The 288,358-nt window shown below is 39.6% G+C and overlaps 7 protein-coding genes and 1 long non-coding RNA gene across 19 annotated transcripts; 3 read left to right on the top strand and 5 right to left on the bottom strand.

Annotated features, from left to right (window-relative positions):
• The first annotated feature begins 67,875 nt into the window (after positions 1–67,875).
• EPS8L3 (EPS8 signaling adaptor L3) lies at positions 67,876–98,640 on the top strand. Its single transcript, XM_087959994.1, is given in 20 exon segments — positions 67,876–68,003; positions 68,904–68,986; positions 70,212–70,276; positions 76,661–76,725; positions 78,357–78,515; positions 78,814–78,963; positions 79,984–80,060; positions 80,185–80,306; positions 81,133–81,221; positions 81,938–82,058; positions 83,475–83,539; positions 85,521–85,595; positions 87,474–87,619; positions 87,972–88,074; positions 88,770–88,801; positions 89,692–89,785; positions 92,201–92,323; positions 93,797–93,882; positions 94,911–95,043; positions 97,489–98,640. Coding segments are annotated over 18 exon segments (1,746 nt in total). The 5' UTR covers positions 67,876–68,003; positions 68,904–68,945; the 3' UTR covers positions 97,489–98,640.
• Positions 98,641–98,828: 188 nt separating this feature from the next.
• LOC113418818 (glutathione S-transferase Mu 1-like) lies at positions 98,829–108,570 on the bottom strand. The gene is made up of 8 exons (XM_087959996.1): positions 108,467–108,570; positions 104,942–105,017; positions 102,335–102,399; positions 102,085–102,166; positions 101,436–101,536; positions 100,384–100,479; positions 100,193–100,303; positions 98,829–99,078 (listed from the first exon to the last, which is right to left on the bottom strand). The coding sequence occupies exons 1-8, from the start codon at positions 108,500–108,502 to the stop codon at positions 98,983–98,985; spliced, it is 663 nt and encodes a 220-aa protein (XP_087816122.1). The 5' UTR covers positions 108,503–108,570; the 3' UTR covers positions 98,829–98,982.
• Positions 108,571–114,235: 5,665 nt separating this feature from the next.
• Positions 114,236–122,884, bottom strand: LOC113418947 (glutathione S-transferase 2-like). 3 transcript variants are annotated; one of them, XM_026678094.2, is made up of 9 exons: positions 122,202–122,884; positions 121,207–121,285; positions 119,279–119,338; positions 118,148–118,212; positions 117,450–117,531; positions 117,245–117,345; positions 116,895–116,990; positions 116,690–116,800; positions 114,236–114,458 (listed from the first exon to the last, which is right to left on the bottom strand). In XM_026678094.2, exons 2-9 carry the CDS (start codon positions 121,265–121,267, stop codon positions 114,363–114,365), a joined length of 672 nt encoding a protein of 223 aa, XP_026533879.1. In that variant the 5' UTR covers positions 121,268–121,285; positions 122,202–122,884; the 3' UTR covers positions 114,236–114,362. The 3 variants fall into 3 exon arrangements, with proteins under 3 accessions (XP_026533879.1, XP_026533878.1, XP_087816096.1); XM_026678093.2 differs by having other exon boundaries at positions 122,616–122,870; XM_087959970.1 differs by having other exon boundaries at positions 122,276–122,410.
• Positions 122,885–122,893: 9 nt separating this feature from the next.
• Positions 122,894–124,250, top strand: LOC148131193 (uncharacterized). Its single transcript, XR_015748552.1, has 2 exons — positions 122,894–122,990; positions 124,085–124,250. It is a non-coding gene; the product is annotated as an uncharacterized LOC148131193 (long non-coding RNA).
• Positions 124,251–132,222: 7,972 nt separating this feature from the next.
• On the bottom strand, positions 132,223–193,488 carry AMPD2 (adenosine monophosphate deaminase 2). 7 transcript variants are annotated; one of them, XM_087959988.1, is made up of 18 exons: positions 193,056–193,488; positions 165,415–165,545; positions 162,599–162,729; positions 160,424–160,492; positions 158,798–158,909; positions 150,681–150,867; positions 148,274–148,415; positions 146,201–146,290; positions 145,277–145,406; positions 144,638–144,832; positions 144,047–144,178; positions 142,950–143,113; positions 140,711–140,837; positions 140,250–140,413; positions 139,506–139,626; positions 138,643–138,816; positions 137,035–137,145; positions 132,223–135,196 (listed from the first exon to the last, which is right to left on the bottom strand). In XM_087959988.1, exons 1-18 carry the CDS (start codon positions 193,063–193,065, stop codon positions 134,981–134,983), a joined length of 2,406 nt encoding a protein of 801 aa, XP_087816114.1. In that variant the 5' UTR covers positions 193,066–193,488; the 3' UTR covers positions 132,223–134,980. The 7 variants fall into 7 exon arrangements, with proteins under 7 accessions (XP_087816114.1, XP_087816117.1, XP_087816113.1 ...); XM_087959991.1 differs by having other exon boundaries at positions 193,024–193,320; XM_087959987.1 differs by lacking the exon at positions 193,056–193,488 and adding an exon at positions 190,564–190,752.
• Positions 193,489–208,141: 14,653 nt separating this feature from the next.
• Positions 208,142–229,832, top strand: GNAT2 (G protein subunit alpha transducin 2). 2 transcript variants are annotated; one of them, XM_026678098.2, is made up of 8 exons: positions 208,142–208,388; positions 218,065–218,107; positions 219,426–219,567; positions 221,842–221,999; positions 224,323–224,451; positions 225,088–225,217; positions 228,451–228,604; positions 229,631–229,832. In XM_026678098.2, exons 1-8 carry the CDS (start codon positions 208,271–208,273, stop codon positions 229,819–229,821), a joined length of 1,065 nt encoding a protein of 354 aa, XP_026533883.1. In that variant the 5' UTR covers positions 208,142–208,270; the 3' UTR covers positions 229,822–229,832. The 2 variants fall into 2 exon arrangements, with proteins under 2 accessions (XP_026533883.1, XP_087816121.1); XM_087959995.1 differs by lacking the exon at positions 208,142–208,388 and adding an exon at positions 215,665–215,686.
• Positions 229,833–233,036: 3,204 nt separating this feature from the next.
• Positions 233,037–263,176, bottom strand: GNAI3 (G protein subunit alpha i3). Its single transcript, XM_026678099.2, has 9 exons — positions 262,898–263,176; positions 246,530–246,572; positions 244,139–244,280; positions 243,106–243,263; positions 238,187–238,315; positions 235,579–235,708; positions 234,947–235,100; positions 234,283–234,493; positions 233,037–234,187 (listed from the first exon to the last, which is right to left on the bottom strand). Exons 1-8 carry the CDS (start codon positions 263,013–263,015, stop codon positions 234,303–234,305), a joined length of 1,065 nt encoding a protein of 354 aa, XP_026533884.1. The 5' UTR covers positions 263,016–263,176; the 3' UTR covers positions 233,037–234,187; positions 234,283–234,302.
• An 8,336-nt stretch (positions 263,177–271,512) lies between these two features.
• Positions 271,513–283,700, bottom strand: GPR61 (G protein-coupled receptor 61). 3 transcript variants are annotated; one of them, XM_087959964.1, is made up of 5 exons: positions 283,102–283,700; positions 282,706–282,797; positions 281,413–281,536; positions 280,766–280,889; positions 271,513–273,336 (listed from the first exon to the last, which is right to left on the bottom strand). In XM_087959964.1, exon 5 carries the CDS (start codon positions 272,963–272,965, stop codon positions 271,601–271,603), a length of 1,365 nt encoding a protein of 454 aa, XP_087816090.1. In that variant the 5' UTR covers positions 272,966–273,336; positions 280,766–280,889; positions 281,413–281,536; positions 282,706–282,797; positions 283,102–283,700; the 3' UTR covers positions 271,513–271,600. The 3 variants fall into 3 exon arrangements, with proteins under 3 accessions (XP_087816090.1, XP_087816091.1, XP_026533677.1); XM_087959965.1 differs by lacking the exon at positions 280,766–280,889; XM_026677892.2 differs by lacking the exons at positions 280,766–280,889; positions 281,413–281,536; positions 282,706–282,797; positions 283,102–283,700 and adding an exon at positions 273,439–275,917.
• Between the last annotated feature and the right edge of the window lie 4,658 nt (positions 283,701–288,358).

Genomic DNA, 288,358 nt, shown 5'->3' with positions numbered 1-288,358 from the left:
TCAGTGAAGCCCAGCAGACTGTACAACCAGCCAGGGGATACTCACCACCCGACGGAAGCCCGAGCCGGGCGATGGCCTCGCTACATAGCAGCCCAGTCAGGGAAGCAAGCCCAGAGAACCCAGAAAACAACCAAGGAAACAGCCTTGATTCACCCAGCGAGACAGTGGAACCGTCGTCACCACCCGGTTCTACAAACGATCCACCGGAACCTGAACAGAAACCGGTAGAACAGCGGAAATCAAACAGGCAGGTGAAACGGCCTGCCTATTTGCGAGAATACGTCACCCCACCCCTCAGACGGAACCTAGCGGGGAGGGGTGTTACGAACTAACTAAATAAACTCATTATTAAAAACTCTTTGAGCTTCGCTCCAACTGCAGGCTCGTAACCCTGCAGTTCTGATTGGTCCGCAAGTAAGCGATCAGGATTGGCTGCCTTCGGCTAACCTGATTGGCTGACGGCGGCCATCCCTGATTGAAAGACTAAGTGCGGTTAAACTCGTTCCCATTGGTTATTGCGGCAGCAGCCAGCTCTATAAAAGAGCTGCTGCTGCCCAAGTGTTTTGCTCTGTTCTGAAGTCACTATTAAAGAGTTGAGTCACTACCCGATGCCTTGTCTCCGTTATTGCGCCCACTCCTCCAGATCTAACACTTCCCTCCATGTAGACTTAGACCCATTAAGGACTACTCATTGAGTACAATTTGTCAGCCAGTTGCTAATCCATCTGGTGGTAGTGTTATCTATCCTGCTTTTTTCTAGCTTACCAAAAAGTAGGTTGTGGTCTACTTTTTTACAGTAAGTAAAGGGTGCTTTTATACTCCTCTCAAACTTTTCCCCATAATTCCCAATTCCCACAATATTTATTTTCCACTCTGCAGTTCAGTGTTCTTACCACTCTTTCCACCTTTTCCACTTTCTTGCAATGTTTCTTATAATGTGCTATCAAACCTTGGAACAATACTTGATGTAATCCAAGGGTCATTATGAGTTGAGTAACTTTATAAATATATAAAAACAAACAAACTGCAGAGCATGATAAAGGAAAATAGATTTACACTGGATTTTTCTCAAACTAGTTTTAAGTGCCCCGAATTAGAGGTTGGAATCAGGATATTGAGAACTGAGATGAGAATCCTCTAAGCCTCTTTTATTAATGTGTTTATTAATCCAAGCTCTCTTTGTAGCTTTTTCCACTATGATGTTTGCAAGAAGGATGAAGCTAATTATTCAATAAACTTGTAATGGGATCTCCTATTAGCTGATTGTTCTTTCTTTCTCATGAAACCTGACCAATGGAAAATTAAATGAAAATATTACTTCCTGTGATTGAGAAACTTTACTCCTGTTGTTGCAACTGAAAATGGCACTTGAAAGACGTGTTCACTGAAGAAGAATCAATGAAGGATTCTTCTGAGATAAAATAGGTAGAAATAAATCAATGCACAGGTAGTCCTTGACTTAAAACAGTTCGTTCAGTGACCATTCGAAGTTACAATTAAAAAGGGACTTATGACCATTTTTCATTCTTACAACCATTGCAGTATCTTCATGGTCACATGATCAAAATTCAGATGCTTGGCCATTGGTTCATATTTATGACGGTTGCAATGTCCAGAGGTCATGTGATCACCTTCTGACAAGTGAAGGCAATAGGGAAGAAACCAGATTCATTTCACAATGAATTCATTTCACAATGAACACAGGGTGTTCCTAATTTAACAACTACAATGATTCCCTTAACAACTGTGGCAAGAAAGGTCGTAAACTGGGGCAAAATTCACTTAACAACTGTCTCACTTATCAACAGAATTTTTGGGCTCAATTGTGGTCATAAGTCAAGGCCTACTTCTACTTCTGTTCTAGCATATTTTTCTGAATTTGATTGCAGTATCTGGTGTACCACTGTATTACTAACTACTGAATACATATCTGACAAGGTTTTTTTAAAAATGGAGAATACCTTTTTGTTATTTCATTGCAGACAAATCAGTCTTATTTTGCCTCATAATGCAAAATGCTCTCTCACCCAGCCTCATCTCGATGTTTCACTGTTTGTGCCTTGCTGAGCTTATTGCTTCTTATATAAATACGGCAGAAATGGGTATGTTGCAATTGGGATCCTGAAATCCTTGACACTGATTAGTTTCATATAGATCAGGGCTGTCGAACTCAATTTCATTGAGGGCTGCATCAGGGTTGTGTTTGACCATTTGCTGGCAGGGAGCTCCAGGAGGCTGTCATGGCCACAGCCTCCCCAAGCTCCATTTTCAGTGCAGAGGGTTGCAGGAGGCCATTGCAGCCAAAAATGGAGCTCGGGAGGGCTGTGCGCGGCCCTCCCGAGCCTCGTTTTACCTGGCAGAGGCACCACGGGCCAATCCTTCACTGTTTCCAGGACTGGCCTGTGGGCCAGATCTAAGCAACCCATGGTCCGGGTTCAGCCCCCAGGCCTTGAGTTTGACACCCCTGATATAGATAGTGTTTGACTTTGCGACTGGAATTTCTGTTGCAAATTATTGCAGTTGTAAGTGTTCTGTATTAGCATACTCCAAACCCTGAATCCTGATTGGTCCACACGGACCGCAACCTGATTGGACAACTCAACGGCTGTGATTGGCGCGCTAAGAATCAACCGCGATTGGCCAAGCCGATCGCGGGAGATTCAAAGCCCTGTCATTGGCCGCCAAGCCGCGAGCAGTTCCTATATGAAGGGCTGCCGCAGATCGCAGGTCTTGTACAGAACTGTATACTGAATAAAGAGCTGAATGTTCACTTTTGGTCTCGCGTCTCTATGGGGACCGATCTACCCGATCTAACAGTAAGTCAAGTTGAAACTGATTTTAAAACAATTTTACAGTCGTTGTTAAGCAAATCACACAGACATTAAGCAAATCCAGCTTCCCAATGGGCCTTTTTTTTTGCCAGAAATTAGCAAAAAAAAAAAAAAAAAAGGTGCAAATCGGGATTATATTACTTCAGGATGCTGTAAGCTGTCATAAATGCGAATCAGATACCATCCACTCCAATTGCAATCATGTGACTGTAGGGTTGGTACAACAGTCACAAGTACGAATACAGGTCATAAATCATTTTTTCCCGAGTCCATTGTCACTTTGAACCATTGTTAAATGGATGGTTGTTAAGTCGAGGACTATCTGTACATGGTGCAAATGAGCATGGAATTAAAGTAAACTCTAGTCTGTGGAACTTCATTCAGTGGACTTCAGGTGGAATGGACAAAGTCTAAATTCATACATCTTATCTGCATTGCATGAACTGACATCGTCAACCTTCAGCCACTCTATGGATCAGCCCTCTCCATGCCCTTCGGTCTCACATCTCCTCTTTCAGATCCACTGTGGTCAGCTCCATGTCATTCTTTACAGTGTTCAGCCAATGGATTTTCTGCTTTACCAGATGCCCATTCCTGCAATGGATCATAAAACTGAGATTTTTCTATAGCTTGAAAGATACTCTCAGCATGGGAAGAACATGTTTTCGTCCTCACATAGAGAAGTCTGAAAACCGAGAAAATGTCCTGGCAAAGGTGGCAACTTAAAGGACAGAAAACCAAAGATTAGGACAACGAGACAAGCTTGATCCTACAGAATGTTTAGGCAAAGCAAAATAATAACATCAGGCAATCAACCTCAGCACTGTGGTGTAGGTCTTGTGGCTTTGCTATAAAGTGAAAAAGAAGAAGAACTGAGTCCATTTCCACCCCGCTGAGGGCTCAGCTGTTCTTAAGACCAAAAAGCAATAGAAATGGATTCTTCTCCTCAAAAGAATCTGAAGGGAACATGCTTGTCAAAGGTTTTTGATGGTTTCTAGCTTTCTAAGAAATGCTATTAATCAGAGTTCTGGCTTCCTGGGTGGGGAACTTACATGATAGGGAAAACATGAAATGGATAAAAAGACAATCCCAAGAGATGCCTTAGAACCGGTCATGTGGACAAGAGAGACATGAGCAAGAAAAGAGAATGTGGAGAGCTGTGAGGAGTGGCGATAGTGTAGGATGATCTATCTGAAGTTGCGACATAGGAATTTTGCTCGTTGTGGTTTTCCTTTCCTTAGCAGCATAGTGTCCTAGGAAAATCCCCCAAGGACAATGTCAACTTTACTCTAGGGGCTCAGGGATGATTTTTATAGGAAAGACTCGTTTGCATTTGCACTGAAAATTCTTTTCTTTAAACATGTGACTTGATATTCCCCAATACAGTTTTTGCTCATTAAAGGGATGACCTGTCTCCTCATTCTAAAATAAAATGAAAAGGTTCTTATGAAGTATGATTCTCTTATAGTAGAAGAAATTCCTTAAAATATTGCCCATCCAAACAATTACTGTGGCTGCTCGTGGGAACTAAGTTGGCCTGTCCAGAGCTGGAAAGTTGGGTTTTGTTTTGTTTTTTTGTTCTAATTTCCAGTACTTGCTGTACTCCTGTTGTGCAGATTTCCTATTTTTCCCTGATTGATTCACACAGAATATTAGACAAAAAGTATACATGTTCACAGATTTTCCATGACTTAAATATCCCTACTAAATTCAAATTGACTGGGTGTATCAAACATTCCTATCATCCCAAGGATATTGTGAAAATATATAGTTCTACGATAGTTAATTACTGCAAATCATAGGCATTTTGCATAGTTTTCATCTCAAAGATCAAGTGTGGCATACACTTGACAGCCTGGCATAAACAATTATTGCCAGATTCTCCCTGATTACCTTGAATCTGTTAGTTCTTTCACATTAAAAAATGCTCTCATAAGACACAGGGTATATGGTAAGTATTATATGAATAATATTTATGCTGGTATAGAAAGTTAGCACCCACCCCTCTCCTAGAAGAATGAAATATTCTAGGAAATATTAAAAAGGCAGAATATTATATTTCCCTGGATAAGAAAAGGAGAAACATGTTTTTAAAGATAAAATAGCTCCCTGCTCCCCCACCCAAGCTCCAGAGTGATGGGATTAAGACATGGCCCTCAGGACATGATACGATTAGCCCTCTACCCATCTCACCACACCTGGCAAGATTACATCACCTAGCAAGATTCAACCAAGCCAGGAACTCAAGAAGGCAACCTACAAAGTTACCCCTGCATGGTCCCATGGGAGTCTGACAACCAATCAGGATATATTTCTTGCCATAGAACAGGAAGCAAGTTCAAAGCCCAACAGAGGTTATAAATCTCGCTCCCTCTCTCATCCATGTGCTCTTTTTGCCTAGGACCTCAAAACCATGTGGTCCTGTCCTCCATCAAACCATCTTTCCAAATAGCCTCCATGTTTCCAGAGTCTTTCTCCCCACTTGGAACTGAACCCAGATGGACATTTCTTCCAATATTGGAGTTTAGTATAGCTCAAAAAATAAAAAAATAAAAAGCCTACAGGAAATATAAAATCATTATGTTCACTATGTTTTATTCATTGGGATTTGTGTTTTATTCATCTTTAGAATGCAAGGCAGATTATGGCAATGTCTTTTTAAAGTCAGCCTTCTCTTTAAATGTGCTCTCGAAGCCTATTGCCACCTGCTTCCTTGTTGCATTAATTACTTTTGAATACTGTTTAGACAGTGTTTATATTTGTGATTCTGTTTATATTTTCTTGTCTTGTTTCTAAATAGTTTTCATTCTACCATTTTGTGTAATGTAATTTGTGTCTGAGGAAACCTAATTAGAACAGATCTTTATTTTTCTTTGCTTAGGAGCTAAGGTGATTCAAATCAGTATTTCTAACAGTTGATACTACAACCCCCAGAGTTCCTAGCTATCAGGGCAATGGAATTTCGGCAGTGCTATCATAAGTCAACCTGGTAGGGAAGTTTGGCTTACGTGCACACATTTTTCAAACAAATGGGAGGTTTGTTTCATTTTTTTTCTTTTTAAAATATTGATTTTTTATTAATTACATTTCTTAGTACTTAATAAACATTGTGTTGTCTGGGTATTTAATTTGCATAACAATACTGATTATATTCTTAATCTCCACCACTTTTTTCCAACCATTGATAAAATAGATTCTCGCGTTTGATAGTATTCTGTGTCTTCTTTCTGTTTAATTTTCAATGTCAACATTTTTTTTTCATGCGAACTCTACATATTTGGATTTAAAAAAGATCTCCTCCCCCTTTTTCCTACTGTGTTTTCTTCTTTAAATCTTTTCTCTCCTCATCCCTATTTAGCTCACCTTTTAGAACTTCTCTACCCATTGCAGAATACCTTATGCCACCAGACTTGAAATTCTAGACTTAGAGAACCTAGAACGCCGCCGCCTTCGGTCCTATCTAAGTATCGTATATAAAATCATACATTGCAATGTCCTACCTGTCAATGAATTCTTCAGCTTCAACCATAACAATACAAGAGCATGCAATAGATACAAACTCAAGGTTAATTGCACCAAACTTGATTGCAGGAAATACGACTTCAGTAACAGAGTGGTCAATGTCTGGAATACTCTACCTGACTCTGTGGTTTCTTCCCCAAACCCCAAAATCTTTAACCTTAGACTTTCTACTATTGACCTCACCCCTTTCCTAAGAGGTCTGTAGGGGGCGTGCATAAGTACACCAACGTGTCTACTATCCCTGTCCTATTGTTTCTTTTATTTTTTTTATATGTATCCATGTATTCATAACTATGTTTTTACTTATACCTATTATCTTGTAAGCAAATTGACAAACCAAATAAAATAAATCAATAAATTTGGGAGAGAGAAGGGAGTTCAGTTGCTCTCACCCCTGTGACCTTTTTTTTTTTTTTTTAAAGACAGCTCGGACCCCTTCCATCTGTCTTGATTTAGTTTGTAGAAGCTATCTCTCTGTGCTTTACCAGCGTCTTGTCTGTGTTTTACCAGTGTCTGATTGTCATTCAGAAACCAAGCTGGAGGCCTCCGTTCCAGGGATATTTTCCTGGTGAGTCAGGTTCTGATACTGGATGATCAGCCTGTTGGGAAGTGGAGGAGGAAGAGGCCACTGAGACTGTTTGTGACAGAGCGTCTTTATAGCCACATTAAAAACCTGGTCAGAACAAGGGAATGCACTGGCCCATCAGGACTAATCAGACTGGAAACATTGCCAATTTCATTTTCAGATGAAACAAACCATTCCTGGATTTGTTATGATGAGCGGCAAGACTGGAAATCATGGGAAACCTTCCCAAATGTTCCTGTGATTATTATACTTAATCCACAAGATTAAGTATCCACAAGGTTAAGTTCTGTTTCTACCAACATTTTAGCAAAGAAAATCATTCACTCTTCTGAACCTATAGCCTGTAGCCTTGGACCCTGCTTAAGATTGGTACTTCACACTAGTATTACTTGTTGCTGAAATCTTTTCTCTGCCTGCTGTCCATTTCCTACTTTTCCTCTGCTTCTGTGAGGTGTTTTTTTTTTTTTTTTAATAAATCAACTGTAGCTGACACTGCTAAGCCTGGGGCAGTTTTCTTTTATTGGAAGGAAACATCTGCTTCTGGCACTGTTCATTGTTTCAAGAATGGGAAAGTATGTAATTATGGTAACTAGTTTATGCTTTGTACAAAGTCATAATATAGTTTGTTTCATTTTGGCTTATTGTGTACTGTGAAGCCAGCCAACACAGTTTCTAAACCATGTTTTAGGGCTTACCATTGGTTACCAGCCAACTGCAGTTTATTCAATCAATGACAATCCAATGAAACAGGATTGTGGGATGTGTACACCTAGCCACTGAGTATTGGTCCAAATGTTACATATCTTACACTTTTAGGAGTAATTTAAAATGGAGTTCCTACCTCTTCTCCTTTGCATTCTCTTAAAGATGCTAAAATAAATCTGGATTCAATATGCATATCACAACTCAAAATATTTTCACAATATCCAAATTTTTAAAAAAGAAGGGGGATTTGCATGGCCATAGAAAGCAGGTGTTTACAGGTAGTCCTCAACTGACATCAATTAATTTAGTGACTATTTGAAGTTACAAAGGCATGGGGAAAAAAGTGGTTTATGACGTATGATGTATGGTTTTCATACTTATGGCTGTTACAGCATTCTCACAGTCACAGGATCTATATGTGGGCGTTTGGTGACTGATTCATACTTAAGACGGTTGGAGGTCCTGAGGTTCTGTGATCTCTTTTTGCAATCTTCTGACAATAGCCATAGCACTTATATACTGCTTCACAGTGCTTTACAGTCCTCTCTAAGCGAATTACAGTTTCAGCATATTGGCCCCAACAATTTGGGTCCTCATTTTACCCACCTCAGAAGGAAGGAAGGCTGAGTCAACCTTGAGCTGCTGAGAATTGAACTGCCAAACTGCTGGCAGCCGGCAGTCAGCAGAAATAGCCTGCAGTACTACCTTCTAACCATTGCGCCACCGCGGCTCAAGCAAAGTCAATGAGGAAGCCAGATTCACTTAAGAACTGTGTGCCTAACTTAGCAACTGCAGTGATTCACTTAACAACTGTGGTAAGAAAGGTCGTAAAATGAGGCAAAACTCACTTAACAATGTCTCACTTAGCAACAGAAATTTTGGGCTCAGTTGTGTTCGTAAGTTGAGGACTGCCTATATTATAAATCTGGTTCTATAGCATTTTCTTTTGAATATCTGTTTTATGCAATGGAGTTAACAATAACATAAGGAGAGTCATTGCAACAACTATTCTTTTACTACTGTGGCCGGGAAGTGTCTATGAGAAGCCTATGAGAAGGATTAAATCAGGGGTGGGATTCAACCGGTGTTACTACCGGTTCGGTGATTATGTTTTGCGCGCTGTGCGCGCGTGTATAAAAACCCTTAAGCTGTGCCACCTGGGCAGCTGAAAAGTGCTGCGCGCAGATGCACAGTGTTTGAAAAGCCACTTTTCCCCTGCTTTTTCAACTTCAGCTGTGCTGCACAAAGCAGCTGAGGTGGAAAAAGCAGGAAATAAAGGACAGGTAAGAGCCCAGACAGGTGGGTGGGCCAAACAGCAGCAAATACAGAACCAGTTCAGAGCTATCGGTTCTATAGACCCGGGCAGAACCAGTAGCATCCTATCCCTGGATTAAATCATAATAGCCACCTTTTTCATTTCATGTTCCTCAGTAGCCAGTATACTGCCACTGCTGAAATTGCTATTGAACCAACCACTTTTGCTTTCCTCTATAAAACTGCCCAAGTTGCTGCTATTCAACCAACCACTTGAGGCTTCATAGTGGGTATGGACAGACTGCACACTTATGGACTCTGAGTATAATCTCACTTATGAACTCTGAGTATAATCTCGTGCAGATAATTGCATGCTTTCTCAGTTCCTCTCTGCCCTTTATAGAGTGTTCCAATTACAAAAGCTACTGCTATAATCTGAGGTTGGCAGCCTATTGAGAGTTGGAACAACCCCATAGGGATTCAAGGATTCAATGAAAGATGAGCTGAGATTAACTCCAGAAGTTAATCAGTTAGACTTTAAATCCAGAATAGACATTGGATTGTCTCATTTAGGAGTCATTCCTCATCAACTGCAACACAGAGCAGTGTCTCCATTGAGAGAAACTCCCCCCCTTTTTCTCCTTCTGCCTTTAGGATTCCCGCTTTTTCTTAAAAAGCTGGCAGCAAGGCAGTGGTGCGATTCACATTTTTTTTACTACCAGTATTGTGGGCGTGGCTTGGTGGGCGTGGCAGGGGAAGGATACTGTAAAGTCTTCAGTCAGAGGTGGTATTTGCCGGTTCTTCAAACTACTCAAAATTTCTGCTACTGGTTCTCCAGAACTGGTCAAAACCTGCTGAATACCACCTTTGCAGCAAGGGCTTCATACCTCATATTGACTTCTTTCTTTGGTTTTGCAATACTGAATGGAAGAATACTCCACTTTTCTTTCTCTTGCTGCAAACTAGATGCCTGGTGCTCTCCTGTGGCTTGATTGTAGGCAGTTCAAGCAGACATTATCTGTCGGACATGCTGGTACAAAATAGTGCTCTGGGTAAAGTTGGTGACACAGAACGTAACTATGGAAGTACTCTGACTCACATTCAAATCTCAGTTCTGAGAAGAAATAGGTTTTGCAGATAAATAATAAATTATGGTTAATAGAGGACAGTAAACTCCACCTTCTGAAGAAAAAATCTTTCTTAAACTGACACTTTCTTAAAATTTTCTACTAACATATGTCCTTGGCCCTTGGCTAGGCTGGCTAAGGATTATGGAAGGTTAGAGTTCAATGCGCCTGGAAAAAACCAGACTGAGCAAGGTGTTACAGGCTGTGTTTGTACAGTATCAAACCAAAGGAGGACAGCTTTTATTACTACTATTATTATTATTATCTCCTGGCAAGAGCTGCACTTAATTACTTTGAATAAAAAAAATTAGGCCTCTGAGGATGCTTTGGGATATGTTATCAGCCAAAGAAGCAAAAATGTTACACGCTGCCCAAACTGGTAGTTTTCCTATTAAATTTGGTGAGGAAATTGTAAGAATACTTTGGTGACTGCAAATATGAACAGGGATCACATGAAGTCTACAGTGATTGATCAGGTAGCAAATTTTTGAAGAAAGTGCTCATATTCAGGGAGGAGGAAATTAAAGACTGACTATTAATCAATCAGCATTCTCAAAATATTTTCCTCATTAGTAATAAGGGACAAAAATTCACAAGCTGTAGAGCTACCATAATTGGGCTGTACAATTCTGAACAATCTCTAGATGGCAGCAAAACATTAGGAATACTGTGTCTCTTTGCTGCCATCTAGTGTTTCCATCCATTTTTGCAGCCAGCTATGTTCACGAGACTCAGGAAGCAATCCCACTGCAGCAGCAACACCTCATGTTACCACAGTAAGGACCATCATATATCAAAGATCCTAGGTAAGGAAAGGCTCGGACATTTTTATTTTTTCAGCTAATTTTTTTCTCTTCATTAAAATATAAAATAAACCTTTCCATATACTGTATACTTCTTGCAATCCAACCTTTCCCTTCAAATTGTTGTAATTTAATAAAGTTTATTGCTATCTTCTTCTTGTAAAACAATCTATTTTATGCTTTGCAGGAATAGACTACAGGTAGTTCTCAACTCACATTCATTCATTTAGCAACTGCTAACAATTATGACCAGACCTTGCAGTTACCACCATCTCAGCTTCCCCAAGCCATGATCAAAATTCAGAGGGTTGGCAACCAGCATCAGAGGTGGTATTCAGCAGGTTCTGACCAGTTCTGGAGAACCAGTAACAGAAATTTTGAGTAGTTTGGAGAACTGACAAATACCACCTATGACTGGAGATTTTACAGTATCCTTCCCCTGCCACGCCCACCAAGCCATGCCCACAGAACCTGTAGTAAAAAAAATTGAATCCCACCACTGACCAGCATGTATTTACAACAGTTGCAGTGTCCTGGGGTCATGTGAATGCTATTTGTGATCTTCCCACCTGCTTCTGATAAGAAAAGTCAATGGGGGAGTGGGGGGAGCTGGATTTGTTTACTGATTGTGTGGTTCATTTAAGAGCCAGAATAATTTGCTTAACCACAGCAAAAAGCACAAGTGGTCATAAAACAACTGTCAAGGCTCTGACTAACGAACCCAAGCAAATCAGAACCCTGAGACTGAGCTTTTCAAAGATCTTATTTATTGAGTGCATCATATTGGCATAGCTTCAAAGGAAAACCAATTCTAAATCTTTCCTGTGGTTTCAGTATAATTAAACTAGGAAATAACCCCATCCCAAGTGTCACAGGTCACATTGGCTAATTGGGTAAATTGGCAAGCTCTCCAGGCACTCCTTTCCCAACCTTATCCATTGCCAGTAGAGATGACCTTGGTTCTCACAAGAAAACTCCCTGCTGAGTCTAGCGAGGTCTTCAAACCTCCTTCCCCCTTTTTTGTGTGGCAACTGAGGAACAGAAAGATGGCTGCTGCCAGGTTCGGTTTCAAGTTAACAACAATCTTTCACAATCGCTTCGCTTAGCAATGGAAATTCCGGTCCTGTTAGTCGAGGACATCAAATGACATGACAGAAAACTGGAAGTAGTCACAAGTGAAGTTGCATGCATCATGATGCCGTCAGGTAAATGGCACAAATGGCATGATTTGCTTGATTTCTACAATTATACCATTCACTCTATTTTCACCTGCAGGTGTCTATGGTGATACAAGCAAGCACCTCTGAAAGTGATTCGATACCCATGCTTGATTATTGCTGGGATGCCATAGGCAGACTAAATTCTAGGTATCCCTAACAGAAATAAAGCTGCCTCTTTCTTTGAAAGGTGCATCCGCCTTTATAGGCCTGACTGCTTGTTTCATGTTCATTTAATATTTTTAAGGAAGGAAATATAGGAACAGCTAGTAATTTAAATGTGCAATTAATACACAGTTCATAATATAAAGATATTATTTGAGACATTTGTCCATCATTGCTACAACCTGCCAATTTGTAACTATACTCAAAGAACAAGAACACCTGTGAGGCTGCAGGAGAGATGTTGGACTCATTGTTTGGCTAGGCTGAGCAATCCTCTGATGCAGGAGGTGGGCAGAAACATCAAGCAGGAAAGATATTGTTTCACAAAGTTGAAGAAAACGCAGGAGACAAGGCCATTGCTGCAGCAATGAGGCACCTCTTGAGATACATTTTCCCCCATCTTTCCTTCCTCTCCAATCACAGCATGCTTTCATTCCTTGATCATCACAATCAAGTGGCAGTCAGAATGAGAATAGACCTGGAAGGGACCTTTGAGGTCTTCTAGTCCAGCCCCTTTCTCAAGCAGGAGATCCTATACCATGTCAGACAAGTGGCTGTCCAGTCTCTTCTTAAAAACCTCCAGTGATGAAGCAGCCACAACTTCTGAAGGAAAGCTCTTCCACTGGGTTAATTGTTCTCGCTGTTAGGAAGTTTCTCCTTAATTTCAGGTTTCTTCTCAACTTGATTAGTTTCCATCCATTGTTTCTTGCCCCTGCCCTCTGGTGCTTTGGAAAATTGATCCCCTCTTCTTTATGGCAGCCTTGCAAATACTGGAATACCGCTATCATGACTTGGGGGGACATCTATCAATCACCCTCTCTAAGGATGGTTTTACATAGCATTCTAATCTGCTTGCCTGCTGTGATGCTGTCTGTTGTCCCTGAAATTATGTTTGAACATTCCAGTCCAAATCTCAGTTGGATTGACTTGATGCTGAGTCTCAACTATGGGCACCATGGGGCTTGATTGGTCATTTCTCTATCTGTTGCCCTTTGCATCCATGTTGGGAAGTTCAAGCTTTGCTGACTAATTCTTCTGTGACCTCCCAGTGTCTGCCTTTTCCTTTTAGGGATTATTTCATTCCCACCGATCTCAGCTTCTTCCCTTTGCTTTCCAGGTGTCTGTACTTTTGTTTGCCTTCATATTTCATACATATGTAGAGCCAGTTTGGTGTAGTGGTTAAATGAGCAGGCTAGAAAATGGAAATCCATGAGTTTTAGTTCTGTTAAAGCCATGACAGCCACCTGGGTGACTTTGGGCCAGTCACTTCCTCTCAGCCCAATCCACCTCACACGGTTCTTGTTGTCTGGAAAATAGGAGGGAGTTGTGTTACATAAATGTGCCTTGAGTTATTTGCAAAAATAATAAAGGTGGAATGCAAATAACTAAAATAAATCTTTTATTAACTTTTATTGCACCCTTGTTGCTTTGCCATTATAAAGATTAAAGCAAAGGGAACAGGTTGTTTCTTTGTTCCTAGATTTCAGTATAGATCCATGGAAACTTTGGTGTGAGTAAGAACTGATGATTAAACTTCAAGCTAGTATCCACTGCAACTTGGTAATGTCATATTAGCATGCCTATATTACCATTTAAAGATATAAGGATATGGTTTAAAAAGGAAGCTTTGCAGTTGTGTGGGTAGCTGAAAACATGGGAATTTTAGCAGCTGTACATAGGGCACTGACCAGGCCCTGGAGGACATAAATAGCCAACTGGAACTGGAGCTGCCAGGAGATTGGAAAATAGCATGACAGATTGTTCACCAGGAAGGGCTTAAGATGACTTAGGAGGGGCGGCAGCAGAGCCACAAAATGCAGGAAGAGGTGCATTTGCAATGGCTAGGAATGGATAGAAGAAGACGGAGTGGACTATTGATAGGAGATGATGGACTATTCTGACACTCAAGAAGAGTATCTTTACAATTTATATTGTTTTATTTGTTTCCTAGCATGATTTGATTGATTATTAGTAACCTATGACTATCACTAAGTGTTGTATCTTATGATTCTTGATGAATGTATTTTTTTTCCTTTATGTACACGGAGAGCATATGCACCAAAGACAAATTCCTTGTGTGTCCAATCACACTTGGCCAATAAAGAATTCTATTCTATTCTATTCTATTCTATTCTATTCTATTCTATTCTATTCTATTCTATTCTATTCTATTCTATTCTATTCTATTCTATTCTATTCTATTCTGAGAAGGATCCATACAGATTGTAAGCAAGCAGAAAATATAGACTACCCTATGGCTATACCTGCAGGCAGAATGTCATTTGAATTCATCCCCATTTCTCATTGCATCTTTGTGAATGATGTTTTTATACATATATTCATAAATTATATTTTTCTGTTTGTGCATTGCCTGAAATCTATTCACCAGCAAGGAAGTGTGAAAGCTCCTAACACTGAAATTATTCTTGCGATTTATTTAATTGATTAGCTATTATGATTGAAATAGGAAGTTTGGGCCATCTGATAATTCCAAATATACCCCAATAATTTTTGGTCGGGTACATTCATACATGGGATCCAGAAGGGAAGGGATATTTAAAAAAAAAGATTGCATATATGTTCTGTGTTATATTTTAGTTGCAGAAAAAGGGAGTAAAAAAAAATGAGAATCAGTTTTTGTGGTTATTTGTTCTTGATGCAATGCCCTTATTTTCAAATATATTAGTTATGTACTTTACTGAAATATGAACCACAGGAAAGTAAATGGGCCTATAGAATTTGGCATCCTAAAAAGCTGGTTTTGCCTACAGGAATCCTTCTGGGAAACATCCCCGATCAGCTCAACTCTTTTTCCTTTCTCTGGAAGATTTAAACATGCACAAACTGTTCCTTCCAGCCCTAACCCTAGTGAATAGGTGTGGCAATCGCCTCTAATAGACTACTTCTTCAAAACCATGAATGAGGTCAGAATCCTATTATCCACCATGCTGTGCCAGGCAAACACAAAAAAGGGATTGTTTAAAAAAATATTTTTTTTTTACCTAGAATCACTTCATACATAGCCTTGGACAGGTTTATTCATTAATCTTCCATCATGCCAAAATTATTTGGCAAATCTTCCCACAGTTGTTTCCCATGGGTGTGGCACATTGTAAAGGAAACAGGAGAAAGGGATCAAGGACAGTTGATTTTCTTTCTTGTAAACAAGCAAGCAAGCAAAATGCAGTATATAACAGTAATCAGGCTGGTTGTTCTTGAGTGATAGAATATAACGATCAGACTAATCTTTAAAAAGCAGAAGCCCTTTGGGTGCATTTCCATCACCTCTAGTCAACATTGCCCATGCTGGTTGAGGAATATTAAAACTGTAATCCATGGTCCAATGCGTGCTAGACTAAGAAAATCTGTGCATCCTGGCTGTGCATGTCCAAGTATGGCCACACATTAGTCCCTAAAAGAGTGGTAGTAAATAATATTGCACTGGAAAAGATGATGCATTGTCCCTCCACCATGATCCAATTCAGCTGATATTATATAGGATAGCAGACCTGGTGGCGCAGTGGTTAGAATGAAGTATTGCAGGCTAACTCTGCCCAGTCTGGAGTTTGACCCTGACCGAGATCAATAAAATTAGATACCAGATTATTTCAGGCAATGTGCTGACATTGTAAACCATCCAGAGAGTGCTGTAAAGCAGGGGTACCCCATCCCCCCACCCCTGGGCTGCAGCCTGTACAGAACCGGGCTGCACAAGCAGTGGGTGAGTGCATGAGCATGAGCAATTCCACTTACACAAGTGGCGGGCAAAGCCGAAGCTCCATTTGTGCAAGCAGCATGCATGCGCACCTGCTGCTTGCACAATTGGACTGCATACATGTGCGTGTGATCAGCCGCTGTTCACACAGAACCCCCCCTCCACCCCCAACCATCGGTGCTGCCAGTCAGTAGAGCTGGAAAGATTGGGGACTGCTGCTGTAAAGCCCTAGGAGCAGTATATAAGTCTAAGTGCTATTGCTATATTGTAGTAGGACATATCCGAGTTAAGTATAAATATTATCTGTTTGGAAATTCTTACCAGGTTCCATCTTCATTATGCTCAAGTGCCCAGGAAAAGAAACATGGGTCCAACCTGGAAAAGGAGTTAAAAAGGCTGCCATTGTTTGCTGAAAGAGCCAAGGATTTTCCCCTAGAAAGGTAAATGAAATACCCTTCACTGTGGAGCACTATTTCAGGGTACAGATTTATTTGGTGCAGAACTCAGACAGGTATCTTGTTTATTAGCAGTTCCCTATTGGTGCATATGACTCCTTTCTTCCTGCCATCTCCCTAACTGGCCAATAGGACAGGTTTTATCCAATCTAATGCTCTTTTGGTATATTACATAAAATCTTATTTATGCACAGTAATCAGCAGTGTCAGTAGAAATTATAATCCAAAAGTTGGATGGTGCTATGTTGCATACTTCTTTATATAGACAAATTCTACTCTTAACGGAAGAGCACTTTATATTTATTCCATATTACTCTGTGTGAGTGAGAGTGTATGCATATCTACATGTTCTGTCTCGCCATTCCTCTTTCCCAAAATATGAAAGAGTACAAACTCACACCAACACAGTCAGGCAAGCTGGCTCTGAGTTCACAGAGTTAATTCTTTGGAACTGATAATATTCTTGGCATTCCCACATGTTCTGCCTGCCAAGTCCGAACTGATAAAGTTTTACTCACAGAAAATCACAAGGCAGTCCACAAAAATAGTCATTCACGAAGAAAATCTGAAGTAAGGTTAAACTTTGTCCTGTACAAAGTTTCAGGAGAAAACACACCCACTTTTATCCCCTGTGGGGTGTGGCTCAATAACTCAGCTCACTCTCTGACCCTCCCATGCCTCCTACGTTGCTGCTCACGTTTCTCCCTACGACGCTGCTTAGGATCGAGCCAACACTCTTCCTCTTTACTCCCTGTCAGGGGCTGCTCCGATATGCCTTCCTCCTGATTAATCTCAGGCTGTTCCTCTCGGTTGTCTGATGGAACCTGAGGCATTACCAGGGAGGAAGGTCCTGGGGAGGAAGGCATTGCCAGAGAGGAAGGTCCTGGGGAGGAAGGCATTCCCAGTTCCTCCTCATCATCTTCCAGGTCTTCTTCCTTTGACAGCATAGGCTTGGGAATCGGGGCCACAATATCTACATATATTGTATATACCAATTTCTTCTATTCAAATGACTTAAAAATGTTTTTAAAAGAGCATGGTTTGTCTTCAATATGAGTTTCACACAGTAACTTTCGTTTGCAGCTATTTTTAAAAAGAGAGAAAACAAAAGCACCATCCTCTTTAAATTTAGAAAATAAATTGGGGTATTTATTCTGAAGAACATGAGAAAGCAAACTAAGGGAAGTCTTAGTCCCAAGTTTGTGGTTTAACAGCGAAATGAATTGTCTGCGGGAGTCCTAGAATTGCTTTAGCTGAAGATGCTAATAAGAGGTTGTGTAAGCATTAGTTCCAGATGTTTTAGTTTAAAAGAATGCTTGCCACACTGGGAAAGGACTGGAGTGCATTACCTTTGATAAAAGCAGGGCTTTGGGACATTCTGATACTCTCTCTTAGACCCTCAGCTGTAACCTCATTCCCCTTGGGTCTTCAAGCTGTCCTGTGCTTCCATTATTTTAGATGATTACAAGAAATTGCTGCAGTTGTTAGACAAACACTGAAAAAAGAGAGGCCAAATTAACTTTCTGACCAAAGTTACAAAACAGCTGAGGAGATTCCACAGGAAACTATATACTTGAGTTTAAAAAAAGACTTTTGACAATGTCCTTAACCAAAACCTCCTGGGCAGGGGTGGGATTCAAATTTCTTAACAACCAGTTCTGTGGGTGTGGCCTAATTTGTGGGTGTGGTTTGGTGGTCATGTGACTGGGTGGGCATGGCTTGCTGACCGGATATGGCTTGGTGGTCATGTGACTGGGTGGGCATGGCTTGTATGTAAATATTATAAATATTTATGTAAATATTGAATTTTTTATAAAAAAGAGCAACTTTTACCCAAAATCACACAAAGCAGGTAGGCAGATTGAGTTGCTCACAGAATCACAGATTCCCTCAGAGATCTACCTTTCTGCAATCTGCTACCTGAGTCTGCACTGAAAAATAGAAGCTTCTGTCCTAAGGAAGGTTCAGCTCTGCTTTTAGATTAGGTAGCAAGCAAGAAATCCAACGATTTCCTGCTTTGTAGCTAATCTAAATCTCCCAGCACAGCAAAACAGCTGATAGTCGGAGTGGAGGGAAGGAAAAATAGCAACTTTTCAAACTCAGGCAAGTTTGATGGCGTATGTGCCAGGTAAGGAGTGAGTGGGTGGGGAGGGGAGGGGAGGGGCCAGCCAGTGATGTGATTTGCCAGTTCTCCGAACTGCGTAGAATCGTAACAACTGGTTCTATAGAACTGGTCTGAACAGGTAGAATACCACCCCTGCTCCTGGGCCACAATAATAGAAATAGGACAAGAAGACAGATCCTCTAATAGGTCAATAACAGGTTAAGAGACAAGAAATAAACTGTAGCAATGAATTATCAATGACCACATCAGAAGGAAGTAAGAATTAGGGTTTGTCTAAGATTTGCAGTGATGGCTGATTATTAACAGTTCATCAATCTCAAGTTAGAAGAGAATGCTGAATTGTATTGGCGAAAAGAATAATGTAAAAGGATTGAAAGAGATGTTTCCAAAGTAGAGCAGTGAGAATGAAAAAGACACTATTTGTAAGGAGATGCACTCTGAAGCGTTGTTTTTTTTTAATCCTAATTTTACCTATAAGCCAATTTTGACCATGAGTAACCAAGAAACCAATCTTGGAATTGTGGCAGATGGTGCAATGAAAGTATCAATCCGGTGTAAGGCAATTGTTATAAAGTCAAAGTCTCTTTCAGGGGTATTTTTTAGAAAAGGAATCAATAATAAAATATATATTCATATGAATACAGCCACCCTTAATATGCAATGTATAATGCTGGATTCTATACTTCAAAAGGGATATCAACCAGGAAGAGTATAGAAAAGGACATTAAAATGACTGGAGAGGGTGCTGAACAAGTCCCAATAGGAATAAAGCTACAACTTTATAATGTAAATAAAAGATGAAAAAGAAGTGATATGCTAGAGGTGTATAAAATTAGCCTGGAGTAGAGAACAAGATACGGTACAAGAAAAGGTGGTTCAGGACAAACCAAGGAATTACATATTTCACTGAGCCTTATTATTCTAAAGGATTTGTTGTCATTAAATATAGTGATTCCTAGTTATCCAGCAATAAAGTGGAATTTAAAGCAAAGCAGGTCAGTTTATGGGAAACTTGGTGTAATATAAAGTGTTGTTTCTCATGTCTTGTCCCTCACATCAAGTCTGAAATGGTAAAGAATCAACAAAATGAAAACTTGTTGCACATGCCAGGAGAAACGCTAGGCCGTGAAATCCACCAAAAATAAATGAGATTCCCATAGCGAACATTCAAGGGTTACATCAAGAGTATATAACTAGCAGCCTTGTGCATTTAGCCAGATTTGCCTGCAAAAAATCTACACAATTTCCTTTCTCCTTTCCCTACCTGTGACAATGTAATGATTCCATAAATGCCAAAGGATCTCATATTGTCAAGAGTATTTTTTTACAAATGAGTTAATACATGTCAGGCTTAGTTCATGTTAGTAGATACAGGGGTGATTATGGTGAACTACGTAAATAGAAAATAGGCTCATTTACTATTACAAGGCCATTGCAATTAATATTTACAGGGTTTTCTTGGGATTTTAAAACCTCCAAATTTCAAGGCCACTACTGATTTGAAGAAAAAAGCCAATATCACTATCATGCCACAGTGGACATCTACTATATTAATCAATTTAATTTCATTTCATGGTCTCAACTTTGCTGAGTTGTCAGTCCACCTGTTGTTAAGTGATGGTGTATGACCCATAACTATAAGTCAGCATCTCAAACCCACATTTCTTATTCTTGCTAACCACAGGAAGTACCTTGTTCAAATTTTTTCCCCATGAATCAATAATGTGTTTTCCTGCAATGAGCAATTATACATGTGGGTAAGTGAAGTTTGTAAAAGGGATTATGATGACTTTGGACAGCACACTACTAGGAAAGGAGCTGTGTTGGAAGTACTCATTAGAAACCCAAAATGGAGAAATTGCCTATTGTTTATAAACAAATATGTTCCACTTGTTGCACAATGGGGAAAGAATGAAGACAGAGAGGTGGGGGGAGAAAGAATGAACAAACCAATTCTGGGTAAAGACTGAAAACTGTTTTAGAAGTGTATGTCTAATTAGGTACTTAAAGGATATCTAGCTAAAATAGTTAACCTTGCACTTTCTTTCAGAGGAAAATGATTATATTTGTCAGTTACAGCATTATTGTTGTCCATATCTGCACACAAGTTTGTACTGAAGAAATATAGCTCAGCAATCATATGCTCATGGATAAAAATTAGCAAGAAATTATTGTGAGCGAGATAAGTGAGAAATGTGACCTAGGTGGGCCATTGTAAAATATATATATAAAATGAATTTTAGTGTCATAATGTCACTGGATATTTCTGCAGTAAGTTGCTCTCATTTTAGACTTGGTTCTAAGTTATACTCACATCATGCTATACTTATACTTAAAGAACATCCATGAGGGAACAGGCAAGAGGACAAATTATGCAAATTAGAGGACAGATTAAACAAATGATGTGACTTATTCAGGGGTGGGATTCATCCGGTGTTACTACCAGTTCGGTACTTATGTTTTGTTGCGTGCGCATGTAACACAACAAAAGCTGTGCCTCCCAGACAACTGATAAGCACTGCGTGTGGGTGAGCAGCACTTGAAAAACACCTTTTTTACTGCTTTTTCAACCTCAGCTGTGCCGCGCAAAGCAGCTGAGGTTGAAAAAGCAGGAAATAAAGGTAAGAGCCTGGGCAGGTGGGTGGGCCAAATAGCAGCAGACACTGAACCGGTTCTCTGTCTGCTGCTCTTCAGAGTTACCGGTTCTACAGAGCCAGGCAGAACCGGTAACATCCCACCCCTGGACTTATGTCTTTGCATCAGGCATTGCTATATTATTACATTATTATATGATTACATCACAATGTCCACATTATCATTTCAGTGTTGTCATGGTTTGTTACAGACTGCTCTTACGTGCACTCACTAATTTCCTTTTTCCTGCTAGTGAGGAAAGAAAGATTGTTCATCTTCACCACCACTTTCTCCTTGGGCTATTTTATTATTCTAATTTCTTTTGAAGTCCAAGAACAGAGAAAAGATTTTGTGACTTGAGCCATAGAACAAGACCAGGGGTGGCATGCAAATATTTTTACTACCAGTTCTGTGGGTGTGGCTAAGTGAGTGTGGCTAGGTGGGCATGGCCATGTGACTGGGTGGGCATGTCTTCTTCTTCTTCTTCTTCTTCTTCTTCTTCTTCTTCTTCTTCTTCTTCTTCTTCTTCTTCTTCTTCTTCTTCTTCTTCTTCTTCTTCTTCTTCTTCTTCTTCTTCTTCTTCTTCTTCTTCTTCTTCTTCTTCTTCTTCTTCTTCTTCTTCTCCCTCCCCTGTGCTCCTTTTTTTTGCCTCCTGGGCCTCAGGGAAGCTCCTGGGAGGCCATTTTTGCTCCCAGGAGGCTTCCCTGAGGGCCAGGAGGCCAAAAATGGAGCACGGGGGGGGGGGCACACAGCACCCCCATGCACTCCGTTTTTTTTTCCTCCTAGGCCTCAGGGAAGCCTCCTGGGCGAAACAGTAAGACAGGGCACAGCTGATGTCAGAACAGCTGATTGTCAGGAGGAAAAGAAAAATAATAGCTGTTTTTTTTACTACCAGTTCACTTGAATTGGGCCAAACCAGTAGAATATCACCAGTGAAGAAGATGCTAGCTCCCTGCTATCACCTCCACTCCAAATTCTATATCCAAAGGTTTGTTATGACTGAATATATCAGTCTTGAATGCATTGGAAAGCAGTCCAGTCCTCAGAGAGCTCTTGGCCCTAATAAGCATATCACTTGAATAATTGCTTCAGTCTACAGCTGTTGAAACAGAGGAATGGATCCTTTGTCAAATTTTAAGAGGTGTCAACACTGGACAATCAGATAATAAACCTTATATTCTGATCATTTCATTAACAATGCTGTGAAAATTAGAGGAGTAAACGAGAGAGTGAAAAATCCTTGAATTCTTCGTAATGTCTGTCCTCACTTTCTACACAGTAGAGTTCATGGATTGTAACGTTCTTTGTGGTTGTAATGTAATTATTCCATTAAAGAAAATCCACGTACTGTTCTTTTAGTAGAGGAAAGCAATATTTTTACTCCAAAAGAAAACAATTATATCTGGGGATGTATAACTATCCAATTTGGAATTTGCTTACTCATTCCTTTACTATAAGCGGGGACAGGAGCCTGCCTTGTTTTGTTCTTTTTTTCTTTTCTTATGATTCTCTATAGAACATAATTCATATCGATTATGGTTTTTTAAAAAATATTATAAATTTTCATTTATTATACATCACGTTTCCATTTACATAGTTTTGTACACCTTGATTGTAACCATTTTTCTCATAATTATACAATGTAATTTCTTTTGAATATAAATATTATTTTACATCATATTTATAACTCTTATTCTCATAGTTATACCATATAGTCTTCACCTCTAGTCACTCTATAGACTATAATCTGTAGTCAAGTACAATCCATTAGTAATATTACTTATAGCATATATACATATATGTGTATATGTATGTATGTATGTATTTACTTCTAGTTTGTTAAACTTTTTTCATTATAGAGTTACTAATCTCTGCATCTATTTTCTAACCATTTGTACAGTAGATCCCATAATAAATAATACTCTGTTTCCACTTTATCCTTAATTTCCATCATTAACCTGTCCATTATGGCACATTCTAATGTTTTTTAAAATACCTTTTCATCTGTAGGTATACTTTTGTTTTTCCAGTTTTGTGCACATGTGATTCTAGCTACTGTTATTATATGCAGAATATCAGCAGATAGCCAGAATCTGCAAAGATGAAGTCAGGATAGCAAAGGCTCAGAACGAACAAAGACTTGCAACAAAAGTCAAAGATAATAAAAAAGTTTCTTCCAACATATAAATAACAAGAAAAAAATCAAGGAAAAGGTCCACCAAAGAGAGAAGATGGCAAGGAAGTAACAGGCAACAGAGAGAAAGCAGAACTGCTTAACTCATTCTTTGCATCCATCTTCACGCAAAAAGAAACTATAGCTCAACCCACCAAAAACATAATTTATGTTTTAACCTGGAAATAAAAGAGAAACTTTCTGTCAGTGAGAAAAATCAACCAATTGAACAGCTTGCCCTGGAAGTTGCAGAGAGCGCCATCACTTGAGACTTTCAAGAAGAGATTGGACTGCCATTTGTCAGAAATGGTGAAGGGTCTCCCCTTGGGCAGGGGGCTTGGACTAGATGACCTACAAGGTCTCTTCCAACTCTGATTATCTGTTATCTGTTAAGTAACATTAAATATGTAATTATTTTATTGTATTTCCCGGTAGTATACGGTTTCTAGACAGCATATTCTGTTGACATCATTAATTTATAATTTCTTTCCCCCAGTTTTTGCCAATTGTCATATTGATTAGTAGTTAGTAAAGGTGGAAAGTTTAACACCACTTGATCTCGGAACAGTATAAACCAAAAGAGCAGGCTTAAGGGTCTAAGTACATAAAGCTAAGTGGGATGAATGTACTCTGTCAGAGATTTTCATGTAGCAGGCAGTTTGTCAGAGTCATTAAATAGACCCTTACACTGGCAAGCATCCCCCATGTTGGGATGATTGGACACTGAATTTAAGCAAGAGATTAAAAGGAACTGAGTGGTTCACTGAATGGAACTCAATTAGCTTGCTGACCACTTGATTTTTAAAAAAAAAATCTTCAGTATTGTTGTATTAATGGTTGCTGCTGTTGCAACCAGCTAAATATGAGCCAAAAGTGTGCAGCAGCAGCCAAAAAATCCAATGCAATCCTAAATTGCATTAACAGTGGGATACAATCAAGATCAAGTGAGGTACTAATACCACTCTATAAAGCCTTAGTAAAACCACACCTAGAGTACTGCATCCAGTTTTGGTCACCACGCTACAAAAAAGATGTGGAGACTCTAGAAAAAGTGCAGAGAGAAGCAACCAGGATGATTAGGGGACTGGAAACTAAGACATATGAAGAACGGTTACAGGAACTGGGCATGGCTAGTCTAGTGAAGAGAAGGACCAGGGGAGACATGATAGCAGTATTTCAATATTTGAGGGGCTACCACAGAGAGGAGGGGGTCAAGCCATTTTCCAAGGCACCTGAAGTCCAGACAAGGAATAATGGATAGCCTCAGTCCCAACACGTTTAGGTGGGTCCCTGTTAGACTTTCCTTTTGTCTCAAAACAGAAAGGGGGCAGGTGGGAATTTCTAAAGGGGGCAGGTAGGAATTTCCACTATTCTTCCACTTCCTAATCTAGAAAAATTTGCATACCCGGGCAAATAAATCTTATTCTTGTGGATCTGGAGTCTGGACAATCTCTAGCAGGCATTTGGGGGTTTCCCAGTGAACTTGCAGGCAGTTTAGCACTTAAAGGTGACATGAGAACTTGATGTCATTGTTCCTAAGCAGCTTTCCTGTTGACAAGCCTTTGACAGTTCTTTGGTTACTGGTAACCTCTGAGAAAGCAAAGAAGCAAAGTGATAAATACAGTGTTGGAAGCTCAGGTTTGAGCACCCTCCATAGCAATTTGGGAAGCAACATATATTTAGTTCTCCTCCTAATTGCTTTGACAAACTATGGTCATGCTACTTGTAGATTTCCCCGTAGATCTGCCTGCTGTGAGCATTTCACACAGCATTTTGCAGATAAAACCAGCCAGATTTGCATAAGTTTCAACTCTTCATGGTCAGAGTTCATTGGGGTGACTGGAGCAAGGTCTTAGCCTTGTAATCTGGGTCCAGTCCTGGCCTATGAACTCAGTTGAATTGGATACGGTGTTCACTTTCTTGTTCCTGGCCACTTGTCCCTGGCACTTGATCCTTGGCTCCTGGCTTCTGAGGTTAGAGGAGTGATGACAGATTGCCTCCAACAGGTGGTCAGTGACTGCTTATGGGAAGAAGTGTTGCCAGCGCATTTAAAAGAAGCAGTAGTAGCCTTAGAGGCTCTCCCTAAAACATCCACATTTGATAGTTATTGCTCTGCATTTAACCTTGCTTTTTTGAGGAAGATTGTTGGGACCATGGAGAATACACAGCTTCAAGACATACCAGAGGAAATAGATGAACTGAAACTTTTTTTATTTAGCATTCAGACACTAGGCATGAGACTGAGATGCCAATTTTTTTCTGATTGATCATTTTTATTGTGACTTTTGTTGTAACTGCATCCCCTCTTGCAATTCTGGGTGACTGAGCAGCTTTTGATACCTTGGATCATGGAATGCTTCTTGATCAAACTCAGTAGCTAAATGATTGGGGGAAACTGTTTTGCAATGCTTTCACTCCTTTTCAATGACTGGTTCCACTCAGTAATAATAGAGGAGAAAAGATCAGTCAGGTGGCCCTTGGAGTAACTGCTGGAATCCTGACACCTTTCTTTATGGAGTGCCACAAAGCTTGGGTCTCTTTCCCCGACTTTTTAATGTTTATACAGTACAAGAAGCTACTGAAAGAGGTCATCTGACAGTTCAGGATTTGGTATGAACAGTATGTTGATGATTGTCAACTGTACATCACTACAATGAGTCCTGGATAATGTCATTATGTTCTTCACCCAAAATCTGGCAGGCCTGGGTGGTGAGGAAATAGGATGAAAGTGAACTCTAACTTAGCTGTCTGTCTATCATGGGTTGCTGATGTCTACATATGTATCTTGATAGATGGCACTGCCCATAAAGAAGCAATTTTATGTCTTGAGTGTCCACCTGGAATCATGGATGGAGAATAGGAATCTGTGCCAGGAATATTCTTCTCCAACTTCCACATGCAATCTTCCTGAATGGAAGAATTTCTCAGCAGTGACACTGGTATAGATAGCTGCAATGTACTCCTTTTTTAAAACTACCAAGAAGCTTCAAATAGTCCAGAATTCAGCCTCCGATTTATTGGTGGAGATATGCTGACATGCACACATGACCTGAACATTCCAGGCTCTGCATTGGCTGTGTATTAGTGCCTTGGTGTAAGTCAAAATGTTGGTTTTGATCTTTCAAACCCTATTTAGCTTCACTGTATCAGTAAAGCTGATGCTGGAGAATCTAATCCATAGAAATGTATGCCATTTCCCAACTTGACTCTCTTCACCAGTGCTGGATTACAACCCATATATATGTGAATTATATGAACCTATAATCTATACAGCCTATATAGTATAATCTTTGTTGGCTGGGGCATATGAAGATACAGTTTTTCATTCCTACAGATCCTTCACTTGATGAAGATGGACTTACTTCATAATGCATTTGTTAATTTTTAAGACGCAATGAAACCCCTATCTTTATCATCATGCTTGTGTTTCCCTCATGTGTCTTTATTATTTCCAATCAGAAATGATAACATAGGCAGCAGCTTGGGAAGAACTATACTGAAGGTCATACACGCCTACTGTCATTTTCTACTCCTCTTTGTGGTTTTTGTACCTATTATGAGGCCATTTCAACTTCAGCATGGTCGCTACCCTCTTTCTTGCACTATTGTGATGAGAAAAACTGTGGGCTGTTTTTGATCTTTCCAGGAAAATCCCCTACCTTACCTATTGCCAGAAGAATAGGCATAAATGCTGCAAGTCATAAAGGAGTTGGGTTAGGTAGTTCACTGGGGCTGTGCCTTCAGTGCTGTTCTCCTTACTGTCTGCTGTTTGGAAAAGCCACAGTAAGTCCTGCCCAGAGGAGCACTGGGCAGGTGTCAGCAAGGGGCAAGGTCTATCAAGGGAAATGGCTCCATCTACTGTGCCTAATTTGTACTGAATACCACACTCAGGAGAATTTCACTTACATTTTCTTCCTCTTTGAAAGAAATTTAGGAAGCAAATTCCTTGTTACCAAACTGAAGGAGAACTCATGGGAAACAACGCAACTCATTTTCCTGCACTGCATTAGCTGAAATAGCCCAATGAAGAAAGTTATATTTCCATCATTCACAGAGTTGTAGAAGACCTAAAGACTTGCTAGAAAAGGCATTTTGCCAAATTTACTCTACTTGCTAGACATTTTTCAACATCTTTTTTTTTATTTGAGCATAATAAAAGAATCTATAAAGTCAGCATAATTCAGCTCACCTATAGCTCATATAAATAATTCCTCCACACATAGGCTGCCATTCTTTACATCTGTACTTGAGAAAGTAGTATTCCCAGCTTTTTTTTTAAGCAATGACTTTTGTGTAAGAACTGTGCCTTTTCCTCAATAGCAAAGCTGCCTTTACTGATGGCCTGTCAAAGGGACAAACGCTGCTTTTAAGGACACCAAATTGGTGGCACTAATAGCAAGAGACCAGCTTTGCTAATGCACAGTTTCTTGCAGAACTTTCTGATAATCACACTGTTACTGGTTTCAGTGGAATTCTGAGTAGAGATATCATTTGATATATAGCTGTTCAGGTGAAATATTTTCTAAACATTCTATTCATGTTTCCCTTAAATCATAAAATCTATAATCCTGAAAACCACATCTAGGGTTCTTCCTAACAATACATTTGTCTGGGGGATAAAAACTCAAACCCTGGAAGCTGCTTTAACCCCACTGAGTGATACCCTCCATTGTTATCTATTCCCATGGCAAACGTTTCATTTTTATGGTTTTTTAAAAATGAAATGCTACATTAATGAATGTGCTTCTGGTGCAATCTCAAAAGGACTGTTTTCTTCTGCTGGTCTAAATCAGTCATGTGAAACAGGGTGGTGACTGCATTGCATTTAGGACAAAAGCTTGAGTTTAAGAGACCTTTAGAAAGTGGGTCTTGATGGCTCAGTGGTTGAAGACGTTGAGCAGAGCTGACCGCCTGACTTTGAGACCCGAGCGCCATGGGATGGGATCAACTCCCTTGCTTACCCCAGCCTCTGGGCACTTATATCTCGGAGGACCTCCCATGGACTATGAATGCTAACATGGTTGTGAAGAAGGCACAGAAGAGGTTGTACTTCCTGAAAACGCTCAGGAAGATAAATCTATCTGAGCATCTACTTCTGTCCTACTACTGCAGCACCATTAAGAGTGTCCTGACATAATGCATTCTTGCATGGTATGGGAGCAGTTCTGTAGCAGCCAAATAATCTCTACAGAGAATCATTCAAAACTGCCCAGAATATCATTGGACTCCAGCTACCAGCCCTGGATGACATCTTTGCATCTTGCTGTTTGAGGAGGTTGCACAACATTCTCAGAGACTCTTCCCATCCTGCTTACAATCTTTGTGAACTGTTGCCTTCTGGCAGAAGATACAGAACAATTAAAACTCGGACCACATGTTTTCTGAACAGTTTATCCCAGAGCTATAATTGCACTTAACAATGAACTTAAGGTCCACCATCAGTGAGCTATTGCACAGCATTACTTAGTCTGTTGTGTGGATGCTTATGTGTGTTTTAGGGGGCGGGGAATTTTGGTAGGTGGGGGATGTTTGTCATGTGTGTGTGCATGTTGGGTCTGGTTTCTGGGTGTTACGTGAATTTCATTGTATGTATACTGTGTATATCCATACAATGACAATAAAGAATTCAAATAGCTTCTGCCCACCTAGAGTTTGAAAGCATGCAAATGTGAAAAAGAGTTTCAAGGAAGTAGGTTGAGGGGGGAATAAAATGGAAAGAATAGCGGCAAATAAGAAATGTACTGTTTATGAACAGATTGGAAATATACATCAGAGGGAGGGAATGAAGGTCAATATATCTGTTTCATCTTCATTTCCATAGAAATGAACTTAAAAAGAACTAGAAACCAATTAAAATTAGAAAATAGAATAGAAATGCTAAAAAGTGTCACAGTGATTAGAATGCAGTACTGCAGGCTACTTCTGCTGACTGCCAGCTGCCAGAAGTTTGGCAGTTCGAATCTCACCAGTTCAAGGTTGACTCAGCCTTCCATCCTTCTGAGGTGGGTAAAATGAGGACCAAGTTGTTGAGGGCAATATACTGACTCTGTAAATCACTTAGAGAGCCCTGCAAAGCACTGTGAAGCAGTATATAAGTGCAATTGCTATTGCTATTTTGGGTGGCCTGGGGGTGGGGCTGTTCTCTATCCACTGTCTACCCAACATAGCAGACCCCTGTCAGGCTCTTCTTGAAGGCCAGGAATGTAGGAGCAGATCTCAGCACCAACAGATCTCACTTCCAGAGGGCAGGGGCCACAGCAGAAAAGGCTGTTTTCCTGGTGTCTGCCAACCAAAATTCTTTGGCCAAGAGGATCCAAAGTGGGCCCTTTTCACTGGAATAAGTGGGGTGAGCTAGTCCCATCAGGTTGGGATGGTTCTGCAGATACTCTGGATCCATGCCACCAAAGGCTTTAAAGGTGATGACCAAAATATGGTACTTTACGGCATGCATGTAGAAAACAAAACAAAACCGGACTTCCGGTTTGTCGGCTTCGCGAGCGGCAGGGATTTGCGAAGCTGCGCGATCCCTGCCGCTCGCGAAGCCGTTTTTGGGGCTCCGACCCAGCCGGGTACGGAGCTAGGCTGCCCTGCAGGGGCAGCTGAAGGTAGGGGGGATCCGGAGAAGGGTTTGGGGGTGCTGCAGACCCCCTCCCTGGCCGGCAGAACTCCCTTTTCCCAGGACGGTGCAGCGGCGGTCTGTAATGGCCGCCACAAAGAAGCTGGCAGCCGGGTAAGAATGCGCAGGAGGAAGTGGAGAAAGTGATTGAGAGGAGAAAGTTTTTCTTGGCTCCTAGGACTCTAAGACATATTTAATAAAATTCCTGAAAAGTATGACTTTCTGAATAATACCTGCCAGAAGAGGAAAAAAGCGGCTGTTTGAAGGTGCTGAAAGGATAGCTTTCCCTCTTTTCCTACGGAATAAATAACTGGATATTAAGAAACCTATTTCTTTTAGGTGAAAATTGGTTTTAAGCGATGAGTGGGAAGAGAGAGGATTAAAAAGAAAACATTTGTATGCTAAGACTTTGTTGGAGCAGATGCCTTAAGGATTTGAAGACTAGAATATATTGCAATAAGATTTTAAACAGATTTGGACTTTCTTTCTCTTGGATTGATATTACCCCAGAAGGAGAAAGTGAGAACTCTGCCTTGGTTTGGACTGACTGATAACTTTGGGACTGTTTTATTTTTTTTATTTTCTTTTGAATATTCTGGTTGTTGTAAGAAGAAAGAAGGGGAAAAGAAAAGAAAAGATTTATAATGGCTCTTTCTGTTGAGGAACTAAGAAAAGAATATGAACAAGCAAAAAAAATGGTAAAGATGGTGTGGAAGAAGCTTTCCTTTTCTTAGAAATGGCGCTTATTAATTATCAACAAACATTACAACAGATGAAGACAGCAGAGGAACAAGAAAGAAAGAAAGGAGCCATTTTTAATGAATCTCAGAACTTGATCCAGAAAGAAGGAAGAGAGAAAGAAAAGAAAAGAAGAGAAAAGAAAAGAAGAAAATTAAAGGACTTAAGGACTTAAGATCTAAAAAAACATTTAAGAAAGGGAAAAATAAGGTGCAAAACCAATATGATGATAGTAAACAAAAGGGAAAAGGAATACGACAGAGAAGGGAAGCTGGCAAGGCAGAGGCTAGAAGAAGGGGGGTAGAAAGGTTTGTTGGGAGAAGAAAGAAAGGGAAAAGGTGGAGAAAAGCTACAATGTTTTGAAATTAAATGAAAAAAAGAAATTTTTTTTGGATAATGGATAAAGTATAATTTTTTAAAAAAAAAAAGATTTTGCAAGGTACATAAGATGAGATGGTAGTATTGTAATGATTTAAGAGTTGATAAGAGATTAAAATGTTAAAATGTTTAAAAATGATTGGCTTTAAAACCTAATAATAGGGGAGGTTTAGAATATTGTTTTAATTAAAGAGTTTAATAAGACTATGGTATTGATGTTATTATAAAATTTTTATTATAGTATGTTTTTTTAATATTTGGATTTATTGTCTAATTATGTACTTAATTATGTTGGATGTATTAGTTAGATAGAATGTACCAAGCAAAATCGGATTGGGTATTAGATATTATTTTAAAGATTAATTTGATTAACTTAGGGGGGAGATAGAAAGGCATCATACTCTGATTAATGATTTCAGGAGAAACTTATTTTCTTTTTTTTTTATAAGGAATGAGACAAAGGGATGATAAAAAATGGACAAAAGATATAAATATAATGATTCAAATTAAGATGATTAATTAAGATAGAAGTAAGAAGTGTGAAATATGTGGGGAAGTTAATATAGAAGGCCTAGAATGGTAAATAAAATAAGTAATGATATGTAAGATGAGCATGAATATAATTGAAGTCCATGAAGAGAGAGACACCTGGGTCCAAGTTACTTTCCAAAAAGATTTTTTTTTTATGTTTTGTGTGTTGTGTGTATATGTCTTTTTGGGGGGAGAATTAGTTAAAAATTGTAGAAATATAGATTGAGAATAATGGTAACTAAGTCAGAAAGAAACAGATGAAATAATAACAATGATATTGAATAAGAGTAAAGAGAAGTAAAGAGAAATTGAATAAGAGGTTTTGGTATGTTGTATGGAAATGGTTTAAAACAGAATTATAATTTATCTGACTTGTTAAATTGACAATGAAAAAAGGTTTAAACATGTAATGAATAATGACAATTTGTGTGTTTTAAAAATTAATAAAACTTGTTTTAAAAAAAAAAAAAAGAAAACAAAACAAAACCAAGCCTTTCAATTTTCAGAATGAGAGCTTCAAAATAATAAGGTAAGCAAGTATTTTAACTTTCCCAAGTTCTTCATAGCACTTCTTCTTTCAACTCCCAAATAAATACTTTAAAATGCCAAGAAAGCACTGTAACATTTCATTTTAAGGACATCAGCATAAAAATAGAGCAACTGCACTCTAAGCTCCTAAACAGTTATCAGTTTAGGGAAGAAACTCTGAATCAGAAACAGAGCAAGTTAATGGCCGGCATCCTAAACAAATGTCTAGCCAAAATCATTCAAATTCTCTCTAAATTCAAGATTTGTTCCAGGACTGAGCAGAGACCAATTAAAGATATAGGACAAATTCTTTGGCATCTACCTAAAACTGAAAGTAAATCTTTTTCTGGGCGCTCTTCTCTATCCACAGTGCAGAGTTGCCATGTCACCAGAAGTGGTAGGCAACTATTTCTAGAGGAGAGACAGACCTTGTCCCTTTCTATTAACCACTCCCATGCTGTCAAAGCAACTCCAGGGCATGTTTTTCTGCTCTACTTCCAAAATATACTTTTCGATGTGCAAGCTTCATAATAAAGAATTATGTATAATGTGAAGGTTCATGAATATCAACGAAACCCAGTTCACACCGTAGTAGTTTACCCATATGTCATCCCAAATTGCCCACAGCAACACTGGTTACACTGAAAGTCACACTTACTGAACCATAATCAGGGTTCAGAGTGATATTTACTGGGCCATGAATTGAAATATTTTACCTACTCTTACATTTACCAGTATTTTTCTTGACTGTTGTTGCCCATGCCGTTATTATTTTTGTTTTCCATCTTCATTCACAGTATCCTAAAGATAGAAATCCTATGTTAAGAATAAAAATAGGGTAAAACTCAGACTTTGTTGTTTGACATTTGTTAATATAGGCAGTGTCTTGCTACTGCAAATTTTGGTAACTTAGCTGAACATAGATTCTGCAAAAAGAAAAGTTTGGCAGTAATACAAAAATCCAAAAATCCTCCAGTAATTTTTTCCATCTGACAATTCCTATGATAATATGTTTATAAAATATTTCCAAATTACATGAAAACATGAGACAAAAATAAAGTTCCTTAGAATTATTATGTTGGGAATGACCTGAAATGTCATTTACTCCAACTTTCTGCTCCGAGCAAGATTTTCTAAATCATTTCAGACAGAAGGGCATCCAGCTTCTGTCTGAAGAGAACATATTACTTTATAAATCTGCCTGTTCCACTGATCGTTATCTCTTATTGTCAGGAGATTCCTCTTAATATCTAACCTGAATCTACTTCTGTGTAGTATCGACTCAATGCTGGTCTTGTCCTCCAGAGTGAAGAGAGTAGGTTTACCATCTTCTCTATATAGCACCTCTCTCCCCCCTCAGTCTTCTCTTCTATAGGCTAAACATACCCAATTATTTAGTTATTCTTACCATGCTTGGTTTCAAATTATCTTGCTCATCTTGGCTATCTCTTGTCAGGCCCCAAGAATAAATAAATATACATGGAGTTACCTTACAGTAGCTTTCTTTATTATTCTTCATTTATAGACAGAATCTTGCTAGACTAGAGTACCTGTCTGCATAACAATAGATACTGTATACTCTGTAACCTGCTAGGGAGGCACTGTCTTGACCCTCTTCCTGAGAACCAAACCTTTCACCCTTTACTGCCATTTGTCCTCTGGAAAGTAGCTGCACTCCCTGGGACTCCAGACTACATTCCACCACAGACCTCCTCTGAATTTGTTTCAGTTTGTTGATAATCGTCCAAACTGCTGGAGCAGCTGGTGGACAATTTCATTTTTATCTCCCATCTCCCAATCCTATCCCTTTTCCAGAACTACGGTAACAACTAGGCACACATGGCAAAAGGCAATCCCAGCTGCCTGCAGACCAATAGACATCCTTCAAAGTGTTTTTGCTTGGATGCATTAGCAGCTGCAGGGCTTAGGCCAATGACATACCGTATATACTCGAGTATAAGTCGACCCGAATATAAGCCAAGGCACCTAATTTTACCACAAAAAACTGGGAAAACTTATTGACTCGAGTATAAGCCGAGGGTGGGAAATGCAGCAGCTACTGGTAAATTTCAAAAATAAAAATAATTAATTTGGGAAACGATCTCACTATCATGAAAGGTTTAATTGATTCACTAACCCAAAAGAAGAAGACGATGATGACAGTGGGAGGCAGGAGTCACTCTCTCCCTTGCAAGAAAAAAGCAAGAGCCGTTCTTATGATCTCTCTCTCTCTCTCCCCGGAATAGTCAAGCCCTTTCCAGCAGGCGCGATCCGCCGCCGCCCCTTTGCACCTTGCAAATGCAAAACCCCCGGGATTTTGCATTTGCAAGGTGCAAAGGGCGGCGGCGGATTGCGCGTGCTGGAAAGGGCTTGACTATTCCGGAGAGAGAGAGATCATAAGTGAATCAATTAATTTGGAAAACGATCTCACTATGAAAGTCAGTGTTCTCTGCCAGTGGGGCGTTTGGAAGAAAACGCCCGCGGCATATCCACGCGCGTGTAAGGGGAATCAGAAATCCCGCGTTAAGCCACAAAGTCCCCCAATCGCACAGCCCAGAATCGCCCTCCCCTCAGGGGGCAGCAACGACGCCCGGCGTTTCCCGAGAAGCTCCACCGTGCAATGAAAGTGCCCTGGCTCTAGGCTCGCGGGCTCAGAAAACAACGCGAGCCGAGGTGGCTTCGGCTCCGCTTGGTTTTTCCTCAGCCCCAGCTGCTTTCAGTCTGCTCGGGAGGAGGAGGAGGTGATGGTGGTGGTGGCGGCTCGCGTTGTTTTCTGAGCTCTAGGCTCTAGGCTCGCAGGCTCATAAAACAACGCGAGCCGAGGTGCCTCGGCTCCGCTTGGCTTTGTTTCCTCAGCCCCAGCTGCTTTCAGTCCACTCGGGAGAAGGAGGAGGAGAAGGAGGTGGTGGCGGCGGCGGCTCGCATTGTTTTCTGAGCCTGCGAGCCTAGAGCTCAGAAAACAATGCGAGCCACCACCACACCACCACCTCCTCCTCCTCCCGAGTGGACTGAAAGCAGCTGGGGCTGAGGAAACGAAGCCAAGCGGAGCTGAAGCCACCTCGGCTCGCATTGTTTTCTGAGCCCGCGAGCCTAGAGCCAGGGCGCTTTCATTGCACGGCGGAGCTTCTTGTCTCGGGAAACACCGGGCGTCGTTGCTGCCCCCTGAGGGGAGGGCGAATCTGGGCTGTGCGATTGGGGGACTTCGTGGCTTTGGGTGGGAGCGAGGACGGATGGAGTCCGCAAAGTGGGGCTTGCCTGCCCTTGCTGGCTGCCTCTGCTTCCTTAGGGGCGGGGAAGGGGGCTCATCTGGACCAAGGGTGAGTCTCCCCCTCAGTTTCCCCAGAAGGATCTTCCGTTGCTTTTGCCTTCTCCCTACGTCTTCCCTCTGTTAAAATCCCCACACACACACACACACTTATTTTCGGGAGGATAGATTTCGTGTCTGAGCATTCTCACATGATGGTGGGTCTTTCCCCCCCCTAAAAACAGTTAAAAAAAGAAAAAACAATATATCCTCATGCAAGAACTTTTCTGCTTCCGATTACCCCCATGCTTAAAAGTTGCAAAGGAAACACGGAAGCAGGGAAGCGGCTGCCCAGCTCCAGAGCTCCACACCATTTTTTTTCAGAGGGGAATCTGACTCGAGTATAAGCCGAGGGGGTTTTTTTCAGCACAAAAAATGGGCTGAAAAACTTGGCTTATACTCGAGTATATATGGTATGTATTCCTTGGCATGACTATGTTTCCATTGCCTGGATCTTTCACTGCCACATTTCCATCTTTCTGCAGAACCTTGGTCTACATTTTAGAATATGAAACTATTGTACAGTAATCTGTTTGGTGAGTTATCTCTTGCTCAACTGGTTGGCACATCTTTCATCTTGGACCATTTTTACTGTGGTTAGTATATATTTCCTATGGGATCAATTCTTGTTTTTCATTTATTTCAATCCTGTAAATTGAAATTTGGAAATATCAGTCTTATCTGAAAAGGTTGGATGGAAATGATTTTCTGCCAACTATGGAGATTTTTATATACAGTACTGTACAGTAAACAAGTTAGTGAAACTACAGATACCAGAATTAGTCTGCAATTATCTGAATAAGCACTAGGTGATAGCAATGAGAGAAAATAATTATTTTTTGCCATCTAGTGGTCAGGAATATTTTTGTGTCCTAGCCTGATAGCACTAGACTAGTGAAAGCCCATTGGCAAATAGCTTTAGCTTCAGACAATTTTTTTCCCTTGAGCTATTAACTTTAATTCCTAAATTGTAAGTAGAAATTCAATAGGTTTAGCACATTAGTGATGCAAACTTATTCCTTTCATGAAACTGGTGTATGCTCTCTGCAGTTTTTCCTTCATATATTAACTATTTGGGACTGACAAGATCATATAGTGTTTTTTCACTTAGATTGTTTCAGCAGTTGACAATTTCTGCCTGGGCTTGGAAGCTAAGCATGGTCACATTTGAATGGAGGGGCACCAGGGAATTCCAGGGCCATAGATTAGATTGGAAAGTTTTTTTAAAAAAAGAATAAAATGATGCCAAATCATTTTCCATACCAGTACCATCAGGAACCAAGTTCAACTTGAAGGCGATGTTACTTTCTAGCTAGAAGTATTTATGTTCTAGTGTGTTTTTAAGGGTAGACATAATGATTGTGGAACAATCTTTGGAACAAATAAGGAGGCTGTTTAAATTTAAAGCTGTTTTCTTAACACTCTAGGTCCCTTCAAACCCTTACAAGGGATAAATATGACCTTACAAGCAAGCCAAGCATAACTCTTTTCTGCCTTAAATGCTGGGAGTCTCGTTCACTTTATTGGCCCTGTGTCAATCAAGATGTGTCATCATGACCTGAAGCCATTCAGAATAAGAACAGGGGATGTCTGTGGGGTGACCATACTGTTCCAACTTCTGCTGTGATAAGATTGACTAAAACCACTCAGTTTTTATAGACACAGGACAAAAATAATGTGGCAACAACCAAAGAGAAGAGAAAACAGTACTAAAATTTAATCAACTCCCTTTTTCATCATGGTCTCATAATATATACATGCTTTTTTGTCCTTGATAAAATGGGAACATCCAGATGCCTCACTGCACTGCTCTAAGGTAGCTGTACGTCTCTTTGTTCAATTTATTTAACCTCATGCCATCATTTGTGTTGTCTATTTTATTCATCACTTGTTTTTCTGATTGAGTTGTAGAATATTGTCTCTCAATATGAGCAACTTTAAGGTGTGTGGGTTTCAACTCCCAGAATTCCCCAGCCAGCATGCTTCTGGGAGTTGAAGCCCACACATTTTAAAGTTGGTTAGATTGAGAAACACTGCTGTAGAGCATTCAGAATTCCCCAAAAGGGGATATTTTAATTCACAACCTGAAATGCCAGTGATCTTGTGTGCAGGGCATTTTCCCACACTTCATGTTAGTTGCCCTAGCAGAATTTTATGCCAACAGGCTATTAAAAAGGCAATGAAGTAACAATAGTGTTGACACTGCATCTTCTCTAACCCTAACCCAATTATCTACCCACCCAAAATGGAATAAAGAAATGGATGGAATATCAGGACACCGACAGTGTTGTATATAGACATTTGCATACTCGTAATACCACGTTCCGATTGGACAATCACTACCGCCTAGCGATGGGTGGTTAACAACGGATTATGATTGGCCGCCTAAACGGCGGGAGGTTTAAAATGATGCCATTGGTTGCGAGCCGCGAGCAGCCGCTATAAAAGAGGCTGCCGCAGCTCGAGTTTAGTTGAAGTTACTGACAGTTAAATAAAGAGCTGAACTCAACTCCGGTCTCGAGTCTACTTTGTTCTGGCGATAGAACAGACAGAGTGCTATTCTTTGTGCAATTAAAAGGAAGATTTGTATCATGTTCTATATGCATGTTGAGAGTGGTAATTATGAAAATAATTAGCCTCCAAGCTACTTTTGAAAAATTGGGGAGCAGAAACAGTGGCAGAGTCAGGTGTCCTAAATGTACTCCTATTAAATCTTCACTATAATCACCTTTCTTCTGTCATAATTGCATATGGAATCATTCCCTGCTGCTATGCATTCTTAAGTACACTCTGAAAGTATGAATCTGGTATTCCCTTGTGATTTGTCTGTAAGGAGTTGCCCTAGATAGTTACAGATGATAATGATGTGCATCTTGGAACTTTTAATTTGGCATAATTATGTATCATTTGATACTGTGTAAAAAACAACAACAACACTTTCCTAAAATGAGAAAAATCAGACACAGGGCCCCAATCTGGAATATGCTACTAATAAAGAGTGGGAGTAGCACAAGGTAATTTCCGGTTGCAAATTTGCTACATGCCCACAAGTATAAAATGGAACCATTTACCATAAGTAATAGCAAAAGATGGGATGGGGGAAAGGAAAATAGAAAACGTAAGATACAAAAATAATAGAACAGCTTCCTGCAAGTCTTCATCTGAGGAATACAAATTGTTTCAGCTACAGCTATTTTGTATTGCTCTATTCCTCTACTATTCTTACACCAGGTTGTTGCAAAGTCTAATAAAGGAATTAATTCTCCTTCAATTAGCCCCAGATTCACCGACCTCTATTTCTATATAAAGCTGGTAATGTTGTACAAAGTAGAACAGTTGAGGGGGAAAAAGTGGTCTCCTTACTTGTTCTGTTCAGAAGATATATTCCATCATTTCTAGTGAGCATTTGTGATAGCAGAATTTATAATGGCCTCTCTGGAAGAAGTCTTTATCTGAGATGAATTATCAAATCTGATAACAGCAGGACGTGCCCCTGAAGCCTTGGTAGAGTCATGCTTGCATACAGTCCTGACTCTCAAGGCCTGACTGTAGCAGAGAGGGTGTCCAGGGCAGGGAGATAAAGTAATACCAGATTGCTCTGAGAAATACCTTGGAAATAGTGGCCTCTTGGGGAATAAAGGTCAACTCTGGCCCACCACAAAGCTACACTATGTGGATTTTGGCTATGGAGGAACTTGGTGGGAAATGCTGACAGTGACAGAATGGGAAACAGGAAGCTGTCAAGGTTAGTGGTGGGAAATACACTGGCTTAACTGCTGCCATACCACAAATAACAAACCACCCAGTTCGTGTCCTTGGTTCCCATAGTTTAGCTGCAATGCATTCCTGTGCAAAATTACACGGATCAGAAAGCACTGATGGAAGTGAAGTAATAACCCTATCTTCACTTGCCTGAAAGAAAATGCTCACCTATCAGAGAAGATTGGAGCAAGCCTATAGGTTTTCTTTGATCTCATTTTCTGCCTTGATTAACGGTCATTCTAGCTGGATATTACTGAGTTGAAGTTCAACAAAAATGAAGGTTAGCAGATTTGCTGGGCTTCGTCCTGCCTTCCTCTCAGATGAAGATTTTCATTACTCCTTTTAAAAATGTACAAATGGCCTTCTGTTTTTTTGTTTTTTGTTTACTGTATGAAAAGAATGGAGAACATCTAGCTGTGTAGGGCTAAACATCCAACCCATAAGACTGAAATAACCCTCTCCAAGAGTAGCAGGAGAACAATTTTTTTTTAAAAAAATATTCCTACTCAAATAACTGCAACAGGTTCAACTTCACTCATTTCCTGTTTCAATTCTTCATCAAGTAATAGTGGTGATGAGCAAAACAGTCCCACATTTTCAATTTTACAAGTTATATCAAGTTTGGTTTGGTTGTCTTTTTAATATTTGGAAATACGTTTTCACTACTTTTTAACTTTGCTCCAAAGGGTCTTTGCTCCAGACGAATGCATTTTTGCTTGTAATCTTGCCTACTTGTTACACTTCCTTCTATTTTGATGAATTTTGTACAGGCAGCTATACTCTGCAAAATTGCAATGCAAAATTCAAAGAATATTTGTTCGGTTCTAATGATAGCAAGCTTTGGATTCTGATGTATTGGTTCAAAAGTGCAAATTGAAGCAAGTTCAAACTTAGACGTAAACTAAATAAAGTTTTCATCCCTGCCTAATAGTATAACTCAAGAAGGAACTACTCAAAAGGGGTTACTAACCTAGTGATGGGGCTAGATCCAGTAGTTTGAATTTCTGCCCTTTTCCTAATAACACTACAGTTTTGTAAGGGTGGACCTGTGAAAGGAATCCCCTCCCAAAGCCAGATTCTTCTCCCAGTATTTGCTTTAGGACTCCAGTATGTATTCCTTTTGTCCTAGAATTAATCTATATTAACTGTCAAGCCTGGTCCTTTTGTCAAATAGTGGCCTTTTGGCTAAGATCAAGTATGAAACTTATAAGAAAGTACCATGAAAATATTATCTGGAAGGTACTGGCAGCAGTTACACCAAGGCACCACGTAAGGCTGGCTGGGTTGTTTGCCCAGAAGAGAGTTTGACCAACTACTGACCCTCTGAACTCAGACAGTATGGCCAAAAATATTCAATTGCATACTATCAGTAGAAGAGAACATTTGTGGCTCAGGGTTGAATGTGGAGTCCCTGGTGCTGTCTGACCTTGGTTGTTGGGCTTGCAGAGTTTCGTTTTCTAACTAGATAACATAATCAGATGCTAGTGTATGTGCAGTTTGCCCCCAGCTTTTATGCATTTGCCCTATCAGAGTTGTAGTTTTCACCTTGGTGATTCCTTGATTAGAGTTTTGTTCTCTCTTTCATCAATGTCTGGTGTTGATCAGTGGTGGGATTCAGCCAGTTCGCACCACTTCGGGAGAACGGTTGTTAACATTTTGAGCAGTTTGGCAAACAGGTTGTTGGAAGAAATCATTAGGGCAGAGAACCAGTTGTTAAATTATTTGAATCCCACCACTGGTGTTAATCCAGGGAAAACAATTCAAGATTAAGAGGAGGTATTTGCTTGCTGCATTACACAGAAACGGAATGAAATGGAACAGATTACAGAGGTGGCATTCAGCAGGTTCTGACCAGTTCTGGAGAACCGATAGCGGAAATTTTGAGAACCGGCAAATACCACCTCTGACTAGCCCCGCCCCCATCTATTCTCTGCCTTCCGAGTCCCAGCTGATTGGCTGGGTCTTCTTTTGTTGCCCTGCACAGGAGAACGGAGCTGGAAAGCAGGTTAGTAGGGTGGGGAGGGAATGGAGATTTTACAGTATCCTTCCCCTGCCACACCCACCAAGCCACACCCACCAAGCCACGCCCACAGAACCAGTAGTAAAAAATTTGAATCCCACCACTGAATGGATAGTAAAGGAATATGGCAGGGAGGAACACTGAGGAGGAATTCTCCAAATCCAAGTCAGTTCAGCTATCAACTGCAAATCTTTCTTTTTGTGTTCACACATTCTGTTGCACTGTAAAGCAGTAGAAAGTCTCATTTTGGCCCCGTTACACGTAGCCTTCGAGTTACGACCACAACTGTGCCTAAAATTTAGCTTGCTAGGTGAAACATTTGTTAAGTGAGTTTTGCCCCCCATTTTATGACCTTTCTTGCCAACGTTGTTAAGTGTATCACTGCAGCTGTTAAGTTAATAACACGGTCGTTAAGCGAATCTGGCTTCCCCATTGACTTTGCATGTCAGAAGGTCGCACAAGCTGATCACATGACTCTAGGACGTGGCAACCATCATAAATAGGAACCAGTTGCCAAGCATCTGAATTTTGATCCTGTCACCATGAAGATGCTGCAATAGTCATAAATGCGGGAAACGGTTATCACTCCCCTTTTTTTTAGCACCATGATAACTTTGAATGGTCATTAAATGAACTGTTGTAAGTCGAGGACTACCTGTATGTTAACACATCTATATGGTTAGATTCAGCATGTTATAAGAATTTGGGATATCATGGGAATCCAGAAAACCATCTGATAGTAAGTGTATATACTATGTATACAAATAGTATTTCATTTATTTTGAGGATTTCTAAGAACTGGAAAGAGACCCTGCAACAGAGATGATAATTACACTCAATAGTGTTTTTATATCTGTGTTACAAATGTAAAGTTAAAATAACTGAGGAAACAAAAGAGTGCCATTTTTGTCCCCCACTCCCCTCAAGAATAGCGAAAATCTTAATTCAGAATTATTCAGGCACTTTCGTCCCTTAATTCCCAAATTTAAAAAAAATAAAAATTAAACTGGTGGCTGCTGTTGACAGAAAAAGAACTCACCCATTTCCTGGAAACTCAAAAAGTTCTGCTAAACTCTCTGAATCTGCAGATCTGGGACAATGGAACGAACTGAATAGAATAAAAATGGGGTGTTTTGCTTTCACTTTTGCAACTATTATTTAGCCCTTTCTAACAGAATGGCAGCAGCTCTGTTTATGCCCTCCAAATGTTCCAGAGGCCAATTGTATGCGACTGCAGAAAAGCTCTTCTGACTGCATTTTCCCAGCCCACATTTTGGCTTGGATGGACAAAGAGAGTGGAACTCTGTGTGTGTGTGTGTGTGTGTGTGTGTGTGTGTGTGTGTGTTCTGATGACTGATACTTGGATTCTTCATGGTTGGTTAAAACTGTACAGAAACCTTGTTTGATAAAAATGATAGACTGTGTCTGATAGGCCCTCAAAAACCACTAGTCCAAAACAGATGGCTTGGAATCGTTTGCATGATAAGTGACTTGATAAGGTGTACTTTTCCATGGCAATCAAAGAAACAACCCACATTAGCTCAGTGGAACTATATCCTGAACTGGGAATTTCCAGCCAAACAAAGTTATTAGAAACAGATGTGTGTGTGCCAAGATGCAGATGGGATCTTGTAAAAGAGTCCTATTGAAATGTTGTTTTCTCCCATAAAGAAATCACCTTGTATCTGCCTACACCATCTCCCTGGATGACTTGGAAGGTTTTATCATGACTTCTTGGATTATAATGATAATTAAATGCCTTAAGCCCAAGGGTCACTTTCTTCATGACTCAGTTAAAACGCTCTCCCTCTATCTAAGCCATCAGAAAAATAAACTGGCATCGATTTTGCTTTTCCCAGCCAGTCCAGATTGCTTCTCTTCTAACTTGCAGCCGGAAGATGGAATCCCAAACAGTTAGACTGTTTAAAAAACATGAGAAAGATCGTTCCAAACAGTTGGCAGGTATTGAGATGGAGTTGTGCCATTGAGTAGCCGAGAAAGTTCAGCTTCATGGTGCAGCTCATGTCTCCTTCCATTACTGGCCAGCTGTTGTTTGGATGATTCTACTCTCCAAGCTGATCTGGGATATAGAAGGAAAGATCAATTTGAAAAGTAAGCAGGAGGGTTCCAGAGGATAACTATACCCCAGAGGGGTGGGGGCATGGCTACACTAGCAATAACATTAGCACCTAGACATATATATTGCTTCATAGTGCTAGTTTACAGCACTCTCTAAGCAGTTTGGAGAGTCAGCACAGTGCCCCCAACAATCTGGGTCCTCTTTTTACCAACCCTGAAAGGATGGAAAGTTGAGTCAACCTTGAGCCATTGAGAATCAAACTCCTGGCAATCAGCAGAATTGGTCTGCAATGCTGTATTCTAACCGCTGTGCCATTACTAGCCTAAGGTGGCCAAAAGTTGCTGGAAAATGTCATGTCCTAAGAGTCACTTGACCATGTCAATGGTCAGTAAAGTGCATCAAATTGTACCTACAGTAAAATTAGAGTGGCTCTGCTTGAGGTGGAAATGCTACTTAAACAGTTGAACAGTTAAGGATAACTTCAGGTAAGGGGAGAAGAGAGAAAGGGCGACTGAAATTGTTAGGGATAGAAATAATTTTCTAAAAATTAATTATTGCAAAAACAAAGTTTTTTTTTTTAAAAAAATACTAGAATGTTCCATATGATTTTGAATAGTGCTTTCTAGATGCAGAGGATTTGAATATTTAGAAAGGCTTTTATTCAAAACAGACACATTATGAACATGGTAGTTAATCAAGGACTGGAGCAGGGGTCTCCAACCCCAAACTGTGGCTCACTACTGGGCCTTGGCCCTTTCAGAACCGGGCCACAGACGTGGGTGGTAAGCACATATATGTGTGCAGCTCCACTTACGTGAGCAGTGGGCACGCTTTTGTGCGAGTGGCCAGGCATGGGTGCCCGCTCGCCGTGTGTGAAAATACAGCTGTGAATGCATGCTCAGCTGCCACTCATGCATTCCCTCTTCCTTCTGCCCCCCACCAGTCCACAAAGCCAGAAAGATTGGGGATAGCTGGATTGGAGAACAACCACGGTTGGAAGACATACTACTAGTAAGCAATGGATACCAATGGCCTGCAACAAGAAGCAATGCAGACCACTAGAAACTAACATGGCTTCTTCTAGATTCAGCTACAACTCTGTTCACTTCAGTGATGAAAACCTGACAGTAAGCAAAAACTCTGAATGCAGACACTGGTCTTTTAGAGTTTGGACGTTTGGCTTTGTCTAGTTTCCATTAGCAAGAAAAAAGAATGGTAGCAGAAACAACGGTGAAGACTCTAACTGGACTTGTATATTGTTCAGATAGAGAGCAACACTGGCTAATGATTTTACCATCCTGTTAATAGTAGAATAGAAGGAAGGAATTTGGAAGAAGTATCATCGCCAAGGTCACAATTATTTGCATTCAGCATCCTCAAGCAACCTGCCCTGCTATGCTTCCTTTGTGACCTTTCTGAGGTCAAGGATTCTCACTCTCAGAATAAAACTGACCTTGGAGGAAGCAAAGATTTCCTCCTCTGATGTCAGCAGTCCTTTGTCCAGCTGCAAATGGACAAAGAGAAATATCTTATGCCACTTGAGTGTCATGTAAGTTCCTGACTTAGCTTTTTAGTGTAGTAGCAGCAACCACATCCTTGTTCAGTTGAGCTTGAAATTTTTGGATTTTTTTTTTTCAAAGTTTGGCAATCATCCATTTCAGATAAATACGAGGGGAAATATGTTTCTGCTACAATTAGGTGCAAGTGGGGTAAAAGGTTTGTCTGTTTCTCTCTCGTGCAGAACTTAGTAGGTTAAATACATCTTTCTAAGAATGAGAAAAGTAAACAAATGTTCCACCCCAAAAAAATTAAAGCTCCATTTTCAAGAAATAGCCTGACAAAAAGCCTTTCCCTCTTTTTCTAGACTTTGGTTCTCTGCCAGTAAGGAAGTTTACACAAGGAATAAAGAATGAGTAAAAAACAAAGCAAAACTTGAACAACCAGTTTATGAGATGAATAGGGTGGAGAATGGTGCCATTCATCACAAACTGGTTGACAAAGGTGCTTGTTTAGAGCATGTAATTCTTTTTTATGAAGGAGAGAAGGCATTATTTAGAAGAAATACAACTTTCCTACCTCATCTAAAAAAATGGTGTGCTTTGACTGCTTTCAAAGTGTGGTCTTTGCCAAGTTACAACAGAAGTCCTACCTTGCTCACTTCTAGCAGTATTGGAGCAGCAACTATGTACAGTATTTATTTTGGAGCCCTGCACTCATACTTGGAGGCACATTCGTTCTGTTACTCAAGCTAACCGTTTCTGGTTGCATAACAGTGAGGTTGTTCTCCTTACGTCTCCATGACATCTCATTCTCAGGGAGGCTGCTGGGGCAATTTATACTGATTAAAATTTAGATTAATAAATGTTCAAAAGAAACAAACGAGCAGAGCACTAGTTCCAAAGCTTTGTAAAGATGATTTGCAGAACCCCATACAAGAATTTATTGTAGCTTAGGTTCAAGGGAGACTAGGGTGTAGTGTGGTCTTCTGAATTCCAATTCTAATAACCTTAACGGTCAAGCCCTGCACAAGTTCCCCATCCATTTTCACTGCAATCTTGACTATCCTTAAAATTAGGTCCGTCTGTCCCCAAGGACACAAAGGTAATTAGATTCCTTCATTATGCTCCTCATTTTATATTCCGCCCTTTTAATCTATATTCTGTTTTTATTTATTTTCCTGCCTTGTTCATAATATTTGCCTGGATGTGTTTTCAGGGAGGAGCAAAAAAAGCCCCAAAATGAGGCTGTAATCAGGTCACTGAAGGGCTCCCCTCTGCCTTGTATGTAACCAGCATTTTGACTTTTTGACACTCCATCTACCTCACGTGTCCCTTTTAACGGTATTGAAGCTACAGAATAGAACAAATAAATGTGAACCAGTTTGCAATATTATGCAAGTTCTTATGTTACAAATGCTGAGCTATATCGAGGGAGAAAGTGACTCAAGGGTGACCTTGTTTGTAAATGAAATGTTTACTGAGGCTGAAGACCTAATCAGAACAGAGCCTCTCTGTGATGATCACCTTTTATGAGAGACCAGGAAAAAAAGGGGGGGAATGCCAATCACTTTATCATTAGTGCTGCTGAAGTTCCGTCTCTTGTTGCAGCTGCATAAAATTGCTGGTAACATTCTGTCTTTTACTCTGACTCCCTAATTAGCATTTGCTGAAGGAAAGAGAATTAGTGATTTAGAGCAGGGTGTCCAACCTTGGCAACTTTAAGACTTGTGGACTTCAACTCCCAGAGTTCCTCAGCCAGCAAAGCTGGCTGAGGAACTCTGGGAGTTGAAGTCCACAAGTCTTAAAGTTGCCAAGGTTGGACACCCCTGATATAGAGCTTATAAGGGAAGAAAAACAGCATTTGGATTTTATCCAAAGTAAATAAAATAAAAATAAAAACCAGACCTAATTTCATGCATTTTGAAAGCAAGAGAAAGCCTTGGTGCTTGTAAGTAGGTTTCCTCCTCGCGTGATATTTAAAACAAATGATCCAAGAAGGGTTCTACAATGGTCACTTTTGTAATGACTGTTTCAAAACACAACGCAACATAGCAAACACCAGTGAATCTCTTGGGCACTTCATTGAATACTTGAAAGCAGGAAATGTGGCGCTGCTCAGAGTAAGAGATCCCAGAACAGAAGCAGGGATTGAAGAAATGTACTGGGGGAGCTCTGGAGGAGCAAAGAGCATGAAAGGGAGGTCAAGATATGACTCATAGGTTAAGGGTAACAATCAAATGCCTCATCAAGACAAAAAACTCTTTAGTTCCCAATCTGGGCTCTCTTCCCCCACCCTCCACCCCAGAAAAAGGAGAGGGGCTGCCTTTTCAGAGAATCAACATTGTTAATCACTCTTAGTAATCAACCCAAAAATGAAACATTTATTGATACGAGCTGCATTTTTTATTGCTATACTCAACTCTGAATGAAGAATCTAAATACTATTATGCTTATTAACATTGCTATTTGAATCCATAATTAAGATTGATAATATGTCTTTTATCAAATATACTATGGCTTAAATTAGTTAAAGCATGGGTTCTCCCTTGGTATGGATCCAATACACATGCCATTGTAGCTAAGCACAAAGGTCAAACCTTAGTGACAGACTCTTATTATACAAGGGTGTTCAAGAGCTACCAGACAGAGATCTTAAAGGATGGGAGAGGAAGAGGAAGACCAAGAAAGTAGACATGCAGGATCTGATCTGAGTCGGTCACCGGAACCAAAGGTTTGTTCTTCTGAGCTTTTGGGCTTATGCTGGAGCTCATCATCAGAATATGACACATTCTGGAGAGAGAGAGAGAGAAGTTCCTTGATGATAAGCTCCAGCACTTGAACAAGTTTGAAAGAATAAATCTTTATTCTCAGATTGGATCCTGCAACGTTCTCCTGGGACAAGTATATTTACCATCATTCACAAAAGTAGACCTGAATCATTAAATCTTGAAATTTGAGTAGGAGAAAAATAGAAATGTCTCCCTCCCCACAATCTACTGCATCCTTTTTCTTGGTTTTGTTTCTTTATGTAAACAGTAACCGTAGGCTTGAATTTCACAGGAGAGGGCTGCAAAGAGGTATCTGGTTTATAAAAAATATGCCCTTCCCTCCATTCCTGATTGTGAAACAGTGAATTGTCAGAAATGAGCCGTCTCGCAGTCCTTAGGAGTCACTGTTTTCAGTGGAGGTTTCCAGACCTTAGCAATTAGACTGCAGGTTTGGGTAACCACAGCCTCACACTTTGCCTCATTGACGTGAGGACGGATATTGACTTTGCTGACAGAGAGTCTGCGGGACGGTATGGGACATGCCAGTGGTTAAGCTTAACTGGATGTGGCCCAGCTACTTCCTTAATGCAAAGGTCTGGGATGTGGTGACTCCATCTGTTTCTGATCAAATGTCACCTCTTCAGCATTGCCTGGGGTCCTCAGGTGGAGAAACCCTTGTGAAGTGGTATCTAGAACCAGTTTTTAACAAGCATAGCGACACAGGGAAGGCTACTGGTCATTTTTGAAGCTATTCTGGATGCTGCAAATGAGATGAATTTGAACAAAAGAGCCTCAATGCCTGCGGTTAAGAGTCAACAATGGCAGTATGTATGACTAGAGATGAGATTTTACAATACACACGTGTGTGTGTGTTGTAATTTACAGAGACAGACAGTGAGAGTGTCCTTTACATCGAAAACAAACCTGTCTATAGCTTGCTGTTAAAAAAGCTTTCCCACCTGATCCAGATAATGCTGAAAAGGTGATATGTATTTTTGTTTTATTTCCCCCCCACCTTTATTATTGTTGATAACTCAAGGCAGCAGACATACCTAATACGCTTTCCTTCTCATATTTTCCCAGCAACAACAACCCCGTGAGGTAGCTTGGGCTGAGAACGACAACTCCCCCCCACCAGTCACCCTTCTGGCTTTCATCAAAAACCTGAGAAACTTCCCAGATAAAAGAGAGATCCTGTAGTGCAGGAGTCCCCAACCTTGGGAACTTTAAGACTTGTGGACTTCAACTCCCAGAATTGTGGACTTGTGGACTTCTGGAAATGGAAATCCACAAGTCTTAAAGTTGCCAAGGTAGGAGACCCCTGCTGTAGTGGGTCTGAAAAAATGTATCAGTTTCTCCAAGTTCCTAAATATTTCTGCAGAAACTGTCGTTTCCCAAGGAGAAGGCAATGGATAGAACAAGAGACAAAACCTTGTACTAATATTCAAAAATCATATTCTTAAATATATGCAAAACTAGACTGACAACAATGCATTTTAAAAAAAGAATACTGCAGCAATTCTGTAACTGGAATAATTTGTCTTAAAAAATGGGGAAAAAAAGGATTTGTGTTATGCATTGTATACAGTTGTCAACTGAAGTTCTCATTCTGGTCTTCTGTTGAAATGGGAAAATACTCTCTCCTGATTGGTTGGTCAGTTTCCTATAAGAGGAGCTGTGTCAGCCAGGGAGTCCTGTGGCCTTACAGGCAGTTTGGAATAAAGAGCTGTTAAAAATCACTATGGCCTCATCTCCATTCTTCGCCCAGAACTTAACAATTTGAAAACTGAGGTGGTAGCCAAACTGACCTTCAAATCTTCTTTCTCAATGGCACTGTTGGGAAAAGTATGCTGTACAGCAAGTCTGAGTCATAAGATGGAATGCATAAGATGGAAGATAAGTGCAGGTTCAAACATATTCAGGAGCTACACTTTGATCTGACAGCCAATAGATTATTTTAGATTTGTTTTTCAATCTCTCCCACATCTATAATATAAGTAAATGTTTTTAACAGAGGGTAAACTACAGAAGAAAACCATGTTTAAATTGCATCTATGTTCCAATCGCTGCCAATTCATAATGTGAGCTAATGCAAACAAAGCAAAGGGAAGAAAAACAAACAAACAAACACCCACAAATTAATATAATCCTCATGAGGATTTTGATTTTTGAATTTGTCAGATTCCTTATTTATGGTCAAGGACATGCTCAAACATCGATTCTCTTTCTTATAAATTGCTACCAAGAATGTGAAAAGGAGTTTGGAAGCTTTTGTTAGAAAAAAAAAGAGTACATTTTCTCCCTCCTGAAACATTCTCGCCTTCAAAAATTACAAGTATTGATGCTGCACTAATGTTCCATTTCCATTTGAACTGCATGGACTCAAGCGTTTGTGTTTCAATGCATTGACACCTTTGACACAAAAGTGGGCAGTCAGAGGGAACCTAAGGTTGGCCTTGTCAATTTTGAGCTTATGGAAACCCAGGGGCCATTGAACTAGTGAGATGGTTCCACTATTTTTAAATACCTTTGTCTGTTTTTCTTTGTTTTAATTTGGTTTTTGTATTTCTTAATGTATTTATTAACTATTCTAAGCTCTGTTGTACATTGCCCAGAGTCGCTTGTGTGTGTGATGAAGGGGAGGCTATATAAATTGGTTTAATGAATAAATAAGTAAACTGGCAACCAAACTATTGTTCCACTCATACCAGAGTATTCAGCAGGTTCTGACCAGTTCTGGAGAACCAGTAGTGGAAATTTTGAGTAGTTCAGAGAACCAGCAAATACCACCTCTGACTGGAGATTTTACAATATCCTTCCCCTGCCATGCCAATTAAGCCACGCCCACAGAACTGATAGTAAAAAAAATTGAATCCCACCACCTTACACTTCAGTGTAGATAATGCAAATCCGGTAAGACTTGTAATAATCCAGTTTTCTTTTACTGTGTCTCCAGTGCCCAGCAAAACTTGGCGAGTATCTGTGTGGTTTGTAGAACTCAAGTATACATAAAAGATTTCACTGCGATGGAATGGAAAAACCATCTTGGTTGCATGTCAGTGGGGACCACTTCAGAGACATTTGATTGCTGTATTACTTACCTTATGTGGTCAAATCTTGACAACAATTTTTCTATAAGAGATTTATTGATTTGAAGATGGAGTGGGAATGCATTATCCATTAAATAGGGAGCTGTGCTAAAGCTGTTATGTGTGCATGCACAATACTGTAGACATCTTATTGAACTGGCATTTGCTGTGTCTGTCTTTGTTTTATTGTTCTCAGCTAACAGTGATTTATGACTTTGATTAATTGCCTTGAATTATGAAAATTAATTGGAAGGGTAGAATATGAATCTCATCAGAAATATTCATCTGTCTTTCTGTCTGTCTGTTTGTCTATCTTTCCATCAGAAATATTTCCATGGGCCTAAGCAATAATTTTCCTATTTTTTTGGAAACTGGACAACATCCACTATAAATTAGGTTATGATCCTAATCATAAATTCATAAATTCTAGTTTATGATGTGTACATTTGTATACTATTGGGAATATAAAGCCAATTACTGATTCATTCAGAGTTCTTTTCCTGATACATCACCCAACTGTTAATTATTGGCAAGTGTGTGTGTGTATATGTGTGTGTGTGTGTTTTGATCATGTGTTTTGGCTATTAGTTCATGGACTTGAATGGCAAAAGAGTTTTTTTTAATTTGTCTCTGGAACTGACGAACATACAAACTGATAGAAGTATAATATGACTCATTAAGAGAAAAACAACTGCATTTGAGAAATAAAAAATGTAAAAAAAAAGAGAGAGAAAGAAAGACAACTGCATTCTGTACCAGTTGAAGTTTCCAGATGGTCTTCATGAGCAAGTCCATGTAGAATGAATTATAGTACTCCAGTTGAGGGCTGAAAAGAGCATGGTGACTATATGTCTATAGAAATGACAAAGATGTTCTTAGTTATGGTTTCCATAACCTCTTTCAACAAGAGCCATGAGCCCAATAAATGCCTTTCAGAGAAAGTGCAACCCCATCCAGAATCAAACTAAGTTTTATCCTGATATCACTCGGGTTATGAATTCTCAGCCATTCTGTCTTGCTGAGGTTGAACCTGAGCCTGTTTCTCCCTATCCAATCCCTCATAGTGTCCAAAGAACAGATTAGGAATTACTCAACTGCATCTACCCTCTACTTCAGTATGGAGATACATAGTTGGATATCATCTACATATTGATGATACTTTCAAGTAGCTGTGAGGAACAGGATTGGGCACCCCAAATGGAATACCTGGTGGTCTGACCTCTTATTCCACACAATCATTATCTGGAATCACCTGCTCAGGAAAGAGTGGAACCATTCAACATGGTGTCCTTTACCCCCATCATTCACAAATGACCCTGAAGAAGTGTGAGTGATGGCATTATCCCTGAAAATGTAATAGGACAAGAATAGTTGTCTTCCTCTCATCCACAACTCACCACATCTATCAATGCTGTTTCTCTCACACATTTTAAAAAGAAACAATATTATTGTTAGCTCTAATGGTGGTGGTGGTGGGTATAGAATAAAGGTATGGAATAAAGGAAATAAATGTACAATCCGGATTAAATGGCTTCAGTAAGGACCACCTACGATTCTATCATAGTCTCAAATGATTGGATCGCTGACTATCTTTTAAAGGGGTTAGAGAAAACTTGTAATTCTGTTACAACAGCCTGGGATTCATTAAGAAAAGCCAAAACTTCAAATAGGATGAGTGTCTAGAAATTAAAGTAGTGTAAATACTCAGGGTTAGCATGATCTACATTGTATGTGTCCTCACAATGAGTCATTAGAGAGCATCTCAGGCAGGCAGGGTTTCTAATTGCAGCATACCAAAGAGTCCTACAATGATAATTGTTCATATTTACTAAACAAATATATGACTTGTGGACAGACAGGCAAAGGGCCAAAGCCTAGAATTTGGAGCAATGATGTGACTCACGTAAACTGTGACTCACATAAATTGACTATGAGCAACTGCTCAAAATTCGCTACCTCTCTTTTCTGGTATAAGGGGGTTAAGATTACTGAAACCATGATTTTTCTAGGAAAAAAAAATTAAAGTAGATTGTAGAACTGATGATCAAGCACTGAGTGGGCTACATCTTAACATTGATGTCGTGTATAAGTGTTTTATGTGTATAAAACATCTCTCACAATTGAAATACCAAGCTGCTCATGTAGCAAGACTTTACATTAATTTTGGAAACAATATATGTACCATGATTTAAGTGCATGAAGATCTCCTCATCTGTTTTGAAAATCTCCATCTCCAGTTCCTGATAATTTAGTGCATGAGAAAGATTCTCTGTGTTGTTTGAAGGTGGTGGCTTCGTTTTTTAAATCTCGATATTCTCTTAGAATAATAGAATAATACTAACATTGAAATATAATTTTGAATCTAAGCCTTTCTTAAAACCTATCCTGATTATCCTGGTATTTTTGTTTATTTTGGCTTTTAAAAGTCCTTATTGCAGCTATAAGTAATAGCCATCTGCCTAGGGATAAAATGAGTAGGACCTCATTTTTTTCTAAGTTAGTTGAGGTGACTTGAAAAGGATAGGATGAATAGCCTGTCTGTTATCAATATAGCATCTGTATAGATAGTAATCATACTACTAAAAGCTAAACCAGAAAGTCTGACTCATATCAATAACTACTTATTCTCAGACCTTGATTGCAATCTCATAAGATCTTGATTACAAGAAATCTCCAGTTTCTTTTCCCAAACTGCAAGCACTTCTCTCTTAATTTTTTGTTTATTTCTCTTCATCCTCTAGCAAGAATGGGGTTTCCATTCCATGAATGCTCAGTGATATTGGTCTCTAGTAAAATATGCTCCCTCTCTGCTTGCCTGATTTGATTGCAGTTTTGGGACCAGCAATCTCCATATGTCTAAAAGTCAACAGATGAGGAAATCTGGTCTCAGATGCAAGTGACCAGATGCACACGTGTAAAGTTCAAGGCTAATTCCCCATTTGATCCCACCTCCCTGTCTGGCTGGATCTTTCTCAAAACCTGAGTTAAGATATCAAAGTGAAATTTCACTCTTTTATCAGCATATGTTTTAATGTCCACAGGATGAGCAAGCCATTTCTTTGACCCAATATTCTACTCTAGAATGGACTACTGCATACACCTTTTTGTGTTGACCATAGCGTTTCCCCCATAGGCTTACCAGATCATGCAGGAAATATGCATTTTGGCACTACTGCCCCACTCCTAGAAAAATATAATGATAGAACCTTCATGTAATGACCAAAAGCACACACACACATTTTTTTTAAAGTTGGCTGGGTGATACACCTTGCTCCTGTTGATCTCAGGAACACCAAAAACCAGTGGGGAGTACCATGAGCAAAATGAAAAAGCTGTTACTCAGCCATCACTCTGGAGCTTTTCTCAAAAATTGTAGCCAGAGTAGTAGGTTGCACTATAGCCTCTCTTGACACATAAAAAAAAAAAAGAATATATGTTGAAAATCAAGCTGGGAGGCTTTTATGAGGATTGTAAACTAACCAGTAGTACTAAAAGTAGATTAATAGATAAATTTGTTTGTCAATTCCATGAGAAAGCCTCAAAGATATCAGCTGCTAAATGGATCACAATAGCACTTAAACTTGTATACCGCTTTATAGTGCTTTACAGCCCTCTCTAAGCAGTTTTACAGAATCAGCATATTGCCCCTAACAATTTGGGTCTTCATTTTACCCACCTCAGAAGGATGGAAGGCTGAATCAACCTTGAGCCTGGTGGGATTTGAATTGCCAAATTACAGGCAGTCAGCAGATAGTGGCCTGCAGTATAGCACTCTAACCACGGCGCCACCGAGGGGCAGATGGGATTGACATCAGATTGGCACAAATGCCATGTATGCCCTAAAATGCCTAAAAGCTCATATATGTTTAATATTTTTATAACCCCCATGAAGCCTCAGCCACATTTTTACATAGTAACCACTCTGAACACTCAACCCATAGATTCATAGCATTAGAAGGAATCCAGTTAATCACATAACCCAGCCTAGTGATTTCTGGTAAAACTTTATGTGTACTAGGCACCATGCCTGTTGCAATACTCAGCTTACTGAAAACTTTCTCAAAAGGATATTTCACAACTTTTCAGTGTGCCATGGGGTGCAACTGGTAAACCGAAGTCAACACTGATACTGAATTTTATAGATTTTACAGTTTGAAGTAATATTGCAGGATACTGTTTCTCCATACTTCATACCTTTCTTGTTTTATACTTTAGTGACAACCTTATAATCTTCTTGCCATTTCCTGCTGGGTCAAGGCAAGACATTTCCCAAACCCATAACCCACTGTGGTTGTGATTCTTGGCAGCTAACCTGGGCCCAGTCAGCACTCAAAGAGCAAGGTAATCAAATCCAGATGGGGTAGAAGTGTTGATGTCCTCCACCTCCACCTTTGCCTAACAGATATCTAGTCAGGCTTTAGTATGACAATCATCCATGTCCCAATTTTGTGACCGACATAATCAGAAAAGTCATTTTTGAGGCAATGCAATCATTCCACTAGTATGGCAGATCTTTCATTGGGTTCACTTACCATAGTAAGCTATGTTTTGTTTAATTATGGTTTATGTTTTACATACCACAATGGCTGCATTTACACAAATTGGAACCAAACTATACCTAAGTCAATAGTACAAATTTAGTCTTGATCTCAAAAAGGGGAAAGCTGATAATATGATTTAAAAATAATAAAATTGGATTAAGTATTTAACATAGATCAGAAGTATAATTCAGAGCCAAATTAGGAATATACTATTACTTAATAATGGAACAGAACTGACCCACAAGAGAAGGTTAAGTTCAGAAAAGATATAAAATCCTCCCCTCCCCTCAGGTTAGGAAAACTCAGGAATTATTCCTGGTAAATAGCTTGCTAGCTAACCATACAACATGTTTCTAATCAGAAACAGAAATTGCCAGAAATTTATTTGCCATACTATTTACTATAGTAAATAGTACAAAATTTAGGAGAGGAGAAAGGGAAAGAGAGAATGTAACTGTTATTTACACCAAGAGACAAACAATGGATTTATCTTTTGCTTCCTTCCTCCAAAGTGATTAGGGTAGAAAAGGCTGAAGGGCTTTTTGTAGGGGGAGTGTGAGCAAGGGAAAATAAAGTGATGGGGGAGGGGGGATAGGAGATGTTGTAGTATCAGGTCAGTATTGCATTGTGACAATAATCTGATGAACATTTCTTCTGTGAATTTTTTTTAATTCTTTCTATTTAGGGAAGTAAAATCAGCAGCTGGATGCTGCTATGCAGTGAGAGTATGGGCTTGTTAGGTACCCATTCGTTAGCCTTTGACTGGTTCCTCACAGTATCCCAACTATCAGTCAAGTTAAGGTAAAAGATTACATACTCTTTGTTTCTGCAGTTGTAAAATCACAATCATCCCAAACAATGTATATTTATGGAGGAGACAGATAGATGATTATGGCAAAGTAATTTTATGAATGAAAAGTAAACATTAAATTTAAAAACTGTGCCTGAGGGCCAAATTAAATGTCTTTTGTGGAATTCATGATAAGAATAAATGATTTTTTTTTGGTAGAGTCAAACACAATAATGCCGGAGAAGGGATGGGTTAGTTGGAAGTGCCAGAAAAATCTTCCCTTCTCCTCTTTCTCTAATTAAATGTGTCTCTTTGCAAGTTGGCGCTAAGCATTGAGAGAATGGGGGTATATAGAGGAACCTATTTGAGACTTGGCCTATTTCCAAATGTATTATTTCCAAATCAAATTGACTCAGAGCACAAATGACCAAATATGCAGCTTATCCATGCTTTCATATGCTGCCTTATGTACTGTTTGTTGATTATTTGTCTAGTTATTATTTTTATTGTATTATTGTAACTAATTAATAGAAGTGCAGTACATATAACAGGATTCACAAAATACTGATTTTTAATCTCGTTTTAAATGTGTATTCCAACCGACACAGAATTGATGCAAGCCAGTTTCATAGGGCTGGCATTCCTTTAAGCTGCTTGCCAGTTAAAGGTCTAAATAAAGAGCTGAAAACCCCTCTGTTTTGTTCCTTCAGTCTTCTTCTGGTTTTAACCTGGTGTGTAAATTAGTTAGAAATAAAGGGTGCTTTTAAAACATCTCTTTTCTGATTTTCATCTCTCTTGTTCTGCTGTGGTCACAGCAATGGCTCAATCATCTTTTGGGGTTGTAAACATTGTAGGAAGAAAATGTCTGTGTTAACATTTGGAGCCAAAAATCTGGAGTCTGATAGCATCTTTTCAGACTAACAAGTTTTATTAAGAGCTATAAACTTTTGTGAGATACAGCTCACTTCATCAGCGATAATGGACTGCCTTTAATAGAATGAGTTCACAAAAGCTTATGCCTTTGAATAAAACTTGTTAATCTGAAAATATGCTATCAGACTTCTGATTATTGTTTAGTTGTGTTTAACATGGCTCCTGCTGGATGGATTTTCCTCTCCAGCACAAATTTTAATATAGTTGTTTTTTTTTTTTTTTTTAAATAGCTTTAACTTTTTTTTTCCTGTCACTTGGGCAAGAAAGAGAAAAAAGGCAAAATTCTGGCCAACTTCAAATGTTAAAAAAAAAAAAAACAAATACAGCCCCACCAGTTTATTCTTCCATTAATGAACTTATTTTAAAAAAAAAAAAGTTCAGATTTTCACTGTACTCAACAAGTTGAGAAGCAATAAGGAAAGTAAATATAAACACCAGTGGCCGAAGGCAGAAAGAAATAATCATATAAGGAAATGAAGAACAAAAATTGAGCAGAGAAACTATTTTATTATCTCGTTTTGGCCAAGGTAAACTTGTAATAACAGCAGCAGAGTATGGGAAATGGAGATCAGAGATTTCTGGCCAGAGGGGAATACCCAGTGCACAGCACCCAGCTGGAATGGAGATGTTTGCCTACCAAGAAATGAAGTGCAGCAAATGAACAAGACAGCCTCTGCCTTGAGGCAGCACAAATCAGAAAACAACACTTTTGATGTGTAGCAGGAACGGGAGAGTGGAGGAGACCTTCCCAGTGAAATGGTAATTAGATGATGACACGGTGCCTTCTATCTTCAAGAAAGAGTTAATGGTCCCTATGGTGCTGGAGCAACTTGATTTTGCAGCTTAGTTTTTTTTTGTTAAGCTGAGTAGAGGATTCTGAGAGCGAAATGGAACAACTTTTGTGGCCAATTCACTGTGGAATAATTCAATAATTCAATTTAATTATTTAAAATATTTTAAAAATTATTTTTATTTTTGTCATTCACATTTCATTAAGTCCCTCCTTTGGCATCCTTTCTTTAATGATTCTATTCCACCATTTCTTCAATATTAGTGTAACTCTTGTCCTGCGGTGAATTGTCCCGTGGCAACTTGGCCATGATGAGCTGTCCCACAGCGAGTTGGTGGTGTCAACTTGGCTGTGAGGAGAGAAGTCCATAGTGTGATAACCCCATGACATATGATGCTTGAATCCAGAAGAACATTGTTTAAATCTGGCTTAAGTGGGACTGACCATCTCATTTTAGTATCAGGAGTTAGGTATGGCCATCATTCATTGACTCCAAGGAGATATTATTAAAGCATCATGTCATTGCTATTTTGTTCCCATCATTTTGAAGTAGAAGGATTCCCCCACTGTATTTCGGCACTGATTGTATGCCATCAAGTGATTTTTGACCACATGCCTAGATTTTATCCATGATGATCTATCTCTATTTCAGCATAAAAGAGCTCAAAGAACTATTTCAGAAGAATACAGCTTCTAATGGTTTTGGAAAAGCTTTATTTTGCATCACTGGTATACAATATTTGATCTAATCTTATGAAGGGCAAATGTTGAGGTAATTCCCCATTAGGAGAATGAGCGCATACAGGGAGACGTATAGAGAGTAGTGTTGGAATGATACACACACAGCACACAGATACACTGTACAGTAAATGTAGGTTTTTACTTCCAGAAAGGTTTAAACAAAGTCCAAAATAAGCAATCCAAAAGTCATTCACAGGTAAAATCAGTCAGTTTTCATCCAGGGATAATCCAAATATCAAATTCCAGTGTCAAAAACAGTTCAGTATCAGACTTACATTAAATCCAGTAATATAAGTCAAGTAGAAGAAATGGAGCAACGGCAATACTTTCCAACAGAAGGAAACAGAGATAGAGTCACACTCTCTTCTGAGATTAAGACTAAAACAATCCAGGTTTCTGGCTCCATTTTATGGCTGTTTGAAAAACTACACCCAACTACAGTTTTGCATTTTCTTAAAGATATAGTACTAAAATGTTTATCCTGGCTTATATATTTCTAACCCAAATAGCTGTTAGGTGACTTATATTTCTAACAGCAAAGCAAATAGCTTTAACCTTCCCTGAAAAATATTTCCGCCTTCCTTTTAGCCTAGATTTACCAGTTATCCCAGCCTTGCCTAGAAGAGATCAGCAAAAGTACACAGCTAAAGAGGAAGCCCAGGATATTTTTGGCATCTAAATAAATGCCTAAATGTTATATACTTAGACAGGTCCATCAGATTGGCTCCTTCAAGGCAGCCTTGACATTTGACAAAATCTGGAAGTCCTTTCTGAAAAGGAAGGGAAGCCTTAAGAGCAGCAGATCCTTCTCCTTACTCTGATGGAGCCATGGAAGGCAGTGCCTATGTCTAGTCAGGAAACATGGGAAATAATTTGTATAGTGTTCATCAAGAAAAATAGGGAAAGAGGGAAAGGAAAAAAACATAAGAAGAAATAGACAAGAGACCCAATTGCGTTGTATGAGATCAGAAGAGTTACTTCCACTCATCTATTCCATTACAATTTTTAAGATGTTGATTGGAAGTACCAGAATGAGACTTTTAGGAAAGTTGAGCATTTTAGATTTGTTCCTTTCTCTTTGAATCATCAAAGTCTTTTTTTACTCCCACATATAGTGCTACTTTATAGCTAAAGAGAGTTTTGGTAGCTGGTAACTTAATTTTGTCTACTGCTTCTGGTAACTTAATTTGGCTATTGCTAGATATAGTCCACTCCATTTAGTAGCCTTAAAAGCTTGGCTAAAGAAGACACAATTCAAACAATCGGAGATTTAATTAATGGATTTGGGGGGTGGGGGTTGTGCATATATTTACATAAATAGAAGTATGGGGAGGAGAGCAATCTGGTTTTAATCCATTGTGTCCCACTAATATAACCAGAGATTTGGTACAGAAAATACATTTGGTATTTTCTTTTAAAAAAAAGTACATTAATAAAAGCATTTTTCTCGTGCAACTAGCAAGTGCAAGATCTTCAATCTGAAACAGGACTACAATTAAGAGGTGATGGTTAAGTCCTCCTTACCACAATCCCCTATTCCTCAAATTTCGACTCACACTAAGTGGTGTTCATCAGTTTTTTTCACAGTTGGGTTAATGTTTTCAGCCAGGCCATTCTGTTGCTGGCATTAAAGCAGCTACAAGGGTGGGGAGATGGAACACAGAGGGGGAATCCAATCTGAAAGTGTTGGATAATAACGCATCAAGAAGATTACTTCTATCATGTCATGACTGGAGATATCTGGTTTTCATCCCAGGATATATGTTAATTATTGCAACTGATCAGTGCCCAACTGTTTAACAACACTGCTTTGCAGATGGTCACTTAATTACCACTTTCTGAAGCTACCATATCTAAACATTGCCAGGTGGAAGCAAAAAAAATTCAGAAATCTATAACCCTTTGGTGCCATCTAGTAGCCATTTTCATTTTTTGCTTTCAATGTACATTAGTCTTACCACTGTCTATACGTTCCACATTTCATTCTGAAGATGGTTATATTCCCTACCTCCATCATGCTTTGTACAACTGCAACTTAGAGAAAGTAGCAGCCTTGGAAAGGGGAAATCTAAAAGCTAACTATGCAAAATATCATTAATAGCAAAACAATAAGCATATTTAAAAAGAAAACACAATATCAGAGCAATCTGACACAGTAACTTAGAGATCGTTACAATCAAGGGATTTGTAGGTGACATTAAAAAAAGTCTTTTGAATTCAAGATTAAAGCCCAGATCCTTTTTAATGTGTGATCCTATGGTTGTGGCTACTATTTTAAATTGTTTTTACTCCTCTGCAGACCTCCCAGTATTATGAATAAAGATGCCCCTGGTTTATGAGTTTACAAGATGACTTTGGACAAGCTTCTCTCATCCCCACTCCTGTTTCTGCAACATGGAAAGTGTGCTGTTGCTGTTGCTATGTTTATTGTTGTTAAAATATTGCAATTTCCCAGTATCCTTTCATCTAGAAGAGGGCTCTCAAACTTGCGGCCTGTGGGATATGTCGTGCACTGGCCACGCTCAATCTCAGTTTAGCAAAGGGGATGAAAGTCCTGATACATCATGTGACGCCATCGTGACGATGCAAGTTTGACACCCCTGATCTAGTAAAATGAAGAATGTGCTGCCCTGGATACTTGGAAATGAGGCACACAATGTCAGTTAACAGCATACTGATAGCAGCATTAATGCAATATGTTTCATTTCTATGCATTTTTCTAGTAATCTGTCAAAGAATTTGCCCACTTTGTTGTTTTTGAATACCAAATTTCATGGAGTAATTTCATGCCTTCCTTTACCAGTGAAGCATCTCTTCCAATCAGAAAGCATCACTAAACACACACAAAGGCTTTCCCACAATACTGTCAAACTATTTACTAAGACCATATTGCTATTATTCTTCTCATCCTTCCTATTACCTATTTCCTTTTCTACTTATGACTGTTGTTTGTATCTTTATGATTTATATTGTTTATTAGTTCCTAATATGATTTATGTTGATTGCTTATTAGTAGCCTATGACTATCACTAATTGTTGTATCTTATGGTTCATGATGAATGCGTTTACGATGACTAAGACCATAATTTATCATATCTTTTATATGCACTGAGAGCTTATGCACCGAAGACAAATTCCTTGTGTGTCCAATCACACTTGGCCAATAAAGAATTCTGTTCTATTATTTCTGTTTCTAATCTATGTGAGGTATAGCAGCTGTTCCTGGACTCCAAGGAAGGAGATCCTAGCAAGTGGAATTTGTTAGTAATTCATTTGAGGGCAAATTGGCAAATAGTGCCCCCTGCTGTCTGTCTGTAGAAGTGACTGGCTTTCCTGCTTCTCCTTTTGTGTAGAGACTTCGTTTGACTTCGTTTTGATCTTAAATCTCAGCTTCCATTCATCATGGAAGCTATTAAACTAACATTCGGTGGGTTTAGACATTGTGCTAAGAAAGGCATAAGGTACCTTGGTTGGGAGTTGGCATGTTACCAAATAAATCCTGATCCAGTGTGATATGTGGATTCTATGGTTGCTGGTTTAATATTTAAAAAGTCATTTCTGATCCCTTTTGAAAAATCCCTCTGCAAAGTATAGTGCTTTGCAAACATCTGTTTACATGGAGCTGCATTATTGACCAACTCCAACCCTGACAAAATAAACTGTGCAGGGATTAAGATGTCAGACTTTCTAAGTCCTAAATACTGTATAGTAGAACAAGGAGTAAATAGTGTTTGTAGGCCGGGTCTGAATCAAGGAAATCATTAAATTGCATTATTAAATAAATGTCCAGAATAAACTAGAATCCAACAACAAAATCCTATGTGTCTCTTACCCTAAGGGGATGTTGTTATCAATAACTTTGAGTACTTTTTAAGTAAAAAATAGAATAAATAAAATCTGTTGTAGAACAGCAAGGATAGTGTTTCAGGGTCACTGCATTATACATGTTCACTACATCATATCTGTAAACTTTTTATATTGTAAATAGCCTATATCAGTGATGGCTAACCTATGACACGCGTGTCACTCGTGACACGCTGAGGCACTTTGACTGACACGCCTGTTGGTGTGGGGAAAACCTGCACATTTAGAGGCTGCCTGTGCTCTGCTCCAATCCCTGCTCCCTGCTTGTTGCGTGGAGGCGTGGTGTCACCGCTGCCACAAGATCTTTGCAGCAGAGAACCAGTTTTAACCGCCATAAACTGAGGTTTGTCAGTTTCATTACCTCAGGAACGCTACAGGAGGAAAGGAGATCCATGAGGTTCACAGCCATGTAAGGTGGCCTTCCGATCCCCACATCCTGCCCCTGCAGCCCTGAGACCAGGGAGACGAGTTTCACAGCCCTGTGTGATCACCCCAGCCCAGTCCATCATAAACCAAATTATTGATATTTCTTGAAGTGACACACAACCCGAGGAAGGCTACACTTTTTCCCGATTTTCGACACACCAAGCTGAAAAGATTAGCCATCACTGGCCTATATGGAGCCAATGCCATAAGCTAGGTTTTCACATCTCTGGCATACAGAGTTACATGAAAAGATTATATTCAAAGTTCAAGATTAAGTCAAATATGCCTCATTAAATACATATATAAATAATCACTTGCTCTCGATGTTGCTGGGATCTGCTTCTGTAAGGAATGTATCTCTCAGCAGTCAATGGAGTCTGTGACAAAAGCTGTGATAATGTCAAAACAATGGCATGTGTTTCATGTCTACATCATGCAAAGGATGCATCTTGACCTCTAAGTATGCCAGTCAAGTATAGATTTGTCCTGTAATGTCATATTGTATTTGCATGAAATCATTATTTGCCCCCTCGTATAGCTGCCTGGCTCACCAGTCCTGTATGTGGGATTTAAATGTTAATTGGTGACTTTCCTGCACAGCTAATCTGATGACAATTTCTTGTGATTGGTGAACATGGCAACATACTTGGCAAAGCATAATGGGATTACATGGTTTGTGGCTGAGGATACTGTGTGATATTTTTTAACTTCTACAGACTGGCTGGAGTCAGGCAACTTCCAAATTGGATAAAATGTAAATAGCAAGATGAGCAGAAAAATATATATAAACAAATAAATAAATACAGCTAAATATACTGCATAGCTCTTGTTTCTTGTGCGCTCTGCTTCATTACTAGGAAATTCAGAGTATTCTGGAAGGAAAATAGCGTAAAATGGATTAAAGTTGCATGCAGTTCACCCCTGAATAATCAAGGGACTAAAATGCACTGATTTTAATCATATTGGCTTCCTGTAAAAAAAAATCTATTCAGTATTTCCATGATCCCCCTTTAAGATGTTCATTAATTCTATGCTTTGTAAAAAAAATACCAAACATTCTTCCTACCATAATAAAGCATCTTGAAATGTGTCAATTAAAAAGAAATATTGTAACCTGAACCAAATAACAAAACCTTTGTTAATCTCTAAAGCATCAAGAGGAAAGATTTTTTTCAGGGCAATACATTATATAACCTTTGAAATGAAAGATGATAAGAGGACCTATGACAAATCTTTAGCGTAAATGAGAATTAGCAGGATTCTGCACACTAACCAACCTTAGCATAGGGCAATTGTAACTCAAGCGTTATAAAGGAAAGGATGTAATAAAGCTGGATTTGGGGGGAAAACTATGAATGTATTTAATTTATACTCTATCCTTCCTCCAGAAAGGTGACTACTCAGAAGAAAAATGAAGCCCCTACCTATCCAAGCTTATAATTGAATTAAACATAGGTCCATTGAGTCATGCAGAAAATTAGCTCCAAAGACTGAAATGGGTATTGAATAATAGTCTTTATTGATGCTTTTGGGTGGGGACAAAACCTAAACCTGTTACATATCCAAATGTTGCAAAACAAATGCAATAATTATTATTATTTTAAAGAATCAGTGTTTATGATGTTCTGTGTCTTGATTAAAGCATCCAGGGGGATTGTAGGAATGAGTATCCAAAGTTTCTGTGCAGGCATATTTCTCTTCCTAGAGGGCACCATGGCAACACTATACTCTCACCCACAAAAAAAGGTTGTACCGCCAAACAAGGAGTAATGATAACAAGCTATTATTATTTTCAGTGAAGATGAACTGTTTCGGCTGATTTCCAACTTTTCCTTTTTCAGGGAAGCTTGCTGAGAAGGTAGTTGGAGTGCCATTACAGGCAACCCTGTTGGAAATCGATGGTGTGACTTTTTAAAGTCAGGATTCAGCCTGGATGTGGTACCAAACCAACATTGATCATTCTTGTTGGTAATATTTGGAAGGCAGCAGGAAATACGACTTCAGCAATAGAGTGGTCAATGTCTGGAATACTCTACCCGACTCTGTAGTTTCTTCCCCAAACCCCAAAAACTTTAACCTTAGACTGTCTACTATTGACCTCACCCCTTTCCTAAGAGGTCTGTAGGGGGCGTGCATAAGCGCACCAACGTGCCTACCGTCCCTGTCCTATTGTTTCTCTTATTCTTCTTTTATTTTTCTTATATGTACCCATTTCATGTATTCACAACTATGTATACACTTATACTTATTATCTTGTAAACAATTGGCAAATCAAATAAATAAATAAATAAATAAATAAGTGGGATAGAATGAGTGTAGCTATTCTGGTTCCATTGGACCTGGGAGTGGCCTTCAATATCAATGACCATGGTATTTTCCTGGGCTGATAAAGAGTTATAGGATTAGGAGGCACTGTTCTGCAGTGGTTCCCCTTTAGGTGGCCTGTTCCAGTTGTTATTGGTGGATGAGGAGAAATCAAGATTTGGCCACCAAAAGACTTAATCTTCTCTCTCTTATTGTTTAATTGCTCCATGAAGCAGCGAGGTTTTTTTTATCAGCACAAAAAGTTAATATGCAGATATCTCCACTCTACTCAGACAAGAAATGAAGTGGAGATCATGACACAGTTTTTGGAGGCTGTGAGGATCAGAAGGGGGAAAACAGCTATAGATTGAATCCTACACAGAGAACATGTATTTGGATTGTGTGGCAATTGAGACCAAGATATACCATATTTGGCTCTAAATGGAATATCTCTTTTCCAGACAAAACTGGACTGCAATTTGCTGGTCTCACTGTTCATGGAGAATCTGGTGATGAAGGCTTTTGCACAACTACTTGTGCACAAGCTATTGCTTTTCCTGGACCGGGAAACTTTGCTTACAATCATTAATGCCCTTGTCAACCTCTACCCATCCATAAAATCTGAGGGAGGTTGCAGACTTCAACTCCCAGAATTTTCCAACCAGCATAGCTTAGAGGTTTTAGTAAAGAAATAGTAAATAGTAAAGAAGGGGGTTTTGTTTTGTTTTGTTTTAACTTCAGGAGTTGCTGGGCAATTTTATTTTATTTTTTACATTCTCATATTGGTCAGCAGGAGGAAGCACTGACTGCCTCATTGTATTCCCTTCTTGTTCTCAGCTGTTCTGAAATCAGGAAGAGTGAAAGTAGTAAATTTCAAAATGTGTAGCTGGGATTGAGAAATGAAAACAGATACTGTGTGAACGCGTTCTACAGGTAGTCCTCAATTTACGACCACAATTGAGCCCAACATTTCTGTTGTTAAGTGAGACATTTATTAAGTGAAATTTGCCCCATTTTACAACCTTTCTTGCCACAGTTACTAAATGATAATGATCATAATTGATAAGTTAGTAACCCGGTTGTTAAGTGAATCTTCTCCATTGATTTTAATTGTCAAAAGGTTGCAAAGGGGGATTATATGACCTTGGAACACAGCATTAGTCATAAGTATGAACCAATTGCCCAAGCATCTGAATTTTGATCATGGGCGTGCCTCAAAGGTTGAAACTGTGAAGAATGGCCATAAGTCTCTTTTTTCAGTGCTGTTGTAATTTTGAACAGACACTAAACGAACTGTTGTAAGTCAAAGTCTACCTGTATTTGTTGATAGCTAAGAGCTACCAAGACTTAATTCTCATGGTTGAGTCTAAGGGCCTCCCAGTCTTTCATCCCGCAATCAATTCTATCAGCATAATATTTGCTGAATTCTTGGTGCTCCTTATCCTGCCAGAAACTTGATGCCAGCAAATGGTGCCATCCTTATTTACTGTGTACAGGATACAATTAAGAATGAGGATAGGTGGATATTCCCAGACTTGTTTCTCTCTCTTCTCCTCCCACCATGTATCCTCATAGGAAAACCTCCAGCTGGGGCCAGGAGAAGAGGTGGGGGCACCGGCAGGTTTAGGCATCTGTCAAAAGGTTGTTGTTGTTCGTTTTGGTTTTGCACAAGTGTCACACATGTCTGCATTTAAAGACAAAACACTTCCACAAAACCAGAGCAAATTTTAACAGTTGGTTAAATCCATCCATCTAGCCATTTATTAAATCAGCCACTGCTCTCAGCAGCTAATTGTCAGATTCTTGTTAGAAACAGGCTAAGCTGTGCTTCGTAGGTGCTCAAGGAAGAGCTGAGTTGCACCTTCTTTACATTGACAATGTACTCATAAGAAGTAGCTAGAGGACAAGCCATATGGTGCTTTATAACTTAGGCTAATAGTTTGAGCAGAACAGCAATCAATAAAGGATCTGAAAGACAGATGCAATATGCTCACAATGATTTATGGTTGTTAGCCAATGAGCCATTGCAGGTGTAATGGTTAGCCATAAATCAGGGGGCTCCCACATCAGTCCAAGGATCAGATCAAAGGAGCTCAGGGAGAAATTCAATTGAACGGCATCTTAACCCTATAACCCAACTTAACATGAGGGCTCAAACCCCACTGCCTCAAAGGGAAATGCCCATTGTAGCAAAATTGTTTTATTGCACAAAAAGGGGGAGGGGAATTCAACATTATGCACAATGGAGGAATGGTTGGCGAAAAGGATGGAACTTGCTGAAACGGATAAATTGACCTCTTTGATCAGAGACAAAACAATATTATGTTTATTGCTCATGGGAAACCCCTTATAGACTTTTTGCATGAAAAATATGAATTTATGGTTTATGGTTTTGGAGATTAAAAAGGATGGATTATAGAAAGAAAAGAGCATGTGGTAATCGTAGAGTAAAAGGGAAATTTATAATTATACTTTTTATAACTGCTGTAAAGAAGATAGGAAGCTATTTCTTTGAATTATTTTCCTTTTCTATTTTTCTTCTACTTTCCCCTGCTTTGTACTTTTAGTGCTTTCTTTGACTCCCTTCCCCCCCACACACACACACTTTTTCTTACTTTATGTCAGTTTGTATAAAATTTTACCTTCTTCTTTAAGCTGGGCCACTCTCTAGTAGCTGTGGTAGGGTCAGCACACAAGGAGGTGGATGATTTATCTGTGTAGAGAAGAGACCAAAGGGCAGGGTGTGACTCCTGCGTCATGCATCATTGAAACTTTAATGCCTATGTTTTGCCCTCTCGCTCTCTGAATACTTCCCTTTATTCTGTGTATTAATGCTCCTTTGAACAGAGGGGCAAAGTCTGACCCTGAAACCATGTTCCAGGCACAGGCGCAAGCCTTTCTGTGGCTGCTTTCCTGATTCTGTGTGCTTCGCAGAGGGAAATCCTGTGTTTGTTCTATCAAACCAGCTGTTACCACAACAATTCAGAAGGTAAGCTGCTTTATTAAATCCTTCTCCACTTCCCTTTAGTTGATGGCCTAATGGCACAGATTTCTCAAGTTCACTTGTTCATACGTAGAACCAAACCCAGCCTCAAAGCCTCAATAACCTTTAATGGATCTTGGCTAATCTTAGTTAAGCCAGGTTGCCTAGATTAGTAGTTGGAAAGGAGACTACCTAGGAATTCCAGATTAGGAAATTTAAAAGAAAGTCAATGGGTCAACTGGAGGGTATATTTTTCTTACAGTAATGTTATTCTTTACAATAATTTAAGAAGGGTGAAAAGCCTCAGAAAGGAAAGACAAAATAACATGGGTGGTTATGGAAAGAGACACACCAGTGCTAGAAAGAACAAGGAAGAAGACTTTAAAGTTATTGCATATAAAACAAATTCCTTGGTGGGTTGTTTTTTTTCTTTTTTCTTTTGTCATATTAAAGGAAATGACTATCTTGTGATTTTTAATTTTTTTAATTTAACCTTAAACTATCCACTATTGGCCCCATTCCTAAGAGGTCTGTAAGGGGCATGCATAAGTGCACCATCGTGCCTACCATCCCTGTCCTATTATCCCCATTTATTTGTACCTATTTCCTGTATTCTAACTCATGTTTATATTTATACCTATTATCTTGTAAGCGATTGACAAATCAAATCAAATAAATCAAATAAAAATAAATAATTTGGTAGGAATAGCAGGTTTTGCCTACAGGAAGCCCTGGAATCAGCCTCTGGCATCTCCAGTTAAAATCCAGGCTGTATGCCCGAAAGTTTGGCAACATGACATCATGGGACCTGCTACCAGTCAGATTAATGATCACAATAGCAGAAACGTTTTCTAAAATGCAGGTCTTGAATATTTATTAATCCAATTTATATGGCTATCCATCTAGGAACTCTGGCTGGTGAACAAGACTGTATAATCAGAATTCAGAATGGAAGATCACTTCAGGTATAGGAATGGTGCCTATTGCGAGTAAGTCTATATTTTTAAATCTTTTTAATAGTTTTTTATTAGTTTATAATTAGCATACAAAGAAAATACAAAAGTAAATAGTTGGGGAAAGAGGGAAGGGAAAAGGGAAAGGAAAAGTGAGAGAAAGAAAAGGGGGAAAAGAAAAAAAAAAAGACATGGACTTCCCTTTGGTGCAGTAGAATAGAGCATTAACATCAAACCGCAACTTTTTACTTTTACATAATTGTATGAACTAGCCATTTCTATAACAACAAATCTATCTAATCGGTAAAAAATCCAAAATCAACGTTTCATTTTTTTCTACCTCAAGCACAAAGTCAAGAAGCTGTTTCTAAATAGAAATAAAAGTATTTGTACATTTTGCCTTGATCAAAATAGTCAATTTAGCCATCTCTGCTAACTCCCATCAGTTTCTGCAGCCATTCATCCATTGTGAGGTTCGAGGTGACCTTCCATTTCTGTGCATAAAGTACCGTAGTCTTGTTTCCGTCAACATCAAAGTTCCAAATTTTCCCCCCAGGTCTTTTTCCGTTAAACCCAAAAGAAAAGTCTCTGGTTTTCTCTTTATATTCACTTTAAAAATTTTCTGTATTAAAATTTGAATCCTGATCCATATTTCTTTGTTTTATCACACGTCCACCCAGTGGTGGGATTCAAATTTTTTTACTACTGGTTCTGTGGCCGTGGCTTGGTGGGCGTGGCAGGGGAAGAATACTGTAAAATCTCCAGTCAGAGGTGGTATTTGCTGGTTCTCCGAACTACTCAAAATTTCCGCTACCGGTTCTCCAGAACTGATCAGAACCTGCTGAATACCACCATAAATGATGAAATGTCCCTTCTTTTCCATTCATTTGAAATGCCTGTATACGTTCTTGACAACTGATCTGGAGTTAAATACCAGAAATATATCATCTTACATAAATTTTCTTTTTTAGTTATAGTTTAATGTAAATTTTAAACCTTTATTCCTATATATTTCAATCTTATTGAGAATTTGCCACAAAAAACTAGTCTGTAGTATAGACACAGATTCTAGAAAGACTTTGTCAAAAGTCTTTATCAAAAAGATTTGGATTTATTTTTATTACAGACATTTTAAAATGAGATTTAGCTCACACTGCATCTCAAAGAGCAGATCATTTCATTTTGTCTAGAATCACGAATTAAGTGAATAGCAAACCTTTTAAAAATTAAATTCATGTGCCTTGGTTTTTTTTCTTCACAGTGACACTGGAACTGATTTCAGCAGAGCCAACAGCATGTCCAGGCCAAGTGGCAAAGCCATTTACCGTAAGGCTAGCCTGCTCTCCTCTTTCCAGATCATTCAAATGGAATTATATCCTAGGGCCTAAAATAACTTTTTTTTTAATCAGAGGAGCAAAAATGCAGTTGTACATTGTCTATTTTCTTATGTAGCAGTATAATTCTTTTATGTCAAAAAATAGCCTTGAGGGAACCAGATGATGAAGATGATTATGATGATGATGATGATGATGACTATCACACTGTCAACCAGATGTTTAGACTGGAACTAATATTTTTATCCCCCTATCAAGTCCTTCCCTAGGACCTGGGATAGGCAGATATTGTTTGATGTATTAAAGGTATTGTCACAGGATGTAAGCTGTTCCAAGGAAAGTTGCCTTTTGCAATTGACTAAGGATGATTTGTCAATGCTGATAGTTTTCATGTCTTGCCCCAGATATTTTTGGAATAGCACTGAGGCTTCTATTGCTATCTTTGCTTTCTTTTGCCTCTGTTGTTCCACTTCTATTTGCAGATCTTTGTATGTCGTGATTTTTTCCAGTTCTTTCGCTTCTCTTCTGCTGTCTCCAGGTACTGCAATATCCACTATCCAGATTATTTTTTAATGAACAATTGTTAGGTTTGGTGTTATATGGCAGGTACTTGTCTGCTTGAATTCTAAAATCCCAGAACATGTGTTCATCTTAACAGATAACAGATAATCAGAGTTGGAAGGGACCTTGTAGGTCATCTAGTCCAACCCCCCGCCCAAGCAGGAGACCCTACACCATTTCTGACAAATGGCAGTCCAATCTCTTCTTAAAAGTCTCAAGTGATGGTGCTCCCACAACTTCCGAGGGCAAGCTGTTCCATTGGTTGATTGTTCTCACTGTCAGAAAGATTCTCCTTATTTCCAGGTTAAACCTCTCCTTGTTCAGTTTCCATCCATTATTCCTTGTCTGGCCTTCAGGTGCTTTAGAAAATAGCTTGACCCCCTTCCTCTGTGTGGCAGCCCCTCAAATATTGGAAGACTGCTATCATGTCTCCCCTGGTCCTTCTCTTTACTAGACTAGCCAAGCCCAGTTCCTGCAACCGTTTGTTGTATGTTTTAGCCTCCAGTCCCTTAATCATCCTGGTTGCTCTTCTCTGTACTTTTTCTAGAGTCTCAACATCTTTTTTATAAAGTGGTGAACAAAACTGGATGCAGTACTCTAGCTGTGGTCTTACTAAGGCTTTATAGATTGGTATTAGTACTTGATCTTTTTTTTTTTTGAAAATTTTATTTGGGTTTTCACAAAAACAAAATACAAATAAAACATCTTTTTTTGAAAATAGCATGGTCCCAGGTTATCACTTCTTCATACAGACACAAACTCAATTTCATGCTCATTTTTATGTTCTATTCCATATCTTATTACTACATAGTTTTCCCCCTCTTTTAATTTTCTCAACTTTATTTTAATTATCTCATCTCAGTTCAAATCATTATATTTATACTTTTGTCTGTCCTGTTGCAATTTCATATTATCTTTTCTCATTAAACAAATTTTTCCCTGTAGTTACTAATTGGAGTATGACACCTTTATATCTTTTAATTTTATCCATTCAAACTCTTATTTAAGCTTCAATGTATACCTTTAAGATTATAGCATTCAATACAATACATAACTTCCAATCGAATTCTGCTTGGTACAGTCTTAAAATACACACTATATTCTTAAAAAGAAAAGATTATATATATATATATATATATGTAAATAAATCACACATTCCATTCCAATTCAATTCTATCATTAATATTCATTAAAATCTTAACATCTTTAACATTTCTTTTCAATTAAATATCATACTTCCTTGGGAACACTTATAAACTTTCCATAATTAATTCTTTTTTTCCCCATATTTCTCACTTATATTTTTATAAATCATTAATAATAATTAAAATGTTCCCATCCTTTTCTAATTTAATTATCTCATTCACTTTAATTCATTTATTTATTAACAAACATTCCACTATGTTACAGTGAATATTTTATCCATCATTTTAGTCATATTTTCTAAAATTATTTCTATTTGTAATATAACAATGCTATCTTATGTACCTTTGCAGAATCCCTTTTACAATTAAATTTTCACCCATTATCTCTAAACAGGCTTATGGTTTCAATCCTTATATCTTTTCCCTGTTTCTCTATATCTTGTTTCTGTCTTTTACAACTTCTTTTCCTTACCTTCTTCCCCCTCTTCTTCTCCCTCCCCTTTTTACCCCCTCGTCTCTCTACTTCTAATTCTCTGATCTGTAATCCAGTCTTCTGTTGCTTTCTAATATTATACTTATCTTTCAAACTCTTCTTCTTTTTGGTTGTTTTTTCTAGTCTTAAACCTTTCACTCTCTTTCCCCCCTTTCCTTTTTTCCCCCCACTTAAAATTACTTGATCATTAAAGATGGCTTCTTCTTTGTCCCAGCGTTCTTGTTCTGCAAGCGTTTCTTGTTGTTTCTCGTAGTTCCAGATCTCAATTTCTAAGAATTGAAATACGAAACCAAAAGAACCTCTCCCTTCTTGTGCATCTTCTTTCCATTTTTTAAGTTCCATTTTCAGTTCTTCTAAGAGTGATGCCATTTTAAACACTTTTAAACAACCACCTGATTAATTTTAGTCATTTAGATGCAAAAACCGAAAATCACCAAGTGATTAAATAATCCAAGGCTGTTTCTTCTTGCTTCTTTTTTCCACTTTCTCTTCCTGGGGTTCTATTATTTTGTTGCCAAGTTTCAGTTAGGATGTATCTTTGGGGATTCTTGTTAAAGTTTCACTGTAAGTTCCTTTTAGTTACAGTTCCATTCCTTAGTTCCAGGCAGTCTCCTACATTTTTCCAGATCCTACCATTTTATTCTTTTTTTTCTCCTTTCCTGCTTTTAAAAACTTTTAAATATCCAGAAATCTTTATTATCCCTTTGACTTTTATTTTCAGCTTAAATGCCTATTAATGTCAAAGTGGATTTTTTTTCCAATTTCTTGCTTAAGTCTCTTAGCTGTCAGTATATGAAAGGGAAGAAAAAAAACACCTCATCCTTTCCCTTTTTTCTCTCCTTCGCTACTTCAAAATCTTCTTTGGGAACAATGGTATTTAGTTTAAATTCCAGGGTACCTTACGTTATTGCTTTTTCAGTTTAACCTGGTCGACCAAAATTTTCTCTTCTTATCTTCCTCCTGCACATTTTTTTCCGGTTCAGTTCTTCTTTGAGGTGGCCATTTCTGACCACTGCTGCAACTGCCTTCGGGAAAGGGAGTAATGGCCAGCTAGGGAGGAGAGATGCGGCTCTCCTCGACCCTGCTGGCAGTCTCCCCACTCTTCACCACCTCTACGGGGTGGCTTAGCCCCGAAACCAGCCAGCTCGGGGCGCCCCGGTGGCGAGCACAGATCAAAACCGCACACAATCACAGATTTCGGTCTGTCGCTGAAGAGACTCAAACCGGAAGCCTCAATACTTCCCTTGATCTTGATTGTATCCCTCTGTTAATACAACTTAGGATTGCATTAGCTTTTTTGGCTGCTGCTGCACACTGCTGGCTCATATTTAGCTGGTTCTAAGACTCCAAGATCCCTCTCACAGTTACTGCTATTGAGCCTGGTTTCACCCAGTCTATATGTGTACTTTTGGTTTTTCTTACCTAAGTGTAGGACTTTACTTTTCTCTACATTGAATTTCATTTTGTTAGATACGTCCCAATGTCCATCTGGATCTTGAGCCTATCTTCTTGGGTGTTAGCTATTCCTGCCAGCTTAGTATCATCTGCAAATTTGGTAAGTTCCCCTTCTATTCCCTCATCTAAGTCGTTAATGAAGATATTGAAGAGTACTGGGCCTAAGACGGAACCTTGTGGCACCCCATTGCTTACTTCCCTCCATGTAGCCTTAGACCCATTAAGGACTACTCATTGACTATGGTTTGCCAGCCAGTTGCGAGTCCATCTAGTAGTGGTGCTATCTATTCCACTTTTTTCTAGCTTACTAAGTAGTAGGTTGTGGTCTACTTTGTCGAATGCCTTGCTGAAATCTAAATATAATATGTCCACAGTATTTTACTAGTCTACTAATTTAGTCACTTTGTTGAAAAATGAAATAAGATTGGTTTGGCATGATCTGTTCTTAACAAACCTGTGCTGACTGCTGTTGGCAGATCTATTTTTTTTATTATCTTTTCCAGTATCTTCCCGGGTATTGATGTTAGACTGATTGGTCTATACTCTATAGTTTCCTGGGTGTGTTTTTTTCCCTTTTTTGAAGATGGGAACCACATCAGCTCTTTTCTAGTCCCTCTGGTAGTCTTTATACTACTTTATCTTTTTTATGGTCCCACCAGTTCTTTCTTGCTGGCAAATGGTATTTCTTCAAGATATTCCAATGCATCATTGTTGTTACTTGGTTGTGCCATTGTTTGTAGTCAGTCTGTGTGATCTCCTTGCAGCAACTAACCAGGTGGCCCACTATTTCTTTAGCTTCTTTGCAGAAGCAGTATTTGCTGTCTGTTGCTGTCTTCACAATTTTGCCTATGTTCTTCAGGCTTGGTCTTTGTAGCCAGAATTAGACCCTCTTTCTCTTTCTTCAACTTTCCTGCTCTTAGCCATTGTCAGGTCTTGTTATCTGCTTTGTCTGCTATTTTTAATAATACTTTGCCTTGCTGTGCCTCTTTTCTATTCTTTATTTGGTCTTTCTTGTAGACCAGTTTTATCTGTCCAGTACACAGCAAGCCTTCATTATATGCTAGCTTCAGTGCATCATCTTCACTGTCCATCAGATATTCCTCCAATGCTCTTTTTTATTTCTTCAACCCTCTGATACCATCTGGAACCACGTGGTAAATAAAATCTGTCAGTGTGGCTTCATGGATAAAGGGCATGATTCATTGTCGTTATTTTTCTGGCATGGCTATCTCAGACTTTTAGTTCAGTCTAGTCTACATTCCAGCTGTGTATCTAATGACTTGCCCAGATGTTGTTGTTGTAGTTGTTGTTGTTATTATTGATATGTTGCCCAATCTGACCCTGGATGGCTTATACAATAGTTGAAAACATTTAAAAATAAGGAAATTACAAAAATAACACAACACAAAAAGGAAGAAATGTGGCAGAGAAAGCAAACCCAAATAGGGACACAGAAATGGAAGTAAAGGGATGCCGATCCTCACCTAAGGTCTGGGGAAACACCAGTATTGGGAGTGGGTGGCAGGGTTGGGATACGAAAGGGTTAACTACCGGTTTGGGATTTACGAGCTTCCCTGCTCGCTGCAAGCCACGCACCTGTAAATCGTCATCAGCATGCTGCGTGCAGAGAAGCAGCCTTTGAAACAGCTCTTTTCCTGCTTTTTTTAACTGCAGCTGTGCCTCATTCGGCAGCTGAAGTTGAAAATCAGGAAATAAAGAACAGGTAAGAGCCCGGGCGGGCGGGTGGGCAAAAACATCAGCAGACATAGAACCGGTTCTATGTCTGCTGCTTTTCAGAGCTACCGGTTCTACAGAGGTGGACAGAACCGGTAGAAACCCACCCCTGGTGGGTGGGAACCTTTGAATCTCTCAGGTGAGCCTCTTTCCACAGAGCAGGTGTTGCAGCAAACAAGCTGTGCTTCTGGGTTGCCAATAGATGGCATTGTTTAATCAAAGGTACCCAAAGCATGCCAACATGGTCAAATCAGAGCAGCCAGGATAATAATATGGCAGACAGGTGATCCCTCAAGTAACCGGGCCCTGTGCCATGTACTTTCTCACTCTGCATTGGAGAGAGGAATATCAGCCGACTCTTAGGCATAAACTAGTTTGGAGAAGTGGAGGCCTCCCCTCCTTCTGTTATCTTCTCTGATGTAAAAAGAAACAACCCCCTCCCCTTATTAATGCCCTCTAATTGGCAGATAAAACAGTCCCGGACAAGCCAACACAGGAGAGCCAACTCCTGCCTTCCCCTGTCCTCCAGGGCATAAATTTTCTCTCAGGTTTTTGGTTACTCATAGTGTGGTACCAGCGGTGGGATTCGAATTTTTTTTACTACCGTTCTGTGGGTGTATCTTGGTGGGAATGGCATGGCTTGGTGGGCATGGTTTGGTGTGCATGGCAGGGGAAGGATACTGTAAAATCCCCATTCCCTCCCCACCCCACTAACCTGCTTTCCAGCTCCATTCTCCTGTGCAGGACAACAAAAGAAGACCCAGCCAATCAGCTGGGACTCAGGAGGTAGAGAATAGATGGGGGGGCGGAGCCAGTCAGAGGTGGTATTTGCCGGTTCTCTGAACTACTTAAAATTTCTGCTACCGGTTCTCCAGAATTGGTCAGAACCTGCTGAATACCATCTCTGTGTGGTATCCACTCCAAACTGCGATCTGATTGTCATACGGATGAATTGGAGTTGAATTCTGCCTTTTCCCCTCCCTCACAGGTCAGAGAAAAGAGTACAGTAGTGCTATAATGAAGGCTGATCATGACTTCCGGCATCGGGTGGAGGTAGGAAAAACCTTTGGACGTCCAGGAAGGTCCCTGGCATTCTGCTTAGTTGCAGAAGATGAGTGCGTTTTACGTAAGCCTCATCCATTGCTCAGTGAAAGAAGTTTGGGTCCATTTGTGCTGATCTTCTTAAAGAGGAGATTACCTGGTCATTGCTTCAAAATGCTCTGATTCTGGACTTCCTGCGTTGCATGTAGAGTTAAATATGATGCTTGACAAGATTTTGTCTTATTCCATAACCCTGTGGTTTCCATGCAGCCTGACTTTTTCTTTACCAGTTCTCTGGTCTTAACCTCTTAAAGGCATTCAAATGATTTTATAGAATGGGGAAGAACAGAATCTCAGCCTTAAATAACATCCTTAACTTTTGCATTTTTAATTTACCATTCATTCATAAATTAGTAAGTTTACAATCTTCATTATACAGGTAGTCTTCAACTTGCAATCACAATTGAGACAGAAACTTCTGTTGCTAAATGAGGCAGTCGTTAAATGACTTGGGCCCTATTTTATGACCTTTTAGGCCACAGTCATTAAGCAAATCAAAATGGTTGTTAAGTAAATCATGTGGTTGTAAAATGAATCCATTGTTCCCCATTGACTTTGCCTGTTGGAAGTCCGCTGGGAATGTTGTGAATGGTGATCATGTGATCCCAGGACACTGCAACTTTTGTAAATACATGGTGATCACCAAGCAGCCAAATTTTGATCATGTGACTGCAGGGACGCTGCGATGATCATAATTGTGAAAACTGACTCTAAGTCACTTTCTTGAGTCCTATCGTAACTTCAGTTACCAAACAAATAGTTGGAAGTAGAGGACAACCTGTATACTCAAAGGTTGCCTTCATATCACCAGATGAATGAAAATAAATTAGGGCAAAACTATTATTGTCTGTATTCATACAGCATGCTTAATTTGATGGCTGAACTCTATTTTCTTTGAATAATGTACTGAATCCCAAACTAACCAAACATCCTTGGTTTTCACACCATGCTATTCAATCCTAAACCCACCCCTATCTGTGCTTCATGTGGGATGAATGCAGCTACATGTAATTAGCCTGGCTAAGCATGTTGCATACGTACAGTCACAGGTGAGAACTCACTTCTGGTACACATTTGTCTGAATATCTACAAAAGATCATTGGGGCCTATTCTTCTGACAGAAAGACATTCTGAATTTCAGCATTAGAAGCCTCTATCTTTTGGGTGATTAATATTTAACTGAATTTTAATCAGATAAACTTAGAAGTGTTTTCCTGTAGATGGAATATTAATTTCCCTATCTTTAATGTTTAATCTTTTTTCATTCTTTCTTACTGTAATATAACAACTCTAAATTACTTACAAATATTAAACAGTTATGTAATCAATGATTGTCTACATAGTTAAATGAGTTATACTTTTCCTCTGTTGAACAAAATTCCCACCATAAATTAATCATTTGAAAAATGTTGCTGTTTATTATACTGAAGCAATTAAAGTTAATAGCATATGCTCTATATGCAGTGCAGTTGGCCCTTCCCTACAGTACTTCCTAGTGCCTCTTATACACTGATCCTTTCACAACAGTTACCTGTAGATTCAGATTATGCATTAAAGAACCAAAGTCCATATTTGATTCACAGCACCTTTTGACTTGTACTATTGATGGCAAAGAAATCAACAATGTAGAGAATTGTATTGAACGACTCAAAATGATGGATGCCCAAAGCCAAGTGTGGGGCCAAGACATGCTTTTGCAGATCAAGGAGAACAAATTGTTGCTGACGGACATAGAGGCTGAGGTAAACAGAGCTTCTATATATTTTATTTCACACCCAATTTGCATTGCAATATTTTCTTACAAGCTGGGATGGGTACCTGGGACATCTGAGACTAAATATCTGAACAGTAGCCATGATATTTCTATTAAATAAGACTTTTAAAATTCCAAGGAATGGCAAAGAACTACTGTATACTCATGTTCCGCATGAATTGTTGGCATAGAAAGTTGTGTCCTTTTCTTTGGACCTGGAAGGCGGCAAAATGGTCTTTTCTGCTACATCCTGCATGTTTGGTTTTTGTTTTGTTTTTTGCCTACAGGAAGAGCTGGATTGCTATCCCTTGGAAGATATCCAGGATTGGGTCTCCATCCTTAACCGTTGTATTTACAACTCCATCTTGGCCATTTCTGTGAAAGATCTGAACCAGCAGAAAATTAGTATCTTGCTCTTTCAATGCGAGCAGATTGGGGTAACTACAGCATGTCTTTAATTTGGAGGGGTCAGATTTGAAGGTGACCTAGAGACAAACTGCAGGTTCCTCTAAAATCCATAGCCACATGTAATATATCTGAAATTGACACCTTTGTTTAAAATATAGCAGTCCTAGCAAATCTTATTTGGATCTATGGCAATAGGAGAGTTAGGAAATTTTTGCCCTCTGACAGCAAGACACTGATAGTTAGATTTTAATAAACATGTGGGGAACCTTCCATAGTCCAAATCCTATGGCATTCTCTCTTCCTACTGTTTAATATAAGGTAAATAGTAAAAAGAAATTAGTTCCTTATTATCTTATAGGAGTGGGAAATAATTTGCTCAGGTGTGAGTCCTACATCCCACATAATTATCAAAAGGTTAGCCAAAGGAAACGCTCTGTAGTACTTCTATTGTCATAGGATAGTACAAAATAAGAGAATAATAGAGTTGGATGAAACCTTGGAGATCTTCAAGTCCAACCCTCTGCTCATTTCTGTAAAAGAAATAGTGGAGGAAAACATTCACACACATGGTTGTCCAATCTCTACTTAAAAACTTCCAGTTGTGAATCTTCCACAACTTCTGAAGGCAAGTGGTTCCACTGGTTAATTGTTCTGTCAGGAAGCATATCCTTAGTTCTAGGTTGCTCTTCTCCTTGATTAGCTTCCATCTATTTCTTCTTTCAGGCACTTTGAAGAATAGCTTGATAGCTTGACTCCCTCTTCTTTGTGGCAACCCCTTAGTTACTGTAGCACTGCTATCATGTCTCCCATAATCCTTTCTTTCATTAAACTAGACATACCCAATTCTAGCAACCTTTCTTTATATGTTTTAGCCTCCAGTCCCCTAACCATCTTTGTTGCTCTTATCTGTACATTTTCTAGAGTCTCAGCATCTTTTTTAGAATCATAGTGGCGCAGAACAATTTGTATCAGACAATAACAGTAGTCATTCCAGTTTAAAGTAGGTCTAAACCCAGAGAGAGCTGAAAACTGCTTCTTCTTTCTTTTAGGCTGACTTGTTGAAAACCAAAATACAGAAAGCTATTGAGGAATGGAGAACTGAACGTCAGACTCATGATATACTCAGGTAACAGAAAAGTTGGACATCTGCAATATTAACTTTTGATTGCAGATGCTTTATTGCTTACCTCAAGACATCATGATGATGATGATGATGATGATGATGATGTAGGTTTATTATTATAATTTAGAGTGAATTTGGAGAACATGTTGAATCAGCAAAACAGAGCATCTTACATTGGCAACAGCAAACAAATTCCTCATGATTCTCCTTGGGATAGGGAGTCACGTTACATGGAACTCAATGGTAAGTGTATAATTCCTTTCTGCTGGAAGGTTGCCTATTAATGGAAAACATGCATGCTAAATAAAGTAAAAGGATGGAAGGAGGTGTGTATTGTCATAATATACAGCACATGGAAATATGACCAAAGGAGAGAATTAGATTATTTACATGGAATAGATGTAAAATAGGCTTGAATTATTCTTGGACTGTTTCCAATTTTGGATGCTCTGAATGGCAAATACAGTAGAATTGTAGTCTACTGCTTCAAGTTTAGGAACTCCTGCTGGACAATAGGCCATTTGCTTGTAATTTTCCTCAATATTCTATCTTATCTCCCACTGCTTTTCAATATATGCATGGAATTATTGGGATAAATGTTCCGGAAAGATCAGATTTAGTGTCACCAGTAAATTGATAGCTTTCAGTAATGTGTTTCCTTTAAAAAAATAAATCAGGGAAGCAGTGCAAATCCATTGTCAGTGATAGGTAAGATAAGGACAATCAGATTCGAGCTTAATGCAGAAATAGATGCTTCTATTCAGTCAAAAAGCAAGTCCGAGAATGGAAATTTAGATAGAAAAATTTTCAAGAGTGAAATCTGGATATGTTTCTAGATCGAGCCTAGGATCTAAAAGCCGAGATATCGTAGGAATTGATTTTCACAGCTTCTATTATAAGACATCCAGGGTTAAGTGATATCCATTCATTATGTGATAACAGCTATGTCTTTTACCCCTTAGTATCTTTTTTAGAAGCAACTGGGGTACACATATTTGGGGCAAGGAACTGAAATGGAAAATCAGCTGGGGCATTATTGACACATTGTAGACACATTGATTATTGAACATTGTAGAACAGCAATTTGACCGGCAGCGGAAGTATGAAACACATGAAGAAGATCCTAAACTCTCCTCGAAGTCACAGGATAAATATATGGAAATTGTAAGTACTCCGTCATTTCTTGGATACCACCTATCTGCTGGCCCCACACTACACCCTCTCCTGTCTCTAGAGGGTAGGAACTGAAGAGCAGGACATTGTTATCTAAACAGGTAGGGCAAGAAAACTGCATAGTTTGGAAAGTGCATAAGAGAAGATATTTCCCAATTTATTTGGGATTAGAAATCCCCAACTCCTTAGGTTAACCATATTGCCTGGAGAGTATATGAATTTTAGTTCGACCCCAATTAGAAATCTCCCATTTGAGTACAGGAACTATTGTTGTTGGTTCAAAGTCTGTATTTAAATGTTTTGATGAACAGAGATTCTAATCATGAAGCACAACTTCTAAGATAGTGTGACAAGAGATTCTAGAAATTGTCTAGAAAGATAGTAAAGAACTATAGTAGAGGAAGATGTTTAGTTAGAAGCCAGGATTACAAGCCAGAATAAGAGGTACCTTGATCTGGAAATCAATAACATTTAAATGAGAGAAGATGTCTCTATATAGCTAATTAATTTCACTTCTTGATTAGGTTCCCCCCCCCCCCACAATATCTAGACAAGGGACCAAGTAAAGTAAATTAAGCCATCATCAAATTGAAAGCATGACCTAAATGCTAAATCTCTGAATGGCAGGAAAAATGTATACTGTTAGTGGTTTTCCCCCAAAAGCTGTCAATAATACAGTATTTGATTTGGATTCTTGTTGCGAGCAGGAGATCCTGAACCATGTTCTGGATGATATAGAATCATTTGCAAGAAAAGTACAAAAGAACGGCACCCTGAGCGACAAGAAAAAGAAAAAGAAAAAAGGAAAGGAAAGTGATAAAAATCAAGGTAACACCACCAAAGCAGCAGCAAGTAGGCAATTGTAAATTTCTAAATTTCCATGGCCTTATGGAAAATAGAGGTGGCGGGGGACACATAAATTGATTCTAATCCAAACTTTATTTGACTCAAGTCTTTGAACTGAAGCTTTGAGCAGCTTTAAGAAACAGTCTCTTTTCAGAGTATTCTGAACAAGACAGAAATGACACAAAGGAACAAACAAGCAATATGAGGCATGCTAAAAACTCTTTACTCTGAAGTCCCCAATGGGCATTGGACATTTGAATCGGATATGCATTTAGTCAGGAACAATTCTACTGCTAATCATTTTACTGAATTACCTAACTCCTAGGACATTACAATCCTAGAAATTCAGTTTCTTCCTTAATCATAGATTTTGCCTCATCCATCCATTCATCCATCCATCCATCCATCCATTCATTTACTCATGGCTTGATTTTCTATCACAATCTCAGACTCTTTGCCTGGTAAATCCTAGTCATCTCACATTAGAGAAGGTTTAATTTAAGAGCCAACATAGATGTGTGTTTGCCTACAGTGAAATTCATGTCCTCTATTATCACCAGTTCTCTCTATTTTTGATATATCCTTCTGGAGCTATATACAGCCTGTTTGGTTTTTCAGTTTCTTGAATATTATTGTATAATCTGTGATCACTTTTCTGTTTGTATCCCATCATCACTGAAGATTTCCTAGTTCACTTATAAGACATTGGCATTCCACTGACTGTTCACCCACCCTCTATTATGGAGACACATTTTAATAATAAGTTCTATTTTTGTTAGATCATCAATTTCACATTTAAATAGACTGTGTTCTAGATCCATACAATTTATTATATGATTTTATTGAAAATGTTAAACAAGTACATTGGAATTTTATAATTATATCCTATCTAATTTCCAAAACCATAAACATAAGTTCATTTTTCATCAAAAGGTCCACAAAGAATATCCAGATTATAACATACTGCCTAGCTCTATACAATTTAAATCCTATGACTTTGTTTCTCTCAATGCTGGAATGGCATATCTCAGGTTTTCATATGGTTTTCTTGAGTATGAAAAGTGTGCTTTATATATTTCATTGATCTCATCCCTGGCAAATCTTCAAATTTAGACTGTCTTTTAACTAAGCAAGAAAGTTGGAATTAAATCAGTTTAGTTAACATTATGTTCTGATTATTTTGATGTAACTGGATGCAAATGTGTTTGTTCCCCCCATCCCACCCACCCTGTGTGTGTGTGTGTGTGTGTGTGTGTGTGTGTGTGTGAAACATTCAGGTCTGATAGTGTGCAACCACTATCAGACCTGAATCTCCTGCTCGTGCAGATACCTGTCTATAACCTTATTTTCTTTTTATCTTCTGGATTAGTTTTCTAATGTTTCTCTCTGGTTCAGCAGCATCGCCCTCAGAATCTGAGTTTAGAGACTGCTTCCAGAAGGTCAAGTACAGTTTCAATTTGCTGGTAGGTTTTGCAACTTGTTTGACCTTGGCAGAGATTTCTCTATTGCCAATACAGTTGGGTACATTTCTTATGAAAAGCACTCTTTGTGAATTCCGCAACGCAAAATATCTAGGGCAGCAGCACAAAGAACTCCATTCTGTTTAGTTGTAGCTGTTTATTGCCACTGTGGAATTAATTTAGGAGTCTTGTAACCAATTGAAAAATTGTGGTTAATCAGATAAGAAATTAGGAAACTAGAGGATTGTAAATGTACCTATACGTTCAGCAAATGTAATTGTATGGAGTATCTAACTGTACTGTATATGCTTGTTGGTATTTAATCCAGCTTTTCAGATGAGAATGGTTTCCCAAAGAAAGTCTCAATTAAATCGCAATTACAATTCTATGCACATTTATGCTTTCAAGCATGATGCACAAATGATACACATCTGACTTTATCTTTGCTGGCTGAGGAACTCTGGGAGTTGAAGCCCACAAGTCTTAAAGTTGCCAAGGTCCAGACTGTAATTTGGACAGATCCTTTTCCCATCTCCCAACGTGAATCACTAGAATTATTCCCCAGTGAAAACAACTGGAACAATCTGGACTGGGATCATTTGGGGGCAGAGTAAAGGCTCCTAAACATTATTTTCAACCTTTCCTATGATCCATAAACAGATCGATCCCCCTGTCTCTTATCTACTGTAAAAGCCACTCATTAAATTACTTTTCTGATGATATTTTTTACCTTCTTTAGTTTGATCTTAAGACCCTAAATGTGATCAGATCTTTATCTCCTGCCATTTTCTCCTATTTCTTTATTTCATAACTACCACAGTTGTGTTTTTCCACAAGGCTGGGGCATCAATATTCTTTCCTGTTTTGTTTGTTCACATCTGAATTATCCCATTCTACCTGTTTCTTTTTTTCCTCATAGGCAACTAAAATGGCTGGATGTAAAAATCTGATCCCAAGAAACGAACAGAAGGGAGAGGGCTAACATTCCCTCTTTTTTTGTTCATCTGTACAGTATTATGTTTCTACTACTTAAAAAAATGGAAGGAGAAAAATTACTGATAATAATATCATGGCTAGAGCTGTGTCATAAACTAGACTAACCTGAGATTATTTTAATTTGTTGTCCAAATCTAGCTGGAACGCTTTATTAACGGTTCAGTATGTTGGGCAAGAATTAAAATTAATTTGATAGCCATTGTGCAGTGTAATTATGGGTCAGTAATATGTTGTGCAACACAATCTTTGTGTTAACTGAGCTTCCTGAACAGTAAAGAAAGGGGAGTGGTGAAAAAAGGGCTGAAGAATAGAGAACGAGATGAGCAACACTTGAAACAGCATTTTCTTCTAGTGGATGGGAAGTTCATTTTTCTTTGCTGATGGCCTTGCTAGAAAGAGAGGAAAGAAACAGTCCCCAGTGGCTCTTGGTTCCCTGGACCAACATCTGGTATTGCTTCCCAACTAATAATTGAAATTGTGTTATTGATGATGGGGAAAGGAGACCAAGTTCTCAGTAGTTACTCACTAGCTGGAGTTGCAATTTATATTACCCGTTTTGTTTTGTTTTTTGCTTACTGATGGTTTGTTAAATGTGATTTGTAATTTACACAAGTATGCAACAAACCCTGATGTATAACATATGTTCATACTGCTTGTTAAACCACAGTTTTCAACCAAGGACCGTGTGATTTCCCCTGGGCACCCTAGGATATTTTAAGGCGGCCACGGATGAAAAACGTGTAATGGGGTGGCACAGTATGGGCTGGTGGGACCATTGTAGGTTCCTTGCCCAGATTCTAATGAAACCAAGCACAGCTTCCTTCTCCATACTTGCACCCTCCTAATGGTTCCCAGAATTGCTAATCTTGAAGCACAAAAATAACTCTATAACCTGATGTGGTCTAGTTAATGGTTTACTTCCCTCCTTCTTCAATCTGTGAATTTGTTTTTCTAAATTGTAGAAATAATAATTATTATTTTTTTCCAGGGGAACCTTGATCAAACCATACAACAGCCAAGTGCTCCTGAATTGACGAAACTCATCTTCTCCACTCTAAGAACTGTGAGTATAGCAGTCAGGCGAGAAATTCCAGAGGTTTCTGGTGACTGTCTTTTTTTTTTTTTAAAAAGATTCATTTGTAAATAGAGTGCATTTTCGTTATACAGTTTTTACTGAAAGTTTTGACATCATTAAAAGATAAACAAGAAAAATATATAAAAGGAAAGTGGAAAAAAAAGAAAAGAAAATGCTAGAAACAGTACAGATAAAGAAAAGAGAGAGGAAGGAAAATTTAAGAAGCAGCTTCCAATTTCCTTTGCAGCAATTAAAAACCATTTTTACCACTTCTCCCCCTTTTGCATAATATAGTTTCCTTCTTCCCATATTCAGCTTTTTAGTCAAGAGATCCAGAGATCAAAAGTTCATTTTTGTCCATTGTCAGCAAAAAGTCCATAAAAAGTTTTCAATCTTTTGTAAGCATATAGCATTGGGCTGCAGTTACCACGAGAGAGAGGTTTTTTTTTTCCTAATTCAATTAGGTATCCCAGAATTCTGATAGGTGTTTTCCATGCTCTACCAATCACATTTTCTAATATTCAGGTTCAAAGTGCAAGTGTCCTGCATGTTTTCCAGCATTGTTTATACCTCATTTTCTACAGATGACAAACAGGAAGCAGCTGTTACCGAAGGCCAGAGGAGTAGATATTTCTTGACACATTAGAAATCTCTCAAGCAGGGGTGTCAAACTCGATTTCATTGAGGGCCACGTCAGGGTTGTGTTTGCCCTCGGGGGTGTGTCCAGGCTGGATGTGGCCAGGGTGGGCGTGGCCAGGGTGGGCGTGGCCAGCTGGACATCACACATGTTGGGGTGCCTGTGCTGACCTGGGCAGGGCCGGGGCAGTGATGGGATTCAAAAAAAATTACTACCAGTTCTGTGGGCGTGACTTGGGCGTGGTGTGGCTGGGTGGGCGTGGCAAGGGAAGGATACTGTAAAAATCCCCATTCCCCCCCCACTAACCTGCTTTCCAGCTCCGTTCTCCTGTGCAGGGCAACAAAAGAAGACCCAGCCAATCAGCTGGGACTCAGGAGGCAGAGAATAGATTGGGGCAGGGCCAGTAAGAAGTGGTATTTGCTGGTTCTCCAAACTACTCAAAATTTCCACTACCGGTTCTCCAGAACTGGTCAGAACCTGCTGAATACCACCTCTGGGCTGAGGGGGGGATCCATTGTCTCCAGCGGAGAAAGGTGAGACCAGGGAGAGGGCCAAACGCTTGTTGTCCAGAGGGCCAAACCCTTGTCGTCCCTCTCAGGCCATGAGGAGGACCCCCAGATGGTGGCGCAGGTTGTCCAGAGCCCTAGGCAGCAAAGGGCAAGTGTCCAGCCTGGCCTTTGAGCTCCCAGGGCAGCAGGACCCCACAGCCCAGCTGGCAGAGGCACTGCAGGACAGTCCTTCACTGTATCCAGGGCAGCCCTGTGGGCCGGATCTAAGCACCCAGTGGGCTGGATCTGGCCCACAGGCCTTGAGTTTGACACCCTTGCTCTAACTGCAAAAAAAAGACACAAGTGGAAATCACTTTTATCACATCTATGTAGATGATTCCAGGGAGGGTCTGGATTAGGCAATTACTCTGCCTCGTACATGGAATACAAGAAATAATCCAGATAACTTCATGCACCATTTCTAACCATATTGCATTTCTTACTCTTTTATCTTTTTCTTTCCTAAACACAATTCCAATATACAGGAAAAAAGACATAGCTATACTGTGCCTTCTGAATGTTAAGCAATAAGAAGTTTAACTCTATTTGGAAGCATTCAATGGGCCATAAGAAAGTGCAACAATAAACCTGTGACTTCCACTTGCAAGCCCTTCTGTTCCTCGAAGGCTTGATTAACAGTGAGGTTGTATTCCTTGAATAACATGTATTCTCGCTCCTCAGATTTTAACCTATCCCATGATGAATCTGGCCTCTACAGTAGCCTTACCCTTGCTGACACCTGCAGCTATTAATTTGCTCATGCGCTCCTTGAATTCTGATGAGCAGATTATTTGGAAGAAGTTGGGAAGTGCTTGGAATCAAACCAGGTAAGAGTTGTCAAGCTTTGTGCAATAGGTTGGGTTCTATAATGTGATAAGAAACTAGGTCAAATGAGAATACCAGCCATTGCACGACTTACTATATCCAGAGCATCATACAAAGCCACTGCCAAAGGTAGCAACATGGACTTTGGGTCAAATCTAGCAGGATTGTTCTTCATTGAAATTATCCCTGTTAATCCATGGTAAGCCTGCATTTTGTTCACTGTATAATTTTCAATAACCCTGTCGTTCAAATGGATTTGTAACACAAATTCTGAAGGAAACACCTTGAAAATCTGTCTCTATTGTAGATTGATCTACATTTTTATTACTCAATAAGTTGTCTTCTTACTCACAGGGAAGAATTTCCAAATGGACAATCCTTCCCTCCCTATATACCCGTATTTTCAGATGGATGGATACCTCCCAGATTTACTTGGAGATCCAGCGATATGGCTCAGGTGAGTCACTCCTGAATGGCAGCCAACCACAGGTAGTGCAGAAGTAATAGAGAGCCACATTATGGGGAGCAGGTGCCTGGCCATGAGTTTCTAAAGTAAATGCAGAATCTTGCCTGCTCTATACAAGGTCAGCACAGAGGCATCACAAATAGCCGATTTTTTTTTTTTACAGTTTCATATATTGTTCAAGGGCAATGTTAATTCTCATGGCAATACTCATGTAGCAAATGATCATTATATTTCTGCCCATCTTTACAGTTCAGATGTCCTGTACTTGGTGCCTACAGTTAAGGAGAACTGCAACGCCCAGTATCTTGGGATGGATGCTCATGGATGCAGTACAAGTATTGCTGTGTAGGCGTTATAGGAGCTGAACTCCAACCTATTTGGAGAGAACCAGGTTGCCATAATTTGCAAATCAGTAGGTCAATTAGCAATTGCAAAGAAAAAGCTTACTATACCATCAAAATGCAAAGTCTGCTATCACATACAAATGCGTTACTAACAATGCAATTATCCAGCAGATAAAATTGTATTGCTACTACCAATAAAGTGGATTCCTATGTAGTTCAAATATGTAAGCAAATATCACTATTGTCATTGCTTACGTTTGAAGCCATTCATTTATTAAAACATTGTTTAATGTGTACTTATCATTAATTTCACTTAAAGTAAGCTGTATTATTTTCTTTTAGGCACATGGAACCAAGAATAATTCCTCAGATGGGTATGTTCTCTTACCAGACTTTTTAGTGGATATATAGGAAATATCCCTGGGGAATGAAACTTACGTATATGACCATATAGACATTATTTTGACTAATAGAAAATGGCAGATAGAATTTCCATGCATCAAATTCACTCTAGAAATTGCATTCCATGCAGACCTACTCAAGTTACACTGGCAGAAATACAATGAGGAATTAGAGAGTAGCTAACATTCTGACAAAAGTATTATGGACAAAGCTTTCATAGGAGGAGGGGGAGGAGTTGATTGTGAGACCAATAACAATAAATTAAATATATATATGTTACTCAACTCCCAGCAATTCTGGGTGGTTTACAGTTGTTTAAAATATTTAAGAACAAAAAGTCAATGCAAAAATACCACAATACAAAAATACCATACAAGATACAATACTTTTAAATTTTATTGAAATTATGTTTTTCTTTAGCATACTTATCAGTATGCTCATCTTTAAGGTGCCATGTTGTGGCTTTTGCTGCAACAAATTAACATGATTACTTCTCTGAAATTGGCATAAAAGAACTAAAGGAAGAACTAAAGGAAGAAACGGGAGCTTAAGTATCAGAGCCCTGCTGCTAGAGTTGCTTTAGTGCAAAAGAGCTCCATAATATTCTCAGCTGCCAGGTGTGCTACCTTAGGGAAGTGGGAGTCACGTTACTCAAATCCTGTAAAGGGGCCCACTCCAGCTGAGGTGTTTGGCCCACATTTGCAGAATCTAGTAGACATTCCATCACAAGAGATGTGGCCATGTAGAGACAAGGAGACAAACTCTTTTCAAGAGAATCTTTTACATCAACAAGGAAGAAGGAAGAGCAGGCTGCTCTTCTCCCAGACTTTTGTTCACAAGAGCAGATTTATTTCCTTTTCAGGACTTCCAATCCTCCCCAACTCATGCAAGCCATAAGTGATTTCCATGCACGGAATTCCCAAGAGCTCACTGTAAGAAAAGGAGACCTGTTAGAGGTAAGACTGAAAATCTAGTAGGTAAGCAAGCATGGTGCTCTTCACCAACAAAGCTGCTGTATGGCATCAAAAGCTATCTTGCTTTTTTACATAAACACCATCAAAGCAATTAAAGTCCAATCAAGACTAGGAAAGAGAGCAAATTACACCAAAGTATTTTGTTCTAAGCAGTATAAAAGACTAAAAAGAAAAAGAAAAGGAGAAGGTAGTTCTAATAATAATTCTTAATAGAAAACAGTCCATCTAGCTAGTTCACATCATTAAATAAAAGCAGAACTGAAGACTGGAATAGCCATCTTAGTCTAGAAGTCATCAATGCTGCAAATGATTATCATTGGCTCTTGAGCCAGAAGAACCTGAAAGAAACAGTGTGTAGATTTTAAAATCTGTAACTTTAAGTTATGTGGACTTCTGTAGACCTTAGCATGCCTTTTACCCAAACTCCAAACTTTTCTTCATAACCTTTTTCCAACAGTTTCCCTATAACAACATTTTCTTAACATTTATTGCCATGCATCATGAAACTTGACAGTCACACTAGTCTTTCTGAACTTGTACTAATGGCACAGGAATCATCTTTATTTATGTATTTTTTTAGAAAACATACCCGGCCACCCATCTAGGCAGCCCATGGCAACAACAGTACAATAACAACATGTAATTAAAAAAAAAAATCCAAAACAAGAAATGGTGCCTGGCATTCTTAAACAACACTCCCCAACAACAATAATAACAATACTGGGGTCATTTTTTCTACATTCTACAAGGCTAGACCTTGAACACTTTTCTTTTTAATAAGATTCAGTATTGAGTTCCTTAGACTATCCAGAGTTATCTCATATATTCTTCATCAATGATATATTGATGAAGAACAGACAGTATGTTATGTATTCTTTTATGTTATATCTCATATCTTGTTCACCAATTCCTCATATCTTCTTCATCAATGATTTAGATGAGGGATAGATGGGGAATAATCAAGTTTGCAGAAGATACCAAGCTGGCAGGAATAGCCAACACTTCAGGAGATAAGCTTAAGATATAAAAGGATCTTGACAGACTTGAACATTGGGCCCTAGCTAACAAAATTTATTTATTTATTTATTTGATTTATTTATTTGATTTGCCAATTGTTTACAAGATAATAAGTATAAATGTATACATAGTTGTGAATACATGAAATGGGTACATATAAGAAAAATAAAAGAATAAGAGAAACAATAGGACAGGGACGGTAGGCACGTTGGTGCGCTTATGCACGCCCCCTACATGAAATTCAGTGGTGAAAAAGTAAGGTTCTGCATTTAGCCAAGAAAAACCAAATGCATAGGTATAGTATAGGTAGATCAATAGTACTAATTGTGAGAGAGATCTTGGAGTCCTAGTGGACAATTATTTAAATAGGAGCCAGCAGTGTGCTGCAGCTGCCCCAAAAGCCAGCACAGTACTAGGCTGCATCAGAGGGATAGAATCAAGATTACATGACATATCAATACTACTCTATAATGCCTTGGTAAAAGCACACTTGGTATACTGGATCCAGTTTTGGTTGCCACGATATAAAAAAGAGACTCTACAAAGAGAATGGAGAAGAACAATAAAGATGATTAAGGGACTGGAGGCTAAAACATACAGCAATACCAACAGCATTTAGACTTATATAGTGGTGGGATTCAAAAAAACTTAACAACTGGTTCTCTGCCCTAATGACTTTTTTCAACAACCAGTTCACCAAACTGCTCAGAAAGTTAATAACCAGTTCTCCCGAAGTGGTGCGAACTGGCTGAATTCCGCCACTTGACTTATATACCGCTTCACAGTACTTTACAGCCCTCTCTAAGCAGTTTATAGAATCAGCATATTGCCTCCAACAATCTGGGTTCTCATTTTACTGACCTCGGAAGGATGGAAGGCTGAGTCAACCTTGAGCTGGTGAGAATTCAATTGCCAAACTGCCGGCAGTCAGCAGAAGTAATCTGCAGTACTGCATTCTAACCACTGCGCCATCACAGCTCTTGAATATAAAGAACGGTTGCTGGAATTGGGTATGTTTAGTTTAATGAAAAGAAGGACTAGAGGTGACATGATAGCAGTGTTCCAATATCTTAAGGGGTTGCCACAAAGAAGAGGGAATCAAGCTATTCTCCAAAGCACCTGAAGGGCAGGACAAGAAGTAATGGGTGGAAACTAATCAAGGAGAGAAGCAATTTAGAATTAAGGAGAAATTTCCTGACAGAACAATTAATCAGTGCACCAACTTGCCTCCAGAAGTTGTGGGAAGTTTTTAAGAAGAGTTTGGGCAACCATTTGTCTCAAATGCTATAGGATATCCTGCCTGAACAGGGGTTTGGACTAAACCTCCAAGATCCCTTCCAATTCTGTTATTCTGTTAAATTGAACTCTTCTATTTTTTAGATTTTGGATCAAAGAAAAAGATGGTGGCTTGCCAGAAATGCCATGGGGGAGAAAGGCTATATTCCTAATAATATTCTGGAATCTAAGAATCAGTCAGCATCTAAAGAGCACAATCCAGAGCAAGTGGGTACAATTTTCTGTTGCGTCATGTGGCATTGCAGGGACAGATTATTTCACATAATCACTTCTCCCCTTCTGTATAAAATTGAAGCAGCTTCTATTGGCAATGTGATACAAAATCAGAAAAAAGTTTGTGTTCTCTGGGAAAGTGGGCATCTCTGCATACTTCATTGGAACCAGCTGTTTTCTTCAGACAAAATTGCTCTCATTTATATCTCATTGGAAGCCCACATACTGAATTCTTCTTAATATCCAGCTTATGAATAATCCTGAATTCTGATTGTGTCATAAAGATAGCTGCAAATTCATGGAGGAGGAATAGCAAGAAGTCTCATCCCAACTGTTTAGGTTTTTTGGAAGCATCACAGAATTAAAACTGAGAAAAATAAATTGATAATTTAGTGAAAGCAGACATACTCAATCTGCTGTACTGATGTGAAAACATGGAATTGACTTATGCTAAATATAGACAGCACATTTGAAGCATCTAGCAGCAGCACTTAGGTATTTGAGATTACTGTAAATTTGTATGTGTTATATTTTCACATACACCACCCACTGAGAACAAGAACTGGAACTAACAGGGAGGACAATTAACCAGTGGAACAGCTTGCCATCAGAAGTTGTAGGTGCTTCATCACTGGAGGTTTTTAAGGGACTGGACAGTCACTTGTCTGAAAAGGTATAGGGCAGGGGTGGGATTCAAATTTTTTAACAACCAGTTCTGTGGGCGTGGCTTAGTTGGTGGTTGTGACTTGGTGGTCATGTGACTGGGTGGACGTGGCTTGGTCATCATGTTACTGGCTGGGCGTGGCCAACTCAACATCACTCACATCGAGGCACGCATCTCCTCGCCTGGCCTCTCATGACTGTGGGGATGCTGCAACAGTCGTAAGTGTGAAAAATGGTCATAAGTCACTTTTTTCAGTGCCATTGTAACCTTGAATGGTCACTCCACACAAGCAAAGTACCAGCAAAGGAGGGGAAAAAAACTCCAGAGATGTTCCTGAGACAGGAAGTCTAGTCCTGCCAAGACTGTAATAAGGGTTAACGGAGAGGCAGTTTCTGTAAGCAACACCAGAATGTTTCCTTCCTGCCTTCCTTACAGGATTAGGCCAGTAATTTCTTCTAACAACCGGTTCTCTGAACTGCTTAGAATGTTAACAACCGGTTCTAGCGAATAGGTGCAAACCTGTAGAATCCCACCCCTGGTATAAGGTTTCCTGCTTGAGAAGAGGGCTGGACTAGACCTCCAAGGTCTCTTCTAGCTCTGTTCTAATTGACTGATAGAAGGAAAATTTCAGATCCTCAAATTTGCAGCCATTTATTAGAAAATAAGATTGAGATCCAGCCCAGTTGTTGAGACTTATTTACTGTAATTACACTTATTTCTAAATAGGTAGGCCTTTAGAAGTTTGAGCAATTGATATCCTTTTTTCCTCTGAATCATCTTGTTCCTGTTGTCTCTGTATATAGGTTTCAACACATTTCACTGATATCCAGCCAAGTTCCTCACCAGCAGAAGTCACAGTTTGGCTCAGGACAAAAGGTTTTTCCAAGATGTAGGTGTCATTTTAATAACTAGTCTAAGAAATCTGATTCTGGTCATGACTGATTTGGTTGTTCTAATACTTTATATCCGTGGGATGAAGAGTTTTTTTTTTTAATTTGGTTTGTCAATTGCTTACGAGATAATAGGTATAAGTAAAAACATAGTTATTAATACATGGATACACATAAGAAAAATAAAAGAATAGGAAAGGGATGCTTATGCACGCTCCCTACAGACCTCTTAGGAAAGGGGTGAGGTCAATAGTAGACAGTCTAAGGTTAAAGTTTTTGGGGTTTGGGGAAGAAACCACAGAGTCAGGTAGAGTATTCCAGACATTGACCACTCTGTTGCTGAAGTCGTATTTCCTGCAATCAAGTTTGGTGAGATTAACCTTGATTTTGTATCTATTGTTTGCTCTTGTATTGTTATGGTTGAAGCTGAAGTATTCGTTGACAGTTAGGATATTGCAATGTATGATTTTATATACTATACTTAGATCAGACCCAAGGCATTAAGAGTTGTGTAGAGTAGTAAACTCCTTCTTCACTTTCAACTGTTTAGTCCTCTGACACTTAACTTTCCTGCAGATGTACTGCAGCTACTAATCCCAGAAATCATACTATCACTATGACCAAAGATGTCCAGTTGGAGATATAATTCTAGGTGCTGATAGATTACAGAAACTGTAGGTGTAAATTTGCTTTTAAGCAAAAATAGAGGAAGGTGAATATGATAATGGTAACTTATACAGGAAAGACCAGATTCCACATTTACAGTCAAGCACAAAAAGCTCACCGATCAAGTGTCAGAACTAGAAAGGGCCATGTTCCAGTTCTCAGTCATGCGGCCATTTTCAACTCTAACTACACAGAATGGTTGAGAAACCCAGATTGTTTATTTTCAACAATAAAAAGGATGCACTGTAGCATGGCCCAATAAATAAAACATATAGAATCAGGTCCAACCCTGCTTTCTTCTTCAGAAGTCCTCAAGAGTGGCTGATTTGACTACATATGTGCCTTTTGGTTATTTCAACAGCACAGTTAAATCCCTTGGCATCTTAAATGGTAGACAGCTACTGTCGATGAGCCAAGAAGAACTGAAAATGGTCTGCCCGGAAGAGGGAAGAAAAGTATTTTCAATGCTTGCAGGAGTTAAATCTCCACTGTAGGTAAGACAATGTCTAAATCTTGATCATCAATTCAATCTCAGCATACCTGCTGGAAAAATACAGTATGCTACCATATTGTCAATGACGCTTTGTAGTGGAATTCAGTCTCCCTCTTTTTTAAAATGACACCACTGAATGAAGGAACAACTAAAACTGTTCTGACCAAGGCTTCCCGAGAACATAATTAAGCACATGCTTATTTAAAACAACTCTTGTTTTATTTCAACGCTGGGAATTATGTTCATTCCTAGCCAGTAATGAGTCCCAAACAGTCCCTTCGAGATAAGCACCCACCTTTCTTTCCTTTGAATTGCTGCCAACAGCTAGAGTGCCAAATGAATTATAAAAAACCAACTAAAGTACGAAGTCCACACAGAGCTTCAAGAATGAATCTGAACCAAACAAACAACTTTGCTTCCTGCAAAGGTTTCATCATATTTGCCTGTCCTTTATACCTTATGGGAGGGGCAATCACCTCCCAGCCTTACTCCCGAGTTGCCCCTTTTGTTTCAGCTGCTCTCGACTTCTAGCAGCTCTGCGCAGACGCGCACTGGGAACAGGCTCCCCTGGTTCCTCTGCCTTGCTGCTGCCAGGCTCTGGAGGCTCCGGAGTCAGCACATTAGTCCCAGATGGTCCTGGCCCCATCTCTGCATTGGACGCAGGACCCTCGTCCAAGTCCTCTCCAGATTCCCGGACTGGTCCCTGTTCTTCCCCACTGTCCGATTCTGCTGCCGTCTGCACAGGCTGCCGGTGAACCACAACAAAAACATTCATTGTCAGGACTGTTTTGGATTTTTATCTGATCAATACCTTAGACAGGAGATGTCCATTCAAAAAGGAATTGGCCTCTGAAGCCCACCAGCGATTTGGCAGATGAGACCTTCTGCCAATGGAATGGACTCTTTTTGGGAGCATTGTGATGGTGGTGGTGGGAATTAAAAGAAAGATGTGCCTTAACAATAAGCACATGGTCCTCATTTCCCCCACAGAACAGCAGGATGTATATATTTGTTTGTTTGTTTATTATTCATTTATTCATTCAATTTATGAGGGGACCTTGGTGCTCTCTGAGCTTGGTTGTCTTCTTGCAGATGTTCCTTTAGCCAACTAGCTACCTAGTTTGGATAATGAAAAGAGAGCACATGCTCCCTCATTTCAACCCTGAGCTACAAATATTCATTTATCAGTATTCAGTTTATGTACCCACACGTCTGTCATCATAAGTCATTCTAGATAGCTAGGAGCAGTTCAAAAACGTAACAAAAATTAAGTACTTTACCAGCACCTATGATGAAAACTAAACAAGCAGCAATTAAAATAACCACATCAAGGACATTCAAAAGCCTGTGCTCGGGAATGCACAGGGCTTGCAAATGGCCAGCTGGGAATGGTCCTGCAGAAAGTTGGGTATTTTGTTTTTGTTTTTGCTTAACACATCCGAAACAGGGTAAAGTACTTTGATTTAACCATCCAAAGATGGTTGGTTTGGCATCATTCTATACACATGTAGGTTACTGCTTATTCCTTGTTTTTTTATATATTTAGCTAAGAAAGATATGATAAATTAGCACATAATTTTACTTCATCTATAAGGAAATCTGGCTGCGTAATTTAAAAGAACAAGGCTCAGTTGTTATAAATGCACCCCTACAGGCAAATCATGAGATAGTCACACCAAATGGGGATCATTTTTGCCATTCATTTCCCCGGCATCTTACTCTTAATATCACAAACTCATGAGATAGTGTTGTGAAAGAAAATTGTACAATAAGCACAAGGGATCAAAGAGTAATATTCTGCCCGCAATGTTTTATAAGACCGTTAAAGAGAAGTGAGGCAGCTTGAATCCAACCTTAGATATTTTCTAATCAGGGGTGCTATTGTACTTTCTGTCAAGGATACTTCTATCTAAATAATTGTAGTACAAAAATGTGCTCTAAAATCTTAACATTTCTTCAAAGATAACACTTTCATTGTTCTGATGAAGAAGCATATATAGTATTCTTCCAGATCAACTATTTATCTTGGGGGGAAAAGTGATACAATATATATTTTTGGAAAACTGAAAAGTTATTTCATGTGCAAAGCAGCAAAACACTAACCAACCATTGGTAGATTTGTAGATTTAGGGTGCTCACTTCTGTTTGAAATTTACTAAATGGCCTTATTTAGTCTCTATTATTAAGCACACCCACTACAATATTGCTATGAGGATAAAAGTGTATTTACTTCCATACAGTACATAATCCTGAGCTCTTCAAGAATATGACTTAAGCCAGAGTTCCCCACAGGTTGGGGAATTGCAGAATAGTGAATTCTGAATTCACATAATACCAAGGTGAAATTAATCATACCCCATTGTAATTTTCCATGAGGTTGGTGTAATTTTTTTTTAATGGCTAGTTTTTCTAAGTTAGGGTTTGACCTCTGTGCTTCTCTTCACAGTAATGGTCCTCAGCGTTAGCGTTTGCAGATCTCCCAAACTATTTCATCATTTATTTTGAAGAGATCATCACTGCATCAATGGCACAACTCACTGAAAATGTTATTAGCTGCATGGTAATCTTCAGTCCACTAATTTTCCAGTTAGTTTGTAATTGCTGTGTTTAAGAATAGTCTTCAAGAGGGCTTTAAGATGCTTCTGTAAATGCTGTAGCAAGTAACATGCTTACCATTTTTGAATGATCTCAGGAACATCTGTAAAGGGCTGTTATTACAGTGGTGACATGCTCTTCTATTATTGGACTATGGCTTTCAGGATAGGGATAATAGCACTAGCACTTAGACTTATATGCCACTTCACAGTGCTTTGCAGCCCTCTCTAAGCAGTTTAGTCAGTTTATTGCCACCAACAATCTGGGTCCTCATTTTACCAACCTCGGAAGGATGGAAGGCTGAGTCAACCTTGAGCCTGGTGAGAATCGAACTGCCAAACAACAGGCAGCAGCCGGCAGCAGAAGTAGCTCATAGTACTGCATTCTAACCACTGCACCACCACGGCTCCTCTTAAGAGTATTCACCTACTTTCCAACTTTCATCATTAGATGCAAACATAGTTTAGGACAAGAAAAAATTGCTTGGAATTATAAGAGTCAGGTTGTTCATTCCTTCTGGTGCTCTTTCACACTTCTGCATTATAAATGAAGAAAATTATGTATTTACTGGTTGAAATATACCATTTTATGAGTATATTATGAATATGAGTATATTGAGTTTTTCTTTAATTTCTCCATTTGTCAATTTAGAAATATTTTCACTGATTTATGCTAGAACATGGTAGAGAAGTTGGACAGAAAAATGAAGTGATTGTTTAAAAAATAATCAATCAACTTCCCTTCTATGAAAGTAACTGTTTAATTCCAAATTGTGCATGTTTATTCATGTGATATTAATCCCAGGATTTGACAGCTTGTAAATTTTGGATTTGCAAAAAATATTGGACAATTGACTCATGATTCAGTGTTCAGGAACGTACTTTAAATAAATCAGAATTCAGTTTTCTAATGCTGCTAATGTTAATCTAACTTATTTTGTTTAATTGAGCTTATTTAAATATTTCTCATATACAATGGAAAATAAAATTAGAAGCCTTTTATATTTCTTCTGTGCTGTTCTCATTTTAGCCAAAGGCCAACAGCCAATCAGCTTTGAGCAGACATGAAAGCAGTTCTTCATAAAGGCACCTTCATGTGAATTACATTAAAACACAGAGATAAAGCAGGAGGTGTGAGAGACTAGAAGTCAAAAGTATGTGATAGTGTACCAAACATGACAACATTACCAAGTAATTCCAAGATACTTTATTGAGCACTACTGCATTGCAAATACCTAAACATTTGCATCACAATTCTACAGAAAGATCTTTTTTTTTCTTATCAAGAAAAAGAATGGAGAAAAAGGGGGAAGTATCTCATCCAGCAACAAAGATGTTTTTTTACTTTATATTTTCTTGTTACCCCATTTGGCCATCTTATTGTTAACTGGAGTTTTCATAAAGCGGCTGGAACTCATGTAAGCAGCAATTTTCTCCAGGGCCTGAGGATGCAGACGAAATAAATATTTAGATCGAGAGAAACTGTTAAATAGACCAAAAGCTCAAGGAGTCATAGTCCTACCAACCACCCAATAAACCCACCATCCAGGCAACCACTCTCATTTCTTCTACACTAAAAATACATTTTAGTTCAGGGGTCTCCAACCTTGACAACTTTTAAGCCTGGCGGACTTCAACTCCCAGAATTCCCCAGCCAGCTTTGTTGGCTGGGGAATTCTGGGAGTTGAAGTCCGCCAGGCTTAAAGTTGCCAAGGTTGGAGACCCGTTTTAGATGAAACCACATTAATGGAGTACCCTCCACATGCCTTTTCCCTTCAACCTCCGCTGCCATGCCTGGTTGGGAAAGATGATGGGGGTGAAGTCCAAAAATATCTGAAACTATCAGTTAGGGTAGGAGTCCCCAATCCCCGGGGCCACAGAAGTGGCCGGCAAGCACGAATTCATCCTCACTTGTGTGAGTAGAGGGGGAACATGTTGCGCATGCACTCCAAACAGAGCTGCATGCATCCCCTCCCCACACTCCCTCCCGCAAAGCTAGAAACTCTGAATTAGGGAATGGTTGCTAGATTTAGTGCCAGTTATATTTTGCTTTCCACCTAGAATTGGAGGGGAAACCTTTGTTTCATTTTGTATAGTTACTCATTATTTTAAATCCAAAGTCTTGGGGGGCTTAGGGAGAGCTAAAAAAGAATTACATTTACACAGGTGGCCAGTAGATTTCCCACCTGCACCTTCTGAAATCATTCCATTATGGTACTCTGTTTTACTTATCACACATGTATACCAATTATGAGTTTTGCCACTTGGTGGTAGACTTTAAAATCCTTGCACCATTTAGCAACCAGTACATCATAGGAAAATGTACATTAAATAAAAGTATGGAAAGGAATCTACCACCAAGTCTTCAGGTGCTTATTTCGTATACTAAAGGGACAGGAGCCCATACCATCAGGATGGTATTTTTCACATACTTCTGCCCATGCCAATTTGGGCATCCAATCTAGCCAAAAGATTAATCTGTCAGTTCTTGCCAAAACCCACAAAACTAAGTCACAAGATCCACAAGCCAGCAAATTTCACAGAGCCAAAGCTAACCTCAAAACGGGTCAGAAAATCTTGAAGTTTCTTGAATTGATCAAGGCACTTGGGTTCAAGCATGCGGTTTTGATCAAGTACATCATACATGAGAAAGTCCACAAATGTGATCTGGGGGGGAAATAATCAATAGTGAGTTACCAAAAAGATCAGACCTGCCCAGAGATACCCAGGTATGGCTATGCACATACCTTATCCCCAGCAAACCACTTTCTATCCCCCAAAAACTGGGAGAAGAGTTTCAGTTTCCCTGGTAACTGTTCCAAATATCCAGGCTTGAGTTTCTCCTGCAAAACAAGCAAGCAGAAAAAACTGAATTGAAACTGTTGCTTGTTTCTACTCAACAGTTATGGAATTTGACGTGCTCCATCCAAGAACCCTCAGAGGAAGCTCCTTACATTCTGATGGCATTACAGCATATTTGACAGTATCTTTGGATCACATAAAATATATTCCTTCCAGTCCAACCACTTCAGCAATATGTGCAATGTGAGCAGGAAGGATTAAAATAAATTGTTGCAAACATAATTCAACAATTATACTGAAAAGTGAAGGAAAACTATTTTGCATTTTAACCTCCAGAGAGCTAGTTGACATGTTTATTATTTGGAGCATTATGCAAACACACAACACAATTCCCCTATGCAGATATTCACATATTGATTTCAAATATCAGCAGATATCTAAGTTTAACATGGAAGTGTGTGCAAAGATCAATATCATGAACTGGAAGGTTTACCGTATTTGCCGGCGTATAAGACGACTTTTTTGCCCTAAAAAACATGCCTCCAACTGGGGGGGTCAAGGGAGAAGGGAAAGCAATGGTGGAAGGTCTCCTGATATGAAGTTCCCCACCAACGCAGGCAGCACCATATCTGGGCATGTATTTTGAGTGGAAATGTTGGGGGGTCGTCTTATACGCCCAGTCGTCTTATACGCCGGCAAATACGGTATATTTGTAGGTTTCACATGTAGACCTTTCCAAATTCTTTAATGCCTGAATGCAGACAATAGCCCTTAAAAAAAAAAAACCCTCTCCATCTTGATTCCCACAAAATGGACACAGATATTGACATATGGTATCACTTTTATACACTTGCCACAAGATACTTTCAGAGACACACCCGGTAATTATGCTTTCTATATTATAATTGGATCCGGTATTTAATTTGTACAGCATTACATGGCATCAGTTCTCTATTCCCATTTACGAGAAAATGGAAATGAAGGTGACTCAACTTACAAAGTCAGGATTGTAGGAAATCATCCCCAAGGCCATACGGAAATCCATCACCTGATTCTCCAGCATGTCCACTCTGATAAGTTCTTCCTCAGTTTCACCACCTGCAGATAGTATAGGCAGGGGTGTCAAAGTCAAGGCCCTGGGGCCCGAATCCGGCCCGTGGGGTGCTTAGATCGGGGCTGTCCTGGAAATAGTAAAGGACCAGCCCATGGTGCCTCTGCCAACGAAAATGGAGCTTGGGAAGGCTACGCATGGCCCTCCCAAGCTGTTTTCTCTTGACAGAGGTTTGCAGGAGGCCATCCCAGCTGAAAACGATGCTGGTGAGGGCCGTGTGTGCCCCCTCCCCCCAAGCCCCATTTTTGCTGGCAGATGTTTGCAGGAGGCCATTGCAGCCGAAAACAGAGTTTGGGAGCCAGTTTTCACTGACAGAGTGCTTGGGCCACCATAGGCACCTCCAACACAAGTGATGTCGTGCTGGCCACGCCCCCCAGCCACATACACACACACACCCAGGTCAGATACAACTCTGATGCAGCCCTCCATGAAATCGAGTTTGACACCCCTGGAATAGAGAGATGAGAAATGCTGGGCAGCAGAAACAGGTCTTAATCAGCCAGTTCAGCTTCCAAGAGAGCTCAGGTATACGTACACAGATGGTGCTTGCGTGCGATGTACCTGAGAATAGCATTACTCTGTGTCAATTTGGTCTTGCCATCAATTAAGTATGGAAGCTGGAAAATAAACAGAATGAACTACTTAAGAACAAACCTTTGCAATATTAGGCTTTCACATGATTGATCCCCATCAGCTATCCTCTTTATTCAAGTCCTCATATATGAATACCATAGAAAACAGCAGATTAAGATATTCTTCCAACTATTGTAAATATAGTTACTTACATTAGGGAAGTCCAGCCCCAATTTTTCTTTTTCACTGATCCATTTACTTTTATCATAATCAGGAGCTGGTAAGAAATGGGAGGTAGAAAGTTCAGACAACCAGAAATTTCAAATCAGATGCAAACAGTTTACCTTTCACTAGAAAAAGCAATCAATTTTAGAAAATGCAAAAACTGCATGCTTTTCCTGACCCAGTTATAGCAAGTACTATACCACTTGCTGACAAGTTTAGGCAAACTTTTTGAATCCCCACTCCTCCATTACCTCAGCCATTCAATGATTGGTTGCATGATAAGCACAGCTTGGTTACTAATTAATCCAATTTTCGGAATATGTCCATTGCACTGAACCATAAGGTAATTAAATGGACTAGGTTTATATAACACATCAAATCACAAAACAAAAATTAACAGAGGGAAGCAATCCAAGCTTAGCATGCTATTAACAGACATTAAGTCTTCAGCTGGCCCAGTTAAATATATTGTGAGACTTCTGTGGGTCATCTTAATTCTCGGTTTCATACCAAGAATATTCCCCAGAACATCATGTAACATTCTACAAGTTGTTTCAAGGAAACAATTTGGCAAGATCAAGCCACATGAAGAAATCATTCTGCCCAGCTGCACAAATGGAAAACCCCATAAATATTTGGCACAATAAATAATTAGTTGTCTTATTTCTCAGATTTAGATGTCCTATTTGAAAAAGAGAATTTGGTGCTGATGTAATACAGGGTGGCTACCAATAGGAACAGCCTGTTCAGAATTGCTGCTGTGATCCTATGATTCCCATCGACCGCCGCTTCTCCCTATAAACATCCCAGGCTTCCCTATTGACTTGTGGGAAGATGTCAGAGAACAGTGTAAACAAGGATCACATGACCACAACAGCAGCACAATGGTATCAAATGGCAAGAACTTTCCAAAATTTTATTCCCACAGGAATAATGGGTCCCAGCATCTGTAAGTTAGCTCGTTTGAGGTACCTTGATTGAAAAGGTTTTGCCCTATGGTACACCATTTCGGCCAGTTAAAAGTTGCAGACATGAAAGTTTTAGTAGTGTACAGATGGGATATACATGTGTATATGCTACCATGTTTCCCTGAAAATAAGCCCTAGCATGATTTATCAGGATGCTCGTAATGTAAGCCCTACCCCCAAAATAAACCCCAGTTAAGATTGTCAGCCAGATGGCCGCATTTAGTACCATGTTTCCCTGAAAATAAGACCTAACCAGAATATAAGCCCCAATGCATCTTTTGGAGCAAAAATTAATTGGTCTTATTTTGGGGGAAACACAGGTAATATGTAATTCAATGCAAATGTTAGCTAAATGATGACCAACCATGACCACTGCCTAAGAAATCATCTGGGGAGCCAATCAAAAGCTAATTCTAGACATACATTTCATTAGATGGAGATCCAGAAGCTATAATCCAATACTGCAATGAGGGACCGAAGTTGGAGAACACCAAAGCTACAAAGTAACTCCAAGTGCCAATCCTTTGTATTGTTTTCCTATACATTAAAAACTAACCTTTCTCGGATGTGTAAGCCCAACATCATATATAAAAGGTGGAAGGGAGGAAGCACCTCAAGCTATCGCAGAATATCCTATAACACCAAAATCTCTCCCACATCTTTTAATACCTATCATACTAAGGTTGACCTGAAAGTAACTTGCAAGTAAAACAAAGAAATCTTCCAGAGCAGGGCATGGGCATAAGTGCAAAAGAGCATGGTTAGAGAGAGAAGGAATGGGAAACAGGTAAGGCCCTTGAGTGGGTTGGTATCCAAGTAGAGAGAGAGAGAGAGAGAGAGACCAAGAATAAGCAGAGATAAATGGAGATATTCTCCTGGATTAGAAGCCTGCAATTGTAACAATAAAGATTATGCAACATCCTTGACTTGCAACTTTCATTAGAAGATCACTATTATACTCAATAGGACTCACCTAAAGCCAACTCAAGAGCATGACATGTGCACAATGCTGAACAAAATTATTATTTCTGCATGCTCCCCCAGTTATACAATTTTTGGCAGCAAATAGCTAAAGGGATAGGTATATTAGAATCATTTACAGATAAGGCACCCAAACATTATTATGAGCCAGAGGTCTCCCTAATGAGATGACAATCTGGATGAACCCAGTTCTAACAGCAACATATTCCAAAAGAAGCTGCCTGAGATGATGAACAGATATAAGGAGACTGTTGTGATATAAAGGAAAATTTTCTTAAGTTAATGGCTTTGGAAAGAGGCCCATAACATTGCACTAGAGGTATTATCTGGAAAAGTTCCAATACAACAGTTGTATAACAGCCCAGCCTTCAATGAACAGCTCCATCTAATTATTGTGCGTACCACCCTATCTTAGGTAACTTAAGGAATGTTGAAATAATTTACTCCGCTTTTCTTCTACTCTAACCTTTTATATATTTGTGTTGAACAAGAATAAGTTTCTCACATTCTTGGGAATACTCAGAAGCTAGAAATGAATGCAATTTCTTTTGAATGAAGAGCTGAGCTAATATTTACATTCAATAAGTTATATTCACAGAAGGAAACAGGATGGAGTACAAATGAAATTCAGCAAGGCACACAAACCTTCTCCACAGCTGTAGAACTTATCTTCATAAGATGTTCCCGTGTATTCAAGTAGCAATCGAATGCTATGGGCAAGCTGTACAGAAAACAAGCAAACCAGCTCTCAGATGGGTGGGGTAAAATTAACATTCTCAAGTATTCTCTTTACAAGATGTAAAGAGATGAGAGCCCGTTGAGGTAAACAGGGCCAAAAAATTGACAGTCGAGATTTCAGGAATGCTCTTTATTCTTACTGGGTAGAATAACAGGCACTTTGAAAGCCTCCTATCAAGATTTTCTCACTAATCCATCTCGTACCAAGCAAATCAAGGCAGGGTTATTTCAAGTTTCTTCTCAACTTTTCTTCCTTCTTAGGACTGAACTCTTCCCACAATGATTTGCACATTCCTTCCTCTTTGCCAAGACCAGTTTTCACACTTGTTAACTAGCCAAACATCCCCTTGGGCCTAGAGGAAGAAGCAGTTCAAAACTATGAAGGCGTACTTACGTTTGATAAAGCAAAAACATATATTCAGTGTTCCAACCAGGTGCTTGTCGTGGGTTCTTTTTAAACTGTACCAATTAGACCAGTGATGATGAACCTTTTTGTTGTGGTGTGCTGAAAGTGTGTGCACGCCGGCACCCACAATGCAATGCGCCACCCTCTCGTGCATGCACATGCAACCCACTGCCCCACCCTCTTACCTGCACTGTGCATGCGTGCGCCTCCTAGCTGATTTTTGGTCAGTTTGAGGCTGTTTTCGCCCTCCCGGAGGCTCGAGGGAAGCCTCTGCAGCCTTGGGAGGCTGAAAATGGGCCCGTTTCGGCACTTCCGGTATTTCCAGAAGGCCCATTTTTTTGGCCTCCCGAGGCTGCAGAGGCTTCCCTCAAGCCTCTGGGAGGGCGAAAACGGCCTCAAACGGACTGAAAATCAGCTGGCAGGCGCGCACATGTGCACTGCAGATAAGTTTGGCTGGGGCTCACGTGCTCGCACAAATGGCTCTGCATGCCACCTGTGGCATGCGTGCCATAGGTTCGCCATCACAGAATTAGACTGATCCAGACATAAGACACAACACCACTGACCCTGGGCAGATGATTTCTTTGTACCTTTCCAGAAGGGTTGGAGAGATGTTTTATTTTTTTTAAATGTACATATTGAGGGGATAAAAGCACCAACGGCCTCGCCCTGTCCTTTGTCTCTCTTTTTTTTCTTTACCCATTTCGATCCAACTGTACATTTCTTATTTCTGTAAACAATGGCAAACAAAAAAAAAAAAAAAAAAAAAGCGATTTATACCATTGCTATAATTACTATATGATTACTATTCCATATACTATAATTTATATAATGCTATTCAATATATTTTATACTATTACCATTCAATTAGAATGACCGATTGCTCTATTATTATCTATATACTATGCTCTATATTATTACTATCATACATCTTTTTTATGCTTATGTTAGAACAATTAATCAGTGGAACAACATGCCCCCAGAAGTTGTGAATGCTCCAACACTGGAAATTTCGTTTCTATATTGTGCTGTCCAGACAGTATATAGGTAATGGGAATTGAGTTAGTTAAGTTAGAATTGGGAGCTGTCCCCTTAAGGGAATGCCTCATGGTAAATGTAGTTAATGCATCCTGGGAAATGTAGTTCATGTCATGTGGTCACATCTGTAATCCTGATTGGTCATTGAACTGACCCTTGGTTGGGTTGGGGGAGGTTCCTTCACTCTTGCCTGGACCCCAGAAGTGTGCTGGTACTTTCATCCCATAACAAAGGAGCAAGGGGTACCCTTACTCCTTTGTTATGGGATGAAAGATCTCTATTCTTTTACACTATGAAGTCAGCTATGCAAAAAATTGGACATTAGATGGATCTCGACATAACTGTGAGTTATATTTGAGGATGCCTGGTGAACCAATAAAGAAACTTTGTATGGAAGCCATTGTAGAGTTGTCTGTCTGTCTTTATATTACATATATACTTCTTTTCCTCTCTTTTGGCCCATCCACTCCTTCTAAAGGAAAAAATGCCTTTTGTTGTCCATTATATACTCCATTTGCTGCCAGTGGAAGAGCTCCAAAACACGCCTCCTCCATTCTCCTCCCACACCCATGATAAGGTTACACAGCTTTATTGGCAACTCCCGCCAAGTACACTCTGGGGAAAAGGTTCAAATGGAAGGGAAAGAAGGCAGCACCAGTTCCTGAAATTTGCTAAGCAGCCTGCTCCTCCACATTGATCTTCAGTTAAGATTACATTAAAACAATTCCTGTTCTCTGTAGCCAGCGTAGCCACGCAGAATGACAGAAACTGTAGTCCAACTTATTTGGACGACTTCCATTTAGGCTGGATAATATTAGAGCCACCTGAGCAGGAAACTCTGCTACTGAAATCCTGTTAATGGTTATTTGAGCTCCTTCAATATTTTCCAATGCTTCCAACAAAACTTATTTTTCTTTATCAATATAATTATAGGGGGAACCAAGGGGAGCAATGGTTCAGACAGATGGTTTATATTTTCTCCAACCACATCAGTAAAAACAAGTGAAATTTCTGTTCCACGCACAGTTTAAACACATAGTAGTCCCCATTTATACAATTCCACTGTATTCACACATAGCCAGGGCAGGCAAATCCTTGGGACCAGGAGTCACGCTAAATGTCCTCCTTGGGTGGCGGATTTTCTGTTGTGAATAAATAACAAAGAAAAGGATTTCCTACTGACTTTAAGGTGTGATCTTTGGAAGGCAAGAGGTAATTTAGAGTCTGGAAGTTTGAGTGTTTATTCAAATTTCTTGAACTTCCCTTCCCACCCTTTATCTACGGGGCAGGAAAAAGAAGAGATAGATAGATATTCCTCCAGGAATGATCACCTGATTTCATTGTGAAGACCCAAGTAGCAGGAGAAATGTAAAAAGCCATCTTGAAAACGTTAAATGTGCTTTAACCGTGAACATTATCCTACCCCTCCCTCCTTCCCCTCTGCACCGCAATTCCGGCAACGTTTATTTAGACCCAAACTGCCAATTTTACTCAACACGTCGGGCACACCGCTCTCTTCTCCCGAGACAAAGGAAGTGGGGCGCGGGAAGAACAAAACCAGTTTCTGTCGGGCAGCGAGCGAGCTCGGTCTGCAGGCGCAGGAGACTCAATTAGGCCTCTTCCCCCTCCCCACAGAAACAAATGCCCGCGTGAAAGAAAAACCCAGCTGGTCTTGCAAGCAGCCAGGCTGGCAATGGCCTCGCCGGAAACTGGAGGAAGGCCAGAAGCCCGACGGGATCTGCCACCTCTCCTTCCGTTCGCCAGCAGGCAAAGAAAGGCCTTACTGGGGCGCGCGGGGGAAGCCGGGGGGGGATCTCCCCGTCTTTTCAAACGGAGCGTCTTGCAGGAGAGGCGGCCAGTTTCTTGCACGCCTCGGCTCCAACCTGGAACCCCCGTCGGTGGGAGCAGCGAGAGAAGAGAGCAGCAGGTCTTTGCCCGGCAAGCGGGGAAAGCAAAGCCAACGCCGTTTTCTTGCCCGAGCAACTCACCCCTCTAATGTCCCAGTAGCCCAGAATCATCGGCATGGCGCGCTCTTGCAGCTCTTCGGCTCTGTAGCTAACACCGCGGACCGTGGGCTGTGCAGGCTAAAGAGGTAGGCTCCGTCTGAGAGAGGCTTAATAAACTGCTAACGCGCCGCCTCGGTTGCCAAAAGAGGCAGCGGCGGTGGAGGTGGAGGTTCGCCAAAGTGGGTGGGATGGGCCGGCAGCAGGGTGGGCCCATAAGGTGCTTATGGGGTGGGCCCATAAGCAGAAGCGTCCATTGCGCGACTAGCAAGTGGTCTTTCGGGCGCCGCCGGCCCCTTCGAAAGAGCGACTTTTTGCTGAGTTTGGGTTTTGAGTTTGGATGGATTTTGAACGGCTCTTCTGAAATTTGCCCTCTTTTAAGTCCACTTAGATCCGGCCTCGGTAGTGGGCTAGTAGTACTTTGCAGGTCTGGTTGCACTGTGGAGATGAATGAGAAAGAGCTCTAACGGCTTCTAACATTCCCGAAACTGTTAACGCTTGCTTAACGCGAGGTCCAAAGTGCGTGGATCGAGAAGAACTTTGAGCGTATGTGTATGTGAATGAATTCAGTACGAAATCCAGAGCAAGCAATTGGTGCTTAGCAGCAAACTTTACCGAGTCAAAGGTGAGACCGGAATCCGCAGAAGTGGCCGTCCAATCTTCTTTTTCCCTTGGTTTATGTCATTTTTAACCGTGATTTCTGGCTGCAAATAGCAAAGGGTGGAAGCAGAAAAGCCTGCTCCGAAGACTGACTGAATCACTGGTTTGGAAATTTGTCTGCGAACTGTGGTCACAAAAACCAAGATGGTGACCACGATGGTGTGAACTTATACAAAGGAGAATATCTGTAGCTCAGGATTGACATGAGGGGTGCTCTCTCAGCTTGCTTGTTTTCTTGCGGGCGTTTCATTAACCACACTAGGTAACATCATTACTAGTACTAACACTGATGATGTTATTAGTTTGGGTAATAAAATGTCTGTAAGAAAACAAGCAAGCTCAGAAACCACCAAGGACCCCTAGCAGTGTGGTCTAAATGCCACCCATGTTTATGTATATTTGGAGGTGTGGTGATCTAGTGGTGAAGAGGCTCACTTCCCACTTGGGAGTTCAATCCTAGGTAACAACAGATGCTTCTCTACTTGGGTGCTAAGAAAAAACTACCTGCTGTGAAGGCCACATAGGATCAGGAAGGGCATCCAGACAGTAAATGCTCACCTCCGTCCAGTCGCCCTGACTCTACCCCAAATTTAATAGACTAAAGAGTTATAAAAAGGGAATATATATATTTAATGCACATTAAAAAAAGAAGCAGAACTTAAGTTGCACCATTGCAGCCATTATCTTTTGCATAGCCTGCAGACATGCACTAACCAGGCTTGACTGTTTAGCATTTTCTAAATCAGAGTTGCTAGGTGTTGTCATTTAATGTGACACTTTAAATAAAGGATATTTTCAAAATTGTTTTTATGGTATCTCATTTTCTCCACATCCGCACGATTCTACTTGAATAACAACAGCTGAAATGGAATCATCGATCCTTTGTTCTATCTTTTCATTTTTAATCCAAATGTCTATACAGTAGAAGTCTGGACTGCACACTTCTAAGACTTCACACGATCTAGATTCTATCCCTCTGTTAATGCAGCCTAGTGTGCTGGTGTTTTTGACAGCTACACACACTGCTGACTCATATTTGAACATCCTCTAGGACTCCCAAGATTCCTCTCGCAGTTACTACTGTTAGAATAGAATAGAATAGAATAGAATAGAATAGAATAGAATAGAATACTTTATTGGCCAAGTGTGATTGGACACACAAGGAATTTGTCTTGGTGCAAGGTACATTCATTAAGAATCAAGAATCATAATGTACAATACTTAATGATAGTCATAGGGTACAATCAACAATCAAATCATACTTGGAAACAGTCAAGTGGGAGGGGATGGGTGATAAGGAGTGGTGAGAAGATTAACAGTAATAGTAGTGTACACTTTGTAAATAGTTGAACAGTGTTGAGGGAATTATTTGCTTAGCAGAGTGATGGCTTTCAGGAAAAAACTGTTCTTGTGTCTAGTTGTTCTGATGTGCAGTGCTCTATAGTTTCATTTTGAGGGAAGGAGTTGAAACAGTTTATGTCCGGGATGTGAGGGGTCTGTAAATATTTTCACAGCCCTCTTTTTGACTCATGCAGTATACAGGTCCTCAATTGAAGGCAGGTTGGTAGTAATTGTTTAGGCAGACCTAAACAGTCCTAAATTAGGCAGTCCTAATTATCCTCTGAAGTCTGTGTCGTTCCTGTTGGGTTACAGAACCAAATCAGACAGTTATAGAAGTGCAGATGATAGACTCAATAATTCCTCTGTAGAACTGTATCAGCAGCTCCTTGGGCAGTTTGAACTTTCTGAGTTGGCGCAGAAAGAACATTCTTTGTTGTGCTTTTTTGATGTTAGGTGTCCATTTTAGGTCATGTGATATAGTAGAACCTAGAAATTTGAAGGTCTCTACTGTTGATACTGTGTTGTCTAGTATTGTAAGAGGTGGTAGTATGGGAGGGTTTCTTCTAAAGTCTACCACCATTTCTACGGTTTTGAGTCTGTTCAGTTCCAGATTGTTCCACAAGGCAAGTTGTATAACCTCCTGTCTGTATGCAGATTCACCGTTGTCTCGAATGAGACCAATCACTGTTGTGTCATCAGCAAACTTCAGTATTTTAACAGATGGATCGTTTGAGATGCAGTCATTGGTATATAGGGAGAAGTGGAGAAAGCACACAGCCTTGGGGGGAGGGCTGTGCTGATTGTACAGGTATCGGATCTGATTCTGCCTAACATCACCTGCTGCTTCCTGTCTTTTAGGAAGCTAATGATCCACTTACAAGTGTGTTCTGGTACCGCTAGTTGGTTTAATTTACTTAGAAGAGTGTCTGGAATGATGGTATTGAATGCTGAACTGAAGTCTATAAAGAGGTACCACATTCTATACCCGTGCATTTGGTTTTTCTTGCCTAAACGTAGAATCTTAACTTTTCTCACCACTGAAGTTCATTTCCTTAGATAGTGTTCAAGTCTGTCAAGATCCTTCTGCATCTTGAGCCTGTCTTCTGGAGTGTTGGCTATTCCTACCAGCTTGGTGTCATCTGCAAGTTTGATGAGCACCAAATCTCTCCTCTCCTCTAAATTGTTTATGAAGCTATTGAAAGAGTACTGGGCTAAGACAGAGAGTTTTTTGAACTGGTGCGGTTTTTAGTTCTTCTGTATCAACCTTCCCCTGTTCACTGGCACAGTCTGCCAGCAGTGTTGGTGAACAGTATAAAGTGCTGTTCAGCACTTTATACAACGTTTCACATGATTACAGTGAGGTTCATTATTTCACCATGTTTTGGCACAGAGCCAAAGATATGACATGGACTAAAGAGAACAAGCAAAAGGCAAACAACAAAAGGCAAGGCAAGGAAAGTGTGAGGGAAAGAGAGAGAGAGAGGGAGGGAGGAAGGAAGGAAGGAAGGAAGGAAGGAAGGAAGAAGGAAGGAAGAAAAGGAAAGAAAGAAAAATGATTTTTACTGTATATGTTACAAATTCATTATGGAAAAATTCAATTAGAATTGAATCTTCAATTAGAAGAAATAATTGTTTGGGGTTGGGAGGAGGGGAAGATACTTTCTACTGTATTAAATCTTAAAGGGCTGGTAAACTCTATAAGTCATATTCAACTATGCATCTAATTTACCATGGTAGATATGTCCCAGCATCAGAAGTAGATGCTGTGTCCCAAACAGCTTTATGACATGCACTCCCTCAAAAGTGTGTGTGTGTGTGTGTGTGTGTGTGTGCACATTTATGGTCTTTGGGAGAGATTTCAGATTTCTCAATCCCTGTGAAAAAATTGTATATTACCTCCTCAGTTTTCCCATTATAGAATCCAAGGCCTGTCTACCCACTGCTGTCATGAAATTAGCCATCCTATTGTGAACCTCAGTTTTCCAGGGTTGCAGGCTGTTCTGGATCAGAAGAGATGGAGGGTGTGAGTGGGCCAACAGGTGAGCTTTCTCCCCTGGCTCTGCTGCCATCACTTTCTTGTAGTTCATCAGCCAACAAGGTAAAACATCCCCTCCTCCCACTAGAGAACTACAGCAGGAATGGGAAGTGTCTGGTTACAGATCTTTCCTTGACCCATCTAGACTGGTTGGTTTGCCTCTTCTTCCCCACCCACTTGGGCACCTCCAGCTTAAAATAATGAGAGATAAAAGAAGCAAGGTGTGCTGGAGCGGACCTGATTCCTTGCCTTCAAAAGGCCAGCAGACTTCGTAATCACTGCATGCAACATCATTGGCTCAGCCCTGAGGAACCCTCGGGGCGCATGCCAAACTGGGCTAAGTTCAGGGTGAATATGCACGTCATCACAGCTGCTATTTGCTCAGCTCTGCCTCAGGCTAGGCAGTCTTCAGCAGGGGAAGCTCCCATTAGCGCCACCTGCTGTAGCTGCCCACATTCAGAGGCCTTGGCCCACCTGCGCTAAAGGCGTTCCAGGGCCAATGGCTTCTTCCGTTGCTGCAGGAGAACCTGATAACGCCCAACTTTGAAGCTCTTTGGATAGCAGAGAAGAGGGCTGGCAAATGCCATCAAGAGGCAGCGGAGCCCCCCTCTTCCCTGTTCTTCTGAAGTTTCAACCGGTCTAGCAAACCCAGTTCTTTTCTTCTCTCTCAGAAGAACAAAGGCAGGGTCAGATGCTTTGCCCGTTCTCTTGTCTGAGAGGCCTAGGGTTTTGTTTTTGTTTTTGCTTTCCTTTCTGCACAGAAAGAAGCCTTTTTCCTTTGTTGCAAGAACTAGGGCAGCTGGCGGGGTGGGTTGGGATGAGGAGTGAAGCTTACTCCTTTTCTCAGTGGTTCTGAGTTAATAAGTGAAGACAGATGGCTTTTATTAAACGGTAGAGGCTGGGAAATCAAAACTAGTAGTATGAAAGATTAATCTAGAGAAAAGAAGAACTATTTATTTATTTATTTATTTATTTATTTGATTTGCCAATTGTTTACAAGATAATAAGTATAAGTGTATACATAGTTGTGAATACATGAAATGGGTACATATAAGAAAAATAAAAGAATAAGAGAAACAATAGGACAGGGACGGTAGGCACGTTGGTGCGCTTTATGCACGCCCCTACAGACCTCTTAGGAAAGGGGTGAGGTCAATAGTAGACAGTCTAAGGTTAAAGTTTTTGGGGACTTCATAGCAGTATTCCAGTATTTGAGAGGCTGCCACAAAGAGGAGAGGGTCAATTTATTTTCCAAAGCACCAGAGGCCAGGACAAGAAACCATGGATGGAAACTAATCAAGGAAGAGAAGCAACCTGGAAATAAGATGATACTTCCTAGCAGCGAGAACTGCATGCCTTCAGAAGTTGTGAGTGCTCCAACACTGGAGGTTTTTAAGACTGGGCAGTCACTTGTCTGACATGGAATAGGGTCTCCTACTTGACCCGGGGGCTGGACTGGATGACCTCCAAGGTTCCTTTCAACTCTATTCTGATTGAAAATGCTCCCCGTGAACTTAATCTACCTTTTCCCTATTGAAGGAAGCAGAGTCTCAAGAAAAAGACATGGAGTAACATACTATGTTACCTAAGCACCATTTAGGCATTTTTCTATTCATGTTATAAAAAGTAACTTCCTTTGCTGCAACATTGGAGCCCAGATTTAAAGTGGAGCCCAGATTTAAAGACCAAGGAGGGATTAAGAAATAGACTTTTTTAAAAAATATTCTTTATTAGGTGAACAGATGCCTTAGAGTCATCATCAAGTTTGAAATATGGAGAACTCATGAAGGTCCCTCATTCATACGGCAATTCCAGTTGTTATCCTCCTGAAACTTGTGGTCTCTTCTAGATTTTTTTGTTGCCCCACGTGGCACAACTCCAAAAGATGGGACTTCTGATGCAGCGACTTGATTTCAGGTAGGGAGCAATCATCTCCAAGGCCTACCAAGAAAGCCAAAAGAAGGATATTCGTCATTGCCTTGTCTTGTCATTACACAGTACAATAGCCTAAGCCAGAAGAAAACCACAAATATCTGTTTAGTGTTTGAAAAGTTATATTGCTCTTGCTTTCCGTTGGCCATGTGTTTGCAATATGGGAAATATAACTTTGGAACACACAAAGTTGATCAGGTCCTTTGCCACTATTTCATCTATTATGGTAGGTTGTCTCCAATCTTAGCAACTTTTGTGACTTGTGGACTTCAACTCCCAGAATTCCTCAGCCAGCCATGGTTGGGGACCTCCTGCATTATGGTATGTCAAATCTTTTTGAGAAGTGAAACATCTTCAAGGAAAAACTAGAAAGTCCCATTGCCTCTTGAAAAAGCACTTTTGGGACAACCTCTAAAAGTAAAAGTTGAATCAAGTTTGACTGTCACACAATCACGCCCTTTTCTTAGCAACAGCAAAAAAAAATGTTTTTCAATGCCTTCTTTGGAGTGTTTTCACTTCCCTGTTTAACCTACAGCCTTGAGATTCCATGAAGCTGGCTGGAGATCCCCCACCCAGAGTCCTACTTCAGCTTAGCTCCTGAGTCCAGGTGAGAGTGACCAGATGCCGTTACCTGCTGAGACCTTAAGAACCTCACTGAAGTTATGAACTCCTGTGAAGATCTTGGAAACTATTGGTTCTGTTACTGATTCTGCAGGAGCTGACCCTTTGCAGAAGAAATTAAAAGCTGGCAAAGTTTTCAATCCTTGTTAATGTAACTTACAAAAATGTCATCAGAACCGAACCAAAATGAAGCAGAAAAACAAGAGTTCTATTTACATGCACCTTTCAGTATAAAGAGAGGAAGCGTTCAGCACATTTATTCATTTGCCTCACACCTTCTGAATATTTTGCTAAATAATGAAATAGAAACGCCTTCCAATATTCTTGCCCCAGTTCTCCAACGCATTGTTGGAGAAGATGTTGAGACTCTAGAAAGAGTGCAGAGAAGGGCAACAAAGACGATTAGGGGATTGGAGGCTAAAACATATGAAGAACGGTTGCAGGAATTAGGAATGTCTAGTTTAATGAAAAGAAGGAGTAGGGGGTGACATGATAGCAGTCTTCCAATATCTCATAGGTTGGCACGAAGAAGCGGGGGGTCAACCTAATCTCCAAACCACTTGAAAGCAGGACAAGAAGCAATAGATGGAAACTAATCAAGGAGAGAACCAACCTAGAACCAAGGCAAATTTCCTGACAGGTAGAACAATTAATCAGTGGCATAACTTGCCTTCAGAAGTTATGAATGTTCCAACACTGGAAGTTTTTAAGAAGAGATTGGACCAGAGGTGGTATTCAGCAGGTTCTGACCAGTTCTGGAGAACCGGCAGCGGAAATTCTGAGTAGTTCGGAGAACCGGCAAATCCCACCTCTGACTGGAGATTTTACAGTATCCTTCCCCTGCCACGCCCACCAAGCCACGCCCACAGAACCGGTAGTAAAAAAATTTGAATCCCACCACTGGATTGGACAATCATTTGTTTGAAATGGCACGTGCACCGATGCGCACTGCATGCGTGTGTAAAAAAACACCTTCATGCTGTGCCGCCCGGACAGCTGAAAAGCGCTGCGCGCAGGTGCGCAGCGTTTGAAAAGCCTCTTTTTTCCTGCTTTTTCAACCTCAGCTGTGCCGCACAAAGCAGCTGAGGTTGAAAAAGCAGGAAATAAAGGACAGGTAAGAGCCCAGGCAGGCGGGTGGGCCAAACAGCGGCAAACACAAAACTGGTTGGGTGTCTGCTGCTCTTCGGAGCTACTGGTTCTTTAGAACTGGCCAGAACCGGTACCATCCCACCCCTGATTAAAAGACTTCTGTTATTCTCTATTATTCTATTAAGTAGCAATCTTTGAAACAACTTTGTATAGGATAAATTATCTACCAAGGATTTTTAAGCTGATGTTGTACGTCACATTTCCATAATGTCAGAAAGCAGATACTGAGTATGGGAATTAGAGAGCTGGAAGGTTGCTCCATTTTTCTGTAGATCCCAATAAATATTCCCAGTTTCTCCTGTTAAAGTGCTGCATGGTGACTTTGCTGCAAGGATCCTGATTTACGTGCCATTTGGAGCACTATTAGATTCACACCTTGGCTTTATTGGGATGAAAATCATATTCATTTTACTACTGCAAACTTTAGTAATTATTGTAGAGATTCGTGTATAAGGCAGAATGCATTTCACCTCAAAGCGATGTAGGAACTCCTTCAGATTTGGGAACTGATCCAAGCACTTTGGTTCCAGCATTTGATGTGTATCTAACGCATCATAAACAATGAAATCTATGTAGGTGAGCTAGAAAAATTAACAACAGGAAAATATTTTTAAATGGAAAAATACGATGTGCCAAATAGCATGGTTCAATGTAAATAACCTAGAGCATACATACCTTTCTTCCTACAAACCACTGCCTGTCCCCCAGGAATTGAGAAAACAGCTTGAGTTTCCCAGGTAGTAATTCCAAATAGTCAGGCTTTAGTTTTTCCTGCAAAAAGAGATGATTATGTACAGGCTGGCTTCTAGCCAAATCGTTGTGAAACTCTAAATTTAGCAACTTCCCTTTTTTCTTAATTTCCCTCAGCTCAATAACTAATGCAGAACTTTTCTCTCTCCTTCCTACCCAGGAATAGAGGATCGAATTAGTCTATCCACTCACGCCAAAACAAGCCCAAATTGATCTTCAGATAATTGTTACAATCTGTTACTATTTTGAAGGAAGACAGAAAGCACAACACTCACGAAATCTGGACTGTAACACAATTTTGCAAAGCCCAAACGGAAATCCATGAGGTGGTTCTCAAGCATGTCTATCTTGATTGTTTCTTCTTCAGTCTCACCACCTGTGGCGACACAATGTCCTACAAAAGTAAGAATCTGCTTCTGGGCAATTATTGGAAGGAAATCATTTTTAAAGCCACACCGAAGGGGAGTTTGAACCACTTACACATGTTGTGCTTGCGGGCAATGTATCGCAGGATGGCATTGCTTTGGGAAATCTTTCTGTCGCCATCAATAAGATAGGGGAGCTAAGAAGAAAGGAGGAGGAGAGTAAAGAAGCCAAAATATTATGAATTATTACACTGTCCAAACATGCATTCTTAAATTCTAGGAATGAACCAAGAGGAGGATTTTCTGAGAGCGGCTTGGATTCCTGTTTTTATGACCAAACATTGCTTAGGGTATGACACTTTTGCACAGAGTTGTCAGTGGCCAGAATAGTAACGTTTGAGTTCTGCAGAGAATAAACTGAAATATCCAATTATTTCTCCCATTCTTATTCATTCTGTTTCCCTGAGACAACGCCTCCATTCTTTTTGCATATAGCATTCTCATTTTTCCCCCAGTCCTTTCAATAAAAGAATGTGAGTAAAACTTAAACTTCCAGCTATTTCTATGGTATTTTTCTTTGAAGAGTTTGATTTGTTTTCTTGTCCCACTATCCCTATGCAATTATATAGACTGTGGTTGCAATCAAGCAAACTTCAGTCAAGACATTTTGTCTGCCATGACTGCCTCTAAAACATCTCAGGACTCTTTCCTCATTGCTTTCACCTAGGTTAACAAGAATGGTAGCAACTTGATCCACCATCCTCCCTCAACCCACAGGAATGTACCACTATCTATTCCACAACTGCTACATACATTTGGGAAGTCCAAGCCCAGCTTCTCCTTCACACTTGTCCAGTCAGTCATATCCATATTAGGAACTGTAAGCAGACACATGTATCATTAATGCAAGTCCATTTAAACAGATTGGGCAAAATGGAGATGTTTGTGGTTGCAACAACAGCAAAGATACAACACGTGGTTTTGACATCCCTACAGCAAAATGCAATTATGGCAGATCCCATCAAAGGTCATTCTCATTTAAGGTCGATTTGTCAAGTCCTGATTCCACTGTTACATCTCTCATATTGCTCTGTCTCCTCTCCAGAAAAGCCATTCTGTGAGAAAAAGGCCAAAAATCAATTGTTCATCGTTTGGGGGCATGCAGCACAGACCTTTCCATTCCAGCACATTGAATTCCTGGACATCCCAGTAGCTTTGGAACTGCAGAGAGGGCCTGTCCAGAGTGCAGTTGGTCTTTCCATTCCATGCTGGGGATGGAATGCTTCCCATCTCTATTGAATCGGAGCTTAAGGCTGAAGCTGGCTAGTCTGAAATAGTATTCCGAGCCTTGCCTTGAACACAGTATTGCTCCCTTGCTGACAAACTTGAAGTCCTACTTTTACAACGGATGAGGCTTAGGTCCCATCCACCCCTACTAATTAAAGCTGGATGAAGCATAGCTCTATTGCCTGGCAGACAAATTCAGCTATTAGGATCTTTCCAATATGGAAATATGATGATTGACCCATTGCCTTTACATCTGGCATACACTGCAGTTTATACATGATTCCCTGTTTTATTTGATAGCAGTGTTCCAATATTTAAGGGGTTGCCACAAAAAAGAGGGAGTTAATATATTCTCCAAAGCAGCTGAAGGCAGGACAAGAAGCAATGGATGGAAACTAATCAAGGAAAGAAGCAACCTAGAACTAAGGAGATATTTCCTGACAGAACAATTTATCAGTGGAGCAAGTTGCCTCCAGAAGTTGTGAATACTCCCAACACTGAAGGTTTTTAAGAAGAGATTGGATAACTATTTGTCTGAAATGGTACAGAAAAGCCTGAACCTTTGTTGGACTAGAAGACTATCAAAGTCCTTTCCAACTTTATTATTCTGTATTCTATAGTTAGAAAAAAACATTTTTGTTCCCATCCTATACGTACCAATGCCAAGCATTCCAACTTGTTTTGAAGTATTTTCTGATTCCAGTTCATTGTCTTGCACTAGGGTGAGATGCATTATGTTTATATTTAAATAACAGTCATCGGTATTTAGATATGTAATTAAGATACAATTGCATACTTATCAATATATATGTATTTATATATGCTATTTCGCAGAGATTGAATAGACAGCTTAAAGGATATAAAATGTCCAGGCTCTAAATGTACTTTTTGCATGCCTCTAAATACTATTTCACCCATTGTTTGTCCAGGACACAAATCTTTTCTAAAAAATAAAACAACTCCCTCTCACAACTACTCCAACAATGGTCATTATTATTTATACATTTTCCCAGGAAGATGTCTTTACAAATAATACCTAACCAAGTGATTATGATATCCCAAGTTGTCAACTTTGCTTGGAACTAAAAACCTAATAGGATTCATTTCACCTTCTTAGGCCAACTTGATGGGTGAGGGCAAGAAAAGTGATCCATCATGAATGGTGAGTTTATCGGTGAACCTACTTCATCCACTGGCAGAGAAAATAAATGCCTGCAAAATTTCTACTGCCCCATTGACAATCCTGGCTGTGTGTCTAGAATATCTCTTCCAAAGTATGTCTAATTATTACCCTGATCAGTGAGTGTACAAGACATTACAAAAAGCTTTTTCTCTGGCTTTGCTGCCATCTCCTTTCAATATGTCACCGATTAGCAGAAGATAGATACCAATCAGGTCATGAGCCAGAATGATTTGGGTCAGCCTTTGGACTCAAGCTTCACTAAACTGGTTTTCTACAGTCTGCAACTCCCAAGTAAGAAATACAGTAAGAACTGTATATAGAAAACCAGCAGCCACACATAAGAAGAAAACTGAACCTGTTGTTATGCTATAACTATCTATTTTCTGTCCAGTAGAAATGAAACTCTGACTTGATCCTGGACAATCAACTTTCTCATTTGGAGTCAGGTGGAACACGATTGAAACTGGCAAATACAGGGAAACCGGCAAATAAGCACAAAGTTTCCTTATATTCTTTCCTAAGTGTCATGGAGACTGGTGTATTGTAGTGTCCCTCACCTTCTTGAAAACTTGAAGACCTGAGAAGTTGCGGCAGGGAAAAGGGGGCAATGACAAAAATGCAGGTTACAAGTCAGCATACTTGCACCAGGTGGTGGGATGTCAATACTAAGGCCAGCAATTGTGATGATGGCACAATCATCATTTTGAGTATAATGTAGATTACTGTACAAGCTGCCTCTTGGAGAAAAATTGGTATAGGAATTGGTGAAAAGAACTCAGGAAACAAATGTTAATGGGGAAAGGGCAAAGGCAGGACAGAAATGCTGGGTGGCAGGCTAGATGGGGATCAGAAGAGTGAGTAAGCTCTCCTTGAACCCCCAAACACATCTCCATTCACACATGCAGATAATCCTGATTTAGCAACTGTTCACAGTTATAACAGTGATGAAAACTTAACTTTGCAATCAGTCCTTGCATTTACAACCTTCACAGGTCTTTAAAGCAAAGGAAAACTGAAATAAGATCATAAGAACAATCAAACAGATTAACAGACAATTAAGAGAATAATTGCTCTTATTTTTTGTATCTAAATCAGCAGTGGAAAAAAGGACCCTTGTAAATCTTTGGCAAGTTTACTTGTGTTAGGGATACCAACTAGCTTTTGTTTCTTCCAGCAATTCTAATACTTAACAAGTGTATTTCTTTGGGTGTTTGCTGAATCAGTTAAAATCTGCTAAGTTAAAATCTGCTAAGTTCAGACATATCCAATATTTGCTCAACATTTCTAAGCCTGGAAAGAGCCAACATGCCAGTTCAGAAAATACTCTTGTAAGCCCAGCATCCTTCCCCCAGAAAGTTGGACAAGCCTTCTTGAAATTCAAGACCTCTGTTTAGTTCCTTACCTTTTCCACCGAGAACATAGTATTTATCTTTATAGGGGGTCTTTGTATACTCTAAGAGCATTCTAATGGTGTGAGCCAACTGTGGGAAAAGAATATCATGGTAAGACAATCCATAGGTACTCATAATTGCCCCTAAGATAGCCTTATAAAAAATTGAAATAGTTTGATTAGTTTCCAGTATCAAGTGAGAAGGAGCATGTGTTACTTTGCTACTGTGCTGCCGGTAGGTTTCCAACAGACACCTAAATTGCAGGATCCAATCTGGGTCGGTCAATGGGACCAGCAGTTTTGTCTTCCTAGCTTTCAGACTCATGCTGGAGCCGATCTACCACGAGTCCAAAAGCTCGGAAGGCAAAACCTCTGGTCCTGGTGACCGACCCAGATTGGATCCTGCAACATTATCCTGGGACATGTACCTTCACCTTCATTCATGAGACACCTAAATTGACAGCTATGAGCAGGAGAGACAGGTAGGTTGGTTTGGGAGCTGATGGCAGGAGCCTTTAATCGCAGCAATTTGCTCTGGTTTAGCTAAGCCAAATGATTGCCCAAGGCAGGTTTCCCGATATTCCTCCTGCCCTCATATTTGCAGTTGCCACTGGTTGCTACCCTCATGAGATTTGGGTTTTATGTGAACTCCTGGTGACTGCCTGGGTTAATCTTGGCAGTTCTCTTGGCAAGATTTCAGAAGTGGTTTCTCATTGCTTGCTTCCTAGGACTGAAAAGAAGTGGCTGGCCCAAAGTCACCCAGTTGACCGAACTCTCTGTCTCCTAATTTCTAGCTCGATCCCTTAAACACTACAGGTAGTCCTCGACTTATGACCACAACTGAGCCCAAAATTTCCATTGCTAAGCAAGACAGTTGTGAAATGAACTTTGCCCCATTTTACGAGGCTGCAACCATCCTAAGTGTGAAAAAGGATCATAAGTCACTCCCCCAGTGCCCTTGTAACTTTGAAGGGTCACTAAACAAATGGCACTAAGTTGAGAACTACCTGTACACCACAACGGTCCCCAGTCCTTCTACCACCGGTTGTTGAATTAACCCGAAGCGGCGGGTGTCCTTCACCGCAGGACACCCGCCGCCGCCGGAACTCTCTCAGCTTTGCTTTTCAGGCACGGCCGAAACCGTCCAGAAAACGCTTCTTCTGCCCGCGCGGCTTCGCCCACCCGCCTGCAGCCTCTCGGCCTCCGTCGGTGGACCCGAAGGCGGACAGCGCCGAGTCCAGGGCAAGGCACCGAGACCGGAAGGCTTTTCAAAGGTCTCCTCCAGGTCCGGTCCTGCTGGCCACCCCGCCTCCCTCGGGGGGTTCCCCAAATTTTTCTGGCTGGAGAATTCTGGGAGTTGAAGTCCGCCAGCCTTAAAGTTGCCAAGTTTGGAGGCCTCTTGCTCCCCACGGATTATTTACCCCTCGGATATCCCAGTAGCCCAGCGTGACTTCCATCTTCTTCGCCGGCGCTGTCAGACGTGGTCGCTGCTGTCTCGCGTGGTAAGCAGAAACCCCGCTCCCTTTCCGCAGATCCCGAGAGCTGCTTTTATACTTAAGGGGAAGAATGTCCCAATGAGGAAGGATGCGACGAGTCCCTGCCCCGAGGTGCCGACAATCAGGTCGCGGGTTGCCTGTTCCGCCCCTTACTCGCCGAACCCGATGTCTCTTCCGCACCGCCGACCGGCTTCAAACAAGTCCGTCTCTTCAGCCGGACGACGCAGTTCGTTTGAGCCAAAGGAGATTCCGCCCCCCTCGCTCCAGATTTAAGAGACGGGTCGCCTTCATGCCTTAACGGTTCGTTTCCGAAATGTTTAGCTTTGGATTTATCCTGAATAATCGATTATTCCTATAAAAAAATAACTTGAGCTGTAAACGAAAAAAATAGAATAGAATAGAATAGAATAGTAGAGTAGAATAGAATAGAGTAGAGTAATCGAGTAGAGTAGAAAGAAGAGTGTAAACGAATAAATAGAATAGAATAGAATAGAATAGAATAGAATAGAATAGAATAGAATAGAATAGAATTTATCCTGAATAATCGATTATTCCTATAAAAAAATAACTTGAGCTGTAAACTAAAGAAAAAGAATAGAATAGAATAGAATAGAATAGAATAGAATAGAATTCTTTATTGGCCAAGTGTGGTTGGACACACAAGGAATTTGTCTTTGTGCAAATGCGCTCAGTGTACATAAAAGAAAACGTACATTCGTCTAGAGTCGAGAATCATAAGGTACAGACGGGAGTGCAGGAGAGGTGGGGGAGAAAAGCTTGTGTGAATCTCCTGCTTGGGAGGGTGGACTAGATGACCTACAAGGCCCCTTCCAACCCTGATTATCTGTATCTGTATCTGAATACAGTCCCTGGTTTTTTTTAATCATCCCCCATCGCCACTACAAGAGAGTATTGGTGATTTGGTCTGCACAAGGCAAACACTTGAAGCATGGTAAAACAATGTGCTTGATCATTATCAGCTGAAATTGTTACCATTTTTTTTAAGGTATTATGAGCTACCCAGAGTGGTGGGTGAGATGGTCAATCACATGGATCGAAATAATATTATTAAAATGGTCCATGCCTTTGTGACCTATCTTCTGAACATTTCTCTTTGATGGAGGGAGGGCTGGAAGAGATCTGGGTAAGGATTAGACCATTCACAATGCAGGGTCATAAATTAGTTAAGAATGCAAGTAGCGGCATTTTTTCCCCCAAGAAGGGATATGTGAAATATCCCAAAAGACTACAGGAGAGGCACTACAATGTTAAAAGTTGTTGAATGTAACTTCCAGTTGGATCCAGTATTGAACTCTTTCAGCCTACATTCTGTTCTGAATCCTGGTTAAAAAAATGTTTCCAAGATTCATCTGGGCTGTTTGGTCTATATTCAGATGTTTTTCCAACATCTGGGTCATATAAACTTGGAGTCTACTTGGACATCAGGCATTGGGGGGGGGGGGAGGTGATCAACTGATGAGCTGCTCTAGATTAGCAGAAAGAACGGTCACCTGTTTGCTGGTCAGAGACAGAAGACATCTACATCCTCTTCTTTCAGGTCCTGAACACACATCCTTCTCTCTTTCTTTCATCTTCACAAAAATGCTAGCTTTTCCTGACTTTTCTGGGCTTGAAAGGTTGATTGTACTAATTATGTCTTGGGACTCCTTTACTTTATTCATGCTAATATGTTGCAATAAAGAATCCCAAGAGATGGGATTTATGAAACTTCCAATCTGATATTCCAGGTCTACATGGAGGGAAGCATACATTGGGGTACACATCGAGGTGACTGGCTCAAAGTCACCCAGCTGGCTTTCACATCTAAGGAGAGACTAGAAATCGTGGCCTCCCACTTTCTACCCTAACCCTAACCACTGCATGCAACTGGCTTAGAACAAAAGGTTCTAAGATGCCTGATCTCCTCTGTTCTTTTTGGTTGCCCCACTTGGCCCTTTCCAAGAAGATAACCGTCTTTATGAAATAATCTGAAATTATGCAGGCAAATATCCTCTCTAAGGCCTCTCCAGAGAAAGCCAAGGGAAGGCTTTGTTATTAACTAGCAATACCATTAACACACTGTAAGAATCTGAACTAGAGTCTTGCGGGAAAGAAGGAAATGTTTTGTTAAGAGTTATTCTGAAAAGAGTAGAGTTTGGAGTCAAAACCAACCTTAAATATGGTCCAATTTCCCTGAAATTTATTAAAATTGGAATTAATATAACTCTCTAATCATGTCTTGAATTACTTTTCACTGATTTCTTTCATATAGATATGATAGGCATATGGTTGTTAAATGGTTGTTAAATGTAACTTCCAGTTGGATCCAGACAGTGTGTGTGTATTTTGATGATTTTAAAAACTCTTTTTTACTAGAGGTGATCCAAGAAATCTTATGCAATGAATTAAATAAGCAAAATTAATAATGGAAAAATATTTAAATGGAACTGTAAAATGTGTCAGATGTCATGGATTCTGTCATGGTCACACATATCTGTTCTCCAAAAATTGAGAATATAACTTGAACTTCCTGGCATTAAATCCAAATATTCAGGTTTCTTTCCTGTTTAAAAAAAATGAAATTTACATACTGACTGGTTTCCAGAAAGTTGTTATGAAATCTTAACCTTCCCATTTCTAGGCCTCTTTTGTTTTCCTTCCTGCTCTCTTTCCTCTGCTTAATAACCTGAGACAACTATGACCTGGATGACAGATAACTTTTCTTTCACCTTCCTACCCCAGAAATAGAGGGTTGATTAATTATGCAATTTGCCCACTCACCCCAAAACTACCACAAACCAATCTTCAGATCATCTGTTACAGTCTGATACCATTTTGATAGGGAGGGAAGGGAGACAGAAAATATAACCCCAAATTTGGACTGTGGCACAATTTTGCAAGGCTATTTGGAAATCTGTGAACTGATTCTCCATCATGACTACCCTGGCCATTTTGTTATCTGTGGCAAAACAATATTCTGCAAAAATTAGTATCCGCTTCTGGGCAATCATTCAAAGGAAATCGTTTTCATCTTAAGGCAACACTGAACTCAAAAATATTCACACATTCTGTCTGTCCAAGCCCACCTTTTCTTTTCACACTAGCCCACTGATTTGTATCAAAATTAGGAACTGTAAGCAGAGATATGAATGGTTAATGCAAATGCACCTGAGCAAGTTAGGCAAGATGGACATGTGATTGCAAGAACAGCAAAAATAGATTTGATTCAGCAAAATGCAATTACAAAGATCATTCTTATTTAAAGTTGACCTGTCAAGACCTGATTGTACTGCTACCTCCCTTTCACTCTTCTGCCTTCTCCTCACTAAAGCCATTGTCTGAGAAAATCCCAAAAACCTTTTTTTAAATCTTATTTGGGCATGCAGCTCTGAGATTTTGTCAGTTTTCAAGGTAGACAGTCTAGGAAGTCAATGCTCTTTACCATAGGTCAGAACTACTTTGATTGCAATGTTATAGTAGCAGAATCTCGCAAATCTGAATATGCTTCTCCCTCCCTCCTGAATTAGAGAGGGGCTTGTCTGAGATGTGTTTATTCACACTACATGCTTGGCCTGGAATTGAGCCCCTTTTATCGGACCATTGCCTTGGTAGCTGCTCTTCTTCCTGTCCCTCTATTACTTTCCTGTCCCATAGTGAACTCCTGGACTCCATAGCAACTTTGGAAGTGCAGGGAAGTGCATGAATATTGTCCTGTTGGAGTTGGTTTTCCATGCTGAGTTCAAGATTTCCACTGAGGCTGAAAGTGGCTGCTCTCGAATACTATTCCTAGCTTGCCTTGAATGCATTACTGCTCACCTAGCTTCACTGATGACAAACTGGCTAAAGCACCAGTTTCACAGATGAAGATGCTTATTCTATCCCACTGTGCTGCCCTGCTCACATATACTCCCACGGACCACGCTTGGGTTCAGCCTGTCGCTTGTCTGATCAACCTGGCTGTGGCTGTTCATCCAGCCCCACACCCGCTGAACCCCAATCTGAGACCTCATGCAGCTCTGCGGTCCCTTCTCCTGACTCCTCCTCTTCCGAATTTGCATCTGGAAAGAAATCCGGAGGCAGGTTAGTAATAACAATAGAACTTAGACTTATATATAGCTTTACAGAGCTTTACAGCCCTCTCTAAGTAGTTTTACAGTGTCAGCATATTGCCCCTAACAATCTGGGTCCTCATTTTACCCACCTCAGAAGGATAGAAGGCTGAGTCAACCTTGAGTCTGGTGGGATTAGAAGAGCCAAATTGCAGGCAGCTGGTAGTCAGCAGAAATGGCCTGCAGTACAGCACTCTAACCACTATGCTACTGAGGCTCTCTAGATCAGTGGCCCCCAACCTTTTTTGAACCAGGGACCGGTTTCACAATTATTTATTCTTCCACGGACCGGTACCTGAGTAACGCGAGACTCCACCGCCATCGGGACGGCTCTTCGTTCGAAGCCGCCCCCCCTTCAACAAAACTAAGGCGCGAGCACCCAAACGCTGCTTTCCAACTGAAAACCCAGAAGCACTTTCCAACCGAAAACCCGGAAGCAACCGAAAACCCGGAAGCGCCGTCGAAACAAGATGGCGGCGCACAAGCTTTGCGGACCGGTAAAAAATGATCCACGGACCGCTACCGATCCGGAGACCGGTGGTTGATTCCTATTGATTAGCACTGGCTAAAGCAGAACTTTAGTAAATTTTGTAGTTTCATGCAGACCAATTCAACAGTTAAGAACTTTCTAATATGGAAGTATAATGAACAACTTACAGTATTGCCATTACACCTGACACATTTTGCAATACTTTTACTCACCAAAGTCAAGTTAGATATGTTATCTAAACTTGTTTCCCTCTTCCCTATTACAGGGAGAGGCAGAATAGTTTTTAAATTCTCATAATTGGCACCTATCTGCTCTACATATATGCCGGGATAAGCAACTTTGTGCATACATAAGCCTCTTTGTGTTTGTGTGCATCTTTAGCAAGTCTCTTGATACTAATACTGTTTAGATTATCTGTTCAGAACAAATGCCTTTTCTAAAGGAAAGTAAAAAAAGAATAGTAGTAATTGTTACAAATGTGTTTTCATGACAAAATCTTTTAAAATTAATACAAAAGTAAGCCATTATCAATCTATCCCGAGTCTGTATTCTTAGTGGAAAGCAAAAACATCTAATTGCATCAGTCCAGAATTTTCAAGGTCCATTTTCTTTGCAAAAATATCAAGTAACCAAAATGACACACACACACACCAGTGATCCTTCAATGCTTTCCCTTGAAAAGAAAACCAGATCCAGTGGATATATCAGTAAATTTGTTTCTCTCTTTAACGATTGAAACTTAAACCATAACAGTATAAATTTTATATCTGAGTAAAGCGTTCTTGAAGATTTTGCTTCCTTTGCTTCAGGTTCACGTATAAAATGAGCCTAAAGATTAGTCCAAAATGAATTTAACTGAATCATTCTTGGTCAAAAGGTATCACATGATTTAGTCACTGATTTATAGTATCCTACAAACTTCCATCTTATCTCCTATGCTGTTTAAGATCATCATGAACCCTCTGGGGAAGGTAAATAGTCATCTACAACTTTGGAGTTCAATGCCACTGAAATGTTGGAGATACCCAGTTATATATCACCTTGACCCAGTAAATTTTGGCAGCAATTATCCATATTTTACTTCCATTCTGTCTCGCGTACTGTAGCAGCCAATAGAGCAAATCTTGTCATTTCCATCATCTTTATCTTTGATCTGGATCCTGTTTGGTTGCGGTTCAATTTCCCAAAGGTCCACATATACCGTAAATAGAAATAGCTGGCAATGGGCTGTACAGTGAATTTAAATCAGCAATAGCTTACTGCATGAAAAAAAGGCTCGTAAAATTCAGCAGGACATAGCCGAATCCTCTGTGTAGCTTAGAGAGATCCTCAGATTATTCTCTCAAGGCTTTGAGTGTTCATTAGAAGTTGGGTCAGTTTGCACAGTCACACATGTGCTTGCTTGCTGTCTATCATATTGTACCAGTGGTGGGATTCATGTTTTTTTTTTTTTACTACCGATTATGTGGGAGTGGCTTGGTGGGCATGGCAGGGGAAGGATACTGTAAAATCTCCAGTCAGAGGTGGTATTTGCCAGTTCTCTGAACTACTCAAAATTTCTGCTACCGGTTCTCCATAACTGGTCAGAACTTGCTGAATACCACCTCTGGTCTGGACACAACCACTGTGATTTATAGAACTGTTTATGGCCAACCGTGTTTTGAAAATTCAGCAAACTGTGATTTATTTTATTTACACTAAAAAACAAACTATAGTAAAGAAATCTTATGACAATATATGAATTAGGTAATATTGGGATAATTTATTGGGTGATCCCAATCCCTGAAGTTTATAAACATGGTTTGTGACTGATTCCGATAGTATTTAACAAATCATACTTTAGTGCAATGTACAATCAAAATCCTTGTGGCTTCAAGATGTGGGTGCTGTACTCCTCACATACTCCAAAGTATGGCGCAATCCTATTTATTTGTCATCCTGAATCCTTTCAACTTCTGCATTACTAATAATGTTCTAGTTCCGGTTTGGGATGTTTTTGTTTGTTTGTTATTGACAGGTTATACATTATACATTTTTCAGGTAAAGAAATTGGACTGGACTGTGGTGAAAGAAATGGCCTGATTTTGCTTGACTTGCTCTGGAGCACTTTCCATTTAATCCGGATATTTGCTGAATTTCTTTGAATTAACCAATTGGATCCATGACACAATTCTTTACTAGATAGTTTTTAGTGAGATATCTGAGTCACCATCTCTTAACTTACTTCTAGCATCTTTACAAGATGTCAATGCTCACGTAGAAGGGGAAAAGAAATGAATAAGGGAGACCATGGAAGCTCCTTAAAAATTAAAAGGCAGCATCCTTTGGAGAGGGGAAGGTTATTACATGTCTGTGCACAGAAATAAACACTGTTTACATAACATTCTTGAGTAATAAATTACCCAATCTCATTTACATGTTAATTTAGCAAATTGTGCGAATCCATTCCAAGTGGTTATTTTATTCTTCTGGTTATGTTGTGCAAAGCTACAATACAACATTGAGTTAAATGACATTTCTTTAAACTATGTGTTGTGCCAGCCTTAGTGTCTCACCTAAAAATCTTCTAAGTTTACATTATCAGTGAGCAAAACTGTTTTTGAAAAACTGCTTTTAAAAATGCATCTATTTTCATTCAAGCAACTGTTTCCTGAAAATTTCTATTTTTACCAGCATTTCTGGTACATGTTGAAAATCATTGAAAATGTTACATGTTTTCTCATTAGAATCAGACTGGGAGGAGAATCATGATTTTATGTTTCTAATTTCTTATAGGTCAAATTCTATACCTGTGAATAGGTCATGAAGTTTTAGATTTAATTTTCATATTTCATTTTGTTTCAAAACTCAACTGCAAACCATACGTGCTCTATTCCAAATTGTAATATTTTATTTCATCACCTCTGTAACTCCATCTTCTGGTCATTACTGGTACAGTATTTTGCCTCCCCCCCCAAAAAAAAACTTTGTGTCTCCCATTTACTATTTATGAATTTTTTTTTAATTTGTGAAACATTTCTCTATTTGTAGACTGTATTGCCTTTATAGATGGAGTATTAAGAATAAGCCCTAAGCAACTTGCATGAATCTGCAATATCACAATTGATTTGACTCCAAGGTCATGTTTGCAAAATAATATAATATAGTAACTGCTTCACAGATTCTTGATATAATCACATAGCAAATGAAGAAAGTTGCATTAGTATAAGGTTGAGTTTATCATAATAATTTCAAGACAGTGGCTTACTTGCCCAATAAAGTACATGGAAATCTGCCTATTAGTAGCAGAGCTCAGTCTTTGTGTGAATGCAGTCTTTAATTCGTATTCTGAGATATTCAAAGTCAGGTAGTTCATAATCAGGAATCCTAGAGAGGCACTGCCAATTATCTATGGAGATTCTCAGTCATCTAGGTCATGGTTGCCCAAAGGTGCTTTTTCAAGAGGCAAGTTATGTTTGCCTCTTGGTGTTTCGCTTCTTATCCAAGAAGCTTCTTTGGCTCTAAAGAAGCTTCCTGGATAAGAAGTGAAATGTCTTCAAAGAAAAACCAGAATTTCCCAGTTGCCTCTTGAAAAAGCACCTTTGAGACACTCCCAATTATATTAGACCAGTGTTTCTCAAACTTGGTCCCTTGAAGATGGGTGGATTTAACTCCCAGAATTTCCCCGATAGCAAAGCTGCCTGAGGAGTTGTAGGAGTTGAAGTTCACCCATCCTTCAAGGGGACAAGATTGAAAAACACTGCATTACACAATACTGGTCTAAACCAGTAGACATGAAGTCTGACCAATGATTGGACAACCACTATTATCTTGCAACTTACATCTATTTGAAAGAGGGATTCAGACCTGCCCTAGTATTCCCTTGTCTCCAGTGGTGGGATTCAAAAAAAATTCTGTGGGCGTGGCTTGGTGGGCATGGCTTGGTAGGCGTGGCAGGGGAAGGATACTGTAAAATCCCCATTCCCTCCCCACTACTGGGAGAAGGTTACTGCAAAATCCCATTCCCTCCCAACCCCATTAACCTCCTTTCCAGTGCAGGGCAACCAGAGGAGACCCAGCCAATCAGCTGGGACTTGGGAGGCAGAGAATAGATGGTGGTGGTGCCAGTCGGAGGTGGTATTTGCCAGTTCTCTGAACTACTCAAAATTTCTACCGGTTCTCCAGAACTGGCCAGAACCTGCTGAATATCACCTCTACTTATCCCCATTAGCAATAGTACCTACAGTGGTGTGTAACAAGTTTGTTTTTTTCAGCTGCCTGGAAGCCTCTGCTCATATGTTATTCAATTTCTTTTCAACTTTGAAATTTTCTTGGAAATTATTAAATTCATGTTCCTTTTTCTTATCTGGTTAAAAACTCTTGGTATGAATGATCTCTGGAGGAAGGGTTCATTGCAAGGAAGCTAATGGATATCTACACATTAGTTAACTTCTCTTTGAAGTTTAACAGCACCTTTTAATAGGGCCTGGAACAAGTTGAGCACCGATAAGATAGAAATCCAGGCTTTTGTTTTTATTACCAAGTTTGTTTTCTTATGTAAGCATATTATTTCCTGTATCTATGAAGCACTAGCACCTTTTTTGTGTAGGTATTCATTAGAGCCATTCAGAGCAACACATATGCAGACCTTCACATGGATTAAGGAAAACAGCGTATCTCTTTGCCCCGTGTGGAAACACTCCAGAAGTATTAGAAGGGAAGTACTTCTTTATGTTAACCATCCTCTCCAAGAAAACACAGACAAGTGTGGGAGGAACTATTAAACTGAAGCTTATTAACAAAAAAAAAAAGTAATGTTGGCCTCTAGAGGTAACTGCTTCCTAGAGGCTGAACATTGCTTCTTTAAAATCCTTGGAGAAAAATGATTTTATTATCTGCCTGGAAGCCAAACCAGGAGGGGAAAATGGTTTCAATCAGAAGGACAAAGACTCAGTTTACTTAAATAATCTTTAATGGAGGATCATGCTTTTATTTCCAGAAGATTTCTAACAGCACAGACAAGCATAGAGTTTCATCAAAATAGCCAAGTGAGAGGATACATGTGATTGCTAAAGGAATACCAGTTTCAATTCTGACACCAAAGCAAAAACAAACATGATGTACCAATAGGCAGATTAATGGCAAGGAGAAAGGAAGAAAATGAGAGATGAAGTTCAACTGATTATACATTTCTTCCTGGAACCATGTGTTGGACCAAACAAATTAACAAGGCTGAACATGCTGGCTGAAACAAATGAAACAAGACAGCTCTGTTGCAAAACAGCTTGGGAGACAGCAATTGGGGAGGAGAGGTGTGTGTGGAGGGAAGGGAAGGAAATTACCGAATTACTTTGCTGTGCCATTGAAGGTGAAACGCCAACTAGATAGGCTTTAAAGAATGGCTCCTTTTTCTTGGATGTGTGACCCTCCAAATAATGACACAAACTATAACAAAATGCTTCTTCCCCAAATAACATTAAAAAAGCAACCTATTTAGTCTTGGTGCACTTTGTGAATATCTTTAAGCAGGCAATTGTTATGACCTTCCGATTTTGGCCATAGCCAACTAGAACAGTTTTTACTTCTAACTGTGCTGGAGCACAACTTCATGCAGCCACCCTGGTTGAGGATTATGGGAGCTTTAGTCCAACGTATTTGGAGAACGGCAAATTGAGGTAGCCAAGTTTAGAAGGAGGGCATCAGAAGCGTCCAGTTCACTCTAGAAGCATTCCTTGCTAGTTTAACAAATGTATTTCCCTTTGTATTGGATCTGCTTGCCATCACACATTATTGGCAGCAACTGGGAGCAAGAACTAGGGAACTGACTGCCTTTTTTTATTAGACATAACACTGAACCTGAAGAGAGTGAGCACAGTCTGAAGTTGTTTTCCTACTTCAGGAGAGGCCCCACAAGAGATTTCCCAATTATGACTGATGACACAACAACCATTAATAAGATGACAATAGCCTACTAGTATTAAAAGTAGCACATGAGAGTCAAAAGCTGTCAGAAAGGGGGGGGGGGAGAGAGGGAGGAAGAGAGAGAGGGGGGGGGTCAAGTATAACAAGCAGTTTGAATCTGCTGCATTCTAACCAGTCCAAAAAAATTTCCATCTCCCAGGAGCTCCTGAATCAGACATGGCTGCCAGACATCTCCCAACATGAGGGACCCTCCCCAGAAAAACTCTAAATTTTAAAACAGCTGAAGGAAGCAGCAGCCCAAAAACGGGGCAACACTGCCAGAGTGTATAACCTCTTGTCCCATGGATAATGATTCTGCTCTAACATCCCCCTCCTCCTGTAACTGCACCATTAAGTCTGTAGGGAACAAAATGCTATCATTCCTGAGCTAGTAGCAACTTTGGGAAAGTAGATTAGACCCAATAAATGGCTTAATGCAACTCCACGTATCTTCCTACACCAATTGCGGATGAGTGTCACTGATCCAATCAAGCCTTAGAAATCACTTAAAAATTTGTTTTAAAAAACAACTGATCTCAGATGTCCTTCATCATCTCCATTTTGAACCTGATATATAATTAATAACAATCATAATTTCTCCTAAACTCCTTCAATGCCAGGCAGGTATCTGGGCTCCAAGGCTTTCTTCCAGGAGCTACTTTTACTTTTTCAGTGCCAGAATCATCTTCAATCTCCTTGCTACATTGATAACTGCATCAAACTTCTTTTATAATACTTGATTTGTAGAGGGAGACCAAGAGTTTCACAAAAGTTACAGAACAAATTAAAAACCCCAGTATTTGGCATGCTAACAACAATACCTCTATTATGTCAAGTCCACTTTGTCCCTGACAGTGCACAGTCACAAGCATGGAGGGAATCATAGGTTAGTGCTTTCCCTGAGCAAAAAAAAAAAAAGATTATTGGGTTTTGAAAGGAAACGACAGGAAAAAAAAATCTGTCCCTTGCCCCACTTCACATACTAGAGTATTTCTCAATCCTGACAACATTAAGCTGTCTAAATGTCACGACTTTCGAAGTGGTCATGCTGATGGGGAATTCTGGGAGTTAAAATCCAGACATCTTAAAAGTTTGCCAAAGTTGAAAAACACCATACTAGAGCTTAACACTGAAAAATGGAGGCTCTTGCCTAGTGGGACTGACAACAGCATTCTGCCCTGATGGCTAAAGGCAGGGCTGATTCCAGCCTCTCAAGAGACGCTTGACCAGCCAATGGGAACCCCCTGAAACAAAAGCGAGGTAGCTCAAGGCACCCCCAGAAGACTTTGGCCCTGGCAGATGTTGCCCAGGATATATGTAGACATGCTGGTGTTTCTTTTTGCCACTGGACAAATGTATTCCCGGGTCAGCACTTCCAGAATTTATTCTGCACTGAACTGGCATTTATGTTCCTTTTCTACCTCTCTGGCCTTGACTCACAAACGATCTGACCAGCCTTTCCATTCCCACTCCAGATGCTTTCCTTGGTTCCCGGGCCTGAACCCTGGAGACGCTTCTAAGTATTCATCTTCCAGGAGGCTCCAGCCAATTACCAGATGGCAAAGAAATCGTGGAAACGTTTCCACGAGATACCGAAGGAAACACACACACACACACACACACCAGGAAAGTAGAAAAGTCTGTGGGATGAGGGAGGTGGATGGTCAGGCTCTTTTTGCGCTCACATAACAGGCCCAGCAGGTCAAGCCAGCGTGGGACTGAAAGGGAGACCGATTGTGAACAAGTCTCTTTCAGCAAGTATCCCGGATGGAGCTCATAGTCAGGACATCTTCTTCCTGGATGGTCTCCAGCATCTCTGTCTGCACAGCCTGGGTGATGAGAGTCAGCTCCTGGGAAAGCGTCTCATAGCGATAGGCTACCCGGATATCTGGCACATTGGTACGACGGATGTCATTGCCTTCGGGCCCCTCCTTCATGTAGTTGGGTCCAAGCCAGTAGCTCTTCACCTGAGGAACAAAGGGCAGAAATCAATCCAGGGTTAAGCCAAACGTTCTCCACCTGGACATTCAAAGACAAAAGCATTTATGATGGATACAGTATACTTCATAGTCACTCTGGGAGTGAAATGGGCAGTCTCTAGATTTAATACATAAACGAACAAATCCTTTTAAAAACAAGAGCTAGCACCAACTATTACCTCCCTCTTCCTCTTTCTCACATGCAAACTAATACATTCACTCGTGGGTCTTAAATTCTCACTTTTATGTTCACTTTAGTGCTTCTCTGGACTATTGCCCTGCAAAGAATTGCATAAATGGCTCAGTGGCATTCTCCACCCCAGGAAAGGCTGAGCAGAGAACAAAATACCTGAGTAGAGGCACAATGGTACTACAATTGCAAAGATAAAAGTCTTGGGACCGGCATTTCTGCTTTTTGCTCATTTGGAGTGGTTAAAACTATCAGAGAAAAGGCCTTAAATATCCATCTTAGTCTTACTGCTGCACATTAATGTGCTATGTTTCACTGGGATTTTGATCAAGAGTTGAATGCATCCTGGAATTTTACAAGATGTATCAAGGTGTAGTAGGTTTATCATGCCCTATTAATATAACTAATTCCCTGGCATCCACACACAAAAAGCAGGCTGCCCTAAGCTTAGAACAAATCAATGACTTGGGGATGTATTGTTTATGTATTGTGTATACATGTATTGTGTACCTCTTTGGGTGGGTGGGGGGAACCCTACAGAAAAATTAAAATCAGTTTAATAAGGATTGAGCATAATAACTGAGAACATAATGGCAGATATTATGTACATGGTAGAACAGAAGGCCAAAGCAAAAAGGGCATGGCAGATACTGGCATTCTGAACTACCCCATTGCACTCTTTAAGACAAATTATTTTTGAACTTCATAATCAGGTGGGTGGCTACCTCACTGGTGAAAGGATCACATCTGCAGAGGTTTTTATATACCACCTCCCCAACATAAAATGGATTCATTTCCAGCCTAATTTCCCACAGCTGCCATGACCCTTTCAGGACAAAGGCTGCTCTTTTGCTGCAGGTGGAGTCAAGGGAAGGGAGGTGTTGGATATGCTTTCCTCAACATTAGCCCTCAGCCATCTTATTCCCTTGAGTATAGACTTGGTTGAAGAGGAGGCTGCATGTAGGTGTTAAGTCTTCTTCACCAAACAGGCTGGTTGTTGTGATTCACCGGCAGCAGGTAAGGATGGCTGAGGTCTCAGAGAGCAAGGACTCAGATGAGGGGCCTGTGTGTGATGCAGGGATGGGGCCAGGACTATCAGACAGTGGGAGGCTGCCTTTGGAGCTTGTGGAGTCTGGCAACAGTGATGCAGAGGACCCCGAGGAGCCTGTGCCAGTGCGTGTGCAGCAGCATGGGTGACTCAGGAGTAAGGCTGCAAGGTGATAGCCCCTCCCTTAAGGGATAAAAGCCAGCCCTCGGAGGTGGGATTCTTTGCAGGAAGCAAAGAAGTTCTTGCACTTCAAGTTATCGTGGAAGTTCGGTCTATCCTGGTTTATTTTTGGATATTTCCTGGCAATTTAACTTGTGTTCTTGGAAGCCTTGCACAACCTTGACAGGGCTTGCTCTTATCTGGGACAATTAGTTTTAAAAGCGTTTTACTGTGAATGAACGGAATTCACAGAGATGCATTAAAAAGATTTTGCTTTTATCTCTGTTTTGCGTTTGTTTGATTTGAACGAGGCTTGGGTCAGAACACTGGTTCAGATGAATAAGTCTCTGTAAATCCTTGAACTTCAGAGCATTATTTTGGGAGGCCATAGCCTGAAGCCAATCCCTTTCAGAGAAGATTCTACATTACCTTGTGGGAGAAGCCACTCATGAGCACACTGTTCCGTGCAAGTTCACACATATCGCAGGAACTGAGCTTCCAAACCTGTGTGGCAATGCTGTACTCTTCCATCAAGGGTTCCTGGAAGGGATATTGTCAGTCAGACCCAGATACGTGCAAACAGGACATTAGCAAGCAGCAAAATATGCTACAGGACTGGCTTCAGTGATGTTAGTACCTATCAAATTATTTATGCACAATGCAGACTGTATGGAGTAGGCAGCAACTAAGAAGTCCAAAGCTATAAGTTAGATAGGAAAGTGGAGAATTGTCACAGAAGAAAGCAGCCACTTCCACATCAGGACAAAAATCCAACATTAGTAAGGCATTTAGCAAGTTTACTTTTAATAAAAACTGAGCAGAAAGCATTTCCATTATTTTATCTCCGATAGATAAAGTGGAGAACAGTGTGTGCCTGGGATAAGTAAATGATATATAGGTAGCCCTTGTTGTTAAGTGAGACATTTGTTAACTGAGCTTGCCCCATTTTATGACCTTTCTTGCCACCGTTATTAAGTGAATCACTGCAGTTGATAAGTTGGTAACCCTGTTGCTAAGTGAACCTGTCTTCCCCATTGACTTTGCTTGTCAGAAGGCTGCAAAAGGGGATCAGATGACCTTGGGGCACAGCTACAGCCATAAGTATGAACCAATTGCCAAGCATCTGAATTTTGACCACATGATCATAGAGCTGATACAAAGGTCATGTAAGAGTGAAAATGGTCACAGATCACTTTTTCAGTGCTGTTGTAACTTTGAACTGTCACAAAATAAACTGTTGTAAGTCCAGGACTACTTGTAAACAGCTAAAGCAACATCTTATTCTTCTAAAATGAGATGGTGGTGTGTCTGTCCCAAGCTGCCACAAGTGTTTCTACAGGCTAAACTTAAGACAGCACATTGCTCTTTTTACTTTGGTTCTTGTGGCCAAACTTTGAGCCACTGGGTGGAGACATTTCAATTACACTGGACAACAAAGATTTTGCTTCCTAACACTTTTGGTGTGTCTCATAGATGTTTGGCAGCTAATCACAAGAATAACCTCTAATTTAACCTATCATGTATTGTTTTATTGAAATCTATTTTTACACAATGGCAATATACACCGTTTTGATTTATATTGACTGTTTCCTAGTATGATTTGATTACTTATTGTACCCTATGACTATTATTAAGTGTTGTACCTGATGATTCTTGACTCTTGACGAATGTATCTTTTCTTTTATGTACACTGAGTGCATTTGCACCAAGACAAATTCCTTGTGTGTCCTATCACACTTGGCCAGTAAAGAATTCTATTGTATTCTATTCTATTCAGTACCTGGCTTTGATGCACACATGAAATAAACATACAAGAAAACATGGAACTGTTGTTGAAGCATATACAGTACACAAAGCACAACAGGAACCTCTGCAGCTTGGAATGAAGCATTATGCAATGAACACATGATACAGGCAGAGGAATAATTTATACAGCCCTGTTTTATTTCCACACTATATCAGCTAAAAAGAAGAGTATATTTCCTCCTTTGTGCCATCTTTCATTCCTTTGGGTCATACCTGCTACACAACACTCACCTTAGTGAAATGGAACTGCAGGGGATCGTCTGTGGACAGGGAGACCACGAGGCCCCGAGACAGGTACTCAGGTAGCGGATTTCGATGGTAGCTTAAGAACAGGCTGTTATTGCTAAGTGGAGACATAGCAATGCCCACCTGAGCCAGGTAGTAGAGATACTGCAGCACTGGTGCCTAGAAAAAAACCTCAATGTTAAGGCATGGGGTATCTCAAGCAAACACTGAGCCCTGCCTAATGCTTATTTCTGCATAAACATATACGGGTTCCCCCTTCCTTCAATCTACTTGGAAGTGTCATGAATAGAAACTCTCAAAAGACTGCAATAAAAGGCCCAATATATTATTGGGCCAGCATGCAGGCCTAATAGTGATCTATTCACATTTTCTTTTTAGGAGCATGGTGGCTCACGTAGTTAGGTTGACACTGGGCTGACAAGCAGCAAGCCCACGTTTGAAACCCGAATGCTGCTGTGAGACAGGATGACTTCCCGTCACTTGCTCCAGCTCCTGCTGACTTAGCATTTTGAAAGCATGCATTCACAAGTAGATAGACACTTTGGTGAGCACATTAACCAGGACATGAAAAGAGCCCCCAACTGGGCATCCCCCGGAGAATGGTGATGTCACTGGCCAACCCAGAAGCCCCTTGGTGCTTCTGACACGAGTGTGATGTGATTTTCTTTTTGCCTTCTGCCTAGGTCCCCACTGCGTGTATACCACAACAGTAGCTTTTATCACAACAACCAAAGGTATGTGGTGGTTTAAGCAGCAGCGTTGGCGTCTAAGCAACGTCTCTGCTTCATTAGATATACAAGTATGTCCATGTGTTTAGATATGGTATCAACTCATTTGCGTTCCCTCACCTTGCGGAGAAGGAGGCCGTGAGATATGTTCTCTGACAGCATGAAACCCGACACAAGATGGTGGATGGGTCCTGCCTCCCCACAGTGGGGTCGCACCACGAAGGTGTGGAAGCCCCGCTTCCTAAAAAAAGGAAAGCAAACGAATGGCGTTTTGGAAAAGGAGACGTCAAAATGCTGTTACGATGGAAAGAGGAACAGAAATTGCACCCAGCATACAGCACCAAAGCACCAAAGCCATGAAGCTGAAACACAGACCACAAGATCTGACCCTAATTCTGTATATTACTATTATTACCAGAAAGGTGAGAAAAGGGTATTCAAGGTCTTAAAAACCATTCTGGAGCAGACTCAAAAGGTGGGTGAGGAGCAGTGGTGCTATTCTACCGGTTCGGCACCGTTCTAGCGTACCGGTAGTGCCGAAGATCAGCTTGAGACTGAACCGGTTCTCTGTTGACAAGCTGCTGTTAGGCCCACTCGGGCCCACCTGCCTGGGCTCCCATACTGACCTTTATTCCCTGCTTTTGAAGCGCAGCTTCTTTGCATGGCACAGCAGATTGCTGCGCGGCAGCTGCTGAAGCTACAGGGATTGCAGGCGGTGAGTAGGAAAGCCTCTGCATGTGCGCAAAGTGCGTGTTTGGCGGGCGTGTGCAAAGCGCACCCACCAAGTCATGCCCACCGAAATGGTGGCAAACCTCTTTGAAACCCACCACTGGTGAGGGGGGAGATAAGAAGCAGACCACCTACCTACGCAGATGATTCAACACCACCATATTAGCATATGTGTAATAAAGGTAATATGAATATGGCGGGTTATCCTCTTCCATCCAATTGCCAGGTAAGGGGCTTTCCAAGTTGAAGTTATGGTGTTCTGGCTTGGACTCATCATCTACGCTATCAAAACCATCCACCTGCCCGTTCAGAGCCCAGAGAAGGAAAGAAAGGGAAACGACTTTGAAGCCTCTTGCATCTTCTTTCATGTTATGCAAATCAGCCAGAAGCCATGACAATTATTTTAGACTGATATATATATCAATTATTTAAGACTGATATATATACCAACCATTCTGCTATATGCCACCTAAGTGGTCTTCAAGAATCACATATATAACATTTGTCCTTCACTGTCCCAAATGCACATATACTATTAGCCATCCCTTTAACAAGTATTAGAAATTAGGGCTGCTTTTTCCAATATCCTTACTTACGTGCTCCAAGAAGAGATGCAATTCTGGGTGGCTAGCAGGATTGATGGTAGCTTCAAAGAGAGGTAAGAAAATGTTCTCCAACATCTCCTGAAAGTTAGCCAACTGTTTCTTTGTTTTGTATACGTCACTGTTAAAAAGTCAAGAAACAAAAAGTGATAGTGCTCCATCCCACATGAATCTCTTCATTCCTGACACTTGACAACAGTGTTCCTCAGACCTTGTTCTGAGCTGACCGAGGATTGTAATTAGCAGTCGTGTAGTGTCACACTGCACATACCCAGATCCTTGGAAGAAGAGGGGAATGGGTAGCATATTTCCAAGAAGACTAAACTAGTTCATTTTTTCCCCTTCTGTTGTCAATGTATTAGGTCAGTGATCCCCAACCTTTTTTACGCCGCGGCCTGGTATCCCCAACCTTTTTTATGCCGGCATTAGCATGGCTGCGCCGCCATCTTTTTGATGAAAAAGTGCTTCCGGTGAGCTTTCTACCGGAAAAGCTCACCGGAAGCACTTTTCATCAAAAGATGGCGGCGCCACAAGCCAGCGACCCGGTAGGACTTGTTCCACGGACCGGTACCGATCCGCGGACCGGTGGTTGGGGACCCCTGTATTAGGTGATACCCAATTCCCTGTTCTCTGGATAGAAAAATCTCAAGCTGCCCAATGTCACCTTGTAGGGGAGATTGGGCAGCATAAAAATTTAATTAATAAATATTTTTTATAAATAAATAAATAAATATGTTGCCCAGTCAAATGAATTTTACTCTGAAAACTACAAACACTTCTTCCCACATCTCTGCCTTCCCTGGCATTAAAAGTTACAAAAGAAATGACGAACAAATACCTAAGTGTGCCTTGATTGCACTTAGAATCAGCTGCTTTGTGGCAAGGCTTGCATAGCTTCTGGTAATGAGAGAGTCAGATCACTTAAGTCAGGGGTGTCCAACCTTGGCAACTTTAAGACTTGTGGACTTCAACTCCCAGAATTCCTCAGGCTGGCTGAGTTGGGGTAAGTCCACAAGTCTTAAAGTTGCCAAGGTTGGACACCCTGACTTAAGTAATTCAACTGCTTCAGCAATCCAATTCCCAACAGTCTTCACTGCAGATGTCACACAGCAGAGACGGTTGGGGGGAAATAACCATCTTATACCGAAAGGTGTTTTTTTTCTCCCAAAGGTATGCAAAGGTTTTGCTTCTCATCCAAAAAGCTTCTTCAGTCCTGAAGTGAAGAAGCTTCTTGGATGAGAAGCAATATGTTTTCAAAGAAAAGAAAAAAAATCCAGAAAGCCTAATTGCCTCTTGGGGGAAAAAGCACCTTTGGGACAACCATGAACTGGATGATTGAGAAATTCCATAGATAACTAACTATCTTACACAGGGATTTAAAAAGAGAGGATGTGTTTTGGGGAAAACATGCAAGTTTTTATGACCACTTATCAAATATTTTCAAAGTAGCTTTAGTCCTGGTGCTTCTGTTGAGATCGTGGGGAACAGATTTGCAACTGGCTCTTCCGCCATCCTCCCCTGATGTCGCCACCGGAGGGGTGTGTTTTTTCTGAATGGCAGACATAAATCTGTTGCAACCCTTTCCGGTTTAGATGTTTCATTACTTAACTAGATACTGTAGCATCATCAGTGCAAGTCTTACCACTTTAGCTCATAAGCTGACATTGTACTACGCTGAGCAGCTACGTCCAAAGGGTGGTTTCCCACTAACTGGGATTACAACTGCTGTGGAATTCAAAAGTAAGATCCAAGAGCCCTCTATATTTCTTATCAAGATAGCTGCTCTCCCTGACCATCAAAAAATACAGTGGAAAGCTACTTGTAGCATAAAGAGCCCTCTCTAAAGCAGAATTTTTTCCCCCAAGGATGCCCAGATATATACGGCACAGCGATTTCACTGATCCTAAACATGAATGCTCTGAAATTGGTTCCAGGATTGCAACCTGTAAGGTTTAACCTTATTCAAACCTATTCAAACAGCATGGTTTTCAATAAGTCTTCTTTAAAAAAAAAAAAAAAAAAGACAGTGGAAGGGCAACATTTATCTTTTTTAGTGTGTAATCTTGGTACCAGAATTATATTTTAAAAAATCAAGTTCCTGTATTCACTTTTTACTAGACCGAAGCAGCTGTTGAGTATTAATAATACAGCAGTTAATGTATGCAAAGCCCTTTGTGATTCTGCGAGTCTCTGCATGCTTTTGGAACTGCAAAACCAAGAGAGAGACACTCACAACAGCCGAGGCACCTGCACCAGCCAGCGAACGTTGTTGGAATGCACTCGGTGGGTAACAGCCCACTTGGCTAACTTATCCCACTCATCCCGCGCTCGGCCGTAGATAGACAGTCGCAGTTCTGCATTCTGATATTTGCTCTCTTCTAGGTCAAACATTACTTCCTACCAGGAGACAATCAGCTTGTTAGTACTTTAAGAATAGGAACTCTTTCTTAAAAAAACACACACACATGTTCTTATATCCTGAGAGGTCTGGGTGATTAAGACAGGGATCTCCCTTCATTTTCTTCCCAAACAACAATCCTATGAGCCAGGTTGCGTGACAAAGAGATCGGCTGAAATTCATTCAACGAATGATGTAGTTAAACAGAGAAACTGACCGCAGATTGCCTGATCCGCTTTTGTTATTTTAATCATAAGGTTTCTTAGGTTTATAAAACACACTAGGCTTCAGGCATAATGCCAAGCCCAATATTAACTCATAGAGTAGGCTAGGCATACCTTAGTTTCCAACCACAATGACTGGGTAAGTATTGTGGCATGGCATGGTGTGACACAAGTATGTTGGCCTCAATTTCTGATAGAGGGACAAATGTATAAACATTTAAGAGTGGGCCTTGTAATGTTCAGAAGTGAGTTATGGCCATTACTTGCAGTAATCAAGAAATAACCTTTACACACCCACCATCCCTTTCTGCTCACCCCATGTGGATTTATTACTTATTACTTCTCCAAAACCAACCTGCTTGATTCCCCCAAGTTTCAAAGCTCCAAAAGATAGCTAAGTCTGCATAACTTGTTCAGCCACCCTGGCTTTAAGAAAGGCAGCTGCCAACTTGCAAGGTAGTCCAGATGTGAAGCACAACCAGATAATCCTACTTTATTATAAGGTTACATTGACGGAGTCTTGCAAGTCTGAAAATCCATTTTCCTCCCACTGCCTTTGCAGCCTAAGAAACTAGGGAGGGTCCCCTCTGAAGCATCTGCCATGCCCACATCCCTTCTGCAGGTTGTCTTCTGTCCAACTCTTCCCCTGGCTGTGGCAATTCCCTGTCTCTCAAGGACATTCCCACATACCATTACAACAGCCCTCACCTTGATGATATGAGCGAAGTATTTTCCAGAGACTTCGTTGTCTGTTTTAATGAAAATCTCCCGCAGAACAGACTCTCCTATGGGGTTGTATTTGGCATTGAACTTGTCAAATCGATGAAAGGTGTTACGATCCTATTAACAGAGAGGATGCCAAGATGATAAGCCAGAATGCAACCGCACTGCCTTCTCCCCCTGCTTAGCATTACCGATAAAGATATATTTCTTTAATCAAAACTCCCTCCATCATCCCCCTTTGATTGGAGAGCAGTGCCTCCCAAGATGAGAAGCCGTTATGTATTTCTTTAATGAGTACCTTCTTCTCTTTGGGGTAAATACTACCAAATTACTATTGGAGTTAATTGAGATCAGGTTTTCCATTGCTTATCATTGAGGCAACTTTAGAGCTGTGTTCCAATAGACCTGAAAAAGTCAGGAACTACCGCTCTGCATGTGAGACCGTTCTACTGGAAAGAATAAGAAGGTTTTGCCCAGCCTAGCGTCCAAAGTTACGATCGCTATTTAATCCAGTAGGAAAATCAGTTTCCAATTCTCTTTATAAGCCACCCTCTTTGATGAATGCATCTGACATACCGCATGGACATCGAGGGTGTCCACACTCAGATCGTATGCTGTGAGATTCATGGTCTCAAAGACCTCTTTAAGGGTTTGCTCCTTGCCCTTTTCCACATGAACGATTTCCTCCAGGTGTTTCTTCATAGCCCGTTTGATGAAGCGTAGCAGATGCTTCTGATTCATGCAGGACGAGGCATGGATGTGTGTGTCCACCTGATCAAAGGATTAGTCAGTAAGTATACAAGCTAGGAAGATGCAAGCTCAAATGTTATCTTAAGACATCAGTTCATTAGCTGACTTCAAGAAAAACTGCTACTCTCAGGCTCAACTCTATTTTTCAGTCTGTAATGGCTTTCTTCCAAGATTGTTATATGTATCGACATAATTATCTTGATTTTGCTTTTTAAAAAAGACAATCTCTATACATCAATCCAAAATGAGCCTAGGGGTACAAAACTCAGCATTTCTGTTGAAAGTATTCTGCTACCAATTTAAAAGCAGTAGGATCTGCTCGTGTTCTCTTATCAGTACAAAGAGGTAAAGGGCTGTACTGGTGAAGCTTTCTACAATCACTATTGAATTGTCTCGGTTCAACAATCTGTGGCACTGACATAGTCTGTAGCCCTAAGTACCAGCACATATTTTCAAATTATATACCTTCCGAATATTGTAGAAGTCACGATGTGGCACCTTTTTCTGAGCTGCCAGCTCTTTCATCTCATTGAGGAGGACATGCATCTGGAACTTTGAACTTAAGTACTGAAGTCTTCTATAGCAAAAGGACTTTCTGTCCAAAGGTGAAAAGAAAACAATTTAAGGTTTGCACACTCTGATTAGAACATTTTCCATTTGAGATATAATTTCGTTATTATCCCAGAAGCTGTCTCCATACAATAAATTGATAAAGGAACAGTTTGCCTTTCCAGAAAGTTTTACATGGGTAGGGAAGCTAGGTCCTTCTTTCCAGAAATAGAATATGGGAATTTCTAAAGATCCCATACAATCAAGGCTATGCCAGGTCAGCCTAATGGTGAGTCTACTGTAGCTGCAGTAGCTATTTTAAGTAGCTACTGTCTACCTGTGTCTATGGAGATTTGCAGTCATCCAAGCCATGGTTATCCCCAAAGTGCTTTTTCAAGAGGCAGAGCTGAAGAAGCTTCTTGGGTGAGAATTGAAATGTCTTTGAAGAAAAAAAACAGAAAGTGCAGTTGTCTGTTGACAAAACACCTTTGGGACTACTGTCTACGTACAAAAATGCTAAGAAATTGAAAAGCAAAGTATCTGTTTTTGGCTCCTGGTATTTTAAGTTGTTTTGAAACATTCTCTGGAGGACACTTGTTTATTTTTTTAAAAGTCTAATAAAAATTTCTTTCAACCTGAAGAATACACTTTGATTATTCCAAAAAATAGTCATATGAACTATAAAAAGATATAAATGCGTCTCCCATATAATCTTACGATGACAAGGTGTTTCATAGAGTCTAGGATCATAATGTATGTAAGCCACACTTGTAGAATAGAATGGCTATTTGCAAAGGAGTTTGACACATGCATGAAAGATGAAAAAGACAGAAAACTTACATGGGGCCATTGATGATCAGAGCCATCAGAACATTCATGTCAGCCACAAACTCCTGCAGGTCAGGATAAGGCAAGTCCAGCTCAGTGGTCCTTTTCAAAATGCAATAGAGAACAGACCCCAAAGATATGAGGTAAGTTGCATCATGAAAAGAAAGCAAGGAAAAAACAACAACCAGCAGCAGCAGCTACGCTACCTGCGTGTACATAGGGGATAGCTTTTTGAGTAACCTAATAACTATAAACCTGTCAAACCAAGAACAGCCTCATTAATAATCCAGAAAAAAAAAAACCTATATTATTGCCACTGGTACTTTGAAAAATTATAAAAAAATATTTTACCAGAAAAAAAATAGAGAAACAAGATGTTCTGAATGATTTGTCAGCCTTGAAGTAGATTAAATCGTTGTTTTAAATTTAAATTGGCAAAATCCTGGGTTTTACATTTGCTCTGGGATTAGAACAACAACCGATTTTCTATATTAGGCAGAGAGGAAATGAGCAATGCAAAATATATGTAACTGATGGTTTAGAGCAGCGGTCCCCAACTTTTCCAGCTTTGTAGACCAGTGGCAGTGGTGGTGGGGAAGAACAGATAATCACAAGTCATGCAAGTGGTGCACGAACAGCAGGGTCACACACTGGTGCACATAACTGCACTTGGAGCTGTGTACGTGAATGCCTGCCGCTAGCCCAGCCCTATTGTGAACGAGGCTGCAGCCAGGTACTAGGCTGCGACCCAGGGTTTCGAGGCCCCCTGGAACAGTGTCCTCAATATCTTCCTGACATCGGCCTCAAAGTTTCTTTTATATTAGATCAAGGAATTGCAGTAGGACTGGGGCCCAATGTCTAGATCTATATCGGTTCGAACTGCTGAGCAGCAGTATCTTGCTTTTCCTTCCTTGCTGTTTCATTCTCAGTCCATAAGTGTATTTTGGTAGCTGCAATTGATACAAAAACTAGTATTTAGTCTGGACCAGTGTTTCACAACTTTGACAGGTTTAAAAAGTGTGGATTTCAACAATGCTCACTGGGGAATTCCACACGTATCTGAAGCTGCTAGCCTGGGCTGCAGTAGCCTGCTTTAGAGTCGGTGTGGATTCAAGCCTTCGGTGATGCTGAAGTCCGAGTTCCCTAGTTAGCACAAGCTGCAGATATGTTACGTTTCTCTGTGTTTTACCTGTCTTGGCTAGTAACTGGTTTCAGAGAACTGTGAAGGCCTAAATAGCCAGACTCCTGCGTAGCTGAAGGTGTTTCCCATTTTCAGTTCCTGCGTTTTCCGCCTAGGCTGATGGGAACTGAAGAGAAACACTGTTTGGTAATCATAGCAAACTTGTGAAAGTTTGCTAGCAGTCTTTTCAATTGCACCATTGTGTTCCTTCCATCACTTGCAATGTACTTTTAAAAGGCTTTCCGTTTAACATGACTTTCCCAGGATGTCATAAAGCTGTTATTTACTATGTTACTAAAGGGTGAGGGTTTACATATTTTTTTAAAAAACAACCTTCTTATAGCACTTTGCTTTGAATGTGAAAATAAAAATGAAAGTACAGTGCATCTTTTTTCATTTATTTGCTTTAAATTATTCTGTTCTATTACTTTTTAGTGTAAGTAATGAGCTTTCCTAACTGAAATTTGTCTCTCAGTATGGCTGATTGATAACCACAGTCCCTCACTATTTAATAAATATTACTTTCCTGAGGGCAGACGGATAGAGAAAAAACTGTGTGCTTTCTTGTTATTGTGGCAATACTAATCACTGTATGCACATAAATAATGATTGGCAAAAAAAGTAGCATATTATTTTGTGTATACCAAAAAATGTTGTTCAGGAATGAATCTTCCTAAAATAAATTCTGTTTGGGATAATTATAGATCAATTTTTACTTTCAAATCTGTTTCCTTTGCAGTTTGTTAAGTCAGAAGCATTCATGATTTCTAGCAGCAGAGAAAAATTAGAGCATCAGAAATCTTGCTCAGCTAGACATGAATCATAGATAACATCGCTGCCCCAGATGTTATTTCTCTATTTTCTCAATAGCCAGGTTATTCTCATGCCTTCAGCCACCTACTTACTTGTCAGTGATGTCCTGCTTGGTGTACACATGGACTACTCCATTGACCATCCTGAGGCCAAAGCCAAGATCTCCAGGCATTGATTGAGGATCACATTTCTCATAAGGATGCTGGTGTGCAAACGGAGGGTGCACTGGAGCATCTGTAACAGAGGAAAATGCTTACGAGAACAGCAGTCGCAAAAACAGTTAGACTTATATACTGCTTTACAGTGCTTTACAACCCTCTCTAACCATTTTACAGAGTCAGCCAACTGCCCCCAGCAATCTGGGACCTCCTTTTACCAATCTCGGAAGGACAAAAAGCTGAATCAACCTTAAGCTGGTGAGAATCGAACTGCCAAACTACGGTCGAAGTAGCCTGCAGTACTGCATTCTAACCACTGCACCACCACAGCTCTTAGCTACCCATCTGTAGAATGATGTTGGCTGTTGTAGTTAAGAGTTTAATGGAATGCTAAAAGAGAAATCAAATGCTAATTTACCTCTGGCCCACACCATAATTCCCCCGCTGCAATTTTAGGGATTGTTGTGTTCCCATTCTCTTTCTCCAAGAGTGCATGGGCACAAACTAAGCAAATCAGTTATGCGGAGGCTGAACAGGTATAGCTAGTCCCATGGTGGCAATTAGGATTGGGCTTGCTAATGAAGTGGTTACAAAGTGTGACTGCATCACTTAGGGATAATAATCCCTGCCATCCCGGCCATTGTTGTTAATCAAATCCCATGGCTGTTAAGCAAGGCAACTTCCCGCCAGCATCCACAACCAAAGTCAGTGGAGAAGCCAGCAGGAAGTCTCAGGCTGAAAGGGAGGTAAAGTGGGTGTTGCCAGGTGGGGAAGGGAGCAAGAGAGCATCCAGGGGTGCAGGGAAGGTTGGGGAGAGTGCGAGGGAAGATCTGGAAGCGTGTATAAGGGGAGTGCATGAGAGGCATGGGTCGGGGAAGGAGAATGAGAGTGTATAAGAGATGTGATATAAGTTGGGGAGGCTGTGTGAGAATGCAAGGGGTTGTGCAGAAAAACCCAGCAAAGGTCCTGGAGAGTGTGAGGAGATTAGCAAGAGGCATGGCGAGGGTTGGGGAGGTGCAAGGCAAGCAGGTCGAGGGTCAAAGAGGGATCACTGGTATGGCACAAGTGAAGAGGGGGTGGGTGAGGGAGACTTAACCCAGCGATTTGTGATCTTCCCTGCCAGCTTCCCCACTGACTTTCTGGACAAGCTGGATAAGGAAGGTTGAAAATGGTGAGCATATGATCATGGGGTACTGCAACCAGTTGTTAAGTGCAAACCAGTCATAAGTGCCAAGCGCACCTATCACGATTGTGGGATAGGGTGGTGCTGGGATATCCAGAACTCCAAGGACCAGTTGTAACCATCATCCCCTAGCACTGCTGTAACTTCGAGCAGTCGCTGGATGAGTGGTCATGGTTGAGGACTACCAGTAACAGGTTAAGTTTATATTGCATATTAGAATGTGATAGTGCCACTGCAAAAAATTGTATCCAGGTTTCCCCAAATTTGATAGGGAATCTTCAAATACTGTATATTGGACATCATCTCCATCCATCACTCACTTGGCAGCTTTCCGTGATATTTGAGGATAAGGTAATCCAAAACATCAAGAGACCATGATGTTGAGGAAGCTTAATTATGTTACTCCTTCCCATTTACCTCAGAATCTGTTTAGACTGCATGTTTCTATGGAAACACAGAAAACATGCAGTTTTGGATGCAGTCGAAAAATTTAGTCTAGGTGTAAAGTGCCTTTGTTATTCCTAAGAAATATGCCTTTTTCTCTTTCCCTTTTAATTTTAGAAGTAAGGTTCTAGTTAGCTTTAGACATAGCCTAAGATGCATTGGCAATGCCTGTTGAACTCATCAAATCCAGCGGCTCTTTGTTCCCTCTGAAAGAGCTAACAAAGATCCTACCCGTTTACTTCCTTGCTTTCTACTTTATTAGCAAAATCCAAATAGAAAATACAAACACAGCATATACCAAATAAGTGAATGCAAGATTCAGCTTCTTTCAGCATAGAACTGGAATTTTCTTCACACTTTTTAAAAATCTCTCCTTTGAACCCAACATAAAAAACCCCCTGTAGTTTACAGAAACCTTGCAGAATGCATAAACATGGAGAGATAACTATGAAGTTCCTTCAGCTATCCAGTTTAGTCTACCCTAGTAGCAGATAATGCAGGATTTGTTATTGCAGCTGCCACTGATTGTGAAAGAAGTTGTTGTGCCTCAAGGTCCTCTCCTTCCAGATTATTTGTCAGCCTTTAAATAGTTTAAACAATCAGTCTAAAATCCTATTAAAGTCTCTTTTTCTAACTACCATCTTAAGCCATCTCTGCCACTAGAATTAGGGGAATGCTTTTTCCCCCCAATCCATGCCCAGTTCTGATCCTTACCTGCAGCCACAGGAGTCTCAGGGATCTCCTCATACATCCTGAGGGCTAAAGGTTTTTCTGAAAGATCCTGCAGGAATCGGGCTGTGGTTTTACAGAAACTTTGCAGAGAAACCCCCATGTACTTTTCCCGAATGAACAATGCCTTGACCACACTTTTAGCCGCATCCAACAGGTCTGTGAAGGGCACCTGTATAGGGGAAAAAAGTGGTTTATTCAGCTGAGGTGGTTGTCAGAGCATCATTGTGGAAAGTTTCACAGGGTATAAAACAGAAGGAACATGTCATCAGAGAAAGCACTTTGAATACTTGAAGGTAGAAAGCAAAGGTTTTGCATTCTACCAGAGTGATTGTCACAAAAACTAACCGTTAAGGAACATTGCCAAAATGCTTTCTAACGTTTCCTCTGTGATCTACTTTTTTCTTTACAGGAAGCAGCATCTGGAGATGAAGGATGCTTAATTCATGTTTTATCTCATATGCATAGTTTAGTCAACTGAAGCTATTACAACATCTTCATAGTCTACAGACAAAGTCATGATGCAGCCAACTTTACATCTGGCAGGACTGCAAGAAGCCAAGTCAAGTTGGTTGTTCAGCAAAACCCTGGTTCGTGCAAACATGTTTCCTCGGGGATTTATGTCAAGTTGACTTGAGTCTCCGAAGGGAGAGTTTAGGAAGCTTTCTGTTCACCATTTTATTGTTTAGTAATAACACTAGCACTGATGATGTTACCTAGCTTTGGTAATGAAATGTCTGCAAGAAAATAAGCAAGCTCAGACAGAGCACCAAGGACCCTCCACCCTTTAATAAATTGTTGTCTTATATTAAGGAATAAGAGTTTTCTTTTTTTGTCTTGTATGCCACCCAGACTCACATAGCTTGAGTTGGGCAGCTGAATGAATAGTCAACAGCTCGTAGTTTCAATTCATGCATTACAAAGACTTACATAACTCATTTTGCAAGTAGCAGTGAACAACTCCATCCCCTTTCTTGTTGCATTGGTGTGGTAACAGAAAAACCAATCTCCATGCTCACAACATGGTTGACCACCAAGATTCTGGCTGACATGGAAGTGACCAGGGGAGAATTAGGCTCTGAACTACCAATGAATATTGTCTAGGTGTGGACACTGACTCTTCACTAATATCACCAGTGCAACTGTGCTCCAGTTCAACTGTGAGAGGGAAGGATCTGCTTACTGCTCACCTTCTCAGCAGAGGAAATTACAACAACATTTGTGGCTGGCTTCAGGATTGAGGTTTTTCTCATTCATTGCATTCACAGGCTTCCCTCTCTTTTGCGTTACTTATTTATGTATTTGTTTGTTCATTTTCTCCCTTTGTCTTTTCATCAACAAAACAATGCAAACTGGGGCACACTCACGAAAAATAAATGAGTTAAAAAATAATGGTCCAAAATGGTGACTTTTATTCCCCCTCTCCTTCCACCCGAACTCTGAAACGTAGGGCAACAATAACAATGCCAGAGCAGCACAGAGGAACCAGTCTAATCCAAGTATAGATAAACAGCTACATCTTAAACCGATCCCAGAAACTACAAAGGTTTGGGCCCAGCCACAGCTCAACAGGGGGAGACTTGCCCAGCTGGAGTCCTGAGAATCCCCCCTCTTGGCTCGCTGCATCCCAGATCCCTGGCTGATGTAGCACCTCCAAGAACACATCCTGACTTGAATTTGGCTGAAGGGCAGTTCAGCTGGCGGAGTGGCTCTCTCAAGGCTCCTGGGGAACTTACTTCCCAGAACCCTGCAAGGCCTTGGGTGTTTGTAAAAACAAACAACATTCCTGTTCTCAGCAACAACAGTTTTCCTCCCCTTTGCCATGGAAGTCAACCCAAATCAGCAAGGAAGAATATGCAAAACAAAACTCATATGCTTTTGAGGCAGAAGCACTATGGGGTTTCTTTCTTTCTTTCTTTCTTTCTTTCTTTCTTTCTTTCTTTCTTCTTTCCTTCCTTCCTTCCTTCTTTCTTTCTTTCTCTTTCTTTCTTTCTTTCTTTCTTTCTTTCTTTCTTTCTTTCTTTCTTTCTTTCTTTCTTTCTTTCTTTCTTTCTAAATTTATTCAAGCAATAGAAGCTATATATCATAAGCAGAGGGAAAAGGTAATGATAGAGGGAGAACTGACAGAATCTATCGATATAAGAAAAGGAACAAGACAAGGGTGCCCACTATCACCTCTGTTGTTTGTGTTAACTTTGGAAGTGCTAAGCAGAAATATTACAGCTGAAAAGAATATAAAAGGGATGAAAATTAAAAAGGAAGAATTTAAGTTGCAAGCATTTGCAGATGATCTGGTTTTTATCTTAGAAGACCCACTAGAAACAGCATCAAAATTGATAGAAAAGATAGGACTTCCGGTTTTGCGCGGCTTCGGTAGCGGCAGGAATTCGCGCCTCTGCGATCCCTGCCGCGTTCGCTGCCAAGGTGCCCCCGATCTAAATAGGTCTGGGGGCTATGGCTGCCTTGTAGAGGCAGCCGAAGAGAGAGGATCCGGACAGAGGTTTGGGGTTAACGCAGACCCCCTTTCCAGCCGGAATAACCCCTTTTTCCTGAGGTGGTGGAGCGGCGGTCAGTAATGGCCGCCTCAAAGAAGCCAGCAGCCGGGTAAGATTTGTGCTGGAGGAAGAGGGAAGAGCTGTGGAAGTTGCTTCTGACTGGGATAAAGTTAAGAGAGAGAGTTCCTGTAACCTCGAAGGCTGCTAAGGATACTTTGTTTCTAGAAAGAGATACAAGCGGCGAACATTTCAAAAGAGTAAGTTTTTTTTTTTTTTTTTGCCTTTCACTCTCCTCCCTAACGTGACAGCAGTGGAACCATAAGAGAAATCCGGGAATCTGTTCTGGAGGTAAATGAATATTGAAGGAGCAAGGATTTCTGAATATTCAAAGGGGGAAAAAAAAGAAGAAGATTTTTTTTTTTTTGGCTGTGAGTGGGAAGGGAGAGGGAAAAAAAAAAATTGGAGCAACCTGAAAATAAGGAGAAGACTGCCTAAAACTTTAAAGAGTTAATTTTAAAGAGCTATTAAACAGCAATAAGACTTCCTAAAGATATATTTTAAAGAGAACTTTGTGATCAAACTTTATCCCAAAAAGAGAAAGTGGAAAAAGAGAAAGTATTAAAAAGAATCAGCTGATTGGACTGTTTGATGACTTTGGATTTTATGAGAATTATCTCAGACTAAAAGCACTTGGGTAGTTGTTTTGAAAAAAATTTTTCTCTGTACAATGGCATCAGTTGTGGATGAACTAGAACTTATACATCAAAAATATGAAAGAGAAAAGCAAGAAGGGAAAGATGTCTTTGGCACTCTTTTTCAGTTTATAGAAATGGCGGTCTGTGCTTATGTAAAATCGTATAAGCAGGATAAAGAAGAAGCCATTTTTGAAGAACATGCGACTTTGGTTGGGGAAGAAAAGAAGGAGGAGAAAAAGGAGAAGAAGACTTTAAGACCTGGGAAAACAATCCAAAAAGAGAAGAATAAGGTGAAAAGAGGATATCGTGTTAGGAAACAACAGAAAGAGGGAAAACAGGATAAAAGGGAGGTGGAGAGACAAGGGGTAAAGAGAATAAGGAGAAGAAGAAGCAAGGGAGAAAGGAAGGGATGAGAAGCTTTAATGGTGGGGAGCAAAATGCAAAAAAACAAAAGTTTTTTAGAGATAATGGATAGATTTTATTGGAAAAGGGATTCTAGAAAGGTATATAAGATTGCATTTTTATATTTGTATTTAGAAATAATTATAGAAGATTGGAAATAATATGTAATTTAAAATGTGATAAATATTTAGTATAATTTAGTGAAATTTTTGTTAAGAGAGGGGAGTACTTTAATGAAATAATGATTTAAGATCGGTGATGTGGGAGGGGGGGAATAATTTTGGAAAGTATAAGAAGTGTTCCCATAATGGTATGATAATTAATTGAAATGTGTAAAATGTCTAAAGATATAAATGATTGTTAACACCAATGATTAGGCTATGTTATAATAGTGAAACTATTCGTGAAATGAGAGGTTTGAAGAAGGAGAGGGGAACATGTAATGTAATAATGATTTATAATATGTGATGTGGGGGATGGAATTAATATGGCAAGTAGGTGCTCCCATAGAAATATGTGACCTAATTGATAAGAAATGTGCTAGATGTTTAAGATATGAATAAATATTAATATTAATGAATAGATTTGTATTGGTTTTGATGATATTGTATAATGTCAGAATGTACCAGACAGAATCCCAACGTAAGTTATGTACTTTAAATCAAGTATTATAAATATAGGGGAAAGAGACATAGGCGTCATACTCCAATCAGTGTACAGGAGAAGGTTTTTCTTTTTTCTTTTTTTAAGAAGAAAGATAAACGGATAGTTGGAAATAGAACAGACAAAGAATAAATATTATGATTTGAATTGAGAGGAGATAAATAAAATAAAATTGAGAAAATTTAAAAGGAGAAGCTATATAGAAAAATGAAAATGTAATAAGATATGGAATGGTATGTAAAATGAATATGAATTTGAATGTGTGTCTGTACCAAGAGTTTTGACCCGGGATTAAGCAACTTTCAGAAAAGAGATTTTTTATGTTTTTATGTCTTGAATTTTTGTATGTTTTGTATGTCTTTAAAAATTAATAAAAATTTGTTCAAAAAAAAATTGATAGAAAAGATAGAGACATATGGAAAGGTGGCTGGTTTGAAAATAAATAAAGATAAGACAAAGATCTTGACAAAAGAATATGCTATCAAGACAAAAAGAAGAATTGGCAGACCTATTGAAAATTCAGGTCACGAATAAGATAAAGTACTTGGGGATATACTTGACAGCAAGATGCAGTACACTAAAAGAGAATAATTATATCAAACTTAAACAGCAGATAGCGCTAGATTTGGCGAAATGGGAAAATTTACAACTGTCATTAATAGGGAGAATATCAACAATCAAGATGAATATATTACCCAGAATTTTATATTTGTTTCAAACAATTCCAATTAGGCTTGGAAAAGATTACTTTGAAGATTTAAATAAAATTGTGTTGAAATATATATGGCAAGGTAAGAAAGCGAGAATAAAGTTAAAACTTTTGCAAGATGCTAGAATAAGAGGAGGATTTGGTTTGCCTAATGGGGAGTTGTACTACCAAGCTACAAATTTGATGTGGGTTAAGGAATGGATAACATTAAGAAATACTAGATTGTTGACATTAGAAGGACATGACCTGTTGTTGGGGTGGCATGCTTTTTTATGGTATAAAGGAACTAAAACACAGGGGTACTTTAGAAGACATTATATACAGGAGTCTCTGTGGTTAAATTGGGAGAAGATTAAAAGACAACGTTATTTGAAAATTCCAGTCTGGCTATCGACTATTGAAGCATTTTCTTATCCTATAATATACAAAAAGGAACAGTTAGATGTGGTGAAATATTGAATGAAAAGGGTGAACTTAAATCTATACAAAAACTAGAGGAACAAGGTATAAAGATGAATTGGTTTTCATATGCGCAAATACATTCAAGGTATGATAAAGATTCTAAAACAGAAGGTTTCTATGATAAATTGACTGACTTAGATAAGATTTTGACAGGTACTGATGAAAAGGTGATTAAAAAATTATATGGATATTTATTAGAAATTAAACTAGAAGAAGAACAAGTTAAAGAAACTATGATTGCTTGGGGGAAGAATTTTGGATATGGGATTGATCTAGAGAAATGGCAAAAATTGTGGTCTCAAAATTATAAAATGACAATGTCAACAGCATATAAAGAAAATTTGTATAAGATGTTTTACAGGTGGCACTTTCCCCCGACAAGAATAGCAAGAATGTTCAAGAATAAATCCGAAAAATGTTGGAAATGTCATCAGATACCTGGCTCATATTACCATATGTGGTGGACTTGTGCGGATGCTAAAAAATACTGGACTAAAATCCACACGTGGTTGGAAAAAATGACAAAAAAGCATATAGATTTGAAACCAGAAATATTTTTATCGGGAATTTTACCTGAAATATATAGTAAAGACTTGAAATACCTGATTGTAAATGTATTAACAGTGGCTAGGATTGTATTTGCTAAAAACTGGAAAAATGAGAAAATACCATCACAGGAGGAAATCATTAAAAAAATATTGGAATGTGCTGAAATGAGTATATTGACATTTGAAATTAGAGAACAAGATGATAAACAATTTTATAAAATTTGGGATCTATTCTATCAATGGTTAGACAATAAAATATAGTAATGAAATATGTAGACTTTTAGAAAATAATAAATATATAAAGATGTATTCTTTTCTAATTATATCTACAAAATGACTCTAGGATAGATCTGGGACGATGATACGAATTGTTATAAAACAAATTAAGTAAAATATGATCATTTTGGAAAACATGAATGAATAAAAGTATAGTCAAATGATTGATTAATAATATATTAATGTATTTAATATATTGATTGAAAATATGAGATTATAAACAATGTAATTATAATTGAAGACTATGAAATGGAAGCACAAAACAATTTGTAAACCAACCGGCACATTGTACGTACATATATGGAAGATGATTTGATGTTTTTATGTTTTGTTTGTTTATGTTTGTTTTAAAAACCAATAAAAAATTTTTTTAAAAAAAGAATGTTATTTTAAAACAGGGCTGAACAAGCTCTTTGAAGAAATTCCATCCTCTTTAAAATGTTTTTGTTTTTTTAAACCACCAAGGTCTCTAAAATGAGAAAATTTGCAGCCCTTTGCTGAAAGTTTTTTTAAAATAGGTACTCAAAAATAACAGACTTTAACATTTCTATTTTACTGCCTGTCCCCAAGGTGCTTTTCCAAAAGGCAAATGGTTTTTTTTCCTTGAAAACATTTCACTCCACATCCAAGAAGCTCCTTCGATTCTGAAGAAATTTGGAATTGTCACTGTTTGTCAATTTTCGGCAATCAGAAAATTAGTGACAAAGAAAGTCCAGTTGCCTTTTGGAAAAACACTTTTGGCATAACCATGACATGGACGATGATCGAGAATCTTCATAGATATTTTACTGCTTGTTTTCTTTTTTAAAAGAATAAAATAATACTGTGGGGTCAGATTTGTCAGATTTCAGCAGGACAGAGAGGTTGTTAAACAGAACCTGATCACATGCAACCTACTGGCTACTCCACAACCCACATTTTAAAAACAACTCACAAGAAAATTGGCTTCAAGCAGATGCCGTAGTAGGCATTCATGTCCCAGCAACTGTCAAGGAAACTAAGTAGTAGGACTGAACTCGGTATCATCACGCAGTGGCTAGCTAATGTGAAACTCTTTGAATTCTTTGATTTTCAAGGAATGTATATGTTTTGGGAATGTAGAAAGCTTTCTGCAATGTGGTTAGCATAACTGTCCAACTAATTTACTATCTTACCCTATTAAACACTCCATTATAGGAAGCTTTAACCAAAGAATCCTGTTGCTTGCAATCCATTTGCTTTATCTCCACTCTATGTTTTCTCCCTAACTCAGAGCAAGGACAGCTTTTCCCAACTTAGTATCCTCCAGACATTCTGGATTTTAACTCCCATCTGCCTTTACCAAAGTGGCTTAAGCTAATGGGAATTGTCATTAATGCCACAGGCATCAAGTTGTAGATGGGCATCGGAGACTAGTCATTCCCAGGGTAGCAATAGCACTTAGACTTATATATTGCTTCACAGTGCTTTACAGCCCTCTGTAAGCAGTTTACAGAGTCAACAATCTGGATCCTCATTTTACTGACTTTTGGAAGGATGGAAGGCTGAGTCAACCTTGAGCTGGTCAGGATCGAACTGCTGCACTGCGGGCAGCCAACAGTCATTCTAACCACTGCACCACCACTGCATTCTAACCACTGGACCACCACAGTATTTCCAAATACAGCAGGCGTTATGGTCTGTAGCAGGAATAGGCAGTTAAGTATCTTTCAGATGTTTTCATCCACAACGATCAGATTATTGATTATGGTGACCAGAGCTTTGGGGCTTGTAGTCAAAGATAGGTGCGGGTGTCAACTTGCCCACCTTTGAGTGAGAGTCTCTGAAAGAGAATGGGGGAAATGAGAACAACCCCCAAATCAAACAGACTTACCCCACATGTCTCTTCTCCAGAGATTGTGACCCTTTGGAACTCTCTGTCCAAAAATACATCTCGGTCTTTTGGAAAGTAATCTACTAGGTCGTCACCCTCTTCTTTAAATAATCTGCCGGGGAGAAGGGGAAAAGAGGGGGAATGAAGGAGCCACCATAAGGAATAGTCTCTGATGAATTCTGCCAGGCTATAGAAGTCCCCTTTTCCAGCAGGTGTGTGAAGACACAAAATCGAACACACAAACACGGGCAACACAAGGACTTTCAGATGTATCCTCCAATGGCAGCAACTCTGAACTATGGAAAGGGGTGAGGAAGAGCAGTGGGCAACAAATACATACAGAAGAACTAGTAGGAAAATGTTTCTGAGCCCCAAATTTACTAGATGCTTGACTGCTCATTTCTGTACCGAACAATCAAACGTTTGGGTTAAGCAGGGGTTTTCCAATGTTTTCAAGGCTTCAAAAATTCTTAGATGAAAAGAAAAATCCTGAAATCCACAATCAAGAGACAAACCTCTAATGATAAAAAAAAATTGACTGTGTTTGCATTATCTTCCTTCCTTCCTCCCTCCCTCTCTCTTTTTTCTTTCGTTTTTCTTCTCCATGATTCCACCAAACACAGTTTTTTAAAAAAAACCTGTTGTGGAGTATCAGAAGAACAGATTTTTCCAGGGCAATGACTTGTCCTGGCAAAACTGTAAGGAGCTGATCATCTGCCTAAAACAAGGAGAAACATCCTACTTGGCTGAGCTTCTGGGTTCGCTAGGATCCAAGCTGCTCAGTCAACCAATGCACAATGAAAGAGGGAAGGGGAAAAGGAAAATATAAAACAGAGACAAACAGCTCTATCCACTATGCTTGCCTTGAAAATAACTGCTTTAAGGAGGACAGGGGGGAAACAGAGCTCAGAAAAGGAACAAGGGAAAGCAACCAATAGTATGAAGTGAGGAATCCCCCACTCACTGGTGTTGAAATTTGTGGGAGTGGAAGATGCAAAAAATAAAATGAGCTTTGTTTTAGCCCAATAATATTGGATCTGGTTCAAAATAAAATGGTTCCCCTATTTTTTCAACCTTTTTTTCTCAGAAGAGTTTGCTTAAGCGACACACACAGATAAGCATATCAATATGGCAGCTGACTTTAGCCTTTCCTTTCCAGGGGTGCTTTTGTTCTAACATACTAAACTTTTCTTGGAGGACAAATTCACTTCCGGGAGTAACTCCACTTCCATTCTGAACTCTGATCCTATCTAACCATTCAGAATCCTCCCAATGTTGTTACTCAGCCTTTCCCCAGCCTGATGCCCGCTAGATATACCATCATCAACCCAAAACAACAGGAAAGCAACATGTTGGGGGGAAAAGTGCCTTAACTTAATGCGGATTAAGGTTTTATTTGCAGTCTGTGGAATTAATTTTAATGGCAACACACACACACACACACCCAGCAGTGGTACAATTGCATGTGGGATACAATGTATGTGGGGGGGGGACAGAACTTTGCAAAAGGGAAGGTCACTCACTCTGGATCAGTCAAGGTGGGAATAAGGAGAAAAGTCAGCCTGCGGGAAAGCCCCGCGCCCACCCCTGAGTCAAGGGCAGAGAGAATTAAGGCCAGGCACTCACTGTAGGTCGGCATCACTGTCACTTTTCAGGAAGTCCTGTTTGGCTCTGAGTAAAATGTCAGGTTCTAGTCTGAGGACAAATGGGAAGTGGAGGCCGAGGCCAAGAAAAGGACAAACAGTCAGAGAGAGGAGAAAGGAAGGGGAAGAGGAAATGGTAAAGAAGATGAGGAGAAAAAGAAAAACACTAGCATTAATGCAGAAACCAATATCAGAAATGGCAGACACTATACAGCAATATACCAGCAATGGAGATCCAAAAGAGAATGAATGTAAGAGGTCCATGTAAGATACCATGATACCAAGCTATGGTTTGGCTATTGGAAAAGTACTGCTGGTTCCCACACCATCTTTTCCCTTTATTTGAATCTTCTTCCCTCCTTCCCACTTGCTTGACTACTACCGTACCAGCCAGTGTGTTTTCCCAACCTCTCCTAAACCCTCTACCCCAGGGCCCCCAAACTTGGCAACTTTAAGACTTGTGGACTTCAACTCCAGCCAGAATTCTGGGAGTTGAAGTCCACAAGCCTTAAAGTTGCCAAGTTTGGAGACCTCTGCTCTACCCAAACCCCTCCTCCAGGCTCTGCTTATATAGAGATATAGGCAGATAAACAGCTCAGCTACTTTCTCTTCACTGGGATAAATCTCATTATACACCTATGACCAATATAATGCCTCTTTCCAACTGAAGATCAAAGACTTTGGGGGCTGTAGGAGTATTGGAAGAGAATGAATCTGAGATATGAGATATCCCATATTGCCTTGATAAAAGGAAGTCCTATACTCTCCTTAAGAAGTTATTTTCTTGGATCTCTATTTGTGCTTCTCCTCTAAAAGCCTGCTTTTCCTAGACTGCCACAACATTCTTCCAACGGGGACTTTGGAGAGTTGAAACACTGGGCTTCTAAACAGGGTGGAAATGAAGATTTTCCCCCACTGAGTAAACTTGCCTTCTATCTGTTCAACAGAACTCACACGCAAACCATGTTCTGCCTATTGTCTTCCTTCTCCCTAAGTTTTTCATTCCAATGGGATCTTTTCCTTATGTCTCACTTCTGCAATTCCCTCCTCCTTCCTCAGAGTAGCACAAATGGTTGCCAGGGTTCAGGTAGGTAAATAGGCAACTGATAGTTTCCATTTCCTCTTCCTAAGCGCCGTCCCCCTCATATTGAAGCCCTGGCTTGAACAACTGAAGATATAACTCTTGAAACTTTGCAGCCCTTCCCAAGTGAGGTTTCTGGTTAGAAGTAAACATTTGCAGGATCCTAATGGCCAAATATGCCATTATTCCCCCTATGCTGTTTCCTCTCCCTGTTCTGCTCTCTAAAGCAGGGATCCCCAACCTTTTCGACGCCGCGGCCCGGTTCCGGCGTCAGCTGGGCGCCGCGGCCCGGTTCCGGCGTCAGCTGGGCGCCGCCATCTTTTTTGACGAAAAATCAATTCCGGTGACGTCACGGAGTGATTTTCGTCAAAAGCGGCGCCAGCGCTTCTGGTGAGCTTTTTGGGTAGAAATGGCTTTCTACCGGAAAAGCTCACCAAGCACTGGCGCCGCCATCTTTTTGACGAAAAATTGCTTTTTTACCAAAAAGATGGCGGCGCCCAGCAACCAGCGGCCCGGTAAGGCTTGTTCAGCCCGGTACCGGTCCGTGGACCGGCGGTTGGGGACCCCTGCTCTAAAGGACTATAGAGAAGAACAGCAAGATGAGGATAGATAAAATAAAATCCAGATATTTTCTGCCTGCTGTAAGGTTGCTACTGCTAAGGAATTTTGCCAGTGACAATCTAACAGTAAGAAAACTGTGTGCAGGATAAGCAAGGAGTAAAAATATCAGCCACACACATATATATGCACATAGACACGGAGTCATGCCACTGACAGATGACCGTATGAATGCTTCTCTTGACATGATGGTTACTCTCCCTGCAGAAGTAGAAGCAATGGAATGACATTCCCAGTTATTTCCAAAGTCTCTTATCACATTTTTTTCTAGACTGTAAATAAAAGTTTCTTCCATTTGATTTCTCCCCATCTTTCTCAGTTTCAAATACTCCTACCACCTTGTTCTCTCCCCCCACCCCACCCCCCCAAGACTCCAGTGAAATGTTCCATCCTGCTCTTGTAATATCAAAAGGAGTTAGGAGAAGCTAAGAAAAGTCCAAAAAAGCATTGGCAACTTACTTCACATCCTGGCTTATCTGCCGCTCCAACCGTTGGCGCCTCTCTTCTAATTGTTCAATGGGGCTGTCTTCTGGGAATTCGTAGGGAGCACTGCGCATTTCACTCTCGGCCAATGAGTGACAGAACAACTCCTGCAAGCATAGCAGCACAGTGCTACTGGAATATCCATACAAGCGTGCATGCAACTTCAATGAAGCTTGAGCTCTATGAGATTAGAAAGGACAGGCATGCTTCTAGTCCTTTCCCTTAAACATTGCCACCTTATGGGAACCCAAAAGTATGCCTTTTCTGTAGCAGCCCCTACCCTATGAAACTCTCCTCCCCTCCCCAAAGTTCAGCAGGCCTCTATCCTCCTAGCCTTCCAACAAGCACTGAAGTCCTGGCTTTCCACCCCATGTGCTGGGATAGGATGAGGTGACAGCAAGTTAGAAGCTTGACTTGGTACCAGGTGCTGGTTTTTGTTTTGTTTTAGTATTTATTATTTTAATAGCTTTAATATGTTTTTTTTTTTAATGTGGTTTTAATTCTTGATTTGCAGCTACTCAGAGTTTGGTATGAGACAGGCTGCCACAGGTAGTCCTTGAGTTACGACCATAATGGAACCTGTTCATTAGAGTTATTAAGTCGGGAGGGTCATAGATCAGGTCACCCATGTGACTGACCTGATTTTATGATCTTTTTTGTGGCATTTGTTAAGCAAATGACATGGTTGTTAAATGAAGCAATGGTTTGCTGTAGACCAGTTTTGCGAAAAACCAGAAGTAAATGCTGGTTTTTGGCAAAACGGTTGTAAAAGGCAGTCACGTGACTATGGGAAGTTTAAACCATTTGCTGAGTGCCCAAAGTGCAGTCACGTGACTGAAGAGGGTGGTTGGAATTTCAAATTTGGGTCGTAAGTACGTTTGGGAGGAGTTGTCGTAACATCGAACAGTCATTAAGTAACCAGTCATAGGTTAAGGAGTACCTGTATATAAATGTTTTAAATAAATAAGAGAAGCAAATCTCTGTTATCCATAAGAAACAACAACCTGAGGAGTCCATTAAAAGCTGTTCTGGGACAATCTGTCAGGACTAGAATCTCATGACAACATCAGTGAAAGTCCTGCTGCTCAGTGGATTATAAAACTATAACATGATGTACTTTTGATTAGAATAGTAATTTACATTGAGGTCATAACTGCAGTAATTTAAAACTGTTCCAGTGCTGGCTGTTGAATTAATCCTATAGCTGCTGCTTCTCATTGTCCAGGTCATCAAAGAACACATCAATGATTAACAAATGCAAGGCCACACCCAGGAGCATGCCTTCTCCAGTATGCGTTAGACACACTGATCTGGCAACATCAAGGAACCGCCATTGCCAAGTAAACAAGCTCTTACTTGCTGCCTATGAAAATAAGACAGGAGCATATCCTGACAGTGTTTCTCTGTCTTCACAACTTAAAAAGATATGTGGACTTCAACTCCCAGAATTCCCCAGCCAGCAAATGCTAACATTTCCCTTTCTCCACCAAGATGTGAAGCCTGAGAAACACTACAGTACCGTGTAGTGCAGGGGTCTCCAACCTTGGCAACTTTAAGACTTGTGGACTTCAACTCCCAGAATTCCTCAGGAATTCTGGGAGTTGAAGTCCACAAGTCTTAAAGTTGCCAAGGTTGGAGACCCCTGGTGTAGTGCATGATGCCTATCCAACTTGTCAAAAAAAATCACATGAGTTGGCTACTTAGTGATGGACAGTTCTGGCAATCCCAGTTGCTGTCTGTCCTAAGCGATGATGGCACGGCTCATTGAATGAGGTCATCATATGACCATGACCTGCAACTTCTTGCCAGCTTTCCTTTCGTCAGAAGCCAGGAGTGAAGTTCACAAATTGCAATTACGTGACCGTGAGATGCTGAGATTTTGTAGTTGTGAGCCAGGGGACAGCCATAACTACAAGAACCAGTCTTAACTACCTTTCAACATTCCAAGTAATGCACCCATTGAAAGCAGAACTCTCAGGCGGGTAAATTCCTCAAAAAACAATTTATTGGATACATCATATTGGCACTATTGGTGAAAACTGACTCTGAAGGTTCCCATGGTTTTCACCTAATTAAAAAGTAAAAGTTCCCTCTTCCCCCAGGTCATCGGTCATATTGTCCAATAATGGTTATTGTCCAATAGTGGTGTTGGCAGGTTGCCTGGTTACTCCATTCCTCCTCTTCTCAGCCATCTGTTTGACCTTGGTTCCCACAGGAAAACCTTTTATTTTGACAGCCAAGCTGAGCTATCTAAAATTTCCCCCTCCCTTTGCTTTGGGCAACCATGAAGCCTCAAAGATGGCCTCAGCCAGGCTCGCTTCATGGTTGACACTACCATTAATTCAGCACCATTGTAAATTAATTGAATGAGTGGTTGTTAAATGAGGACCACCTGTTTTAGATTACAATCATACCACCTCCAGTGGCTGGTGACCAGTGCATACTTTGGAGAGTTCAGAGTAGAAGGTGAACAGGCCAAAATCATTGTTCTGCCTTTATTTCTGGGATCCAAAAGTAAGTTGTTTCAAGAGCAATTCTTTACTAAGAGACTTTAAATCCATTTTCTCCAGTCAACCCTTCTCTCCTATAAATGCTGGAGAATCATATGGATTCAAAACAATTTTCTCAAAATAGAATTACAAATGGTCTTGTATTAATATTAAGCAAAATAACCCCAAAAAATTGCATGGGTTTTACATGTTCATTTCACAGCCTTCATTCTACAATAAACAGTGCACACACACCACACACACACACACACACAAAAACTAGTGAGGAATAAGCAGATCTACCTCAGCAAGCTCTTTGTACTTGCCATCCATGGAGGTCCGTAGGTCAACCGGAAAATGCTTCAGGCAGTGAGAAGGCCCTGGGAGAGAACGTGCAGGCTGCAACTGCCGGGACCTGGGCCCTCCGTGAATCTCTGTGGATGCAAGGAAGACAGCAATCAGGCAGACAGGAAACGCTATTAGGTCTGAGAAGCAGGAGGAACGAGAGAGATATTAATAACATCTTCCTTCTTCTTAATTCATACATAAATTTGCAGTACTAGACCTCAATTTACTCAGATTCATCTGCAGATCTTGGAAGTCAGCAGATTTCCACTGAATTAATGTTATTGCAAGACAATTAACTTTTTCATAATACCACCCCAAGTCCAGTTGGCATATTTAAGAGAAAGTGACTTTAGTTTACAGAAGTTGTATCACATAAATCACACATACCCTTCTGTTCACCAATTCAATGTTCTCCTATGTTAGTCTTAACATAGGAAATCAGTTCAGAATTCTTAGAAATCAGTTCAGAATTGCTAACTATGTCAACCAGGGTGTGAGAGCATTCCATAATGTATTTTAGAAATGCCCAACATTAGTCCCTTCAGCTCCTCCTCCTTAAAAGAGAAACAGTTTTGTTATTTGTGAATAGTTTCCAAAAACTATTTCTAGCTTCATGTTTTGAAAAATATGCTGTTAGGACTCATGTCCCAGGTCTGATACTAAAGACAATTTTAGTATTCAAAATGGTTAGAGGTAACTGTGTCTTGTAACAAATAGATATTAAAACAAATATGAACATCTGTGTGAAGCATGCTTGGTTTTATTTTCATTTCTGGCTTCATATTGCTCAATGCAGGAGCCCATGCCAAGTTTGCTTGTTACAGATTGAGTCCACATTAACAGCAACAAATAGCATCCTAAAAAAAGCTGAATCCTTGATGTTCTCTGAGCTTGTTTGCTTGCAAATGTTTCATCACATGATTAAAGAATATCATCAGTGCTACTCAGTGTGGAGTTTGCTCCCTGTTTACATATAGTAGTTTGCCCTGCCAGTCTTGGTAGGGGTTGTCTGTTTGGATGTTTCTTGATTTGGGTATTGTTTTCTGCTTGTCTGGTTATCCCTGCTTATCTGGGCATATGCTTCTGGAGAGGATGTGTTCTGCCATTTTTGTTTCCTTCTTATATTTTTATTGACTATGTGTCTATTGATATGTCTGAATGCCAAACTTCCAGGAATTTCCTAGCAATTTGGATTTAGCTTGGTCTACGATGCTCAGTTTCCCAGTTGAAACTATGGTTGAGTCTGTCCATGTGTTGTATGATCAAGTTTTCATTGTATCTTCTGACTGTGAGTGAATTCTTACTTTGCATGTTGTTTCTTCTTCTTGGGGTCTTTTGGTTTACTTAACATGTTTTGGGAGGTTTTTATTGGTTTGTGTTCTATGGTGATGCCATGCATTGTAATAACCTGTTGGTTGGTTTCCTAGATGTTTTTGATGTGCTGTAGTGTTGTCCTTTACACACCTGTGTTGGTGGTGCTTCAGTGAGTTAAGTAACCAGGCACTTTTTGATAAAGTTGGCAATGGTTTTTTTTCTAGCATTGTGGGTTGCTACAATGCATTTACAGTCTTTTTTAAAAGTTCTTACACCTTCTCTTGTAAAAGATTGGGTTGTTACTTTGGTAAGGGAACACTTGGTTAGTGTGGGTTGTTTTCCAATAGATTTTTTTTCTAATTTGCTGTCTTTTTTTTTTCCTGATGATTAGGATATCTCAGAAGGATACCGTGTTATTAGTTTTTTTTCTTCCCTTGTGAATTATATTTCTTTGAAGATACTGCTGATTGTTTTCATGTGTCTTCTTTAATCGTTCCATCTTTATCATGATGTTAAGTTTCGTCTACATAGTGGATTTATTCTTTTGGTTGTATGAATGGCAGTGCTATAGTTTCTAGATGCTGCATTACTCTCTGCTATAAGTCTAATTTGTTGATCTATTTGTCCATCAAACTGAAAGCACTGAGGCAGAGGTTGATGAGAACCATGACTTTGGATACTTGAATCTTAGTGTATTGGCTAGGTTGGGTGTGTTGTGTAGTACTGTTGCTATGGATTCTTTCACTAGTTTTGGATGTATGGACATAGTGCTGTGACTTTGAATGAAACCATAATTTCATCTTCAATGTTTAAGTCTTTGATTTTTCTGGATACACTATATTTTCTGAAGTCATTTCATTTTTTGAAGGCACTTTGGTACAGAGCCACTGTATTTTCTAAAGGCACTTTAATTTTTTGAAGGCACATAAACAACCAGGTTCAGAAAGCACAAAGACTCCACGGTTCAACCCTGAGCTACTTATATTATCTTTTATTGGTCCTAAAAGAAGTGCTATCTGTATCCAGATCAGATCTGTTCATCTGTCCCTAAGGACCCTCATTAGAAAATGATTTCCAGAATCAAATGACAGCTGTCAATGAGTATAACTCTCCGTGAGCCTGTCAACATTTGAAATCCATCTTAATAATCAATTTCCCCTGTTGGCTGCAGCAGCACTCAGATGCCAGACAGATTTTTACATTTTATGTAAGCTGGAAATCCCCTCCCTGAGAAGAGCCTTCCGCATAGTTCTTCCACATGAAAGAACCTAATTTCTTTCACCATATGATCATGGTATTTCTTTCACTTCTCCCCAATGGCCATCGTTGTTTTGTTGCCATCCTACCCTAAATATAGGGCTACCAATACCAAGGCTGACTTCAAAAGCAGAAAATAAACCATCAAATGGGTTTAGTGTTTATTGAAACACATACAGTACACCGAAGTGGCACCGAAGTGATACCAGTTTCCCTTGGGTATGTTTGGGAAATGCCAACACTGAAATAAAAAGATCTGTAGCCAAATATGACAAGGGACTTTTCATGGGATTTGGCCATCTAACTTTTAATGGGGAAAACCATTACTGCTTCTCTCAAAGTAGAAAGTTCTAATTTCTGCCATGCTTGGTTAAGACATTAACTTGGCTTCAGCAACTTTTAAATTGTCTGGACATCAACGCGCAGAATTACCCAGTCAAGTCATTTCGAGAGTCATAATCCACATAGCCTAAAGTTGCTTAGGATATGTCACTGGGTTAGAAGTAGAATTTCCTATAGGTCTTCTGGCAGTTGATAAGGACAAGAGAATGCTACTGAAGGTGCAAGCAAAAGAAACAGGCTTTTTTTTTTTAAGAAAAAAACTATTTTACATCGCTTTTGATATAGTACACAACTGCCTCTTTGCAGCCAGGGTAAAGCCTTCACAATCAAGATCAAAAGGCCAAAGTCCTACCTTGCTAGGTTTCACTAGTATAGAACTAACACGTCAGTTTGGAAATCAGTACTTTAGCTATCTTCCAGAGACACTGAAAGAACGAACATCCTTTATCCTGTGAAAAAATGAACCTACCCTCCTCCTTCCTACATAGACTGCAGAGGTCAACAGCCAAACCCTCAGGGGAAACCAACCAGCCCCTATCCTGGGCTTCAGGGACAACATCCCAAGAAAGAACTGCTCCCAAAGTCCATTTTGTTGGGCTTTCAAACTTTAGGCCATCTTCGTTCTTTTAATGAGAGCTGCTGCCTGCAGATCAGACCTTTCCTCTCTTCTGCTGCAACAGAACAGCCACTCCTAGCTCGAGGCACAGGCAATGGGGTGGTTGGGTGGGGGTGCCGGAGAAATCTACAGAGAGATGGCCAAGAGTTCATTCCTTTCTCCAACTCCCTCTGCACAACGAGGGGCCCAGTAAATAGTAAAAAGATGCAGCCTTGACTGCATCTCCTTTTGTTGTAGCTTTTCATGCCACAGAATATACTGTATATGGATCTCAATGTTCCTAAAATAAAACAAACTACATGGGGGCCAAACGAAAGGGACTGAATGGAAGGCAGGGGGTCTCAGAACACTTAAGAAATTATGAGTCCCAACTACAACACTATGGGTCACACACCACAATATCATACCTATGTGGAGATGGGTATTTTTCTCTTTCAACAGCTTTCTTGGCCTCATTTTTTTTCCAAGCTACCAAAATATCTCAGCTGATATTATCAACAGTCCTTCAAAGGAAAATAACTCTCTCCAACTAGAGCTCAAAATTGAATGTATCAACCAAATTCTCAGCTCCCCAAATTCTCAGATTGGGTACCATTAAGGCGCCTGTTAGAAAGAAAGGTGGCACCTCTAAACAGGTTAGAGGTCTTAAATCTGTGATGCTAATACTGAGAAGGAACAAAAGCACAGAAATCATTGCCATCCACCAGCTGCAATCCAGGCTCCATTTAAAATTGACCTTTTTTCCTAGCAGGGTGAAGCAAACTGAAAATCCATGAGGTAAATGCTACTATTCAGTTCTGCGTTTTAAAAAATTGCTTGTAGTTGCATTGTTCTTTTTAAAATGCTCTGAACCAGGGGTCCCCAATCACTAGCGGGCTGTGGCCTGTTCAGAACCGGGTTGCAGGAGTGGTGGGTGAGTGTGCCTGCGTGCAATTGCAGGGCCACGTGGACAAGCGGCAGGCGAGCGTATGTGCCTGTGAAGCTCTGTTTTGCAAGTGGCGGACGCACATGTCTGATGCTTGCACAGAGTTGCACAGGCGCGCTCACCCGCCACTTGCGTGGAACCACTCCTACCACCACCACCATTGGTCTGCAAAGCCAGAAAGGTTGGGGACCGCTGCTCTGAACAGTCCAGAACAAAGACTGCTCTCTATAGGTAAATCTAAGAGTGGGGGGCAGTAATTGCTGAAGAGAGGGAAAAAATGGACGATCCACAAAAAAACAGCAATTAGGACATTAACCAGATCATGCTGGGACAGTTTGAATATTCCAGCTCCGTTAACCTTGCAGGCAAAGCAGTTTTAAATACCTGTGGAACTGGATAACTTCTGCCAACTTCTTCACATGGCACTGAAACCTGCTGTCAAGAGGTAGGTAATTTAAAGCTTTGCAACTAATCATAGTAACTAACCATTTCCAAATAGTGATCCCAATGAGCAACATTTTATCCAGATTCTTTTTGTTTGTTTGTTTGTTTCTTTTTCTCTCTTTATTTCATTTCATTTCATTTCCCAATTTATATAGCTACCCATCCCACAAACCAGAAACTCTGGGCAGCACACAACAGAGTCAGCCATTGTCAAGTAGTCATCTCATAAAAGGATTGAAGTCTACCTTAAGGTTTTGTCTCCTTTGCCAAGCTCTACATTATTGCTTTTTCAGAGTCCATCATAAGTGCAGGCATTCAAGAACATTCAATTTGTGATAAATATGCACCGCCCATTCTGGCACTCCTTGGTTGACTTCTGCCATCGTCCACTTGCTCATGTGCTATACTTGTTACCTTCTCCCAAGCAATTACTCTCTGTAGTGCTTGCTGGTCATGACCCACCTGAGCCAGGTATTCTCCAAATGCTTATTTCCTTTTCACACCCTTTTTTGTCATCACTCAAATATACTATTCTAAACATACATTAGTAATTAATAATAATTGCATATGTAAAACATTCAAGGAAGTTCATTAGTGACCTGAAAAGTTGGAAATTGCATCAAGCAGTTATGGTAGAAGGAGAAGTAAGGTTAAGGTCAAAAAAGGAGAGTCGGTACATGATTATTGTAGCACAAATAATTTATCTCTTGGAAGTTACTCCTATAAATCTCTCAAAAATCAATACCGAATGCAATTTACTTAAACCACAGGGAAGCATTAATTAATGTACATAGAAATGAAGCTTTTAGTCAAAAGCAGTTTGACAGACGTTACCTCCAACCTAATTTACTACTTACTACTATCTATACCTAACATGACATGCCATGCCAGAGTTGTATGTGCCCCAATCCTCAAAGCCTTGGGTATAATTCCAAATCCCCATCAAATATTATGGTTATTTTTAATGTAGCAGAAAGGAAAATTATTAGGCACACATGGAGTGATTCTATTCAAAGAACTTTATTGAAGTAATTTTAATAACTTTTTTTCTAATTTTTCAGTAGACCCCATTATGTTTTTGTCCTAGCCCTGATACTTTTGGGGAAAGAGTAATGTACAAAATGTAATGCCCAACCTGAAATGAATGTCTATCCAGAATGTCTGTGCTCCAGGGACTTAGGAAAAAAAAAAACCAGTTCTATCTGGGAGATACCAGATATTGGACCTGAGGATTTGGAGGCTCTCCCATTTTTCCAAATCCCAACCAAGATCCTGCCTTTTGCTTCTTAGACATTCCAAGACATCAGGAAAGCAAGCAGCCTCTGGAGTTTCCTCTGTTTGACTCTACCCCTACCTTAGGTAGGTAGCAATGGGGATGCAAGGTTTGGTAACCAGGATCAAGAGGAAATGGACCAGGCACGTAACAACTTCACATGAAGCCTCAAGAGTATTTGAAACCAGAGGAAGAATCTCTTAAGACTGTCCGTCTGTTTGTGTATAATATTCCTAGAAACATTGTTTTTGGAATGAGATAGTTACTCACGTTTTGGCAATCGTAGCTGCGATAACTAGAATTCTTACCTTGCTGTCTCAGCCGGCTGCGAAGTAATAGCTTGCCCTTCTCTCTCCACCTCTTCCCTCCCCCCCCTGCAAATGAGGTCATCTCCATCCCTCTCTATATTTTCACATGTCCCTCAAGACCTGGCTCTGTTATCATCATGCCTGTTATCAGCGGACCAGGCAGATTTTGCAATGGCTCTCTTCCTGTCCTGAATATCATCTTCTCTTGTTTGTGTGCCTTTTTATAATTATGTTTTCATTGTGACATTATGTACTGATTTCTTTTTCTTTTCTTTTTTTTTGATAAAGTGCTCTACGTCACCCAGTCACTTTTATGTGAGATAGGTAGATATGACAGAATAAAGAAACAAACAAATAAATAGGGCTAGGAGGTTTTGACTGCACCCTAAAAACAGCTGCAGAACCGTGGCTGATGAGGTAATTTTTGAGTGGGCAGATTTTCCATGCTTTCTGTGTTAAAATGGTGTAAATCCTACTGCTATTAGTAGCCTATTCCTCAAAGCTTCAAGTAACCCCATTCCTACCCTCTTACAAAAAACAGAACAGGTTTTGCTAGCACCACACTGAGCCAGAACAGCGGAGCAATGCAGGAACAACTAGTTTGGCCTCTGAGCTTATTCATCTCCGAGTCCACTAAAGACACAGGAGAATTCAATGAGCCTGCACAAGCATCAGGGCCAGGCAGCCATGATCACATCTGTCAAATTCCATTTATAGCCCTTGCATTCTTCCAGGTTCCTAAGTCCAGCTTAAGCAGTAAGGTTTATGGTAGTAGGCATAGGGCAGGAAGGAATATTTGCAGGGGCCAACCCGCCCCTCTCTAACTCCTGGTCCAAGCACAGGCTAAGTTGAGATAAACTCCATCATGCTTTATTAATGACCATCACATGTTTCTCTAATGGGATCTCTGTGTACACTGCAAACAGCCAGTTCATTAAGAGAAACCAGCAGGGCTGAGGAAGGGCTGTGCCAATTATCAGGATAAAACTTGGCAGCTCTATCAAAGCCAGCATCTGTCTTGATCTCATGAGGGGCCCAGTCAAGTACAGCTGGTCCTGGGAGCTTCAAGGACAGCCTGAGCAACACAGATTTCCCACCACTCCCGTTCTGCCCCCATTCACAGCAGCTTTAGGATAGGGCTTCACATTGGCCAAGCAGTCTCTCAATTGAAAAGCATGGATTCTAAGCGCAGACTGCCAACAGAACTATACCCTTGTAATTTTGCAGCAAAATGGGAGGGCGGGATTTTTTAAAACTTGTCCTCAACTTGTCCTCAAACAGCTTAGAGAAATGAAGACAAAGCATTCTTATTTTACTTCCTGCCCTAACCACAGCATGATTAATTCCAGTCTTCCTCTCCCTGGTGCCCTCTAGACCAGCAGTCACCAACCTTCTGGACCTCAGGGACCACCAAACTCATAATTTTAAATCCCAGGGACCATTAACCGGTTCTGTGGGTGTGGCCTAATTTGTAGGTGTGGCTTGGTGGTCATGTGATTGGTTGGGCATGGCTTGTATGTAAATATTATAAATATTTATATAAATATTGAATTTTTTATAAAAAAATTACCCAAAAGCAGGCAAAGCAGGCAGGCAGATTGCGTTGCTCACAGAATCACAGATTCATTCAGAGATCTATCTATCTGCCATTGGCTAGCTCTGTCTTGTCACATAAAATTTGCTTTCAAGCAAAATCATAAAATTTGCTTGCAAGCAAATTCACAAAATTAACTCACAACACACCATGTATGTAAAAATTGAATTTTTTATATAAAAAAAGAGCAACTTTTACCCAAAATCAGGCAAAGCAGGCAGGCAGATTAAGTTGCTCACAGAATCATTCAGTGATCTATCTATCTGCCATCGGCTACCTGAGTCTGTCACATAAAATTTGCTTGCCGTGAGTCTGCACTGAATAATAGAACTTTCAATTCTAAGGGAGGTTCGGCTGTGCTTAAAAGCAGAGCCGAAGATCTAAAGACTAGCTAGAGAGCAAGAAATCCAACCATTTCCTGCTTCCTAGGTAGTCTAAATCTCCCGGCACAGCAGAACAGATAATGGTCAGAAAAAGGAAAAATAGCAATTTAGCAGGCAAGTTTGCCAGATAAAGAGCGAGTGGGCGGGGAGGGTTCCCGCGGGCCATGCGTTTCTGCGCAGCCTGGATTAATTGCTTTGGGAGGTTGCTCTGGGGGTGAGATTTCTCTGCGGCCCACCCAAATTTCCCCACGGCCCACCACTGGTTGGCAATGGCTGCTCTAGACCAGTATTTCTCAACCTTGGCAATTTTAAGATGGGTGGACTTCAACTTCCAGAATTTCTGGAATTCTACCCATTTCTACCATTTTAAAGTTGCCACGGTTAAGAAACACTGCTCTAGACCAGGGGTGTCCAACCTTGGCAACTTTAAGACTTGTGGACTTCAACTCCCAGAATTCCTCCTCAAGTCATAGTTAGCTCAGGAATTCTGGGAGTTGAAGTCCACAAGTCTTAAAGTTGCCAAGGTTGGACACCCCTGCTCTAGACAATTATCATGCTGACTGGGAATTCTGGGAGCTGCAGCCCCAATGCATTCAGAAGACACCAGTTTGGGAAAGAACCATCTCTTCTTAAATTCGCATTAGCTAAAAATTCTGGGAGTTGTAGTCCTAATACATGTGGGAGGCATTAAACTGGAGAAGGCTAACCATATTGTACCACATCAACTTCCTGTTTTATGAAGAAATGCCTTCACCAAGTTTTAAACTATAGATACAAGGTCAATATTATAGTAATCTTGCATTGCTTTTCATGGCACTCTTTCGAAAATCCTGGCAGCTAATAGAGATACATGCCAAATGTGAGGTTTCTCAAGAGGTGTATTATGAAATTATTATGACACCTTTTGGGCAACTATCAGAGATACTACATCTGATTTAAATGTTATCAAACATTCTTCTTGTTTTATGCAAGGTAACCATGCTGTCCCATTGTCAAAAAGCATGATATTCTCCCACTCTTCTGCTATAGAACCCTATTTTGACCTCTCTGTGAAAAAGGGACATTCTATCAGCTTAGAGAGCTACAATTTCTTTGTCAAGAAAGGTTTTTAGATTAATATTTTGATCTTCCTGTTTTCTGTTAAGCAGGAAAGAACTGAAACATCTCATTCCTTATGAACTTTCGTTTCTCTCCAAGACTAGAAATCATTCTTGTAACCCAACTGATAATAAGTTAAGGAAGGAGGATGTTTCCACATAAAACCTTTCTTGACAGCTATGCCGTCTCATTCACAGAACACAGAATTCTCAAATACCTTTCCAGACCACTGTTGTAGATTAAACTTTTTCTACTATTGTAACTTTTTCATTTAACTAAAAAATAATCCACCAAGAAGTGAAAGATAGCCATTTTTCCACTGGTGTAAAAATGCTGAAAATACAAAATAATGTACCTGTTTAGAAGCTTCTTTTTCTGTGAGTTGCCATTTATTTCAGGTTGCGGTGCCATTCTGTGTTGTATAGAGTAAGTCCATTCTCTAACTCAAGACAGCTCTTGAGTTAAAAAACAGGTAGTGTTACCACTGAACATACTCATTTCCATTTCTGTGTAAACAAATGTTATGTCTGGCTATAAGCCATTATTTTATTGCTGCTCTATTCAATTTTATGTATTATCCATACAATTTTATTGTAATCAAAATGTCACTATTCCAAAGATGAGACATTCTTAAACTGCACAAGAACAAACTATCTTTATTTTTTAAAAGATAAAACTGACAGGTATGTCGCAATTAATACCCTACTCTTCTTGTTTTTGGAACAATGGCTCAAAAACATTTTTTTAAGAGTGAGGTGGCTATAAAAGTTAGGTGGGAAAAAGAACAGAGGACAAATTTGAAATTGACTAGAAAATCAAATAGGCATTTTTTTCCTAGCTGTGTTGCAAAAGAAAAGTCAAGAAAAGTCATCACTATAAAGTTTACTCAGAATATTGTAATTGGTTTCTGTTGTCAAGAGCCTTACAAGACATCTCCCCACACACAGCACAGATATTGTCACTTCAATTTTACAAAAGACAGACTTGTCAAGCATCTCTTAACAGACCAATAAAAATCTTCACAGGCTCAAGTCACTTAGCCTCCCTAAGAAAAAAGGGAAAGGGAAAAAAGGGTTGCAAGCATTTACAGACCTGGCAATATCAGGACCTCACGGGACAGTTTTTTCCACCTGGAAACCAAGAAGCTGACAAACTAAACAAAGGGAATCCCGTGGTCTTCTATCCAATCATGAGCCAAGAGATCTCCAGGATATACCTGGGTCGATAGAGAAGGAAGCTACAGTCACTGAGGCCACCAGTATTTCATAGTTTCTCCATCTGAGCCACAATCCTATAAGATTCTAGGCTTGGAACCAGCTTGGGCTGTACCAATCACAGCTACGTAGGGGGAGAGGGAGGAGACAGTCCCAAAGCTGCAGCCACTGACAAGAGACAGGCAGAGCAGCACAACTGAAGGAAGCCACCAATGGTCAGCCAGCCAAGCTATTTCCTAACCTCAAAGTAAGGAAGAATTAACTCTTGAAGTACCAGAGAGGGTTATGGCTGTATTTTAGGCACTCTCTCTTTCACCCTACAGTGGAATGCCAATGAACTGGGATTTCCAAAAGTCAAAGCATACAGCATCACATACCGGTCATTTGGGGGTAGTAAGGAAAAGTGAGCCTCAAAAAAAAAAAAAGCTGTTCTGACTTTAAGCATATGACCACATGTCTCTTTGCACACAGGTGCAACTAAAATAAACAAATCTGCTTTCTTTTCCTTCAAGAGTTGTTAAAAGCAGTCTAATATATTCTTTGCCACATGGTTTTCACTTTTCAGCTCTGTGATATTCAGTCCTACCTCCTAAGTCCATTCCACCTGGAATCCAAAGGCTAAAAGCAGCCACTAAAACATTCCAACAAGTCACTTCTAATCATCAGGCATTGTTACTTCCCAAACTATGCTGCATTATCTAATTTACTCAGCTACCATAATCTTTCAAGTATGTGAAGCCAACTGGGAACTGAAATTGGTTTGGTTTTAAGAAATGACAAGGAGAAAAAAGGCAAAAATCTGCAGACAAGAGACGCAAATTGAGGGTGGAAACAGGGCAAGCTTTATTTCCAAGAGCTGTAATCACTGAATATTTATCAACAGTGACTTCCAAGGAGCAGCTGTCTCCCCCCACTCCTCTGGATGTCATGGAAGTCTATTTCTCCACTGTCCCAGATATAAAAGGCCTGGAGTGTCACAGTGACAAGCATCTCATCTCCCTCCCTGGTCTTCAAAGGCAGCCAGGCAGCAGAGTTGAAAACCATCCCAAGCAAATTCTATCTGGAAGCTTACAGCAATACCCCGATGATGTTCAGATGGGCACACAAGGCTACATTCACAGTTCATCATTCAGGACTGCTTCATGCAGGTGCTGCAAAAATTCAGATGGACATGAGAAGGCAACAAACAGATACAGAATATTCCAACCTTTTGCTGCCACCTCATAATCATCTGGACCTTTACAGATCTCATAGCTGGGTTCACACAATGCATTGCCTTAGTGCAAGATGCAAAGCTGTCTACATATAGAAGCTGATTTCTCAGCAATCTAAACAGAAATTAAATTCCTGTTGGTGAAAAAAAAATAAGCCATGATACAATTCCCAATAGATTCTTTCCAATCTCCTTCACCTCCTAGTAAGGACCCATGTTTTATATTGACTAGCTAGAAAGTTACTTGAAATATATTACACTTTTCATCTATTTTTGTTTTAGTTTTAGTTTACTTTATTGTCATTGCACCTCCTACAACGAAATCAAACACCATCTTCAGTGCACATCATGACCATGAGCATGAAAATAAACACAAACACACATCCTTCACCCTTCACACATTGAACCGGAAACCCCCGACACCACACCAACACTGCACTATACAGCAGAATTCAAAACAGCTACTGCCCTGGGATAGAAGCTATTTTTCAGCCTATTTGTCCTTGTTTTTATTATTCTGTACCATCTGGCAGATGGTAATAGTTCAAAAAAAAAAAAAACACGGTTCCCAGGATGAGATGGATCTTTGAGAATGTGTTGAACTTTCTTAAGGCAGCGGGAGCTATAAAGCTCTTCCAAAGAGGGGAGAGGGTAACCAATGATCTTCTGGGCAATGACATTAACCCTCTGGAGTGCTTTCCTATCTGCCACTGTGCAATTGGCAAACCATACAGAAGTACAGTATGTTAAAATGCTCTCTAAGGTGCAGCAGTAGTAGGTCACCAGCAGTTTTCCATTCACTTGTTGTTTTCTGAGAAGTCTCAGGTATATAATCTCTGCTGGGCCCTTTTGACCAGGGCTGCAATGTGGGTACCCCAGGTCATGTCCTCTTTTAGGGTAACACCCAGAAACTTAAAACTGGCCACTTGCTCCACTCGGTCTCCATTGATAAGCAAGAGCTGGATGTCTGATCTGTTCCTTCTATAATCCATTATAAGCTCCTTGGTCTTATTGGTGTTGAGGACCAAGTTATTGTCTCCATACCACGAAAGCAGCCGGTCCATCTCATCTCGGTAGGCAGATTCATCCCCCCAGGAGATAAGTCCCACCACTGTTGTATCATCTGCAAATTTAGCCATAGTATTACTAGTGTGAGTGGGAATGCAGTCATGCACATAAAGAGTATAGAGTAGGGGACTCAACACACAACCCTGTGGTGTACCACTGTTAAGAATAAGGGCCGAAGAGGTATGATTACCTAATCTGACCCTCTGTGAGAGGCCAGACAGGAAATCCATAATCCAAAGGCAGATTGAACTGGAAAGCCCAAGGTCCAGAAGTTTAGACACTAGTCTATGTGGAAGAATTGTGTTAAACACAGAACTAAAATCCACAAAAAGCACCCTCACATCACCCCTGTGTTCTATATGAGTCAGAGCAGTGTGAAGAGTGATGGCTATTGTGTCCTCTGTAGATCTATTTCAAACATGTTTCTGGCCTTCCGGGAACTTCCGGGAGGCCCATTTTTTGCCCTCCCTGGGCTCCAGAGGTTTTCCTTGAGTCTCTGGGAGGTCTTTTTTTACCCACCCCAAGCCTCTGCATGACCCCCGCACTTACCTGTGATCCAAAACAGGCTGCGTGGGGACTCCTGGGATGGGCGGGGTGGGGTGGGCCAGCCAGGGTGGGATTAAAATGAACAACCAGTTCACTTGAACAGTGCAAACCGGTAGCAGCGCACTCCTGACCTGATCCTACAACCGATCTGCACAGGAGATATGAATTTTGTCTTCTATATTGCCTGTATATTGCATAAAGGAACATTATGAAGGTTGTACTGCCCAAAGAAAGGTACCAGAGATAAAAATGAAAGATTAACAATATGTTCACTTAGAAGTAAGACACCTGATTCCAAATACAAGCAGTGCTCGACTTACAACTACCACTGAGCCCAAAATTTCCATTGCTAAGCAAGACAGTTGTTAAGTGGTTTTCCCTCATTTTACCACCTTTCTTGCCACCGTTGTTAAGTGAATCACTGCAATCTTTCAGTTAGTAACATGGTAATTAAGTGAATCTGGCTTTGCTTATCCGAAGGTTACAAAAGTTGATCACATGACCCTGGGACACTGAAACCATATAAATACATGCCAAGTGCCACGAGTCTAGATTTTGATCACGTGACTGCAGGGATGCTTCAACAGTGGTTAAGAGTGAAAAACGATTATAAGTCACTTTTGTTCAGTGCCTTTGCAACTCTGAATGATCCCTAAATGAATGGTTGTGAGTCAAGGACTACTTGTAATATACAGAGTCTTGAATCAGCTTGTAGCCATGGGTAAGAAAATAACAGGCGTTGAAAGAAACACACAGAGTCTCCACAGAAAAATGGGCCGCCTAAACCCTTAATCACATGAATCCAGCAACCTTCCCACCCTCTTCCGAGGTGGTACTCAAATTACAGAACTGATCAAACTACACCCATTGTGGCAACTGCTCATTTTTTTTCTGGGAAATCAATTCAGCAATTATCTCTGAAAAGTTTGCTGGATTGTGTACAACTCAAGGACACGTTAGGGCTGCCTGGCCTTCATTCTCTGTGTATACCGCATCTCTGCTCAATACAATCACAAGGACCGTAAGTGGGGAAGGCCATAGCCGAGAACAGTGAACGAAAGAGGCCCATTTCACAGATATCCCAGTTTAGTCAAGCAAATGCATTTTGTTATTCTGTCAATTCCTGACAGAGCTTCTGCAGGTCACTTTTTTTTTCCTTCCAGGAACGAAGAAATTATGGAGAAGGCTTCAATATATTTATATTTGTTTTTCTTGGAGTGAAACAGAAAACAACAAAATGTAACCGGTCTACCACACACGGTTGGTTCACCATCATTTCTTAAGCCTTAAATTGAGAAAGGTCAGAAAATATTAAGCTATATATAGCAGCACCTCTTCCTGTTATGAACCATTTTGTTCACAGAAATACTTTAGTTTTAAACCAGACACCACTGCAGTTATAATCTCCAGTAATAACTGCTAATTGCTGTAGTGCCTGGATTAACATGCTAGTCAACATGATGCTGTTAAAGCCAGTTGTGTTCACAGAACAAGAAACTGAGGCCCACCAACACCTAGAAGGCCTCAACCTCTTGTTGAAAATTCTGCAAATTATCCATTTGCACTGAAGACGTTACCTAGGCAGATAATGAAACACCTGTACAAAAGCAACCAAGTTCAGAGAGGATTCCATAACTGTCCATTTGTTCAGATATCTGACAAGAGAAGAGAGAAGCTATCAGAAAGAGAAGCAGTGAGCCCTCAGGCTAATTTCAGTCCTACCCACTCCCCACTTCAGCAATTATCCAACTTTAAAAAAAAAAAAAATCCCACCCACATCTTCTGCATTGCACCAGATCTCTCTGCCTTCAATTTCAACCCAATCTCAAGTTTTTGTGAGGCAGATGCCATCTCATTTTAGAAGGATTTTTCTTTTTCTTTTAAAGAAACACTATCAGGCGTCAGAAGGAATCCAAGCTGAATTCAGAAGCACAGAGTAAGCTCCTCAGCCACACTGCTGGATCTGACAGAAACCAATGGCAAATGAAAAATCTATATTTTCCTACGACCTGAAATTAATTATGCAGAGGCCTTCATTCCGAGATGAGCATCAATGGCAATGTTTGCTTCATTGAACAGGTTCTTGTATTTCCACTGTGAGTTGAACATTTTTAAGGGCTGTCCCATTTTTAATACATGTTTGCTTACATGTAAAAGCAATGTTTACATGTAAAAATTAAAAAAAAAAACAGAACTACTGGCTCAACAATCACAGCAGAAATGTCAGGCACCAATCCACTCACCTAACAGGATTGTTATAGAGGAAATAACGGGTGGGTGGGAGATATAGTGCTGCATGGACCGCCTTGAATTTTTGGGAGAGAAGACAGAAACTTACAACAAAGCACTTGATGCTGCCATCAGGTCCATTTTTGTGTGTGTGTCTATCATAGGAAACAACAATTGCTACATTTAAACCAGAATTTTTGAATCAGTTTCGGTAGGGCAGTGAAATAATACCTCACCAGAAGTATTTCCTAATCTTCTTTCTGCTTATAAATGAAGGCTTGTAAAACAATACATTTTTGGATTTGCTTTACATTGGGCAATCAGAATTTGTTGCTGTTGTTTTTTTCAGGTGGCCTGCTGTTCTGTATTTCCTCATGTTTTTTCCAATATGTTTTTGTTTACTATAAACTACCTGGAGCCATAATGGTGACTAAGCAAAAAGAAAACAATGTTGTATGCAAATTAAAAGAGGGTGGGGAAGGAAACATTACAAAATTTAGTCTATTTCTGTCTTGCACACACAAACACAACAGCTCAGAAAAGGAATTAGCATTGCTAAGAAGAAAGAGATTTTTCCATTAAACTGGGAAAGGAGAATGGTTGCCTTAAATGTTGCTCAAGCAGAATCCCCAACAGCCTCAACAAGTATGGCCAGTTGTGAGGAACCCTATTCAAAGCAGAACTAGGCTTAATATTTCTAAACTCAACACCAATGGCCTATCTAGTCATTCTTTTACAGCTCTACAAATAGCTGTAATAGTTGTTTATTGTAAAAGAATCCCATTCTATTTGACTCCAATTGTGGTAAACTGACAACATAGTTGGGAAACAGATGAAAATTGTGGTGTAAGTCCTAAAACAGATCTACTGCATTTTTAAAAAACACCCTGACAAAATGAATACATATTTCTCCCTCATGCGGGAGTCATATGATCCTATCTACTTTGCAAGTCAGAGCCACAAAATGTTAAATGTACCACTAAAAAGCTGCCAACCACTGTCCTAATCCTAAACTGCACCCTCATTCCAGGGCGCAATATATCTTTCTCAATCAGCACTTCTACCACTCATAGCCTAGAGAAATGTAACTCTCACCTCCACATTTCATCTTCAACATCTATCATCTGTCTGGCCCAGTGTTTCTTAAACTTTTTGCTCTTGAGGTCTCTTCCTGCTTTTAAAAAATATAGAAGACCAAAAAAGGTTTTGTTTCTATTAACTTGCTACCATAAAAAATTAAAACTGATGCATTTGTAGAATATTTAATGAATCATGTAAAATAACAATATTAAACCAATTAGATATTAACATAAAATGTTTTTCATGAAAAAAATAATAATAAAAATAATAATATTATTTTAACTTTTTTCAAATATTGTTAATATCTGCCAAATAATTTTGACTTCACAGATCCCTGAAAAAGCCTTGTGGGGATGCCCCCCAGGGGTCCTCAGCCACATTCCCTAACCTGTGGTGGTGGGTGGTGCACATCCATCTGGGACTGAAGGAACACCCTGAAATTGTTGTGTTGCTATAGAACTCCCAGGTGAGAAACACTTTTTAAGTCACACAGTATGATCATTCTGAGCCTCAGGATTTTCACTTCTGAGTTTAAAACCAGTAAATATGCTTGTCTTCCAGAAATGTTCTGAGAGAACTAGTCAATATTATTTTTAAGTTTTAAAAATAGAGAAGTTCTGAGCAAAAATATTTTGGCTGCCAGAGAACTCAAAGGATATGGCTGGCGATTACTGTTTGAAGATTTGCTGTATCTTTCCCTAGTTTTGTATCAAACTAAATGCACATCACAAATTATCATTTATGTATTTATGTAAATACAGTCATATATTTCACTTGTTATTCATGTTCCTTACTTGGAGGAAAAAAAGATTCTGGTTTGCAACTTTTTATCATTTTCTCTAATATCTCCTATTTACTCTATTTGTAACTTTCGGTTAGGTGAAACCATGTAACATCAGTCCAAATTTTTTGAATTAGCTACCTCAAATGGCCTAACTTAAAGAATGCATCCGAAGTTTGGGTTTTATTACTCTCATAGGATTGAAATGTGGCAAAGTTATAGCCACTGCAATGCCCCATTGCCATGGTCAGCTGCAATCACATGGTTATCATTTTCAACACTTTCTGCCAGGTTCCCACAAGGAAAAGCAATGGGGAAGCCAGTAGGAAGTCAGAAGTCACTCTCATTTCCATTGCTTTTTCGTCTACCCTTGGCCATTCTGTTTCCCTATTTAGGTAAAGAAATATCTGTGAAATGATCACCCAATAGGTTAAGGGTTAATGGCTGTCTAGTTCTTCTTAAAAACTTACTGTTGCTTTTGAAGTTCTTTTTTACAGTCTTTTTTATGCTAGGTTAAAATGGAACCTCTCCTCCTTTGGATTGCAATAATATATCTTTCTGGTAGGAAATTTCAATATACACTGAGGACTTTGGTATAAACATGAAAAGTATGGCTTTTCCACTGGCTTAAAAATAAATCCATTTGACTTCACATAGAAAAGGAACAAAGCTGGGACCCTTAACCAAGAGAAGCCGAATCAATGATTCACATGAAACTTCAGTGGAACTGCATACAATTCTTGGTCTTGCTCAGTTCCCAAACCAATTAGGGTCAGAACAACAAAGGGTAATTTAGTTATATTGACTAGAACAGTGAATTACTTGATTGTTCCATTAATGGATTTTATATGTGGGGTAGCATAAAAAGATAAGATTCTGAGAATTACAAACGAAAGAGGGTGGGTGGTCTCTGATTCTCTGCTCATTTCTGTGTTTGAGGCAGACCTGCATAGTTCTAGGAATCACTTGGAGCAGCCTTCCCCAACTACATGATTTCTATATATTTTTGGCTCAATCTTTTATCACACAAAGCTCCTCCTTTGGACATGTTCCCACTGAAGTCAGTGGGAATTGTAGTGCAATACATGCTGAAGGTCTGGCTAAGTAGAGCTGGCTCAGAGTCTTTCTTCACAATGTACAATAGTTTTTTCAATTAATGTTGTTGTTCCATAAAATAGGTTCAACCTCTTGTGATTTTGCATGGATCTATTTTTTTTTGTAACTTCAAAAAAGTTCATTTTTCAAAAATAAAATATGTTTATATTATATACAGATTTATGAGTATTCTTTCAAATAGTGGTACCTTGGTATTCAACCATTTTTAACACTTATCAAATTTGGTATTCAAAGCATTTTGACATGAAAATTTTGTCTCAGTACTTATTGTTTGTTTGGTACTCAATGTACATGCTAGAACTTGTGCCACTTGCCTTATGATTCACTACATTATTCCTTATGGGAAAAAATTGTTTGGTTCTCTTCAGCTTTGGTACTCATCACGCCTCCCAGAACCAATTAATGATGAGTACTGAGGTACCACTGTACTGAAAGATACACACACATTTCTAATTTGTTGGTGCAGTAGTTAGAATGAAGTATGGCTGGTTGACTGTGCCCACAGTCTAGAGTTCGATCCTGACCGGCTCCAAGTTGACTCAGCCTTCCATCCTTCCGAGATCGGTAAAATGAGGACCCAGATTGTTGGGGCCGATATGCTGATTCTGTAAACTGCTTAGAGTGGGCTGTAAAAAAGCACTGTGAAACGGTATATAAGTCTAAGAGCTACTGCTATTTTGTTTGCTTCTTGGATATTATAATGAGCTCAATAATAAAAAGAGCACATTAAGCTCTCTGTTTAGTGTTGTTTATTACATGCAGAGGTTTTTGAAGTGTTGACATTCTGTAATATTAGCAGGGACTGCTGCCTGTTTATCACAGGAATGACAATCCCTATGGATATTTCTCATGGCTTTCGATTCTACATAATGAACCCCACAATAAGAGCCAGACAGAGAAGCAGCCTCCCCAATTTAGACTGTAAGTAGGATCTTCAAATGCTGACTGATGAAAAACTGAGAGTCACATTGCTGGAGAAAACAAGATTTCAGAAACATTGTGGATTAATTTCAGTATACGGCATTGAGACTGAAACCTCATTCAGGGGAAGCTTCTCCAGCCAGGATGAAAAGAAATGACACAAGAAGTTACAATAAACCCACTGTCTAGTTTTTGTTTATTTATGGCATCAAACCTGAGAGCAGACATTTTAGAATGATGAAATATTGAGAAAACAGAAAAAGGAATAGATAAAAAGAAGTCTCATATTCATCAGCACACTGCACATACTTTCTGATATCTCTTACATTGAATTGATCAACTGCTACCTGATTCTTTTCAGAACAGACACACCTACAAATATATAAAGCCATCCAAAGTATCACAGAGCTAGTTAGATGAACTCTAATTATCAACTGTATGGTGGAAATTTATTACTCCAAGGGAAGAGAAAGTGGATCTTGTTAAGGCAACATTAAAAGAAGCCAGATGGAGCAGCAATTGGTAGGAGCAAATACAACATCTTGTGTTAACCAGAGATCCCCACGCTGCAGAAGTACTTGCACATGAAGATTGTGTATGTCATATCCATGGAGTTTTTTTAAATGCCCCCTATTTGCTTTTATTTTTTTAAAGATAAAATATTCCAATTTCCAAGACTTGCATATTTGGAAATATCATTTCCATTCCTCTTGTCTAAAGCTCTGCAGGTCCTCCTACCATACCCTGAATCTTTAAGCCACAATGTAAAAATTCAATACAGAAAAAAGCAGTTTAATTTTCAGCAGGAGTATTATTTATTCACCTACTCAAGCGACTTAGGTGGCATACCCAGGTGTATCTTTTGCCACAATCATATTGGGGAATGTGCCTACTTACACCCTACTAACTTCTCTTTCCAAATGCTAAAGTGTAAATTCTTCAAGATAGACCAGTTCAAGAACTTCTGGTTTGAGCTTCTTCGGCGACGGACCAAAATCCGCGATCGTGCACGGTTTCGATCCGTGCTCGCCGCCAGAGCGCCCCGAGCCGGCTGGATTCGGGGCTAAGCCATCCCATAGAGGTGATGAAGAGGAGGGAGACCGCCAGCAGGGTCGAGGATCTCTCCTCCTCAGCTGGCCATTACTCCCTTTCGTGAAGGTGGTTGCAGCGGTGGTCAGAAATGGCCACCTCAAAGAAGAACTTGACCGGAAAAGAATGTGCAGGAGGAAGATAAGAAGAGAAAGTTTTGGTTGACTGGGTTAAACTGAAAAAGCAACAACGTAAGGTACCCTGGAATTTGAACTATAAAAAATAACATTGTTCCCAAAGAAGACTTTGAAGCAGCGAAGGAGAGAGGGAAGGAAAAGGATTTGGTTTTTTTTTTCTTCCCTTCCTTATACTGACAACTAAGAGATTTAAGTAAGAAATTGACAAAAATCCACTTTGACATCAATGGGCATTTAAGCTGAAAATAAAATGTCAAAGGGATAATAAAGACTTTTGGATACTCAAAAACCTTTAAAAGCAGGAAAGGAGAGAAAAGGAAAGAATAAAAGGGCGGGATCTGGAAAAATGGAGGAGACTGCCTGGAACTAAAAGGAACTTACAGTGAAACCTTAACAAGATTCCTAAAAGATACATTCTAACTGAAACTTTGTAACAAAATAATAGAACCCCAGGAAGAGAAAGTAGAAAAAAGAAGCAAGAAGAAACAGCTTTGGATTATTTGGATTGCTTGGTGATTTTTGGCTATTGGATTTAAATGACTAAAATCAATCGGGTGGTTGTTTAAAAGTGTTTAAAATGGCATCACTTTTAGCAGAACTGAAAATGGAACTTAAAAAAACAGAAAGAAGATGCACAAGAAGGAAGAGGTTCTTTTGGCTTCGGATTTCAATTTTTAGAAATGGAAATTTGGAACTATGAGAAACAGCAAGAAACGCTTGTAGAACAAGAAGGCTGGGACAAAGAAGAAGCCATCTTTAATGATCAAGTAATTTTATGTGGGGAAAAAAAGGAAAGGGGGGAAAGAGAGTGAAAAGTTTAAGATTTGAAAAAAAACAACCAAAAAAAGAATAGTTTGAAAAATAATTACAATATTAGGAAGCAACAGAAGAGAGGATAATAGAAGAGAGAATTAGAAGTAGAGAGACAAGGGGGCAAAAAGGGGAGGGAGAAGAAGAGAGGGAAGAAGGAAAGGAAAAGAAGTTATAAAAGACAGAAACAAGATATAAAGAAACAGGGAAAAGGTATAAGGATTGAAAGTATAAACCTATTTAGAGATAATGGGTGAAAATTTAATTGAAAAGGGGATTCTGCAAAGGTACATAAGATAGTATTGTTATATTAGAAATAGAAATAATTTTAGAAAATATGAAACAATGCATGATTAAAATGATGGAAAAAATACTTATTGTAATGCAGTGGAATGTTTGCTAATAAATGAAATAAAGTGAAGGAGAGAATGAAATTAGGAAAGGATGGGAACATTTTAATTATTATTAATGATTTATAAAAATATAAGTGAAGAGAAATATGGAAAAAAAAGAATTATGGAAAGTGTATAAGTGTTCACAAGGAAGCATGATATTAAAATTGAAAAGAAATGTTAAAGATGTTAAGATTCTAACTAATATTAATGATAGAATGGAATTGGAATGAGTGTTTCATTTACAATTGTTATATACTGTGTATGTGTATGTATGTATGTGTGTGTGTGTGTGTGTGTGTATGTATGTATGTATGTATGTATGTATGTATGTATGTATATGTATGTATTTAAGAACATAGTGTGTATTTTAAGAATGTACCAAGCAGAATTCGATTGGAAGTTATGTACTATCTTGTTATAATTTTAAAGGCATAAATTGAAGTTTAAATAAGAGTTGAATTGATAAAATTAAGATATAAAGGTGTCATACTCCAATTAGTAACTACAGGGGAAAATTTGTTTAATGAGGCAAGATAATATGAAATTGAAACAGGACAGACAAAAGTATAAATATAATGATTATGGAAAGACATTGAAACTTAGAAAAAGATATATAATTGAATTTAGATATGAGATAATTAAAAATAAAATTGAGAAAACTGAGGGAGGGGAAAAATTATGGAGAAAATATTAAAACAGTAATAGGATATGGAATAGAACAAAAGATGAATATGAAATTGAGTCTGTGTCTGTATGAAGAAGTGATAACCTGGGATCATGCTATTCTCAAAAAAAGATTTTTTATTTGTATTATGTTTTTGTGAAAACCCAAATAAAATTTATATTAAAAAAAAAGATAGACCAGTTCAAGAAATGAATAGTCACTAGAATTTTATTTTAATGTTAAAAGGTATAACAGAATTTTGAAAGCCTGTTGGTATTTTCCCTCTCCGCCCTGACCCCACAACTCATATAGAAAAAAGAATCCAGGCAAGGAAATTTTGAGTTTCTTTCTCACTCATTCTCACCCTTTACTGGCTAAGCCAGTGTTTTTTAATAGTTGTGGAATATTTTTTCCTTCTCCTAGCTAGGAAAATAGCTATTCACTTTAAAAAAATGTTTACTATGTTGCTTTTACTCAGTGGTATTTCTAGGCCATGGAGCTGTTTATGGTTGGTATTATTAGAACAGCAATTCTGAAAAAGTGATTTGTGGATCATTAGTAGCCCATGAGGGCCCACCATGTACTCTACCAATCTTGCCACAGTGATTTAGTCGACTGGTCACGTACCTACTCCTTCCCATCTTCTGCATTCAGTGGCAGTCAGTTGCTTCATAAAAATGGATCAATAGCCCAAACCTGTTTCATTGAAGCAATAATGCTGGCAGCAAAGTGAGTAATAACAGTCAGAACACTGGCAAAAATAAACAAGTCTCAAGTAGAGTTACTGACTATGAATCTATACGTAATGTGATAAGTGGAACTATGTCCTCACATAAAAACTGAAGAAGAAAAATCCAATAGAAGATACAGTACAGTAATGAAAAAAAAAATTTTTTCCCATTGAATGAAAGATCCCCTGACTCTTAACTGCTTGGATTTAATGTAAACTTCCATGCTATTAATGACAAAAACAAGATATTTTTTTTATCTAATTGGCTGGCTCCTGCATTTTCTGAATATTTTTTAGAGATCCATGATTGCCTAGAATTTAAGGAACACTGCAGTAAGAGGCACCCTGCAGATCCTCCAGTGTCCAGTAAGCTTAAAACAAATTGCGAAATGTGCCTTCTTAGCTACACAACCTGGGAAGAAGAAAACATGAGCACCTTACAGTCACTGTAGAGCCAATCTTATAGATCATTGTGACATTAGAATGCAGTTAATTTATACAAGTTGGCTATGACACACACACACCAGCACCTGCAATTTCATATTATCTCAGTGAGCTTAACCTATAATTTAAAACATGCTCTCACCATTTACTTTGGACAGGTCTAACATAACTAAAGTTCTGGATCTTAAAAACAACTAGAAAAAGCTACTGAACAGATTTCTGCCCATGTTATTAAATGAACAATTGGAAGCATCCTTCCTTCAACCAGCACATCTAATGAAAAGCTTCCCCAGGAAGCAAGTCACCTGTGACAAGAGTGTATGAAGCAATTATGGCATCAAATGTTTTTTTGGCACCTCCTACAATTTTTGTGCAATTGGCCTGAGTAGCATAAATGAAAACTACAACACCGAAGCTTTATCCTAATGTGTTTTAAGGAAGGTTCACAGTAATGCTTTGTAGTCTGTATTACACAACCAGCTGCCATTGGGATGAGGACTGTGCGAAATTGCCAGGTCTCTCTCCCAAATTTAATGGCCCTTTTTGCATCTCTCCACTATACCCATTACAGCAAATTCCCAGAAACTCCAGCCAGCTTAATGATAGGTAGGAAATCCCAACAGATTTGGTGCACTCCAGGTATATCAAAGCTGCCGGTATGCACAAAGAGAATGGTGTGTGTGTGTGTGTGTATTAAAGGGAGGACAGAACACACCTCATTATCTACACCTCCAGCTGCAAACAAGCAATCCCTTCCTTTTCATTCTTCCCAGGCTGCCGTCCCACACAAAGTTACCAGGGATACCAGAATGAACCCAGGAAAACTTATTCCTGAATTTTAAAAATTGAGAAGTGCTGTTAAGAATCCAGCAAGGAAGCAACCATCTTTCCTGTTTGAATAAACACATCATTAAGAAAAATTCCGCAGGGATATGAATAACAAGAATTCTGATTGCCAATTTATTCCCTCACCCCACACCCCCTTAAAGAGAACATGAATGCAGGAAAGAAGCAACCACAATTAATTTCGTGACGAATGAATCTTCACTTTCTCCAGCACATAATACTGCAGAAGCCAGCGGGAAGCTGGAGAAGCAATCCACAGATGCTCACCTCCTGGGCTGGGAGCCTGAAGGCTGGCCCGCTTCCTCAGTGGGGAGCCGCTCTTGGAGGGACCGACACCAGAAGACATTTTGCTCGCTCCCGATGCTCCGCCGAAGTCTTGCAACCGATGTTGCTGCAGCCACCGTGCTCCAAAAGAAGGCGGAGACAGTGTCGGGTTCGCCCCTTGCTATTGATCGATGGAGGCGCGTGGGAAAGACATAGGAAACTACGCAGAGCCGGGATGGATCGAGGGGGTCTCTCCCTCCCTCCCTCCCTCTACTCTCCCAATTCGCCGGCTGACGTTCCTTACAATACTTAACAGGGCAATAGCGCTTTTCATGCATTAATGGCGTGGCTCGGTGGTAGGCTTTTGTAAGACCCTCCCACCTTCCATGCGCCCTGCAGCTGAACAAGAACATGATGCTGCATTCTCCTTAAGCTGGTGGAGAGCCACAAAAGATTGTAAAATCGTAACAGCCAGGCCTAGGCCCCTAAACTGCTTTCACTAATATTTTCCCTTCCGCTTTTGCTTAGACACCGCAGACAAGATGCTGCAAATTTGCCGGCTGAGAGGGCGCCAAAGGAGCCTCTCCCCAAACCCAGGAATTCTGGAGGTCATCAATCCAGCGCCAAAATATATATAGAGAGAGGGGGGGCGCATCAGGATGGCAGCCTTTATCCTTCACGGTCAGTGGACTAATGGCTCAACATGCTGGAAGAAGCCAGCCTAACAGGCTACTAAGAGCCTGGCTTGTTTAACCTCATTCACATCGCAGACAGAATCATTAACCAAGCGGCTGGCTTCCTACAACTCCGTTCACTAGTGGACTAGTTTAGTCGCCCTGTTGGGTGACCTCCAACCAGCTATTTCTTGCTCATAAATCGCGATAAAACATTAAAGCCACGAATCGACCCATAATTCGGCAGTTAGGGCTAAGGAAACCGAGGAAAGCGCCTCCTGGTTTAAAAGCGAGAAACGGTTCAAATTACACTTCTGTTGCCCCCATGACGTTAAAAAGGCATGCATGGATTACTCCCCCGCCCCTCCCCGAAGTAGCCGATGCCGCCATCATTTAAGCTGTAAAAATGCAACGGCTTTAAATGCAAAAATTGCGCTTTGCCCCAAGCAGCATTTTCAAAAGCCTTCCTCTCAACCGGAAGCGGCCTACTTGGTGACGCGCGAGCAGCCTGGGAGTGAGGGAGGCGGGGAACAAGCCAGAAAGGGCTTCTGAGACGGGGTGGGGGCGTCTCCCTGCCGGGAAAGCGCCAGGCGGGCAGCCTAGGCCAGCGTCGGGCATTGGAGCGGAATTCGAAAAGGCCGGCTCTTCCCGCTCGGCCCGTTTCCCGGCTGGAAATGCCCGGCGCGCAAACGCGCCGCCTGCGGCAAAGGGAGGCGGAGACTTTTGCAAGCGGGGTGCGAATCCAAGCTGAGCCTCCTCCGGGGGACTCGTTGCCAAGAGCGGGCCGTGACGCCGGCGTTGCGAGGCCGCTGCACCCCCGGGGGAATAACGTGCCTTTTTACGGAAAGGAAGTTGTCTCCCGGCGGCGGGAGTTGAGAAGCCGAGGGTGGGGGAGGGAGGTCAGTCAGCCGTATCTGGGAAATGGCGCCCGGAGTGGCGGCTGCTGCTGCTGCTGTTACCGCTTGCCTGGACTTCCAAGTCAATATCTGTTTTCCCGCAAACCGGGGTCACACGCGACGTTGAAAATAATGGTCGTGTGCTTCCGATTCTTAAATCAATGATTTAACGCGGCTCTCCCGACCTCAGTTTGAAAGAAACTACCAACCCTGTCGCTCAGGGTTGACATGGGGGGTGGGTTGCCCTTGGCGCCTCTGAGCTTTGCCTGTTTTCTTGCAGACGTTTCGTTACCTAACAGGTCTTCAAACTTGACAAGCTTTAAGACTGGTGGACTTCAACTCCCAGAATTCCTCCTCCAGTCATGTTAGCTCAGGAATTCTGGGAGTTGAAGTCCACCAGTCTTAAACTTGCCAAGTTTGAAGACCCTTGAAAAACTAAGTAACATCATCAATGCTAGCTCAGTGAGCGACGCAACGAGGATTGTGGGGAGGGAAGCGACCCAGAAATAAAGTCTTTTGCCCGCTGCGTCCAATTTCCACCCTCGGCTATTTTTCCTCTTGCCGAACGCCCTCCTAAACTTTCACCGGCCAAAAAAAAAAAAAGGACCTCGCCGGCGTTGTTTGCGCCTCGGAAACTCGGAGCACGGCGGACTCCACCCCACTGACAGGATAGGCAAACGGGGGGAGGGACGGGGATGCGCGCAGCGTGGCTCTAAGAGAGCAGGCTGGTGCCTCCCGAAGGGTCGGCGCCTGTAATACCCCGAGCGGCAATTAGGAGAGGTGGAAGGTGAAAGGCACCAGATCGAGGTAGTAGCTGGAGGAAGGCGATTGGGCAAAGGAGAAAAAGAAAAGTCACAGGGAGGAAAAGAGAAAGGAGCTAGTCCGGAACTTACTTTGTTTCAAAACAGCGAAGGGTCTTCCCTACCTGAAGCCATCCTACTGCTGGCTGAGAGATCCAGTAAGTCGAAAGCCAGCTGCTTTCCCAGCTAGCAAAGAAATCGGGCAGAGGGCAGCCCGTCCGGCGCCGGGTGGGTTGCACAAGCGCTTCCTGGTCCAAGGGTCCAGAGCTCGACTCCAGCACAGCTGGGTGGTTTTGGCTGGAAAATGTGCTCCCAGACTGGCTGCTGTTTGATGCCAGCACTGATGGGCCTTCCTTTCTCTCTCTCTCTCTCTCCCTCTCCTCCCTGGCCGGGTCCGAAACAGCCCGCTAGGCGGGGAGGGGAGAGGAGAGAAAACAAAAACAGCTGTTCCCAGAGGAAGCCGGACTTTTCGGCGTGGGCAGCCCGGGGCTTCCTTGCGAAATTAAATCGCTGCGGTCAGGTTGGGAGTTCAGGAGTCTCTGCGTGGTGGTTGGAAGCGAAGCGGGTCAGCCGTTTAAAGGTTGTCCCAAGCGCAGCACCATCTTGCGGCAAAAATGGAAAACTTAGCAATCACGAAAGGAAAACCCGTCTCGACATGCTGAGCAAATGCTTCAGAAATTGTTTGGTGTTCTCTGAGGACCTACCTTGATGACAGATGTTTGTAATATTTATTTTATTTTATTTTTATTTATTTTATTTGGTTTGTCAGTTGCTTACAAGATAATAGGTATAAATAAAAACAGTTATGAATACATGGATACATATAAGAAAAATAAAAAACAATAGGACAGGGACGGTAGGCACGTTGGTGTGCTTATGCACACCTCCTACAGACCTTTTAGGAAAGGGGTGAGGTCAATAGTAGAAAGTCTAAGGTTAAAGTTTTTGGGGTTTGGGGAAGAAATCACAGAGTCAGGTAGAGTATTCCAGACATTTAAGGCAGGGGTCCCCAAACTTGGCAACTTTAAGACTTGTGGACTTTAAGACTTGTAGAGTTGAAGTCCACAAGCCTTAAAGTTGCCAAGTGTGGAGGCCTCTGACTTAAGGTGTGGAGAAAAGAGACGTGGGGTCTTAAATCAGTCCTTCCTTTTCCATCCTAAATACAAATCAGTGGGATAGGAATGTGAACAAGATCACTGCAATGTCTTTGAAGACCTGGTACTTTAAGGAGAATGACCTTTGAACTGTTGGAAATTAAAACCCACCCCTCTCCTAGGAAAATGAAATATTTTAGGAAATATTAAAAAGGCAGAATATTTCCCCCAAAAAAGAGTAGAAACTCAGAAGAAGAAACTCACCCCAGAAGAAGAAACTCACCCCCACCTTTGTTAATGGGCAGTCCATTAAGGCCTCGGCCAGAGTATTCAGAGTATTCTACATAATAAAGGCCTCTGCCCATTCCACCACCTGGCCAGGGAAGATTGCATCAGCCAGCACTCCGGTGAAGTCATGTGCTCCAGACCAGTGGTCACCAACCAGTGGGCCGGGGACCACTGGTGGTCTGCAGAGAAATGTCACCTCCAAAGCACTCCCCAAAGCAATTAATCCAGGCTATGCAGGAACACAAGGCTGTGCCACTCACATGGCCCGTGGGAACACAAGGCTTGCTTCACTTGCATTGCGAACAACACAAGGTAGTGAGGGGAGGGGGGAAGGGTAGAGGGGGGGAACTCGCCTCATGTGCCCCATGCGCCTGGCCTGGCCACCGGGCTGCTTCTTTCCACATCTTCCTTCTGCTTTTGGCTGCACGCAAGGAAAGCAGCAAAAGTCTTTCTTTCTCTCCCCCAAACTCCACCAGAAATGAGTCTTTGGGACACTGCAAGGCCTCCTGCTCCAAGAGGCTGCACTGGCAATGACTCATTTCTGGCAGAGTTTGGGGGAAAGAAAGAAAGACTTCTGCTGCTTTCCTTGCATGAAGCCAAAAGTCTCTCTCTCTCTCTCTCTCCCTCCCTCCCTCCCTCCGAGAATGGAACTGGAGATCCCAAATAAAGAATGATCGATCAGTAGGAAAATGAGGTGGGGAATTTTCTTCCAGATTTTGGGATTTTCCCAGGGTCTCTTGCTGCTTTCTGCAGAGACCCTGGGAAAATGTCAGCAAGCCACCATCTATCAAAATTCATATTAATGGTCCACGGGATTTAAAATTATGAATTTGGTGGTCCCTGAAGTCCAAAAGGTTGGTGACCCCTGCTCCAGACAAAACCTGCAAAGTTAGCTAAGACCCCCGCCCCTGGGAGTCTGACAGCCAATGGGATACATTTCTTACACAGGAACAGGAAACATTAAGGTGGGGCCCAACAAAGGGTATATAAGGGACTCTCAGCCCCTCCCTTCTTTTCCTTCACCCAACATCTTGAAGCATGTGATCATCCTGTTCACTTTGGAGCTCCAGGCCATGTGGTCCTGTCCACCATTAAACCATCTTTCCAAACAGTCTCCATGTTTCCAGTGTCTTTTTCCCCACTTGGAATGAACCCAGAAGGATATTTCTTCCAACAGAACCTAAAAACTGCATCACACCAGAATAAGGACAAAAGTGGTCACACTTCCTCAAAATAACCAGCTGCAATGAAATGGCACTGCAAATAAATTATTAATGGTTTAAAATGTAAATTAATGTTAAGACGTTGCACAGCAAATGAGAAAGAATAGTTGGATCCTGAGGGCAATAAATTATTCATTTCATTTTTAATCTTGAGGCAGCCCTATATAAATATTGTATCTCAAATAATTCAAAGATTAGTTGTTTACTTCTAGCCAGATCAGTAGTTTTCCAACTCACAGGATTGATAATCTTATCAGGTTTAACCTTTGGTTTGTTTGTTTGTTTTTCATTATACAACTGCCCTGTGGAAATAGCTGTATAAGTACTACATATGGAACCAAGCATAGCTTGTGGGGACAAAGTTGGAGTAGATTGCAGTTGTGCCCAGATCTCTTCTCATTTTAATATTAAAGAATTACAAAGCTATTTCTTTCTGGACCAGCTGCAGTTTCTGGATGGTCTTCAAAGGCAGCCCCAAGTAAAGAACATTGTAATAGTCCACTGAGAGGTGATGACTAAAAAAGTGCTGTGGTCCCCAGGTTTAGGAACAGGAACTACTGGTGACCAGATGGAGTTTTGCAAATGATTTTATGGCTGCAGCTGCCAACTGCTTTTCAACAGGAACCATGAGGACCCAAAAGGAACTCCAAATTGCATGCCAAGTCTGGGGAGGCATTTCCCCAAACCACAAATGGTTTCCACTTTCTAGGTAAGTCCACACACACACACACCGCCCCCACAAACCCACATCTACTGAGTCTTGCCTGGATTGATCTGAAGACCGTTCTTTCCTATCTAAGCAGCCACAGCCTCCAGGCATTAACACAGAATGTTGGACGGCCAGGGCAGAGAAATAGAATTTAGTATAATTGGTAACCAGCTGTGCCCAAGTGATTTCATCTGGCCAAATGACACCTCTTGGAGCAAGGTTTAGGATTGATGCTCACCTCCCACCAATACATTTGGAACCAATCCCAGAGAAAAGGGGAGCACTTTTGTAGCCACTGCTTCCAACTGCCCACTTTTTGAACTGGTCCAGAAGTATACTATGGTTGATGTTATTGAAAGCTGCTGATAAATCAAAGAAAGACTCAAATTAACATACAACCTCCATACTGAACTCGCCGTTGGTCATCAACAAGTGAAACCAAAGCAGCCTTGATGTTATGACCAAGACTGAATCCACATTGGAAGGGGTCTAGATAAGGTTCTTTGAAGTTTTAGTCTTCTTACAAGGCTTTTCATCTGGATTTTTAAAAGTATCCTGACATTTACGAAGGAAAAGTTTCCTTGTCGTTTAATTTAATATCAGGGAAAACTTTACTAGATAATGTTCATTGACCATCTTCATATGATTTGTTTGTTTTGACATATTATCCCATTACACCATTCAGAAAGATGAATGCAATTCATGATCATACAGTAGATAGTTTTTTGATCCTGGCTTAGAAATTATGATGTGAAAATCTGTTGTTTATGTGGATCTATAAACTCAATCATTACATCCAGCTGATATCAACTTCAGAGAAGCAGCACAACTCAAAGCAAGCCATGCTTTGGTACTGATCAGTCACTGACTCCTTCAGCTTGTGCATTCTGGAGGGGAGAGTACTCAAACTCTCTTCTTCCAGCATTGTGCTTTGCTTGCTGATAAGTTCTGAAAATAGGAAGGCTTAGAAACATCCAGGAGACCACATTAAGATCAGAGGGGATTGTGGGGGAGAATAAGCTGAGTAATGCAGATGCTGGCTGACAGCTGAAAAGCTATCCTGGCAAAAATTAAATAGGCAGTGCTAATAGCTATTGAAGATCAAATATTGAATTGTTGGTTTATACCCAAAATAAAGGTTGGTTTATAAACCTTAAATGGACCAAGCAATTTCCACCAATTAATAGAGTTCTGATGTGAATGGGATAAGATTCGCCGAAGCAATTGAGGGCAACCCCTGTATAAAAGTGCTGAAGAGGACACCCAACTAAATGATCCTATAGCTGGGATAAGAAGATCAAAGGTTTACCTGCCAAAGAATTAAACAGCCTGTCACCTATTATCTCTTCAACTTGAGAGTGGATGGTACACTGCCAATGATTTACATAAGCTCTTTTCTTAGACCTAGAATGGTAAATACGAGCAAAATCCAAAAGATGAGTACCCTAGGGACTCATGATACAGATAACAGGCTGTGCTCATATATGTTAGGAATGCATTCAAATTAAATCATATGTAAATATACATCATACTGTTTTAAAAATTGCTTAGAAAGTTTTTGAGACATTTGAAAAAGATCCAGAAAAAATATTTTTTTTACTTTAGACTGCGCTAAGCTATCAGTTGAGAGGTGGGAAATTGTTCACTAGCAATGTTTAAGCAAAAAAAAAAAAGCAAAAGAACTAATAATGTTGAAGCTAAAAAAGAAAAGTGCTTGTTTACTTTGATAAGGTTTGGCTGATACTCCAACTGCTTATTTTTTTTTTTTTTGTCTCACAAGGTTGAATAAAAAGAAAACACTGTTGTCTTGTCCTATCCAATCAAATCCTAACCTCCTGTTTATGTGTCCCTGATGACAATATTCATATATATCAGGATTTATTGTAATGGTAAGGTTGGAAGATTGGTCTGAAATGAAGAAAGTATAGGATGGTAATTATTTTTATTACAGCTATATCTTAGGAGGTCACAATCAGGACATTTCCATGATTTCTGGATAGTTTTCTGAGCAACAGTACAGAGGGGGCTTATCTCAGCCTCCTGGATTTTTTTATTTCCCAATTTTGCCTATGGTACTAATATTTTCTAGTAATCTTTAAGCATTAACAGCATATGACCTTGCTTAGCATCCTAAGAGGCTGCCACCTGCTGTAGACCTGCTAAAGTTACTTGTAGCTTATCAATAAATGTTCCATTGATCACCAATACTGTGCAGCGACGGAAACTCTTTAGTTGAAATTGAGCTCTGTTGAAGACTATAGTTGTGTTCAAACTCCCTGTTACAATTCTGAAAATCCCTACTAATTTCCATCCAAATACTAACCAAGCCTGAGCTACTTAGCCTCCAAGTCCTGACAAGGTGTTGCCACTCACTGAAGCAAAGAAATAATACTGACATAATTTAAGAAAGTGGTAAAATAAGAGCTGCTAGCAAGGTGAAAGAGAAAGGTCAACATCATATTTGGCCCAAGTCCTGAGAAATACCAGAAGGAACAACATAATCTGCAAAGGGAGTTTCTTGCAAAAATGCATTACCCAGTCTGTATGGATGCATCTCAGGAGTCTTAAGCAGGTATTTTTTCTCAACCACCTAAAATATATAAATTAGATGTAACAAGGAAAGAAATCTTCTAAACAACATAGCATGCAATGGTCAAACACTGTTAGTTGAATAGAATATACCGTATATACTCGAGTATAAGTCGACCCGAATATAAGCCGAGGCACCTAATTTTACACAAAAAAACTGGGAAAACTTATTGACTCGAGTATAAGCCGAGGGTGGGAAATGCAGCAGCTACTGGTAAATTTCAAAAATAAAAATAATTAATTTGGGAAACGATCTCACTATCATGAAAGGTTTAATTGATTCACTAACCCAAAAGAAGAAGATGATGATGACAGCGGGAGGCAGGAGTCACTCTCTTCCCCTCCCTCGGAGGCCCCCTGAGTCAGGAGTCACTACCGCCGGCGCGGCCCCAGTCCCGCCGCCTCGGGAAGGGAAAGGCAAAGCGCTTTTGCCTTTCCCTTCCCGGCTGGGGCTGTTGGGAGTCGCTGCCGCTGGAGGCCGCAACTCCACACCATTTTTTTTTCAGAGGGGAATCTGACTCGAGTATAAGCCGAGGGGGATTTTTTCAGCACAAAAAATGGGCTGAAAAACTAGGCTTATACTCGAGTATATACAGTAATACAAATAAATAACTTTTCCACTCTCTGCTGTACATTTAATCAAGAGGAAAAAATATTTGGAATGTGCTGTGCTTGAAAAGAAGATTCACAAGCCAATTCCAGACATTCCAAGACTAAAGTGACAGATAAGGAGAAGTAACATCTGCTGATGAACTCTTATCCTTCAATCTGCAAAAGAATTGCTCAAGTCTGGTGTATTACTCTGGATCCAATTAATGAGTCCAAATGCCTCAAACACACTTGGGAAGGGATTGTAGAAGTTGATTTAGGTGATCAAAAATCATGTTCTACATTATACATGTAGATTCTGGGATGGCCAGTCATTGTTGACCCCGGAGATAATAATAGCCTGGTCCTGGTCATCCCAGAACCAGCCATTTCTCCCCCAGTGATAGGATTTAGATTGGCTTTCAAGTGAGCTTTCAATCTTAAATGGCCTGATCAAGATTACTATTGGATGTTTCTGTCCAGAGAATTCCCACACACTGCCCTAGGAAACTATGGATATTGTTTTTTTGGGAAATTATGGGGCTTTTTTGCACCATTACTATTTTCATTATCCCAAACTTCAGAAGTAATTGAAATGTAATCAACATTGCTGACCTGTAATTCTGAGAACAGGAAAAGAAAATTACCATCTTGCTTGAAGCTAGTGCAGATTTGAAAATGCCTTAAATGCACTATGTGCAACAGGGAAAGAAAGAAAAATCTAGTAGCTGAGCATTGTATTCCAGTCATTTGATTCCCTTAATTTAATCTCTACTTGTTTTGTCCCTGACAAGATTTGGAGTTGGGAAAGGAGTTAAAAGAGAGGAATTAGGGTCTTCACCACCACGAAACAGAACAGTATCACGATTTTAAACTTCGGTAGCTGCAACTGAGCCAGATATAACCCAGCTTCAATATAGCTGATATTATGGTGATAACAAGGAGAGGTTTGGTCTGAAGCTTTCTTCAGAATTATTCTCTGGAATCCTTTTGTGGAAGAGCTATCAGATAGGAGCATTTGGTTACACTGATGTGTTTCTCAGGCCAAACACATCAATATTCTGCATTTGGCATAGAATACTTTTGACTTCCAGGTGGAATTAACCAAACATGACTACCATGGATGTTATGAAACTGAGGGATTGGATCGATATGAAAAATTTCTTCCAATTTTGGAAAAAAATATTTGGAAGTACACTTATTTTTTTTAAATGTGGCATCTTTCTAATCTGAACCAAAATCAACTATACAACATATTCAAATATTCAATCTATATCATGATATACCTTTATGTTTTTCTCTCTCTCTCACTCCAGAATTAACTACTAGCCAGAGCTGACAACCCCAAACTCCATGATATGAAGATATCCCATAAGAGGAATTCTTTCATAATGTTCTTTACTGAAGTTTATATGAAACCAGGCAGGCTACAAACTGCTGAATTAATTATGTTTGGAAAAGTTAGTGGTAAAAGGAAACCAGGCCATCAAATAACACGGTGGCTGGACACCATCATTTTTGACACTAGCTAGAGCATAAAAACCTCCCCCCAAAGTAGGGCAAGTTTGGAAGATGGGGAGAGAATACTAAATTTCCCTCAAGTTGAACTCAAGTCCTGGTTAAGTATACCCACAGATATGATTGCCCTTGTTTTCTTCCAGAATGTGTTTTCAACTTATTGTTCTGACATAGAGTAAGTCTGATATTTCCTGTTACATTTTAACTCTGCTCGATCTTTTTTAATAGATCAACCAACCTTGAGTTACAACATAGTTGTGTGCCATGTCACAGGCAATTCAGTGTAGAATTTTAGTACAAAACATGCTTGTTCTTAAAAATGCTTGCAATTTTAATTGAGAAAGTTAAATATTTTTTTACTTTTTACATTTATAGGCCACCCTTAATCAATTGCAACTTCCAATGAGTCTTCTGGGGGTTATTTGTCAAAAGTAAAATATTTATGGGATCTCTTATTTTTCACATCTCTCTGTTCTTTTATTTGTTATATTGTTGTTGCTCCAAATTGTTCTCCATTCACTCCCCACCCTCAATTTTGTCCTTAGTCCATGATAAGAGCATTACCAAAATCAGAAGCTGCTACCGAAGCTCCGTAGGCTGTCAAATTTTATTGTAAGGATTAAAAATATATTCTGGGCAATTGCTTTGCAAAATCACTTTAATCCTTGGCCAGAGAATGGAGTATTTTTAGAAAGCTGAGCATAGGGAATGTCAGATACTCCCTCTTGTAGCCCTTTTTAAAGCACAATGACATGATACTGCCGCAATGAAATCACAGAAGCCCATATTGATATATTTATAGTAACTGGGATATTTTTCTATTGTTTTTTTAAAAATAGGGAAACATTGGTTGCCCAGGAAGAGACTGGGCAAAAGAGAATCTTGGACACAACTCACAGTGCTTGAGAATGTATCACAGAAGTAGCCTTATTTGGAAAGTCTTGTTCTGTAGCCCACCACATAGCTTTCCAAGCAGTGCTATTCTAGATGCCTCATCTGACAACATTACTCGACCTTTCATCCAGTGTTTTTGCATTTGTAGGTAGGAAAGAGTTTCGCAGAGATAAGTCATCTCTATTTTTTCCAGCAGAAGATACTATATCACTTACACAACAACACAAACAGTTCAGTTATGACTCTGACTACTACTCATTCTGCTTTCTCTCTGATTATCAGTTAATACCATGTATTTCATAGCTTAACACATTCTTCCATTTCAAATTTGCTGCCTTCTTTTTCTGTTAAGCAATCTGATGAAGTAAACCATTGTTTGCATTTTAAAGACTTTGATATTGAAGTATTAATATTCACAAACCCATTTTGTGGTTTGCAGTTGAAACAGAATCAAGTTATCTCAGATTGCCACAGTGGGATTAGAGCCGCCTTGAGTGCTGAGAACTTGAATCATTTATTAACTGGTTTAGCCTTTTATAGTAACAGCTGTGATCCTCTGATAAATTCTACATAGTTTTTGTTTGCTTACATTAGATAAATTAATCTACATTACACAAAAAACCTTCTTCTGAATAAAGAACATGTAAATAAGGCTGCCATAATATCACCTGGATATCCCAGTCCTCTCTCCATTATCCAGCAATTTAGAAATGTTGGCTGACACATGCCAGCAGCTCCACCTAACAACTGAGGATAACCTCAGCTACTGCTTTTTTTTGCCAAGTATCAAGAAACAGATCAAGTACCCGGGCAATTCGTTCTTTTGGTTCCAGAGGCAATGAGCACTCCAGCGAATGAATAAACTTTAAGCTTTAGTATGAATTCAAGCAAGATTTAAAAACATCACGTAAAAGGCATACATACCAAGCAAGGTGATACCCAAATCTCTCACAAGCTGCCAAGAGCTCCTTAATAAGGACCATAGAAATACCTTAAGGGTGGCCAATTTCCATAGTACCCAGTGCTGGGTTTTGTGCAGAAACCTCCGACAAACAACACCAAGTCCTCCAAGGGCTTCAACGACCCTCTAAAATGATGCAAATGACCAGCTGTCTGCAAGGAGTATAAATCCTTCCATTCCCCATATCCTGTCAGAGCTGAAGAAGCTTCTTAGTTGAGAAGTGAAATGTCTTCAAAGAAAACACAAGAAGTCCAGTTGCCTCCAGAATAAGCACCTGTGTGAGACAACCATGACCTGGATGACTGAGAATCTCTACAGACTTTTAACAACACCAAGGGTTGTTTTTTAATCAAAACCTGGCACCATGGCTTCAGGGCTTTGCTATTGTCAGGAGACTATAAAACATGATCTTGACCAGATGCCACAAGACCCTGGGATGGGAACTGAAAGTCTGAGATATTTCATATAGACTACAACTATCTGACCTCCGATGCCCACCCCTTTCTCTTTTATTCAGTAAACAAGAGTAAAAAAAAACCAATAGGTTAGCTTAGAATAGAGTTCTAAATTCCTAGACTTTTCTTAACAGGAAGGAGAAGGACAAATCGAAATATGTCATTAAACTCCTCGGAATAACAATGGTCTTCCACATTTCTACCACACTGTTTTCTCATCCAGTCTTGGTGTAGCAACATCATTAAGTAACATGCGGCACAGGATTCCATTCATCCATCTTAGCACTGTCTTTTGAACTAGCAGCAAGAGTGGCATTTGCCACCTGTCCATCTATTCACTACTTCCCTTGTTCTGAACACATCTAGAAGACACCAGGATGGTTAAAAACAACAACAACATGGGCATCAAATTCAAGAATGGCCATATGAAATGTCACAACAGATAGTCTTAAAGAGGAGGAAAAATTAGCCCCATTGCTCTTCTGTGTATGAACATTCCAGCACAGCAGTTGCATTGCCAGGGATTTTTACATTGCCAGGAAAGCATTTTAAATAGGGCAGCAAAAAATTAAAATAAAGATGCACAAAGTGATGTTGGGAATGTCACAAACATTGCCCAGTATATTTAAACAATGTATACCTCCACAGGGAAAAACTACAATGCTGGAAGTGCTGCATTTTCCCATAGAATTGTAGTATGTACTCAGAATATAATTGTGTAGCAAAAGTACAATTTGAGGGAAGCCATATTAAAGGACCGTAAGAAAACCACAATTACTGTGCAAAATATTGTTTGTGGAAAAGAACTCTTTCTTGTTCCCATTGATTGGTTGATTGATTAGGTGCCATGAAGACGGTGTCAACTCTTAGCAACCATATAGATTTTCTCCATGACAATCTATCTTTAACCGGTTATTCAGGTTTTCCAACAGTGCACTTAATTACCACTGTAACTGAGTCCATCAATCCTGCTGCTATTCATCTACTTTCCCAGCATTAGAAAGCTCAGTCTTGATCTTGAAGAAGGCTTATCATGTGATTGCTAAAAGTTGACACAGAGTTAATGATGCAAAATCTTTCGTTTGTCATCATTATGACCTACATCTCAACATTCGAATAACAACATTTATCACGTGCATTCCAGTTGCAAATCTGGGAAGTGTGTGTGTGTGTGTGTGTGTGTGTCTGTTTGTTTGTGTGTCTGTGTGTTCATATACAAATTTGGAGGGGACGAATTTCTGACCCATTCCTGATCATAACAATGCTGCATGCGCTAACCACTATTCCATGTAAAAGGAAGATTCTTCCTTTGGAAGCTGTGAAGCAAAACTGCAAGTGTGGTTATTCTTATCCTTGCAACAATCAGAGGCCCAGCCCAGCATTTGCAGAGCTTCAGTCTTTATCTCCCAAGTGCTTCACCAGCAAAAAAAAAAAATTCCTTCTCAGGAAAACCCTGATGCTGTTGGCTCTCACTCCGTGACCTTTCAGAGTGCCATGAGGCAGCAATTCCCAACTTTGATTGTGTTTACCCTACACTAATACCATGGTATGATACTCAGTAGTCCATTGAATAAACAATAACTGGTGGGGTTCATACCATATGTAACAACACAAACCATATTATTATTTACTGTGTGCTATGAAACCAACTTTTGGCTATTTTTGTTTTCCTTTGAGAAAGCTAAAATGACCGTTTCCATTGTTTACGAAGGCTGCCTGGAACTAATTTTATCAAGGCTTGGTTCAAGGAGAGGCAGCTTAGTCAGGCCTGGTTAGTGCCTGAATCAGAGACCACCAGGGAATTCCAAAGTTGGCTAGCTGGAAAGTTTTAACAGAATCTCAAAAGAAAACCAGGACCAATCAGTCCTGTATTATTATTGCCTAAGGAACTGCAGATATGTGCTGGGAATCAAGCTTGCCTTGAGGGCATCTTCTTTAGTCATGGAACAAAGGAATTAAGAATAAAGTAGGAGCTATGGCTGTATTCTGCCCTATGTAAGGCAGTAAAGAAATATCAGTCGGGTCAACAAATTGAACCAGAGTTTCCATAGAGATGGACAGGTTTATAATGTTTAATAGCAACACAAAACAAGCATTTTATTTATATCAGGCAAGTCTGTTGTCACCATATCCTGAGACTTCATTAGACAAAGGTTACCTGGGACAGCAGAATGTTATGTAGGGGAAACAAGGGGAGCAAGTGATATAAGGTATACCACAACTTCGTGGAGATGACTGCTACATCGTGCATTGTTCACAGGGGTTTTCACTGGTGCAAAATTATATAATTTGTGTCATTTGACAAGATTATGATAGGATGATTATCTCTACCAGACATCTGTGATCCCCTTCCAAGGCATCTGCACAACCAATTGAAAACTGAGATTTATTGTATGATAAGTAGCAGACAAGTGACTCTTTGGAAAAACAGCCACTATTGAGATAATATTGCTAAAGTGAGGGATGCCTTCTATGGAAATGCCATGGGAGCTAGAAAAGCTTAAGGCTAACTTAGATCTAGAATTGAAAAGAAAATATAAGCCTTTCCCCCCCTGTGACTCTATGATTCTTGGGAAAACCTCTCCTCAGCATTTGACATGGGAGATTTTCATGTAAAGACTACAGTATAGGTTCAGGGTCCCTAACATCTCCAGGTGCATCTGGAGAGCAACCACTGCCAATCAATTTGAACAAAACTATAAAGATTACTTACACCATCATGTTTGTTTTGGCCCATAAATAACATAAAATTATTCCTTGGTATTTTTTTTAACTGAAAAGAAAGCATGATTTGGCTGAATATTTTTGTGAGGAGGAATTTCAGCAACCCCATGTATTGTACCAATACATAATGTCAAACTGAGGGCACCGAAGAGAAATATGTCTGTAGTTGAGGGGTCCTTGGTGCTCTCTGAGCTTGGTTGTTTTCTTGAAGACATTTCACTACTCAAATTAGGTAACATCATGAGTGATATTAATCATTATTGATATCTGTAGTTTTTGATCCCCATAAATTTTTGAGTGTTACCATTATCTCCGTTTCTATTTTCTTTTCCAAGAAAATATAAATAAAGGGCAAACACCTTTTCATGTGATAGCTCATGTGAAAATTGATCAGATAAATGTGCTAAAAAATTATCATCGGACTCTGGTGATGTTACCTACTAGCAGAGGATAATGTCTCACACAACCTGCTGAGAAATTTAGGAAGGCCTCCTCCCTAGGAGGTCCTGCTCTGATCCAGAGAACCATCTAGAGTCCCTCTAGAACTGCACCTCCCCTTCCATTTAAGAATTCGTTGTGGCAAAATGTAAGGATTGGTTGGAGGGTGGGAGGATTTGCTGAACAAAGATAACACTTTAAAGAGCTTAAGTGGCAGGATGGAGAGAAACGTAATAAGACTGTGCAATTCTTCTTGTCAGCCTTTAAGGATTAAACTCACATATCACACATCTTTTGAATTATTTTGTTTCTCTTAGAGAAGAATGTTGCGAGGAAGAAATCAGGGGAAATATATTTCTTTGAGGAAGGGGGGAATTCCACCCTTTATCCCAGCCTACGCAGCCAGATGATACAATTGGAAACACTGAAATGCAAGACAGATTCATCCCAAATCGAAGTCCATTGGATTAATGGTCATATTCCATTCCTATGCAAAGGACAAAGCAAACAAAAACCCAAAGTCCCCATCCCTATATCACTGTCTATCACGTCTATGTTCATCTCAGAATCTTTGGGTAAGATCATTTTTTTCCCACCCAGATCAGGATGACAAAACAGGGTCCTTGAGCTGGTCTGTTGAAAAGCTCCCGATGGCAACCTTTCCTGAAGATGTTCCTGCTGCTATCCTTATTCCAGCAGCAGGCTGAGGAGGAGGAGGAGGAGGAGGAGGAGGAGGAGGAGGAGGAGGTGACAACTGTCTAGTGGAGTGTAAGAGATGCTGTCAGAACCTGACTATGTGGGAGAGATCAGCAAGAGAATGTTGATAACTGCACCCACTTACACATGCTTTCACTGATGTGGCCTGCAGAATTCCCATACAGCACCTGCTGGGGATAACTGCTGTTCAGTTCTATAGGATTGCATGGGGATATTGGTGTATAATTTTGCCACAAACGGATATCTTTAAGTATTAGAACATACCTTAATTGTCCTTTATTTAAGAAAACCAGGAGTACTTTTTGTCAATAATGGTAGTGTCAAGTTTGAACCGCTTCTGGTCCCTTTGAACATTTATCGCTATTCAACTTGCCAACGAACTGGGGGGAGGGAAGGGGGAGAAAGAATGCAGAGCCCACCAAGGTCACTGCTGCAGGTGTCCGACAAAGAAATGAACTGTTCTCAAAACAAAATACTGATACTTAATTGGACAGCATGACCTCTATGGGTGGGAGAAAGGGGAAACTAATTTTTAATTGTGTAGCATTGAGAGAGAAAACCTCAGAGCTGGTTTACTGTCAACCTTCCGGCTAACAAATCCAAAAAAAGTAGGCATTCTCAGGCATTTGGAAATCTCAAAAGTAATTCTTCAGTGCTGAAGTGGTGTAACCAATAAAGTTTTACAGTTGGCAGGTAGTCCCTGGTTTGCATTAAGAGGAAGGGGGCGGTTAACAAATTCTTACATTATATAACTTTATATTCCATACTGCACAACTCCTCCATGTCAGTCTAAGTCCCCCCCGCATTAATCTTGGACATCTTGGCTTTTTATAATTGGATTTTGCAGGACATGTGATAAGATAAAATATCCTCAGAGCTATTGTAACAAAACTGGGTTACCCTTGAAGTGGGAGGGAGAAGGAGAGAAAAAAGCGCAGTGCAAGACAAATGCTTTGACTTGATGCTACCTTCCTAACAGTCTTGGACAAATAATCTGTCAGCCTACCGCTTCTAAGCACAGCACATCTAAGAAGCACCTTCTTTATCACTCTGGAGATAGAAATAGCTGAGACCAACAATCTGAAGACCTGGAAAAAACGGAGGAATCGGAGGGGCCAAACAAAGTAGAAGAAGAAAGTGATATGGGTAGTGGAGCAAGTGCTGAAGACAAGGAACTTGCTAAGAGGTCAAAGGAGTTGGAAAAGAAGCTACAAGAAGATGGAGATAAAGAGGCAAAGACAGTTAAGCTACTCCTGTTAGGTAAGTGTAATGCAACAGGCCATTTATCTTCATGAGGGGTACCTTTAACTCTTCATTTTTTTATGGATCCTAGCATCCTTATCTTGGGTGGGATCAACAAGGGAAGGCTAGTGTAGAACTACTCTTCCTGCACATATTCTAAATGCTGTCCATAAAGCTTTCAACAGTAAGGCACCAGTTGCTCGGTATCAGCAACAGCAGATCAGATGGGAAAATATTTAATCGTGGTTTGATGACCACAGTAGAACTAAGGTTTGGGGTGATTCCGATATAAACAAGAAATTTTAAAAATTAGAAACTTTGTTTCCTGAGGCAAATTTATGTAAATGGCAGAAGCTAGAACAGTTGGACAAATAATTGCAGTCCATTGATTATAAAGAGAGGTCACAGAGATCCTTTCTCACAGGTCAGTGGCACCGTAGCTGTTAGAAAATATTAAGTATTTCCAAGAAGGATAATGGAGTGCTAAGAAGCGAGGAAAGATATAGCTTATGTTTCAAAATCAGCAAAATTCTCCCTTGTGCTGAAATATTTTCCATAATAATACATTTTAGTCAACTTCCCAAAAACCTTTGGGAAGGAAGGAAGGAAGGAAGGAAGGAAGGAAGAAAGGAAGGAAGGAAGGAAGGAAGGAAGGAAGGAAGGAAGGAAGGAATTAATCTGAAGTACTTTCCTATACAAGTGGCTCTTCTCAAATGTGCAGCGAGCTTGCTATGTAACCACTGTTAAATTTAATGTTTGTGCTATGAAGGAGGTACTGGCAAACCACTTCCATTTTTTTTCCCCAAGAAAACTGCAGGACCTTGACCAGGCAGTCATTAGGAGTCAAAAATTTACTAATTTTTTTTTACTAAAATTTACTAAAAAAAATTTACTAAAATTTACTAATTTTTTTTTACTAAAATTTACTAAAACACACACAAATACCACCACCCCAAATTTTACCAGCAATCTACAAGCACAGGGCATTGAAAATGCACTCACATTAAATATAATAATAATAAATGATTTATTATAAATTATAAATGATTTATTAAATTTATAGGCTGCCCAACTGCTAGCAACTCTGGTTTGATTTACTATTGTTGAAAATATTTAAGGATAAAATTTTTTAGAAAATGCACAAAAAGCAGCACAAGACAGAAAAATGACAGTGGCAAAGAAGACAAGCCCAGAAGAGAATGGAAAGCAAGAAAGCAGCATCAGATCCTCACCAAATGCCTGAAGAAAGCGCCAGGTCCTTAGCACTCTTCAAAATACCAGTAAGGTGGGACTCATTTGAATTTTGAGGAATCTTATTCTGGAAGACAGACGCTGCTGCAGAGGAGGCATGCTTCTGAGTTCAGACAAATGGCTTTATTTAATTGATGGAATTCAGAGTGCACACATCCTTTAAATCAAACTGGCCAGATAGATACTATGGGAGGCAAAGAGACCCCCAGGTAACCAGGTAACCTAGGCCATCTAGGAAGTAAACTGGAAACTGGTGCAGTGAAGCAGAGGAGCTCCATAGGCATACCAAGGCATGTCTATCACTGCCTATATTGCTGAACTCTGGATCAGCTGAAGCTTACAGATGGCCTAGAGCATGTTGCAATGATCAAGCTATGAAGTGACCCAAGCATAAGTGACTGTCTGAAGGGGCCCACTCATCTTGGAAAGGAAACAACTGGCACACCAGATGACTAGCTGGTCAAAAGCCTTTCTGGCCATTGCTGTTCACCTGCTCACTGAGTGTGTCACCCCTCCAAGGTCAAAGTTGGAATATCTCCCGATCTGGGTGGTCCAAACATGCACATTTACTTGGCCTGGGAAGGATTGAGTTGGAGATGGTTTCTTCCAATCCAGACAAGCACAGCAACCAGTACAGGACTGACTCCAATTTCTTCCTTTGTCGTTTGGTCTCCACTCTTTCATATGGCCAGTTCGATCTGGAACTGTTCTGTCTGTCCAATGGGCTCTTTCACTCCTAAACTCAGATCCCCTCTTCCCCTAACTTGTGTATAGGTAGTCCTCAGCTTATGACCAGTTCAAAGCTATGACAGACCTGGAGACTATTCAGGACCTGGATTTGAAATGCCAATGGTTGAGCTCCGATCCATCGACACGTGACTGAACCACGGCAGCTTCACTGAGCTGGCCTGTGGTTGAAAGACCTAACTGGATGTCACCAGTATGCTAATGATACTGATCCCTAATTCAGCGGATGACCTCACCCAGAAGTGTCATATAAATGTTGAAAAGGAGGGGAGAGAAGCATGCATTGCAGCACCTCACAAATGAAGGACTAAGGGAACAATTTCTCCCTGCTTACCAACAGCAAGTGCAACCATCGCAGGAGAAAGGAAGGGAGCCACTGTAAAACAGTACCCCTAACTATAGAACCAGCCTAAAAGGATTCTGTGTTTAATGGTATTGAAAACCCTTGAGAGATCCAAGGAGCACAAAGATGGATGCACCATGACCCTCCCAGTTCTGCCACTGTTCACCAACCAAGTGCAACCAAAGCTGTCTCAGGACTAAATCCCAGTCTGGAACCTGACTGAAATGTTATCTGTTTCGTTATCAGCTGCTGGCTGACTATCGTCTCAACAATCTTCACCACATTTTAAGATTTGGCTGCCCAGGTAGCCAGCTTTTAATTGTGCCTTCCTGGCTGTGGTCATCTCGTTTGTCCTGTGGGCCCTATCCAGCAACTTTGCATAATATAACATCACTGGAAGCGCTATGGCCATAGCAGCAGACCTAACCTCACTATCATCCATCTCTATTGGTGCACAATGAAAGACCTGTAACAAATGTTCACTCAAGTTGACTGGAACATATGTCAGCAGTGAGATGAGAATAACAACTGCAACTACAACTCTGACTAGCTATTCTGGGCAGTTTACAACATGTTGGATTTTACTTCCTGTATTATCAGTGCCCTAATCTATCCACTGAAGAATGGATATGGTAGCCAGAAGTAACCAGAAGAAGAAGCACCAAAATCCATCATCCTGTATCATCCTGAATTGCTTTAATACATAATGTCTTTGGACCATCCTTTCCACCTGATGGATGCTTCAACCAACCTGCAAGGATTTTGTTGGTCAGCAACCCAGGATTATAATGCTGCTGAGAGTGGAAAGGACATTTAAGGTGCTTAAAGCTGAAGAATGCTTGGTACTCTTCCCTCTGCTGACCTGTGCCTTGCAATAGCTGAAGACAGTTTCAAGTTCTCCTGTACCACACTACCCTCTGGCTCCAATTGTGCCTGCTTCAGTGGTGGAGGTGTGTGAGAAGCACCACTATCATTGTGTGCTATAGACTCAAATTCCAGTAGGGATAGCTCCCTTACTCTATATAACTCCTGAACCTTGGGAAAATCAGGGCACACACATCTACATGAGAGAGAGAGAGAGAGAGAGAGAGAGAGAGAGAGAGAGAGAGAGAGAGAGAGAGAGAGAGAGCGCTAACTGGAGAGCTAACTGGAAGGATTGGCTTTCCCAACGAAATAGGCTTTAACAGGGAGCTAGAAACAGAAATATTCTTAATTTTTTTTAAAAAAAGATTTGATTTTAAAGTACCAGGAGGCAGTCCTCACTTAGCAACCATAATTGGGATCAGCAGCTTGGTCACTAAGAGCCACTGTCCTAAGTGGAAAATCACATGACCACAAAGGGCAATCACATGACCACTTCCCCTTTGGCTGTTAAGCTGCAGACGCTAAACAAAAAAAAAAAGCCTTTTGTATTAATTCTGCTTGTCACAAAACAGTTGTGATGTACACAAATGACAATCATGTGACTATGGAACACTGTGACCATTGTAAATGTGAGGATTGGTCACAAAAGTTGTTTTTTTTTAGCACCATTGTAACTTCCAATGGTCACTGCATGAGGAAGTTAATAACAAGTTAGTGCAATGGAATGGATGGAAGGGTGGTATAGTCCCTTCCCTTTTTTATCTAAGGCAACTCATCATCTACCGAATCATATACCGAATCAAAACTGGTAGTAAAAATAAACTAAAATGAGATTGGGAATGTAGAGCGAGATACGATTAGATATAATTAGTTTACCATTACTGCAACAGGAGCAACCAGTACAGGACTGGCTCCTATTTCTTCCTCTGTAGTTTGGTCTCCACTCTTTCACATGGCCAGTTAGATCTGGAACTGTTCTGTCTAAACTCAGATCACCTCTTCCCCTAACAAGTACAGGTAGTCCTCAGCTTATGACCAGTTCAAAGTTACGACAGACCTGGAGGCTATTCAGGACCTGGATTCGAAATGCCAATGGTTGAGCTCCGATCCATGGACATGTGACTGAACTTTGGGTGCTTGGCAACCAGGGCATGTTACAGCTTTTTGCGACATCCCACAGTCATGTGACTGCATTTAAGAATGGTGTTGCCGGAGACCAGCATTTACTTCTGATTTTGGAAAAGCCATTGGTTCATTTAACGACCACAGCACTTCACTTAACAACAATGGCAGCTGCTTTACAACTGCTGCAGCTTAATCACCACCAAGGGGGAAAAAATCAGGCCAGTCACATCACTAACTGGTTTTACAACCATCACAATTTATGACCATGGTGGGCAGGCTCCATTACACTGGTAAGTCGAGTGCTGCCTATATAAGCCAGTAGCAACAAGTCTTCCTTGTTTACTGACCCAGGGACAGGAGAATTCAAAAGAAAACTCCCCAGCTAAAAGAGAGAAGACAACTCTGAATGATAACTAAACCACAATGAAACTCAAAACACTTTTTTCCACAAAGTAATTGCCTTTTTATCTATGTCTGGAACAAAACATCTGGGACACAGATGCTTCTGTTTTCTTTTGTGCATGAACCACTATGTCTTATTATTTGTCGTGCATGTCTTATTCCTTTTGGCGTTCTCTTTAATTCATTAATTGATGAGTTAAAACACAGAAGTTTCATGGTAACGTGCCATTACCATTTCTCTGGAAAAAATATATATAAAAAAGTGGATTCAAATGCTTAGAACACTGTTACTCATTATAGTCATGGTGAGAGTTCAGATTAGTAGTGACAACTACAGGATTTTTCTGAATATTATGAAATCTGGAACCAACCCAAACTTTCATTTTTTTAAATGTGATGCCAGAGACTACTTTCTTATCTCCAGCCACATTTTTCCGCTTCCATGAAATTGACTTGTTTGTGGAAACTATCTGAGTATTAGCTTTAATATGCGGTATTCTTTGATACACATATTTCTGAGTTCTTGATTGCCACGTATATGAATCCAGTCAGATGTTATGCAGTGGCAGGCCATAATCAAGAGCTCGGGGTCCATAAATGCATCTAGAACAAGCTGGCTGGGGAACTCAGGGAGTTGAAATCCACAAGTCTTAAAGTTGCCAAGGTTGGAGATCTCTGATCTAGAAAGTGAATTTGTTAAAAGAAATCTGCCGGTAAATTAATTTCTTTAAAATGTAGCACAAAAGATACTTCAGACATGGAAACTGTTGGCTAAGGTGTGTCTTGCAATCAATTGTGTGAACTTTAGTGGTTCAACATCCACATTAGCAGCAACTGAGAAACAAATGTGAGCAGAAAGGGATATTTTTTATGATTAGATCAAGGAAAGGGTTACTTTGTAAGAGAGAAGGGAGTCTTGCCCAATGCATTGAACTACACTCCCCATTGTTTCTAGTAATCTTGCTCAGCAGCTGGTTGCAATTTAACTTCTAATTCAACATATCTGGAGAGTACTGATTTGATGAAGGCTATAGTACTAGTAGGGAATAGATGAACAAAAGATGTAGCCATGGCTGGAGTAAAAATCCGTGCTCTGCTTAATTCCTGGAAACTTGGAGGTCACAATGAAGGCAGGCCTGGCCTACTCTGTTGCTATTGTTGCTGTTTAGTTCAGCCCACCCTAAAACTTGATTTGGAAACCACAGTAATGACGAGATGAGGATTGGGTGAGGTGTCCTCCTGTATGTAGCATGAAAAATATTATACCCTGGCTTCTGCTGCATGGCTTCGTGAGATAACATTGCTGTAGAAACAAGTGTACTACAGTTCATGCGGTAAAAGTCACATAGATCAGCAGTGCTGCTTGTGGAGGCAAGCAGGAGTAATCAGTTCTTATGTGCCTCCTGGCAACATGGATTCATCACAGTAACAGCAGGGAAACTGGAATTAAAGTGCTTAAACTCTAATTCTAAGCAGCTTCTTGTTTGAACTAAACAAGCAGCTTAATGTGATGAGATCAAGAAATGGTACAATGGTTGCTTAAATTGGTGAAGAGCAGCAGAAGAAACATTTTGTTTAAGAAAGAAAAAGAATGTGTTTTTAGGAAGACACATTCTAAGCTGGTGCTTCTGGAAAGCAAATGTCTAATGATTTGGAGTAAAAATATGAGCCAGCACTTGCAAAAATAGCTTATGAATTAGTCTTGCAGCTAGGAGTCACTATATTTTAAGCAAATACATTTCTGAAATCTATCTGTGTGCATATGATTAAATTCTAGCAACTTGATAAAATGCTTAATAAACCAACCTAAAATAATGCTCTCTCGGTTTAGGGCTATTAGTCCTCACTAAAACCAGAACTTTAGTTGTAAGTATCATCAAAGACAGAGAGAAAAACATTTACAGTGCAATCTTATATCCTGTATGTCCATGTAGAAAGAAAATTCACTAAGTTTGGTATTACTTATACAAACCAAGTGTATATCAGGTTGAAGCCTATTTATTCTTGTATACAAAATGTCTTGGTCACCAAAAGGCAAAAAAAAATGAAATGAAAAAATTAGTGCTGAAAACTCTAGCAGTGAATCCATGAGTTTTTATCATCACTGGATAGCCTTCTAGATTATTTTTATGGAGACAGACATATGCAAATGTTTCATCCAGATACATTTCACATTTCATAGAAAAACCATTTTTTACATTGCTGTAAAGATTCTTGCTTGCACGCTGTATGAATAATTCATCGTTACAAATGAAGGTAGCTTTAGAAATCATTTGAAAAGCTGTGGAATACATGATCAGATTTGACCTATATATTATCAATCTACCTGAGCACTTCCAGTTACATGATTTTAAAAAAGACCTTTGAAGGTTTATATCCCAACCATATTCATGCCAGCTTTCACATAAACCGGTCCCAATAGAAGAAGTCTGAATTCCCTCTAATTCCAGCTGATGCCCACATCTGGGAAGACTGAAAAAGCACTTCCAGATTTTACCACAAAGAGTTAACAGAGGAAAGGCAATGAGGTTGCATAAGGAAGCTGCTCACAGTGAGTTGTCCCACATCTGATTTGATTTCCATGGTAATTTCCTCCTTAATAATTAGTGTGACTGTTGTTTTTTCTAAAGGACTGTGTGTCACAGTAACTCCCACAACCATTTTGATTTTCCTTTCTGGCATTTCATGCTGTTAAAGTATAATCCTTCCTCTTTTGTAAGCACATTTAAAATATTCCATTCCAGAAGACCCCTTCTAGAACAGTGTTTTTTAAATTTAACAATTGTAAGATGTGTGGACTACAGTTCCCAAAATGCCCCAACCAGTGATGATAATGAATTCTGGGAGTTATAGTTCACACATCTTACAGTTGTTTCGAATAAGGCAGTCATAACCAATCACTATAAGATTCATCACCTTATCATCACCTCCTAGAGATTTCAGGGCATCTGCAGATAGCTTATCTTTTCTCATGTTTACCATCCAATCCTCTAGACATAGCCATATGCTAGTGTCATCATAGTTGTTGGAACAGGTGCCAAATGCAGAATGCTGCCATAGCCCCATTTCAAGTCTTGGTCACAGACTTACTATACAGTGAAGTTCCTGTTTTGGGTGTCTGGGAAGTTTTTGAGGGCTTTCATTGCTTTGTTTACCATTTTCTACAGTTGGTCTTTTCACACTTTGGGATTTTTGGCAAAACAAGGAATAAATGGACAGAAATAAGTGTGGCATAATAATGGAGGATCTGTGTGCGTTACTAGTCATTCTCTTTTCTTCTGTGAAGAGAGATCTTAAATCACGAGGAACTTGTACAGGCATAATAAGATGCTTGGTTCTTGGTCATCTTGGAAAAGAGCAACTGAACACTAATTGGCAGATGCTTCTCTATGCTCAAGCATTGGCCCATGAATGCTCTCTGCTAGCTCTAGGCCTGAGCAAACATACAGGTATAACTTGGCTCATGGCTTCATAAGGTCATCACAAATTTACAGAGAGTGAAGAACACATCAGTCATGTCTGGGTGGATCTAGAGGTCTTCCCAGAGAAAAATATTCCAAAAGTGCATTCACTGTATCTTTAGCATGCACTACTAGCTTCAGTGTTGACATAATTCTGGGTGGCATAGAAATAACTAATGCATATTTAATATCTGTTATTTGTTCAGACTGGCCCTTGCCTAACAGAGAGCAGCTTTAAAAATATTTGGCCCAAGAAAGAGAGGCATTTCGTGTATGGGAATGGGAAATAGCCTGTGGAACTAAAGGGCAGGCTTCCTTTTATTTACCATTTAGACCACTGAGGTTTTTAGGCTCAGGGGATACATCCTACTAAGCAATGGTTTGCTTTAATAAATTGCTGAGCAAGACCCATGGCAGAATTTACATTAAATCAAGAACAAACAAATCGTATTATGGCATAGAACAGTATATTAAAACAGGATCCACAGGCTATATTAATACATATTATGGTTTAAGGTTAAATGTTGTGTGAAACATACTGGTTTATGTTAACAGTATATTGCAGAAGGTTAGCCAACTATAGTTCATTCCGTAGATATGATGTAATATATTTGAGCTAAGCCATTGTTTCACATGTCATCTTTTTTAAGTTGGGTCAAGCACTACAAAGCTAGTCCTTGACTTACAACCACAATGGAGACTAAAACCAGAATTTGTTGCCAAGCACCTAAATTTTGAACACATAACAGGTGAATTCTGTAACTGGTTCTGATTCACCTTTTTCCGTGTTATTGTAAATTTGAACAGTGGCTAAACAAATGGTTAAAAGTCGAGGACTATAACTGCTCTCCTGTAATAAGATTTAACATATAAGCATGGACATCAGAGAAGAATCTTCTGAGATCACTGATCATTGATCTTCCTTCTCAGAAAAACACCTATATTCCCCACGTTGTAGACTAGTCATAATGGCTAATTTTTCGTGTTGCACTAAGCTATCATGTGATTTTGTTTTATTTTTGCTTTGGTGCAAGGCATGAATCTAGTCATGCTTTGCAAATCATGGTGTATGGTTTAGTTATAATGCCTGCTGTCTGTGCGTGGATGCTAGGAGTGGATGAAGCATATTTAGAACTTGAAAGAGCACAAGAAAATCTCTAAACTTCTGTAAGACTGGGAAGTTGAAAAGTATTCTTGAAAAAACAATGGCAAGCCATGATAATAGTGTTGTGAGCAGACGAGACTACCTGAATGAGATCACTAAGTCATGCTTATTGAGACCTGTGTATGAACAAGGACATTATGGTTGATTTAGCAAACCAACCAACCAAGCCCTTATAGAATGACTGATCTAAAGGAGCAAATTCATCAATATAGTAGTTGAATATATTTCCAGTGGTGATCTCACAATAACTACAGTAGGAAAGCAATCATGGTTAACTCAGAGCATCCTCTGTTTGTCTGCAAAGTAGTTCTGACCTTAAGCTGTTTTTCATTCCAGGTGCTGGTGAGTCAGGGAAGAGTACAATTGTCAAACAGATGAAGTGAGTACCTTCACGATCAGAGATCAGGAGCTCAAAAGTTAGCTGTATCATTTTTAATTAGATGTTGTTCCACATTGGTTCACATTTATAGATACTTTTCAGGTTGTTGGCAGCAGGACTGGGCTGAGGCAAATAACTTAAACTGATTATGGAAGGCTTAGGACACATAAAAATAGCATGTGGTTAAATCAACTGAGGATAACAAGTGGCAACTGCTTGCTTCACAAATTGATTCTGAGCAGGATCAAGAGAAAATACCTTTTCATACAACAGCACATAACTGAGCCATCAATAACTGCTTGCCTGCATATATGGTTTTAAAAAAAGACCCATAAGTTTGGATGTCCTTGTTTTAGACTAGTTGACGGAAATGACCATTTGGGTAGCTCTTCCTTTAGCGTGGTTTTTACTTGGTCTTTTTAAATGAACGTTGTAGGAACTAAATTAAGTTTAAGACTAGTGTAATTCTAGGCAAGTGCAAGCTGTGGTGAAGATGGAGTGCACAATTATCCACACAGCAAGCATTAATTATTGCTACAAGACTCATCAACTGAGTATCAAAATTAGGGTGGTGAAGCACTTGGCATTTACATTCCAAAAAGTGCTTCAGAGTGCATAGGGGCAAGAACATGGCCTTATCAATAACACCTTCTTGGGGAAAAGTGCATCTGCTTTTACCTGTTGCAGACAAGTAGTATGTTCCCATTCATGCAAGAACACAGAAGTTCTGCTGAACTTCTACAGCAGAAAACTGATGTGCCAAGCTGATGTTTGGATGACCTAGGCTAACAGTACTCATAGCTTGGAACAAACTTAAATACTCAAATTCCCTGCTAGATGAATTGCTATAAAAAACAGCAGTGGGGAGAAGAGGGAGAGGAGTTGATAATGGAAGCTATGTTGTTGAGAATGTTAAGGAGGAATGGCTGAGGAGATCAGAGTTTAGACACAACAGGCTCCACCAGATATTAACATTTAACTTAGTGAATAAGTACCAATCAGTGGTGGGATTCAATTTTTTTTACTACCGTTCTGTGGGCGTGGCAGGGGAAGGATGCTGTAAAATCTCCAGTCAGAGGTGGTATTTGCCGGTTCTCTGAACTACTCAAAATTTCCGCTACCGATTCTCCAGAACTGGTCAGAACCTGCTGAATATCACCTCTGGTACCAATACTCAGATTTCTCTCCAATCTTTGTTGAAATGCACAGAGTCCTTGGCGGGCGGAGAGTAAAATCAAAAACAAACTAGTACTAAAGCTTTGGGATAAAATCTATGGTAGCATTTCATATTCAGGACCTGGATATTTTTTTTCTGCAGAATTATCCATCAGGATGGCTACACAGAAGAAGAATGTCTGGAGTTCAAAGCAATCATATATAGCAACATACTTCAATCCATCTTATCAATCGTCAGAGCCATGTCTACTCTAGGCATAGATTTTGCTGATTCAGGTCGAGGGGTGAGTGTTACCAATAGCACACTGTACTTGTAACATGTGTTCTCCAGAAAGCCATGGCAATGGCTAAAAATCAGAATGCAACACAAGAAGGCTGGTTGGAGGTGTTGAAAAAGTGATCGCTATGGTATAATTGAAGCCTTGAGATAGATAGATAGATAGATAGATAGATAGATAGATAGATAGATAGATAGATAGATAGATAGATAGATATCTCCTCCCACTGCACATACATAGCACAGAGCAATTATTTTTTCCTTTTACATAAGAAAAATGTTTTCAATTTGATCAGGCTGGGGTCGGGGTTGATGTGTGGGTGTTTGCATATAGCTGAGACAAGGAAACTGATACCATATAAACATTTTTAAATTTGAGTCCTAGAGTGACCAAGGGATGTTTAAATCATAATCCAGAATGCATATCATGCTGTTTCACTAAATTTAATTCTATGGTTTATACATATTTTCCTTATGGGTTAAAAATAATAGAAAACCAAAGAATGTACCTTTATTTAAAAAAAAAAACTAACATTGGAGGACATTCGAAAACAGGGGTGTCAAACTCACATTGCCACGGTGTTGTCACGTGACATAAGACAACTTTCCCCCCCTTTGCTAAACTGGACATGGGCGTGGCCAGCGCATGACGCATCAGGCCATGAGTTTGACAGCCCTGTTCTAGAAGCTTAAAAGATGTACTGTGTTCAGATGCAATATATAATGATAGAATACAGAGAGAGAGAGAGAGAGAGAGAGAGAGAGAGTTAGTTAGTTAGTTCCAGAACAGGGATATCAAGCATGCAAATAGTGATAACATGCATCAAGTACAGATGGTTTGGGGAAAACAACCACACTCAAAAGTGCTTTTTGGTACCAATACAACTATTGCCCAAAAGCTTATGCCACACAAAATCTCTTAGTCTGGAACATGCCACAAGCAAAATGAACACTGCATTTTAATATAGTGTAGTATGAACTGTGTAGACTAATATGAACTTAGACAATGTGGTTTGCTTATAGTTCAGTGTTCCAGACAACTTCAGACATTTGATGAACAGTTTAAACCAGGATTCAGTAACCATGGGTGAGTGTGTTGTACAAACACAGCAGGTTACTTTTTTTTGCCTCACAACCTAAATAGGTGTGCATAGCGCCACCTGGTGATTAAAGAAAAGCTTTGGAGAGCATTGTTTGTTTCCTATCCATGAATGCGCAAGAGCTGATCCTTAGAACAATTATGCCAGTACTGACCTGAATTATTCTCAAAACAATCTTACCTCTTACAATTCATAACGGAAGCAATGTGCTTTAAAAAAGAAAAAAAAAGGGGGGGGGAAGATACTGCTAAAAATGTATAAGACATCATCTAATCAACCACATGGTACTGAAAAAATGCCATTTTGGAAGAAACCACTACACGGTTGTGCCAGAATGGCAATACACAACAGCACTTCATTAGGGGGAATAGTTTTGGTGGACAAGCCAGGACCAACCAAAGAAGCTGATATATCATCACTTGGAGTTATTAATTTCTTCTATATTTTTTCCCCTCCCAGTACAAATAGTAATAGCACTTAGACATATATACCACCCCATAGCACTGCCTGGGTGATTTAAAATGTCAGCATATTGCCCCAACAATCTGGATCCTCATTTTACCTACCTTGCAAGGATGGAAGGTTGAGTCAACCTTGAGTCCCACCTGGATCAGATTCCAAGTGGTGGGCAGAGTTAGCAGCCTGCAATATTGCATTTTAATCACTGCATCACCTGGGCTCAGTGTTCTTCCTTCTACCTGTTTCTCTGCTTTAGTATTTTCTAGTTGGATGCATTCAGTCACCAGCCCTTGAAAAACCTGATGCAAATACTGTAGCAAAGCACTGTAATTTGAGAATAGAATAGAATAGAATAGAATAAGGAATAAAATAGGAATAGGAATAAAATAGGAATAGAATAGAGAAACAGAAATTAGATTAGGATTAGGATTAGGATTAGGATTAGGATTAGGATAGAATAGAATAGAATAGAATAGAATAGAATAGAATAGAATAGAATAGAATAGAATGACAGGGTTGGAAGGGATCTTGGAGGTTTTCTAGTCCAACCCAATGCAATGATGTAATGGTCATGTCTCTGCAAGCTAGAACTTCCCAGCTGAAAACGTGGACATCTCGTATAGGTGACATAACATACAAAGCAAAAACAAATTGAGCCTTGAATTCCACATCCAGTTCCCAAGGAAACAAGATTGTGCTTATGGACTCTGTGTTTTTAATAGGATGACCAACGGCAGCTGTACAGTTTGGCCGACTCAATTGAAGAAGGTACCATGCCCCCAGAATTGGTGACTTGTATAAAGAAACTATGGCTTGATGGAGGAGTTCAAGCCACCTTTGATCGAGCAGCTGAATATCAACTCAATGATTCTGCTGCATAGTAAGTCTGAGCCAACTATTGCATCTATGAAAGATTAACTTATTGGGAAGGCAATTAATCCTCCTCAAAGGATTGTGATCGTGAGATTGCACAAGTATCACATGGTATTGGTGCAATCAAGGATATGTATTTCTTAAATCTTGCCAAGAAAAACTTGTCCAGGCAGTAGCTAGGAGTTCATACTGACTCAAAGACACCCCCACCTCCAAAAAAAGGAATCTTTTCAGTCAAACCTGGTTTAGAAACAGAGAGAAAGAACTCTGTTGAATTTGCTTGATCTCTTAGCACTTTTCATGCTGCCAGTCCCCATATCTTCCATAAATTTGGCAGGGGGAGAGTTTGGGGCAGGAACAACATACTGTGGTGAAGCAATTCCACTCCTATTTACAGTGATGGTCCTAGAGGAGGAGTCCCCAAACTTGGCAACTTTAAGACTTGTGGACTTCAACTCCCAGAATTCTTCAGCCAGTTATGCTGGCTGGAGAATCTGGGAGTTGAGGTCCTCAAGTCTTAAAGTTGCCAAGTTTGGGGACCTCTGTCCTAGAGTGTGTCTCAGTTCATGGGCAGCTTTTTTTGTGGCATAACAGCAAGTTTTACATTAATCCCAATTAGCAAGAAATGCTGTCAGTTTTGCTGGTCACGTTAATGTTCCACTATTATGCCTTAGTCAAGAGATGTAGTATTTGTTCTGGAAATTGGGATGCTATGGATGAGGATCAAGAAGTTAAGGTTGAACCCTGAAGAATTAGGGAGTCTATCAGTTGTGAGTATAGCTGTACTTCCTCAGAAAGAATGGATATATAGTTTTGAGTGTTCCCATCATTGCCATGGGATCCACAAGTGACTGCTGTGGCCAAAAACATCTATTAGCAGATTGATTGATATACCAACTTCTAAATAAGAAAAATCCCTGCTCTATATACCCAGACCTTCTGTGTATGTTGTGTTTGGTTTTTATTTATTTTCCTTTACCCTCTCGTGTTTTAAATGAATGTTTATTCTGTTTAATCTATTGTGTATGCTATAGTTTATTCATTGTTCAAGGTACAACACTGTAGAAAGTGAAATATAAGTACCAGACTACCCCAATAACATGGATAAGGCTGATCATATTTATTCCTACATCCTGTATCCTCATTAGTCAATTTATTATAGCCCTAAGCTGCTTTTGCACTGGTGGCAGATTTGTACTTTTGAAAGCATGTTGTGCCTGCTTTCAGGAAAGGGCCTTCGTGGTGAGCACAGAGAGAGAATCTGGTATTGGTTCCAGCAGGACCCCAACGCTGATCAAAACTTGCCTGGCTTTCTAAATTCTCTTCTGAAGATGCATTTTTTTATAAGATTGGCTTCTAATCTTATCTGATTAAGATAAAGGAGAACATGTTTTCTTGGATTTATTTCAAGCTTTCAATTATTGCTTTTCCAAACTCTTTTGGAAGGAAGGAATAGGAATGTCATTATTTCGAAGTCAGTGGCGTAATAATTTGGAAGGTAGGAGAGAATTCAGGAAGGAGACATTCCAGTTAATAAGTATCTTGAAATAAGTACAATGGAAGTTAGTGAACATTTGGAAAAAATTATGCCACAGCCCAAGGACTCATATTTGATTTAGGAGAGGAAAACAAGTACTGTATGTAATCCTGTTAGTTTTCCATGATGTTATAATTTTCTTTAACAATCTCAGTTGACAGTGTCACTTCTGAGACTGCAATTCCTGACTATATCAGCTGAATTTCATTGTGCACTTGGTTTTGGGTATACATATCTGCACTTACCTTATGCTTCATTCCTAAGCTAATACCTTTCATGTGTAATGGACTATAGCTCCTACATGACAACAAGCTTTATCACCCAATATACTTAGAAGACACTGAATTGGCAAAGGCTGCATTTACAAAATGATTATGCAACTGTAAGGGTAAATAGAGCCAAATATATAAGATAATACAATACATTGGAAAATACACAGTAAAAAAACATCTGTTTGCATTAACAGTAACTTGCAATTGCTGTGCAGTCCTAACAAAACCTCAAAACAGCAGATGTTTGCCGTTTCTGCCCTTGCTACATTAGCCAGGTGTTAACCAATGCACATTTTCTTTAGCAGTATGCAAAGGAAAGCAGAATATGTTGAGATTAAATCGTAGTAACTTCAGTTTGATATTTCTAGAAGATATGGGTTCAAAATCCTGCTCAAGCCATTAAAGCTTTAGGACACTTTGACACAGTTCTATCACATTGAAATACGGATGGCATATGGCACATGCTATCTTATAATCCTATGCCACGCTAAGAAATTATATTGCATCTCATTCTTTTGTAGCTATCTTAATCAACTGGACAGAATCACTGCTCCCAACTATCTTCCCAATGAACAGGATGTATTGCGATCCCGAGTTAAAACCACAGGTATCATAGAGACAAAGTTCGCTGTCAAGGATCTTAATTTCAGGTGAGCAAAACCTTTCGATATCTTCCTTGCTCTGAAATCTTTTTCTTTCCATTTTCTCCAACCAATTTTCAGGATGTATAAATCCTATTTTAGTTCTATTTTGCCTCTCCTCCTCTTGTATACACTTCAATGTTCAGGGCATTTCAACATTTTTTTCCCCCCTTACTTTTTATCTAACATGGCCATGCTTAAGAATAACATTAATACTGTGTCTCTTTGTGCCCCTAGCAAAAGCTTAACTTTTTAAGGTGTTTCTATTTCTAATTTGATATCTATTGTTTCAGGTTTTTTTGGTTAAACATTTGACTGAAAAATGGGAAGTAGTTTTTGAACTATATTGTAATTTCACATCTTTGTCTAAGTAGACTCCCCCAAATTTGTGTCTTCTGGAGGACTTTCAGCTCAATCTCATAATCTCCAAGATCCAGGAATGTTGGAAACCATGAGTTGAAAGCCTACAAATGTGTAAATTGTGAGAGGCTGAATAGTTGCTGCCATGTGCATCTTTAACCAGTAGAAATATACCTTGTTCTAAAGTTCCAAGCATCTGCTCATTGAAACTACATTGCTTTGGGAAGATATTTCCCTGGTTTCAAATGTTCCAACGTTTCACATGCATGGTTCTTCTTTCTCCAGAATGTTTGATGTAGGTGGGCAGAGATCAGAGCGCAAAAAGTGGATCCACTGCTTTGAAGGGGTGACCTGCATCATCTTTTGTGGCGCTCTCAGTGCATATGACATGGTCTTGGTAGAAGACGATGACATGGTATGTTTGCTAGCTCAGACTGTATACGATGAATGACAATTCCAAACAAATACTTGGTTCTGCTTTGAAATTCATCCGCCCCATAAAGACAAACTTAGTTCAGTCACCCTTTCAACTCCATGCTCATAAAGAATGCCAGAACTTTATAATTGCCTGATTACAACCAGAGAAGGGAAAATTAAAGGAACTTTAAAAGGTAGCCAGTTGGGTGGTATTTTGTTTTTGGGAAATTATGCTGCTCTCGTTCAAGCCCAAGTAACAAAACCATCTGGAATAAGAATTCCATTCCTAGCTTTGTTTAAGGAGTTGCTGCAGGTCAAAGTGGGATCAATTTTTGTCCAGTTTCAACAAGTCTTTTCTCATTTAAAGAAAAAAAAACCTATCTCTGTAAACCCCAATGAAACATAGATAAGGCTATCTTCATCAACAGCTATTTGAAGGTTCATCTCCAAGACCACATATAAAATATTTCAGGTATTAAAAAATGTTTTCGTTGCTTATTTTTCAGCAAATTGAATTGCAGACGACAGGAGACTATCTCTCAATAAAGTGAGAGAAAATAGCTAAAAAGGACCTGCTGGAATTAACTGCTGTTTTCTCATAACCAGAAGGCTACCTAGTTTCTATAGATACAGGTAGTCCTCAAAATACTACCAACCTGCCTTCAATCGAGGACCTGTATACTGCATGAGTCAAAAAGAGGGCTGTGAAAATATTTACAGACCCTTCACATCCCGGACATAAACTGTTTCAACTCCTTCCCTCAAAACGACGCTATTTATTTATTTGGTTTGTCAATTGCTTACAAGATAATAGGTATAAGTTAAAACATAGTTATGAATACATGGATACATATAAGAAAAATAAAAAATAATAGGACAGGGACGGTAGGCACATTGGTGCGCTTATGCATGCCCCCTACAGACCTCTTAGGAAAGGGGTGAGGTCAATAGTAGACAGGCTAAGGTTAAAGTTTTTGGGGTTTGGGGAAGAAACCACAGAGTCAGGTAGAGTATTCCAGACATTGACCACTCTGTTGCTGAAGTCGTATTTCCTGCAATCAAGTTTGGTGCGTATTGAGTTTGTATTTATTGTGTGCTCTTGTATAGTTATGGTTGAAACTGACAGGTAGGACATTGCAATATATAATTTTATGTACTATACTTAGATCGGACTGAAGGTGGCGTAGTTCTAGGTTTTCTATATGCAATGTTATATGCAACTCTATATAAGTTCTATATGCAATATATATAAATTATATATATATTTATATATATAAATTCTACATGCAATGCTATAGAGCATTGCACACCAGAACAACTAGACACAAGGAGTTTTTTTCCAAACGCCATCACTCTGCTAAACAAATAATTCCCTCAACATTGTTCAACTATTACAAAGTCTGCACTACTATTACTATTAATCTTCTCATCACTCCTTATCACCCATCCCCTCCCACTTGTGACTGTATGACTGTAACTTTGTCCCTTGTATCCTTACGATTTATATTGACTGTTTCCTAGTATGATTTGATTGCTTATTGTACCTTATGACTATTAAGTGTCGTACCTGATGATTCTTGACTCTTGACGAATGTATCTTTTCTTTTATGTATACTGAGAGTATTTGCACCAAGACAAATTCCTTGTGTGTCCAACCACACTTGGCCAATAAAGAATTCTATCTCTCTATTCTATCTATATAACCACAATTGAGCCCAAAATTTATGTTGCTAAGTGAGAAATTTCTTAAGTGAGTTTTGCTCCATTTTAACAACTTTTCTTGTCACGGGTGATAAGTGAATCACCGCAGCTGTTAAATTGGCCCAAACTGTTGTTAAGTGAATCTGATTTCCCCATTGACTTTGCTTTATCAGAAGGTTGCAAACAGAAATCACATGACCCCTGCAACCGTCGTGAATGTGTGAGTCAGTTTTCAAGCATGCAAATATAAATCACATCACTATGGGGATGCTGCAACAGTCTTAAGTGTGAAGAATGGCCATGGGTCACTTTTTTTCAGTGCCGTTGTAACTGTGAACGGCCACTGAACAAACTGTTGATTGTATGATGAAGACCGTCCATACTTCTTCTGACATGCACTTCAAATATGCTTTTAAAGCAGCAATGAAAAAAGCTGGCGTGCAACAAAACAGTCATAACTTTCAGCAGCATCCTAATTTCTGGGTCTCTCCTGCCCTTCAGCAGGAATGTTTCACAGATATTCTTAGAAAATAGCATGATGAGGAAAGCAGGCACCTCTCAGCCCAAACCACCGAGCAATGCAGCCAGGAGGGAAGTGAGAAAGGAGGGGCTTAGGATGGAACAGTCAGCAATGGATCAAACCACTACTGAAAGACTTCTGTTTCCTGGGGATGTACTGTGGGAATTCTTTTTTTTCCTCCAAGCTCATTTTAAACACATTTTTTTTTATTTTGCGTTTTTCTCCTGTGCCCAAAATTGAATAGAGTGCATTTAGTGCATTTACAATTAAATGTAAATGCACTCCATTCCATTTTTGCAGGTGTATTGTTGATAGACCAGTGGACAGAATCTGGAACACCTTCACAAATTCTTCCCAATTGGAATTAAATGGGTATTAATGGGCGCACAGCTATTTTGTTTACAACTCTGTCGAACATTCAGAAAGAAATCAAAGCTAGGCTAGATGATAAAGAGCATTCTGATTATCTAAAACAGAGGTCTCTAAACTTGGCAACTTTAAGACTTGTGGAATTCAACTCCCAGAAGTCTTTAGAATGCTGGCTGGAGAATTCTGGGAGTTGAAGTCCACAAGTCTTAAAGTTGCCAAGTCTAGAGACCCCTGATCTAGAATCTAGTACTCCCTTTGTTATATCCACTGGAGCAAACATGAGACACATATTTTGTCTGGATCCAACCCACTTCTTGCAAGTTGTCTGAAATGTTGTTGTTTTAATGTTAGCAATTATATATGATGGTGTTTATTTCTCGGTAGTTTTTTTGCATTTTTCAATGTGAAATGTTAATAGTGTAGAAACAAACTATCTTAACTCTTAGGAAACCCTGCGTAAGAATTTGACTTTTCATTTAATCACTGATTCTCATCCTTGCTGACTGCATACCATTTATTTTACTTATTTATTGAAATGTTTATTTTTGCTTAAATTAACAGACTATTTAAATAAAATTATTAGGTAGCCTTGGGTACCACTGTTCCTTTTAAACTTAACTTTTTAAAGTTCTTCTCTTTAGAACCGCATGCATGAATCTTTGCATCTCTTCAACAGTATATGTAATCACAAGTTCTTTGCTGCCACTTCCATCATTCTTTTCTTGAACAAGAAGGACCTCTTTGAGGAAAAAATCAAGAAAGTACACCTCAGTATTTGCTTCCCTGACTACGATGGTGAGTTAGAACATTTCCCTCATTTTCATGAAAGCCAAAATCATTTGCTGAAAGAACTAAATAAGAAAAAGGCTTTCCTCTTACACCAGTGGCTTGGGCTGTTTCGTTGCCATGTGGAATGGATTACTTATCAATATTCCCAAACAGCATGTCCAGCAATTTTGTGGCTTGAAGTTATAGTAGTTCAATACATTTGGTGACAATCAGATTAAAGAACACTTGTCAAGAACATAATTCATGCCCTAGTTGTTGGATATGAGATGGGTGGCAAATAAATTTCATAATAAGTAAATGATACTGTATACATTGATGAACAAAGCGCTAGGTTTGAAGTAATTTACTATTGAAATGGAAAAATATCAATTCAATAAGAAATTCGCATACAACTTAATTGATTTAAAAATCGTTTGTTCTATAAAATAACACAATAAAGAAAGTATTACACTTAAGAAATTTAAGCTTTAAAAGCAACTGCAGTTACATTCTAAAGGCTTGTCAGGCTTACTTCAAAGAGAAACTACCGATTTCAACTTACATGTTTCACTGAGTTACTTTCTATGCTGTATAATATTCATACGAAAGAAACTGGGAATATGAGCATTTTATTGGGTTCTTTCTGTTCAAGAACAGTTCTGATAATAAGTACATTACACCAAAGTAATGTATCACTGGTATCACATAAAAATCATGTTCCAAGATGCAGATGGAAATACATACACCTGGACTGAAATATGTGTGCGATATTTCCATTAGTGCAAGCAATCTGTTAGTGGTTTTATCTGCCCCTTCAATATCTAATCAAGGGTTAGGAACAATGTAGGCAACAATATGGAGAGTAAGCAAATTGTTACATTTACATTGCCTTTCCTCCAGGAACTCAAGGCAGCATACCACTTCTTTTTCACTTCCACCAGGAGAAAATGTTGTTAGATCTAAGGCTCTTTTTGTAAATGAGTAACTCGGGATCCAAACAATGTGATACGTTTTAGCACTTGTTTATGTTTTCCCATTTCCTTTTCCCAACAGGCCCCAATACATTTGAAGATGCAGGCAATTACATCAAGCTTCAGTTTCTTGATCTAAACATGAGAAAAGATGCAAAAGAAATTTATAGTCACATGACTTGTGCCACAGATACACAGAACGTCAAATTTGTATTTGATGCAGTAACAGATGTAATCATCAAAGAGAACCTAAAGGACTGTGGTCTCTTCTAAGATTACAGCTTTTTAAAAGAAAAAGGTAATTGGGTTCAATTATCTGTTCCTAAAGTAGGAATTAGGCAGTAAGTATACTTTAGCATTTCCTTACTTAGGCTTGTAACTATACTTACTTCTGAACAGTAGTGCTTAAAGTCAAATGTGCATAATAACTAAATGCAAACAGTAGCCAAGTCAGCTGGGCTACATATGTAATAGGAAGCAGCAGTAAAACTGCAACAGGATGCTTGCAATAATACTATGCAAGTACTCGGCTATTTCAGTTCTTTTGCCATAATAATTTGCAATAATTATTACATAAGAAGAGTTAGCACCATTGCCAAATTCTTCGCTTAGCAATTATTTCCAAAACGGGTTTGAAGACACTAATGCAACAGAAGACGAAATTTTAAGGAAATCATCGGCTATGAGGTGATTACAAAACAACCCGGTGTAATACTATCAGCAAAATCAAAGCTGGTACTCAGTACAGGACTCAGGAGTTTTTAAAAGTAAATAGCCTCTCTTGAATCAACTCCTAGTGGTCACATCCATGGGGTGGGGGGGAGAAGCAGGGTTGAAAATGATGTGGAAATGGTCCGCCCTTGTCTTCTTTCATGATGTTTTTTCGCTTTTCAATATATCTGGGATTTCCTGGTAGTCACCCCAGCCAAGAAATAGCCATGTATAATTCTATTTAAGCTTTTTCAAGTGCTTACATGGTATTAAATGTGTAAGGATGCAATTATTTCCAAAACATCTGCAGAATCTGTAGATGTTGCCAGACTTCACGTGCCATGACCACTGTTAGGGTTGAAGCTGAAAAATATTTGAAGGTATGCACGCATGTATGTATATACAGTACATCAAACCTATCTCTACATCTTTGACATTCTCTTGCCAAAATCAAGTTCAAATGTAATTTGATTTCATTAAAATCAAAATATTATCTCATCTTCATCTATCAGGAACCTGGGCTTCCAGTGAGCTTCACCATTCTGCTGAGCAGAACCAACAGAGCCAACAGTCATTCAGGAATCTATACTTCTCCACAGAAGATAAACAATTCTACCAAGGACACGCCATCAAAAAGGCTAAAAGGATCAAAAAGTTAAAGAGTCTCCAATTTCTGAATAATTTTCTTTGATAAGTTTCCTTTCTAAAGTACTCTAAAATGTGTGAAAGTGGAAATTGTAACATGGGCAACAGTGAAGACAAACTGGTTTACAAACAATGAATTTATGTCAAACACTGATTCTCCGCATTTATAAACTATTTATAAATACTTTCTTTCACAGGAAAAACACAATTCTTGCACAGGAAAAATACAATCAGTGCTTTGGGGTCTTATTTAACGGAACTGTTCATTTTAAAACCAATGGTCTGATTGTCCAAGTCCAAAAACTGTATATTGTATATAGAAATGAGGTATTTTCCAAATCTAAACCTATTAAAAATAGATTAAACACACAATTTGCAGTTGTCTGAAACTGGTGCAATTAGAACCCAGTGTCTTAAAAAAAAGTTTTCTAGTATTGAATTCAGTGAATCTAGAATGGGTCTGTTCTCCGATACTCATAGACTACAGCAGTGCTTTAATATCTGCTGCGGAGACAGCTTGTCTACCTGTCTTATTAATCCTGAGATAATGAACATACACATACACAGCTTCAACCCACTGACATCACAGGAGCAGAGAACTTTTCCACACCCACATAGGGACCAGAGGGATACAAAAATAGAAGTTGTATCAGGAGTTTCATGCTATTTAGAGCTGTATTGTTTCTCAGCATTTGTAAACAAGTTGTATTGTTAGACAAGATACTCCTTGCATGCAGCTTTGAATAAATATGTAAGAGATAAAAATAAATTTGCATTAAAAAGTATGGGTGCCTGGTTGAAAAATAATTTCTTCCATTCCTCTTCACATTCCTTTTCTCCATAGACATTCCTCTTCACATTTTCTTTTCAAAAATATCTGCTGTGATTCATATGCTGTTTACAGGAACTGAAGTGGTAGCTCAATACATTATTCATTTATACAATATATTTCCCTAATTTTAATACATGTTCATGCTTGTATGAAATCGGTCTTAAACTAAGTAACTTGTAATATGATCCCATTTTATTAAAAAATGTACACGGTCACCTTAGATGGTTGATTTATTAGATTCATACATTTATGAAGTTTTCCCACTGTACACTCAGAATCCTAGTAAGGTATTTATTTATAGCATCTTATTTATGAATAGAACATTATCATGTCTTTTGCTAAAATAATTTTAATAATAGTGAAGAGACCCGGTTTGGTGTAGGAGTTAAGGCATCAGATTGGGAAACAGAGAGACTGAGTTCTAGTCATGCCGACAGGGTGACTTTGGGCTAGTCACTCACTCTCAGCCCAACCCACCTCACAGGGTTGTTATTGTGGGGAAAATTAGGAGGAGAAAGGATATTAGATATATTTATTGCCTTGAGTTATTTACCAAAATAATAAAGCAGGATATAAATAAATAGTCACAACGTATTGTTTAAAAATAGCCATTGTAATACCTTGTTTATGTGACAAATGGTAACAACTGACAATTGACTTGCCACCATTCTCAGATGTTATTATTACTGTTTGTAAAGATTATTAGTACCAATAAAATGGTATTAAATTGGTTCTGTCCTGTCAGCAATATCAATTTTACTAGTAGCTGGATTTGCCCCATTGTTTTACAATACCTTAACTCTCTTTTTCGGGAACACAGAGACTGCAGTCGAAGGAAGAAAGGGAGGGAGGGAGGGAGAAGAAAGAAAGAAATAAAAAAAGAGAAAGAAAGAAAGAAAGAAAGAAAGAAAGAAAGAAAGAAAGAAAGAAAGAAAGAAAGAAGGAAGGAAGAAGGAAGGAAGGAAGGAAGGAAGGAAGGAAGAAAGAAAGAAAGAAAGAAAGAAAGAAAGAAAGAAAGAAAGAAAGAAAGAAAGAAAGAAAGAAAGAAAGAAAGAAAGAAAGAAAGAAAGAAAGAAAGAAAGAAAGAAAGAAAACTGTTTGGTGAGGGAAAGTCTACCTGAGTATTTGGTGCAATCCAATGAATATTTGACAAAGCAAAATATAATTCTACAGTTATTTATATAAAAGTTTAGCAATAGCAAATAATCAGACTAACTAACATTTTTATTTGCAAAAATCAGAAATGCAAGTAAGAAACTAACAAGGATTTGTAGAAATGGCACCAATAAAATTAGGAACGTTTAAAGTTTTTTAACTCACCATTTTAATATTGCCAATAACTACATCATCAAGTTGAAACTGTACATGAAAATTGGGAAAGAGTCTCAGTGTAATGGTTAAGCAAAGAAATGCCCTTACTCTGCTTAATTTTCATTACAAGAAAAACAATGGCAAACAGGAACTTGGCACCACATTTACATGCTGTTGGTACATTTCCAAAATCTCTTAAGGACAAAAGGCCCTGGTAAATGCAGAACAAATTCCACTGTCTACAAAACTCCCCACTGCTTTAAGACCAAACACATACACAACAATTAAGTGGTTGATACAGTAGCCCTGTAGCAGCATATACTTTCCCCCGTCCTCCAAAGCTTGGAATTTTACAAGTCACTTTGCTAACTGGTACTCACTTCAGAAATTTCTATATAAGAATCAGATTTTTACTTGCTACACCAGCTGCATATTCAGCAAATTGGTACTCAGCATTAACCAGGCTAAATCCTCCCAACCCATAAGCCACACATTATTTGTTAAATCTGCTACAGGAAATCTACCTTTTAAGGAAGAGGAAAACCTTACAGTATAGGGTAGCAGAATGTGGATGTAGTATATATTAGAAGTAAGCCACAGCTTTAACCATAAGAATTCTAAGGCCCTTTTAAAGTAGTTGCAATACTAGCAAGTTCTGACCATACCAAGTTTTAAAAACAAAAAGGTTCCTGCTAAGAGGAATACTTTCTGCATGATCTGGTCACATTGTGTGCATAGTTAATGTTTTTTTTTTTTTTGTTTGCTTTTAAAATGTAAGATTCATTGCGAATAAAATAAAATTTAATCAATATATAGTTTGATGGAAAAACTTTAAAAATAGAGCAATGATGACTTATTAAAGAAAGCTACATTTTGAAGTTCTGGGATGAAAACTTTATAACAGCTGTACATATTTCAAATTATGCAATCCAAGTGATGCCAGGATGATAAAAAAAATCACACTTAATAATAGTTCCATTTTTGGAATCTAACTTCAGCATCTGTATCAGTAAAATATCCCTAATATAGAAGATTGTGCTAAAGAATGCAAAGGTTTTGCATGCTGTTTTCATTCCCCAGTCCTGTTCATGCTTGCAACTGTCTCACAAGGCAGCAAAGAAACAGTCCACACCCTGAAATCTAAAGAAAGAAAATTCAAAAATTAGCACAAATTCATATGACAGCCTGGCAATGCTACAGACAATCTTTGTGCAATGCTACAGTTCATAATTTACCTTTCTCTGTTTCTTTCCTTTTAGTAAAGTCCACATTCCTTCAGATTGTTTTTAATTATAACATCTGTAACAGCATCAAACACAAACTGCACATTCTTGGTGTCGGTGGCACAGGTGAAATGAGTATAAATTTCCTTGGTGTCTTTTCTTCGGTTCAGATCTTCAAACTGGCACTGAATGTATGCAGCAGCTTCTTCATACGTATTAGAACCTTAAAAAATGATACCAAACATAAGAGCAGGTCTAATGAATTACATCAAAATCTTATCTAGTCCATCACTTTACTTCCCACAGTGCCCAACCACTTTATCCTGGAAAGTAAGACACACAATGACTAACTTTGCTGTTGTTATTTCCCGAAGATGATATTCAGAGGAATGCACCATCATGGTTCATATGGAATTCTTTCACCACTTTTAATGACTTTCCAAAAGACCCCTCCCCCAAAATAACTTTTTTTCATTGCTGTTGCAACCCTGAACCATCATTCAATGTTGTAAGTCAAAAACTACCTGTATTCTTTTTTTCTTTTCCATATCTTTTACTCTATTATTTCATCTTTTAATTTAATTTTTATTCTTGTAATTATAATCTTTAATGAAATTGCTATAATACACACACACACATCTGTTGATCTTCTGTTTTGCCTTAATAAAAATCTCACCTGGATACTCTGGATAGCAAATTGTTAGTGGACTCCTCCGTATCTTTTCCTCAAACAAATCCTTCTTGTTCAGGAAAAGAATGATCGATGTATCAGTGAACCACTTGTTGTTACAAATGCTGTCAAAGAGTTTCATGCTCTCATGCATTCGATTCTGAATAGAAAAAACGCTAATGAAAGACAGCATTGACACTTCATATAATTAACAACCCCAACCAAATTACTAGTGCACATTTTGTCAAAAGAAATCCCAAAATTAAAAGTACAACCATCCCTTCAAACATGCTAAATAATGTCTACATTTTTGCAAAAAGCCTCTGAAATATCACATTTTTGCGATTTTGTCAGAAACCATTTTTCCCATTTCAAATCATGCATGCAAATTTAAATGTTCACACTCAATTATGAAGAAGGAATTTTACTCTCCATAACCTCTCATCTTTGAATACATTCACTGCACAAATTGTGAGAATGCCGACAAGAAAAGCTTTCCCCCATGCTCTACTGAAATATTACCATTTGTAATGTTCAAGGAATAACAATAGCAAAACGTTTGATTAAGTTCTATTGTTCAAAGTTTAAAGTGAATTTCTGTCGCAGTCCACATTATTCAGAACTCTACAGCAACATACCATTTCTTCATCCTCAGCAAGGACAAGGTCATAATCACTGAGAGCCACGCAGAATATAATTGCTGTTACTCCTTCAAAGCAATGGATCCATTTCTTACGTTCTGAACGCTGACCACCAACGTCAAACATCCTGACAGAAAAATAAGGACTTGAAGATTCATTTTAGCAAAACTAAATTCATCTGTTTAGTTATCACACAGATACACATGCGCAACAGGTTTTTTTTTAATAAGTTGTAAATGACTTTGCCAGCCCTGAGACCTAAATGCTAAAGTTCATTAAAATAGCCACTGCTGTAATATTATTTTACCACAAAAATTATAAAAGGCTTTTCATAACTTCTGTCTGAATCTGTACACATTACTTTAGGTACCATTGGCTATTTTGATGCTATTTTTGCTTTGTTTATACTTTGTGGTATACTATCCAGAGTTATATGCTTGGGGCAACTAGCAAAAAAACAAAAAACCCAAAGCTGAGATTAATCATCAAATGCTAAATCATTATTTTTCATTTAGTGCTATAAAGGAGGGGGGCTATGATATAAAAATAGGATGAGGGAAATATAATTATGTCATTCTAAAAAACTCTGATACAAACCATACCCCTTTAAGCCCTCTTTCCTCTAGGCTTGGCTCAAGCTTTTGTAACATTTTGAGGCCTTATCATAAACAGGGTATACTACACAAATAAAATAGTTCAGCCTTTTGTTCCAAAGTGCTGAGGGCAGAACCAGCAAACAGCTGGTAGTGAAGAAATAATACTGACTGGCACTGCTTTACCACTTGACATTGCGGAGCTGGCGATTGAAATATCTAGGCCTCCCACGAAAAAGCCACATGTGGGCTTTCACCCGAGATGGATTATGCCAAAAGAACTCGCCCCTCATTCAAAAGAGAGAAAGAAAAAAATAAAATAAAAACTACGGGTAATGGAAGAAGAGCTTTGCTGCTTTTCAGCGGAACAGGCCGAAGAGATTTTGCAGTACACAAATTATGCTGCATTATGTTGTTTTCAGTACATATATTTCATAAATTCTGTCTTGCTCATCTTTGATGCAAGATTATTATCTCATTATACACAAGGGGTACACAAGGGTAACAAAGGCTCAGCCAACAGTGATTTTTTCCACAACTGATTTATGTACAGGGAATCCTTGACTTACAATCACAGCTGGCACCAGGACCTCCACTGCTAAGTGATGCAGTTATTAACGGAGTCAAGCCCATTTTTACAACCTTTTGTTGCCGCCGCTAAGTGAATCACCACGGTTAAGTGAATCATGCAGTTATTAAGTGAATCCGGCTTCTCCCATTGACTTAGCTTGTCGGAAGCCCCCTGGGAAGGCCGTCAATGGAAATCACACAAACTGAGACACTGGAACCATTGTAAATACTGCCAGTTGCCAAGCATCAAAATGTTGATCACATAACCATGGGGATGTTGCAATGGTCATGTCCCTTTTTTCAGTGCTGCCATAATTCAAACATTCATTAAACAAATGGTTGTAAGTCGAGGACTCCCTATACAATTTCAAGCCCCAAATCCATCTTACCCCATCCCAATTTCTTTAGACTTTATTACAGCTTTAAAATTGAATGATGGGGACCTCTTTGGCTTTAATAGAACCATAAGCTGGCATGAAAAGATGACTGTGGGCTATTCAGCCAAAGGAATACTACTTAGGCCTAACTAAACGACACTGGGAAGAGTGGCACCCTAACAAGTGAGCGTGCCCTACAGTTTCATTATTTGATTCGTAGACTATCTAACACTTTGGAGCTCCATGAACTGTGAAAGCAAAGGATTTTTTTATCCCACCATGAAGCCTGATGGCATTGTGCACCAGGAATAATCTGAATTTCTTGTTGTTCTCATTCATGCTGCATTTTGCTGTAATTTACAAATCAGATACGGTAGTAGCAGAGCCAAGATGTTTGAAAAGTATACAAAAAGAAAACTTCACAAGTCCTATAGGGATCAATCAGTAGACAAGGTGGCAAACTACATGGAGGTACATGGTTAATATGTCATCCAGTCATGACATAATTAAGTGTATCACAGTGGAAAATAACACAGCCCCATTCTACATCAAACACTATTAATGATAAGCATTTAAACAATTATGCATGCTCCTTGCCAATGTTCTGTACTATTGACTGGTTAATGCCATGTCTATTGTTTTGCTAAGAAAGCCATGCATTGTTCAGAGAGCCATGTTAATTTCAACTCCCACAGCAACACCAGAAAATAAATGCATGGCAAATTATAAAGTCTCTATGTGGGGCTTTTATATTTTACACTTCCAATCAACAATATAAAACAGAAGCCAGTATACCATTAGTATACATGCTCCTGTGAAGCAAGGATTCAGTACCTGTGTTTGTGATCCCAACATAAAAGCAGCTGAAAAGAATGAAACAATGAAAATAAAAAAGCGTCCTGTATCAAGAATCACTAGCAAAAGAATGGGGAAGATACTACATCATGTGAGCCAACGTAAAAAAAACCTGTACCAAAAGTACAGAAGAGCCATGTATTTTACACCAAGAAATTAAGGTTTAAGAGTATACATAAATGACAACTTGCAACTCTTAATGCTGCTTACTTGAAGTATAAGTCCTTGAAGGTGAAATGTGTTTCTACAATGCCTGTTGTTTTCACTCTGGTTCGTAGGACATCTTGTTGAGTTGGAATGTAGCTCTGCTGAGATATTCTGTCCAAATCATTTAGGTAGCTAAAAAAGAATGGAAATGAGGAGGGGACAAGAAAAGGGAAGAAAAGATTCAGGAACTAATTCTCTAATTGAGTACTGAAATTGAAACTGGTACAAACAGAACACGTTCTTTAATTCTATGATTAAGCTATGGCTTAGTTCAAACTTCTAATTTAAACTAGAATCAATGGTCGCATTTTAGGTTCTTATAGAAATCTGCTTTAAAATATAATTTATAAATCAGGAGTCCAATACTTCCAATACTTCACCCAAAACCCCACTGAAGATGTTACCTAGTTAGATAATGAAATGTCTGGGAGCTAAACAGCCAGCTCGAAGAACAGATCGCTGCCAAAACCTACAGCCCAAGCTATGAATATTCTCAACAATGTCCAATACTTTCCAGAACCCATACTCTATTTTTAAAGAAATTAGGATCTAGTACTCCTTGTATCAATGTAGTTCCTAATTTTATTATTACTTAGATCAGAGAGAATCAGCTAGCTGTAGCTGTTGTTGGATTCCAACTCTCATTCCTCTAAGCAACATGGGCAATGGGAGTTGTAGTATAACAATATTCCTATGTTTATCGGTTGCCTATTTGTAAGTTAAAAACAAAAAATAAACTTACCTTTGTACTCTTTAAAACAAGTACATTCATGGTGTCATACAAAAATAATTATATCCCACAGATATCTCAATTTGTCCCCATATTAACTTACAAGAGGAAGCCATCTGTATTCCAAGTTCCAATGTTCAGTGGGAAAGTCTTTGTCATAACAGACATTAAGAATATTCTTCTTCTATCTAAATGTTCAGTATTTTCCTCTATATTGTTGAGATGCTTCCAGTTTACCCTTTTTTTACATTTTTCACTTTTTTCCTACTTTCTCTCCTGGCTTGTTGCTTTCCTCTTTTTCTTATTTCCTCTTATCTTAAACTCTTACATATGAGATAAAGAATCTTACATTCAGTTATTCGCAAATAGTTACAAGTTATTGTAAAAAATGTAGTGAGAAAAAATGGACAATTACTTCTAAGTGGGCAAAGGGAAGAACAACATGCACAAACTGAAAATGCAATCCTGCCAATCTCCTATTATAAACACTATACACAGCCATAGTTACGTACCACTGCCTGAGTTGGCGAAAGAAATTTCACAGAAATCAAGAGCTGGGTGCAATGCAGTGTTTAAGAACACAAAAGATGAACAAAATCCTTTCTTAAAATCTCACTAAGACCCAATTTATGTAGGAAGCTTTAAGAAGTCTCAAATAGACCCACATAATAGCCTATATTACAGTTATATTTCTAACTTTTAGGATTACCAAATACATATATAAATTTCTTAGAAAATGTAAAATAAAAACAGTATGAATATCAAATATGTGAGCATTGGGTGTTAATATAAGGACCATTTACAAAGACAAGTTTACAGATCATTCTAAAGATGCCTTAAAGAATGGACAGATTCCTGTCTGACCAAAGATTGTAGATCAATTGTTAGAATTCAATGCATTTGCTTAATGACTGTGGATTTGTTTAATGACCAGGTGACTCACTTGCTGACCTCTGCAAACAAATGTCATAAAACTGGGCCAGTTGGCCCACTTAATGACCTGTATTACTGACATATTTAGTTCCCTGACACTAATGAAATTACTGGTTTCATTCATGAAGTTGCACATGATAAATGATCACTATTATACTGTAAAGTTTGAGAATTTCTATATTAATCTTTTAATGTGCAATTCATAATGGAAATATTATTCTTTTGTTTTATATTTAAATCAGAATGGTCCATTTTAACAAAAAAGGCTTGGAAGAAAACCACAGTTCTCTAGTAATGCAAATATTCTAGAAAATGTGGGGTGAAAATGTGACTTTACTACTGTAGTCACAGTGAAACTCATTCCAACCAGTTCCTTTTGTCCATCCATTCTTTGATCACACTGGTATGTGCACATAACAGAAAGCCAGAATATCCGTCTATTTATGCCTTCCTCTATCTTTCTATATACAGTGGTTGATGATCAATGCAAAGTCAGGAGTTCTTCTAAAAATACCTTCCTTTATGCCATTTGAAAACAGATTCTGAAGAGGGAAAAGTAGTGTATACAGCATCCACCATCATTATAATGAATAAAGCTCCAACCAAAGTGCTCAAGGAAAAAATATTCTACATATTAAATCTCCCTTAGCTGATTCCATGATAACTTTAAAAGAAATTTTTTAATCAATTCTACAATAGCAAAAACAATACACTATGACTGAAAGAATTTGGAAATTTCAGAATTCAATTTAAGGATATATATTTAGACATATAAAATATATACAGGCATATTCCTAATTCTGATTGTTGTCAGAATAAAATAAAGGAGGGATATGATAGAAGAAAGGCTGGGACAAGTAGTAGGCTAAGTATACATAGGTTCAAGTATAACTAACTTATTGCAATTCACCCAGTAATATGAATCATATAATTAATTCTTAACAGGAATACTTTTTGTCACTGCTAGGTTGCAGTTTCACAAGCAACAAAGATCAAAATATAATAGCATGATGCATAATTTGAACTATATCTGAAGAGAACCCAAGTTTCTGAAATCTAACCCCAACTGCCATTGGATCATTCCAGCTTATTTGTATGAGTCTAGATTTCAGAAAAAATGTCAATAATTCCCAGCACTGCACTTTGATAATGAAATCTTTCCCCACTGTTTTTTTAGTCTTTTAAATCAGTAAGGAAATTTTAAACTAACTCAGTATAACTGTCTCATGGTTGAGACATATTCTTAATTATAAATTTGATATTACCTAATTCCATATAGGCAGGGCAGAGTACACTGACTTCCACTAAAAAACAATAATCTCTTGTTAAACAATACTAGAATAGTTACATCATTCACATTTAATACTCTGGCTTCTATTAGAAAGAATACACTGACTTGGGCATTAAAAGAAAATAGCATACTGTCCTGCTTGAAGACTCAATAACAGACAAGCAAGCTGACAATTTAACCAAAGTTCATGCCTGACAAGGTCTGAAACAAATTGCTGGCATAAAAATGCAAGAACTACCCCAAGTTCCAAGGACCACATAGAGCTGAAATTTAATCACAAGGGTCTGTGAATTGTTTCAATATATATTTTCTTTACTGTATATAGCAGAGCTATCAGTTTAGAGCAGGTAAAAGTTTTCAGAAGCAAAACTGGCATATCAACTTTTTTGACCATCATGTTTCACATCCTGGAGAATCACAGTACTAATAAAACCTTTTGTTGACTTCAATTTAGAGAAATTATAGATCCTGAAACTCTACAAAAAAAACTTGGTAAAGTAACTGGAACTTGTGCAAACCATTCTTTCAAAAAAGATAAAAATCCCTGACAGCCTACACCCCATTTACAGCAGCTTCAAAAAAAGAGTACAGCAAGGTGCAATCCAAAACATTCCTAATGGTCCTAGTTAGCTTCATACCATGTTATAGGAGTTCCTTCTTCCAACTAAATGAATGTGAAGTCATAAAAGAGGTAGAGGTACTGCAGGACCAGTCGTGATATTCAACCGGTTCTGCCCGGTTCTGCCCGGTTCTGGAGAGCCGGTAGGAGTGATGAGCAGCAGAGACCGGTTCTCTCCACTGTTCTTCTGGCTCTGCTGTTGGGCCCACCCGGGCTCCCATACTCACCTTTATCTGAATTTGAAGCGGAGCTGCTTTGCGCGGCACGGAATAGTGCCGCGCGGCAGCTGCTGAAGCAACCGGCATCATGCAGGCTTGCAGGAGGTGAGTTAGAATGCCTCTGCGTCTGCGCAAACGCCTCTGTGCCTGCACAAAGTGCGCATTTAGGGCGTGCATGCATATGCGCCCACCAAGCCACGCCCATCAAGCCTGTGGCAACAATATTTGAATCCCACCACTGTGCAGGACCATTGTTAGATACACCCAGAAGAGCCTGTAGGCTTGATGGCCTCCTTTCTTCTCGCACTTTCCTTCCTTCAAAAGGATCCCTTGGAAATTAAAGAGGGAAGAAGAGTGTTTGCTTCCACTAGGGGAGGGAATTTGGGACAATTCACAATTATCTTTAACTGTCAGCTATGTCAGTTTGGTTCATTTTTTAACATAGCTCCTTATCCTTTTTCTATTTTTATGGGTTTTAAACTCTTGCTTAGAAATGCTTCTTCAATGACAAAAATAATTAAAATTGTATCCTGGTATCTTAGCAACACAATTATTATGGCATAAACATAAACACTTATCCTATGTAAACAAGGTACCTTACTGTGGATTTCCCCCATTTCGGCCAAGAAAATAGGATGATGTACAATATGGAAGATGGCAAGTTTAGCAAGAGGAAGAGGGAAGAATCAGTATCACTTTGCTCTGTTGTGCACTTCAGTTCCAATAGGAAGATTCCAAAATTGCAATTAAAGACCAGATTTCCTAATGTCCTTTATAGCAGATGATAAAAGAGTGAATGTTGTTAGACTTGCCAGTTCAGCCCTTTCATGTGACCCACATAACTTGCTTTGATCAACTAAACACAATCCAGGGAATCTTCAAAGCCAAGCCTCCACCAACTGTCCATTTATTAAACAATTTTCCTGAAAAGAATTTTTATATCCTCACACAGAGAGATTTCCCATAGCCTGTTGAGAAATATCACAACAATTCTTTAGAGGTATTCCTTCATGTCATGATAATTCTGCAAAATAAATAGTAGTTTTCAGATTATAAAAAAATATTTATGAGACATTAAGAGCATGAGGTGATCAATTCAGCTACTTAAAATCTATTAGAAAGTTTTCTTACTAGGATGCCGAATCATTAAGCTGGTATTCCCTTGATCTGCTGTAACATGCTTGAACTCCAGGATCTCTCCATAGCCGTTTTATCACTCCTGCTAATTCGGGAGTCATAACTCCTTCCTCTGCACTTCCAGCCAGTACAAACAACTGGCGGGCATCATCCTGCAAATAAAATAGCTTAAATACTGATATTCAATGGCGTAATATGCTACTGAACTACCAGCATCAGAAAAACTTTTTAGGTAAAATATAAAACCATGGGAAATATTATCTACTATCTACCAAAAATGGCTTTTATCTTTTTCTCTGTAACATTTCCCATGGGAATAACCAAGTAATACTAGAGAACTGAGGCATAAATTTTATATAACAGGATTAGAACCACCAAGAAAATGGTAGTTGTAATGAACTATAGTTCCATCCAACTCCTGGCAAGCAAGGTCCTTCAAGTTACTATTCAAGTACAAAATTGTCACAATCTATTATTGTTGTGATACTTTAAAAAGGAACCCTCTCTTATACAAAAAGTGATTCAATGTCTCTGGAGTGTGTTTTCTTGCCAATGTGCAAAAAGACACATTGCCAGAAGTTATATAACTGACAAATATTATAGAAGCACTGTATATGGACTACCCAGGAAATTAAGATAGCTTATAAACACAGTAATATAAGGACAATTAAAACAATATTAACAACAGATTAAGAAACACACCAGAATACAAAAAGTTCATTTAAAATGTGCAAATAAATTAAAGTTTTTCCTAACACCAGCAAGAAAGTAGGTATTATGTTTCCAAGGGTATAACATTCCTTACACAGGAACAATAATGAAAAGGTCTTATTTCCTTTCAACACTTGTCAAAAATTTCTTGGTGCATGATCACGGTCTACAATATCCTAATTTCTCCCAAGAAAATTATAACAACTGCAACTAAATTTTCAAAGCAGATTATTGTGTGTTATATCAGGTGCCTGCCAAAACTGTTGTTTTTTTTTAGCACGCTAATATTGTATATAAAACAATTATCTATACTCACAGCTCTGGCAACTTCCCCAAAGTCAATCTTTAGTCTTCCCATTGCTCTTATTATTGCAATGATCGATTGAATTGTATTGCTGTAGACAACTACTTTATACTGCTTGCATTCTTCCTCTGAGTAGCCATCCTCATGAATGATTCTATAGAAAAACAAGGAAGTAAGCATGGAGTATAGATAATCCTTGACTTATGACCAGTCACTTAATAACCATTGAAAGTTATGATGTACTCAAAAAAATCTACTTATGACAATCCTCAAAGTAATGATCTTTCCTGTGGTCATTTGATTTGCATTTTGGGTGCTTGGCAGTTGAATAAATTTGGATTCAGACTTATGATCCTGTGATTGATTGAATCTATCTATCTGTCTGTCTGTCTGTCTGTCTGTCTGTCTGTCTGTCTGTCTGTCTATGGCAGGGGTCTCAAACTCAATTTACCTGGGGGCCGCTGGAGGCAGAGTCTGGGTGAGGCTGGGCCGCATAAGGGATTCCACAAAAAACGTTGTTAAAAAAATATCCTCAAATGTCATCAACAGTTAATGACTTCTCCAATACATGAACTGTCCTGAACACATGAATGGAACATTGAATGAAGATCATGAACAGTTCCTCAGAACATGGCTTCTCCAGCTTACTCCTTGCTGCCAGAGACTTGACAACGCTTCCTCTCACATATCTGAGCCACATTTGGCTTGAGAGAGGAGGCACTTGAGACCCTCAGTATGGCTTGAAGATGATCATCAGTAAGTCTGGACCTGTACTTGGACTTGTTAAAGTTCAGGGTGGAGAAGAAGCCATGACGAGGAACGGCGGGCGGGACTTCCTTCAGAGGTCCATTCCCCCTGCGGGCTGCACTAATATTATACTTTCATATCACGGTGGGGGCCACAGGATATCGTCCTGTGGGCCGCAATTGGCCTGCGGGCCGCGAGTTTGAGACCCCTGATCTATGGTATCTACCTATTTACATGCCTCTCACCTCGTGATGTGAGGTGGCACTGAGTGGCTTACAACATAACAAAACATGGAAATAAGAACAATTATAACATATAAAAACCAGATGAAGCAGTGATTTACTTACCATCACTTGATTTGCTTAATTATTATGGTGTCTTGTGATGACCATCATAAAAAGGCACAAAATTGAGTCCAATCATGAAGTGACTCAATTTATGACCACAATGGCTTACAACTAAAACTCCAGACTCAATTGTGGTTCTAAGCTGAAGACTACTTCTAGGAAACTTCCATTTATCCATAAATCCCAAAGTGATTATAACAGTCATTTTTGAATATCTTAATCTACACCTCATGGGATAGCCATATGGTATGTGTTTTGACCCTACAGTTTCAACCATCCTTACTAGCATGTTGCCTGGGAATCACAACAACGATAGACAAACATACCTGAAGAATACCAGGTTGGAGAAGATTGTTGTATGGATATTAAGAGGAAAGAACCCTCTTGATCTCTCATAGGGTTCTTGGAAAATGGTCAAATAAAATAATGACTACATCTAAACCTTTGCATCTACATGGCAGAGAGTATGGTTACCTGAGGAACTATCTATCTCCCATAATATCTGCCCAGCCAATTTGATCAAGCAGGCTTGGTGCACTTCACATTCTTTTGATTATACAATACCATTTTTCAGGACTCTTGAAATGTGTCTTCTCTACAGTATGTGACCTTTGGAATGAGTTTCTCACCACCACCACCCTCTCCACCCAGATTATTCCACTCTGGTGTTTTGAAAAGTCTTGAAGATCTGGCTTTTCACACAAGCCTTTGGTGAGGATAAGCTCACTTGGGTTGTGTGGATCTGTTTCTTTTTCATTCCTGTCCAGCTTTTGTTATATTTGCCATCTTTTTTCCTTTATTATTATCTATTCTTATGTTTTCCTTCCTTCCTTCCTTCCTTCCTTCCTTCCTTCCTTCCTTCCTTCCTTCCTTCCTTCCTTCCTTCCACTTGTGAACTGCACAAAGTCATTGGGAGTCAGATATATAAATCTTACAAATAAATGTAATACATTAGTTTGATTTCAGTTATTAAAAATGGTAGGTTTTTACTGCCCTTTTTCTGATTCAACTCATGTGACCCCTGAAAAGTTAAGGCTATCAGCCAACCAAAATTATTTGGTACATACTATGTAATAGTGAAGCTGCATCTGAAAACTAAAAAAGGGAAGGGGGCTTGCACAAACTGAACTACCTTTTGTTTACATAATAATCTCACCCAATCCAGTAATATCCCAGTAGGCATGTTTTTTTACTGTATCCATGATAGTTCGGGTACTGTATAATGGAAAAAGGGGCTCTTTCATATGTAGGCACTATGCTTCAATTCAAATGAATTGTTTTAATATCATATTTTGCATATTTTACTTACTTCATCTGCTTTACTATGGTACTTTTACCAGATTCTCCAGCACCTAAAAGGACAAAGAAAAACTGGGATTATTTTGATGTACTGTCTGAGCAAAAATGATTTTCGTCCTACTAGTTGATGGATCCAGAAGAATCAAAGCACTAGACCTAATTTAAGCAATTATACCTCTTAAGAAACAATCATAAGTAATCTACTGAGAGTTTAAGATGAAGATTCTACTTATTCTCCCACTATACAGTCATTAGACTTATGTGAATGAGTCCTGACTGGATACAGACAGGAAAATCTGAGAGAATATGATTTCAGTCAAAGGCAAAATCTATCTTTATTCGTATTTTGTGAAATGCAAAAAAAAAAGACAAAGAAAAAGACAAAACTGGCCTCTCCAGAAAAGGACACCCTTCCTCGCTGGTTTCTTATGTGCAACATAGGAGTTGGTTATGTCAACATCATGGCTAGCTAGCAATATTTTTTACTAGTTAGTAAAGGCAGTAGCAGTAAGCTCATATAGCAAGGAACAATGTCATAGATATATTTAGGGTACTCAAAAAGTGGCATTCAAATACTTGCCTACTTCCCATCCTTACCAGTTAGAAATTTAGTGTCTATAAGGATTAACCCGTAAGAGCTAATTTGATACTCATTTACCCCTTAACAAAGAACTTAAATTTGTTTCAGTGAAGCTGAATTTAAAAAAAAAGTTTGACCCAGGAGTACATATTGACTGGTCAAATTTGACTCAGAATACTAAAAGCTGTGTTAAATTTCTAGCTATTTCAACAGAACAGCATAGAATGTGTACTATTGATTAATGTAAGAAAAAGTAAAATGAAGGTTTGTGCTTGATCACCTTAAAAGAAGCTGAGAGCCGAGAAACTGAATGAAGCCCATAGCAACATTATTGGTGCCATCTTAAAAGAGCTCTGATAAGCAAAGTTGAGGAGATAAAGTGCATTTACATACTGTAACTATACAAGACAATGTCAAAACTCACGATGCCACTAAACTCTCCAATTAGCACTGGCAATATATGGAAGTGAAATTGCACTACCTAATATGATCTGTACCAATGCAGAAGCAGAACAAAATAATAATAAAATTTGCAGAGCACTTTATAAGCACCTGATACAATTTACCACTAAAGTGGGTCTTCATTTTGATTTGTGAATCTGGAATGATATGATCAAATCTTCATGGAATGAAGCCTCGTGTAAGGTTTGCACAACCCTAGTAACTACTTAATACATCACATACATACACAAAACTTTAGCATTCTCTATTGGAGTAATCGTGTTTTAAATTAAGCTGAATTTTTTTAAAAAAACCTTCCAGTTTGCATATCTCAATGCCAAACAGAGAGAATTGGAGAGCCAAATCCCTAAATATCTTTGTCAGATTGCAGATACATCTAACAAGTATTTCTTGCATGAACACAAGTTATTTATGTGTCAGATCAGCTGTGGGTTTTCAGACTCACAAGTCGTATATCTAACAAACGTACAAAATGAAAATAAGGGGGAAAATATAATAGATTTGGGTCTTAATTAATTCATTTCATGCTGATCTGAATCAACAGAAAGGAAGAAAAATCACCTTCTATGCTGCAACTGATGAAGTGAAAATACTTCTGTCGTTGATCCCTTTCTCAATCTTCCCTTAGATTTACTCTGAATATCATATACTTATATAACATATACTTAAATTGTACCATACAATATTTTTTACATTGTATATTCGTGGGTGGGTATGTTCCAAGTACCAGGATATATATACACACACAACAATATACATCTTTATAACTAGAAGTTTTTTTTAGCAAGGGATATCCACAGAATAAATTCACTTGGAATACAATTAATTACAAATATCTATTTTATTTTCTAACTGGAGTCTATATATATCTATATAAATTTCAAATACTAGAAATGTATTCAACCCTTTTATCCAGTTTTTTAAATTTTGTCTGACATCTACCTTGATAATCAGTATGACCCCCTAGGCCAGGGGTGTCCAACCTTGGCAACTTTAAGACTTGTGGACTTCAACTCCCAGAATTCCTCAGCCAGCTTTGCTCCCACCCCTTCCACTTAAGGACTCATGAGTCCTAGGATTATCTGGGATGCTATTACTAACCAACGCTCTCAAGTGACATTGTTCCTTGACCAGATCACTTGGTCATGGCAATCCCAGTTCAACTGCCATCATAATCCGAGGACTACCTATAACTAGATTAATTATTTACTGTATTTATTTAGAACATTTATATGGTCACCCATCTTATAACCAATTCTGGGCACCTCCCAATCAATTTATTGGAGTTATTAGACTATCAGGTTAACCTTGGGTAGACTTTTTTTTTGTGGGGGGGGATCTGTTGTCTAATTCAAATCATGTCAACGAGTGTTTTTGCTATCCAGAAATATTGCAAATTTGACTCCCAGGCTATTTTCAATCTCTCTGAAACTGGTCAATATTAACCAGGGTTTTCCTTCATGCTGAGCCATGATTTAAAAATACTTATTAACATTAATGGTTGGATTTATACAACAAATAAGCCATGTTATGAGATTTAAAGTCGTAATATGAACTCTGTAAATGATTTATTGTAGAATCTTTCTGCTTCCCTCTCACAGCACATATTCATGCCCTTTGTTGTTGTTAGTTACAAAGTCATGTCCGACCCATCGCAACCCCATGGACAATGTTCCTCCAGGCCTTCCTGTCCTCTGCCACGCCTACTGCTTCAGTGACTCCATCCAGCCACCTCATTCTCTGACATCCCCTTCTTCTTTTTCTCTCAATCTTTCCCAGCATTAGGCTCTTCTCCAGTGAGTCCTTCCTTCTCATTAGGTGGCCAAAGTATTTGAGTTTCATCTTCAGGATCTGGCCTTCTAAAAAGCAGTCAGGGTTGGTCTCTTCTAGGACTGACCGATTTGATCGCCTTGCAGTCCAAGGGACTCGCAGGAGTCTTCTCCAGCACCATAGTTCAAAGGCCTTAATTCTTTGGCACTCAGCCTTTCTTATGGTCCAACTTTCACAGCCATAAATTGCAACTGGGAAAACCATAGCCTTGACTATACACACTTTAGTTGGCAGGGTGATGTCTCTGCCCTAGAATGTTGTAGAGATTAAAAAAAAAATCCTACCCTTTTGAACCCTTAAAAAATACCCACCAAATCTTTGTTATATATGCTGGAGCTCTCACAAAATAAGAGGATATTCATTTTAACTAATATATCTCATATTACTTTAATTCTGCAGAATAATTTTTCAAGTTTAAGGGGGAAATGGCATCTGCTCTAAGAGCTTTCTCTAATTATTATTATTTTTTGGGGGGGGGAGAGGCAAGAAAAAAGGGTTTTGCTACAGGGTAGGCAGTTAATAGAAATAACTTTGCCTACTGGAGCCAAATATAATTTGTTGGTCATTGTACAAAATCTTTACAGTACTATCAGAATGCTTGGCACATAAATTGCAATAAGCTTATTAGATTCTCAAGTATTACAACACTGGAATTAAAGTAATTGAAGTGTATAATGTAACAATATACTTTTTTGCTGCTAAGGATACGGCAAGGTAATTTGCTATTATGAACTTGACATTATTCCAATTATTTAAGTGCTTTAGATTGTTAAAAAAAAACAGGAACCCTTTGAGTTTTGTAAACTGAAAAAGGGTATGTAAGCCCTCTCAGATTTCCACTTCAAAAGAGTCACTAAGTTAACAGAAAAGCCCAAAATTATTTAAACCTGCATATACAGACTCATATCTGATTATTACTATTAATAAACAATCCCTTCATCATCCAGTGCAGATTTAGGAAAAGGAAAGCTACAATTGGAAAATTCAATAATTCAAATTATATTATTCCCTATTCTATAATGGAAGACTCCATTCTTCGATCCTAGCTAGAGCAAAGAACCTCCCATTAATAGAGAGAAATATTACTTGGATACAGCTCCATGTCCCTCAAGATTCTAAAATAAACATCAAAAGTCCATACAGCTTTTTAAAACCACCAGTCCAATTTTGTGGAACTGCCCTCTACTTCATCTCTCCTATGCTTTAGGAAATATATAAAATCTTTCCTTGTCCAGCTGGCAAAAAGGAAGGTGTTTGAATCCTAAAATCCCAGACCACTTTAGCTTCTTTATTTTCTATTAAACAGACCAGAGCAAAAGAGCCACCTGCTAATCAGCTCACCTCTGCGTGTGGAAGGTAATCCTTCTGAAAGGGAACAGGAACAGAGTTCAGATCTTCAGGATCTCACCGTTTCTGCAGTCTCCTGGAGGAGTTCTTATCTTCCAGCAGGCAGCCCTTTCACTCTCAAAGGATCGCCAGCAGGGAGAGGAGAAATCTCAGCTCCATGCCAAGTGGACCTAAAGAGCTGCCTGCCAGAAGGGAATCTCACCTTCACAGCAGGCGGCAGCAGAGACGATTACAAATGGCCATCACAGGATCGCGGCAACTATTCATGTGAACAGACTGCCAAGCATCCAGATTGCTATCATGTGACTATGGGTTGGTGGTGTAACGATTTGTGACAGCCATTCCATGGCTACTGTAATTCTGGACCATCATTAAATGAACAATCATTAAGTCAAGGATTATCTGTACATAGAGGTAGTCCTGACTTACAGCCATTCGTTCAGTGTCTGTTTGAAGTCACAACGGCCCTGGAAAAAAGGTGATTTATTACTGTTTTCCATATTTACAACCATTGCAGCACCCCCATAATCACATGATCAAAATTCAGACACTTAGCAACTGGCATGTATTTATAACAGTTGCAGTATTTCAGGGTCAGGTGATCACCTTTTGTGATCTTCTGACAAGCAAAGTCAATGGGGAAACAGATTCCCTTAATAACTGTGTGGCTAACTTAACAACTGCAGTGATTCATTTAACGACCGTGACAAGAAAGATCATAAAATGGGGCAAAACTCACTTAAAATTGTCTTGCTTAGCAATGGAAATTTTGGGCTCACTGTGGTCTAAGTCAAGAATTGTCTGTATAAAGTACTCGTCTGGGTCACTTTTGAACTCAACCTTTCCTCTTCCATGTATCAATTTTTCTCAGCTCCTGGTTAATTAATGTTCTGACAGTCAGATTCTGAGCCCCTTTATAGAATTTGTTTCCAATATTAAGTTGGCTTGGAGAGAAAAACAAGGTAAATAATGCATATAGTGCAAGACTTCTGGGTTCTTTCCAATTCCTATATGCCTGAAAATCGGTTTGTGCACAGGCACATGTATAAATATTTTCTATGTAGGCTCCTGCCCGATTAATTAAATTCAAACTTTCTTTTGCTGGCTTCTCTAACCATACTAAATTTGGTCCTGTTCAGTTTTGTTTTTAGATTAAAGTTATCTTGCTGATGAACAAACTGACAAACTAAGAACAACTGCAACTCTCAAACCCACATAGGCCTAATATATGTTGCCACTTGCAAAATTCAGATAGAAAAACAGAAATGGGAAGATTTATTATGACTGGAATTAAACAGACTTAAAAGTACTCTTGCTCAACTGGCCAACAGGTTGTAGGGTTTCTCCAAATTATAGTCAATAAGAAAGAGAAATTAAATATAACAAATACTCAATGAAGGAGGTAGATCAAAACAACTGATCTCAAATATCCAGGCACTTTATGTAATAGGAAAATCACAAAACACTACACGTCAGCTAACTAGAATGGTTCTCCAGAACAACGCTTTTCCTGGAAGGCTTCAATAATGGAACAAAAGAACAATAGACATGTTGTCTAATGCAGAAAAGAACATTCTGAGGAGAATAGAGGAGGGGCAACCTCAGCATTTCTTGAAATCTTTTGTTTTCTCACTTTGTTAGGAAAATTGACAAGATTCCAAAGCCTACATCAAAAGAGTGAACATTGGCTTTTATTTTAGCATCTGAACGAAGTACCACAGTCTTTCAGGCAGTTTTTAAAGCTATCTATTACACAGCTTTATACCAAAAGGCAGCAACTCATTTAAAGATACCCAAGGACAAAGTTAATTTTATATTTAGTAGTTCTCATTGTAATATAGACAGGGTTATTGTTTGTGGGGAAACGTGTAGCCTTTACATGAGTTAAAAGAGGAAAAAATATAACTGGTTCAATACTTTATGTAATTGCTTCCAGAATAATACTGCAACCAACATACAGAACAAGGATTGTGATAGGTATAATTGCAAGATATTCCCAAACACATTTTTCTAGTGAAGGAAACATTGTATTTCTGTTTACTAATATCACTTTTAATATTTTTCTTGCTTACCACATAAGATTGATTTTTCAATTATATATTTCTTAAACATTTTGTCATTCTGTCTATTTTCATAAGATAGAAAGCAGCAGTGATCATTACCCAGCAAAGTTATCAGCCAAATAATAAAAGCTGAATTGAGAATTATGTATATCAGCCATGTTATATTGTTTGAAATTTAAAACTATAAATTAGGCTACATTTGGTATTGTGTAGCAACCCTAAAAGATAGCAGCATCAAAACTATAACATACATTGAAACAATGTTTGCTTTATTTTTGTTAACTTTAAATCCAATACCTAGAATAGGATAGAAAACCTGATACCCTCAAATTGTTTGGACCCCATTTTGCACAAGATACTTACAAGATTACCTCATCCAACAGAAAATAACCTGTCCTGGGAGGCAGGTATTGATTCTGAAAAGGGGTATGCCAAGGCCAGAAAGCACTGTTTGTTAGTAGCCCTGGTTTTATAAATGTTACTCTCTACCTCAAAATTAGAATGGCCGCTACTTTAACAGGATTCTGATAGATGTAGGACTGAGTACTTCTGGAGGACAACTGGTAACTACTTAACTGTTATCATCTGTTGTGGTTATTCTTATTGGATTAAATCTTGATGATGGGCTCCAACAGATCATTACTATTATTTATGAGGATTATGTTTTCAGTGGTTTCATGGGCTTAGATTATTACTACTGATGTTTAATTAGTGGCTTCTTATAAACCACCAGGAGTCCTTGGCAGATTTAGTGGCATACTAGACAATGCACAACCCAATGGTTCATCCTTTGAGAACTAGTTCCTTACTAAACAGAGAAACAGAATAACTATGAGTGGATTGCTATTGTTTTGGTTTAAAATTAAAGAAGAATGCTTCATTTTATTAAGAAAGATGCATAGTAAGACAAATGCAGATGCTTTTTAAAAAAATAATAATAATGTAGCGTTTGTGGTTAATGTGCCATTCTTTAAGAATGTTGTAACATTTTCATTTCTTTCTTCTTGGCTTAAAGAGACAGAGCTGACCATGCTGCAATACTGGTTTTTCAAAATAAATCAACACATTCTCCAGAGTTTGTCATCACATTTTATGTATAGTGAGCGCACAGCATGGCTGAAGGATGGCATCCTGACCTTCTGATAAATTAAGCGTAATTCTTAGGATCATGACAATGTTATTCTTGAATACACTAATGTGCTATAACAAGATACTTGTGAAATTCTTCCATGATCATCCAGATTCCATTGCAAAACCTTGGAATATCCAAGTTCCTTATTAAAATGATGTGAGATATTATCTCCAATTTCAGTTTAAATGATGGCAAGCCACAGAGCTCAATTTTATCAAGGAATTCTACTGAAAAATGAGCAGCATTAGCTCCTTCGTCGACAGCCTTAAAGAAACAATATTATTTCAATATTCCAGGGAAGTATCTCATGCATATGGAATTGATTTTTCTTATCATTTCATTAAGAGGACTAAGGCAGAGTTCTTTGAGAACAGTTCTACAGGATTGTCAAAAGTTGGGTAGATAAAATTAATATAGCCTTCCATAGCAGAACCCTAACTTCACGTAATTCTACAGGTAGTCTTCAACTTGCAACTCTATTGAGCCTGAAATTGTGGTTTTAAGTCATTGAGGTCGTAAGTTGAGGCATCATATGACTGGACCCAATTTTTCAACATTTCACCATTTTTGCAATGGTCATTAAGCAAATCCATTTCAACAGGAGGCTTCCCCCCCCCAGAAACCAGAAGTAAATGTCCGAAACTGGCAAAAAAATGTTACAAATCATGGCCACACAACAGGAGGCTACAAATGACTGTACAGGTGAGCCTGTTGCCAAGCACCTAAAATGCGATCACATGACCACAATGGAAGAATGGCTGCTGCAACTTCAAAAACGGACTTTAAGTAACCCTGGTACAGTCCTTAATAAATTCAAAAGGTTGCTAAGCAACCAGGTGTAAGCCAAAGATTACCTGTATTTCATCATTTTGATTTCTGTCTTCTCCCATATCCAATATAAATTTAGAATATCTTTGTTCTCAATCACATATTTTTCTTCAACTGAAACTTGATAAGGAATGATTTTTTTTGATGCATGAATACTCCACATCAGCATCATTTCCTCTTTTCACAACTGGTAGAAGCTGACTGAAATCACCACAGCACAAAGTGAAAGTTAACCCAAAGGCCTAATTCTTGCCACATATATTGTGAAGAGCCCAGTCTACAGTTTCAAAGCTCTCCCTCCTAACCATGGGGCTCTCATCCCAGACAATAAGCCTGACATGTTAAAGTAAACCTGCAGTATTGGAGGTTTTTTTCAATGTTAGAAAGGGCATTTTCATTCACTTTGAGGAGTATCATGAATGTGCTGTCCTACCATCGGGCATAAATGTTGCTGCAATAATAGATACTATAGCAATAACAACTACCCAGAAGTTGCAAACTGCCTATCCTGGCAGTTTGCAAAAATTGTCAGTTTCTCCAGGAAATCGGAATGCACACCAGTGAGGACAGACTTTGGCACCAACATTATCAGAAATATTACATTAGGCAAGCCATGAATTTTGCCTCACTCTCTGTTGAGGTCTTGAGGTCTTGCTGTTGAAGGAGAGTATTGTCATGCTGAGGACCTCTTACATTAAGCATTTACTGCATATTCTCAAGTGGATCTTCTCTTTCCTCCTCCATCTTTTCTTATCTTCTTATTCTGTACCTTTCTTTGTGATTCTGGAGAGGTGCAGCCCTTTCCTTCCTCCATTCCTTTATCTCTCCTCTTTCTTATCGCATCCCACTGATATTTGGTGTCCTCTCTTGATCATGATACTCTCTCTCTCTGCACATAGAATAATTATGCTAACAACACACTATTTTAATGTAGTTTTTAAAGCCACAATGTTGCACATTCCCGTCCTCATCACAGAATAGTTTAGAATCCCTGATAGCTTCTTCAGTGTATTGTGGGAAACTTGTCAGAGACATTTTTTTAAAAAAAAATATCATGTGATCTCCTGAGGGCTAGGGTGGATCTGCTCTACCTGATCTCCGGCAGTCAAAGAAGGAGCTAGGTTACACTCAATTTCAGAATAGAAGCAGTCCAAAAAAATGAAACAGGGTGAACAAGAGTATTGTTCAAGTATAATGGCTAATGTATTTGACTGACACCAGAGAGATCCAGCTTATATTTCATTTGCTGTCACAGCAGTCACTTTATGATCTTTTAGCTCAATCTACCTCACAGGTTGTTATAAAGAAATACAGGAGAATGTATATGCCTTGAGTTCCTGAACAAAGACAGATGTGCATGGGCATGTTTATATGGCAGAGAAGGGGCACAAAACAATAAAAATATCCAGGCCTTTCATCATGCGCGTTAAAGCTGTTGCTTCTTTAATAACCTTATGATGAGTCAATTCATGGTTGCTGAATGGGGAAGGGAGCAAGGGACTGTGAGACTGGCTTAGAACATTGAAAAGGAACATTGAAAAGGAAGATCACATGAACACAACTGCTGCTATGCTGCTCGGCTGCTATTGATCAATAGCAGCCACAGTTTCCCCAAATTTCATTCCCTTTGGGGTCATGGGTCTCAGATTCTGGACACATTCTGTTAATTAGTCCAATTGAGATAACTTAGTTCAAAAATTGTTACCCTGTGATGCATCATGTCACCCAGGTAAAATCATGACAAGAAGAATTTTAGAAATTTATTGGGCAGATCACAATCCAATGACAATTAAATGGAAAGGACAAAAAAGAAGATCTAGATGGACGTTAAATAATACTATTTTAAAGGAAAAAGACTTCACACAGTAGATGGAGAAAGAATTGGCTTTTTCCTTTAGAGAAAACAAAAAAGAAGATACATCAATTCAGAATGTATGGGATACAATGAAAGCATATGTTAGAGGCTTGATAATAGACTATAGAAGGAAAAGGAATACTATGAAAAGACTAGCCTCTAAGGCCTTAGAGCAGTGGTTCCCAAACTTTTTTTCGCCCCGCACCCCTAAAGAAATTTCACTCGAACCTTGCACCCCCTGAAATTTAGACTTTAGGAACTACTGAACGCGTTAAATATATGGTAGGATTGAATCTTTTCAGCTATGTATGTGACGGCCACTAAATAACGATACTTAACTCTAAAATGAAAACAAAGTTAATCCATTGCATAATAAATAAAAATGCCAACATATAGCCAATATCCTATTATTTACCTGGACTTTTCTCGCACCCCCTGGAATATCGTCTCGCACCCCCTGGGGCGAGCATCCCAGGTTGGGAACCCCTGCCTTAGAGGATGAGTATACAAGACTTGAAAAAGAATTTTAGAAATTTATAAATAAAATACAAAACAGTACAGAAATAAAGGCTGTCCCTTGACCATGTTAGCTATAGCAAATATCTGAAGAGGGGTTGCTAATCCTTAGCTTGCAAAGGTCTACATTAATAAATTTACGATACAATTTGGATATTCTTTAAAAGTCCATTGAAAAGATATCACCAGGAAAACCCTTTCCTTGAGAATGTGCCAGTATTAATTTAACATTAGGCATGGATCCTCAAATAAAGGTTTTACCAATGATCAAATGCTGGGATATAAATAGCATAGCCACCTATGAGAAGGTCTTCTGATAATGTAAAGGAGAATTTCCCCCAAACTTACTTTTTAATGTAAAAAAAATAACATTTTATTTTATTTAAATTAAATAATTTAAAATTAACTTAAATTATTTACATTAATTTTATTTAAATTAACTTTAATTTTAAAAACGCATTATGTGTACATAAACAGACATATTTTATTAAAAAAAAAATAAGTACAGGTAGACCTTGACGTTCAACCATTTTGTTCAGTGATTGTTCAAAGTTATGGTAGCACTGAACAAAGGGACTTATGACTGGCGCCTGAAGTTACAGCTGTTTCAGCATCCTGCGATCAGGTGATCTAAACTGGGGGTCAAGCCAGCCCCACCCACATTTAGGATTGTAGAGGAACTTCGACTCCACCTATTGTCCATCTACCTCCAGCCATGCATGTTTCGGGCTGGATACTCTGTGGCCCTTCAACCCTAGCTACAGTCTTCTTGCTCTTGCTGATAAACAAACATGTCCAGCCTGACTCTACATGAGGCAGCACGAGGCTTTCTGTAATCTACACGGGGTGATACATGGTGAGTTTCTCACAAGGCCTGAGGAAGATGGCCTGAGTTGGTCAGCAACTGCATCTTGAATGGGTGGCCAAGCCTCATCAGCCGGAGGAGCCAAGAAGGAATGAAGGCCAGCTAGAGCAGGGCAACACAGAGTGGTGAAGGCAACTGCAGCTGGGACTGGAAAAGGGACAGCTGAGGCTTCCCAGCTGGGAGTGTCTGAGGCTTCCAGGGTGGCTGCAGCTCCAAATCATGCCACACTGCTGGGCCATGGCTTAGGAGCTTCTTGCAGCTCCAGAGCCCTGCTGTGCCAAGAAACCCCTGAACCACAACATGGCAAGTTGCCCCAGAGTCATGGGATGAGTCTTTGGCTAATAAATGGCAGAATTCAGTTGACAGCAACAATTGGTAACTGCCAACAATAATATGATTGCTGTTGCTAAGCGATGCAGTTACACTTTATGACTGCATTGCTTAATGACAGAAATACCACTGTCTGTACTGTCAAAAACCAAAGTACAGCTATGCTTAGAAGGAAAAAAGCGGTATGAGAATTTGTTTGCAAGTCAAATTCAAACTTTTAAACGCTTCAGATCTTTCCTAAATTTTAATATTTTAGTGAATTCTTGCCGATCAAAACCATACATTAACACATAATTTATCACCCTGCACAACCTTTTTGTATTAAAGGTGTGGCTGAATCTTTATATTAACAGTATGTTAGGAATTCTTATAGAGAATATTGGAGAATAATTAACAAAGAAATTATATCATTTATGAGCTCAGTTATTATGAGCTCAAATATCACGTAATTTATACTTGGCTAGTTATATTTACCAAGAAGTAAATGAATTTAGCTGTATCTGTGGGTAAAGAATTGCAAACAAGATTGTAAATTTGTGCCAACTCCTGGAGGTAATCCAGACAGGAAACCAAAACCATGAGTACTTCACTGCAGGGCTACAGTAACACAATCTCACAAGTCTGAAAACGCTTCCTCCCCCAGCTTCCCTGCCTTTAGTTTCCAGAGAACTAGGGAAGGTCCCCTCTGAAGGGCTTTCTCCACCCGCATCCTTCCTTTGGAGTCCCATTTCTCTTTATTAGACCAGGCTGCAGCTCTTCCTCTTCTCTCCCAAGGAATTATCACAGCCCATTACTGTTTTTCTCTATTTATTATTGACTTTTTCCAAAATGTTCCAAAATGTTCAGGTGTTCTCTAAACATTTTTAAATTATCTCATGCTTTGTAAGATTCTTCAGTATATGCTTTAATATACTAAAAAAGTGGAGAAAAGGAGGTAAAGAACACAAATGGGAAGAAAATATAATAACATACTTACGGGAAAGCACCTACATTTTAATACACAATTAAATCTTGATTACAGGGAATAATATTGTTCAGTCTTTCCACTATACTGACAGAGATCCAGTTCATAAACAGGAAGCAAAACATGGAATTGTACTGCCTTTCTAAAAGGAAAGAGTAATGTTTTTCATTTTGGCTGTTCCTTTCCCCCCCACTTAATAACATATAGCTTTTCAATTTGCTCAATTGTATTTCTAGTGACTTGGGTAACATAAAGATATGCTAAATGACATTAGTAGAAATAAATAAAGACAGCAAGGTTAATACAGCTCTGAAATAAAAGAAGGTGAAGTAAAATTCAAACAATGTATATGTGGATAAATATGATTGCTGTAATTTATTATTTATAATGTGAAGCAAATATAAACCAAGATATATCATAAACCTCAATTAAAATTAAATTAAAACTCATTCTGAAAAAACAATAAATCATAAACTACAACAATAATTCTTACTCCATAAAATTAAAAATACTTGATAGAAAGAAAGGAAATATTATTAAGACCGAATGCTATCAACAATTAGCCCCAGTATGTAAGAGCTTGCCTCAAAGAGTGTCCTTGAATCACAAAAATGCTTCAGTTTTACTAATTTAAAACAGTAATTCCAACCGCTACATATAATGCATGAACTGTACATGAACGGGCAAATACTGTATATAAACAAACGTTCTCTAATGAAATCTTCAAAGAACTCTCTCTCTAAATAAAGTGGAAGGTTTATTTAGTCCACTATTTTATTTCAACTGTAACTAGTTAAATATTCTTGGGGCATAACATTGATAAGTATCACTGTTGTTATATCATACGGCAGGGGTGTCAAACTCAAGGCCCTCAGGCCACATCTGGCCTGCAGGGTGCTTAAAATTTGCCTGCGGGGCTGGCCTGAAAATAGCAAAGGACTGGCCTGCGGTGCCTCTGGCAGCCAGGGAAGTCAGCAGGAGGCCAGCCAGGCCATTTCCCCTCCCCTCCGGCCAGCCCACAGAGGAGAAATACAATGCTGATCTGGGCCTTGAAGAAATCCAGTTTGACACCCCTGTCATATGGTAAGCAAAATAACTACCTAAGAATACAGAATTCTCATTTTTGTCTACATCTGCTAATAATCATTGAGTTAAATCTGAGTTATTTTTTATTATGATAAAAATAGTTATTTTTTTATAGTAGTAGTATTGGTAATGGTAGCACATTACCAATTTTCTTGTCATTTCTTTTATAACCAAGACCATGGAATTCACAATTTCTAGACTTAGAATTCTTTCATGATCCCAGACAGCGAAAAGCACTTATGCTGTCACTTTTATATACACATATCTTGACATAACCTTTTTCTTTACTTCCTTTTCCCTTTAAATAGTTGACAATTAAAGAATGTAATCCTAGAAGAAAGTACAGGTAGTCTTCAACTTATGACTGATTGCTTAGTTCTGACTGACCCAAAAAAGGGGACTTATGATCCAGATTCAAAGTCCTAATGGTCAGTTTCCCTCTGTGGTCTTATGACCAAACTTTGGATGCTTGGCAAAACAAATGCATTTATGCCATTTATGGCAACTCTATTTGCAGAGTCCTGTGGTCTCATGGCCGTGTTTTACAACAGTTTTGCCAGAAACCAGCTTGATTCCATTTTTGACAAAAATGTGCCCATAGCAAACCATTGGTTTGTATAACAACTGCCACAAAAAAGGTCATACAATTGGATTGGTCACATGGCCAATCCATTTTACAACTGTTAGAATATGACTGCTCCTTTATGGTCATAAATCAAGGACTACCTGTAAATGGACTTTATTAGACAGGAAATAAAATGGCAACCCTCCCTCTGCTGTCCAGGGTGCTAGGGTTGGTATCTCTGTTGAGTGGGAAACTCATCCTGTCTCCTTTATCTTAGTTTCCAAAGCTGCAGCAAGGTGGAACAAATAGGGGTATCGGATACTTTCTTTTTTCTTGTAAAGATATGTAGTTGTATGAATAAAATAGTCTTTAAAACATCCACGTAGAGAGATGCCTATACATTAACGGTTTACGTAGTAACTCTTTTTACACATTATGTTTATGTAGTAACTCTTTTTTTAAAAGGAAACGTGAATAGAATGGAGAATATAGAATAGAGTAAAATAGAGAATATAATATAGAGTAGAGTAGAACAGAATAGAGAGTAGAATAGAGTGGAGTGGGGTGGGGTGGGGTGGGGTGGGGTGGAGTGGAGTGGAGTGGAATGGAATAGAATAGAATAGAATAGAATAGAATAGAATAGAATAGAATAGAATAATAGGAATAGGGAAACAGAAACAGGATTAAGATTAGGATTAGGATTAGAATAGAATAGAATAGAATAGAATAGAATAGAATAGAATAGAATAGAATAGAATAGAATAGAATAGGAATGGAATAGGAATAGGAATAGAATAGAGAAACAGAAACAGGATTAGAATAGAATAGAATAGAATAGAATAGAATAGAATAGAATAGAATAGAATAGAATAGGAATAGGAATAGGAATAGGAATAGAATAGAGAAACAGAAACAGAAATTAGAATAGGATTAGGATTAGGGATAGAATAGAATAGAACAGAATAGGAATAGGAATAGAATAGGAATAGAATAGAGAAACAGAAACAGAAACAGGATTAGAATAGAATAGAATAGAATAGAATAGAATAGAATAGGAATAGGAATAAAATAGGAATAGGAATAGAGAAACAGAAACAGGATTAGAATAGAATAGAATAGAATAGAATAGAATAGAATAGAATAGAATAGAATAGAATAGAATAGAATAGAATAGAAATAAAATAGAGAAACAGAAACAGAAATTAAAATAGGAATAGGATTAGGAATAGAATAGGAATAGGAATAAAATAGGAATAGGAATAGAATAGAGAAACAGAAACAGAAATCAGAATAGGAATAGGATTGGGATTGGGATTAGGAATAGAATAAAATAGGAATAGGAATAGGAAAAGGAGTTGGAAGGGACCTTGGCGGAAACCCTACCCCATTTCAGGCAAATGACTGTCCAATCTCTTCCTTGCTCATGGTCTCCTTATTCCATACACCCCACCATCAAACTCAGATCCGACTTCTCTAACCAGTCAAAGCCAACGCGTGTGTCTCTGCACTAAACGCTCTTTATTACTCGAGGAAGGCCCGGAGACTTCTCGGGTTGAACGACTTGACGACTTCCCTGGAGCCGTCGGTCCAAGCCCTTCAGACAACGCCTTTCAAGCAGGGCCCCCCCCTCCCTTTTACGCGGGTCCCGAGGATCCGCTTGGACCGGGTCGGACTCCCTTCCTCCGGGTCCGCCTGGGGGGCAACGGAAGACCGCCAGCCACGAAACGCCCACCCGCTCGGGGGCCGCCGGGGGGACCCGCAGAGAACAAAAGCCGCTACAAGCAAACAGGCCGCGCGGTGCGGAGACCCCAGCGGGGCCCCTGAAAGCCCCCGCCGCCGCCGCCGCCGCCTTTCCCTTCCCTCTGCCCGGGAGAGGCTCGGCGGGGCAGGCCCGGGCCCCACCCTCCGCCTCAGCCCTTCTTCTTCTTCTTCTTCTTCCTCCTCCTCCTCCTTACCGAGCAGAAGCAGTTTCACCTCCTTGGCCGCCTTTTCTCCGTCCTCGCGAAGGTTGCGGTCGATCATCCGACTCCGCTCGGCCGCCGCCTTATCCTCGGCGCTCAACGTGCAGCCCATCGCGGCGACAGGACGGGCGAGGCGGGCGACTGGCACCCCTGGCGCTCCTCAACGGCCGCAGAAGTCGGGGAGGGGGAGGAAACTGGAGAGGCGGGGAGGGGGGGGGAGAAAGAGAAGCGCCACCGGAAACCTGCCTACTTCCTCCTTTCAAATCTCAGCCCGACCTGAAGCGAACTGCCCTCTGGGAAGTGTAGTCTTTGCCTCCACCGCCAAGCACGGGAAAGGGGGTGACTTCTGGACACCCGTCGGGTCGGGCGCAGGGCATAGTGGGAGCAATACCTGAGTTTGAAGGCAGGACGTCTCGACTGGAACAAAACATTACATTTTGTGTGTTCCCCGCCCCCCCACCCCGCAAAAAAAACCCCAGGAGTTTAGCAATACTTCTTCCGACTAACCAATGTCCCAAAGGTGCTTTTTTCAAGAGGCAACTGGACTTTCTGGTTTTTTCTTTGAAGACGTTTCGCTTCTCATCCAAGAAGCTTCTTCAACTCTGAAGAAGTGAAACGTCTTCAAAGTAAAGTTCCTTCAGCTCTGAAGAAATTTCTTGGATGAGGAGATGAGTCTGTAGGGGCGTGCATAAGCGCACCAACGTGCCTACCGTCCCTGTCCTATTGTTTCTCTTATTCTTTTATTTTTCTTATATGTACCCATTTCATGTATTCACAACTATGTATACACTTATACTTATTATCTTGTAAACAATTGGCAAATCAAATAAATAAATAAAATAAATAAATAAAATCAGAAAGTCCAGTTGCCTCTTGAAAAAGCACCTTTGGGACAACCATGACCTGGATAACTGAGAATCTCCATAGACATCAGACTAATGTTATTAAAGGGCATCAGTTTTTATGAATTGAAGTGCATACAACGGCTAAGTGAATCGGAGCTCACCAAAATGTATGCTTTTAAAAAAAGATGCTATTAGGCTCCTGAGGGTTTTTTGCCACCATAGACGAACATGGCTTTTCTCCTACAAATCTTTTGTACCCCAATCCAAAGTCAGAGAAGCAAAGCAAGAATTTCGTTAAATGTTTGTTATTGCTAAGAACCTGTAATTAATATACAAATGCAGTCCTAAACTCATGCAAAATGAATATTATAAATTGTATCATCTTGAAAATTTAAAGGTATTTTACAAAGACACCTGATTTGCAAAAATCTGAATGACCACTAGAAGTTGTCAAAGGATGGATTAAGCGCAGTGGGGTTGAATCGCGCCGTATCTTTGCCTCTGGAGGGTGGGGGTCGGGGGGTTTGGAGGTGGTAAAGAATTAGAGCAGGGGTGTCAAATTCATGACATCATATTGTCATCACATGATGTATCATGACTTTCCCCCCTTTGCTAAAACGGGTTGGTCTCATGGCCAGCATGTGATGCATGTAGCCCGCAAGCCGCAAGTTGGACACCCCCAGTTTAGAGTTTTGGATATCTCTTGGTGGTAATCTAGTAATCATTTGGGGTTTTTCAGCCTATATATGGCAACTGTAAGCCCCCAGTCCTATTAAGGGTTTGATGGATTTCAATCCGGTGTGGAAAAAATACAAAACCCAACACAACATACTAAGACATAATGGAATTTGTTTGGTTTTTGGCTTAGACTTTATGGACTTTTTCAAAAATCACCTGTTAACATTTACAAAGCCAAAGAACCTATCCCACAAGTGTTTTCCTCAGAGAGTTGGCAGATTCCCCTCAAAGGTTGAGGATACTTTATAGAGTCATTTCTGTTCCTGCGCACCTCAAAACGTCTTTTGAAGATCACATTCTTCTTATTATATATCCAACAGTGCGAAATCACAGCTGCCAGTTCTTTAGCTGGGGTTGGCCTTCATGTTTCTTCCAAGAATTTAGAATATTGTGATGTATCAGCATAGTATTGTGTGGATTCAAGCAGTATGGCCTTTTGTAACTGACAGATGGAAATGTTGTCAATGCACAGATGTTCTAAGCATCGTTCATGATTTTTTGGTATGGTTCCAAGTGGTAACCACGGGGCCGCCATGGCCAGCTTATGTCCTAAACTTTGATTTTCAGATCTTGTTACTTTGCAATCTTTTCAAATTCTTTGTTTTCTATCCTACTGTAGCCTGGTATTACCAATCAATGATCTGCACTTTCTTCTTTTCAATTATATGTTGAAATAATTTGCAAAATAATCATTATTATTATATTAAAATGTACACACTGTCCAACAGCCAGTGATTCTGAAGTATGAAGTTTAAAGTTCTGCTCATCCATAATAATTTGTGCTTTCTACCTCCTGGCCTAATCACCCAAAAAAAAACCTAACATTTTTCAGAAAAAGAAACTATATACACAGTCTCCCTATTCTTAAGCTTCCCAATCTGAAAAGTACAGTGCTAATTTTTGCAAAAGCCAACAACATGAAGAGTGCTGATCTTCTAAATTTTGGGATAAGAGATACTAATATCTGCTTATTATTTTCTAACACCTTTGAGCTTTTGCAACCTAAAACACAGTCGCTATTCAAAGAAATTATTTCTTTTCTTTTTCAAAAGGATATTTATTGCATAGATTTCAAGAGCAATTCACAAAGGAAATAAAGTTTGTTGCTGCCATTTCACAATCTGGTTTCCAAATAGGGAAGTTATCTATACAAGGGTTGCCCTCTAGCGTCCTTTATGAAGTATAGTATTTTGGAAGTATTGAACTTGATTGTGGACTTGATTGACAAGAAACAAGATGCAGAATATGTTCTACTTCCTTTGATGAAATATTTATTTCTGTAATATTGAAGTGAAAAAAAGACCTCTGCAGAAATTATTGATTATCATATCATGTCTTTGTTAAAAGTGAATGCAAATATGTTGACCAAAACTTTGCTTAAAGGCGAAAAAATATTTTTTCAAGCATTTGAAGCACTTGAGAGAGGTATAACAAGCACTGTGTTTCCATCTCTGTGTATTAGATATGCAAATTGTGAAACATCTACAAGGATACAAACTACCTTTATTAAACTGATTTTTATAAATGTGTACAGCTAGTCCTTGATTTACAACTATTGTAAATGTGATCATCCAAAGTTACAACGGCACTGAAAGAAGTGACTTATGACCAAATCTAGCAGTTAAGACTGTTGCAGCATCCCCACAGTCATGTGATCAGAATTTGGACACTTGGCAACCTGGGTGTATTCATGATGGTTGCAGCATTCTGGGATCAGGTGATCAGCATTTGTGACCTTCACAACAGCATCCATCAAGGAAAGTCAATGGGGGAAATCAGATTCACTTAATAATTACATGGTTCACTTAATGACTGCAGTGATTCACTTAGCAACTGTGGCATAAAAAATCATAAAATCAGGCACAACTCACTTAACAATGGCCTTCCTTAGCAATGAAAATTCTGGTCTTAATTGTGGTCATGTCAAGGATTACTTATACAGCAACATTCTATCTATGCTGTATCTGTTGAAGAAAAAACAGGATTTTTCTTGATCACGTTCACAGTGCCTTCTTCAGTGCTGTACAAAAGGATTGTGTATTGATTTGCTGCTGTAATTTTTAGGAAGAAGGGCTGCCCTCAAATGGGAACTAATTTGAGAAAGAGACTTCCCTGCCACAAACATCACTAATTGTAGAAAATTCTAAGGGGCATTTTGGGTGTCAAAAAGGTCAAGATGTCAGTGTCACTCATGTGATTGAAATCCTGCCCTTTTGTATATATGTTGAACCTATGATACGTATAATTAAGGGCAAGACTCTAATCACAAACCCGCTGCCATCTTTTTTCCTGCTGGACCTAAACAAAGTCCTGTGACTTGGGAATCAGCCTTTTGAACAAATGGGGTTAGGAGGTAGAGTAGATATTCATAACATTTATTCCCATTTGAGAGTTGAACCTGAACAAAAGTAAAGCAGGTATTTGGGAAGATCAAGAGCCCTGATGCCATCTCTGGTTCAAATGTGTTAGAAGTTAAAACCCACCCCTCTCCTAGAAAAATGAAATATTTTAGGATATATTAAAAGGGCAGAATATTTCCCCTAAAAAAAGAAGTAGAAACTCAGAGATGCAAAAACTCAGCCTCCCTCCCCCACCTTGGTTAATGGGCCATTAAGGACAAGGCCAGTCTATTCTACACAACAAAGATCTACCTCTTTCAGGCAGAGCCAATTTAATTGCCCTTCATTGTACTACCCACCAAGTTTCAATCAAACTTAGCACACAGACAACCTACAAAGCTAGCTATGACCTCTGACAGCAACCAATCAGAATACTCTTCCTATGCCTCAGGAAGTTCAAAGCTCAGAGAGGGCATAAAACCCAGGCACTCTCAGCATCTTTCTCCTTTTCTGCCCAGGAACCCATCCTGTTCATCAATAAACTTTCTTTCCAAGCAACTTCCATGAATCCAGTGTCTTTTTCCCCACTTGGAACTGAACCCAGAAGGATATTTCTTCCAACAATTGTTTCAACAAAGTCTTTTGTTTTGGACTCCCTACTAACAGATGGGCATGAGATTTCTAAAAACTTCCACTTTGCAATATTAATCTTGCTTGGTTTTTGAGACAATGGTTTCTCCAGTGAAGTGCTTTCAAAAACAGATGAATAAATGGTGATGCCATTCAACTGAATAGTGAAAGTGAAGAAAAAGGATAAAGGTTATATATTTGTCAGCAGAGATTGTGTTTTGAAGAGGTGGCAGAACTAGTCATCCTCACAAACCTTTCCTCTCAGACACCTCATCAGTTTCCAATGGCCCTTAAGTAAAGGGAAAAATAGTATTGTGTTACCAATTACAGAAAGAAGAAGCAACAGTCATTTTGGCATTTTGGCTGTCTTCAGTATGCAAAATGGTGATATCCCATTTTTAGAAGATAGATAGATAGATAGATAGATAGATAGATAGATAGATAGATAGATAGACAGACAGACAGACAGACAGACAGACAATATTCAGTGTTACCACTAATATCACAGAACAAGAAAGAGTTAGGTTTTATGTCAGTGTTTGCCACAAACCGTGTTTGGAAAGGATTTAACAGAACATCTGAATTTTTCGATGAGATTCAGACTCAGTATATCAAGGTGGGTAATGGATGTCAGTGTGGCTACAGAGTTTAGTTTGTATATGAGTCCTTATCCAGCCTGTAAACATCCAGATAGTCATTAACAGCAGAATTCTTTGCAGTCACCTTGCAGCCCCATTCTGATAGTCCCAGAGGAATGCAATCTGCAAATTTTAATGTGGATTTTAATAACTCTCTTTCCTGTCAAAATATCTCAGGTCTGCCCTTTGTCAATACCACTCCCAAACATCTGGATTTCATACTCTTGATCAACAAAGCTGGTTATATAACTTCAAAAGGTAAATGGGCAAGAAACCAAGATTCAAAGGAGTCTCAGGAAAAACCATCAGGCTGCTAATATGCAAACTGGAGCTCCTTTGAACCCCACTACTTCTCTTAATGCCCAAGAGCATTCATTAAAATGGGCCCAGCAACCTGAAAAAGAGAGAAGTGGGAAACACTAGCAGAAAGAGAAAATAATGTTCTCTGGAATAAAACACTGCGCTGTCACTCAAAAAATGAAGCCAGCACATCTTTCCTGCTTGAAGTGAGGCAGTGTTGAAACAGCACCTGTTCTGAAACAACATTCTTGGTACAATGATGTTCTTAATGGAAAGCTTTCATTCTCATTTGATTGGCAGAAAGCCCATCACACAGAGACACCAAACATTTATCAAATAAATAATTATTTTATTTTTTGCTCTAGGAGTCTAAGGTTTCAATTGTCCTACATTAAAATAGCCTCCTTTTCTTGCAAGATGGAGCCCTGAAAATATATATATATATCACTGGAGAGTATTTTTAAGTCAGAAAAAGTTACTCTTGGTGGATGAGATCTCAGGGTTGCACTATTATATGGGACTTAGGGAATACTCATATGCACTGCAATTTCCTGTTGTACTTGCCCATTTTTTATACTCTCTGAACTGACTAATTTTGCTTCCTTAAGAGTTGTTACTATATTTGGCACACCATGTAGTTTTAATATCACCATCTGGCACCTTCTTAATGTAGGAAGAAAGCAGCTCCCAGAATTCTCAATAACCATGGGCATTGCTCAGAGGGAATACTGGGAGTTTATTTTCCTACCCAGATAGAGGACACCAGGTTATGGAAGGTTTGTTTTTTGAAGTCTTCGGCCACTGTATCCAGAGGAACTGAACCAAAAATAATCACTATTGAAAACAAAATGTTTGCCGCTCAAAAATATAGCAAAAATAGTATTTTGTTTCCTCAAAGTTCCTTCCATCAGGACTCATGCGAGATCAACAACAAACAACCTACAAAGAAAAAAAAAGGCAATTGAACAAAAGTCGTTTCAACCTACTACTTAAATTTGAAGAAGGAAGTAAAGAAAGATGTTTATTTCTGAAGTGCCAGCAATCCTTTATAGTAAAATTACCCCGGGTCAAAAGGAAGCACTAACTTGCATGAAGGATTCACTCAAATGTTTTTGAACTATAGCTTTCTACAGATGTGTATAGTTTCAGGGTACCCTCATAGACAGCACAAATTAAGACAAGATGTTTGACAGCAGGAAGGAAATGTGGTAGGACTGAATGCACAGAAGCTATGAAGTTTTCATTCATCCTAGAATCCAGTGGTGGGATTCAAATATTATTACTACCAGTTCTGAGGGCGTGGCTTGGTGGAAGGATACTGTAAAATCTCCAGTCAACGGTGGTATTTGCTGGTTCTCCGAACTACTCAAAAATTCAGCTACCAGTTCTCCAGAACTGGTCAGAACCTGCTGAATACCACCTTTGCTTGAATCCTAAACTTCTAAGCCAAAATTGTGATATGCTATCAGAAGACCATACAGGAAAAGGAGAAATTGTGCTGGATAGGCAATAGAGAAGCATTGGTGCTATGAAATAACCCATGAGAAGCGATGATTACCTCAGGTGTTCATGAAATGAACTAGGGGGACATATGGTCTTCAAGTTGTTGCTGAACAATATTTCTCAGGATTCCCATCAAGGATAACCAATGGTAATGCAGCTAAATGTGTTTTTGAGCCACATTTAGAAAACTGTAGATACTCCACTAAGTAATCATACATGTAGAAGCATTTTGTTTCTTTGTATGTACAAGTGCAGTGGAGATAGGCAATAAGCACAAAAAAAACCCAGGCTTCAGTACAAAAATTACTAGTAGATTGGGGTGAGGGTTACCTCTAAATGAGGAAAGTCATTAGTACATATCACGTGTATTTTAATCTATTAAAGTCAGTGTCTGTCTTTTTCTGTCAGGTGATCCAGTGCAATTTATTTAACTATTATCATTGGATTCAAACTTTAATGATACATTGCAAACAAGCAAACTACAGGTCGTCCTTAACTTACAACCATTCATTTAGTAACTGTTCAATGATACAACAGCGTTGAAAAAACTGACTTATGACCGTTTTTTAGGCCATGATCATTTGATCAAAAATTAGACACCTGGTAACTGGCATGTATTTATAATGGCTGCAGTGTCTTTTTAAGATCTTCTCACGAGCAAAGTCAATGGGAAAGCCAGATTGACTTAATGACCATGTCACTAACTTAACAACAGCAATGATTCATTTAACAACGATGGCAGGAAAGATCATAAGATGGGGCAAAATTCACTGAATAACTGTCTTGCTTAACAATGGAAATTTTGGGCTCAATTGTGGTTGTAAGTGGAGGACTACCTATATGTAACAGCTTAAAGCAATGTGTGAACCAAGTCATAGGCTTCATTTTACTAATGTAATGTAAACTCATTGGAATTAAAGTTACAGTTCTAATCTATTTCTGACATTGACCAGGTTCCATCTGCATTAAGCCAAGTGGTTTATTTTATTTTGGCTTAGTGTAAAAAAAGAATCCAGTCACTGAGATCACCCATGGCTTGTTTACTTTTAACTACAGGGAAAGCTTCCAGTGTCTTCCTTAGATTTGTTGAGTTCTTTAGTAGTAAGACAATGTAACCCTTCAGAACAGGAGACCGTGGAAGTTCAAAATGTGTTCCTACAACATAAAGGTCAGTTGTTCATCCAGTTGTTGCTTCTACCTATCCCTGGGCCTTTTTGTAGCTCAGTCATGCCTAATCCAATGAACCCTCTCATTTATAATCCGACAAGTCAAAGACAGCCTTGATTAGAAGGTGGATGGAAGGAGTCCAACGCAGAAGATAACAATTACTAGAGGGAGGGAAGGAATGAAGGAACAAACAAAAGAAAGAAGAAGAAAAAGAAAATATTCAGAATAGTGATGTTTCCAACTACAAAGGTTAAGAATGAGTTGACGGGGGCGGGTGAACAATCACCATCCCATATTAGTCAAAATGAAATGAAACTAACTGGATCCTAATAGCAGCTGATTTTGTGTGTGGGGGTTTACATGAGCAGTACGCTGGAGAGAAAGGGTTCCAATTGCCATGGTGTATTTATTAAATACTCCCCCATATACAAACGTACACATTCTTCCTCATCTGCTATATTTTGCATTTCACACATCGATAAATCAAGATTGTCAAGTGCAAAAAAAAGAAAAAAGAAAAGAAAGAAAGGAGCCTAGCTACAGCTCAGGCTTTGGTGAACGGGCTGCTCTGATGTAGTTATCGGAGGCAGTGATATCGCTGTTCATGTGCTGCTCCAGGAACTCTGAGGTCTCTTCTGCAATTTGTCCTGGGATCCGGAAATCAATGGGAGCTTGGTCCCTTTTGGGGCTGGGCTGGGTAAGAGCATTTCTGGTCTCAGCGTGGCAGCCTGTCCCTTGGAGGAACTGCAGAAAGTTCTCCTCAATGGAGCCTTCTCTGCTAGGTAACCTGAGATCCTCCTCTGGTGGTTGCTTGAAGAAGCAGGTGAGATGCTTGCTGAGCTCTCCTCTGATCTGTCGGTTGAGGCATCCGTAGAAGAACGGGTTGGAGGTGAAGCAAAAATAACCCATCCAAGTGACCACGTTCTCCGTCTGCTGGCCAGGGAAATGGGAGCTCAGCACCGAGTAGAGATGGAAGGAGAAATAGGGCAACCAGCAGAAGAGAAATTGTCCCCCCACTGCTAGGAGGATGATGACAGCCTTCCCGCCCCCAAACGTCCTCTGAGGGGTAGTTCGAGGGGCTCCTGAGCTAGTCACCATTGTGGACCTACTACTAAGAGATTCTGATCTTTGCCGTGGGGTATCCATCCAAGTGGGGAGTGGACCATGGTGCATGGCAGCTACTCTGGCCACTTTAAACATATTACAGTAGACCACCAAAATAATGGAAACTGGCAGGAGGAAGTAGAAAACAGCAAAGAAAATCACAAAAAACTTGCAGTAGGCACTTCGGCTCCACTGCAAGGAGCAGGTCTGTCCATTGTAGGCTAGGGATCTATTGACATGGTCTTGGGAAAGCCATCCCAGGATGGGGATGATGGACATAACTACTGCCTTGATCCAGACACCAACCAGGACACAGACCACCAGGCTTACAGTCATTTTGACCTCATAGCGCATGGGGTGCACCACATAGTAGTAGCGCTCTACATTAATAGCTGAGATGGAAAGGATACACATGGTAATGAAGCAAACACTCAGGAAGAGATAGGTATGACATATGGCATCCTCAAAGACTGTGCCCTCAAAGAAAGTTGAGCTGGACAGCATGGCTAGAGGCATTAGGGTAATAGCAGCCAAAAGATCCACCAAGCAGAGGTGGAACACAAAGACAAACTTCCTCAGTGCTGGGGTTTTGATAATGACCGTCATAATTGCTACATTGCCCACGATGGCTGTCAGATCAATCAAAAGCATGAAGAAGAGACCCACAGACTCAGAGGCCACATCTCTGGGCTTGGTGTCTAGGCTAGAATTGAGAAGCATCGAACTTTGGGAGGTCTGAAGCAGTCTTCTGATCCTGGCAGGATTCCGTACCCACGGGGTGGGAAGAGAAGGCTCCATGGAGATTAGCACCTCCCTTTACAAGTCCATCACCCATCCTATTCTGGGTCCCCAGAAAGTAATCAGAGAGAATCAAGAGAGATGGTGGTGTGCAAGCAGCCACTAGCCATAGCATTTGCCAACATTCAAGTCCAGCAGGTCTTTGGGGTACTTATACTTTCCAATACCACACAGTTCTGTGAGCCATTATAATCAAGGGCTCTGCTTAATTCACCAAATCTGTTTCATCTTGATTGTATGTCATAGGATATAATAGCATGGCAGTGTAGAAAGTCCGTGAGACCTGGCCTGAAGAACAGTCCCTTCCTTGCTAAGGGTATACAGCTTTACTGCATCTTGCAACATGCTGTTTCCGGGGCAAATGTTTGCACCTGAAAGAAATACAGATATATTTACAGATTAAACACTGCATCAACCAAAACTGTTCCACTGGCAGAGCTCCATTTGCAGCTGACTAAAATGGGAAGTTCTACCTTTAAAGCAGGTTGTCCTTTTCAAGGGAGCCACTTGGATGGTTGCTGTGAAAGTCATACCCTTTGAACTTTCTGGAAAATAATGAATATGGTCTGTTTCAGGGGACCTTGCAATGGACGCTCCCAAGAAAGGAGAGTGGGGTTCTCAGTTCGGCCCCCAGCCTACTGAAGGTTGACTCCTAAATGAGAATGTACATCTAAGGGTACATTTATTCTGCATAAAACCAGAGGCTAAATTGAATTGTTTTTGAATATGCGATTTTTATTTTATTTTTATTTTTTGCATTCCCATCCCATTTTCTTTCCATGTTAATAATGTGAAGAATGCTGGAGATATCTTGACAGCAGAAAGATGGGATAGAAGAGAGTAGAAATCCCAATGTGGATGATCACTAGCAACTGAGAGAAGAAGATATTTAAAAGACAGAAGAGATACACAACAAGCCAGAACTCTATTTAGCTCCTTCCTGTTTTACTCTTTTACTCAGGTCTTTGAGTGGAATTACCACATGTTATGACTGCAGATGAAAGAGCTAACCTTGTGTGCCCTACTAGAAGATGGGTAACTACTCTGAATAAAGAGCGCATACCTTTTTGAGTACAGCATCAAACATGACTGCAAGACTTGTTGAGATCCATCAAATCTTACTGACCCAAAAACTTCTTCAAAGATGATGAAAGCCTTTTCCTGGGGTTTGGTTAAGGATGCACTATGTTTACTATTAGTATGCAGCCCACACAGCTGTATAAACAAGTGGGCTGTGGTGGACTCAACAGAAGGATTTTTAAAATGTAGGTTGGGACTGCCCTTATTCAAGAAGCTTTCAATTCCATGTGATAGCTATAGGTTTGTTTTGTCAAAGAAATAAGGCAGGGTATATCCTTGACTTCTCCCCCACTTTTGCACATAGGGCAAATAGTTCAGATACTGCAAAGCAAGAGTTAGCAGTTGCTCGCTCTCATAATGCGGCCATCATCTGGTGATGAATGTTGAGGGTCAGATCTTAATATATTATTGTCTTTCTATAGAAAAGGAATCTTTACAAAGTCGGTTTGTCTCCACAGGTTTTGGAACCTCTTGAGTGATGATTCTGTCAAGGCCTTTGTTGTTCTTTATAGCAGTGAAACCAAATATTCTTAAGAGTCCTTGGAGCAAAGTTTACTGGGATACACTGGGAAATAAAATTATCTGAGAGATAGCTAGAAGGTAAATGTTAGCTTGCCATTAAGATCAGATATATATTCATTTATATAATGTTGCTTTCTATTGCATCCTCAAGTAGCCATATATAAAGACTTATATATCCTGTAAAACATGTTAAAAGAGACCTCAAAAATCTGATGTGACAGAACTGCAAATGATGATAAGTGTCATTCATCTTCATGCCAATTTTAACCTGGTTTTAATATTGAGATATAAAATTCATCACTTGGCTTAATCATATGGAACCAATTTGAATATCTGACACGGACAAAATGCTCATATGTATCCTCTTGAGCCCTACCAGTCCTGATTTTTCCAAAAAAACCAAAGAAGGATGACTAAGTGGATCCATAGAGTGGTAAACATGTCTTTGTGTGATTGAGTGATAACAGCCGGTTGCCTATCTTCTCCTAAATAAGCCCTTCCCAGGGTCCAAGGACGCTGATACACATGTCCTTTGCTAAGGCAAAGAGAGAGTGATGTCTATGCTGCTCTATGTGTTCGTAGAAGAGATTGATTATACTGACTCTTAAACTGAGTTCAGGCATGGTTGGGGACAGAATCAGCCTCAATAACCTTGGCAGATGATTTCCTGCAAGAGAAAGACAGAGGGAATGTGACTGATCGATCCTGTTTTGTTTTTCAGTATGTAGTTTTGATCTCATTGATCAGCACTGTGCCTGTGAGCTGGGATTACTGTATTACAGTGGTTCATTTCCTATTTTTAATGTTGATCTCAGAAACCAGCTACTGTATGTGCTGCCACAAGGCTTTATCTTGTCCCAAATAATAGTTAACATTAGCATATTTTGAGACATTGAATGGTCAATATGTTGTGGATAGCCAATTCTATTTAGTTTCACAAAAGTTATTCAGATCATTTTCTCAACTTGAGAAAAAGTTCAAGCAAAGAACTTTATTAGCTTTCATTAAAGGAACCCCACTTTTTTCAAGGTATCCATCTGAGCTTGAAAAACAGGTGGAGCTGCTGTAAGAGCAGCATTAACTTTAATGAGTAGATTCTTTAAAACAACCGTATCCTTTTATTTCAAGTTGAAAAAAGGTCAGACTGCTTTAATACATAGCAAGGAAGTGATTCACTTATGCCAGAACCAAAGTACTTCTTCCAAAGTACATAGAGCCCTAATATAAACCATCTAAATAATAGACTGCATATTTTGAATTGGTATTGGGACAAAGTGATTGAAGGGTTGATAATGGCCAACAAACAAAACAGAAACCATCCAGGAAAGTTATCCCTGGAAGTGGAGATTTTTCTTATCCTAAATTGGATATTTAGAAGTAATACCCAATTTAGGACAAGAAAATTCTCCACTTCCCTAGATAGGGAAAGACAGTTTCTGTTGTTCATGTACTGGTCACCTCAAGTGGAAGTTACTGTAACTGTGTTTCATCTAAAAGTCATAGCTGATGCAAAATATGGTGGCCATAGGAAATTATGTTGTAACCTTTAGAGCAGGGGTCTCCAAATTTGGCTACTTGAAAACTTGTGGACTTCAACTCCCAGAATATCCCAGAATTCTGGGAGTTGAAGTCCACAAGTCTTAAAGTTGCCAAGTGTGGAGGCCTCTGCCTTAGAGTGAGAGGGTAAAATACAAAATGTACTTGTAATTGCTGTTAGGAAAATTGGAAGGTGCTTCTTTATAGCCTTTCCTTTTTCTATGTCTTTCTTTTTACTTTTTAAAATTACCTTCCGTGTTACTTTCCTTTCCTTTTTTATTTCAAAATTTTGTTTCTTTTTAAAATGTCTCTAATAAAAAAAACTACACATGCACAAAATATGTTGTGGCCATGTTGCTGAAGGAGGCATGCAGATATTCATCTATTATACCTCTGTGGAAGCAATTTGACTGGCTGCCAATTATTTATTTATTCCAGGACCCAATCTGAGTTGGTCACCAGAACCCAAAGATTTATTCTTTCTCCTCTCTCTCCAGAATATGTGCACTGGGCCTGTTCTACATGTTGTATTTATATGGTGCCTGGTTGTGTGTAGTTCTTCATCAGGGTGTTGGGAGCTAGCGATTAAGTCACTATTTATTTATTAAATTTATTTTTATTTATATCCCACCTTTAATATTGTTAGAAATAACTCAAAGTGGCAAACATATCCAACACATCTTTCTCTTCCTATTTTAACCTCAACCTTGTGAGGTCAGTTGGGCTGAGAGTGACAGGTCCAAGGTTACTTTGCTGGCTTTCATAGCTAAGGAAGGACTTGAACTCACAGTCTCCTGCTTTCCTGCTTTTTGCTTTAACCTTAACCACTAGACCAGGGGTGTCAAACTCAAGGCCCATGGGCTGAATCTGGCCCATGGGATGCTTAGATCTGGCCCCTGGGGCCACCTTGGAAACAGTGAGGGACCAGTCCTTGGTGCTTCTGGCAGAGCACTTGGGCCAGCACAGGTGCCCCCGACATGAGTGACATTGAGCAGACCACGCCCATTTTGGCCACACCCACCCCGGCCCCTTGAGGTGAAACACAACCCTGCTGCAGCCTTCAATGAAATTGAGTTTGACACCCCTGCACTAGACCAACCTGGCTCTCAATTAGCTCCCAATCCAGATTCAGTATTTTAATTCTACATATAACATCCTAAGCGATGTTTTTGCATGATAGATCGAAGTGAACCTACTTTAAAGTGATCTCTGCATAATTTCCTTGCTGAAATCCATAAGACACCAGCAGCTATATCACTGAGGAATCGGTCTTTTCGCCCAAACATTCCCTGAGTCAATATTATAGAAGAATTGGTCTGTTCCTTTCCCCCTTTTAATTAATGTGATTTATATTGTTTTAATTTATTGTGCATGATTACATTTTTCTTCATTTGGAAACCACTTTTGAAGATAATTATGCAGACAGCTAAATACTGTAAAAATACACTAATAATAATGTGATTGCAAATATTTATATCTTGACAATCTGCTTGAGTTCAAATTACAGTAAGTTAAGCACTATTGCATTAAAATATGCTAGCTATGGTTACACATAACATTAGGATATAAACCTTGGTGCATAAACTGCAATGGCTATATTCACACATGGCCTTAAACCAAACAAAACACCCCCATTACGTTTTAGCAATATGTGTAATTCCAGCAAAGGCCCTGGAGATAGGGGTTTCTTTTAAATGACAATGCTTTCAATACCCATTTCCTTAGAATAATTTCCATAAAATTCCCTGTTTGGTTGATTGGCAGTTTCCTGCTCCACTGTGGAATTTTTAGGAAAAGCGTGGGGGGGATTTTAGTGTACTTCACAATTTGCCAAGTTCAGTTTCAGATGATAGTACAGGTAGGACTTGCTTAATGACCATGCATTCAGTGGCTGTACAAAGTTACGATGGTGCTGAACAAATGGCAGTTATGACCGGTCCTCAAAATTACAGCCATTGCGATATGACCTTCCATGATCATGTGACCAAAATTTGGTTGCTTGGCAACCCAGCCACATTTATGACCGAGGCCTCAACTCCCACTCCCCCACCTATCTACCCCACCCATCTTGGATGTTTTGGCTACCCTGGACTCTAGTGCTCTAGTTGCCCTGTTGCCCTGCATTCGGCCACCCCTGCTACCCCTGCCTCCCTCACTCTCCTCAGCTGACTTCTACCCTCATCTTCCGACCACTGCTGATGAGGTGCGCCCAGACTAAGTAGCTGCTGGCCCTTCACTAGACCTTCATGAGGCCTTCATAACAGCCACCTATCTCCTCACCCACCTCTGCTAAACGCATTGCATGAGGAGATCAGGGCCTGAGTGATTGTGTGAAGAGCTCCCGCAACCTAGGAAAGGAAACAAGCTGGACAAAGGTCTTCCTGGTCATTGCTGTCAACCGCTCAACAAGCAAGACCTGTATGTCCAGGAAGACCCCAAAATTGTGCATCATCCTTGAAAGGGAGATATGTTACCACATCCAAGGTCAAAGGCAAAATATGTCCAGACCTGGATGATCCAAACTTGGTCTTGGAAGGATTGTGTCATAGACAGTTCCTTCCCATCCAAACCTGCATAGCCTCTGCACCCGATCATCTACAAATGCATCCAAAGCTGTCACAATACTTAAACCTAAATGAAATCCCAGCCTTAAACTTAAGTGAAATTAGTCTAGATAATCCACTTCCTCCAGCTACAAATGAACCACCTTCTTAACATTCCCCACAAAGAAAACTCGAAGAATGGTCAATAGTTACTGAAAACCATAGAATCCAAGGATGATCATTTGAGGAAGGGGTGTGCCACCCACTCCATCTAAGAGGACAACATGGATGCAACCATCCTAGTCTCTTTAACAACCCAGGAGGGAACCAGATCCAGTAAACAGATGGCTAAGCTGATAACACAGAGAACAAGTCCACATCCGTAGGAGTCACTGGATCAAACTTATCTCAGATCACACTACCAGATCAAGCTCTAAGCACCTTGGCCTGGCCTGGCCTGCCCTGCCCAGACTAAGCCCAAGGTAAAACAAATTTGAGCAACTTTAGCCACCAAATAGCCTGAGTAATCCTCACAGAAGCCCAGTTCCAGGGGCCCTGTCCATCCAGTAGGGACTGCACTGCATGATCCAAAACAAGGCTGCTGGACAGCTATCAGCACAGTAATGATGGAGAAAATTTGTTGTCTTACTGCCCTTGTCACTATAAAGTAGGCAGTAATATTGGCTCTTATAGGTGGACGGTTAGATTCACTTCAAGTCTTCCCGCAACAGTATTCTAGGAATCTCTTCTGGCGTTTCATCCGCTGGAGTCCATTGGGAAAGCAAGGTGCACCCAATAATCACGTACCACAGAGGTGAGGAACTATGACTTGTGGACTTCAATTCCCAGAATTCCATGGCTGGCTCAGGAATTCTGGGTGTTGAGGTTCACAAATCACAACAGGGCAATTGTTTCCAATCACAGGGAGAAGCTGCCTAGGAACAACACAAACTAAGGCCCCAGCCACCTGCCCATTCCCAGCAGTGACTAGGGGCTTAGCCAAGACACCCACCACATCATCAGAAAACCCCAAGCTCTCTCTGGAACCCCATTGGTCCATCGGCCCTTGGGATGAACCGATCAAATTGGCCCTGTGTTCCTGCAGAAAACACTGACACCAGTGAGTCAAAAAGCAACCACCTTGAGACAAAAAACAGTTCTAGCATAGGACCCCTGGCATACACCTGGGCATTAATAACTTGGGACAAGTCCACAGTTGCCCTGTAGGCCACAAATTTCTGAGCTGCCTCAGAATCAACGTCATCAAAGAGCAACAGCCTTGGAGATTCTATTGCCAACCAAGATATTGCTAACTCATTGTCTATTGCCAAATGATCGTGTAAGAATGTAGCCTTCAGAATTTAGTAAAATCTTCCTCTTTTTAACTGCATCTATGTAAGTTGGTACGCTGCTATAAGCGGCTGCTAAAAATGCAATAGTTTTATGATGTAAGTGTTGATTTAGAAACTTAAAGCCTGTTTCAGAATTTCCTTCACCAATTTTCTCTTTCTTTCAGGCTGTTATTGAAGGATGAATTAATTTTTCTCTGTTTTAAGGATTTTCTTAATGGACCTTCGCAATTCTGAGAAGGACAAACCAGTTAAAGGATTTTGCACACAAGATTTCAGTAAAATGATCCCCTCACAGATATAATGGAGCACGGCAGAAAATTGAAAAAAGAGGAAATCCTCTAATTCTTTGCTCATTATTGCCTTTACATTTGTAAGAGAAATCTCACATCTTTTTAAAGGGAAAAGGTTTGATTTTGTTTGTTCCAAATTATGGAACTTAGCTATAAGAGCTATATCTTAACTTTGATACATTGTGGGATATGGCAACGGAAGATGACTAGCAGGATCCAAGAAGTATAAAAACAAAATAAATTAAGAGAGATGAGAACGTGACAAGATAAAAGCTGCCTTTTCCTCCTATTGATTCAGTATTGGCTAGGAGTGATCCTGCCGGATTTCAGAAAGAAAGATTTTTCCCTGCTCTTTTGAATTGGAGGTCCCATTGATGGCTACACTATAAGGCGTGGAAGCTTTTTTGAAATTCAATTTACAGAAGAAGGTGTCATTCAGGACAAACTAATTATGGGGCACACATACAGCTTACTTACATTTATTGTTCGAAGCCAATTGAACGCCAGGAAATTAGAAGAAATGATTAAGTCACTATGATGAATTTATGGTCAGGCAGATATCCCCAGTGAGAATGATACCAATACATTTTTCTTTAAACATCTGCAATTAGAGGACATAGCGTGGATAGTGTAAGTTAGCTGATTAACCATAGCATAAACCTCCGACATAGACTTGTGAACTCTTATGGGCCTGAGAACTTTGCACAACCTTCTGAAGATTGCATTCTAAAAAGTGGCTGGGCCTGGAACCTAGAACATGTTTGAGGAGGTACCTAGAGATTTAAAGTATAAAATAGGTAACTTAAACCCAAGTAAGGCTTAAGGTTCTAATTTTGCTTCTTAATTATTGCCTTCTCCAATCCTCCAATAGAAAAATGAGCCAAATTTTCTGGCCTCCTGCTCTGGCATTCCTGCTCTGTCATGTTAGTTTGCAAGCACAGTAGTGAGACTATGCAACTTAGCATGACTAGCAGGCAAAATAACATATTTTACAAGAATAGAGCATGAGATAATGAGGATTTTCTTTTCTGCTTGATCCTCTCATGCATCTGGGTTTTCTATGGCCCATATCAAACCTGAAGGATCTGCAGAAGGCAATTGAAGGATCTGCAGAAGGCACTTACCCACTTGAGATGCTCTGAAGCAGGCAACTGCTGACCAGTCATCTTGCTTTCAAGAAGGTCCATACTGTTGTCCTGGAAATATCCCTTTGCACTCCAGTTCAACAAATATGTTTGGAGCACAGCACTGATGGGGAGTAAAACAAAACAAAATAAAAGCAAAGTATGTCTATGACTTCAGCTTGGCCCTGGATAATATTAGCTTACTCAGACTTATTTGGCTCCACCCCATTTCTTCGGGCCCAGTGGCTAAAATCTGATCAGGTCTAGCAGTATCCATGAATGGAGCAGAAATCCATTCTGGCCTCTAGCTGGACTCTCTGAGACTTCCCAAAAGTCACTATTTCAGCACTTACTTAGATGTTTTCTGAATATACCTTCTTCCTTTCTCCATCTCTTTACCCAAAATTCTCAACCAAGCAGCTCTTTCCATAGACTGGGATGGAAGCAGGGACACCCTTTTTATCCCTCTGGCAACTCTATCACCAACTTCTTCCTGAACTTGCCAGACAAAGGTGATATCTTTCATTTAGTGTTCCTTCAAAAGAAACGAACACCCACAAAGTATTTATCTCTTCTTCTATGAACCAGAGAGTTTTCCCTCATTCCCCATACTTCATAATTCCTCATGAGCAAATATATGCTCCTTGATTGTTTATTTACTTACAAATCAAAGCTATATTCCCATCCCACTCATAACAAGGCATACAGTTAAAAACAATCCAAACCAGAAGAAGGTGTAACCAAGAATGAAAATACCACATGTATAAATACAAATTCCGCCTAGTGGCACACTTTCCCTAACCTGAGGAAAAAACCCAAGTCTTCAAAGCCAGTTAAAGAAGGGCAGGATTGAGGCAACTCAATTGTCCAGGTGATGCTATTCCAGAGGACAGATGCCATGACAGAGAAGACATGCCACCCATCTCTTTTAAAGATGGGATCGAGCGCATCCCACTGTTAGACTTTACCGAATGGGTCAGATCCTACAGCTTTCCAAATGTTTCCCAACTGCTGAAATTCTTACTGGCAACTCTCATCTATCTCTATCAGTACATGTAAGGTAAATATGGTCTTCAAGAAGCCCCCACTCACACATACAAGCTCAAATCCTGCTCACATGGATTTCCTCCACTGTCCTGCCTCTAGCCTTGTGAGACAAAGATTCCCCACCCCCCAAAAAGCTGGAGTTTCCATTCTTTCTTCTGTTCCTTTCTATCTGAAATGAATGGACACCTCCCACCCTGGCCGAAATGCCATTATTCCTGTCCTTTGTTCCTGTTCAAGAAACCTTACCCAAGGCTTTTCCTACTGCCGGTATAATACTTGGAGACCAGCAGTAAAGAAGCAGGCCTCGGCTAATGCCAGAATGGAGACGAATAAGGATCCTGAATGGAGAAAGGAATAGAAGAGGTTGGTCTTGCTCATCTCTTTGCTCTTCTGCTGGAGAAATCTGCTCCCAGCATCACATGCAAAAGGAATCCTCCCCAAATAGCTTATGCTCTCATTGCTCTCTCTATGGTCCTGTACTTATCTCTGTCTCAGCATCTTTGGGAGAATGGACTGTCTACTAACCTATACACAATCACCTGGATGATGGGAAAGCAACAGCAATATACTACCCTAAGATGCCTGCAAGTTGCTGCCTGGCCACAACTGACCCTCCTCTCTGCTCCCAGTTCCAGCTCATACCTTCCCTGTGTAGACTTCCAGCATACTGGATATCTCCTGCTTCTCTTCCACTGTAACTGATGCACAGATCCACTGCAGTAAAGGGTGAGAGGCAGCCAAGAGCTTGGGGAGAGTCTCAGCTTCTGGGTCCTAAATGCCTCCTGATTTCCATTTCAGTCCTCTAAACTTCTCCTGTGCGCAGCCTGGTACGCTACAAGTGGTAGGGCAAGAAAAATGTCAGCCCTTAAAATAAAGATGTGTTCAGGGTGGCTAAACCAGACTGCTCCAGCCCTAAAACATCAGAAATTAAACGAAGAGAATATAGATTGAAATAGTTCTGTGAAGTTTACTTCCATTTTACCTTCTTCCAGATTTCAGAATCAAGCTTTGCCTTCTTCTTTGAAAAAAAACAGCATAACAAAAAAGAAAAAAACAAATGGTAGAAACCTGAAAATAGTGTGCTCTATAAAACCCAAGGTTTTCCAGATGTGGGAACTAACTGGAGCTTTTTTTTTTTTTTTTAAAGGCTCTGGGTTTTGTTTTTTACTGCTGCCTACCATATTGAGCAGGACTGGTTCCGACTTCCCTTTCTGCTCCACGGAGAGGCTCCAGCCTCCCATATCTCTGTATGAAAGAAGATTGGTAGTGCCTTCTAGGTTACAGCTGCTATTTCCTGGCAGCAGTTCACACAAGTACAGCTCTGCATCGAGCCAAACCAGGTCAATAGTTAACTGCCTTTAAGTGGCCACATTTCTTCCAGTCACGACTGGGTCATGTTGGCTGAACAAAGCAAGCTTCTGAAAAGCTTTAGAAATCTCTCAATCTCTCTCTTCTCTCTCTCTTCCTCCCTTCCTCTCTCTCTCATGTTGCCTTTGTGTATTTCTATCACAGTGAGATATGGCAACATCTTCAATCACGTACAGGACTCTATGATTGATCCAGTTCAGCTGGCTTACATAATTCTGTCACTTCTCATGCCTTTTGGAAAAGCTACCCCTTTGTATGCCCTCTCCCATACCACATAATGTCAAGCCATCTTTATAAACCTAAAGTTCTCCCCATGTCTTGGGTTAGGATATTTGGATGGGCCCACTAGGTTGGGGAATTCTGCAGAAAGATGGCTGTTGTTTCTATACAATGCTTTATAACTTTGGAAGGCTGCTCAGAGTTGTTTCGGATAATCTAGAAGGCCAATAAATAAATAAATCATAGAAATTGAAATCCTAGCAATCTGGAGGGCCAATTTGAAGAAATTGGCTTCTTTTCAGGACTGGCCTCAGGCACAGTTGCATCTAAAACAAAAGTTAAATAAAAATGAAATGACAGTTGACTGATTTTATTTCAGTTGAAAGCAGAGAAATTGCTCAGATATGATACTAGAAATTACAAGGAATTTTAGGTCATGTTACAGTATCATCAGACTAATTCAATCCAAATATGAATCATTAACTTATTTAAAGAGTAATGTTATTCTAACAATGACTGTTTTTTATCCAGTGCAGGTTAATAACATTGATTGCAGTAATTTGTAATCGTTTGCACTGAGCAGTTGGTTGTCCAGATATACAACTAATCACATATTTTTAGGACAGGTTTGTTTCCTGACTCATACTAAAATCAATGCTCATGAAACTTTCAATTTTGAAAAGATAAAGCAATGTGGCCTCCTTCCATGACCTGAGCATAGCACAAGACACCAACCACCTCGTAGTACAGAGTCTACCATATCAACTAAGAGGCAAGATAGTGATGGGTCATGAAACAAGTGTAGGGTACAACACATATTATTATACACAAAAAACAACAGTGTACACAGCAAATGAGATAACTATGCTGGGTTTCGTATCACAAATCACTAGTCGAACACTTCCCAAGCGTTTAGGACTGCGTGATGTATCGGTGGATTATGCGAGCAGATCCCAGTAAGGTGGCCTTCTGCAGCTGACCAATGGTGATTTTGTCAGTGCCAATTGTTTTAAAGTGCTTGCCAAAGGTCTTTAGGCACAGCACCCAATGTGCCTAGTACCACTGTAACCACCTGCACTGGTTTATGCCAGAGTCTCTGCAGTTCGATTCTCAAGTCCTGATATCTGGTGATTTTTTCAAGTTGTTTCTCATTGATCCTGCTGTCACCAGGTATGGCAATGTCAACGATCCACACTTTTTTCTTCTCCACAATCCTGATATCCGGGGTATTGTGTTCCAAAACTTTGTCAGTCTGTATTCAGAAGTCCCACAGTAGTTTTGCATGCTCATTTTCGACCACTTTTTCAGGCTTATGATCCCACCAGTTCTTTGCTACAGGCAGATGGTAGTTGTGACACAAGTTCCAGTGGACCATCTGAGCGACTGTGCTGTGACATTGTTTGTAGTCAGTCTGAGCAATTGTCTTACAACAGCTCAGTATGTGATCGATGGTTTCATTCGCTTCTTTGCAGAGTCTGCATTTGGGGTCATCAGCAGATTTTTCTATTCTGACTTTGATTGCATTCATTCTGATGGCTTGTTCTTGGGCTGCAAGAATCAGGCCTTCTGTCTCTTTCTTCAGTGTTCCGTTGGTCAGCGATAACCAGATCTTTTCATTATCTACTTTTCCTTGGCTCTTTTCAAGGAACTGTCCATGCAGTGCTTTGTTACACCAGCTGTCAGCCTGAGTTTGCATTGTTGTTTTCCTATATTGATCCTTGGTTTGCTGCACTTTGAGCAGCTTCCTATTGTTGACCTCCATCAAAGCTGGTTTAACACTGTCTTTCAACATAATCTGCCAGAGCATGCTTCTCTTCTTCGATTGTCTGCTTCACTTGCAAAAGTCCTCTGCCACCTGCTTTTCTGGGCAAATATAGCTTGTCAACATCACTATATGGGTGCAGCGCATAGTGTATGGTCATCAGTTTTCTCGTTTTCCTATCCAGGCTGTCCAGCTCTGCCTATGTCCAGTTTACGATCCCAGCAGTATATCTGATGATGGTTATGGCCCAGGTATTTATAGCTTTATGGTGTTACTGCCATTCAGTTTGCTTTTTAGAAGTTTTCTGACCCTTTGTGTGTATTCTTGCTGACCACATTTTTCACTTGCCTGTGCTTGATATTGTCCAGCTGCAGTATGCCCAGGTATTTGTAGGCTTCAGGTTGGTGGCACTTGATGGTTTGTCCATTGGGCATTTCACTTCCATCACTTTCTACAATCTTCCCTTTCTTCAGTGCCACTGTGGTGCATTTGTCCAGGCGAACTCCATGCTGATGTCAGTGCTGAAAATTCAAACTGTATTGGTCAGTGACTGGATCTCGATTTCTGATTTTCCATATAACTTCAGATCATCCATGTACAGCAGGAGAGAGATTTTCTGTGAATTTTTAGCAGTTTGATAACCCAGGTTAGTTTTCTGTAAAATTGTTGACAGGGCGGTCATGGCGATGATGAACAGCAGAGGTGACAAAGAATCACCCTGGAAAATCCCTCTTTTGAAGTTGACCAATCCATAGCTTTCACTTCCAATAAACAGTTCTGTTTTCCAATGCTTCATCACATTTGGAGTGAAAATACCATGTGCATATTCTGATGACATCCAGGCACTTGATGACCCAGCTGTGCGGTAGTGAATCAAATGCTTTCTTGTAGTCAATCCAAGTTGTATGCAGATTTGTTTTTCGGCTTTTGCAGTTCTCTAGAATCATTTTGTCGATCAGTAGCTGATCTTTTGTGCCTCTGCTTCCTCGTTTGTTTCCTTTCTGCTCTACTGGCAAGATGTTATTTGCTTCTAGGTAGTCCTGGATCCTGTCAGCTATGATGCTGGTCAGCAGCTTGAACATGGTTGGCAGGCATGTTATTAGCCTGTAATTTGCAGGAGTTGCCCCTTTTGCTGGATCCTTCTGTATCAAGTAGGTTTTCCCAGCTGTTAACCATTCACTGATGTGATGTAGTATTCTTATTCTTAACAGATTAACAGATAATCAGAGTTGGAAGGATCCTTGTAGGTCATCTAGTCCAACCCCCCACCCAAGCGGGAGACCCTACACCATTACTGACAAATGGCAGTCCAATCTCTTCTTGAAAGTCTCAAGTGATGGCACACCCACAACTTCCGAGGGCAAGCCGTTCCATTGGTTGATTGTTCTCACTGTCAGAAAGTTTCTCCTTATTTCCAGGTTAAATCTCTCCTTGTTCAGTTTCCATCCATTATTCCTTGTCTGGCCTACAGACGCTTTAGAAAATAGCTTGACCCCCTTCCTCCCTGTGGCAGCCCCTCAAATATTGGAAGACTGCTATCATGTCTCCCCTGGTCCTTCTCTTTACTAGATTAGCCAAGCCCAGTTCCTGCAACCGTTCATTGTATGTTTTAGCCTCCAGTCTCCTAATCATCCTGGTTGCTCTTCTCTGTACTTTTTCTAGAGTCTCAACATCTTTTTTGTAATGTTATTCTTATTCTTATTATTGGCCTGTCGGGAAGGGCAAATGATCTAATCTGCATTGGTGCCTCACATGACTGACACAAATCACATCCTTCTCATCATTGCCCACACTTTGACACTCTTTCACAAAGCCTTGAAGCCCTGGTTTTGCCAATGGGCTGGAGAACCTACAATGGGATGGAGCCCATCAGGTGGCTTATTTAACTGACTAATTGTTATTGCCCAGGGGGTGGGGTGATTGCTTTTTATTGTTTTTATGTTGCGTTTTTATCTCTGTAAGCCAACCAGAATCATTCAGAGTCAGTTGGGTAACCGTATGAATTTTATTAAAGAAATAAATTGTAATTATGTCTTGTCCTGACAAAAACTCACCCTGCATATGTCGAGAAGGATGCGATGTGTAGCTACTACAGCAGGGGTCTCCCAGAATTCCCCAGCCAGCTTTGCTGAGAGTTGAAGTCCGCCAGGCTTAAAGTTGCCAAGGTTGGAGACCCCTGTACTAGAGGACCTCTGGGTTAGCAGACTTTCCCAGAGACACTTAGAAGCAGAAGGCAGAAGGAATAGAACAATCTCTCGGGTCATCAAGGCTTAGTTTTTCTACTGCAAGACCTGTACCTTAAAATACACAATGTAAGATGAGAGTAGCTCTGAATGCTTGAAAAATAATTGCACTTTTGTATCTTAAAAGCATCACTTGACCCAACATTCAAAGCAAGTGGTGCAATATATAGATAGGTTTCAACCTCAGAAACACTAATTTTAGAATGAAATGTACAGCAGTATGATCTTAGCCTGTTCACCTACAGGTAAGGGCTTAATGGGATAAATGTTTAATAAGCATGTATAGGATTACAATGTAAAGCTTTCA

This window comes from Notechis scutatus, chromosome 3 (genome assembly GCF_049901735.1).
Source record: "Notechis scutatus isolate UNSWTSFEM ecotype Mainland chromosome 3, rNotScu1.2, whole genome shotgun sequence".
NCBI classification, from domain to species: domain Eukaryota; kingdom Metazoa; phylum Chordata; class Lepidosauria; order Squamata; family Elapidae; genus Notechis; species Notechis scutatus.
Note: the sequence above shows the minus strand (reverse complement) of the source record. Positions and strands in the feature narration are given on the sequence as shown.

What these genes read in the sequence shown, in the direction of transcription:
- LOC113418818 (XM_087959996.1), bottom strand. Translation starts at nt 108,502, where the DNA reads ATGCCGATGATTCTGGGCTACTGGGACATTAGAGGG. An exon ending in CGCACGCAAGCACCATCTGT is followed by an intron (nt 101,537 to 102,084) that starts GTACGTATACCT and finishes TACTATCTGCAG; the next exon opens with GTGGTGAAACTGAGGAAGAA. An exon ending in TTTCCTACAATCCTGACTTT is followed by an intron (nt 100,480 to 101,435) that starts GTAAGTTGAGTC and finishes CTTGTTTTGCAG; the next exon opens with GAGAAACTCAAGCCTGGATA.
- LOC113418947 (XM_026678093.2), bottom strand. Translation starts at nt 122,651, where the DNA reads ATGGAAGTCACGCTGGGCTACTGGGATATCCGAGGG. An exon ending in TGGGCTTGGACTTCCCAAAT is followed by an intron (nt 117,532 to 118,147) that starts GTATGTAGCAGT and finishes CTTTCTTCTTAG; the next exon opens with CTCCCCTATCTTATTGATGG. An exon ending in AGTGGTTTGTAGGAAGAAAG is followed by an intron (nt 116,801 to 116,894) that starts GTATGTATGCTC and finishes TAATTTTTCTAG; the next exon opens with CTCACCTACATAGATTTCAT.
- AMPD2 (XM_087959987.1), bottom strand. Translation starts at nt 190,642, where the DNA reads ATGTCTTCTGGTGTCGGTCCCTCCAAGAGCGGCTCCCCACTGAGGAAG. An exon ending in CAGATAAGCCAGGATGTGAA is followed by an intron (nt 160,493 to 162,598) that starts GTAAGTTGCCAA and finishes ATTTGTCCTCAG; the next exon opens with ACTAGAACCTGACATTTTAC. An exon ending in AAGCAGGACATCACTGACAA is followed by an intron (nt 146,291 to 148,273) that starts GTAAGTAGGTGG and finishes CATTTTGAAAAG; the next exon opens with GACCACTGAGCTGGACTTGC.
- GNAT2 (XM_026678098.2), top strand. Translation starts at nt 208,271, where the DNA reads ATGGGTAGTGGAGCAAGTGCTGAAGACAAGGAACTTGCTAAGAGGTCA. An exon ending in CTCAATGATTCTGCTGCATA is followed by an intron (nt 222,000 to 224,322) that starts GTAAGTCTGAGC and finishes ATTCTTTTGTAG; the next exon opens with CTATCTTAATCAACTGGACA. An exon ending in TGGTAGAAGACGATGACATG is followed by an intron (nt 225,218 to 228,450) that starts GTATGTTTGCTA and finishes TCTTCTCTTTAG; the next exon opens with AACCGCATGCATGAATCTTT.
- GNAI3 (XM_026678099.2), bottom strand. Translation starts at nt 263,015, where the DNA reads ATGGGCTGCACGTTGAGCGCCGAGGATAAGGCGGCGGCCGAGCGGAGT. An exon ending in TTCAAGGACTTATACTTCAA is followed by an intron (nt 235,709 to 238,186) that starts GTAAGCAGCATT and finishes TTTTTCTGTCAG; the next exon opens with GATGTTTGACGTTGGTGGTC. An exon ending in TTGCTGAGGATGAAGAAATG is followed by an intron (nt 235,101 to 235,578) that starts GTATGTTGCTGT and finishes TTTTCTATTCAG; the next exon opens with AATCGAATGCATGAGAGCAT.
- GPR61 (XM_087959964.1), bottom strand. Translation starts at nt 272,965, where the DNA reads ATGGAGCCTTCTCTTCCCACCCCGTGGGTACGGAATCCTGCCAGGATC.